The sequence below is a fragment of the Podarcis pityusensis genome (genome assembly GCF_964106645.2).
Source record: "Podarcis pityusensis genome assembly, chromosome: 3".
NCBI lineage: Eukaryota > Metazoa > Chordata > Lepidosauria > Squamata > Lacertidae > Podarcis > Podarcis pityusensis.
The window spans coordinates 69854652-70058590 of NC_138026.1; the positions used below are offsets into that span (position 1 = coordinate 69854652).

At 43.5% G+C, this 203939-nt stretch overlaps 14 protein-coding genes across 36 annotated transcripts in view; 6 read left to right on the forward strand and 8 right to left on the reverse strand.

Moving 5' to 3' along the window:
* Positions 1-6621: 6621 nt before the first annotated feature.
* ACAT2 (acetyl-CoA acetyltransferase 2) lies at positions 6622-18756 on the forward strand. Its single transcript, XM_081000050.1, has 9 exons — positions 6622-6749; positions 9255-9389; positions 11171-11352; positions 12436-12553; positions 12893-13036; positions 14186-14308; positions 16277-16431; positions 17523-17633; positions 18531-18756. The coding sequence occupies exons 1-9, from the start codon at positions 6695-6697 to the stop codon at positions 18696-18698; spliced, it is 1191 nt and encodes a 396-aa protein (XP_080856176.1). The 5' UTR covers positions 6622-6694; the 3' UTR covers positions 18699-18756.
* Positions 18757-19126: 370 nt separating this feature from the next.
* On the reverse strand, positions 19127-31655 carry TCP1 (t-complex 1). Its single transcript, XM_081000047.1, has 12 exons — positions 31496-31655; positions 29538-29623; positions 28150-28278; positions 25331-25428; positions 24260-24370; positions 23138-23319; positions 22496-22622; positions 21171-21346; positions 20851-20974; positions 20334-20526; positions 19872-20035; positions 19127-19511 (listed from the first exon to the last, which is right to left on the reverse strand). Exons 1-12 carry the CDS (start codon positions 31563-31565, stop codon positions 19295-19297), a joined length of 1677 nt encoding a protein of 558 aa, XP_080856173.1. The 5' UTR covers positions 31566-31655; the 3' UTR covers positions 19127-19294.
* A 1385-nt stretch (positions 31656-33040) lies between these two features.
* Positions 33041-35908, forward strand: MRPL18 (mitochondrial ribosomal protein L18). Its single transcript, XM_081000052.1, has 4 exons — positions 33041-33245; positions 33781-33967; positions 34402-34636; positions 35684-35908. The coding sequence occupies exons 1-4, from the start codon at positions 33176-33178 to the stop codon at positions 35753-35755; spliced, it is 564 nt and encodes a 187-aa protein (XP_080856178.1). The 5' UTR covers positions 33041-33175; the 3' UTR covers positions 35756-35908.
* Positions 35909-37005: 1097 nt separating this feature from the next.
* On the forward strand, positions 37006-82192 carry PNLDC1 (PARN like ribonuclease domain containing exonuclease 1). 4 transcript variants are annotated; one of them, XR_013984717.1, is made up of 20 exons: positions 38645-38925; positions 40824-40881; positions 40988-41061; positions 41894-41927; positions 42045-42168; positions 42553-42641; positions 42744-42844; positions 43742-43821; positions 44738-44875; positions 45249-45318; positions 45508-45593; positions 47139-47194; positions 47952-48019; positions 49030-49083; positions 50491-50533; positions 51724-51823; positions 54743-54918; positions 57153-57251; positions 57751-57883; positions 82107-82192. XR_013984717.1 is itself a non-coding variant. In XM_081000692.1 (19 exons), exons 2-19 carry the CDS (start codon positions 40832-40834, stop codon positions 57821-57823), a joined length of 1515 nt encoding a protein of 504 aa, XP_080856818.1. In that variant the 5' UTR covers positions 37006-37270; positions 40824-40831; the 3' UTR covers positions 57824-57883. The 4 variants fall into 4 exon arrangements, 2 of the variants coding, with proteins under 2 accessions (XP_080856818.1, XP_080856817.1); XR_013984718.1 differs by lacking the exon at positions 82107-82192 and adding an exon at positions 61371-61444; XM_081000692.1 differs by lacking the exons at positions 38645-38925; positions 82107-82192 and adding an exon at positions 37006-37270.
* On the reverse strand, positions 57992-61771 carry LOC308474450 (mas-related G-protein coupled receptor member H-like). Of its 2 annotated transcripts, none has more exons than XM_081000737.1 (2): positions 61748-61771; positions 57992-59536 (listed from the first exon to the last, which is right to left on the reverse strand). In XM_081000737.1, the coding sequence occupies exons 1-2, from the start codon at positions 61750-61752 to the stop codon at positions 58567-58569; spliced, it is 975 nt and encodes a 324-aa protein (XP_080856863.1). In that variant the 5' UTR covers positions 61753-61771; the 3' UTR covers positions 57992-58566. The 2 variants fall into 2 exon arrangements, with proteins under 2 accessions (XP_080856863.1, XP_080856864.1); XM_081000738.1 differs by lacking the exon at positions 61748-61771 and adding an exon at positions 61386-61525.
* Positions 64816-70896, reverse strand: LOC308474454 (mas-related G-protein coupled receptor member H-like). Of its 2 annotated transcripts, none has more exons than XM_081000753.1 (4): positions 70755-70896; positions 68984-69160; positions 67039-67099; positions 64816-65901 (listed from the first exon to the last, which is right to left on the reverse strand). In XM_081000753.1, exon 4 carries the CDS (start codon positions 65886-65888, stop codon positions 64923-64925), a length of 966 nt encoding a protein of 321 aa, XP_080856879.1. In that variant the 5' UTR covers positions 65889-65901; positions 67039-67099; positions 68984-69160; positions 70755-70896; the 3' UTR covers positions 64816-64922. The 2 variants fall into 2 exon arrangements, with proteins under 2 accessions (XP_080856879.1, XP_080856880.1); XM_081000754.1 differs by having other exon boundaries at positions 70724-70890.
* LOC308474447 (mas-related G-protein coupled receptor member A8-like) lies at positions 72750-79302 on the reverse strand. 4 transcript variants are annotated; one of them, XM_081000732.1, is made up of 3 exons: positions 79161-79302; positions 76906-76975; positions 72750-73853 (listed from the first exon to the last, which is right to left on the reverse strand). In XM_081000732.1, coding segments are annotated over exons 2-3 (987 nt in total). In that variant the 5' UTR covers positions 76908-76975; positions 79161-79302; the 3' UTR covers positions 72750-72868. The 4 variants fall into 4 exon arrangements, with proteins under 4 accessions (XP_080856858.1, XP_080856860.1, XP_080856859.1 ...); XM_081000734.1 differs by having other exon boundaries at positions 76871-76975; positions 79161-79284; XM_081000733.1 differs by lacking the exon at positions 79161-79302 and having other exon boundaries at positions 76871-77017.
* Positions 81947-83962, reverse strand: LOC308474449 (mas-related G-protein coupled receptor member A6-like). Its single transcript, XM_081000736.1, has 2 exons — positions 83833-83962; positions 81947-83022 (listed from the first exon to the last, which is right to left on the reverse strand). Coding segments are annotated over exons 1-2 (975 nt in total). The 5' UTR covers positions 83835-83962; the 3' UTR covers positions 81947-82049.
* A 736-nt stretch (positions 83963-84698) lies between these two features.
* On the forward strand, positions 84699-91447 carry LOC308473039 (uncharacterized protein; the record flags this gene model as incomplete). The annotated part of the gene is made up of 3 exons (XM_080998287.1): positions 84699-85643; positions 86011-86954; positions 91408-91447. The coding sequence occupies exons 1-3, from the start codon at positions 85545-85547 to the stop codon at positions 91445-91447; spliced, it is 1083 nt and encodes a 360-aa protein (XP_080854413.1). The 5' UTR covers positions 84699-85544.
* An 81-nt stretch (positions 91448-91528) lies between these two features.
* On the reverse strand, positions 91529-95741 carry LOC308474452 (proto-oncogene Mas-like). Of its 10 annotated transcripts, none has more exons than XM_081000745.1 (4): positions 95603-95741; positions 93841-93925; positions 93097-93153; positions 91529-92597 (listed from the first exon to the last, which is right to left on the reverse strand). In XM_081000745.1, exon 4 carries the CDS (start codon positions 92567-92569, stop codon positions 91604-91606), a length of 966 nt encoding a protein of 321 aa, XP_080856871.1. In that variant the 5' UTR covers positions 92570-92597; positions 93097-93153; positions 93841-93925; positions 95603-95741; the 3' UTR covers positions 91529-91603. The 10 variants fall into 10 exon arrangements, with proteins under 10 accessions (XP_080856871.1, XP_080856869.1, XP_080856874.1 ...); XM_081000743.1 differs by having other exon boundaries at positions 91529-92600; XM_081000748.1 differs by having other exon boundaries at positions 91529-92600; positions 93841-93918; positions 95590-95721.
* A 2506-nt stretch (positions 95742-98247) lies between these two features.
* Positions 98248-103166, reverse strand: LOC308474451 (mas-related G-protein coupled receptor member H-like). 2 transcript variants are annotated; one of them, XM_081000739.1, is made up of 2 exons: positions 103038-103166; positions 98248-99336 (listed from the first exon to the last, which is right to left on the reverse strand). In XM_081000739.1, exon 2 carries the CDS (start codon positions 99297-99299, stop codon positions 98328-98330), a length of 972 nt encoding a protein of 323 aa, XP_080856865.1. In that variant the 5' UTR covers positions 99300-99336; positions 103038-103166; the 3' UTR covers positions 98248-98327. The 2 variants fall into 2 exon arrangements, with proteins under 2 accessions (XP_080856865.1, XP_080856866.1); XM_081000740.1 differs by lacking the exon at positions 103038-103166 and adding an exon at positions 102856-103000.
* Positions 103167-105927: 2761 nt separating this feature from the next.
* Positions 105928-167355, reverse strand: LOC308474444 (proto-oncogene Mas-like). Of its 5 annotated transcripts, none has more exons than XM_081000719.1 (2): positions 111550-112081; positions 105928-107344 (listed from the first exon to the last, which is right to left on the reverse strand). In XM_081000719.1, the coding sequence occupies exons 1-2, from the start codon at positions 111564-111566 to the stop codon at positions 106273-106275; spliced, it is 1089 nt and encodes a 362-aa protein (XP_080856845.1). In that variant the 5' UTR covers positions 111567-112081; the 3' UTR covers positions 105928-106272. The 5 variants fall into 5 exon arrangements, 3 of the variants coding, with proteins under 3 accessions (XP_080856845.1, XP_080856847.1, XP_080856846.1); XM_081000721.1 differs by lacking the exon at positions 111550-112081 and adding an exon at positions 166746-167355 and having other exon boundaries at positions 105930-107344; XM_081000720.1 differs by lacking the exon at positions 111550-112081 and adding an exon at positions 114776-115194 and having other exon boundaries at positions 105931-107344.
* Positions 120028-196261, forward strand: IGF2R (insulin like growth factor 2 receptor). Its single transcript, XM_081000651.1, has 48 exons — positions 120028-120350; positions 126819-126949; positions 136363-136487; positions 137326-137424; positions 138101-138233; positions 140079-140199; positions 141779-141896; positions 142616-142778; positions 144309-144483; positions 145001-145104; positions 146110-146271; positions 148373-148513; positions 148684-148830; positions 149473-149610; positions 150757-150898; positions 152558-152735; positions 153314-153429; positions 154158-154311; positions 154958-155134; positions 155697-155798; positions 156919-157020; positions 157151-157316; positions 158216-158386; positions 159458-159601; positions 160682-160860; positions 162599-162686; positions 163110-163328; positions 164388-164521; positions 165694-165791; positions 166252-166388; positions 168924-169114; positions 169629-169755; positions 170896-171021; positions 171787-172058; positions 173182-173400; positions 180210-180359; positions 181799-181960; positions 182842-183049; positions 184247-184393; positions 185778-186012; positions 186890-187026; positions 187704-187821; positions 190326-190472; positions 190869-191053; positions 191311-191497; positions 192051-192203; positions 193102-193171; positions 194407-196261. Exons 1-48 carry the CDS (start codon positions 120043-120045, stop codon positions 194803-194805), a joined length of 7605 nt encoding a protein of 2534 aa, XP_080856777.1. The 5' UTR covers positions 120028-120042; the 3' UTR covers positions 194806-196261.
* A 3561-nt stretch (positions 196262-199822) lies between these two features.
* LOC308474462 (solute carrier family 22 member 2-like) overlaps positions 199823-203939 on the forward strand; it is a 13603-nt gene continuing 9486 nt past the window's right edge. Inside the window, exons 1-2 of the mRNA XM_081000766.1 lie at positions 199823-200581; positions 203061-203164. Coding sequence (XP_080856892.1) covers positions 200186-200581; positions 203061-203164 — 500 coding nt within the window. The 5' untranslated portion in view covers positions 199823-200185. The remainder of the gene's footprint in view (positions 200582-203060; positions 203165-203939) is intronic.

Genomic DNA, 203939 nt, shown 5'->3' on the forward strand with positions numbered 1-203939 from the left:
CTTCTCAAGTTAGCCACCATAGCTAAACAGTCCATAGCTGTCAACTTTCAGATTTGAAAATATTGATCAGCAGCCTCGAAAATATGGGACCAGCAGCCTCACCTGTCCCAGGGACAGTCTACGGGATATCGAACAATCCGGGATAGCAGTGGGAAACGGCGCTGGAATAAAGGAATTTCTCGCAAAAAAAGGGAAGGTTGACAGCTATGAAACAGTCTTTGTGGTCAGAGGCAAAACTTGAGTGTTGGAACAAAAACAACAGGTGAAAGTTGTCACTTTTTCTTTAAAAAACTTTAAAAAACATTTTAAACAAAGATAAACCAACTACATACAGAGAATCATCTATGAATACCCTACAGCACTTTGTCAAAGGGTATAACAAACACAAATTAATACATATTAGCCACCATCACTTGAATGCTTGTCCACAGCTTAAAAGTTATTGTATCAGCATCAGTGGTCTGCAGGGTTTATACAAAAGCAGGAGGGGAGGAGAAAAAATAATAATTAAAGTATGTGCTTCATGCAAGTCAAACTGTGCTGTAGGCCATAGGCACTGTTCTGCTATATTCCTCATTCATTGTATAATCTGTAAAGTCACCCCAGACTGCATAAAAATTACTATATTTCCCCTGGCCTCTTGCTATCTTCCTTTTTTCGTGTCAATTTTCCAAATAATGCTACCTGCCAGATCACCCTATACCACCGGTCCTGGCTATGGTCGTCCTTAACAAATTGGTTCTAAGTTCTTTGTTTCTAATTCGTGGTATGTCCTGTACAGGTTAAGCAGAGCCAGTCCTGGGGTCATGGGTATTGTCTGCCTTGTGATCAAAGATATCTCTGTAAAAACATTTGGTGGGAATCAAATTGGGATTTAGAATTGAAGAAGAGGCATAATGCCAAGATTGCAGGTTTGATTCCCATAACAGACAGCTGCACATTCTTATATTGCAGGGGGTTAGACTAGATAATCCTCAGGGTCCCTTATAAATCTATGATTATCACAGCTGCTGTAAGGGATGTCATTGTGTACTTTTGTTTCAGGTGGCAAAATGTCTTGGTCTAGCCCTGAGTTAGGGTTGGAAGGAAAAGTAAGTATTGCATATACGTAATTCAGTTCCCTCCCAACCTTTCAGTTCTCTCTTATCTATCTCTTTTTTTAAGAACCTTAGCCTCAAAATTTTGAGAAATACATTGTATTATTCTGGTGACATTTAAAGTGGGTGGGGCAAATGTGAACAATGGCAATGGGCATTATGCAAAGAAATGTGAGAAGGAATTTATTAAAGTGTTTTATTGTAGTTTCAACCTTTGTAAAACAACAACAACCCTTTCTGTGTTTTCTTAGCAGTGTTGCCTCCAGCATGTTGGCAGGAGTAAAATAAATAAATAAATAAAGTACACTCATCACTAGAGGGCAGATCTGCTATATCATGAACAGAAAAAGAACTCTGGAATTAACTAACTCCACAAACACATTTTTTTAAGGGGAAAAGTGTGCCTGTTCCCTATAGGGCTGGTAGAATTACCAGAGTTTACTTAACAGTAGCAATCCATGTTGTAATTCTGTGGAAATGTCTTGTTTTCCATGTGTAAATATTAGTACGTTGACATGGAAGCCCCCATCTAACACTAATAGTATTTCAAAGTATCTTGAATACACCTATGCATCATTCCTACAGTTTTTTAAAATTCATCATGGGGTTTCCGTACTTGTATCTGCTAAGGATGGTGATGCAACAGGAAGAGCATCTTCACATGTATCTGTGGTGCTATTATTTAGTCAAACGACAAAGTGTAAACATATCATCCTTATTTACTCAGAAGTGACCCTAAATCAATACATTCAATGAGATTTACTCCCAGGTAAGGTTCCCAGCATTGCCACCTTAAACTGTTATGGATGATGCTAAGGTCCTCTGGAGATTCTAGCTCTACAGAAATATGAGGAAATTGTGTCTCAGAGGTCCTGGCACTACTCTGGCATTACAACTCCCAGGTTTTATTACAGGGATGAAGGAGGAGAGAATAGTTAAATTTACACTTTAAGCTGTAGGCGTACTCACAGAAACTATTACTTCGCTATTCTCTTTTTTTAAAAAATGCAAAAGGAAGAAGAAGAAGAAGAAGAAGAAGAAGAAGAAGAAGAAGAAGAGTTTGGATTTGATATCCCGCCTTTCACTCCCTTTAAGGAGTCTCAAAGCGGCTAACAATCTCCTTTCCCTTCCTCCCCCACAACAAACACTCTGTGAGGTGAGTGGGGCTGAGAGACTTCAGAGAAGTGTGACTGGCCCAAGGTCACCCAGCAGCTGCAGGTGGAGGAGCGGAGACGCGAACCCGGTTTCCCAGATTACGAGACTACCGCTCTTAACCACTACACCACACTGGCAAAAGGAAGGCTATATGTGGCAGTTGAAGAAAAGTGAAGACTGAAAACAGTCTCAAGGTGGGTCATGGTATGAACAACCTTTAACAGAACCAGGGCCAATAAGATGAGCTTGTTCAGAATTTTACTGACAAGAAGCGAGTTGCCTAAAGAGGTCAAAAGTGGTCAACAATTGCAAAGGGAGAGACTCATAGGAGGTTGAGGGACCAGGCAGTGGGCGGCTGTTCATGAAGGCAGCCTCAAAACAAGGAATATTAATCCTGGAGGATATATATCAAATGATATTAGATAATAGGTGGTCATAACTGATAAGATCAGGACACAAGAAAGGTGAAGCAGATGCCACAGCTGGAATTCATAGCTCTTAAAGCATTGGAGACTGGAGTAGTCTTGACATAGTGGCTGGGAACTCACAAGAAACAATACCCCAGTGTAAATACATAGTTACAGGATTAACTGCTGTGAAGGCGATTATAAGTCAATCCAATCATCTTGAATAATGTTTGTGTCAGAGGTTCTCAGATGGTGTTCTGTGAGCCACTGTAGTCTATGAGCTCCATTCAGGTGGTCTGTGAAATTCAGCTTTATCATTGGTGGTGGGACCACAACTACTACACTGGAAAGCTGCAGTAGTAGTAGTCGCACCAAATATGCGGTAAGTACACACTGTTTAATAGTGAAATCAAATGGGGAAATGCCCCAATCTAGAACCATATTTTATTCACTAATTGTTTTATGTTGGTGCAGAATTTGTTGTCAGAACTGTTCTAATAAGTTGATGTATTTCAGTTTTCTAAACTGTTGCAGAATTGTTTGTGATACATAAGAACCATTAACACTTCTGACTTCTCAATAAATCTTCAAGTTCTTAAAAAGGCATGTGATGTGGAAAATGCGGCCACACATTATGTAACTATATTGTTTGTTTGTTCTGCATTTGGAAACCTCGTAAGATATCGTAACCAAATTTTGCATGACGGTTCCTGAGATCAATAAGCAGGTTTGTGTCTATGTATGCATGCCATTTTGAATCAATATGATGGACTGAACCTTCCAAAACTGCACTGATTTTTAGTGCATTAGTATTCCCAAGCAACACTGGGTTCAAGGTGCTAGTAATGTATATATTGGTGGTAGTGGGGTGTTTTTAAAAAGTTGGAGGAGCAAAATAAAAACTCATCATGGCTACTATCCTGAATACACTTTTGAGTATTCCCTCAGACGTCAGCAGTTTTTACTGAAATAACACAGGATCATTTTGACAAAAAGGCATTACGAAATGAACTACTGATATCCACACATACACCCCTGCAACTATTTGTTAATGTTCATTTAGTGCGCCAGGAGTGGTAGATTCTTGGCTTCAAATTTTTGCTGGCATTCACCTTCAGAAGGACCTCTTGACTTTCATAGTTGCTGATTTACCAACTTTTCTAAACTATTATTTGATTACACTAGCAGTTCACCTTAATGTGACATTTGACCATCATTTGCAGTGATGACATAGGATGGTATCCAGCAAACCTGTTCCATTTCTGTAAGGACTTCCACTTGTGCCCTTGTACCTCCCTCTCCTCCTACCATCCAGCCCCCAATCTGTTTTAGGGGTTTCCCTAACCCTGCAGAGCAGATTTGAGGGAGTGCACAAGGAGGTGAGAGGGAGGGGAAGAGAACAACTTCCTTGCAAACAACCCATATTATATCTTTTTGTTTTATACAGTGCTTTAGAATATTCAGAGTACTTCACATTGAATATCATTAATTTTACACTATCGCTGTAGGATCAATTATTATTATTCCCATATTGCACATAGGGGACTCAGGTGGAGAAACAGAAGTTTGCCTTTCTCCTACTTACTCAACAAACTGAATTTCACAAAGGAAAGGGAAGGTGTTATGGCTACTATAGGCCTGCGCTGCTTTACTGCTGTTTATCAGCAACTGTAACATGAATACTCAAGAATAAGAAGTCTCCTTTGAAAAACAGAAGAGAAAGTTGACAGAGCACCATTTGTCACCTACATCTGCTAGCTGGAACATATCATCAATGAACTATAGCCCATTTGGGACAAGGATGCTCTCCTGTCAGAGGCCTTGGGTAGCAGGCCTTTCCTTGCTTATAGATCCCCCCCTCATCTACTTACAGCAACAAGCCAAATGGTAGTACCACCAGATCTGCTAGTGCATTAGCACACACATTTACACAAACATCTCTTGCACACATGTTCACTGAAGGGCTAATTTAGCAGAATAAAAAAGTAGTATTCATGGATTCTTTACTGGAGATGATTATGTCCACATATGCACTTGTAGTGGCTTTGATAACCTTACGTCATTTGGGAAATTAACACAGGCCAGTATTAGTATGCTTGCTGCTGCTTGTTATAATTGTAATATTTATTTTAAAATGACTAAAAGTTTAGAGCTGGCTTCATGCCAATATAAAATGATTTGCAAGTAATAATACAGTTTTGAAGCTTGAAACACCACTATAGAATAATGCTGTACACAAGCAAGGCCTGGACAATATACAATGCCTGGACAATATACTTAATTACCATTGCAGAGATTGGGGTGAATAAGCGGAGAGTTATCAAATAGGAATTATGAGGCAGAGTCTTAATGGCCCAGCTTTGCAGAAATGGAAAAACCAGAAAATGTTCCATGTCATGAAATAGAAAATTCTGGGAGATAAGAGGAAAGTTGGGATGCAGTATTTACCCATCTGCTAACAGAAGAGAAAGAGAGAAAGCAGAGTTCTTCACTGTAGCTTAGAGGTTTACTACCGCAAATGGGCTAGCAGTTCACAATGGAGCTCAACACGATTTATCGTGGATGTGATTGATCAGATCTTTTATAAGACAGAATTTAATATAGTTTTATTACATACTATGTAGTAATTCATGATATTTATCTGGTAGGATACTCTTTAGTATTGCATCATACATTCCAGGGTTGAATCCTGGCACTGAAAACAGGTTCCAGAGCCAAACTCTGTTTATGTGCTGAGTTGAAGGCACACTAGTTTGCATGCTCTTATGGGAACTTCTATTGGCAAATCAGATCAACAAGGAAGAAATTAATGGGGAGATCATTATCTTGCACAATGACTTTCAGCAAAGCGGAAAAACAAATCTTCAGTGTCCAATGTTTTTGGTGAATCCTGAAGATGCAGGTCTTTAGGACCCATGAAATATATATTTTCAGGACCAACACTATTTTTTTGCTTTTTTTTTTTTAAGTGTAAACTCTTTAAGTGTTGTAAACTGTATTTTTAATTGTTGTAACCTGTCATAGGACCTTAGGGTAAAGGCTGGGTAATAAATTTAATAATAAGGTTAAGAATGAGTCTGCATTTTAAAGCAGATTGACTGATGATTTAGGTATTAACAAGCTATATGAAAGGAAAGGTTAAGAGTGGGCATCGCTCTTCCAGGCCTTGGTTGTGACTTTACTTTCTAGAGTTCATGTCTGATTTAATGTTAAAGTGTCTAGAGCTTAAGGATGCTCCCTGGAAAAAGAAGCAGCTGGCTGTTTGACTTGTGCTGATAACATTGTTATAGTTGTTATGTTGTAAACAAGTAACAATAAAGAATTACAACAAATATTCTCCAGATTAACAGCACGCAGAAGCTGGGGAACCTATTGTGAGGACAAAATGTTGTTCGTCTAATCTCTGATCTCCTTAAAGGGGGGAGGCAGGGAATAGAAACGATCATAAATCGATCATTTCGAATCGCTTCAGCGGGGAAACCCCGTGTTAACCTCTCCTGGGCTCCTCGGAGGAAGGCTGAGGGAGTGACAACTGCAAGTCCTTAGATTCAGGTAGGTAGCCGTGTTGGTCTGACGCAGTCGAAATATATATTAAAAATTTAAAAATGTCCAGTAGCACCTTAAAGACCAACTAAGTTTGTTCTGGGTATAAGCTTTCGTGTGCATCTGAAGAAGTGTGCATGCACACGAAAGCTTACACCCAGAACAAACTTAGTTGGTCTCTAAGGTGCTACTGGACAATTTTGCAAGTCCTCAGTGAAGTTTCCCGCACACTTGCATCCTCCATCTTTTTGGCACGGAGACGGCGTCACCTTCAAAGCCTCTCTGGAAGCGAAAACGCAACCTCCCTCCTCCCGCCTGTCACGTGACGGCACGCTCAGCCGAGCCCTCCGCGACGGAGGCGCTTGAGGGGGTGGGAGTAGTCCCGCGCAGCCAATGAGAACGCGCGTGGGATTTTCGGGCGGCGCGAGGTGGCTTAAAGGCCAGGCGTAAGGTGCTGCAGGACCAGCGGCCGAAGCAGGACCTGGAGGAAGCATGGATGCAAGCGGGGAAGGTGTTGTGCTCGTGGCTGCTGTCAGGACCCCGGTCGGTGAGTGGGAGGGCGCGCAAGGCCGGCTGCGGCGGCTTTGGGGGGGGGGGATATTTCACCCATTGGAGACGCTGCGCTTCCTTTCTGATCTTGATCATTGATGGAAACCTCCAAAATGTATTTTGCCTAGTTAGGTTTTTACCTCTATCTTCAGCCCATTTTATTTTATTCTATTGCTTATGGCTAGTGGCTGATGCAAATAAGGATTCTTCTGATCTGAACTTTCTGATCGCGGCTGGAAAGCGAAGCAATCGCTATTGCAGTGCCTCTCCAGTATCATTTTAGCGCCCCTCCAGTTGAGCTGTAGCCCATTTCTCGTGGAAGGGGAACTGCAGACTCGAAGGGTGGGAGCAGTTTAGATTGGCCAGCGCTTCGTGGTTTTAAGAGAGGACGAAGAGCGCGAGAATCCGAAGATGAGCTGTCGTTTTGATCCATTAGACGTCATCCCAAATCAACGTCCTTGTTGGCCCTAATCCAAAGTTAAATAACATTTTTGCGATTGCAACTACATGAAAGGTGGGCGTCTTGTAAATTTTGACTAAACTCTTCTCTGTTTTCATGAGGACTGCAAGCTTTTCGAGCCATTTTCCCCAGATCGCCCAAACCTAACCGTGCAAACATGTCAACTCGGAAGCCAGCCGGCCGCGTTGTGTTCAATAGAACAGGCAACCTAATCTTCATTTCGGAGTTTCTAATTTTCGTGGAGTACTTGTGGCGTAGAGCCGGTGGTAAATATTAACGTGGCCACTTCAGGCTCTGCCTCTCTCAAGTGATTGGGTAGGAACTGTAGAGCCACCGGGTGGAGCAGCCCTGTGATTGCTTCGTGAGAGGCGCTGACGAATCGCGCTCTTCCTCCGATTGGCCTGCGCCGGGTAGAACCATGAAAGCTCGGCCCGCTTCTGTTCTCTCATTAGATTAACAGAACCTAATGCTGCTCTTTAGCCAGTCCTCTGCAAAGAGATAGCTGCAAGGTAGAAGCAGTGCCGGATTTACGGATAAACTAATCAAGCTATAACTTAGGGCCCCACTCTCTTGGGGGCCCCTAAAAAATTTAAAGGAAAAAAACCAACCTGAATGTACATTTCCAAAATACAGGATAAAAAACAAATGAAATAAAACCTACATACAGCAACAGTGTTTTGTGTTGTGTAGGCTCCTATAATGTAAGTAATGGGCCCTGCCTGCTAGCCTGCTCCCTAAAATATCACTGGTTTGCTCATTTATATACATAGGATTCCTATGATGTAAGTTATTTTGATAAAATACATATTTTGTTATGTGCAAATGGCTTTAGATACCGATTAGATCCATAAATTACTATATAGCATATATTCAACACAAAAAACCACGACAACTTGTTGTTGACAAAGCATAGCTGGACATATAAAGGGCCCCATTACCTCCAGTAGCTTAGGGTGTCATCAAACCTAAATTCAGCCCTGGGTAAAAGGATGTGGCTCTTGGGTCATGTGACGATGTCCTTGGAGGGGAGATCCAGGGTCGGCAACTCGTTATGCGAGAAAGCTGCAATGCCAACTCCTGATCTCAAAAATGCAGGATGAGTACCTCTGAACATGTGCAGAGTTGTTTTCAACATTGATTACATATGGCATGTCTTTATGAGGGGCGTGTTTCCTCTGTGTGTAACCGCAGGACAAAATAGATTATTGCCTCTACTTTAATGCAGCCTCTTATCTGCTTCGACAAGTTTACTCTGTTGTCTTCTATTTAAAAATCATCTTTCCCCACTCTTGATAATCTATTTTTTATTCTCCATAATAACTCTTGATATTCACAGTGGTTATTGCACAACTTAGCTTTAATACATATGCCTCTCTTTTTTTATTTGGCTTGACGCCAGAGTTTCCAGTTTGACAATGAATACCTTTTTTAACCCATCTTGCACAAAGCAAGTGTGAAGAACGGCACAGGCAGTGTGTGTGTTATGGGGTATGTTGCATTGAGGAGAGAGTGCTTTCCCACCCCAAATTTAGATGATTTTGAGCATGAATGACTGAAACTGAAAGACAGCAAAATAGAAAACAAGCCAAAGGAAGCCTTTATTTGCATAATGCTCAATCATGGGCATAACCAAGGGGTGGGTGGGAGGTCAGCTGCTGCCCCCCCCATGATCAACTAAAACAATAAAAATACTTAACTGAAGTTCTGCCCCCCCCTCACACACAACGTAAAGCCTGCCCCCAACAATAAGTCTGCTCCCACCAACATAAATCCTTCCTTATTGGGAGTAAGTCTCATTTAAATTGTGAGACCAATTTTAAAGTCAGCATGGACAAGATTATGTTTCACTTATGCACAAAGATTTACTAGGAAACATAATTTGAGTCATATGTACAATTCCAGTTATGCAACACCCCACCCCATATTACTTCATTTACATATGCCTTACTGGACCTGGATTCACAAACCTTTTCCTAAAGTACTTATTTTGTGGTTGAAAAAGGCCTGTCTGTAGTATAACAACTTAACTTGCATTTTATCTAGGATCCTTCAATGGTGCCTTGTCTACTTTGCACGCCCATGAGCTGGCTTCCGTGGCCATCAAGGAAACCTTGAAGAGGGCAAAAATTGAACCTAAAGAAGTATCTGAGGTTATATTTGGACAAGTCTTGGCTGCAGGTATGTCTTAAGTGAACCAGTTTTCTCAGGTGCTGGTCTGGAATCTGTTTTGCCCTCTTCACTAGGGCTTTTGTAATACTTAGGCAAGATATGCATTTATACTATGAGTCATATTTTTAATATTCCTCTACTGTACAGCTCACCTTCTCTTCCCCTGTGTAAGTAGGGTTGCCAGCTTACAGCAAGTTGTCTTGTAACCTTTCATTGCCCCTGGCAGCCAGAGATGAAGCAACTGTGACTGCTCCTTCTCTGGTCCTGCCATCTGCCCTCTCTAGTCACAACATATAGGACTCCCCATGTGCCACATCAGTCAGAACATGTGGTGGGTCACACGGCCAGAGAAGAGGCTTCATTGGTAAGCCACAGCTCTCTCACCTCTGGCAGCACCGAGGGTATTCAAGCTACAACAGTTTGCTGGATTGCAACCCTACTTACCATTTTTATTCATCTCAGTGCTGGTATATCAGATTTCCTGAGAGCAAACACTTGGGTTTTATTTGTGAGCAAATGGTAGCGAACATCCTCATTTACTCTAATTCATTTAATTTAAATCTCAGAAGGTAATGCCAAAATAACCTTACCTCAGGTTGCATCATAACTCATGGGAAGTTGGTTTATAAGGGAGCAGTTGTCTTTTAAGGAATAGTTGCTTAGTAGGAACAGTTTCCCTTACCTTGAAAGGTCAGCATCTAGAGTTTGAAAGCCTGTCACAGCACATCCCTACATGCTAACCAAGGGGTGGAGAGCTTTCTTCAGACTGAGGGCAGCAGTCCCTTCTGGGCAACCTTCCAGGGGACGCATGTCAGTGGAGAGGGGGAAAGAGCAGAGGGAAAAGTCGATGGAGCAGTTGAGGTGAATTTGTACAGTAGGCTACTTTCTCCACACTCGCACATCCCTCTCTATCCTCCACCCCATGAGCCAGATAAAGAGCTCTGAAAGGTTGTATTTTGCCCTTTGGCCTGAAGTTCCCTGCCCTCCCTCATTCTGCGAATGAATCTTATAAAAATGTTCCTTGCCCACTCCTGAGTTTCCAATCCACAATAATCCTATTCACTACCTATGCTCCCCCTGATACCTTGTCAGTCCCTAACCCCGGTTCATACTTTCTACCTAATCCCTCGCTTGCTGAGCCCCTCACAGTCTTCCCCAATCCAAGCTAACCTGAGATGGTCTTCCATGGTTAAGCGTCCTCTAGTAGACAGTCGGGGGAGGGCTGAGGTGACATAGGGTGCCCTCATAACAATTCTAATTGGCAGAACTGTTGTGCAGGGTTGAAAAGTGGTCAGGAATCAAGGAGGTTTTATTTTGACTCCTGGAAGGTGCCCAGAAAAAGAACATGGAAGATGGAGGGAAGGTGCAGAAGTTGTGTCAGTGGAACGTGGGAGTTCAAAACTAAATGAAGCCCAGCTCATAGGAATGTTGTAATTTATCCTGAAGGCACAGAAGCCCCAAATCAGATGTCAGGGAAGAGCAGAAAACACTCTTGACACCAGAAAATCCAGAGCAGAGGTGACTTGAGCAACCCAAAGGCAGGTGTTGAAATGCAGAGTTAAGTGTAGGTTTTGGAAAGCAGTGTCTGGTTCTGCAAGCAAGAGCCAGCTATCCACTTAAGAACAAAACAGGATGCTTGAGAATATTGTAGCCAAATGGTGTTTCTGTGTCCTTTTTGCCTTTTCATATGGAAAGGAATGGGGAGGGCCGAAAGTTGGGCAGGGGGAAGGAATGAGAGCAACTGAGCCTGGTTGTCTCTGCATGCTGATGAATTCTTTCTATTTCTGCAGGTGCTGGTCAGAATCCTGCCCGACAAGCCAGTGTTGCCGCTGGGATTCCATATGAGATACCTGCTTGGAGCTGCCAGATGATATGCGGTTCAGGCCTGAAAGCTGTTTGCTTAGGCGCTCAGTCCATCATGATAGGAGATTCCAGTATTGTAGTGGCTGGAGGCATGGAAAGCATGAGCAAGGTGAGGCTTTTGCTGTTCATAAAAGGGCCTTAGTTGGTTTTTGCAGATTAGTGGTTTGGAACAATTCTCAGGGCAGAAAGATTTGGACTAGTTCAGAATAGCCATTATTTGCATGGTGGAATCATTATGACTGAAACAAGGCTGGGTCTAACAACATCCCCAAGCTGTAGACATGGGGCGGCAGAGAGAGTGTGTAATTCATTGGTTCAGTTAAGTAAAGTTAGACTCTGGACTTAATTGACTTAATGGGGGCTCCCCTCTTTAGATGGCAATCGTTTCACTTCAAATCACAGTCCTGCTGTGTTAGAAGCCTTCCTGCTCATTCCCCTCTCTTTTTGCCCTAAAGTCCTGACGTCAACGGGTGGTGCTGTGGGTTAAACCACAGAACCTAGGACTTGCCGATCAAAAGATCGGCGGTTCGAATCCCCGTGATGGGGTGAGCTCCCGTTGCTACCGCGGTCCCTGCTCCTGCCAACCTAGCAGTTTGAAAGCACGTCAAAGGGCAAGTAGATAAATAGGTACCACTCCGACGGGAAGGTAAACGGCATTTCCATGCACTGCTCTGGTTTACCAGAAGCGGCTTAGTCATGCTGGCCACATGACCCGGAAGCTGTACGCCGGCTCCCTCAGCCATTAAAGCGAGATGAGCGCCGCAACCCCAGAGTCAGTCACGACTGGACCTAATGGTCAGGGGTCCCTTTACCTACCTGACATCACCAGTGGTGCAACCCCATCCAGAACAGGTAGGATCCTTTTCTAGTCAACTACTTCACCAACTGAGCATACCTTGGATGTCTCTGGATTGACCATTTGCCCATGTATGGCCTACTCAGATCATCATCAGCCCTCCAAGGGCTCTGGAAGAGGTATACCCTGTCACCTCCTACGCGATTCTTTAAACTGGGGTTGCATCTTCCATAAGCGAACCTTGTACTGCAGCCCCTTCTGTAGACCTCATTTGTTTACAGAAACCAGAATAGCTGTGACATGACGAGGGACTGGCCAGAAGAGACTTGATTTCCACCCACCTCCAAACAACGTCATTCTTAGAATTCTAAATGTGTCAAAATGATTTCCTTGCAGGCGCCTCATGTCATTCATATGCGCAATGGGTTGAAGATGGGGGAAGCCTCCTTGCAGGACACACTGATCTTGGATGGCTTGACAGATGCCTTCTACCACTACCACATGGGTATAACTGGTAAGCCGCATGATTCTTCCAAATGGCATTGTCAAGTGGGTGGGGGAAGAGTCTAGTTCAATATTGGATATTATTTTTATTAAATATTAGATGGACCATTTCAGCTTTCGCATTTCCTTCAGCAATAGCTTTAAACATTTATTTAAGCAACAGGTATACCTTTCCAACAAAATAGATTTGATTGTGTCATGAGTGAGTAAGCACTGAACGTTGGAGGCAGCAGGTTCCCATATTTCGTTACTGAACTTTTGATGCAATTACAGCTGTGCTGTGCATATGGCAACATGACTCTTGCTGCATCTTGATAATGAGTATATACTCCCCAACTCCTGGTTTCAGCTGAAAATGTTGCCAAGCAGTGGCAGGTTAGTCGAGAGGAGCAAGATCAACTGGCTGTACAGTCACAGAACAAGGCTGAAAATGCCCAGAAGGCTGGCTATTTTGATAAAGAGATTGTTCCTGTTCATGTGCCTTCTAGGAAAGGTGAGTATGTATTCATAGCAACACCTGTTCTGGGTACAGGGCATATGACTAGTTATCATGGTCTGTATCTGTTTCTGTGCTTCAGTTCTTCCTCTATTATCAGGGATAATGATCTAACTCAGAGGTGGGTGGAGTCTGGCCCACAAGATTAGTAATTTACATTGTCACTGTGAGAAGTAAAACGGAAATGATGGATGGTAACCATTTTACTGCTGTCCGGCTGCAAAGCAATTTTTCAGAGGTCTCCTGTTTGAAACGGTTCTGAGCCAACATTTCCTGACCTTCTGAGAGCCAGTGTGGTGTAGTGGTTAAGAGCGGTAGTCTCGTAATCTGGGGAACTGGGTTTGTGTCTCCGCTCCTCCACATGCAGCTGCTGGGTGACCTTGGGCCAGTCACACTTCTTTGAAGTCTCTCAGCCCCACTCACCTCACAGAGTGTTTGTTGTGGGGGAGGAAGGGAAAGGAGAATGTTAGCCGCTTTGAGACTCCTTCGGGTAGTGATAAAGTGGGATATCAAATCCAAACTCTTCTTCTTCTTCTGAAACTTTGTCTTAAAGTCTAATTCATTTAACAGTACAGTGGTACCTCGGGTTAAGTACTTAATTCCGGAGGTCCATTCTTAACCTGAAACTGTTCTTAACCTGAAGCACCACTTTAGTTAATGGGGCCTCCCGCTGCGCCGCTGGAGCCCAATTTCTGTTCTCATCTTGAAGCAAAGTTCTTAACCCGAGGTAATATTTCTGGGTTCGCGGAGTCTGTAACCTGAAGCATATGTAACCCGAGGTACCACTGTAAGTCAAAAGAGGTGGAACCTCAGAAGCCAAAGGTTCCATGGGTTAACTCGAAGCAGTACTGTTGTTGCGTACCTTTCTACGTATTGGAAGTAGACCAGAGCCCTAAGCGTTCTTCCGTGGGAGCACAGAGTTGCTATGAGTTGTTGTGTGAGTGTGTCTCCCCATTGTACTGCAGTGGAGGGCTGGCTCTGCAAGCACAGAGCGACTGCTTGCATAGAAGTGAATGGGAGAGGACAGGATGGGGTATGGGTTGGGGGCAGGGAGATGAATTTCCATTTGGATAGGGTACAGAGATCTTAGGTTCCATTTTAACTTCTACATAGACAGTTCTTTCTGAAATACTTGCTGCCTTGCAGGTCCGGTCGAAGTGAAAGCAGATGAGCATCCTCGCCCTGGTACCAAGTTGGAAACGGTGACAAAGATCAAGCCTTTTTTTATAACTGATGGAACGGGAACCGTGACCGCAGCAAATGCCTCAGGTTTGTTTAAGATGTTACAAACCATTTTTAATAGTGCGTTTTAATTTTGTAACCCATCCCAGGACCCGAGGGTGAAGGGTGGGTAATTAAGGATCATAATGGATACCACTTAAATATAATGCTTAAAATGCATCTGCTTCAAGCAAGTTTTATTTAACTTCAGGCAGATACAATCGGGAATACTTGGGGCAGGGGAAAGGCATGTATTTTCTCCAACCATAGCTTGGGGCATTGCAGTGGAGTGGGGGAGGGGAAGGGGGAGGTGGTTGTTAGGCCTTTCCGCAGTAGAGACTTAGGACTCTACTAGACTGGTAAAGAAAAAACAATTTATATGCATTGTATGTGTGAGAACATTGTGCCACCAGATGGCGACATGGAGTCCCGTTTTTCTCTACCTGTTTTCCCTGTTTAAATTTACAATGCTATAAACTGAAACGCTTCTTTGATGTGTCTAGATCCAGCCTTAAAGACCAGGACAAAGTACTGTTTGTAAAATACAGTTTGCCATGCAGAATCCCAAAAGCCTCTTTTAAAGTGTTGTGTTGTCCTTCAAAGTTGAAAGGCGTGTTTCTGTCCCTCATGAACCCTCAAAGGGGAAAACTCAGTATGGACTGAGCACGCTCAGTGGGCATGGAATGCTGATTACAGACGGTGGGAGAAATGGAAGCCCTGTAGGAATGAGATGGGAGTGTACGGAATTCTGTACATTTTCTTGCAGGCCCTACTTGTATATATTTAACCCGATCTCAAAGTGCTGTTGTGTACGTAGCCAATGCAGCAGCACCAAGCTGGGAACCCCCACCTTTGTGGAAGTACAAAGAAATGTATAAATCTTTAGGGGAAATCTGCAAGGGGAGAACCCTCAAAACTTCCCAGTGAGGAATAAGCGTGCTCAGTGGCCGCAGGATGCTGATGGACTGGGGCTGGGGGGAGGTGAGAATGGAAAACTGGGATGGAGGGATAAGCTGGAATGTTTTGAATCCCGAACAGGGGAACTGAGCCATACCGCAACATTTTGTGACAGGTTACACTTCTCAATATACCATCCTTAAACAATTTGGTTCGCCTAGGGCTTGCCAATCAGAAGGTCGGCGGTTCGAATCCCTGCGACGGGGTGAGCTCCCATTGCTTGGCCCCTGCTCCTGCCAACCTAGCAGTTTGAAAGCACGTCAAAGTGCAAGTAGATAAATAGGTACCGCTCCGGCGGGAAGGTAAACGGCGTTTCCGTGCGCTGCTCTGGTTTTGCCAGAAGTGGCTTAGTCATGATGGCCACATGACCCAGAAAAACTGCGGACAAACGTCTGCTCCCTCGGCCTGTAAAGCGAGAAGGGAAGTTTTTAATCTGTGATATTTTACTGTATTTTTGGTTTCTATGGAAGCCGCCCAGAGTGGCTGGGGAAACCCAGCCAGATGGGCGGGGTACAAATAATAAATTATTATTATTATTATTATTATTATTATGAGCGCCGCAACCCCCGAGTCCTTCGCGACTGGATTAACTGTCAGGGGTCCTTTACCTTTACCTAATACTGATAACTTACTGATGACTACAATTTTGAAGAAGATAAGTGTTCCTATCAACCACTTTGAAGTTTTTTTTACAATCAAGTGGTGTACAATTTTTATGAAATAAATGACTAAATTATGACCATTATATTTGTATACAAGTCTCATTTGCCATTGCTTTCCAGTTGTGACATGGGGGGGACGACTCTAGTAATGTTTGTGGGGAAATCTACCTGTTAAATTTCGCACACTAGGGTCATGGGGATAAGGATTTGGCCCACCGGCTAGAAAAAGTTAATTCACTCCTGTGCTAATAGGCAGCTGAAGAGCAGAGGGCAAAAGATTTCTACTGTGGTAGTTCTATCTACTTTCAGGTTTTACTCTACCTGGAGAACGCTTTCAATGGCATGTTTTGAGTCTCAAGCCGTGTCCCCTCTCTCTCCCCACTCCACTCCATCCCAGGTCTAAATGATGGTGCTGCAGCTGTAATTCTCATGAAGAAAGCTGAAGCCCTTAAACGAGGTCTTGCCCCTTTGGCACGGATTGTATCCTGGGCCCAAGCTGGTGTAGATCCTTCTGTCATGGGGATTGCGCCAGTCTCAGCCATAAAGAAAGCTGTAAGTAATATATCGGGAACAGGGCGAACCTTTTCAGAGTACAGTGGTACATCAGTTTAAGTACTTAATTCGTTCCGGAGGTCCGTTCTTAACCTGAAACTGTTCTTAACCTGAAGCACCACTTTAGCTAAAGGGGCCTCCCGCTGCCGCCGGGCCGCTGGAGCACAATTTCTGTTCTCATCCTGAAGCAAAGTTCTTAATGAAATGATTTTAGAATGTTGTATCATTTTACTGTTGTTAGCCGCTCTGAGCTTTGGCTGGGGAAGGCGGCATAAAAATAAAATTTTATTATTATATTATTATTAACCCGAGGTACTATTTCTGGGTTAGCGGAGTCTGTAACCTGAAGCGTATGTAACCCGAGGTACCACTGTAGCTTGTTAGTCCTGAGTAACTAATCTTGTATTAAACATACACTCTGTTTCCTCCCAAACAATATACTGTATTTTTCCGTCTATAAGACGCCCCCATATATAAGATGCCTGCTATTTTAGGGGGCTCAGATGTAAGAAAATGGGGGAGGGGAGATGTATCTGTGTGTAAGACGCCCTTTAATTTTTGACATTTTTTAGGGGGAAAACCTAGTCTTATATACAGAAAAATACAGTAACTTAAAAAACATTTTGGGCAGTGCCATTTTTCTAGAAAAAGAGGTGCTGGAACTCACCATGAACACCTCCCTTGTTATCCTATAATGGCAATAGTGCCCACCTGAGAGGTGCCGGAACAGAGTTCTGGCTGAAAAAAAGCCCCGATTTGGGGAAAACTTCAGTTGATGCTAAATTACTGTTTTCCAAGCAATGCACTCCTTTAGTTTCTATGAATAAATCTGAGACATTGGCACACATAGTTTCTGTAAGACTCATGCTATTTAATGAGCCTATGTGTAAAATTTTACATCTTTCATGTTAATGGGAAGGCTTCAAACAGTATTTTTAGAGTCAATAACCAACTGCCCATAGCATTACCCTATTTTCCTAATGTCTGGAATCTAGTTGGTTATAATCTGCTTCTAAAACCTGAAGGCACACAGACCAACTTTGCTAATTGCTTGAAGCCTTGATGTTAATTACTGGTTTGCCCTTCTGCAGCTGGAAAAAGCAGGTTGGACAGTGGATCAAGTGGACTTGTATGAAATCAATGAAGCCTTTGCTGCTCTAGGTTGTGCAGTAACAAAAGAGCTAAAACTGAACCCGGAAAAGGTACGTTCTGAAAGCTCAATACTGGAATCATCTAGCCTTATCTGACAAAGGGAGAGATAATTAGGTGCAGCCTCTCTGATAAGGTGGAAGGCATTCAGAATAAATATGCATATATTGGGGGTTGGTGAATATAGAAGGGCTCATTTCATTTGCAGAAGGGGATGATTTGGGGGGTGGGGAGCCTCCTACTGGGAAAGTGTACACAGGTTTGGTGGGTGTTAAACTGTTGAGGGAAGGAGGAATTTACAAAAGCTGTTTCCTTCCTCCAGTGCAGGAATGGGGAAACTCAGGCCCAGGGGCCAGATGCACCTCTCCAGGCCTTTATCTGGTCCTTGAGATTGACCTTGCCAGGCCATACCACTCGCTCTCTGAAGTGATTTTGCCTGCCAGGAATGTGTCCTTTACTGCAATGAGGCATCTCAATTGCATCAGAACTTGGTCACACCGCCATGCCCCTCCTAGTAGCTCCACCAAGTCTATTGGCTACCAGCCATCGCTGGAATGAAGGTGCCTGTGTTGCTTTGAAGCAACTGGGGGTCCCTCCCCTTGCAAATAAGACAGCTTACCTCCCTCAACTCCCAGGGTTGCAGCCATTTTTTTCCTGGAATAAATGCTGCTCATCAACACAGCTTTTAAGGAGAATTCACACAGTATTGCTGCCGAACTATTGCATTAGTGACTTTCCTCACCCTAACTTGTCCTCTGGTCCTTTTTCTGACTCTACCTCTATTTTTTTTAAAAAACCATTACAGATAATCTCTCCAGTGAAGGCTGGTTAGAATGTCATTGAGGCATCTCCAGTCTCTGACATTGCTGTAATTTCCCTTCTTGTCCCTTTGTCTGCCTTGTTCTATGGTATACTTTATATTTAACAGGGACACTTAATTTTTGTGGCAGGTGAACATTGAAGGTGGGGCTGTTGCCCTTGGCCATCCTCTTGGAGCATCTGGTTGTCGGATCCTTGTTACGCTTGTGCATGCACTGGAACGAACAGGTGGAAAACGGGGGGTTGCTGCTTTGTGTATAGGAGGAGGGATGGGCATAGCCATGTGTGTAGAAAGATAATCTAAGTGTTTCGGTAATTCTGTATTGCATGGCTTCTAATTAAAACAAACTGTCTTAACTGCCGCCTCTTCCTTCAATTACTGTGACCACGTCACTATCTCAGTTCCATCACTGCAAATGCTGTACCAACTTTAAATTACTAGTACTGTGTTGTATATGGATCTCAGTATGTATGACTTGTTTATATAGTCACGGGATAAATATGGCTTAAAATAGCCAATCCCTCTGCTGGCTGCTGCAGAGAGCACCTTAGTGGGCAGAATCAGTCTCTTTACTTCAGGAAAAGTTAAGCTGTTGCTTGCCCCACCCCAGCACAAAGCAAACACCTTGGGTACTGGAACTTTAGCGCTAGGCATGACTACACAGCATTCCTTGGTGTAGAGAACCAAAAGCATTGTATAGTGACTTCAGTTTAAGCCCTCAAAAGCTCTTAGCCACCTTGCATTTTATTGCGTGCTTAAATATCAGAACAAATATGAGGACACAGCCATTTTTTAATTTTAAGTAATTAAGCAGAAGTGCAACAGCTTCATTAACACACTTGTACATACAAGACTACAAAGACTTTTACAGGAACAGTTGGAATAAAAATGCATTTAGTCTTCAATTGCTCCAGAATGAACTGCATCTTCATAGCATCCGCCTTTATCACCTTTACTTTCAGGGTGAAGCTTAATAACATCATCGATTCGAAGAATAGTAATTGCAGCTTCTGTTGCAAACTTCAGACTCTTTGTTTTAACCACAGTAGGCTCAAATACACCAGCCTGCTTGTTGTCACGTGGCTTTCCATTGATTAAATCAAGACCAATCCTTTAAAAACAAAGTTAATTGTTTTAGATAGGTACATAAACTTTAGATTGGTTTAATATTCCCAAATGAAGAGCTAACTTTTAATCCCAATTTTGTAACATTTTTGATACAGCGAGAGCCAGTCAACATTTAGTTCCTCTGCTCTTCCTCAATCTTTTATCCATTTTTGTCAACCTTGTACCTGAACGAAGTACACCACCAGAAAAACCTACCTTGGCAAAGCTGCCGCTACAGACACAGGGCTTAAGTCATTTTTTAAAGATGATTTGTATTGAGTGCTGGCATATTTAAGACTAGAATTAGCTATATGTCATTGGGCTTGTGACAAACAATTCCACTTCTTTCTGCACTGACACTTACCATTTCAAGTTTTTGCGTTCTGGATTCACTTGAGCTTCATTGTGAAATGCCCTGAGTTTCGCAACAAGATCTATAGCATCTTGAGCAGCATTGACTGCTAAAGTGTTTGGGATAACCAGAAGCGATCTTGCAAATTCTGCAATAGCAAGCTGTTCACGTGATCCCTAATTAAAAAAGAATTATATATTAGCATTTCAGAACTATAATGCAAAAGAACAATGCCTTATTAGCAATAAATAGTCTATTGTGCTGAAAGTTAGTTGAAGTGATCCCATATAGGTATTCAGAATAAACCTATCCATTTTTAAAATCAATCTTACATTTAAAAATTCCCAATGCATCTTTCAACAATTGTTAAGTGAATTATGGCTGCTCTCAACAGAAAAAAAGAACTCCAAAGCTACAATAAAACAAAGTTCACAGGTAGAAGTGTTTCCAAACATTTATTAACTACAAACTTACCATACTGGTTGCATAATTTTCTAAGTAAATAGAAAGCGCTGCTTCAACTGCACCACCTCCTGGAACCACAGACTTTGACTCTAATACTCTTTTGACAACACAAAGAGCATCATGCAAGGATCGCTCCATTTCATCACACATGAAGTCATTTGCCCCTCGTAATATAATGGCGGCTGTAGTCCGTGCCTTAGTACTGTTTCAGAAAGACAAAGTGAAAGGTCCTTATTCCTGAGTTAGTTATCAAAAAATTTAATAGCTAATCTAACCAACCCCATTTAGCTATATTTTTGAGTTACTCATTTTTCATTATGTAGTTAACAACAACTGAATTGTGTCCAGGTTTATCAAGAAAATTCATGGTCTCAAACTAATTACAGAGGACTGAAAATAATCTATCCCACACATATAAATGTTCACACAATTAAAAAGGCACCATGGCAACTATCAAACATGAAATTTCAAAAGATGTAGCAAAATATGCTGGTGCCAATACTTTATGCAAGAGAATAATTCTTACTTCTTGATTAAGATTAATTCATCATCACAAATTCTTTCTTGAACCACTTCTTCTGCTTGTCCCAACATTGATGCCTCAAAAGTTTCTTCACCTTCCAGATTTGCCAGGGTTGAACACAGAGTGGCTTATAAAAAAACAACACACAAACAAGGCCTTTAGTATGCTTCACAAAAGCCACTTTCATTGTGCCAAACAACCTCACTCGTATTTGGGTTTTTAAGGTCCAACAAGTGGCAGTAAGCAACGTGTTTCTACATATTTAACTTCACTACTAACAAGACTAGCAAGCTGTGATGTTAAGCTGAGATGTCTGTAGTTACCTCCAGAAGCCTTAGCGATGCGTTTAAGATCTCTTTTTAGAACTCTGCGTACTCCCATGGCACCAGCATCCGCAAAATATTTCAGACACATATCATCAATTCCACCAGTAGTCAAAACGACATTTGCGCCTGTGGCCAGGATCTTATGAATTTTCTCTTTAGTGATGTCAGCCTCTCTGCATGAGAGAGTAGGCATGCATTAGTTAAACAGAAACAAACTCAAATATGAAATTAGTGGTTGAAAAGATAAAATACTCCATAAAACTAACTGCGATTTAATGTGCGATCTATCTTCCCAATTATATTAATATCCATTTCATATAAAATGCTTTCCAGACACACATACAGGGCCTCTGCTAAATATCTTTAAAGATCAAAAGTAGCATTTTGAAATGAGTTGGACGCCTGTGCAATTGACATGTGATCATAATGCCCAGTCCCATATAAAATCTTTGCAGATGTATCTCAGATTAACTGCAGTTTCCAAACCATCTTCAAAGACAGCTCTCCATACTATACAATTGTCTCATTTGAAGGTTACCAGAACATGCATCACCGCTATCAGAGACTGGTAAATTAATAAAGTATACAACTTTTCCATCCAAACCCAGCTGTCTAGCAATAGACAGAAGCATAAGCCTGTGAGATAGCTGAGTTAGTAAAGCTAAGAGTCCTATGCTCTCAGGATGATGGGTTTAAGCCCCATATGGGACAAAAATATTCCTACATTGCAGGGGGTTGGACTAGATGACCGTTGTGGTCCTTTCCAACTCTACCATTCTCTGATGCAAAGTTTGCTAGACCCCACAAAAAGACCCCTACATCAGATGTAGCCCTACTGCAGCCTTTTTTTGTAAGGTGCCTGCCAGGGTATTACTAGCACTAAAACTTCCATGCATGAGCACTGGTCAGATAATAAAAGTTGAAATCAAAACATCTGGAAGGCACTAGGTTTGAGAAGGCAGCTCTACTGCTTTCAGTTATGGCACACAATTACAAATATTATGGAGCTCCTTATTCAGGTAGATGAGGAAGCAAACTTGTGGGAAGGTAAACTAATTTAATTGATTTCAAATTAGCCATAAGCTTAGATTCACACACCAACACTTAATTAAAAGAAATCTGCTGCTGCTCTTTATAATCAACTTGAATTGAGCTGATTCTTTCCAAGAATAGTGATACAGTTTGGAACACACTGCTTCAAAATTCTTAAGATTCCGTATTTGCCCCTGGTTCTTTTTAAACATGTTTCACTATCTAAGACAAGCCTGAAACCTATATATACACACTATCATTTTAGTTCCAAGTATCCCCCCACAGCATACCTCTGCCTAATCTGGTCCAGTTTTTCAGGATCTGTGACTACAACCTGAACACCAAGCTTCATTTTAGTCTTCTGTAAGCTGAAGTCAAGACATGCAATCTTTGCATTTACTATTCTCTTGGGCATACCTTTAAAAAGGAGAAAAAACATACCACACATCCTAGGTTGTTTATTAAAATACAGTATTTCAAAATTATTTTTAAAAATCAAGTTAGGAATATTCTTTAAAATGTGCTATTAGTAATTCTTGTAACAAAGTTAATCACCAAAGACTCATTTTCTTGAAACCCACTCTGTTCATAAACCCTCTAGTCTAAATCAGTGTCCATCCATTCAAATCGTGCATTATTGGTTGATACACTTTTACACCACAAATCTTTAGACATCTACTAAAAAGTGAGTCCCACTAAATTCAGAGGGCTTACTACCAGGTATGAGGGTGCAGAATTGCAGCCCGACACAGAAGAGGACCAAATGTCTCCTACCGTTTATTTAGTATCATACTTTCACGTTAAATGGAAGTGTTAACTATATTTTATGCCATCTACTAATACTTTAGGATTCCTCAGAAAAAGGAAGTGCATGTGTGTCTTTGCTGCTAACACAAAACTCTATTGCTTTGTTGATAAGAATGTGACCTTACTTTGGGAGCCCACAACACAGTTCAACGCATAGCCATTCACAAGAATGCTCTCTTTCTGACTGCGACCATGTGCCTTCAAAACGTTAATGGAGTTGATGGGATAGTGTGCTTGCCCTTTTGAATCTGTGTATTTTACTGCAAGTGCAGCATCCACTACCATGTTGGCAAAGAAGTCACTGTCACTATAAGAAAACCGTTAAGGAGAATAGGAGCAGTTGAGCATCTATTAAATTTACTGCACATCTCAGATTAAAAAGACATTATAAATATCCAAGAGGGTTTCATAGTAGCTAAGACTAAAGTCATTATACATATGCAAGTTCTCTGGAAAGACATTCTTAAAGGAATGTCAATCAGGATTAGACCATGCCTTTATACCTCCCCCACTACATATTGAAGGAATGGGTTTCTGTGTAGTCAGTTTGAAACGGACCCCCCCCCTTTCTTCTTTCTCCAAGGAAGCATTTCTAAAACGCGTCAACTTGAGCTGTTGAGCAAAATGCATAACAAGAACACAGCTGTATAAACAAAGCTCTCTCCTTTATCAGTCACAGCAATGGATGACCTTGGCTGTTCCAGTGGAGTAGGGATGACATGTCTGGGTCTTATCTTACCACACTCTGACGCACAGACCTAGTCCGGGAACAGCGCCAGAGTGTGTTCTTGGAGTTGGTGACCTCTTGCTCCAAGATAAGAGTATAGGAACAGGAATATCCTTTTATGGTCAGAAGTACAGGAAGGAAAACCCTTCTATGGTTAAGAGTACCAGAGCAGGAACATCTGTGATGTCAACCTGCGTGTACAAGCTGACGTGCCTCGATTCCTGGGGAAGTGGGGAAGAGGGTGCCTGGAGGATATATATACTGCATGTAATCTCTCATTTCTTTGGACTTGCTGTGGACTGACCACGCAAGTGCCTTTCTGCTGCTCCGGAGAGCAGAAATAAAGAACTCTTTCTCTGAACCAACCCTCAGTGTCATTTGACTTCCTTCCTCCCGTCCGGGAGCAACGCAGAGCCCACCAATTGGTAAAGTCTAATAAGGCTACAATATCTAAGAAAAATTGCTATTTTTCTCTTCAAGGTAGCACTCAATACTTTGCTTCCACAAACTGAAAGGATACATTCCAATGATTTTGGAGGACATTGATGTTTTAGCTGCATTAATAAGGCAGTCCCTGCCCAGCTCATCTGAGTTAATAACAAGGTTCTCATTGATGTATCGAACTGCTTCCCTGTTGAATAAAAGCACAATTTTTACAAGCTAGTTATGATTTAATTTTAATGTTCTCAATGCTTTGACTACTTACAGAAATTATAACATTAACAGTAATTTCATCTCTTTAAAAATGGAATAAATGCTGAAAATGAGTTATTTCCTTCAATGGCCAGCCATCATTCCAAGGATAGCTTATGAAAGAGTTTTAAAATACTACGCAACATATAAAACAACCAAGATGAACCCAGCAAAGAATAAAATACAACCTGAATCAATGAGCTTAATCACAGCAACTTAAGACTGCCATCCTATGGTGGCTTAGAGGGTGTGTGAGGGTCACAGACAGAATGGATCTCATACATCTGCAAAAGGAGGCTGATCATCTCAAATCTCCTTCTGCAGGTGCAACAACCTCTCTCATACTTGCTGCTCCGATAGCGATTAAAGACAAAAACGTGGTCCTGCAGGCTTGTGAAATGAAGAGGACATTTGAATCAGTCCTGGGTACACCTAGACAGCGCGCGCGCGCACGCACACACACACACACACACACAGATGGGACTTCGTCCAATACACCTGGAAAGCATCAGGTTAGCAAATACTGACACATAAAGCCTACGGCAGCTGTTCTGCCAATGTCTCTCTCCTTACCTTCAGCATAAATTGCATATATGATTGGCCTGTCAGTATGTTAAAAACCCTACATAAAATAAGTCTTTGCCTGGTGTCAAAAGGATAGCAAAGTGAGAGCCAGCTGAGCCTCCCTACAAAGGACATTCCACGTGCAGCATAACACCAGTGCTCTTTCCCTACTTGCCATCCACCTTTCTTGTGATGGCTGGGGCCGTTAAATGTGCTGTCACTGAGGCAAAATAACACGCTGCCCTAAAATAAAAATCTTAAGATTCAATAAAACTTTAACAGGGAAGGTTGAAATTGCTCAGCAGTAGATTTCACCACTGAACAGTTTTCTTACTTGCAAGCGAGACGATATCCGCTAATGACAGAAGTGGGATGAATTTTCTGTTTAACCAACTCATCTGCATTTTTCAAAAGTTCTGCAGCAATGATCACCTGTTAGAAATAACAGAGACACAATTTAACAATATGCAAGCTATTCTGTGAAAAAATTACAGCATAGTCAAAGCATGAGCTTAATGAAAAAAGAATGATGGTCTTAATGTGACAAGTTCATTCTCTTTAGCAGATGGAAGGTATCATTTGCAGGTCTTCTTGCTGGCCCTGGAGGGACCATTAAATTAAATTTCACATCCTTTCTACTTTTTCCAAGATTCCATGGCTTCAGAGGATTTGGCGCTGGCCTGGCACAGTTGCCCTAGCTTATCCTGTCCACCATTGCAAACAGCAGCAGCTTTTGCTGTATGGGGCCCATTTCCTCTCACAGCTTGGGAACTGAGTTCTCACCCCAAGTCCATGGCTGCAATGTCTTCCTCTTCAAAAGATAAGCACTTGAGAATACCTAGTGTCTGTGTAAGGGAGACATATCCTGTCAGATGTCTGCTCCTTAAGAACCACATGTATGTGTCCTAAAACCTGATCCCCAACCAGCCTTGGCTAGGTGGAAGTGACATGGTAAGAAGTTTTGTTTTTTTTTTAAAAAAAAGGCCTGTAGATGATGATGCAAGGATAAACATAGCTCAGTATATGCCTGTTGTCTTGTGGCAAGCAGGACCAGAAACTGGGTGAAGAAACAGAAGGCTCTTAATGCACAGCATTATTCATTTGCTTCCCCTCCGATTTTGACACAGTTCTAGTACCCTATCAGTAATAACCAAAGTAGTCAGAAGTGGAACATGGGTTGTCCCAAAGGCATTTAAATCTGGCTACAGAAATGGAATCCAAATATGGTCTAAGAATTGTATTTGTTGGTTCTGTTGCTGGGGCAGACTTTAACAACTGCAGTGCTTTCCCAGGCAAATATTCCGAAAAGGAAGTTGCTACTTTTGCTTGCTGGGGGATGGGGAAATGATGGCCCCATTTTGTTTCCTTTGTAGGTGGTTACTTCTGGCTACTGCCAAAGCAGACAGATAAAAACTAAGGTTTGTTCTCATGTTAATGTGAGAGGTTACTGAGTTCTTTGTGTAAATCACTGTGTGCACGATGAAGAAAAAACGAATAAGCATATTTCAGAGTACAGAAGAGAGTATACTCATCCCTATGCTGTACTGATGCCAGCCTGTCATTCAGAATAGCCAATGCAGTCCCAAAAACTTTATTCTTCTGCCTCAAGCTACTCCATCTTTTAATTGCACCACCCCCTTACATGAACTTGCAAGAAAGAATAATACTTCTGACAGTAAAGTGTAACAGGTGTGTTTTCTTTGAATCCAAACTATAAGCATGCCCAGATTAATTAAGAGTATGTACTGCCATTTCATATAGGATGAATACATTGTCCATATTCTCCTTCAGACCTTTGGCAGTCATTTATTTATCCCATAAGCATAGCCACTTATTTTGTAATGCAAATAAGTGGTAGTCAAATGGGAAGACTTTCCCTCCAGTTATAATAGTAAACACAGGTAGCCTTCTAAGTGGGTTCAGGAGAGTAACCTGTCTAAAGATAATTCATGGGAGAATGGGCCATATCTAATGCTGCAGCTCCTCTGGCACTAGGGATGTCTGTGTGTGCAACTGGTCTTCATCTCATATCCCTCTAGCCTGCCGTGTGCCCTCAAAATCAACTCTATAGAATTGGAGGACCTTCCAGAGTAGATTCCAGAGGTGCAAGAGGAGAGGAGGAAAGGAAACCTAAGTGCTACTGCACCAGTGGAACCTTGCTAGTACAACATTAGATACAGCCCAAGATCTTTTATAGGAGCATCTCCACCCCCATCGTTCAGCCCGGACACTGACATCCAGCTCCGAGGGCCTTCTGGCAGTTCCCTCTCTGCAAAAAGTGAGGTTACAGGGAACCAGGCAGAGGGCCTTCTCAGTAGTGGCACCTGCCCTGTGGAACGCCCTCCCATCAGATGTCAAGGCTATAAACAACTGACTTTTAGAAGACATCTGAAGGCAACCCTGTTTAGGGAAGTTTTTAATGTTTGATGTTTTAGCACAGGGGTCAGCAACCTTTTCCAGCCGTGGGCCGGTCCACGGTCCCTCAGACCATGTGGTGGGCTGGACTATATTTTGAAAAAAATAATAATGAATGACTTCCTATGCCCCACAAATAACCCAGAGATGCATATTAAATAAAAGCACACATTCTACTCATGTAAAAACACGCTGATTCCCGGACCACCCGTGGACCGGACTGAAAAGGCGATTGGGCCACATCTGGCCCCCGGGCCTTAGGTTGCCTACCCCTGTTTTAGCGTGTTTTTAATTTTCTGTTGGGAGCCGCCTAGAGTGGCTGGGGAAACCCAGCCAGATGGGCAGAGTATAAATAATAAATTATTATAGTTCTAATTCAAACACATTAAGCTGGAGTATGTAATTTTTAAACTGTTTATCAAGGCTGTGTTAATTATGGTATTTTGGCTAGACAAGTTGATTGAGCATACTTCGTTTCAACAACAATAAATGAATAATCCTTTATGTGAAACAGGCTTTTATAAACTATGCTAAGGAAAAAATGGACATAGCAAGCCTAACATTAAGTGGTTGCAGTATTTTTAAAACATCAATACAGCAGGTTAATTTATTATGTATCTAAAATAAATCATATATGTGCTGCTTAGATTTCAAAGCAGACCTGAGTGGGACAGCACAGAACAGTATTGTGCTCCCAGCCCTTTTCCAGTGCACATGAATCTACAAACATACACATACCACAGAGGTGGTCCCATCTCCAACTTCTTTGTCTTGTAGTTCTGCCAGTTCACACAGAACTTTTGCTGCAGGATGCTCTACCTCCAGCAATTTCAGAATAGTTGCGCCATCATTCGTAATGGTCACATCCTAATATTCCAGACACACAAATAAATAAATAAATAAATAAATAAACAAACGACTGTTACTTAACATTAATCATAATTATGAAATATAATAGGAAAAATATGCAAATAATCATAAAGAACTGCTTAAGGGTCGCTAGGGACTTGCTCAGGGGTCCCTAGTTTTGGGCTAACATTTCTAGCTGTCAGAAAATGTGGCTGCCAAGTTCCTCTGCCCAACATCAGCCAAGGAAGGGCCCCCCCATCCGATTTTCCTGAGGTAAGGACAGGCTGGGAGCTGGGAGGGCTGACCCTCAACATACAGTATCAGCACTAAGCAGTCTGTTTTTGGCTGCAGGTTTTACCAAGCAGCAACCAAGCAAGACCCCACCTTATTTTTCTGCTTCAGAGAAGGAACAGTTGGTGAGCTTACTGGTTTGGTTCTGCACACTCTGGTCATATAGCTACCAAATAACCTCCAGCTTTCCTTTCAGTGTTGGAGCTGAGAAGAGGACAGGGATAACTATGAAGCTGCTGGGAAAATCACCACCCACCCCTTTCAGCTTCAAAGTGAGGATGGAGACTGGTTGCTTTTTACTCTGACTACGATGAGCCAAAGTCCAACAAGTCTTAATTAAGTGCCCATTAAAGGGACATTTTGCCCATATTTTGCAAGGCTGCTGAGAATGGATAACTGAATTAGCATGTATATTTACACACTTCTGTTTTAAGCCAAACCCTTGTGACCAACAAGTTATGGAAATTATTTGAGTACAGTAATGACCATTCATAATGTAAGAATATTCTTTGCAACTGAGAGTAGGGCAGTGGGGTGGGGGAAGTGAAGACAAGCTACAACAATTAACCATGATGTTGTTCACTGCTCCTGCTCAAGCTGCACAGAAATAGTACTTTGGTTCCTGAAATTAATTCTGATTGTGCAGATAAAATATAACTGATAAAATTCTACAGAATGGGGTAGTAAGTGTGTGAAAATGGTCCAGATGCAATGATCCCCAGGCATGCACCTCCAGATAATAATATTTATTATTATTATTATTATTATTATTATTATTATTATTATTCTGGTGCCCAACCATCTTTACTTGGTCTTAAGTAGCCAATAGCCAGGTACAAAATGTGCCTGGTGAATTTTGACCTCTGAAACACATTAAAAAACATGTTTAATTCAGGTTAATTTTATAGACTTACTGAAAGACGTATCTTGGTTGCACAGTGCACTTTTCTCTTAAAATTTACTCATAGAAAATAGTGTCTACTTACACCAATGTCATCCACCAACATTTTATCCAAACCAACTGGGCCAAGAGAACTCTTCACAATATTGGCAATGGAAGCAGCAGCCATAACTGTTCAGAAAAACAGATACATTTTCCTCTCAAATAGCGTCGGTTTTTTTTTAAACAATAGGTTACGTGATACAGATGCTGCCATATATACACTTATTTAAATCAAATCCTTTTAGAAAAGTAGTTAATTCTGGTTAAGAAAACCAAACTTACCACTTTGTTTAGTATTTAACTATAATAATACTGTACCTCAATGTTATTTGTACATGGTTTGAATGGGGGAACACGTGTTTCGCAGAGAACCTCTAAGATGTATCAGAGCCTCCTCAAGTAGGCTCTGTTCACACAATTCATCCAGTTTTTCACAAGGAATGGACCACACAAGCAGAGTTTGTAATAGGCATTTTCTAGTGTAAGCACAGATCCATTATAACAGTTCCATGCACAGTGTGTCTAAATGTTCTCAGCCCCATGTGCACAGCTGAACCAGTCCAAAAGCAATGAAGTACATTTGCTGTCTTTGTAATACTGTACTATGTTCTGCCATTTAATATAGGAGGAAGACAGTGTTCATTCTTCTCCTTTAGACTATGGCAGGCTTTTCTTTATCCCATAAGCATAACCTCTTATTTGGTAATGCAAATAAGTGGCAGTAGAATGGGAAGGGTCCAACTCCTATCCGAGCACAGATTCTAAATAAACTTGTACCTGAGCTTGGGGAAATAGCTATATATTTTAATTCAATAGATTAAATGCAGTTTATAATGTTATAAATATGCACAATAAGGCTCAAATGTGTTTTTAAAACCAACAGAACTTGTATTAAAGATTAAAATGCAACCTCTCACCACAGATAAACCAAATGCCAGCATAAACATATCTATGCAAGATCTCAATGGGGAAGGGGAAAGACAATGCTGATCAGGATTTTTAAGTTCCCCTCTACTTGTTACACGATCTACCACTACTTGGGTTTCCATGTAAAATGAGAAAAACACAGGTAACTTTTAGCTTAAAACAAATCTATATTCACTAGCCTAAATCTAGTCACCAGTGATTTTTAAAATAATAACCTATTCAGCAGTTTATGATTATAGCACTTCTTAAAAGAAAATGTGGTTTCAACGTTATCTTGCAAGATAACACTAGTACAGATTTTAAATGACATTATTTTGAACTAATGGAATTGGGTCAACTGATAGGTTAAGATTCTCTTGTGTGCATTACACTCTGACAAAATTTTTAACCCATGGAGCCACGTGAAATTGAAAATTACATCCCAATTTAATGTTTTAATTACAAATTAGCATCAATAATTATTCTTTTTGTGGTTCTGCTTTGAAATTCCTGAAACCTATTTTTTCAATCGGTTACATTTCCTACCGGAATAGGAGTGGGCTGCCGATATCACGGCATGGTTTCTCATAAATCCTCAATGCATCCAAATCGGGCTTAGCAATGTGGTTGACCAAAGAGACGAGCTTCGGAAGCGAGCCCTGCCATATAAGGAAGCGAACTGCGCGCCCCCCTCCCCCCAGCCACCGAGCCGCCAATTCTCGCGGAGGCTGACGGAAAAGGAGCGGCTCCATCGCACATGGAAAAAGCGAATTATTTCACGAACGCGAGACCCGAGTCGTGGCGAGAAGAAAAAAGACTTGAACAAGTGGCTCTCAGTTTGATCCTCCCGACAGATCCCTCCCCCTCTCTAGAGGCTCAGGAAAGGGATGCCTGTGGGTCAGCTCAACGTTCGCCGCCTTGGCCAAAGGCCGCCCGTTCTCTGCGCGCCCGTTAAGCGCAGGGAAGCCGGTTCCGCCTCACACACGCGCCCGCCCCATCAGCCCTAGCGGAGGCGAAGCCACCGTTAGCCTCCTGAGAGGGTTTCGGAAGGCCCCGATGAAATTAATGACCATTCCTTCTTTCGTTTATTTTTACCGTTCTGCGTGCGGACATGCTCGCCGGTGCCCCGCTCTCCGAAAACCGCCAAAGGCCCGTCGAACGCCATCTTGACGAACAAAGAGAGCGAGGCGGCAACGCGCGTGCAGCACTGCAGACCTCGCGGCGCAAGGCTTCCTGGGTAAGCCCGCCCCTCAAGGCGGCGGTCCTTGGGAGGCTCCTAGCGTTATCTTCGCCGGAAGGGCGTAAGAGATGAACCAATCAAAACGCGGGGCACAAGTTTACTCAGGCCTGTCTTTTGAGTTTTGGATGGTGATTGGACCTTGCGCCGCAAACGAGCGTGTCTTTCCTGTTGCGTAGCAACAAGTGAGGCGGTTATATGTGTTCTAGAAGATTCTAGAAAGTGGCTGGGATCCGGGGATGCTCGCGTGAGGAGAATTCCCCAGGTTGAATAAGCGCCTTTGGAAAAGTCTCATCAGCGCCTTTCCCAACCATTTTGAAGCCACTTTTGCTTGAGACTCCCCTCAGCTTGTCATGTTGGGGAAAGCTAGTGATATTCCAATGAATTATTATATATATTTATTATTGTACAGTTCAGAAATTAATCTCATGAATTCATTCCGGCAAGCGCCCCCTCCCCCCGCACCCTTTCACAAACGACAGAAAAATCAGAGCCGTAGTGCGCAAGCGCACTTTGGATTGACAAAATCAAGCTACAGGGGGTTGGTGTTGAAATCGAAGACGTAAGAAAAAGCGCCGGACCGCTACTGCTACGTAATAAAGGCTGCGCCGGATATGAGCGCACTGTTCTCTCTGTGAGCCTCGATCGAATCTACGGACAAGATAAAAGAAAATGTAGAGGGAAATCCCATTGTAGAGGCGGATTCTGGGTTTTCGGTGGAAAAGCCAATTTTAGCTGTGAAAAGGAGAAGGAGAGGTTTTCAGTGGCTCCTATACGGAACCCAAGTCCCAAAAAGTCGTTCCCACTCTCTTAAATTCAGATCTTATTTCGTGTATTCCCCGCTCCGTTTCTAAGCATTTAAGGCATGCAAAGTCCAATGCCAATATAGTCCATTCTTGTAGGTTAAGGGAACTAAGATTGAAATATCGCAGGTTAGAGATGTGTTTATGAGACTGATTTAGATTCCTTTCCAAATCCTCCGTGCAAAACGCCGCTGGGCTGTAGCAGTGGTAAAACTGCATAAACTGCCCTCCTGCAAACTCCTCTTCCAACCCAAATTCTGCGTCAGTTGATTGCAGAGGCCTTGCATTCCTTTTACATGCTGAAAGCGCTGCGCAGTTGCATGTCCAACAATAGATATAGGGGATATTTTATTTTTGCTGGCGGATCTCAGTTCCAATCCGGAAGAGGGAAGTCTTTGAATATATCAAGTCTCTCATTTCGAAAACTACGGTCCCATCTACACTCTCGGAAAGCTATGGGTCTGTGGACCCAACATCTAGCCGTACAACTCGATGCGCTGTTCGTTTATAGGACCTTTCTATGGCGGAAAGCGGGTGGATTTCCTTGAATTGACCAATCAGAAGTAGGGTTACAAACTTGTGGCAGTGCCTTGCCCCCGCCCCCGGGGCGGAAACGGGTTTTCTTTCCTATGGTTTGCATATAGATAGAGATAAGGGGTAGAGCTGAAGCTCCGAGCTTCCCTTTGTAAAAATGGTGCTGCCCTGTGCCCTGTAGCGTGTGCTTCTCCCGGCGTGATGGCACTGAGGAGGTGGCGGCTTTTGCAGCCGAGGATCGTGGCTAGGGCATTCCCGGCAGCTGCTCAAGGTGCTGAGATTTGGATTTGAGTGTTAATATAGAATTCAGATGGAACCTGGGGAAGGAGCCCATTTAAGTGAACGGGAGCCTTTTCTAGTCTGGTCATACTGTACATATATTTTCTGGGAAGCTGACTTCGGTTAAATTTCTTTCAATCGTATATTTACTAGGTTTGTGTTCGAGGATCCGATCCTAAGCATATCTTCTCAGGAGTAAATCTCACTGAGAGTCTGCTGACTTTTAGAACACCTGGGGTGTTCCGGGGAAAACTCAAGCACGTCTTACTCTAAGGATCGATCCCCAACTTCCCGTTAGTAGAAACTTAATATGTACTTGTTGTAATATTTCTTCCTTAACAAAGCTGCATGGCTTTCCCTCTCCCCCTTTTCTTTCAAAGGATGAGCTACTGTGCAGTAAGCTTCTACCTGGTTTTACAAATATCTTTGCTGAGGTCACATAATGCAAAGGTTTTGTTGACCTTGTACGCTGGAAATATTTCTGTGCATGGGTTGTGTTAAACTTTAGTTATTCTTTATTCATCTAGGTATCAGATGTAGTTCTTCTATTCCCAGTTCCAGACCTTCTGCCAAAGATGAAGAGAATACAAGAGAAAATGAGATTGTTGCCCCTGACTTCGTTAACCGTAATCCACGTAACTTGGAACAGTTATCTCTAGCACGGAAAGAGCGAGGCTGGAAAACCACATGGCCAAAACAAGAGTATTGGAATAGGTAGGTTATGAAAATGTAAAGCACAGAAGAATTCTACAAACATCTGAAGAATATTTTGCTAAGAGACAATATTTTTTTGTTCAAAGCTTTTCTTTTGTCTCCTGATACGTTTCTTCTAATCTGCAGAGAGCAATTGTGTTATCGTGTTTTCAGGCTCATGCTCAATGTTCTGAATCTCAGCCCTCTTCACAGTCATCTCTGTGAGCAGAGGATCTAAGCCTTGTATGCTTTGTTGCAGTGTTTGAGTTTTGATTTGAGACTTGGAGAGAGGAAGAGGTGGTATTGTGTTGAAATTGGCAGGGAGGAGTTCCAGGTATAAAGCATAAGGTTCTCCACTATAAATAGAATTCTTGGGAAACTTGTCATTGATACTATATCAGAATATTTGTTGAAGTAAAATAATGAAATGCTGTTTTTTGTGCCTTGCAATTCAGGTTACGACTTGAGCGAACACAGCATCATGTGGAGGCCTATGTTGTGCACTGCAGTGGTCGCATTGTGGTCTCTGCCTCCACTAGAGAGTGGGCCATAAAGAAGCACCTTTATAGTACTTCAGATGTCACAGCCTGTGAGAATGTGGGGCGTGTGCTAGCACAACGCTGTCTTGAAGCAGGAATCAACTTTGTGGACATTAGAGCTACAACTCCATGGGAAAGAAGTGGTGAGGCGGTAAGTAGATTACTTTGGAGTTTTAGGCTTCTGTTAACCTAGAAACTCCTCTTACGTTTTAAGCTCTTATAACAGCCTTGTTCACTGAGCAATTTCTAACAATGGAGTGCTAAGCGGTTCAACTGATGACAAGCAATCTCCCTTGGGGTACTGTTTCACAATGTGAAACATGTCTGTATAGTGCTGCTAAATGTCACTAGCACTAAAATGAGAAATTAGCATTATTCATGAGAGAAGGGAAAGATCTCTTGAAGGATTGGGACAATCAATGGGAAGGAAGAATGTGTGCCAGAAAGATCTTAATTTCACATATAAGCTAATAGGGTCTGAACTGGGGGTGGTTGACAATGAAGCAGATCTTGGCGTCATAGGCGATAGCTCAATGAAAATGTCAACTCGGTATGTGGCAGATGTGAAAAAGGCATGAAAATTTCGTGCCAGGGATCCTTAGGAAAGAAAACAAAACAGCAAAGTCGTAATTCTGTTCTTCAAATCTGTGGTGCAACGGCAGTTACAATACTGTGTAAAGTTCTTGTTGCGCCACCTCAAAAAGGATATTATAGAGCTGCCAAACGATAGGAAAAGGACAGCTCCCCTATGATGAAAGGTTACAGCTTTGTGGGGATATTGTGCGGAGGGGGGAGGTTAAAGAAAAGTAAGTGGATACATGATTATGCATGGGGTGGGGAAAGCAGTTAGAGAGGGTCTTTTCCATCTCTCATTGTATTAGAACCTGGGGCCATCCAATAAATGTTGGAAGATTCAGGACAGTGAAGAGGAAGTACTTCACACAGTGAATACTGAACCTATTGCATTTGCCACCACAGGATGTAGTAATAGCCACTGGCTTGGGTGGCTTTCAGAGCAGAATGGGGAAGTCAATGCTTTCAACAGGTATTAGCCATGATACCCTCAGAGGCATCTGGTTGGTCACTTTGATATATCCAGTGGGATCTAAGAATTGCAACATTCTGTACGTTGAATATAATAACACAAATTATATACTAAAGGTTGTGATTTAATTGTTTTCTCTTTTTTTAAAAAAAGGTCCAGAGATTCCAAAATGCTATGGCAGAGGGCGGTGTTATACTGAAAGAACTGCAAAGAATTTATGAATAAGTTGAAAATTCATAAGAAGATGCTGAGAAATACTTTAGAAAAACCTGCAATTCTGTATTTTTAGGGGAAACAAACACATTTTCTTCCTATGTTAGAATGTTATTGAAACATTTTATGTTAAATAAAGATCTAATAAAATTATGTTGGTGGCAATTGTTGGTGATTTTTTTTTTAAATATAGTTTTATACAAATTGGGCTGCAGCTGAAACCTCTTAGAAATAATTTCAGAGCAGTGTATTCCTGCTGCCTTTTACAGCTTCTTGGTCATTGGTCCTGATCTATGAAACTGAAGCTTGATTAGGGCACTCTTGCTGTTTTTCTATCAAAACTACCCCCATATAAAAAGGTTCAGAGAGAGATTAAACAAAACAGAAATTAATTAGCCTGTGGTAACAGTGAAAAAAGTTATTGTTTGCTACTACTGCATGTACAGTTTAGTATTCTGCAGCTATTCTTGCCACACAACTATTCAGCAAGATGAACAGCTTGACCAGTCTGGACTGTTTGAGCACAGGAATAGTTGTGTTCAAGTAGTGCAAGTAGATAAATAGGTACCACTGCAGTGGGAAGGTAAACAGTGTTTCCGTGCGCTCTGGCACTCCTCACAGTGTCGTCTTGTGCCAGAAGTGGTCAATCATGCTGGCCACATGATGTGAAAAGTTGTGTGCAGACAAATGCCGGCTTTCTCGGCCTGAAGCAAGATAAGCGCTGCACCTCATAGTCTAGTTTGACTGGACTTAACCGTCCAGGGGTCCTTTACCTAAACTAGTTATGTTGTGTTTACTGTTATAAGCTTCATACCCACTTTGACAAGAAAATCTAATCGGTGCAATTTGTCTCTGGGACTACTATTTAAATCTACAATGAGGGCCTATGACAGCAGCTGTTCATATTTGCCCTATTCATTTGCACTGGTTTCAGTCACCATCCAGCAGGGGTGCCCAAACTTTTTTCAAATAGGGCCAGATTGATGAAGTGAACATGCGTGAGGGCCAACCAAAGTTAGGATTTTACCCAGGACATATACTGCCACAGCAGCTGGATTAGGCCCTCAAAACGGACTTTGGACATGCCTGCCCTACTGTGACAATAGCTTCTATACCACAATCAAGTAGGCCCCATGGTCACCCTTACACTGGAATGTCAGTTGGGAGAAGTTAGGCTAACAATAGGTTTACGGTCGATCTCATTTGCATTTAAACATGCCATTTGCACTAATGAGCCTTGATCTTTGAATTAGCCTAATTTATTCTGCTCCTCAGTTTGTTAAGGTCAGAAAATCAAACTAGAACGGTTGATTTAACATCTAATTCTGTCACCAGGCCCATAGTCAGAAATGTTGTATTTAATTAAAGTTCTCATTGTTTATCTGTTATCCAAGATTCTGAACAACTGTGTCAGTTAACCAATACATCAGGCAACCTTTCTCACGGTATATTGGTGAGGTGTATTACCCAAACCAAAGTGGTTTGAGTCTGGAGATTAATGGTTACATTGCAATTTAATCTTTCAAAGTGAGTATTTGAAAGTTTACATGTGCTATGGTTTATTTCTGAGTACTACATACACAGGATTTTCCTGCTTTATTGGCAATTCTGTTTACATGGGGTAAGGCCCAATTTGTAAACAGTCCTGATTACATTTAGGATCAGGGCTTAAATACTTTCACATTTTATTTATAAACATTTAAATAAACTTTAAAAGGGCCCCCCAAACCCTTCACTTTTTAATACAGTATCGCTGCTGTCCATTTCCACGAAGGATGACTCCTGTCCATTTAGCCACCGTGTGACACAAATAAGTCAGATGCCATTTCCCATATCAAGAGGTATGAGGGAAAGTTTCGGTTGCTTGTTTTTCCAGATGACTACGCCGGTGTTAAAAGTCACTGCAGCCCTAGTTGGGAAGAAAGTGGGTGTTCAAGGAGAAAGGGGTTTTGTGGGAAATGATGGGTGAGGCGCCCCATTAATTTTTGTTGGGACAGCTTTTTTAAGGAGATCCGTTATTAACTCTGAAGAAACGTCTCCACCCCTATCGTTCAGCCTGGACACAGAGGTCTTCCTCTGAGGGTCTTCTGGTGGTTCCCTCACTACGAGAAGTGAGGTTACAGGGGACTAGGCAGAGGGTCTTCTCGGTAGTTGCACTGTTCCTGTGAAATGCCCTCCTATCAAATGTCAAGGAAATAAACAACTATCTAACTTTTAGAAGACATCTGAAGGCAGCCCTGTTTAGGGAAGTTTTTAATGTCTGATGCTTTATTGTATTTTTAATATTTTGTTGGAAGCTGCCCGGAGTGTCTGGGGAAACCCGGCCAGATGGGCAGGGTATAAGTAAATTATTATTATTATTAATAAGAGCCATTATTCTTATTATAAAAAAATAGCAGGCGGGCATCAGGCTGAGGAAGGCTGTTATTATTATTTCCTGCGGGTGCCCGTTTAAAATATAGCATAGCTAATTTTCTCACTGCAGATGGCGTCTGCTATTGTGAAGTAAATTGTTGCATGGACAACTATAAAAAACAGAAAATAGTCACAACACCAATCACATTTTGCCTATATAGCCCTACTGCATGGAAATATTTGATTCCAAATGTTGGAAAACAATGAAATAGGCATAATTATCTTAGCCTAAAATTATCAGGTGTTGACGAGATAAAGAACTACTCAACTTTTAGAAGATATCTGAAGGCAGCCGTTTAGGGAGGTTTTTAATGTTTGACGTTTTACTATGGTTTTATATGTGCTGTAGGCCACCCAGGGTGGCTGGGGATAGTAATAATAATAATAATAATAATAATAATAATAATAGTTGAGCCTTTTGGAGGAAATCATGGGTAAAAACACCCCCAATGCAAGGAGCAAGCCTTCGTGTGGGGGGGGGGATCTGCTAGGGGCATAGTTTCTGTGGATCTGGGGAGGCGGCAGCCCATTAGTCGACCGCCTTTAAAAGCTCAAGGGAGGCAGAAGCCAAGGCTCGCATCCAATTAGCCTCGGCAATTCGCGTCGCTCCTCGAGCGATGGGCGTGGCTTCCTCCCGGCTCTTCTTGTGGGGCGGGAATAGCCTCGATTCGCACGTGTGCCTGGAAGCGGGATGGATGTGGGAGCCGGGGAGTTTGAGGAGAAGTTGCCGAAGCTGCAGGAGCTCATCCTCGGCTGCGACTTTGTCGGTGAGGGAGATGCTGGGGGTGGGGGGAAGCTATCCCTGCGAAGGCGGGGTGGGCATCTCCCAATGGCCCTCGGCTGGCCTTGGGCTTAGCTGATCGAGCTGCGGTAACGGGGAGGAGGAGAAGGGAAGGGTCCCCTGGGCACATCTGCCATAGTCCAAGCCTCGACGTGCTTGCATGGAAGCAAACCCCACTGAACTCAATAGGAACCCGCTCACCCTCTCCAGGATTAGCGTCCTTAAACTAATATAACGGCAATCGTTGCAAGCCTACTGGGAATTTTAGTTCTGGAGGGAGAGCCAGTGGATTCCTCAGCAGAATGCTCATGGCTTGTGCCATGTTAAGTCCTCAGAATTCGTTAGGGAAGGGGAAACCAAGGTCCGTGTTTGCAGATCTGCTTCAGAGTAGCAGGAGTGGCTGGGGTGAGCTCTCAACTGCTACTGAAGGAGAGTTGAGAGGATAGGTGGCTTTAAAAACAAATACTGTAAATAAGCAAGCCGGCTCCCAGATCCCAAGGGAGGTGGATCGCTCTGATCATTAAGAACCTGGCAACTTTGGAGGTGCCCTGGCACCTGGTCAGTCACTTCTCTTTCAGCTGCATGGGGTTATCTTGTTTGGAGTGTAAAATCTTTTATTTTTCTTAATATTGAGGAGCTGAGGAGGCGCCGTCTCCCTCCTTAAAGGTAAAGGTACCCCAACAGTTAGGTCCAGTCGTGGATGACTCGGGGGTTGCGACGCTCATCTCGCTTTATTGGCTGAGGGAGCTGGTGTACAACTTCCGGGTCATGTGGCCAGCATGACTAAGCCGCTTCTGGCGAACCAGAGCAGCACTCCCTACTCTGGTCTAAATAACAAAACAAACATACACTCATATTTATGTACAACTTAATCAAAAAGGTCTCAAAACAGTTTACATGAAGCAAAACAGAATACCTAATAAAATCAAACTTTAAAAAAAAAAGTAGATGTACTGAAATTTATCAAAATGTGATTAAATAAACAGTTAAAAAACAAATATACATAATAAAACCGCACAAATGCACATAATAAAATTGCATGTCTGGATAGGATTTCCTAAACAAAACGTTTTTAGTAGGCATCACAAACAGTACAAAAATGGCACCTACATAAATAAAAGGGCAGGGAATGCAGAGTGTAGGTTTGACTACTTTAAAAGAGTGATCCCTATTTTAAAGAGGTATTATGTGGTGTTTGTTAAAAGTCCCAGTTCTGCAGGTTGAAGAGGTTGGAGTAAGGTGATCCTTCAACAGTTCTCAAGCTGCTGAGGGCTTTATATATTAATAACACCTTGGACCATGTAACAAATCAGCAGCCAGTGTAGAGCTTTGAGGAGGGCTATAATATACTGACAAAATCTAACTCTTATTGGCAGTCACAATGTAGAATTTTGCATTCACTATAGTTTCTGAAGCAAGCACAAGGGAAGCCTCACAGAAAGTGCATTGCAGTAAACCAGTCTTGAAAGGACCAGTAGCTTGTCAACAATAGTTCAGGTATCTGATTCCAGGACTGGCAAGAGGTTTTGTACCAGCCAAAGCTGAAAAAAGGTGCTCCTGGCTACCTGGACTTCCAGTGACAAAACTGGGTCAGGAAAAGTGATTATTTGCAGCTGGTCATTAGTGTTGTGCCATGACTAACAATCAAGGTAAATCTAAATTCCAAAAGTTTTATTGCTATAATAGTTACAGTTCTGATGAAACTTCTTAAAATCAACCAAACATAGTGAGTTGGTGTCTCATGCAAAGGACTTGAGAGCATTGATGGAACCGGCAGAATATAAAATTACAAAAAATGCTCAGTCTATTTAGTAGTAGTGGAGAAGGCAAATAGTTTAGTTTGTTGCCCTTTGCTGTGTTCAATTTGTTCTTTGTATTTTGCAGGCCTTGACATGGAGTTCACAGGTTTGCATTCTACCTTTCCACCCAGTAATCAGCACAGGTAAGTTTGTCTAACCATACGTATTTTCAGAAGATGTGTACAGGAGTACTATAAAGGTGCATACACAACATGGAAGTATTTTATGATTTTCCCCCTTCTCTCCCAGCCTCTTTGATTCACCTGCTGAGCGCTATCAAAAAGCCAGACAGAGCGTCCAGCAATTTACAGTGAGTCAGCTTGGTGAGTTCTTTTTGAGTTGCTAAAACTCAAATGTAAATCCTGTACATGCAGCATGAGTGAGAGACTGAGGGACATTAAGGATCTGGGTGGGAATGCTTGTGGTGGCCGTATTTTGGGTTCTAGTGGGAGATTGAAAGGGACTTAAGTCCAGATTACCTCTTCTCCCTCCTTGAGCAAGGTATGAAGCTGTTTCCAAGGGGCTTTTAAACAGACCAGCACTGCGCTTTGAAGTCATGATAATTGGGGCTGCAAAGCACAGCATCAGTTGATGTTACCATGAAGTCATTCGCCTGAAGGCAGACAGCTCTGCCAAGTTTGGCCCACCAAGGGGTGAAGAGATAAGGTTCCCCAACTCTGTTTTAGAGGAATACTCTGTTTCCTGCATTGTTTGTTCAGTGTTACGAGAGCAGAGATGTCTCTTTCTCTAGGTATTTTGGGGGGTTGTGGCTCTTCTAGGAAGTAGTCAAGATGGAATTATTGGATATCTGCTGTGCAAACATGATTCTTGGGGTAGTATGGGGGAGTGTAATACATCTATGAACAAGATAGCTGTAAATCAGTTCCTCATAAATAGCCTCTCTACAAACACCTAAGGTTCCTTGCAATGTCTGCCAGTATTTGGTGCTAAAATTAAGGCGAATTTAGCTTTCCACCTGAAAGGTTGCTATTGTAATTTTCAGCAAATGACTAGATGGGTGGAATCCTTACTAATAGGCAAATGGTTCTAGCATAGCTTTAGCCAAGGAATAGAGAAGAACACACATTTGTGATCGAAATGTCACTGTGTGCAGGTGCCTGTTTTGTGTGATAACATTTTACATTTTTCTTTCAGGTTTGTCAATATTTTCCAATGAAAACTCCAACAAGTACGTATAGTGTTTTCTTGTCAATGGTTATATTTAGCTGGTGATCATGGGATAAAAATGCTGCCTTTCAGCCCTTCTCTGGCAGAAATCTTGTTAGTTATTCTGCTTTCTTTGCAGGTACGTGGCTCATTCCTATAACTTTTTTCTCCTTCCCATGACATTTGGCCAAATGGATTCTGAGGTCTGTTTCCAAACATCTAGCATTCAGTTCTTGTCTCACTATGGTTTTGACTACAACAAGGTAGGTTTTCTGTTACAAATAGGCTAGGCAAACAAAATGTGGATTTTTGGACTTGTTTTGCCATTTAATTACTGTTACGTCTTCTACTCGCACAACAGGGTTTCCCTCTTCCCCCCATATGCTCCTCCCATACCTCCTGAAATTGGGTCAGGCTGGGTGGGTTGGAAGGACCCCCCAGAACAGCATGTGCGGGAGTAGGGAGGGGTCGTTCCATCTGCCAACTGGAGCTTTGTTGCACTTGAGAATTTTAAAGCACTTGAATTTTTAAATTAATACTGGAGTACAGCCACTTATAGGATTGGTGTAGTCAAATGAACAGATTCCTTTAACACAGAAACTTTCTGAGGTGTAACTTTTATCCTCCCTTCTCTCCCCACCCCCAAGTTTCTTAAAGATGGAATCTCATACATGAATGAAGCACAAGAGAAGAAACTTCAGCAACAACTTTTGCCCGGGAACTTGATGGTCCACAGGTAAAACTGATCTTTCTGTGAGAGTCTGTGGAGCGTTCTGGTAAGTCCAGGTTCAAACTGGCTCACAAGTTTCAAACAGCTGCCTTGCTCTTCTATCTCCAGTACCTTTGAAAAGGACAAGCTGAAAAAAGTGATTGATGAAGTAACTTGCTGGGTGTCATCAGCAGAAGCGAAAGATTCTATGGTTCTACGCGATATATATGGTAGGGGGCCTAAGCTTAGACACTTTTGATTTCGTGTCCCACAGCCCTTGACTGAATTTGTTACTTGCTCCTTGCCCCACACCTTGAATTTTGTATCTTTCCCTCTCACCCATTGGAGAAATAGAACCTTTGTTTTGTTATCACTGTACCTGTTATTTGTGAGTCTGAACATAAGGCTATGTACCATTTTTTAATTCTGGGGTGGTGGGGAAGCACTACTGCAAGACCTGGCACCTTCACTGATGCAGCTTCAATAGAGAGAGAGAGAGAGAGAGTGTGTGTATACTACACCTAACAGAAAATGGATATGAAAATAAATTGGACTTGATAGTATCCCTTGCAGGGGCAGTATCCTTTTCCTCCATGCCCACAACTCTCCTGAAAATGATATACAGTATACTACTCAACATGTTCCAGAAAAACATGGGATTCTAGGAGAACCACTGCAAAATGCAGGTGATGTGACTGCATACATTAGAGAACACCCAAAACCTTCCTTGCTTGCCATAGAAAACTAGCCTTGAGATGGAAGTTTAAGCAGGATTAGAACACTGCTCTCTGGAAAGCTATCTTTCAACAGGTAGGGAGGGTTTAAAACATATGTGTTGAGAGTGGAATCTCACAATTCATCCTCTTCCTGCAAACTGCATTTTAAAATAGTACAGTGGTGAATTGAGAGATAAAAGCCGTCTGAATGCCTGATCCTGTGTGTGAGTGTGTCTTGCTGCTTGTAACACCTTAATTGGATATAGACTTGGACAGTAGTGAAATCAGTGCAGGGAACTGCTTCTTAAATGCAATCTTAAAATGCTGTACCATTTTTCTAATTCAGCCATCTGAGTGTTAGTGAAGTACAATGAAGCTATATCATGCTGTTCATGTTTTTGCTTCTTATAGGCTTCCAGGTGTTTGAAATACAGCTGATTCTAAGACGAGCTATTCAAGATATTTGGACGATTCCTTTAGGAGGTCAAAAAGTAAGTTTCATATTGTCGTGTTTAAAATGGAACTGGTGCATTCATGGCATCCAAGTCCTAGGAATACGGACATCTTGTCTTTACCATTGTGCAGGTTTCCATATATAGATATTTGAGAATTCTTCTAAACTTTTGGCAGGAGTGTATAAAAACAATTTGGCTAGTATTTTTCCTGAGGTTAGATCTTTCTAAATAAAGGTCTTTAGGTTACTGGAGGCAGAACACTAAATTGGCTCTGTTATACTTTACTAGGCTGCCTCCCTGTTAGCCATTTATGGTACATCTGTTCATTAATTGGACTCATTCCAATCTGGGTTCAGCCCTAGTGACAGTGGTTCCAATGCTACCTTCAGGACCGAGTCCAGAGAGCAGCCTTGGGAAGAGTGCCTTTCACCCCCCTGACGACTATGCTATGGGGTGCCATAGGGAGTATTTTATATCCAGTGCTATTTATATCCAGTCTACTGATGACACTCAGTTCAGTTTCTCCATAACATCTGAATCAAGAGGGGCTGTGCGATCCCTGGGCCATTGCCTGGATGCAGTGGTGAAATAGATGAAGAATAACAAGCTAAGCTTGAATCCTGGCAAGATGGAGGCACTCTGAGAAATTGGTTAGTTGCCTGCTGTGGGATGGGTTTGCACTTCATCTGAAGCAGCAAGTTTGTGGTTTTGGGGTCTTCTTGATCCAGCTTTGTCACTGGAGGCACAGGAAGCCTCAGTTGACCAACTGTGGCTGGTTTGACTGCTATGGCCATTCCTGGACCAAAGTACATTTATGCAACAGTTATAATTGGCAGTCCGAGGCCAGGGTGGTGTGATGAAATCTCAGCAGTTTATGCATGTGGGCTGATCCATAGGTGGTGCACAAAGCGCACACTTGCCAACATACAGCTTCTGTCCTGTCTTGCTTCAGGTGATGGTGAAGAAGATAAGTCCGCAGCATCGTTGGCAGCTGGAAAATACTTCTTACGATTCTTGTCGGAGAGAGCAAATTCTGTTCTCTGCAAGGGGTTTCACCAACCTTTTCCAGACACTAGTTAAAGCAAAGAAGGTAGATCCCACTTTCTTTAGGGTTTTTTTTTTAAATAAAAGAATAACAATTCAGATGTAAAGGCACAGTGGTAGAAAATTCTAAATAACTTTTGAAAAGCTTAACAGAATATGTATATATAAAGTTATACTTATACAGGTGATATCAATTAAAATTGTACTGGCCTAGTGATGGTTGAATTTTTATATATGAAATGACCAGAGCCATTGAAATTCAGCTGGTGATCTGTGATAAGCTCAATAAACTGATCATCGCTAGGCCTTTATTTTGTAAATTGCATTTCCTTTCTTAACGGGCCTAATATAAAACATATTCACATTAACCACTGTTCAGCAGTGCTGTGTTTTTGACAATCTTACCTTTCTCTCTGCAGCCACTGGTGGGACACAATATGCTGATGGATCTTTTGCATCTGCATGAGAATTTTTACAAGCCTCTCCCTGGTAATGTCACTTCCAGCTTTAATCACAAAGAGACTTTTGTATCCTTTCCCCAGTAGGATCCTTGCTCCTGATCCTCACCTTTGCTTTAGGAACTGATCTATTTCTGGTTATTGGTCAAGCTACTGTCAGCAGCTTAGTTGTTCACTAACAAGCAAACATCGCCATCTTCTTTCTCATTTTTTTTAAAAGAAAACTACGATGAATTTAAAAAGAACATACATGCCCTGTTTCCTGTTGTCATGGACACAAAGAACATAGCAAAGGCCACCTGGAAGGTAACTCTCATAGGCTGCTGATGCTCAGGATTGCCTCTCCTCTTGCCCCTCTCTCACTGTGTCAATGCAAGGGTCCATGGCTCAGCAAATAACCACCTAGTTTGTATGCCGAATGTCCCAGGTTCAGTCCACAGCAAAGGATCTTGGCTACAGCTAAAAGATGCCTTTTGCTTAAAACATTGGTGGGCCTGCCGGTCAGAGTAGACAAGACTGGCCTAGAATAATTTAAAGCCTGGCAGTTCCATATGTTCAGAAAATGAGCAAGGAAACTCCAATTTTGTCTCCTTCCCAAAGAGCAGTGACAACTTCTGTCTGTCGTCCACTATTTCTTCCCAGAAGTGGAGCAGCGATCTGCATTCGTGGTACTTGAGGGTTCTTAGTTCCAACCTGTTGTTGGGATTGTGACTCTTGTCTCTTGTAACACCAGTGTTTTTCCCACATGAAGGCAAAATGTGCACTGCAGACAGGACAATTCAAAGTGTTGGTGCTGACCTTTAAAGCCCTAAACGGCCTAGGTTCTGTATACCTGAAGGAGCGTCTCCACCCCTGCCATTCTGCCCGGACACTGAGGTCCAGAGCCGAGGGCCTTCTGGCAGTTCCCTCACTGTGAGAAGTGAGGTTACAGGGAACCAGGCAGAGGGCCTTTTCAGTGGTGGCGCTCACCCTGTGGAACGCCCTCCCATCAAATGTTAAGGAAATAAACAACTATTTGACTTTTAGAAGACATCTGCAGGCAGCCCTGTTTAGGGAAGTTTTTAATGTTTGATGTTTTATTGTGTTTTTAATATTCTGTTGGGAGCCGCCCAGAGTGGCTGGGGAAACCCAGCCAGATAGGCAGGAAATAAATTATTATTATTATTATTACTATTATTATTACGGTTAAATTCCTGACTGTGGTTGTAATTGTCACATTCAGCAGGGCTTTAGGGGAAGGGTGCATTATGGGACTTGACAGGTTTTCTTTGATGTGGTTGGCATTCCCAAGCTTGTATACTTGGATGCCTTGGGAACAACATGATAAACTTAATGATTGGAGGCGGGAGGATGTGCTGAAACTGTATGGCCAAACAAGTGGAAACCTTGCCTTTTGAGTCAGTGTGTGAATGAGAAGGTGATAGGACAGCAGTTTCTAGTCTCGGGTTACGGCTTTGATGTTCTATTCCTAAGGGCATGTTGTATGTTACAATCCTGGTATGGCTGCTGCTAAGATTTCTACCTGTGCGCATCCCAGTTACATGAAATAGCATACAGAACATTTCAAAGTAGCTGATTACTGATGAGACGCAGGTACCTCCAACTGACTGACCCACAGTGAACCTCTAGTTTCAGTTGTTCAGTAAATGTGCAGTAATCCTGTATCTTTATGAGGATAATGATGTTGGAGGGGTCAGGGCCTTAGAAGACCAACAATGGTATAGGAAGCTTCAAGGACATGTTGCACTAGAGTAGTTGATGTCCTATGCACTGCAATCCATTGTTACTTTGTGAACCTCCAGCTCTTTCCATGTCACCAAAAAGCTTAAAAAAATTCTTCCTTTTAAACAGGAGTTCCAGTTTCCTCGAGCTGAAAATCTTTTGGAGCTTTATAAAGTTCTGAACGGGTGAGCCATTTTATTTGTGTGTGCGTGTGTCGCCATTGGATTTATCACTAAGTTAGCCTGCCTGAAAAAGAACTATAACAAGTTGTTCCATAATTCAATCAGGATTTTTTTTGGGGGGGGTCATGCCCTGCAGATGTTGACCCCGTGATCAGTTTAGATTAGGGTAGATGGTACTTTGTTCTTCCGCCAAATGTCTCTGAAGAAATTACACATTGTTTGCCCAGTAGTCCTGTATCTTCTGAGTGAAGTGGCCCTCTTAGGCTGCAGATCTCAGGGTAACATTAAGAGGCAGCGAATGGACAACTGCTCTAGAATTTAAGACCATGGGGAGCATAATTACAGATTGGGGAAGGGGCTTAACACATGATAGGAGAAAATTAAAATTGTTGCCTTCTTCCAGTTTTGAAAATGTTTTGCATTGCACAGTGATTAACACCTATCTGACCACAATTGGTTTTTTAAAGAATTCAAACATCCCTTGCCTCTTCTAAAAGAAAAAGACAGCCCAATGTTTCTATTTCGCTGGAAAGGCAAGACAAGGAGGACATATGATAACTTTTATATAAATAGGCACAATGGCTATATTCTACTTCTACTGTTGGAAGTAATATACCTTTGAATACCAGTTGGTATTCCATTCAGGTTGTATTTGCGGGCTTCCCATGGTTGGCCACTGATAGAACAGGATGCTGGACTTGGGTCTGATCCAGCAGGGCTCTTCTTAAGAACTGAAAGCTTGACAATTGATACCTTTCAGCAGTGACATGAATCCCACAAACCAGCCTTGTCCAGAGATCTTTCATGCAAGCGACTGCCTCAGATACGGTATGTCTGGCTATGGAAACAAATTCTTGGCGTGTAGTCATTAACCTGAATAAGTACTACGATTGATACGTTTTCAGTTGCTTTCATCACAGAGCAAAGTCACGAGGAGCTTTGAACAGGATTGTGATGCACATAGCTTTGCATTTCTACCCCTTGCAGTACACATGCACCAAACTGTTCATTCTGCCCTTGTTCCCTACCTACCGTATTTTTCGCCCTATAGGACGCACTTTTTCCCCTCCAAAAATGAAGGGGAAATGTGTGTGCATCCTATGGGGTGAATGCAGGCTTTTGCTGAAGCCTGGAGAGCGAGAGGGGTCGGTGCGCACCAACCCCTCTCACTCTCCAGGCTTCAGGAAGCTCTCCGCAAGCCGTGGGAGAGCTGTGCGAAGTCGCGCAGCTCTCCCACGGCTTGCGGAGAGCTGCCTGCACCCAGAAGCCTAGGGCGCGCTGAGCTCAGCACGCCCCAGGCTTCGGGCTTCACGCAGCTCTCCCATGGCTTGCGGATAGCAGCCTGTTCTGGGGGCTGGGGTTGAGGGAAGCTCGGGCTTCCCCCACCCCACCCCCGCACCTGAGGGGGGGAAATAATTTTTTTTTCTTTATTCCCCCCCCCCAAAAAAACCTAGGTGCACCCTATGGGCCGGTGCGCCCTATGGGGCGAAAAATACGGTACTACTACTGCAGTCCACAACACTGGGAAAATAGATTCTTAAGGCATTCTGCAAGGCCAAAATCAGCAGTGAACCTCCAACAGGCTTTGCATGATACTACTTCTACTGCCAGACCAAACTCAAGTTGGCTGTGATCACAACTTAATGATGGGATCTGATGATATTGCTTCAGAATCCTTGTAGAGACTGCCATGCTCTAGATTCTTAGAGGTGGGAGGAAAACGGCAACATAAAACAAAGAGAAACACGATAGGTTGTCTGTGGAAGTTGTTTTGGGTCAGATCATTATAGACTGTCTGGGGAGATGTTACCTTTTCTGTTTTGTTGGAAACCTTTCAGCTACAAAGGAGTCTCCTCACGAGGCAGCCTATGATGCATTTCTCTGCGGATCAGGTATGGGTGTAATTTTTTGTGTCTAAAATAACCCCTTCCATCAGCATTGTGCTAGTTCAACATATGGGGCAGTCTGTCTACTTTGTTAATAAAGAAACTGTACAACCGGATGGGCGGGGTAGAAATAATATTTAATAAATAAATAAATAAATAAATAAATAAATAAATAAATACAAACCTCTTTTGGATATGAACATTTGTGACAGAGGGTTTCAGAGCAAAACCTCATGTTCTTCCTGAATGACATATTTATTCTTATTTTAAAGTTTCTAATAATTTAGGCACTGTGCAGAGTTTTTTAAACAAACAAACAAACAAACAAACAAGCAACCACTGCCTACAGGCTTACAATCAAATGGATATGACACAAAAGAAATAGAGAAGGAAGAGAACAGCAAGACAAAAAACTACCACGTATACATACGTATCTAATATTGACCAGCTAGAACGGCCACTGGGGAGAAGTGGTCATTTCACTGGGAGAGGTTGTTTACCTCTCTCAGTGGACTAGTATTTTGTCCCAGCTGACCCCATCGAGTGTGCTTTGCAGCCTGTCCTCTCCCTCAGGTGCAGCCAAATATAATTGTGATCATAACTCCTATCCTGTTATTTCTCTTTTCATAGCAAGGGGGGGGGGGAATCAGCACGAGCAGAGCTGGAAAATCTCTTTATGTTCAGTTTTTCCTTTTTGAAAGTTAGTAAAGGAACTTCTTGTAGATTGTGTACCTCACTCAGCACATGAATGTTACGAAATATTTGAAGACTTCTATTTCCTTTTAGTAGTGATAAGTACCTAGAGTATAAGATACAGTGATTTGGCCCCCGGATGAGGCCAAATCAAGCCAATGTGCTTTTCTCTTTGAAGCTGTACAAGGCAGTCGTCTTTGTTTCTGCTTTATTGGTTTTAAGCAGGCTTAGGTAGCTAGCAGTTCTTCTTCCAGGAGGTGGTCACCTCAGTCCTTTATAGAGGCAAGTAGAAGCTGCAGGGATGCTGTTTACATAACCAGCCAGCAGTTATTGCTGCTTTTCCTTTCATGATACTAAAGAAGTACTGTGCAAGGATTTCCACTTGCGCAATGGGACTCCCTCGCCCCATGTGTGCCCCTGCATCCCTCAAAATTAGTTTGGGAGAACCCTCAGAACAGTGCAAGGAGGAGGCATTATGGAGTGCTTGTGGAAACAGATCGATTGGAAGAGTGGGACTCTGAATCCCCTCCTAAGTCTTTTTTAGTAAAGTTTTGAAGGCCTAAAAGATTGATGTCTTATTTGATCAACTCTCAGAACAATCTAATTCCTATTTTTGAGCATCAAAAAGCTTTTCTAGGAGTCTCCCCTCTCCACCCCAATTTTGCAGTCTTACCGTTTATAAGTTGTTAGATGTAACAATGGAATTATTTATTTTTCCAGTTCTTCTGAAAATAGCCCATTTGCTTCTTGACAGAATTTCTTGGTAAGTAAATAGCTTGAATGTTTCCCACTTCTGAATAATCTTCCTCACTGTAGAATGATGGACTTAAAATTGGTTGGAGGTGACCTAGAACCCTTCCCAGTTTCATGGGCAGCAGGACTTGCTTCCCTAAGAGCATTATGTGGTCTTTCCTCCTTGGCATTGTGTTAAAACACATCAGAATGCTCCAGACCAGCAAACTACGGAAACTTTGGCTTTTATAGAGCTGGGCACACATGCTGATGATCAATTAAGCAAGGACATTTGATTAGCAGCCCCTGTCCGCTACTTAGCCTATTAATTCCTATGGAAGCAGTAGGCGTATACTTAGTTTTTTCTCCATTTTGGCTTTATTTTTGTTAAATAAATAATGACACAGTATAATATGTCGTGTTGTTGTTCATCTGGGGTTGTATTTACCAAATTTGGGGTTGTGTTTACCTGATAATGATTGCTATTATGTCCTGATATGTAAAACCACAGAATTCAATGAGGGTGCACTTTCTTTTTCTTATGACTGTATTTAGTAGTAGCTGCTTGGTGACAGGTTCTGAAAGGTGATTTTAATACTTATAGACAGGGCCTGTCAGCAACAGACCTTAGAAACTGTCATCAAGCACCCTTAAGACCCCCAAAGTAAATATCAATATTCTCTTAATGTATAAAATATCCCTTCAATAAAAAAAAATCCCAGTTATCATACCAAGCTCCATTAAACTCATTCTAAGGCAGGCTTCCTCAATTTTGGCCCTCCAGATGTTTTTGCTAGCAGGACCAGTGGTCAGGGATGGTGGGAATTGTCGTCTCAAAACATCTGGAGGGCCGAGGTTGAGGAAGCCTGTTCTAAGGGACCAGGTAGCAGTGGAAAGGGGTCAAATTGAGGAACTCTTTTCCTTTGGCATGGAGTTCCATGAAATATAAAAATTAAAGAATTTATTGTATTTTATAACATTGGAATGTGTTGTATGATGGTACTCTAGTTTCAGTTTGCATTATTGGGCGGAGGGAATTGCTCTGAGGCAGGTAGTAGAAGAGACCTTACCCTTTTCTAAGAAAAATAGTTATATAGATATATATATAGATATATATATATATATATATGCATGCAATCTTGGCATTCCTAAGTTCTTCTAGTATATTATTCCCCACAGAAGATATTTTTTTTTACGATCCGCTGCCTCTCCTTAATTTAGTGATCCAACAAGGACTGCTCCCTCGTTTTCTCAGTACCTTGAGGTATTGGCTGCATGTGTGAATCAAGTGAACATTATCCGAGCTGGTGTTCAGAAAATAGTGAGTATGAAATGTGAAAAGATTCCAGTTAGCCACTTGCCAAGAGAAACCACTTGTGTAACATCTCCACAAGCTCAGATGGAATAGGAGCAGGGAGCAGGAGCTCTTGTGAGCTCTGTTGTTTTGGAGATAGTTTGTAGTTTGCATGGCTGAAGCCTGGAATGTTAGAGAATGGAAGATGAGGCAAAGAGTGATGCTAAAAGGTAGACCCTCCAGATGTGTTGCCTCCAGATGTACCTGACCAGTGGTGAGGAATAATGGGAGTCATCATCATCATCAAACCTTTTATTGGCATCACATACAAACACCCAAAGTAAATCAATACAGAGTTACCACCTCCCCAGTGTCACAGAACATTTGTCAAATGAAAAGAGGCAAAACAGTCTAACGTTACATCTCTAGGTCTCCAGGAAGATCAGATGTCTGCAATGTGACAAAAAAAAAAAGAAAAAAAAAAAAAAGATATTTAGCCACTAACTTGGTGAGCTCCTGATCATTTCCCAGTAATAGAAAATGTATGACCTCCTACTCTGGTTTCCATTTGGGGATGCAGAGTTGATCTAGAAACTGCTGGCGGAGATCAGCATATAGTTTACATTTAAGAACCACATGAGTAAGAGTTTCCAGCAGGTGGTCTTCACATAATTTTTATATTTCATAATATAATAGAACCATGCAGTTGCGTAAAGTGGATTTCCCTGACCTAAACCCTGCCTGCTCTGGACGTATGATGTTCATCAAGCCAAGTAGTTAGTTTATTTAGCAGATGTTTAGCGTACAATTTCCCGATGTTTGACTGTAGACTTATTGGCCGATAGTTGGTTGGCAGCTTTTTGTCACCCTTTTAAAAGATTGGGATAATTATAGATTGCTGCCATGAGTTAGGCATGATACCAGATCTATCTATCACAGTGAATAGATCCGCTAGTATAAGAGCCCACCACTCTGACTTGGCTTTGATCAATTCAGATGGAATAGCATCAGGGCCAGCAGCCTTGCCTGCTTTCATCTGATCAATTTAACTTGTAACTTCGGTAATGGAGACAGGGGGCCACTCATCCGCGAAAGTAAAAATGTCATGGTCCTGACTGTCAGGTGGAATACAGTCATTGAAGAAAACCGCCTTGAAATGCTCTACCCATGACAAAAATGGAATCAATGTCAGTGAATCATCCTGTGTCTGTGGGGAGTCTGCTACAGTCTTCCAAAATTTCTTAGGATCTTTTGTTAGGATGGCTGAGAGTAGCGTATCCCAACATGCCTGATTATATCTTATCTAGCTAAGCTGGATAGTTTCCCCGAGTTGTTGGAATCTGGATGTGAAGGCGATCTGGCTGCGACATCTGTCACCCCATTGATCACCAGGGTTGATTTGGCTGATCTGGCTGGCTAGGCAGGTGTCCCCTTCCTCCCGCACCGCTCCATGTGCATCCCTCCTGAAGCTGCCCCCTCGGTGGAAGAGGATGACCATCCCAGATAGGAGTGTACTGTTCTTCGGTCAAGGGAATACGATAGCTGCTCTCCCTTGCTAGAACTTCCAATAATGGGAGTCATAGTCAACATCTAGAGCGTACCATGCTAGCTACCCCTGTTGTATTGAATTTGATTCACTGAGAAAAGCAATTAGGAAATAAAGGAATTTACATGTATGTTACATGTGCGCACATGCAAGGACAAAAAGTAAGCTCATTTTATTAAAGTACCCCAAACTTTCCAGAAACTGGACAAAACAGTATTTCTTCATGATGAGGAAAGAAAACACATGCCCATGTCATCTGACAGACAATACAAATATTCATAATTTTCATAACAGTGCACTGTTTATCCTGTTTATAATTCTTGATCTTGGAGCTGGGGCAAAAATTGCGTGACTGCATTGTTGTACTTGGTGATGCAGTTTTAGCATACTGAATATGTTTGTATGCACATTTTTATATAGGAGTACAACAGTATAGTTATTATTGCAGTTAATTTATTAATCACCTTCTAAACCAGTGTCTCAAGGCAACACACAAAAAGGAAGTTAAAGACTAAAAAACAATAACAGGAATGTTTTTGCCTGATGCCTTCATTACACATTTTTAGGCACCAGGGCAAAAACCTTCCTCCTCTCTCAGGCCTTTGGCTAATTAAGCAATCTGTGGCTTTTTAAACAGTGCCGGGTGGTGTATTGTTTTTGGTTGTTGTTGTCGTTGTTGATGATGCTGATGCTGATGATAATAATAATAATAGTGGGCAACCAGAGCAAACCCTGCAAGCAAGGCATTATAGGTTGGCAGTAGTTTGCCCCCACAAGTTTGCCCCTAGCCACTGTGTTCTGCCCCAGATGCAGCCTCTGAAGGGTAGCCCGGCATAGAACAAATTGCAGGATCCAACCATGAGGTTGTCAATGCATGGGCAACCATGTTCAAGCTATCCCAATCCAGGAACAGGAAAAGCTGTTGGTAAAAGGCACTCCTAGCCACTGAGGACACTAGCAAACAATAAAAGGACTTGTATTCCAAAAAAAAGTCAGTCTACAACATCCTTGGCTCTTCCCTTCCTCAACCTAGCTAACAGTTCTTCATAGTGTGATCCCTTGCGAGGTCCGGGGCCTGGCTGCGACAACCAATGAGGGTGAGTGGACTTGCCCCTTCCACCCTTCCAGAGCCGTAACCCCAGGGTGCTCAAACCACAAACAAATAACAAGAACTGTTTTGGGGGGTGTTCAATGTGACTGATTTTTAATAAAAAATAACCACCAAAACCTGATGTTAAGCATTAATGTTAAACCACCAATTCTAAACTACCATGGTGTTTGTGTGTGTTGTGTTTGGCATAGTTTATTGAAATGATTCATAATACCGTACTTAGAACCTTTTGTGAATCTTCCTCATGGTGCCTTCAGTAGCTGAAGGGTTAACTTAATTCTTTCCTTAGAATTTTTCCGGTATGGATGACCCTATAAAGCTTCCACCACTCCTTATCATTAATGTGCGAGGATGGCCTGGGGTTGATGAAGAGCAGATCTATCGGGAGTTTAAAATCTTCTGCAGATTTGATGTGCGGCGGCTAAAGAGGAACCAGTTTCTCTTACTCTCCAATAATTTTAAAAAGTATGTGATCAAAAACCACCTTCTCTCTACCTTAGCAGTTGTTATTCTGCCAGTTTTCTCTGATATATGTTGGACCAGACAGAGTCTCATTCCAAAACATCTGGAGCAGCAGGGGAAGTATATGCTTATACTCTGCTCAATAGCCGCACCCATGTATGCTGCTGGGTATTTGAAATGCTTGCAAATCCAAGGGTGCAAGAAACACAATGATACCCTTTGGAAGTGGGGGAAATCCAGTGTGCACGTATTTTCAAATTTAACATAATTTCATATATATATATATATATATATATATATATATATATATATCAGTTTTCAAGAATTTACAAATACAAATCTTACAATGTCATACTTCCAATACAAATACAAATCAAGCTTCCCTCCCTCCTTTTGTGGTTTCTACTCTTATTGAAATTTTTAACACTGCATTTTCCACTTTACTCCATTTCTTAATTATTCTACAATTAATAATAAGCTAACCCTACCAACGCACTTAGTTGCATACCACGATTTTTCAAATATTCCGCACTCCTTAATCATTCCCCCCCCTTGGTTTCTTAACACACCCATTAATTTTGCCATTTTGGCATAATCCATCAAATTGATCAGCCACTCTTACTTTGTTGGAACAACAGCCGCTTTCCACCTCTGGGCAAAGACCATTCTGGCTGCGGTTGTAGCATACATAAATAAGTTTCTACAGTCCTTTGGAATTTCTGTATTCGCTATCCCTAAAAGAAAAGCTGCTGGTTTTGTTTTGTTTTACTAAAAGTTATTTTGAACATTGTCTTCAATTCATTATACGTAGATCATTTCCCAGAAGGCTTTTGTTCGCTTACAGGACTTTACATTTCCAACACAAATAAATACCAGGAGATAAATACCATCTATACATCATTTTCATATAATTTTCTTTCAGTGTACATAACATGCTGTGAATTTTCAATCAACATTCCACAACTTATCCCATGCAGCCATTTCAATTTGTGACCAATGTCTCTTGCCCATTGAATCATCACAGATTTCACCTGCTCATCTTTTGTTTCCCATTCTAACAACATTTTATACATTATAGAAATTACTTTGTCAGTATTCCCTAGTAGTGCTCTCTCAAATTGCTTAATGCAATTTCCAGGACATCTTGGAGGGATTGCTAGTAAAGCAGAGAAAATAGAAACTTTTCTTTAGATTCTTTTTTTTTTTTTTACAAGATCAAAACATATATGTATTAGACTTTAAAAAGTATTTTTGTATTTGCACTCATGGGGTTTTGTAGGGCCATAGGTTGCCCGCCCTTGCTGTATTATTAAATGGCAGCAGACAGAGGAGTATATGGTTGCTTCAAATTCAAGCAGCGCCTGAAGGAGGATATTCTCAGGGCTTGCTTGCTCTCAAGTGGGGGGGGGGGGGGCAGGATGGGACAGGAAAGGCTGACATTGCAAATTGCCCTAACCTGGGTTTGTACTGGGGTTGATCTTGGGAGTGGCTGGGAGGTATTCTCTTTATTTTTTTTAATTTAATTTCCCCCCAAAGTTGTAGACGCGTATAAACAAAACCATCACACACCTCCTCTTTGATTGTGGGCTCAAAAGTGGGAAGAGAAGGGCACTTTTTGTTTTGTTTTTTTCTTAATAATAATAATAATAATAAATTATTTATATCCCACCCTCCCCAGCCGAAGCTGGACTCAGAGTGGCTAACAACAGTAAAAGTAACACAGTTTACCTAAAATCACAATCAATTAATAGAAATACAATCTAAAATCAATTCATTCTAAAATCAATTCAGAATCAAATTAAGGGCAACCATTGGGGTAGAGTTCTGTGAGGATTACCAAAGGAGGGGGTCAGACTGCCTCGGCCAAAGGCATGGTGGAACAGCTCTGTCTTGCAGGCCCTGCGGAAAGATGTCAAGTCCCGCTATAAATAGGGGGAGAAAGAGGGTGTGTAGGTAGATGGAGCCTGCCCTCCCTCATGGCAGACAGTCAACATGTGGGCATGAGAGCTGCAAGAATAGGGATGAGTGACGGTGTGTTTAGTATGTATTGTCCATAAATAAATGGCAGGTGGGTAGAGTCTCTTTTGGGAGGGAATTGTCCGGTGAAAACAGCAGTTGGATCAACAGATTTACAGCTTCAAACAGCACCAGTTTGGGTCCAGAAGCTAATTTTTGGCTATCAGGTCATTCTTCTTCTTTGTAGGTCAAAGTTGTACTTTTCTTAATTATTCTTACAGTGTCAGAATGGTTTTGAGAGAATATAAAAATCATCCCAACGTGCAGATTTCCCCATACCACCACTGGAGGCATTCTCCACAAGTGAATTTCTTCCTTCAGTAAGTAAAGTTAACTTTATACATAATCTGATTTTTTATTATTATTAATAGAGGCCTTGATGAAACTTAGCTTTTTAAAGTTATATCTCCCCCCCCCCCACCCACCCAAAAGTGAGGGAAGAGAGACTGAAATAAATCCCTTCCTATTCTTGACAGTTTGCTGCAAAGCATGGATCTGGGTATAGTATAATACATGTAGCAATTCTATATCTGTACTCAGTTTTATTTTCAGTACTTTAGGAGGTGGGAGACAAAAACTAAGGTTGTGATTAAGGGTGTCTGGAAAAGGTACATTTTCTGGACTTTTTTTTTAAAAAAGAACTGTTTTTATTGATGGTTTTGATATTTCTTGTGAAGCGCTTAAGTATATAATTTTTGGTATAAAAATAGATATTGGAAGTCATGCTTGTGAAAGTGAATATAAAAACAGAGTCGGGGAGGGCTCAAAATGTTGATTGTTGTGGCTGATGTTCTCCTGGATATTCTTCTCTCTTTTCAGAATTTGTGGCGTTGTGACCTCTTGGTCTCTGCTGGCATTCTTCCTTGGAGGATCTGCCAATTATGCTTCGTAAGCAATCATCTACTGGAAGCATTTTTATCTGCTGTGTGTCCTTTTCTTCCTCATCATCACTGTAAGCGATACTTACAATATATTAAAATACATTGCATTTCTCTAGTAGTCCCAAACCTATGTGTGGTTCCTAATGTGGGAAGTGCGATGGAAGAGCAGGCCATTGTAAAGTAGCAGATAGGGAGGGGTATATTTCTGTATTAAGATTTTGCTAGAAGACAGTCCATCATTCTCTGTTCCCAGCTGCATCTCAATCTGAATAATTGTGGTCTTTCAGACAGTAGATACCTGCCCATAAATTTTCTCCCTTCCTCCTTTCCTCTCCTCCACTATGATTCTTTCTGGTTTTTGTATATATCGGCTACTCTCTGATCCTTCTTTTCTGTGGCTTTTGCCGAAGTTTATGTTGTGATTTGAGAGTTCAGTCTCATTCTGTAGTCGTCCAATCACTGCAACACACTTCAAAGTTTTCTTTGGTAAGGTTAACATTTTTTAACCTTCCACAGGTCTACCTCTCTTTCAACATCCTTGTTCTTGACCCCCTGACATAGCAGAAATGGACAAGTAGCCTCTGGCTCAAATAAAAGATGCAGTTGACTCTGCTGTAGATCTTGGGTGGGTTAGATAGAAGTGATGAACAGCAAGATAAATTATCTGTAATTCATTTATTCTGGAGCTTGGAATGCAAGTCAGCACTCCTCTTTATATGAGGAATGTTGTTTGGTTTCTGAGGTGAGGCTATTTTCAAGTCTCCTCTTCGTCTGCTTGTGTTGTTTGTTCTGTGTTTGTTTCATAATTCAAAGCTCTCTCTACAAAAATCTCTAAGGCTTCCCAGGCGTTTTGCCTGCTCCACCATCCAATAGCAAAATATAAAAAAGGGTTGATGCTGCTGGTTATGGAATCAAATAACACAGAGAATGTAAACACTGGTATTTCTACTATATCATCATGCCAGTAGTCTATATATTCCAAAAGTCTAGCTGACGCATCAAAAATTAGAAACAGAATAACTGTCGCTGCAATCGTCTTGTCGAGCATTGTTTGTGTTTTCTCCTGCTTTTTGATAAAAATGGCCACAGTACAAAAGACCATGATGGGCACAAAAATCAGGAAGTCGGTGATAACTTCAATTGTTTTTGCAATATCACAAGGGAAAGTGTCTTCATTCATAAGTGCATAGAATCTTGGATAGCATGTAAATTCTTCTACAAAAGATATTACGCATGAGAAGGCCCACAGAATAGCAGACACAATAGCTGAGAGGTTCTCTGGTCTGTGACGTTGACACCAGACAGGGGAAAAAAGTGACAGATACCTTTCAGCACAGAGAGCTGTTAATATATAGAAACTAGAGTTGCGTCCAAGTATATATGTTATCTCTAGAAAACGTGAAGTGTGTGCATTGATAGGAGCTGGTTCTACAAATAATGCAAAATAACTCAATAGATAGAGAACAACAACAAAATCAGCCATAGCCATATTCATGACATACACATTAAACTTATTCTTCTTGATCATATAGCGAAGAAACAAAATGACCATTCCATTTCCAACTAATCCCAAAATGCAGATTGGAATGCATATGATTATCATTGTTTCCTTCGTGTTGCCTTCATTGCTGACATTCTCGTTCTCTGCATCAGCAGCATGGGCAGATAGATTGTTTTTCTGTTCCAGCATGAGATGATCAGTATGTTCAGTAACTCTTCTCAACCTGCCAACATGAAACACATTTTGTGTGATTATTAGGTGCTGAAATATTGTAAAAGAGGAGGCAAAGTTTCAAGAGGATCTCCTGTCTGACAAAGACATTTGTGTTATAATGTTCACTAGTATTTGCAGGGAATGATCGCCCTTCTCTTCTTCACTGGCTGCTTAATACTCGATTGTTCAGGGGCCTATAAACCTTCAATTTAGGGGACATGGGATATCGTTGAAGTCTACAAAATGTGATGTAGCCTTTCATTGCCTTCTGTTGCTACAATAAGCCTTGGCTCTTTAGACACGTCTGATATCTCATAACTCTTGTTCCTGTCATCCAATGCAAGAGAGGCAGTGGATGTGGTAAACCAGTGTTTGGAGCCAGTTCAGGAACAAAACCAGGGACTCAGCTACATTAATAAAGAAACAACAATTTGAATGTGCTATAAACATGCAACACGAGATGGTGCAAGAGAGCAGGAAATTTATATATGTGTTTTTCCATTGTTGTTGTTATAAGGGTCTAATTTCTGACTTATTTATAGCATTTCCCCGCCTCTGTGTAGATCCACCCCAGGTTGACAAACTGAAACTTAACATTGTAACTAACATTGTATTATTTCAGCAAGAGGGGTTTCAGATTCATGCAGCATTTTAAAATACCTCACAAATTATTCTAACTTCTCTGATGCATTTGTTAAGGAGAATGTAAGCTGAGTAGTTAATGCACATAACAATCAAGCATCATGGAGAATGTACACATGATTTGCCCATGAAGAAGGAATTGTGCACATTTCCTAGTTGATATACATAATCTCCAATAGGCCTTGGAAAAATCTGCCTATCACAATAGTTATATGCTTGACTTCCTTTGTCAAGCTGTGGATGTTATGCAGGGTCTTTCCACTAGACAACTGCATGATATGTCTCATTATATCCTTGGAACTCAAACTTCCATTTGTGGATCTTAGCAACATATACTGGTGTAGCTAATTCATCAGGGCAAACAAAACAGTTTCTGAGTCAAACTCAGTCAAGACAGCCAATTAAAATGGATCCATGTAATAGGTGTTTTCCTACAGAGGCTGGAACTGCGCAGTGACAAGGCATTTCGACTTGGTGGTGGTGGTGGTGGTTGCGGCCAGTCTCAGAGTCCGGGAAGAATTTCTTTAGTATTGGTCTCAGAACCATTTATTTTAAGATTGTTGGAGCCACAGTCCCCTGGTAGATGTAAGAAGAGAAGAGAGGCAGGAATTGAGCAGCCCTGTGGTAGGCTGGATCCATTCAGACACCTTGTTCAAAGCTCAGGCTGGAACAGCTGGAACTGTACAGTGGCACACAACAGGACTTGACAGCATGATCGATACCTCTGTGAAGCAGTCTGCACAAGTTTTGTTATACAGACCACTGCTAAACATTTTGAGAGTGTGCAGAGTACACTTGGTGATAAGCTCTGCCTGTGTTTTGTCAAGTTCACATTGAGACTTCCCCCTCCCCCTTGCAAACCAACCATTTCATCGCCCTTGGCTCCCTAGCAAACTAGATGACCGATTGTGCCCTACAAGAATGAAAGGACACTTGGAAGCTATCATATGGACACCCTTTTAACAGAGAGACCAGGGCACCTTCCCAACCTGGTGCCCTCCAGATGTTTTGGACTACAACTGCCATCTCTGACTATTGCCCATGTTGGCTGGTGCTGATGGAAGCTGTAATATAAAAAAAATATTGGGAGGGCACCATGTTGTAGAAGCCTGAGCCATAGTATTTTAATGCATCTTTCTATATTATTTTAATACTATTGGTATTTATAATTCCATTTTAATGATTTCCTTTTCTGTTTGTAGCTTGTTCTGTTTTACCTGTGTGTGCTGCCTTGAGTCCTGGACTGAGAAAAAAGTGGGACATAAATAAATATTATAAGGGTGATGATGATGATGATGATAATGATGATAAGACAGGTGATTGAGGCATATTATTTGTGCTGGCTGCTTGTTCACAGGAAAAACAGATCTGTTCAGATATAGCCAGAATTATGAAACAGGCAAGTTCCCAGAATTCCCGCTAAATGAAGAGCTAATGAAACTAATGAAAATCTAAAAAATCAAACTGAAGTGAATGACTGCAAGAAATAAAAATAAATGCTAGTAGGATTCCAAGGTTCGTTTCAACTTTCTTTGGTTACATTTCCGCTCACTGTAGGAGTTGTGAAAGCGTGACCCACCTCATTATGATGATGCGTGCTGTATGTAACAAAGAGAATATGAGAATCCCATGACCTCATAGCAACTGTTAGCCATAGTCTGGTGATGTGCGCCATGGCATCATTCTGGATCCATTTCAACCTCGCATCTGCTTTGGGTTTGACAGAGAACCTGACTTGATTGTCCAGGTAGATGACTGGTAGAAGACTAGTAGGCAATAACAGCACAGATGTCTCAAAATAGATGTGATACAACATTCCATACTTATTAATAAATAAGTATCAGCATTCCGCAGTAGCTGAAGTTTTTGAACCATCTTGGGGGGCAGCCTCATGTAGAATGTGTTACATGCTTTACAATCTGAAAGTCATGAGGGCTGCAGCCCTAAACATATTTACTGGGGGGCAAACCCAGTTGAGCAGAACGAGACTTGATTCCATATAAACATGACCAGGATTATATTGCAAATATGGATGGATAGGTTTCTTTATTCCAGTAGTAGGTACAGTCAGTGTATCAGCCAAATCTGATAGAAGTACCTCTGTTCCATAGCTATTGCTTGGTGTTGCAGGACCCATGTTGTGATGGTGATCACTTCCCCCTATCTTCCATCCCAGACACCATGTCCAGGGCTGATGACTGCCATAGTGTGCTGCTTATTACTTAAATAGTTCAGGGTCTAGGACAGTGGCTCCCAACCTTTTTTTGGCCATGCCCACCTAAGCACCGCTAATATCCTGATTCCCCCCTCCCCATGACATATAATTCTTATTATTCAAAAAGTGAACTCCTATTCACGTGGAGGAAGCCTAAAAGGCCATTCACTGTTCATAACTCATTCTTGAATTGCCCCCCCCTTAAAAACCAAATTGCCCCCCTGTGGGGCGGGTGTGTGCCCCACGTTCGGAACCAACTGTTGAATTAATTTGGACACAAGCAACTGAGCAAGCGGGGGAGGGGAAAACAACTAGCAATCAAATTTCCATTTCATTCAAGGGAGAGAACCAAGTTCTGCACCAAACAAACAACAATTCATTGGGGGAAACCGGATGACCACAAAAATCCTTTGCATCAAACACCAGTCAACAGCTGCAGTTCTTGTACTCCACCCAATCCCAATCCCTGCTCAAGATAGAGGAAGTTACAGTAGCCTGATGAATCAATTATAACTCTTCAGAATTTTTGTCATTTGCAAACATGTTGCTTAAACACTGCTGCTCAAAATTCAATGGCAACAGACTAAATTTGCTTAGAATGATTAAACACCCCCACAGCAACTGAGCAAGAATCCACCAAGCACCATAAATTCCCGAGATCTGTATCCACCAATACAAACTGAAGCAGTCCTGACATCAGAACAGCCATGGCAAGCCTATGAGGTGAAAACCCTTTCATTGCCCCCATAAACATTCTTTTTCTTAGTTTTGCTTCGGGGCAGCCAGTGATGGTAGCCCACGTTATGCTGCGAACAAACCAATCACCCTGCTATTCAGTCTCTGCCGAAACAGAAAAGGTGGTGGTAGGGTTATAAACCAAGGCTGCCGGATGGCTACTTGCTCAACACAGGAAAAAATAATAAGCTCAGGAAAAAAGGGGGAGCTATAAACCCAGACTCCTAGATGGCTAGTTGAGCAATGCTGAAAAAAACTAACCAAGCTCGTTCCAGGAAAATGCATCACATGACCACTCGGTTCACCTGAAGCACAATAGTGCTTGCAGTAGAGCTCCTCACCAAACCACATGGTGATGGATGGCACACGTGGACCAACACAAAATGGTCCCACTCGGATTCCTTCACGAGCCAACGCAAATCCACATGCAAACCTCAACTGGCAACTGGGAGGCACTCTGAAATCTGGGTGTGAATTTGACTTTGTGGCAATTTAGCTTGGAGCTGCTGGTTGCTCCCACTTGCTCTCCCCACTCCTCGGATGTTTCTCGCTGATCTTCAGCCTCTTCTGGCACTGTTGTCTTTGGCTTCTTACAGTGGCCCACACAGCTCCATTTGCAGCAAGATCTGACAAGGAACTATGTGCAAAGGAAGAGGCGGGCCACATGTGAGGAGCAGACCCAAGTGAAGCTTGCTGTTCAGTTGGGTCCCATCCCCCACTGCATGAGCATCTGTCCCTAAACCGGCTCGCCATTGGCCAATTTGGCAGCAGGCTTAGATTCAAACTTCTTGCTGGTGAGTAGGCCCTTTTGGCCTCCCGCCTGCCAGGAGCCCTCCACTACATCAAGTCTGAATCAACCCCTTGTCAGATCTAAAGAAGGAGGCGGATGGCCCACAACACTGCTGCACCTATTACGAGGTAAGTGGACTTACTGAATGACTGCATTGAGAAAGGTCATGCTCAGTTTTTGGCGGCACAGCCACTTCTGCCCCCACTAATCTGTTGTGATGGACAGGCTAGATGCAGAGGAACGGTGGGAGGCACCATCTGGGGAACCCAAAGGGAAGAAGACTCTGATCCAGGGGATTCGTTGTGCGATGAGGAAGAGTGGTCAGAGGGAGAAGACTGAGTGGAGGAGTTGTCAGAAACTGAAGAGATAACATGGTTTAGTGAGCAGTAAGGATCTTATGTCAGAGAGCAATCCAGAATCAGAGGCAGAAGCGAAGGCTGGAGAGGAAGGGAGGGCAAGAGGCAGAGATGAGGCTGATTGCTGAAGAAGCCAGGGGGTCTCCCCCTCCTTCTGTGACCAGCTTGCCTCCCCCTGGGTCACTAAGAACCAGAAGACGTATGAAGAGGGTGGAACAAAGACAAGGCACTGGAGTCTCAGATTGCTTGGGAAGGACCTGGGGAAGGTGGAGACGTTTAGTTAGACTTACTGGGAAGAGTTGCTATGGTCACTAGGCTTGGCCTCCTGAGCTTTTTTGTTTCTTGGAAGAGAGTTAACCATGTGAGTTATTGCTGTCCTGCTCCTGGCACCTGCCCTGACACATGTCACCTCTGCTGTCTAGTTTTGACTATAGTCCTCTACTTTCAGCCCACCTGCTGCCTCTGCCTAGGTAGCCACCCAAAGGAGAGAGTGGCCCTAGTGCCATGCCTAGGTGGGTGTGTTAGAATCAATGTAAAGAACAACCTTAAAGTATTTGAAATAAATTTATTCTGAAACTTGGAAGGAACGTCGTTTTTTTCTCCATAAAACATACACTTTTTTTTTTAAAAGAAATTACTTCTGAGGCCAAGGATATTGTCATGCCTGCTCCTGGTCCGCTGCTGTTGGCTCTGATATGTCTTCAGTATCCTTTAAAGCCCTCTCAAGAAACATATAGAAGGGTTCAAAGCCTTTCTGCCTCTTCCAGCTTCCAACAATGAGGAATACAAAAGGAATGGTGCTGCAGGTGCAAGAATCCAGTAACAGACTAATGCTAGTGAACATATAATAATCTATTGCACTTACCCAAAGTGAAATAATATTAACAAGTCTAACTGGGACAGTAAGCAAAAGAATAAGAATTGCTATGGCCACAATGGTTATGTCAAGTCTTGCTCGATGCTTTTGCTGTGATCTTTGCATTTTGATCCAAATGGCAAAAGAGAAACAGAAAATGCAGGAGGAAAAAATAATGACCTCCATGATGAGTGCCAGCACGCTTGCAGTTCTACAGGTGTTATAAGCCCAAGTACTGACTGTTGCATAGCAGGAAAAATATTCCACCAGTGACTCTAGGCCAGAAACAAACCACAAAATCACACACATCATTACCGTGAAATGCTTGGTCCGGCGATGTTGCCACCAGACTGGGAAATAGACAATGAGGAATCTGTCAGCAGTGAGAAATGTTACGACGTATATATTTGTGTCATATGCAAATATATGAAGTATCTCCATTAGACGTTGAATCACTAAAGAGGTTTCCACTCCTGCGAGAAGAAAAGCAGCCACTTCAAGGTTGGAAAAGATTACAATAAGGTTTGCAAAGGTCACACTCAAAAAATATGGGCCTAACTTTGGCTTGTTGATCTTGAAGCAGTAAAGGCACAAGACAATTGCATTAGCTATTAATCCAACGATGCAGATGGGAACAGATACAGCCAGCACATTTAATCTGTAGAAGTATGAAGCTTGCATGTATTTGGCAGTATTCTTGCATGCATCAGTAGTGTGGGAAGACAAGGTGCTTGCCTTTGCCATCATGACATTATTGATGTTTTCCATTTTCCTTCTCAACCTGTGGAAATCAAATACAACTTGTAATTATTAAGGTGCTGATATTTATGTAACAGAGGTAGGAAATTTTGAAAAGGACCACCTGCCTGACAATATTCTAGTTGCCTATGTTTCAGCTGAGAACAGCCCAGTTCAAATTTGTGATCTCACTTGTCTGGCTGCTTTGTACTGGATTGTAAAAGAGGGATATACGCCTCCATTTGGAGGTACAGTGGTACCTCAGTTTAAGAACAGCCCTGTTTACGAACTATTCAGTTTACGAACTCCGCAAAACTGGAAGTAGTGTCCCAGTGTGCGAACGTTACCTTGGTTTACGAACAGAAGCTGAACGGTGGAAGGGCACCAGCAGCAGGAGGCCTCATTAGGAAAAGTGCACCTCGGTTTAAGAACAGTTTCCGTTTAAGAACGGATTTCTGGAATGGATTAAGTTCGTAAACAGAGGTACCACTGTAATGAGAACGTCTGGCCACAACAAAATCTGTTGTGGACTTCCACCCACTCTTTCTACAGAAAGGTCTAGCACATATCACCTCCATGGATATTCCCTAGAACAGGGAGGGAGAGCACATGGCCTTCCAGATCTTGCTGAATTTCAACTCAAATCACCCCTAATCATTGGCCATGTTTGCTGGGGCTGATGGAAGCTGTGGTCAAACAAAATGCGAAGGCTTAAACATTCCCCATCCCTGTCTGGGAAGACCATGTCCTTCAGGTTTGTCTGTTGAAAGCACTGGTAGGCCAGCTAACAGGTGCTGATAGTGAGCCACTCCTTGCCAAAGAATTGTTGAGAGCACATTAAGGGCTCATTTCCACTTGCCCACACTTGATGTCACATATGACTTTAGGCATGGAGACGGTGGGCATGGTTGAGGGGAAATGACCTTGTGGGCCAAATTGGGAACTGTGACAGGGATAATAAGGCCCATGCGTCAGAGACCCCCCCTGCTGCCTGGTATAAAGAATGCATTCTCATAGCACATAGTAATCGCTGTTGTGTATCCCCAAAGGTAATGTAAAAAGATTAACACAAAGTACTCAGAAGCTCAGCTCATTAATGCAGTGCAGCCCTATTTCATGAGTAGTCTTGATTAAGAAGGAGAAATTAGACAGAAAAAGCTTGGATTTGTTTGATATTTACCTGTGTTTGATATTACTGCGATTACTGCCTCAGATCTGGTCTTTAGGAAATTTCAAGTGACTCATTTAACATAATAAAAAAAATCCTTCCAGTAGCACCTTTAAGACCAACTAAGTTAGTTCTTGGTATGAGCTTTCGTGTGCAAGCACACTTCTTCAGATACACTGAAACAGAAGTTGCCAGATCCTTCTATATAGTGAGAAGGTGGGGAGGGGTATTACTCAGAAGGGTGGTGGGAATGGGAGATAGGCAGATAGCTGGGATGAGCCTGCTGACGACTCTTAACGACTGTAATGGGTCTTACAGGAAAAGGCAAGGGGTGAGAAGGTGAGAAATGGCTTAGTCATGTATAATGGGATAAGAATCCAATGTCTTTGTTCAAACCAGGTTTCTCCATGGTTTTAAGTTTGGTAATGAGTTGCAATTCAGCAGCTTCTCTTTCCAGTCTATTTCTGAAATTCCTTTGTAGTAAAACAGCTACTTTGAGATCTTGTATAGAATGTCCTGGGAGATTAAAGTGTTCTCCTACTGGTTTCTCTGTTTTGTGATTCTTGATGTCAGATTTATGTCCATTTATTCTTTGGCGTAAGGTTTGGCCTGTTTGTCCAATATAGAGAGCTGAAGGACACTGTTGGCATTTGATGCCATACACAATGTTAGATGATGAGCAATTGAATAGTCCCGAGATGGTATGTGTGATGTTGTTGGGGCCAGTAATGGTGTTGTCCGGGTGTATGTGGCAGCAAAGTTGGCATCTGGGTTTATTGCAGGCTCTGGTGCCAGTGTCCGTGTTAAGTCTGGTTGTAGTATTATTGTGGGTTAGGAGTTGTTTAAGATGCGGCTGTTCCAATTCTACAGACAGAGACTCTCACCTAAGAGATCTACAGCAAACCTTTTCAGAACTAAAATACCCAGCAGATGAAGTTAGACAACAGATCAACAGAGCCAGACTTATACCCAGAGAGAACTTGCTGCAAGACAGACCCAAAAAAGAAAATAACAGAACACCTCTAGTCATCACATACAGCTCCCAAGTTAAAACAGTACAACGCATCATCAGAGATCTACAACCTCTCCTGGACAATGACAGTTCTCTTTCTCAAGCTCTGGGAGGAAGACCTTTCATTGCCTACAGACAGCCACCCAATCTTAAACAACTCCTAACCCACAATAATACTACAACCAGACTTAACACGGACACTGGCACCAGAGCCTGCAATAAACCCAGATGCCAACTTTGCTGCCACATACACCCGGACAACACCATTACTGGCCCCAACAACATCACACATACCATCTCGGGACTATTCAATTGCTCATCATCTAACATTGTGTATGGCATCAAATGCCAACAGTGTCCTTCAGCTCTCTATATTGGACAAACAGGCCAAACCTTACGCCAAAGAATAAATGGACATAAATCTGACATCAAGAATCACAAAACAGAGAAACCAGTAGGAGAACACTTTAATCTCCCAGGACATTCTATACAAGATCTCAAAGTAGCTGTTTTACTACAAAGGAATTTCAGAAATAGACTGGAAAGAGAAGCTGCTGAATTGCAACTCATTACCAAACTTAAAACCATGGAGAAACCTGGTTTGAACAAAGACATTGGATTCTTATCCCATTATACATGACTAAGCCATTTCTCACCTTCTCACCCCTTGCCTTTTCCTGTAAGACCCATTACAGTCGTTAAGAGTCGTCAGCAGGCTCATCCCAGCTATCTGCCTATCTCCCATTCCCACCACCCTTCTGAGTAATACCCCTCCCCACCTTCTCACTATATAGAAGGATCTGGCAACTTCTGTTTCAGTGTATCTGAAGAAGTGTGCTTGCACACGAAAGCTCATACCAAGAACTAACTTAGTTGGTCTTAAAGGTGCTACTGGAAGGATTTTTTTTATTTTGACTATGGCAGACCAACACAGCTACCTATCTGTCATTTAACATAGTTTTGAAGAGGATAGCCAGTTGTTCAACAAAGACTTTTAGAAATTTAGAGGGGAATTTGGACCAGGTGCTTTGTTTTTCCTGAGATTCTTAATTCTTTTTTACTTCTTTCTTTGTAAATAGTATTTCCAGAATGGTTAATTCCAAGGTGGCTGAGTATATAGAACTGGAAAGGAATTCAAAAGTTGTGTTATTTCATAGCAATCTAGATTGCTGTTTGTATCCTGACTGCTATAGGACTCTATAATCTAACATATTATAACAGTAGTTTTGATACTGACTTTTTTAGAATTCTTCAGAGTTTCAAATTGTGTTTGTGTTTCAAATGATAAATGCTAGATAGTGTACCATGGATGTTTTTTTATAACCTGTTTTGCTCTGGATATTCTGTTGGGGAGGGGACTGATGTGTGCAATCATAGGTAGCAACTAACAGAGATATGGTTTCTGCACTATTGTAATCAAATTGAGAGAGAAAGAATACCATGATTTTGTTATTCTCGTAATGGTTCAAGAAACATTGGACTTACTGCTTCAGTTCTCTGGACGTTAATCCATCCACAGATTCCAGCAGCTTCTGACATTCTGCACACCCATTGGATAGCAGATATTTTTCAAGAATCTAGTTACAAATTTGGCCTCTGCTGGTTAATTGATCCCATATCCCAAGATAATCACAAAATATTGCTCAGACAAATCTTGTTCGGGCACAAGGTGGCACAATTGGATGGAATCTCAAAGTGAGGACACCACTTGTAGAATCCATCAGAGATGGTACTAAGGTCTAGTAACCCCACTGGACCAGGACATTTTCCAATTTCTGGAGTAGTTGCCTTCATGTAGCAGTTGGATGCATAGTCATTATTGCTGCTGCAGTACAGGCCTGTTATGTGTCCATGTGACTACTATTCCTTTTCTGTTGTTAAGCTGTTGGGATCGGCAGGAACAACTGGCATTGAGGCCATGGAAGATGCGATCACATGGGATGATGGCTAGCACAGATACTTTTACATGAAACTTCCTCAACCTGGTGTCCCCAGATGTTGGTCTCCAACTTCAGATTGGCCCAGGAAACATGGCCAAAGGTTAGTGAAGGTGGGAGTTATGGTGAAACAACATTGGGAAGTCACCAAGGAAGGCTTCTCTAAAGGACATCTGAGTGATCCTGGCTTTACCTTCTCTCAGAACTGACTTACATCATGGATTGGAATCAAAGTGGACTGAGGGAACTCCACCCCACTAAACAATCTTAGCAAAGCACATAGCTATGATGCGTTTTTGCTTCAAGAGACTTATGACTTTCCCATTGTAATTTTGGAGAGAAGTGCTGATAGGCAAATGACTAACAGATATCAGTTTTTCTGCCTTTTTAAATCTTCCTCTCTTTGCCCCTCTGCCACTTCCACCAACAAAAAAGAGCAAAGTTGGAGGCATATTATTTGTGCAGTGATCTGCTTAACCAGGCATAGGCAAACTCGGCCCTCCTGAAGTTTTGGGACTATAACTCCCACCATCCCTAGCTTAACAGGACCAGTGGTCAGGGATGATGGGAATTGTAGTCTCAAAACATCTGGAGGGCCGAGTTTGCCTATGCCTGTGCTTAACTATCTGGTCACTGACAGGATACTCAGGATAAATAGGCCACATAGAATCAGAATTAAGTCTGGCAAGTTAATTAGTTAGGTAATGATGGCAGTAACAAAAATGTAATGGTTACGAATCAAGCTCACAAAAGCAGCTGCAAGACAGAAAAGACAATACCAGTAGATGCACTCCAATGTTCATTTCAACCTTCTTTGATCATACTTCTGCTCTGTACAGAAAACATTCCTACAAAGTTGTGACTTGCTTCACTATTGTGAAGTGTAACAAACTGAATGTTGGAATGGATACAGAATGATATCACAGATGAGCTAATGCTCACCTTGGCTAACAATTGCTGTGAGGTCATGAGATTCCAACATTCAGTTTGTTACACAAGTGGCATTTCAAGCCAAAGAGCTGCTTGTGTTGCTTCTAAATCAATTTATATCAGCATGATACTACTTTAAAAACTTAATTCATTTTTTATTTTTAAAAAACATTTAAAATGCAAAACCAAATAAATTTAAAATGCAAAATCAAACAGAGCGATGACCTATATTTCCAGTGAATCTTAGTTTGTGAAGCTCTGCCTTTAATATTTATAAGTAAATATAATTGTAGCTGTTGTGTGCTTAAAGCAAACTCTCTGAAGAAAGTACAGTAATATTAATCCACAAGATATTCATCAAACGAAGCAGATTTACTAAAGCCAGTGCAATTATTTCTTTGTACCAGTAAAGCTGTGCTGCTGCTGTGAAAAAAACCCAATGAATTCCATTCTAGGGAAAGGAATGGAAAGGAATTATGCTGATACCATAATGCAGTTATACAAATCTATAGCAGGATTGCCACACCTCTAGAATCTTCCAGACATAGCCATGCTGGTAGTGTAGATTTTGATGAATTTTATTAAAATAAGCTCAACAAGTTTTGTGTCTGGATTTTCACTTTTTGAAACATGGCAATCCTAATCTATAGTGTGACTGCATTTGCAATACTGTGTACAATTCAGTCAGTTCAAAAAGGTTATTGTGGAATTGAACACAGTTCAGGAACAGTTCAGAAAAGGGCAATGGAAGTGACCAAGGAGGTCGTGTGAGTTAATCTGTGAGTTAAAGGTGCAGCTGGATAAGGCTATTAATGGAGGATAAGGCTATTCATGGCTCCTAGCTACATGTCTGTGTTCTACCTTCACTGTCAAGAGACACTATGCCTCTGGCTACTAGCTGGAAACGAGTAGGGGAGAATGCTGCTGTGCTTATGCCTTAACTTGAAGGCTTCTCCCAGGCACCTGGCTGGCTTCCATGAGAAGGGGCCGAGATGGGGTGTGGGCCTGATTCAGAAGGCTCAATTTATGTCCTTACGTTTTTAACAGTCTCAAATATCTGAAGAGTAGTATTGCTAATTCCCCAAAATGAGCCTTTTCGTGAATACGCATGGACAACACACATTTACAGTGGAACTTCAGTTTTCCTGAAGTTCTCTCCGTTGTCGAACGTTTCGGCTTTTGAACGCTGAAAACCCGGAAGTAACTGCTTCGGTTTTTGAATGATTTTCAGAAGCCGAACATGCCATGTGGCTTCCATTTTGAGTTTCCCTGTTGTACTGAGGATTCCGTATTCAGTTTTTGAGTTTTGAATGTTTTGGAAGTCGAACGGTCTTCCAGAACGGATTACTTTCGAAAACCAAGGTTCCACTATACATGCAAATGTGTGTATAGATACAGGAGCAGAACTGATCATAGCATGGCAATGGAAGTGTGTGTATAGATACAGGAGCAGAACTGATCATAGCATGGCACCTGTACTTAAGATCTTATCCCTGATAACACCAAGAGGTCTCTTTCTTTCCTCTGGGCTTCCAGACTCCTCACTTTCATCCTCTGTTGCCACTCCTAACCTCTTTTTCGTATTGATTGCTTGCCCTTCTCAACTGTCTGATCGTCTTGTCCACACTTTTGCTCTCCCTTGAGGACCTTTACTAAATGACCACATTGAGAAATGGTGATCACTGTCAGTCTTTGGTGGCTCAGTCACCTTTGCCCTCTAGTTTTGACTATAGTCCTCTACTTTCAGGCCACCTGCTGCCTCTGCCTAGTTGGCCATCCAAAGGAGAAAGTGGCCCTAGTGCCACACCTAGGTGGGTGTGTTAGAATCAATGTAAAGAACAACCTTAAAGTATTTGAAATAAATTTATTCTGAAACTTGGAAGGAATGTCGTTTTTTCTCCATAAAATGTATACATTTTATTTTATTTTTAAAAAGAAATTACTTCTGAGGCCAAGGATATTGTCATGCCTGCTCCTGGTTCGCTGCTGTTGGCTCTGATGTGTCTTCAGTATCCTTTAAAGCCCTCTCAAGAAACATACAGAAGGGTTCAAAGCCTTTCTGCCCCTTCCAGCTTCCAACAATGAGTAATACAAAAGGAATGCTGCTGCAGGTACAAGAATCCAGTAACAGAGCAGTGGTCGTCAACAGATACCAGTTCATTGATTCCACCCAATATGAAATAGCATGAAGTAATCTAGTTGGGACACTGAGAATCAGAATCAGAATAGCTATGACTACAATGGTGATGTCAAGTCTTGCTAGAGGCTTTTGCTGTGGTCTTTGACTTCTGATCCAAATGGCCAAAGTGAAGAAGAACAAGCTGGGGGAAAAAACGATGGCTTCCATGATGACTTCCACTATATTTGCAATTGTACAGATGGCAGTGTTAGCATTAACGGTTTCATATCTTGGATAGCAGGAAAAATATGCCATAAGTGACTCCAGGCCAGAAACCATCCACAAAATCGCACACATTGAGATAGAGAAATCTTTGAACCGGTGATGTTGCCACCAGACTGGGAAATAGACAGTGAGAAACCTTTCAGCGGTGAGAGCTGTGAAGATATATAAGGTGGTATCATATGCAAAAATATGAAGCATCTCCATTACACGTTGGACTACTGTAGGGGTTTTCATGTCTCCGAGAAAAAAAGCAGCCACTTCAAGGTTGCACAAGATTATAATAAGATTTGCAAAGGTCACATTTAAAAAATATGGGCCTAACTTTGGCTTGTTGATCTTGCAGCAGTAAAGGTACAAGACAATTGCATTAGCTATTAATCCACCAATGCAGATGGGAACAGATGCAATCAGCATATTTAATCTGAAATAGTATGAAGCCTCCATGTATCTGACCATTTTCTTGGGTGCACCAGCAGTGTGGGAAGACAAGGTGTTTGCTTTTGCCATCATGACATTATCAATGTATTCCATTTTTCTTCTCAACCTATAGAAATCACATATAATTTGTAATTATTAAGGTATTGAGTTTTTCAGTATTCCACTTCCCAAAATCTGGCAGAGAATTGCCAATTTTGAATTTATTTATGCTCTCCCTTGTTTGGCTGCTTGTAATAGGAGGATATCAGAATTCATCCCCCACCCCCCATGAGGAATGGTTGCAGCATTCAAGACTTTTTAGTTTAGCAAAAATATGAGTAAGGAGTGACTTAAGTGACTCAGTTAATATAATTGGGGGGGGGACACCATTTTTTTCAAGCAAAATCTTAGAAAATTCAGAGATGAATTCATATGAATGCTTAGTTTAAGTGGGACAAAGCACTATCCTATGGTAGAATACTCAAAGTAAGAATTTGAAAATAGCTGTTGCTGTTGCTGATACTGATTCCGCCTTCCCTTGTCAGAGACATGGCTCCTTCTTGCCTCCCTCTGTCCCCGGCAGCCGCCCCCTTCCCCGATCGGGAAAGCCATGCTAAGTCCGCCTCCTCTCTTTCATTAGCATCGTGCAGACCTCTCCCCTGATGATCTCTCCCAGCAGCTCCATATAGATGTTAAAAAGCATGGGGAAGAGGATGGAACCCTGAGGGACCCCACAAGTGAGAGCCCAGGGGTCTGAACACTCATCCCCCATCACCACTTTCTGGACACGGCCCAGGAGAAAGGAGCAGAACCACTGTATAACAGTGCTCCCAGCTTCTCTAGATGGTGCAGAAGGATGTTATGGTCGATGGTATCAAAGGCTGCTGAGAGATCCAGCAGAACTGGGAAACAGCTTTCACCTTTGTCCCTAGCCCACCGGAGATCATCAACCAGCGTGACCAAGGCAGTTTCAGTCCCATGATGAGGTCTGAATCCCGATTGGAAGGGATCCAAATGGTCCACATCCTTCAGGCGTGCTTGGAGTTGTTCAGTAACCACCCGCCCAATCACCTTGCCCAAAAATGGAAGATTTGAGACTGGGCGATAGTTGGCCATATTAGTCGGGTCTAAAGATGTTTTTTTAAGAAGCGGTTTAATAACCGCCTCTTTTAGCGTGGCTGGGAAGGCTCCCTCACAGAGGGAAGCATTCACCACCCCACAGAGCCCATTGCCCAGCCCTTCCCGGCTCGCTTTCATTAGCCACGATGGGCAAGGATCATGGAGACAGGTGGTCAGTTTCACTTGCCTAAGCAGCATGTTCACATCCTCAGAGGTAACAGATTGGAACTGATTCCATGCAACTTGACTAGACAGGACTCTAGCACTTCCCCACTCCGGCCCTGCTCCCATGGTGGAGTCTACCTCTTTCCGAAACTGAGAGACTTTATCTGCAAGAAACTTTGCAAAATCATTGCAGGAGATATTGGGGTCTTTTCTAGGCCCCGATGGCAAAGGTGGTTCTGTTAAATTGCGAACCACCTGAAAGAGTCTCCTGCTGCTACTTTGCTACTTTCTGCATATGCAATAGAGGCGGTAAAGAAAGTCCTCTACGCCATCGTTATTGCCACTTGGTAGGCTCAACATTGAGCTCTAACCTGTTTCCGGTCCAATTCAGAATGAGTTTTCCGCCACCGGTGCTCTACCCATCTCAGCAATTGTTTCATCACCCTCAGCTCCAGGGAAAACCACGGGGCTGTCCGGGCTCCATGTAATCGGAGAGGGCACTTCGGAGCCAAACAGTCAATAGCCCTGGTTAACTCCGCATTCCAGCGGACCACCAGGGAATCAGCTGAAAGGCCATCAACATGGGATAAAACATACCCTACACAGTCTGGAAATCATTTGGGTCCATTAAGTGGCGGGGGCGGACCATCTGAATCGGTCACACCTCCCTGCAGAGGGGAAGGGTCGTGGAGAAGTCCAGATGCACCAGGAAGTGATCTGACCATGGCACTTCTTTAGTTTTGCTTTTACTTAGTGTCAGATCACTAACATCCATAGAGGTGAACACCAGGTCCAAGGCATGTCTGCGGTTATGAGTTGGGCCAAACTTATTCAGGGACAGCCCCATGGAAGCCATGCTTTCCATGAAGTCCCGAGCAGCCCCTTGTAAGGTTGTGTCAGCATGAGTGTTAAAATCACCTAAGACAACCAAACTAGGTGTCACCAGGAGAACATCTGCCACGACCTGAAGCAAGTGTGGGCCCCGCTCCCTGATGCTAGGCCTTTTCCCATCTGGCCTAGGGATGGGACACTTGCTTCCTCCACACTCACAGCAGCCACAGTAAGGCATTTTAAGGTACAGTGGTACCTCGGGTTACATACACTTCAGGTTACATACCCTTCAGGTTACAGACTCCGCTAACCCAGTAATATTACCTCAGGTTAAGAACTTTGCTTCAGGATGAGAACAGAAATCGTGCTCCGGCGGTGCAGTGGCAGCAGGAGGCCCCATTAGCTAAAGTGGTGCTTCAGGTTAAGAACAGTTTCAGGTTAAGTACGGACCTCCGGAACGAATTAAGTACTTAACCTGAGGTACCACTGTATATGTATTTTAAGATTAGCAACTGCTGACTTCAACGAAATGCTGAGCAGTTGCAAAAACAAGCTAACTCCACTTGGAGGCCTTTCATATATTGCCTGAGCAAAATGGATTCCAACAAAAATGCAGTTTAATAGGTCAATAATAAAAGTTTTGCCTTCACCCGTTCTCCCTCGTTAGCAGCAACTAGAATTTTAATATTTTTGTTATGGGGAAAATAAAGTTTCAGTAGCATAATAGACCATAATCTCGTAACTTTTCCTTCAGGATTTTTTTTTTTTTTTTTGGCGATAACAGATATAAGATTTTCTGCCTTTTCTCATTGCCCCTCTGCCATTCCTACCCATCACAAAAGTACAAAGGCTAGGTATATATTATTTATGCAGTAAACTGCTTAAAGATCTGATCGCTGATTGGGTTCTCTTTGGAGAAATAGACCACATACAGTCAGAATTAATTCTGCAGGTTCCTACAAGGCCTGCTAAACAAATAGATGATGAGGGGAACTAGCAGAAATGTGGGTGTTTAAAAATCAAACTCACGTGAGCAGTAGCAAGACAGAAGAGTCAGTACTAACATGATTGTACTCCAATTTTCATTTCAAACTTCTTTGACCATGCTTCTGCATAATATGACCAGTTCCACACCTATGAAGTGTGACATATGTAACAAACTGAATACTAGAATCTCATGACCTCACAACTACTGTCAGGTGCGATATGGTTACGCTCACAGTGATATCACCTTGTACCTATATACATATAGCTTCAAATGAAGGGAAGGAGACTGCTTTGATTTCCCTGGTAGATGACGTGTACCTGGAGAGAGAGTATTTATTTATATTTATTTATTTATTTATCAATCAAATTTATATACCGCCCTATACCCGGAGGTCTCAGGGCAGTTCACAGAACAGAGTTACCTCATTTCATAGGCACCGACTCCTATGGGCCAAGGCAGTTTCAGCCCCCCAAATGTATATTTTGAGGGGGCTGGGGTGTTTGGCCCCACCCCGGCTCCTTGCCACATTTCATAATGTCACACCAGCCACCCCCCCCATCCACTGGAGAAGCCAGCGCCTCTGCCTCATTTGTTATCTCAGTTTTCCGGAGATCTTTTCATATCATCAGTCATCGTAAGCTCTTCAACAGTCTGGACTGGTTCCGTTTCTGAATGGTGGAGAGATACCAGAAAGTGGGACTGGAGCCACTCCTTGCATGGTTTCTAAAAAAGTTCTGAAGGCTTCCATTTCCACCCAGGGAAAGGAAACAACTTTCTTACGGTCCACATATTGCACATGGAAATTCTCTAACTGCTCAGCTACAGCAGAAGGCAGGAGAACGATGCATCGTGGAACATTTGTCCTTAGCCATAGCTCAGAGACCTAGTCAGGGTTACAAGCCCTACCCAACTAAAAAGGCCACAATATTCTTTAAATTAAGGTCCAAAAGCCTAGGAGTGGGGGAGAAAAGTCTTTGCCTGGCACCAGCGGCGTAGCGTGGGTTGTCAGCACCCGGGGCAAGGCAAGTAATTTGCGCCCCCTAACCCGGGGCAAGGCAAGTAATTTGCGCCCCCTAACCTGCCGCCGCTGCCAGCTTCTTCTTGCTGCTGCCTGGTCTGGTCTGGTGTGGTTCTCTCCCGCGCTCAGCGCTGCGCTGGGCGGCCGCTGCACTGTCCCTCCCCCAGATAGTCCCTCGCTCTCTCTCCGCACCGCACGCCTGGCACCCACCCCCTCCACAGTGGGCGGCGACCCAGCGGCTCGGCTCGGATTCGCACAGCCAGCACTGCAGTGAGAGAGAGTGAGTGAGCCAGGTAGGGGCAGAGAGCTGCGAGTGCGAGCGCCCCCCCAGATGTTGCGCCCGGTGCGGCCGGCCCCCCTGCACCCCCCACGCTACGCCACTGCCTGGCACCTATAACTAGATAAGAATGGTTTCAGGTGTGCTTTCCCAGGCAGAGCATTTCCCATGCAGGGACCATCACTGGGAAAGGCCTGCTATCTTCTTGCCACCCTCCAAACCTCCCATGGAAGGGGCATATGAGGAAGGGCTGCGGATAATGAGCTCTGGGAGCCTCTGGCAAGATCTTGGACAGCTTTGTGAAATCTTGTGAGAACTTCCAGGGCCTGCAAGAGAGTCTCCCAGAGCATGGTAAGCAAGGTTGAGAGCTTAAAAGCTCTCTCTGTGCCTGGTTTTCCCACCACAGAAGGAGCTTTTAAGTTCTCCACCTTGCTAACCAGATTCTGGGAAGCCTTCCTACAGGCTCTGGGGAGAACTCTCTCTCTCTATATATATATATGTATGTGTGTGTACATTTTTATTTTCGATTACAATTCAATAATAGCCTCATTATAAGAATACCAATTTATAATACAATTATTATTACCAATCGTTCAAATACTGATAATTTAGATAAAGACTGATGGCTTGATAATTTGCTTTAATTCTGCATTCAAAATCTTATTAATTTCCATTACATTCTGATGATAATAACAATCCCTTATACAACAACTGCAGTATTAATAACTTCTATTCATGTTGACACATTAAATGATTTATAAAACTGCAAGCGAGGAACTCAAACTATATCTTTTTTCTTCCTGTGTGTGGCAATTGTTCTGTCTATTGTGTTTCTTCCTGTCCTTGTAAGATGTTATGTCTCTCTTCTCTCCCCCCCCCCCCCGTTTGTTGCTGTTATCTGTCATGACTTGGACGGAGCTGATATCCCATTGTTGTTCCAGAAATTTCTCCATCGCTCCGTCCCGTGCTTCGTTGTTTTGCAACTTTAACAACAGCTGCAAAAGTCACTCTGTTCCAATAAATAACCTGTTCTCACCATTTTTTCTCTCAGCCTGGGAAGAAGAGTGGTCTTTCGAACTGCAGATGACTCAATAATGAACCTTATCAATTCCTTGGCAGTTTGCAGACTCCTTTCATCCTTCTGTCCAATTGAGGATATATGAGCAATTATACTTCCAATTAAATTAAATTCCAAGTCCTCTTATAAATAAATTCCAAGTCACTCCATAAATAATTAAGGGTGAGGAAGAGTCAGCTCTAAGTTTCCATTGTAAACCTTTTGCAAAATAGAACTTCCCTCCCTTTTTCCTTTTTTTAAATACACACAGTTCCATTTAATGTTATATTCCATATGTATAATCCAATTTCTTCCATCCTCGCTTGTACAAATATAATTTGAACTAACATTCAGAGGAGATTGTCAAATCATAAATGTAGAGAACTTTAAATAAAGAAACCATAGGCTCCCCTCCCCACATCTTTTACATCTAATGAAGTCTTATCTCGAGTTCAAACCTTAAAGTCCTTGCAGTTGGTTTTGTTCCACAGTTTGTGATCTCATCTCTTCTAGCACGTTCCTGTACAGTGGTACCCCGCAAGACGAACGCCTCGCAAGACGGAAAACCCGCTAGACGAAAGGGTTTTCCGTTTTGGAGGCGCTTCGCAAAACAAATTTCCCTATGGGCTTGCTTCGCAAGACGACAGCCCATAGGGAAATCTCCGGGACAGCGGGGAAGCGCAGCGCGTCTTCCCCACTGTCCTCGGACCTCCTCCCGCCGCCCAGCTTCGGAACGAATCTCCGATGCCGGGCGGGGGGGGACCGCCTCCTCCCGCCGCCCGGCATCGGAACGAATCTCCGATGCCGGGCGGGGGGGGAACGCCTCCTCCCGCCGCCCGGCATTGGAACGAAGCTCCGATGCCGGGCGGGGGGGGGACGCCTCCTCCCGCCGCCCGGCATCGGAACGAAGCTCCGATGCCGGGCGGGGGGGCGGGGACACCTTCTCCCGCCGCCCAGCTTCGGATGGCTTTCCTGAAGACTTGGGGTGGGAGGAGGGTTTTCCTTCCCACCGCCAACATTCAGAATGCTGTTCTGAATGTTGGCGGTGGGGAGGGAAAACCCTCCTCCCACGCAAGCCCCGGGAACAGAGGGAAAGCGCTGCGCGCCTTCCCCTCTGTTCCCGTACCTGTCCTGAAGGCTTGCGGTGGGGAGAAAAGCCCTTCTCCGCACCGCCAGCCTGGCAAGCGGTTTCCCTAGGAACGCATTAATTGATTTTCAATGCATTCCTATGGGAAACCGTGCTTTGCAAGACGAAAAACTCGCAAGAAGAAAAAACTTGCAGAACGAATTAATTTCGTCTTGCGAGGCACCACTGTACTTTAGTCCAATTAAGTTCTAATGAACAGGAGAACCTCTGCTTCTTAATGGCAGCATTGGAGGGTTTTCACCAGGCAAAGTGATTTTGCACTCAGCGCCTCCCTGCCCCCGCATTCCATGTCAGAGCAAGAGCCAGGTACTGAGACGAACTGCGAGTGAAGCCCATTTCCCCCATCCCTGGGGGGGAATTTACAAGGAGAATTACCCTCAATCATCCTTGTTTTTCCTTTGCCAATGATCTCCTGCTGTCGTGGGGTCTGGTTCCATTAAGGCAGAGCGGAACCGGAAGCTGGCTCTGGGGAGATCTTGTGAGATCTCACAAGATCTTGAACGGCTCCATGAGATCTCACCAGAACCTTCATGGGGAAGGCAAAGCCTGCTCGGCCCTCCAGCTTCAGAAAGGTTGGGGGTGCTCATGCAGGGATAATTCTGGGGTAGTTTCAACTATATACAATTCTAGTTTTATGTGCAACCCCCAGAACGCAACCCGCCCCCAATGTTGTGGGTCAACTGTACTGCCTAATATTTTGAAAATATCTAAGTGGTGTCATGTCTGTCTGTCTGTCTGTCTATCTTTCTATCTATCTATCATCTATCTATCTATCTATCTATCTATCTATCTATCTATCTATCTAATATTAAAACACAAACACAAACCTATAGCCAGTAAAGCAACAGTAAAAACACAAAAGTCATATAAAAGCAAGCATACAGAAATCCAGAAGTTTCAGGCACATAAAACAAATTGCATGAGTTGGGGAAAATACCGTATGTACATGCAGATGTTTATATGAACAGATCTGGCGGCAGCATGGTTAGCCTATGGGAGATACCATAGTGAGCTCTTGCACTTTAAAATGTTCCGTTCAGCATTGACAACACCAGGCTACTTCTCTAGCGTTTGCTTCAAAGGTTTTTCTCAGAGATGTATGTACTGGATGCTGTTCTCAGTTATTCCAGATATATATCCACCAGCACACTTCTTTTCTCTGGGCTTCCTGGCTTCTCGCTTTCCTCTTCTATTGCCCATCCACCTCATGAAGCTGTGATAGATCAGTTGGTAGAGCATGAGACTCTTAATCTCATGGTTATGGGTTCAAGCCCCACGTTGAACAAAAGATTCTTGCATTGCAGGGGGTGGACTGTATGACCCTCGTGGTCCCTTCCAACTCTACAGTTCTCTGATTCTATCTGACCTCCTTTTCATAGTGGTTGTCTGCTTGCCTTTTTCCGCTGTCCAGTTACCTTGACTGCACTTTTGCTTCCTTTGTAGGATCCCTGCTTATTGACCACACTGAGAAATGTCAAACTCGGTGTTTGGTGGCTCAGTCACCTCCGCCCTCTGACTCCGCCAACTGGCTCTGCATAAGAAGCCATCCGGACTGGAGATTGCCCTGGTATAGGGCCTAGATGGGTGCATTAGAAATAATGAACACAACATCAAAGCGTTCGTAATAAATTTATTCTGGAACTGTGAAAGAATGTCCATGTTTTTCTATAATCATCTGATGCGGGGGTTGGGGGGGTTGGCTTCTGATGCCAGAGATATTTTCAGGCTTGCACCTCATCTGTTTTGGTTGACTCTGGCATGTTTTCTGTATCCTCCAGTGCTCCCTCAAGTAACATATGGAAGGACTTTAAGGCTTCCCACCTCTTCCAGCATCCAACAATAAGGTACACAATAGCAATGGCACTGCAGCAGATTGAATCCAGTAACACAGTAATGATTTTCAATGTAGTCAAATCTACTGAGAGTTCCCAAAATGAAAAAGTAAATGTAGCTCTGGTTGGGACATTGAAGATAAGAATCACTGTTGCTATGGCCACAATGGTAATGTCAAGTCTTTCTCGAGGCTTTTGCTGTGATCTTAGGGTTCTGATCCAAATGGCCAAAGAGAAAAACAACACGCTGGATGGGACAAGAACCACCTCAGTTATTAAGGATATTATAGTGGAAGTTCCACATTGAGATTCAAATTCCTTAGCGGTTATGAAGAATTTTGGGAAGCAGAAAAAAAAGTACAGAAGTGACAGATTGCAAGACAACATCCATAAAATCACACACAGTATGGTTGAGAAATACTCAGACCGGTGATGTTGCCACCAGACTGGGAAATAGACAGTGATGTACCTTTCAACAGTGAGAGCTGTAAAGATGTATAAATTGGTGTCATAGGCACATATATAGAGCATCTGGATTAGACGTTGAATTGGAGAAACTAGACGTACATTCATAGAATATAAAAAAGCAACTTCAGCACTGCAGAAGCTTGTCAGAAGATTTGCAATAGTAAGATTTAAAAAATAGGGGGTTAAGTTAGTGTGTTTGATCTTGTAGCAGAAAAGCCAAAAGACAATTACATTCGCTATGAATGCAAAGATGCTGACTGGAATAGTTGCAATAAAAATTGTTCCAAGCTCCTTGGGAAGTCTGTAGGGTTTCTTGGTTACACCAGCAGAGCTGGAAGGCGATACGCCTTCTTCTGGTATCACATTATCAATATAAGCTATTATTCCTTTCAACCTGTCAAAATCAAACATAACTTACAGTTACTATTAAGGTACCTAGATTTTGTAATAGCCGTAGGAAAGCTTCAAATGATCACCTGTCAGGCAAGGATGTTCTTGTTATTAGATTCTACTCCCACAATTTTTGGCAACTGGAGGGAATTAAGTGAATGGGATAAGGATCTTACCAGTAACTGACTGGTGGGCACTGATGTCTAGGGACCTGTAGGTCAAGAGGAGGCTTTCCCGCTGAATTTCTTTGCTCCCTTTGCCAGACTTGGGCTGAGTAATACTCAAGCAAATGAGAATAAGAAGTCAATGCTTTTGGAGAGAGTAAAACAAAGAGTCTTGTTGCACCTTAAAGATTTATATTATGGCATAATTTAGATTTGATGAAGTCAACTCTAGACCATGAGAGTTTCTGCTATGATAAACCTGTTAGTTTTTAAGGCAGCACAAGACTCTTTATTATTTTTGCTGCAACAGCCTCTTATGACTAACCCTTTGCCATATTGGGGGAGGGGGAGAAACATATTCACAGGCAAGTGGCTGTCTGAATTTCTGCCTTTTCTCTCCTCTTCCCCTTTTCATTCCTTTGCAACCATCACAAAATATGAAGGGTGGCCATATACTTTTATACAATGATCTGCGTCACAATTTGATTACTGAATGGATGTTGTTGGGAGAAGCAAGTAGAGATACCCCAAATTATCTCTGGCAAGTTCCTATAAAGCCTGTTAAGCAGACTTGATGAGACTAACATGAATATAGATGTTGAGAATCACACTGACGTAAGCAGCTGCAAAGCAGAAAAGTCAATACTAACATAGTTGCACTCCAATTTTCATTTCAACCTTCTTTTCTCATTTCGTTTCAACCTTCTTTTCTCATTTGTCTTCCTCTCACAGTAATAGAATTCTGCAAAGATGTGACCAAGTGCCACTATTATGAAGTGTTGGTTGTGTAACAACTGAATACAAGAATTTCATGACCTCATAGTGACTGTCAGCCACAATATGATTAAACTCACATACTTCTCTGTACCTATTTAAATCTGGCTTCAGATCAAGGAAAGAGACTGCTTTGATTACTGTGGTATATGACCTGTACCTGGAGAGATAGGGTAGTGTGACTTGAATTATTATCTCAGTTCTCTTTCTGCCCTGCACCACTAAATGACCGAGTTCGTTCCAATGCAGGAAGGGTATTATGCGGCCCCTGTAGTGGTGCCAATTCCGCCAATCAAAGCTGTCAAGTGGGCACATGTAAGAAAAAGTGATCTTGTAGGTAAACTGATCCCAAATTATTAAATTATTAAGGGCTATGTATATGTATATATGGGACATGGGTGGCGCTGTGGGTTCAACCACAGAGCCTAGGGCTTGCCGATCAGAAGGTCAGCGGTTCGAATCCCCGCAACAGGGTGAGCTCCCGTTGCTTGGTCCCAGCTCCTGCCCACCTAGCAGTTCGAAAGCACGTCAAAGTGGAAGTAGATAAATAGGTACCGCTCTGGTGGGAAGGTAAACGGCGTTTCCGTGCGCTGCTTTGGTTCGCCAGAAGCGGCTTAGTCATGCTAGCCACATGACCTGGAAGCTGTATGCCGGCTCCCTTGGCCAGTAAAGTGAGATGAGCGCCGCAACCCCAGAGTCCTCCACGACTGGACCTAACGGTCAGGGGTCCCTTTACCTTTATGTATACTAACAGTAACCTAGACTGGTAGCAAATCGGCAAACAGTGCAGATCTCTGAGCACAGGTGTTATATGCTGACGAGGCCCTTTCCTGTCAGCAATCATGCTGCAGCATTCTGCACTAACTGCAGGTTCCAAATCAAGACCCACACACAGCACATTGCAGTAATCCAGCCTTGAAGTAACCAATTCAAGAACTACTGTGACAAGGCTTTCCTGGTCCAGTAATAGCTGTCAAACCAGTCACAGCTGGTCAAAGGTACTTCTAGCCACAGAGACTACCTGAGCCTCCAGTGACAGCTGGATCCAGAAGCAGCTCCTTCAGGAGGAGTGCAACCCCATCCAGGGTAGGCAGCTGACCAGTTTTTGAGACATGGGAACTCCTCACCCACAGTGTCTCCATCTTGCCGGGATGCAAGCTCCGCTTGTTTTTCTCATCTATTTCACCAGTGTGCCCAGTCAAATGGCCCAGGGATTGCACGGTCCCTCCTGATTCAGATGTTATGGAGAAATAGAGCTGAGTGTCATCGGCAGACTGATGGTACCTTGCCCTAAAACTCCTCATGATCATCCCCAACAGCTTCATATAGATATTATATAGCACTGAAGAGAAAATAGTCCCCTGCAGCAGCCCATAACATAGCTGCCAGAGGGTCGAAAGGCCCTCTCTCAGTGCTGCCTAATTTCTTTGATCAGCCATGCAGGATGACATATGTTCACTTGCCCCAGATCATGCACATGCCTGAGACTTTCTATTTCTGAAGCTATTTCTGAAGCTTCGTGTCGCTAATTGACTGATACTGCGTTTCTACGGGAGATCGATGGATCGTCCGGTGTCGGCGTGGGGGCATGACGGACTTTGTCTCCCTGGCAGTATCCCAACAACAGGTTATGGGCCCAGATTCACTGCACTTACAGGAGAGTAAGACTGCAAAAGACTGCGTTGAGGTATGTGGGCTAAAGCGAGGCTTTTCTGTTGCCGCGGTAGCCTCTTTGATGTCCGGCTGGCTTAATTGGCTTGGGAGCTGCGCCAGAGGCTTCGTGATTAATGAGCTGCCGAGATAAGAAGTTTTTGAAGGCATAAAGGCTCACGGCTCAAATAAAAGCCTGGAATTTTTCCAAGCCTCTGAAGGTACTGAGTGCCCAAAATTAAATCGGCACAATTATGAGGCCTGGGCTGTGTGGTGAGAGTTTACTACAACAGTTTGGAGTGTGGCGTACTGTGTGTGAAGCCCCTCCAGTTCCTCTGACAGATAGATGGAGGGCCCAAGATTCACGGGCCATAGACGTAATTGTCTTGTCTGTCTCTCTGGAGGAAATTGCCACACTGGCTGGCAACACGACCGCACGTCAGATGTGGAATGCTTTGAAGGTTGCCCATCTGCCGGTCATCCCAGCCCAGAGTTTGACTGCATCGGAGGTCCTGGCTGTTTCCCAGATCGAGAGTGATAGCAGGGATGCTGAGGGCACCGGTTGCAAGCTGCAGGGGGAGCTGACTGTGATGTCATCCCAGGCAGCATTCCAGCCTCCAGGGGGAGCCAAGGAGTCGGCAGCTGAGAGCTCTGTTTCCTGTGAGAACCAAGGTAATCGTCTTTGCAGAGGCCGGAAGGCCAGAAGTAAACAGAGACAGATGCCTGCAGATGGCCAGGAGCAGGGGGGCAAGCAGCAAAAGCCCACGCCAGTGGAAAACAAGGCTATGTTTGCTGGCAATGCTTCACCAAAGGCCAAAGGCAAGTTTGATGGCCAGGAGCAGGGGGGCAAGCAGCAAAAGCCCACGCCGGTGAAAAACAAGGTTTTGCTTGCTGGAAAAGCTGCTTCAAAGGCCAAGGCCAGATTTGTTATTGACTCTGGAGCGACCCGCCATCTGGCAAAGGATCGGCACCTTTTTATCTCCTTCACACCTCAAGATGGAGAGATCTACCAGGCTGATGGAAAGATATCGCGGATCGCAGGAGTTGGGACTGTGAAACTGGCAAGTCTGCATACAACCATCAAAGATGTACTTTATGTTCCAGGTGCTGCAGACAATTTGCTCAGTGTCCCACAGCTGACTGGGTGTGGTTTTGAGATTTCCTTCAAGAGGAGTGTCTGTGTCATCAGGAAAGGCAAAGAGGACATTTTGCATGCAAAGTTTATGGATGGCTTATTCTGTATAACTTATGATGACAATGCTGTTGCTGTGTCTAATGTTGATTCTTGTTGTGTTGCAGAAACTAACAAAGTTCTTCATGCAGGATGCATTCACGAGGCACACAGAAGGTTTGCTCACATGTCTTGGCAGGCACTGGCCAAGATGCCTGAGTTGGTTCAGGGTTTGAGCATCAAGCCCTGTAAGTTTCACATGAAATGTGTATCTTGTGCAGAGAACAAGGTGAAGGTTGCTCCAAAAGGCAAGGAGTCTAGCAGGCAGACTTCCAAACCCTACTAACTAGTCCATGTAGACCTGGTTGGTCCACTTGCGCCCTCTTTGGGTGGAGCAAGGTACTTCATGGTTCTAATTGATTCTTTTTCCAGGTACATTCATGTGTTTATGCTCAAGCAGAAATCGCAAGTGTTTCCTAGGTTCAAGGCATTCTGTGCTTGGTTGGAGAATGCTCACAGTAAACGTATCGGCTGTTTGTTTACTGATCGAGGCGGGGAGTTCACTTCTCAGCAGTTTGAAGCTTTCCTGACTGAGAAGGGAATCCAGCATGACCTCTCAACACCTAGATCGCCATGGCAGAATGGACTTGCTGAGCGAGCAAACCAGACATTGCTACAAGGCCTAAAAACCTTGTTGCATGATTCCAATCTCCCTGAGAAGTATTGGTGGGAGGCTTTGTCCACGTTCGTTTATTCCTATAACAGGAGACTGTCATCACCTATTGGTTGTACTCCCTATGAGAAGATGTTTGGTAAAAAACCTTACGTCAAGCACATGAGAATCTTTGGTTCTGACATGTGGGTACACACCCCACAGAGCAACAAGCTTGGGAAGCGTGGGGCACATGGTTTGTTCATGGGGTACGAAAAAGGTTCATACAGGGTATGGATGACTGACTAAGTCTATTAAGTTCACAAAGAGTGTTGAGTACAATCCTAAGTGGGGGGGGGGGAATGTGGGAATTTTCCAGAGTTACCCAGAGGAAAATGAAGGTGATGTGAAAAAAGCAGATGGTGCTGAGGTAGAAGAGGAAGCTGAGGATGATGATGATGATGATGATCAGAGTTCGGATTCTAGCTCAGTGGGTGGCGCTGCTGCTGATGTCAGCGACAGTGATGACACAGCAGACTACATGAGCGCAAAGGCCTCAGTCAGACCATCTGATGCGTCTGACAATGAACTGGAAGAACCACTGTTCACCATTGGTCACTTTTCTCCTAAGAAGGAGGAGATGAGTCAAGAAGACTTGCGTCTAGTACGCAGGTCTGAAAGGGCCACAAAAGGCAAAGCTCCAAAGAGATTTGCTGATGAGTTTGCTAAGACGGCAACTGCTGTTCTTAGTAGCTCAGAGAAGGTGTGGGAACCTTCAAGCTTCAAAGAGGTTCAGGAGTTAACCTCTAAAGATGCTGAGCCTTGGCTTAATGCCATGAAGGCTGAAGTTGATTCCTTGAATAGGAACCAAACTTGGGAACTGGTACCGGTAGTCCCAGGAATGAGACTGGTTGGCAGCAAATGGGTCTTCAAGGCCAAGACAGACCAGAATGGCAAGGTAGTCAGACACAAAGCCAGATTGGTTGCCAGAGGTTTTTCACAGGTACCAGGACAGGATTACCACGAGACCTACTCACCCACCGTCAAGTATGAGAGCATTCGGCTAATGCTCAAGATGGCTGCAGAGGAGAAACTGCATGTTTCCCATCATGACATTAATACAGCTTTTTTGTACAGGGTTTTGGGGGAGGAGCTGTTTATGCTTCCACCTGATGGAATGCAGATACAGAAGGGAATGGTCAGTAAACTTCGGAAATCCTTATATGGTCTCAAGCAGAGTGCCAGGTGTTGGAACACAAAACTCACTGAGACATTGCTTTCTCTAGGTTTTCACCAGGGCAAAGCTGATCCGTGTGTGTTTGTCAAGGAGGAGGGGCAAAACAAACTGTATTGTTTATGTTTTGTTGGTGATCTTCTGATGTTTTGGAAAAATCAGGCTTTGTACCAAAGCACCCTAGCTCAGCTGAAGGAGCACTTTGACATGAAGGATCTTGGTGAGGTATCCAACTATCTTTCTCTGCAGGTGGAGAGGGACCAAGCAGGTAATTTTCTGGTACACCAAACACAGAAAATTGCTGATGTATTAACCAGGTTGAATTTGGTTGATGCAAACCCAGCAGACACACCGATGGTGACAGGTTACCAGGTAGATAGTACTGCTGAAGCGTTTTCTGACACTACGCTGTACAGATGCATTCTAGGCAAGCTGAATTTCATTGCTAGATGTTCAAGACCTGACTTAGCTGTAAGCACTAACCTGCTTAGCAGACATGCTAACAATCCTACTGTTCAGGATTGGAAAGCTCTGAAGCACATAGCCCGCTATCTGAAAGGGACTTTGCACTAGAGGCTGAGGTTCACCAGTCAGAAGACTGGAGGTCTTGAAATCTTTGCAGATGCAAGTTTTGGAAGTGACACCACGGATGGTACAAGCACTTCTGGAGTATGCTACATGTACAACCACTGTCTGTTTGACTGGCTGTGCAAGAAGCAGACGACAGTAAGCCTAAGTTCCTGTGAAGCAGAACTCAATGCACTGTCATTTTCACTCATGGATTGTGAATGGTTGGTGCAACTGTTTAAGGACATCAGAGTTTCTGTGAAATGTCCTATACAAGTGTATCAAGACAATAGATCCTGTTTGGCTTTGCTGAACTCAGAGAGTTGCAAGCAAAGAACCAAGTACTTGCAGATTAAGCTTCATCGTGCAAGAGAGTGTATTCAGAAAGGACTCATTCAGGTGTCTTACATGCCAGGAAATGAAATTCCTGCTGATCTGTTGTCTAAGGTTGTTAACAGAGAACAACTTAAGGTTTACGTACAGAGGTTGCAATTGGGTTGAACCACAGGTACTACAGGTTACATGGAAAGGGGGAGGATGTTAGGATATTTCCGTTCCACCTTAAAAGGGAGCAGGCTTTGTGAGTCACAGAGTCTGTGTATTTCCTGTTCACAGGATGTTTATGCTTTCGTTTCTCTCTGTGCCTGAGACATCGAAGCAGGCAGTCATGTTTTTTTTCTTTGTTCTGACCAATGCTGAATAAATTTGTAAATATGCTCTCCTGAGTGCATCTTTCATTGTGCGAACTCTGCTGATAGAGCGTGCACGAGCTCTGGAATGTGGAAAGCTATTTCTGAAGCTTCGTGTCGCTAATTGACTGATACTGCGTTTCTACAGGAGATCGATGGATCGTCCGGCGTCGGCGTGGGGGCATGACAGACTTTGTCTCCCTGGCAGTATCCCAACAAATATAAGTATTTTACCTGCATAGTTTTTACTGCTGCTATAGCTGAGAACCAATTCAAGACTACCAATAAGTAAATCCTATTTTAAGCTTGCTTCCACCATCTGTTGTCTGATTTCTTTGTTAAGTGAGGTAAATGAAAAGGGGGAGCCAGCTTCAATTTTGCTGCTAAGAATGGGACTTTGTTCAACCCACACATGTGGGCGCCTGGAGGGGTAAATTACAATTAATATATTTGTTCCTATCTATTAAAACCCATTCCACAATATACAGCTGAGGGATTGGGCTACAGAATAGTAAGCTGAGACCCAGTGCCATACATATCCCACACTGTCGGAAGTAGGTGATAAATCCCTCAGCTACTCTCCTCCCTCTGCCTCTTCACTGAGGGGGGAACTCCACCAAACCAAACTTCCCCTCAACCTAGGTTGGGAAATATATTCACTATTTTAACCTTCATTTTTGTCTGGTCCTTATATTCCCTTGCAATGATAAACACCCAGTTGTTGTTTGGTTGTTCATCCTAGTATTTTTGGAAAGAAGGGTTCCTGAACTGCATACAGGGCCGGATTTAGGTTTGATGAGGCCCTAAGCTACTGAAGGGAATGGGGCCCTTTATATGTCCAGCTGTTCTTTGTCAACAACAAATTGTCACTGTTTTTTGTGTTGAATATATGCTATATGGTAATTTATGGACCTAATAGGCATCTAAAGTCATTTGCACATAACAAAATATGTATTTTATCAAAGTAACTTACATCATAGGAGCCAACACAACACAAAACACTGTTGCTGTATGTAGGTTTTATTTTATTTGTGAGATATATATATATATGAAATGTACATCCAGGGTTTTTTTCCTTTCATTTTTTTTGGGGGGGGACCCCAAGAGAGTGGGGCCCTAAGCTATAGCTTGTTTAGCTTATATGTAAATCCGGCACTGACTGCATATCTTATGCCTGGTCAACTTGGCACACAGAGCAAAGCTGTTGTTCAAGGCTCACTATTTAACTCCATTCCCTAACTGGGCTGTGGCATTTTGATACCTTTTAGATAGACACAATGCCTATCTAAAAGGCATGGTTACTGCTCAGTCCCAACTGTGTCTATTCAGAAGTCAGTCCTATTGAATTCAATGGGGCTTACTTCCAGGTATGTCGAGTGAGGATTACAGGCCTAGTATTTATTTAGCAAAACAAAGTTGTCAGTATCACCAGGGTTACTCTCCAGTTTTCTTTTCCACTTTGTTTGATCATACTTCTGAATTTTGTAGAAGCTTAATCCTGCAAAGATACACCTCTTTGGTGATTTGAGGGCCCTGTTACCCTATCTGCAAATGACTTTTCCGTGGTCCCTAGGTGAGTATTGTAGCCTACAAGTAACAAACAGTAAAATAAACAAGTCATAATATATTTATTCAGGAACCAGAAATGCCAGTCTATATTCTTTGACTTAGAAGCCTTTTCAGTTCACATCTGAGGCTCTGGATGCTTCTCAGTCTCTTCTTGGTCTACTTGAGTTCTCTCTGCTTTGTCACTCAAAGCTCTCTCAAGAAACATATGGATGGGCCTCTCTCTCTTCCAACATCCAACAGCAAGATATATGAAAGGGTTGATACTGCTCTTGATGGAATCAAACAACAGAGAAAGTAGAAATGGGATTGGTGCATCTAGTGTTTGGTGCCAATATGCGATGGCATCAACAGTTCTAACTGTAAAAGAAAAGATAAGAAATACAACAGCTAAGATGGTGATGGTGATATCAAGTCTTGCTGGAGCACTTTGCTTGGCTTCTCTTTGCATTTTGACACAAAGAGCTGCGGTAGAAAAAAGCATGATGGGTTGGAAAACCAGAAAAGTTATTGTGATTTCAAATATAGTTGCAGCTGTGCAATCTGCTCTCTCTTCGTTGTGAGATGAAAGGAACCTTGGATAGCAGGAAATATAGGCCACCAGTGAAACCAGGCAGGACAAGGGCCACAACACGGCACACACAATGATGGAGAGGTACTTTCGCCTGTGACGTTGATACCAGACTGGGAAGAAGACAGTGAGGTACCTTTCAGCAGTGAGAGCTGTTACCAAGTAGATGCTGGTGTTGTATCCAGATAAATATATAACCTCCATTACACATGAAAAGTAGAGATTGACATAAAGTTGTGCCAAAAATGTGATAAAAACTATAATGTAGTAGATGTTTACAATAAGATCAGCAGCTGTCAAATTGAGAATATAAACTGAGAACCTAGTCCTCTTGATCCTGAAGCAAAGAAGCCAGAAGTCAACTCCATTCCCAATTAATCCCCAGATGCAAGTTGGAATAGATAAAATGATAATTGTTTCCAAGAAATATTGCTTCTTTGCCCAGTTCTCCAGTTGTGCATAAATTGTATGGATTGTAGCAGTGTGGGAAGACAAAGCAATTGCATCTGCCATGGCCTTAATGTGTCCACCAATTCTTCACCTGCTATAAATCAAACACAATTTGTCATTAGTAAGATGTAGTGATAGAGGTAGAAAACATCCAAGAAGATCACTTGACAGACAATATTCCAGTCCCATAAGCTTTGGTTCGTCGTTCAGTCGTCTTAGTCGTGCTCAACTCTCCGTGACCCCATGAACAAGGGCATGCCTTGGAATTTCTTCTCAAAGCTTCTCCTTTTGTGCATGGAGTGTTCATGGCAAAATACTGGAGTGGGTTGCAAGTTCCTTCTCCAAAGCTTTGGTTAATAAAGGCTAAACTGGAATTTATTTTCCTCCCTAGGCTGCTTCCTCGGCACAGGGGCTTTCTGCATTCATTTAGATGACACGAGGGTGCTTTATCATTACACAATTTTCTGTTGCCTTTCGCTGCTTCTATGGTAAGCCCTAGCAGGTATCAACCATCCAGATACTCCCCCTAAAATATCACAACCTCCAGAAGATAATGCACCCCAGATCTACATGTTTGAAGGATTCTGTACCTGTTTTCTCAGTACAGACAGAAATTACAGTCAGTACTGGATTTTTCCAGAAGTCATCTGCAAAAGATGAATAGGAAACAGTCAAATTTGAGTTACAGGTAGGTAGCCGTGTTGGTCTGCCTTAGTTGAAACAAAATTAAAAAATTCCTTCCAGTAGCACCTTAGAGACCAACTAAGTTTGTTATTGGTATGAACTTTTGTGTGCATGCACACAAAAGCTCATACCAATAACAAACTTAGTTGGTCTCTAAGGTGCTACTGGAAGGAATTTTTTTATTTTGAGTCAAATTTGAATATGTTTCAGCTATACAACCCTTCTGCAAGGAAATGTTTTGTACCAAATATACTCATATGCAGAAAAGCATTCAAATAGTCAATATTGCTTTACATAGCAATGAGGCTTTATGGTGGTTCAGTTTCTATCAAGTACCAGTGCTCTGTAGCTGTTGCGGGTAAGAAAATACAGCCTACCTTGCACTGGAAACATATTGAGCAACTCACAAGAATGAACTCATTTTAGAACAATCACACCCTCAGGTTTTTTTAATGAAGTGAGTGACAGGGTATGCAATTTCCTCATAATTACACACACACACACACACACACACACGTACATGATGCCATTTGGCTAACTTCCATGATCCAAACTTCTGTTTCATGAAGTTAATTCAGGATATCTAAATGTGCAAAATATCCCAGTTCAGACCATCATTCCTCTCTTAATAAGCTTAGGTGTGCACACACCTTTTGCTCATGCAGCTCTTTCCCTCCTCTCTTCACAATGTGCAGCAGTCCAACGCAGGCATCTCCAATTCAGCACAGCTGTCATCTGAAATGAGAGTTACCAGGTTTCAAACAAGCCAGTCCTGAAAGTGCCTTATGAGCCTTGGGCTTTGACACACCTTTCAATTGTGCAGCCAAGATGGGTTTACTAGTGACAGCAATTGGTTATAGGCTTTTCCCGCTAAGGGCCCCATATCTTGACTTCTACCGCCTCCACAGCAATCTTTTGTGGCGTAGTCGGTTGTGCCATCTCAGGACTTTATCATCTCACAGTGCTGCATGTATAGACCAGGCCTTGCCCTCTGAACTACCTGCAAGGCCTGTATCAAGCAAACTCCATTCCAGGGATTCACTTGGCAAAGTGCATGCCTATTATGAAGAAGCCAGTTGAATGTGGTGAAAGGCACACTAGTAGGGCCAGAAAAACACAAGCAGGATACAAGGCATTATCTGGTTCCTAGGCAAAGTTCTAAAACAGGACTAGCAGGTGTGGCGTTTGCCTCCTAGGTGGGTCATAAGGAAAGAGTTAAATGAGTGTGATGTGATTGGCCAGAGAGAAACTGATAGGAGGAGTTAGAGTTAGAGTCTGTGTTGTGTGGAAGTCAGTTGAGAGTTGGGAGTTGGTGAAGGAAGAGGGAGGATAAGTCTGTGGGTTGGTCGAGTTGTGTTGTGAGGGAGTGAGAGGAACTGTTAGGTGGAGTCAGATAGTTAGTTGGGATAATCAGTTTGAAGTTGTTAGGAACGTATAGGACAGTTAAGGAACTAAGATTAAGAAACTGACAAGAAAAATTAACTGAAACCTTAAACTTGTTCATGCTAAACAATAAACTTGATTATTTGTTAATGTGAACATTAACGGGTTGGTGGCAGCGAAGAGGCAATCACAGTGGTGGAACAGGGATCAATAGACCGTCAAACGTCCGGGGACCCTGTGTGATCGCCACAAAAGGCAAGAAAGAAGGCAACATTTTCAAATAGATGCAGTCATCCAAATAGAGTAGGCTGATCTGTTGATCCAGCAAAGATCTGGAACTCACTGAAGGTTTATAAATGTGGCTGCCCAGACAGAGTGCTTAGCTCCTTGCCTGGGTAATTTTTCACATGTTGGCTCTGGAAGTTTTAGGAGTACCTTGACTCTGTCACAAGTTCTGAAACGGAGTTGTTGGAATCTGAGGAAGGGGGCTGCAAATATGGTTGCAAGGGTTGTCCAGCAGCTCTTGTGGCACAAGGGCTTCTGGTTGGAGGGGGTCCTTCTTTGGGGTTTGAGCAGAAGGGAATTTTCTTGCCATCTGTTTCATCTGTGGAGTTCCCACTATGTTTCCCGATTGTGGGAGTTTGACTCCAAGGTAATGTAACGCAATTGCATCTTCTGGAGAGAAGGTGTCAGGGGCAGGTGTTGGATGGAAATGTAATTCCATCTGTACAATTGCTTTCTCCTCTGACGCTGCCACAGCTATACCCAGGCCTCATCACAGTACAAAAGGTGCATGTACAAAAGGTGTACAGTGATCTACTCAACACCATGGTTATGACTGAAGGTTCATAGGAAGGAAAAAAAACCAAATTCAGTCTAGCAAATTCCCAGGACATTTGTTAAAGACATGTAATGATGTGACTAATGAAAATGATAAATAAAATATAAGCATAGTTAAAGCATTAAAAACATTTTAAAACACCAACAAGCATAACATAATGAGCTTCAAGATAAACAAATAAATGCTACCGTTATAGTTAACCTCCAGTTGTCTTTTCAACCTTAGGGGGCCACTCTCTTGCTCTTCTCAGGAGCTTAATACTGCAAAAGTATGAACCACAGCACTGTGGTGATGTGTTCCTATGTAATAAATGGAATGTAAGAATCTTATGACCTCACAGCAACTGTTTTCTGGAGTGTGGCAACATCCACAATTTTATCACCCTCAGACATGGCTTTTTTAAGACTCGCAGAGGCCCAGGAGTAGAATTTCATTTGTGGGGCCCGTGCTCTTAACTGTACTCTATGTCAATGTAATTTCTCTTCCTCAACAGTTTAAAAATGATTTTATGATTTTTTAAAAAGCTGTAGTTTATTTCAGAAGCGGCAAGTTAGGGAAAAAACACGCAAACAAAATTCAAACACACACATGGCTCTCTGCAGGGGATAAACAGTTCCTTCCAGATTTCCAGATTGCATTTTTTACTTATACCCCACTTATCTGACTGGGTTTCCCCAGCCGCTCTGGGCAGCTTCCATTATATATAAAAAGGTAATAAATGCAGGTGGGTAATAATGCAGATGGAGTCCAGAGAGAAAAGAAACTGATAACACTTTACTGAGGGAAACTTGACGAAAACAGTATACAGTACAAGGAGAAATAAACAGAGACATCTTCTTGTTCTGAATTCAAACTTTGTTCATAACAGGAAGACATATAACTTCTAATACAGGGGGGAAACTAGATCAGAAATACACGATCAATTAGAACATGCAGTACCTCAATAAGCATCATGCCACCCAACCTGGTTGCTAAGCAGCACCTCCAAACACCTCCCTCTTGCCTAGTTGGCTTACTGAGAACAGAATTAATCCTTAGATTACAAAGTGAATGACCCCTGTTGTTACATTTCTAACATGGAGAAGGTTAAAGCAGGGAAAGTATTGAGGGTTTCAGCAGTGAGTGGAAAGATGCTGTCTGCGCACCAGAGGCTTCATTGACAGGTTTTTAAAATAGTTCTGCTGTAATTATATTAGAATAGAAGTTGTTTCAAATCCAGTTCTATTGTTTCCTGGTTACTCTTTGATCCAAATCTCATGCCCGTTGTCCCATATATGTATCCTGGTTCTGGTCCAAGTGTAAACAAAGGTTATAGACTCTTGCAATTATGCCTTTATGCAAGATAAACAGAATTTCCCATTTGTTCTCCAATTTTGTATTAGTACCACTCCAGCCCATTCCCACAAAGTGGTTTAAAGGGACATAACTTATAGACAGACTTGCAGGAATATGGGATATTATATACTGAGAGCACAGGGAAGCAACATTTGCTTCTTTGAAAAGTCAGACAACTTTCTCCCCTCTTCATTCCTTACTGATTAAAGCAAATACTTTCAAAGGGCAACACTTCAAAAACCAGCTCATTGCAAAAGGAATTGTCTTTTTTAGACTAAATACATTTCAAAGGAAGTAGAAAATAGGTTTAACTTGGTAATAATTCTAATGATAAAGTGAGAATGGGGTAAATATGCTTTCTTAATACATATATTTTACATGTTCTCTAGAGTAGGAGTGTGGCACCTATGGCCCTCCAGATGTTGGATAACAACTCCTATAATCCCTGACCATTGGCTGTGCTGACTGGGGCTGATGGGAGTTGGGAGTCCGACAACTTCTGGAATGCTACAGGCTACTCATTCTTGCCCTAGAGCAGTGGTTCTCAGAGGGTGTGGCAGGAGAGGATAGCAAGTGTGGCAGGAAAATTAAGGACAAGCAAAGAAGCATTTAAACATTCCAGTGTAGTATAGTATAGCATCCACACCTCTCTTCAAGAGCATTGGCTGTTCTTATACAGTTCTCCACAACATATTGTTGTGAACAGGGTTTTTTCAACTCTGACAAATATGAAAGATCACAAAAGAGAAAGGCTTATTTGTGTTGATGAGAGTTTGTTTCAAACTAGACCTAATATAAATCAGATTACCTAGAAAAAGCAAACCCACACCTTTCATTGAGTCTGTATACATGCTTAACGTACATATGTAAGGGGCTTGTTTAAAATTACATTTTGGCAATGAATGATTCATGTTCTTATGTAGCTGCATTGTTTTAAACTTTCTGGATGCCCCACGGTCATATTATAAAGTAGTTGTGTTCTACTGTATGTTATAAATCGTATTACTGCTGGGAGTTGTTTCTTTTTGTTTTCCAAAGTATTTATTATTGATAAAACATTCAGTGTGCTGAAAGCAATTTTTTTTCCTGAAAGTGGCCCAGAGGAAGAAGTTTGAGAACCACTGCCCCACCAACAATCCTTACTAGCTGGAGCTTATTTTCAATTTATATTTTATTGACCTTTAAGCTGCACTTTTACATTAACATCTCTGTACAGAGCTCTTATCTGGGTCATCTGCAGACCGTCTGCCTCTGTATTCAAGATTCACTTCCTTTCTTCCAGATGCTTGTTGATGAACCACCTTGAGAAGCAACCAACTCACTTATGCCCCAGCAAGGCTCATGTACTCTTACACCTCTACTTTCCTCTGTCCTTTCCTCACTTTCCTTATTCTCTATCATATGACAAGGCACAAATGGCTAAGGACCAGGAAGACTCCTAGGTGAGGAATCAGAATAGGAGCCTAGAGAATTATTAGAATTAAGGAAGAATCTAAAGTATCTGTAATACATTTATTCTGGAGCTAGTATTTCCACGTGTAGAATATTTTTGCAATATACCTCTTCATATAATCCTTTCTATCTTGTGTTTGAGGCCCAGGTCACAGCCTTTCCTGTATTCATTGGAGCACTCTCAGTTCCTTCATCCAAGAAAGCTCTCTCAAGATATGTCTGGATGGGCTTGTTGCCAACCTCTCCTTTTGTTGTATATCCAACAAAAAGATACACAAAAGGGTTTCCACTGCTGTCTATGGAATCAAGAAAATGTAAGATTAAAAAGAGCACTGGTACATGTATGGTTGGAACCCAACGTGCCATGATATCAATGATCCTCACGGAAGCAGCAAACAGAATAAAGAGGAGAACTGTGGCCACAATGGTGATGTCCAGCTTTGCTGGAGGCGTTTGCTCTGTCCTCAGCATTCTGATCAGAAGGATCAAAGTGGAAAAGACCATGATGGGAAGACAAACCAGGAGGTTGAATATCACTCTGAACATTCTTGAAGGCTCACAACTTGCGTTCTTTTCGTTGACCGTGGACTCAAATTGTAGATAGCAGGCACAATACAACACCAGTGACATTAGGCCGGACAGACCCCATAAAACGGTGCACATAATTTCAGAGAGATACTTTGGCCGTCTAGCTTGATACCAAACTGGGAAAAAGACCATGAGGTATCTTTCAGCTGCGATAGCTGTAAGCAGATAGGTGCTGGCATTGAATCCAAATGAATGCACCAACTCTACTATATGTAAATGGTATATGCTGATCGGAACAGATTTCAAAAATAAAACGAAAGCTGTTACATAGTAGGAGAGTACAGTAAGATCAGCAACTGCCATATTCAGGAAATACACAGTGAAGTTAGTTTTCTGAATCCTGTTCCAAAGAAGCCAGAAGACAATTCCATTGCCAAGTAATCCTAAAGCACAAATTGGAATAGTTATTATCATAATTGTTCTTTGCATGGCGTAGCCAGTATCCAGTTGTCCTGCGGGGTTTTTGACTCCACCAATAGTGTGGAAAGACAAGGAGTATGACTCTGCCATCTTGGGACTATTAATGTATGAAGCAATTCTCTTCAACCTGCCAAAAATCAAACACAAATTGTCATTATTATGGTGTTGTGAAGTAGTGATAGAGGTAGGAAACCGTCAAGGCAAGAATGTTTGTATTACAATATTCCACTTGCCACTTTGGAATTTTCTCCCATGGCTTTCTTCTACATACTGGACTTTGTGTCTTTCTTTAGAGAGCACGGGCCTACAAAAACTGGTATGGCCTTTCATCAGTTTCTGCAGTAAAACCTTAGTATGCATAACTCATCCAAATGAAACAGCCTTGCACAACATGGTGACCTCCAAACATTTTGACTGCAACTTCCATCATCCCTGTCCACTGGCATGCTGGATGGGGCTCATGGAAGTTGTAATAAGGTGCACAGTCTGGGAGTCATTTTGTAGTCCATAGCAGTCCATAGAGGCGCAGGTCAATTCTGTGTCCAGGGCAGCTGTCTACTAGCTCCATCAGGTATGCAGGCTGAGACCCTACCTGCCCATGGACTGTCTTGCCAGAGTGGTGCAAGCTCTAGTTATCTCCCACTAGGACTACTGCAATGCACTCTACATGGGCCTGCCTTTGAAGGTGACCCGGAAACTATAACTAATCCAGAATGCGGCAGCCAGACTGGTGACGCAGAGCAGCCGTCGAGACCACATAACACCGGTCTTGAAAGACCTTACATTGGCTCCCAGTATGTTTCCGAGCACAATTAAAAGTGTTGGTGTTGACCTGTAAAGCCCTAAACAGCCTCGGTCCAGTATACCTGAAGGAGCATATCCACCCCCATCGTTCAGCCCAGACACTGAGGTCCAGCTCCAAGGGCCTTCTGGCGGTTCCCTCCCTGCGAGAAGTGAGGTTGCAGGGAACCAGGCAGAGGGCCTTCTATGTAGTGGCACCTGCCCTGTGGAACGCCCTCCCATCAGATGTCAAGAAAATAAACAACTTTCTGACTTTTAGAAGACATCTGCAGGCAGCCCTGTTTAAGGAAGTTTTGAATGTCTGATGCTTTATTGTATTTTTAATATTTTGTTGGAAGCCACCCAAAGTGGCTGTGGAAACCCAGCCAGATGGGCAGGGTGAAAATATATCATCATCATCACCATCATCATCATCATCATCATCAAAAATAGCAGGTGGGCATCAGGCTGAGGAAGGTTGTCATTGATTATTATTTCCCGCAGGTGCCCCTGTTTAAAATATAACATAGCTAATTTTCTCACTGCAGATGGCGTCTGCTATTGTGAAGTAAATTGTTGCATGGACAATTATTAAGAACATAAAATAGTCACAACACCAGCACATTTTGCCTATATAGCCCTACTGCATGGAAATATTTGATACCAAATGTTGGAAAACAATGAAATAGGTGTAATTATCTTAGCCTAAGTTTATCAGTTTCACACTAACCTGATTTCACCTAAATACTAGCATCCTGCAATAAATAGCTGCAATAAAATACAATAATCTTACTTGGTAACTAGACTAGGCAACTATATTAGAATCATAGAGTTGGAAGAGACCACAAGGGCCATCGAGTTAGCATGTACCAAATTTGGAATTCAGTTTTTATGTAATAAAATTATTGTGAAAGAAGAAATGAGTTAATGGGAATATCAAAATATAATACTGCTTTGGTTCAACATACAGCCCGAGGGGCTCATGTGAACCTCAATGTCTTTTTTTGGCAGCCCAGATTTTAAGGGATCAAGGAGGACTATGGAAAGGGAGGGAGAGAGAACTGGCAAAAACCAACTCTTTCTCCTATCCTGTGAGAAAAGAAGAGGGGGAATTCATGGTAATTTGGGATCCAAGCAACTGTTTTTGTCTGAGCTATGACAGAATATGTTTTTCAAGCGATTATTTCAGGGCATTTTGGAATGCTTCATGACTTGGGAATAGGTATTTACTACTTGTCCATCACTTTACATGAAAGCAGTTATCCTTCTCTCTTGAAAACATGAATGGTATGCCATATTTTCCCACCAGACAGCTAAAAGATACTTCCCATGCCATCCTTGAATCCTCATGAACCCTTCTTTTTGTGTATCAGGGTTGTATTTGGCAGGAGGCAACATTCCTCCAAAGGACCCAGTGTCTTGGTTTCCGCAGCCTAACTTTTAAATCCTCTGTTAATTTTGCTTATATTTATGATTTGGGAACATGGGCACGCTACTCTTTGCTTAATGGCGAATGGGAAATGAGCAACTGTTTTCCTATGAATGTCAGCAGGGCACCCCAGGACAACCCTTACTCAGGATAAAAACAGGAGAAGAATGAGAGAAGGGATTGTGACACCCTCAGCTCTAAGACTTCAGCTCTATGTCTGACTTTCCAGAAGGCATATCTTTCTGAGTGGTCATGGTTTTATCTTCTCCTGGACCAGACATACCTCTTGGACTAAGGGCAAGACCAGTAGACTGAAGCAACTCCATCCCAGTGAAACAAAAGTCTGGGCAAAGTCTCTAGCTATTGTGAAGTAATAGATGATTGAACTGACGGGCCCGCTCATATTTGACTGTTAAGACTGGTGGTCTAGAAATCTGTGCGCCAGACTAGAAATGTGCCTTCTAAAGTATTTATCTCCCTATGCCAGTGAACTGGAATGACCGCTCCCCGCTTAAAACGGGGGGCGCCCTTTGCGTGGACGTGCGCAGCCCCTGGATCTGGAGCGGCTCCAACAGCATAGGCTTGGCTTTGCCTTCCCTCAGGTGGGATACCTGGAGGTCTCCGCCTACCTCAGTCAGTTGTCCAATCCCACCTGGGGGAAGCGTTGCCAAGGAGACCAGGCCAGGTAGGGGAGGGATTACCTGCCCACACAATAGAGGGAGGATCTTACCTGGGAATCCTCACTTGGCTCCAGAGCTTCTCCCACCCTACCCACCCTCAGTTAATGTCTTATTTTGCAGGTTAACTTTTCTTCACAGGTTTTGCAGGTTAACTTTTCTTCACAGGTATGCGGGTGCTGCTACGTTAAGGTCGCTGTTAAAGGGCCGGAAAGGAATTTCCCTGCATTGGCAGGTTTCGCCTTTCCTGTAGCAAAACGTCACAACTTTGGCGGTATCAGGCCTTGGGCAGAATCCTTTAGTCCATCTTCCTCTTTGCGGCGGCGATACCAGGGTTCCCTGTTAAAGGGGTTTCTGAAGGGAGGCTTTGACCGTACGCCGAAAGGTCGTCATTGCTCTCCCCTGCGGCAGCAGCATAAAAGGGGGCGGCTATCTCTGCTTGAACATATGTTCTCCAGAGCCGGCACATTCCCCCCCCCCACACACTGGATAACCCTGATGCTCCCTAGGTCCCCGGCTGGGGACTGGGGAGGGAGAACGCAAAATGCCTGAGCCAAGGTCTACCCACATTTGAAATTTAATAAAGTTGTAGCCAATTTAATCCCATAGCACGTTGTCTTGAGTCGTTATTCCACATGACGGGGGGGACCGCTCGGGATCTAGGGACTCTGCCTGTCCACGCAAATAAATTTTAACCTTATTTCTGTAGAGAAGGCTTTAGAGGCAAGTGACTGATGGAAATAAGACATCGTCGCTTTACCTTTGTTTCCCTCATCCGTCCATTTCCACTCAAGGTACAGCAGTGATCTGTTTGACACTGTGCTCCTTAAAAATGCTCCTCTATGATGCCTTTTAAACAGACGCATGTGAGTAATGAAACTCTTGGCCTTTCTTTTAATAAAATTAGTAAGAGCAGTCGCAAGACAGAAATCTGAATACTACCGTGATCGCTCTCCAGTTTTCTTTTCAACTTCCTGTGTTCATGCTTCTGTCCTTCATAAAACTGTACTGCTGCAATTTTATGGCCCACCTCAGTATGATGATGGACGCCCTATGTAACAAACAACATGAGATTTTAATGACCTCACAAAAACTGTTAGCTGCAGTATTGTGAAGATCACAATATCATTACACTGGATCCAGCTTCCTACTCCCGTTTCAGATGGAGACTTTCTTGATCAGCCTGGTAGATGATGATTATGATAATTATAGATAACCTGCTCTTGGGCAAAGATGGAGATACATTCCCCCTGGTCCTCTCATCAACTTTGATCCCATCAGCATAGTTTCTTCTAGCAATCTCATTGTGGTTCTGCAGGCGGGAAGATACTTGAAAGTGGTGATAATAATTTTAATAATAAGTGGTTTCCAAAGCCACTCTGGGCGGCTTCCAACAAAATATTAAAAATATGGTACTATGCTACTGCTTTCCATGCTAGAACTCTCGTATGTGGCTTTATAAAGTTACAACCAGGGCTTTTTCTCAGTCAAAAGTCACTGGAACTCATTTCAGGCACCTCTCAGGTGGGTACCATTGCCATTATAAGAGAAGAAGGGAGGCATTCATTGTGAGTCCTGGAACCTTTTTTTCTAGAAAAATAGCACTGGTTACAACTCTTAATATCTTCAACTGTTAATGCTTCTTAATATCTCTTTGATAATAATAAATAATGATAATATGAAGCCACAGGGTGGTGATTTCTAGCACCACATAATCAGCGGTACCCCTTTCTAAAGACAAAGGAACTGGGTCACTGTTTTGTATGCTTTGGAAATCTCTTGAAATGACTACGAGGACAGTATTCAATTAAGAAAAATGCATTGAGTGGACACTTTCAGCTTGCACACAGGGACTTTCCTCTATATTTTCTACCATCTGTGTTCTGCAGTGTTCACAAATCCGATCCTGAAAGTTGGGGGGCGGGTACACCAGAACAAACTCAAGGTTTATAGGGGGAGAATGTTCAATTGTGCAGAGAGAGAAAAAGCTTGCACTGGCAGAATGTTTGCCTTAGCACTAGGTTGAATACAACCTCTAGAATGCACCCTGTGTGTAATTGCCTTTTAGGACAGCTCAGAAATGTCAATTTGTTCTGAATGTAGCAGCCTGGCTTTACTATTTATTGTACTAGCTGTAAAATATCCTCTTTACACTGATTTTGTATTTACTTTGTTGGTCACCAATGTATTTCTAGGCCAAATACAATTCATTTTAACTTCCAGTGCCCCAAATGATCTCATACTAGATATAGAATAGAATACAATCTCTTCCCTGAACTCTTTGAGTTGGGATCTGCTTGAGAGCTGTTATTTCAACTACCGCTTCCACCTGGTGCATGATTAACAACTACCTGAAATACAGCTGTGGGTGTATTTTTTTTTGGTGGCACCTGTATACAGTGGTACCTCGCGTTAAGAACTTAATTCGTTATTGAGTTCTGTTCTTAACCTGAAACTGTTCTTAACCTGAGGTACCACTTTAGCTAATGGGGCCTCCGCTGCCGCCACATGATTTCTGTTCTCATCCTGAGGCATAGCTGTCAACTTACAGATTTGAAAATAAGGGACCAGCAGCCTTGAAAATAAGGGACCAGCAGCCAAAATAAGGGACCTGCAGCCTCACCTGTTCCAGGCACTCCAGTCTTCCTGTCCTCCTGCAGTCTGGTCAAACTCATGCTGGTAGCTTCGAGAACACTGTCCAACCAACTTTGTAACCAGAGGTTCAACTGAATAGAATCTGAATCACATGCACCACAAGGCCTATGCAGCCTCAACTTAAGATGACTCCCCGGCCTGGCTTTGCACTGCAAAGTTTGCAGCAGCACGTGCAACAAAATGGCATCCAGCATTTAAAAACCCCCTCAGCTTGCATTAACTAGCCACACACAAGGCATGCAAGCTCCACCCCCCAGTTGTTCTTAGACTTCTTATTGGGTGAGCAACACAGCCAAGCAACACAGTTGGAGCCTCCCTCCTCCCTGGCTGGCAGGGAGGGAGGAAGAGGAGCTGCTTCCTTTGAAATTTAAGGGGCATCATTTAAGGGACATTTAAGGGACATCCATCAATAAGGGACAGCAGTGGGACATGGCACTGGAATAAGGGACTGTCCCTTCAAATAAGGGACACTTGACAGCTATGACCTGAGGTACTATTTCTGGGTTAGCGGAAGCATCTGTAACCTGAAGCATCTGTAACCCGAGGTACTGCTGTAGCACTGTAGAATTTGCTCCCTAAGAAAATTTGTCGGTCGTGCTCTACTCTGAGGAAACAGGTTCAGAATGTTAAGAGGTCTGCGCTCTGCCAACTGTTCTTATTGCTTTTGTTCAATATAGATTGACTCTAGACTTAGTCATGCTTCAAGAAGATGCAATGAAATCAATCGGACCAGTTACTCATGACAAACCTAAGTCTCATTGATTTCTTTGGGCAAGATTCAAAAAATACTTGCAGTAGTGCGAGTCAGCACAACTGGTCCTCTCCTCATGCCCCTCTGCTCTCTCTGAATCATCTCTTTTGGGGGGAAGGGTCAGGAGAACCCCTAGAATAGCACACAGGCAGAGGAAATGGTAGATGGTTCCACTGGAAAGCAGAAATGCTTGTGCTGTTGTAACGATCATATTAATGCGACATTAAATTTCATATGACTCTAAGCTTGATGGAGTATGTTTCCAGTCATGTGAAAACAGCATGCTGCTGAGATATTGGTCTGTATTTATATTCCATACCTTGTTTTTAATCAACTGTTTTATTGGAAGCTTTGATTGATGGAGGAATTTAGGACTGAGGAGAGCCTACCACCTCCAGAGTGGAAGGAGGGCTCTGGCATGAAATTTAAAGGCAGGTCTTGGTCATACTGTCATATGTAAATTGCCAAATTAAGTCAGAGTGAAGTCAGAAATGGAACAGATCTCTGTTGGGTTGGAAATCCTTTATTGAACACTGGCACAATAAGGTGCATTCATCAACAGACTGTTGTAAATATGCTCATATGTAACACATACATTTGTAATAAGATTGGTTTAGATGTATGTTTAATGTATATAATGAAATACGAATTTTAAAAATAACTTCAGTCACATTACTCTAACAGCTTCTAGAGCAGAAATGGGGAACCTGGGGCCTCCCAAAGGCTGTTGGATTCCAACACTCATCAGCCCCCAGCCCACATGGGCAGTGTTCAGTGAACGTGTGTTTGTTGTGTCACCACCACTTCTGTCTCATCCTTCCAGGATCGATGAAACACAGCAGAGAATGTCTCCCGAGACCTTTGCTGTTTTCGTCTTCCAACAAGGAAGTACACAAAAGGATTAATACTGCCGTTGATTACACTGAGAATGCAAGAAATATTAAAGAAAGCCCCGTTTAGTTTTTTTCCTGGATGCCAGTATACGACAAAGGCTGAGATCCTGAGTGGCAATGCAAAGATGAGGAAGAGGACAACTGTGATAACAATGGTAAGGGAAAGCCGTGCTGAAGATCTTCGCCATACTTTGACCAACAGGCTCAGACTGCACAGGACTATTATTGGAATAAAAATCACAAAAATTGTGAGAAGGAATAGATTTGCTATGGCATGTTTTCTGTAACATGGTTCTTCACATGAAAAATAAGCTCCCCAGCAGGTGAAATATTCTACACCAGTCACCACACAGGAGAAGATCCATAGAAGAGCACATAATATGGCCGAGAGATCTTCTGGCCGATTACTATGGTACCAGAATGGAAAAAAAGCACCAAGACACCTCTCGATGCTAATGACTGTTAATAGGAAAAAACTGGTGTTGTAGCCAAAAAGAGCCAAGATATCAATTACAGGATATATGTAGTTCTCAAAAGTGAGTTCCCCCCATATAAACACACTGAAAACAATGTATATCATGTAAGAGATGAGTACTGTGAAATCTGCAATAGCCAGGTTCAGTATATATACGGTGTATGTATTCCGTTTGATTCCACAACAGAGAAACCGGAAAATGGCTCCGTTGCCAATTAGTCCCAAAATGAGGACAGGCATGGAAGCAAAGGTCACAATGATGATGATGACTTCATCTCTGGCAGTGTCACTTCGTGTCTCATTAGCAGTATGATTAGAAAAGGACCTTGTCTCTGTAATCAGAGTGCTGTTGCACCCAGGTCCTGCTTGCGTTGGCATCTGGCTGGGCACTGTGAGAACACAATACCGAATTAAATGAGCCTTTGGCTTGGTTCTTATCAGGACACTTCCCAAATGTTCAAGAATGCTGTCTTCCCTGTGAAAAAAATAATAACTCCATTATTAGGTTGCTCAGTATTAGATCTGCAGATGGGCATTTCCAAGTGTTCATATTAAGCAAAGAAAAGGCACATGGGGATAGTATACAGAGTCCCTAAAGGTACGGAAGACAAAATTCCTCATAGATATAAGGCCAATTTAAGAGGCTTCACAAATGCTGCTTTGAAAGGAAGAGCCCATGACTCTGAGGAAGTGGTAGAACATATGTTTTACCTGCAAAACGTCTCAGGTTCAGTTATTGGCACCTCCAGGCAGAGCTGGGGAAAGGAGTATGGCAACCCTCACAATATTTTACTTTAGTTCACTATGCAGAAGATAAATGAGGTGTATTTTTGGAATACAAAGGAAATGTCTGGCTTATCAACAATGAGTGGTGTGGGGACAATATATTGAGAAAATTTAAAAATGAACCAGTGCCAGCCCGTGTCATTTGCTTGGTACAGAACACAAATGGTCCCAATCCACTCTCTGCCAGGACCAACACTTTAGCAAGCATTGTTGCACCATTCAGACTGGAATGCCTGACTCCATCTGCCTACTTTTATGGTGCCCTGAAACAGCTTGCTTCACCCTGCTGTATGGCAAGTCCAGCCCTGGAAACAGGTCTATTTAAGGTGAAGTGGGAGAGTCATCAAGCAGGAATGAGGCAACATTTTACAAAGAACATTTTACAAAGAAGGCCTTCCAGATGTTGCAGGACTATAACTCCCATCATCATAACCACTGGTCACTCTAGCTCAGGCCATAAGTTGGCCAACCCTGGACTTTAAAAGAATGAAACCTTATAAACAAAGATAAGATTGCTTGCACTTAATATGGATTTCACCGCTGCTGCCCTTCATGTTAGTTTCACGAGTATGAAAATCTATGATATCTTTTTGGGAAGTGGTTTGTCTGTCTTCCAGTTCCGTCATGGTTCAGCCTCCTTTTGCAATATCATTGTCAAACTTGGCACAAGAGTTCCTAAGGTGGGGGCAGTAGTCTTTGTTGACGTTTGGAAATTGAGTGCCATTTTGAATCAAGATGGGGGGTTGAAACGTGACTTTGGTGTGACCTCACCCATTTTTTAGCATAGGTTGGGCCACCTCTCAAGATTACCATCAACTATCTTGGCATGCGGTTTCCTGTGGTGAGTACTGCAGTATTTGTTGATGTTTGGATGCCGGAAGCCATTTTAAATCAAGATGGTGGACCACAATGTGACTTTGGCATGACGTCATCCAATTTTTGGCACGACGGGTACAAGCTCATACTCACAATCTGGGCAAACCCAGGGAAATCCTGATCTGGCTCCAACTAAATTTGGGGGCAGGGCTAATGTTTGATTGGGGTTTTGAAACCCTAATTGTGAGGAGGACAGGGGGGAAAGGAGACAATGCATTCCCCCTCCCTACTGACAGTTGCACTGTAGAGACCAGGAACTCAACAGCTGCTGAGTGCAATTCAGTGAAGAGTTCAACCCTCTTGGGGAACACCTTTGTGAAGTAGCACCCAGTTTGTTCCCTGCAGCATCTGGCTGGCAACTCTGAGAACAGGAAGCTGGCCCAGTTTGATTCAGCAGGGCTCTTCTTATGTTCTTACTTTCTAGAAATACAAAATACGTTATGTGCCACATGAAGTGATTCGTCTCCCCTCCCCCTGTAGTGGCCTTCCCCTCCCAATGGAAAACATATGTGTAGCTGGTATTTAAACCAAAGAAGGAAACAATTTTTTCAGCTGCTAATTCCGTGACTGATTACAAAACCTTATCTGAGAAATACTGCTCTATTCAATGTGAGAAATCTGTGACCCTGATCTGAACTCCAGAACTCCATGATTCCATGGGGATTCTCCCAGTCTCCTCCATCTGCAAGGCACTTCTAGCAGAAGACTGATCTCTAAATTTGGGGTGACATTGGGAATTCAACAGAGGCAGCTAGGATTTTGCAGTGAGAGAGAGAGAGAGAGAGAGAGAGAGAGAGAGAGAGCGTGAGCGCTAGTATGAATCCTTTAGGGAGCATACCCAATATGGTCCTGAAACAGACAGACAAACACACACACACACACACACACACACACACACAGCTGGCCTTATTTCTTTGTGTGGAAAGAACAATATTCATAAGGGTCTCCTTCGTGTTCCCAAATTGAGGCTGCAAGTAATGCTACCCCTAACAGTACATTATCCATTATATCCACCCAACTTTCCTGAGAAGTTCCAGGAGTGCAGTCCTTACCAGGTTTGGATCACCTTTGGAAGAAGGTCACTGGAGGCTAACTGATGTTTTGGAGTAACTACCTTTCTTTACAGATATACAAGTTAAGCAAAGGTGGAGGCCTAAGGGACATTACTCCAAGATGTTTACAGAGCCCAACCTCAGATCTTATTGTCTTCCTCAGATTATTATGAATTTGAAAAACTTTTCTGAAAACTATTTTCTGATGGGGTGTATGTGTCATAGCTCCATCTGCTGATCCCAATTCTAAATTAAGCTAAAGGCAGCTCCTCCAGCCTCCAGGACAACCAGCCTCATATAACCAACATGCTTAAGTCTAAGTAATGCTTGAAGGGGTTGAGACCATAGAATTAGCTGTCCTGCAAAGCTTAGCTCACCTTGAAAGGAATGAGATAACCAATCCTTTGTTCCCCTTCAGTCTACATAAGAAGTTCAGCATGTGAAGAGGCTAAGCTGGTTGCTCCTGCTTTGCCGTATTGATCTCACAAACAATTTTTCAGTTCCTTTGCTAATCATTTAGGAACTTTCATCACTTTGGAACTAAATGGAGTTTTATTACCTCTCTGACTGATATATGGAAAAACACATGAACCTGACCTTTGGAGAGTTTCTAAGTAAACCATTTTTAACTTACTAAACATGCGGTCTTTTCCTATGCTAGGGGAAGAGGGGACTATTTTGGAACTCGCTTGGGAAGATATATTTAAAGGTCTAACAGTCTATACTTCCATGCTTTGCTTTGCTCTGTTTTCTATCTCTACTGAGGTTCTCTCACCAGAGTACTTGCTTCAAACTTGGTTCTTGGCATCCAGGGAATTCTCCCTTTATATATATTTCTTTTTCCTTGCACCAACACACATATACTTTCTTTTTTCCTTTGTTTAATAATATGCTCTTGTGCCAATTCTCTCCCCCCCCCCCATTGTGCACAAGAACGAAAGTAGAACTGGCTGGATCAGGCCAGTGGCCCATCTAGTCCAGCATCCTGTTCTCTCAGTGGCTCGGGAAAGCAGGATTTGAACACAAGAGAACTCTCCCCTCCTGTGGTTTGAAGCAGCTATGATTCTTGCACAAACAGCTATATCCATTGAGGGCCTCCCAATTCCTGTGCAACATCCTTTTCTCCCTTCCCTTCCTTTCTTGACTGCATTTTCTGTTTTGTTCTGCTGCTAGTTTTTTATTGGATTCTATAACACAACAGAACACACAAATTCTGAAGCATCTTAATGGTGTTATGAATGTGTGGGTGCCAGACGCCCAAAGTACCTAGGTCCAGTAGGTGTTAGAATTTAATTAGGGCTTGGGATGTTAAAACTGGAATATAGCCAGTATTAGGCAGTGTGCTATTGACACGTCTAATCCTTTAAGTAAGTCAAATGTCAAAAGCTAAGCCAGGCTAACTTCCTTATGAGGTGATAACGGGGTGTGTGTGTGTATGAGCCATTAAGAGGAAAAAGAATCAAAGGGTCTTGCTGTGAGAGGGTAAATTGTTGGGCTCCCTCTCTCTATTCAGAGTTAAACGATAAAGCCAAAGCTTGGCAAGGTTAGGGTTAGGGTTAGAAGCAATATGGTTTAGAGAAGGGAGCTGGGAGTTATAGGACCACATAAAATCCTATTTTAGGTCGCGCCTATGGAAGGAAGACTCTCTTGGAGTGCTGATGCTGCGAACCTCTCCATTGTAGACTCAGGTTGTATATATGTGTGAGTAAACCATCTATCCTAAAGACACCACAGTCTCCGCTGTGGCTCATTCCGGAAAGGAAACATGAACTTTGGGTAAAGCACCAGGAACCCCCTGGAATCTTGTACCACTTGGAGATTGGGGGTGGCGGGAAGAGAAGCTGCCTCCTCACAAAGCAAGGCTTCACGATGGCCAGAAACCCCACACTTCTGCTGTGCCCATTGCTATGCATACCCACCAAATACTTAGTCACTGAATTCGAGCCATGGTCCCAAGCACACTTACCTGGGAGTAAGCCCCATTGGACTTAGTGGAGCTTATTTCTGAGTATACGTATATAGGCTTAGGCTGCCAGTGTAGTCTGTTGGAATTTATCTGATGAACAGCAAAACAAATTGAGTATTGTAGAAGAAAGAGGGGGGGGGAGCCAGAGAGCCTCACCAGTTGTTTTACTTCACTGTACATCTTAGCAATACCAAAAAAGGAAGAGCATGTCAGTTCAATTTTCTTCTATGCCCCTGGAGGACAAGGTTCTGCCAATCTGAAAGCAGTCACATTTCTCTTGTTCAAGTGGGCACATTATTTGGCAAACATGATCGATATCAGGGCCAACCTGCCCATGAGACCAGGTGGGGCAACTGCCGTGGGTGGCAGGATCCGTGGGGCGGCAGATCTGACCTCTGCAGGCCCCATGACCACCTCTGCCACTTTCTCAGACGCACCAGCACTTTGTCACCACTGTTAGGAAGCCTGTGCTGTGATGAGGTTCATTATGGGGAGAAGGCGTGGGGTGACGCAGGTGCACTGAGGTTTTGGCCAGTACTGCAGCATAAGCAAGCCAAAGCTGCAAGGGATGAGAGCTGGCTGAAGCCCACCTCCTCCACCAGTGTGGTGTAGTGGTTAAGAGCAGTAGTCTCGTAATCTGGGGAACCGGGTTCACGTCTCCGCTCCTCCACATGCAGCTGCTGGGTGACCTTGGGCCAGTCATACTTCTTTGAAGTCTCTCAGCCCCACTCACCTCACAGAGTGTTTGTTGTGGGGGAGGAAGGGAAAGGAGAATGTTAGCCGCTTTGAGACTCCTTAAAGGGAGTGAAAGGCGGGATATCAAATCCAAACTCTTCTTCTTCTTCTTCTCCTCATCCCTCGCAGCAGCGGCTTGTATACACTCCAGTACTGGCCAGAGCCTCAATATGGTTGCGGAATCTCGCCTCCTCCCTGTGGCGAGACTCTGCAAAGGCTTTTCCTTGAGGAGAAGTGTTTGTGGAGTCTTGCCCCCACTCCCCACCCCTGATTTATCTGTCTGCCTCTTCCTTTGCTACTCTGCTTGTGTTGCTTCCATCCTTGATAGCCTTGGCTGTTTTTGTTTAGTTACTTGTTGGCCTCCGTTTGTCTCGAAATACAATGAATTTATTAAAATAGTAGTATCTTGGAAGGTGTATTTGACTGGCTGAAATCCTGAACATGAGCAGTACAGTTAGGCAGATCAATAGAGGGTGTGTGTGGGAGAGGGGGAGAGAGAGAGAGAGAGAGAGAGAGAGAGAGAGAGAGAGAGAGAGAGAGAGAAGGGATTCTATATGGATGGAGTGCAAGTCTTATGTGAAGCAGGAATGTTGTGAATGGTCTCTAAGAGCAGGATCAGGTTGCCAACAAGGAAGAGACAGAAGCAGCCCACTAGGTGGGATGGAGTTGCTGTGCCAGCTTCCTGGCAGGTGGGCTGCTGCTGCTGCATGCTGGGAGGGAGAGGAGCAAGGTGCAGGGAGGTTGGTGCAGTGCAAACACACCAGCAGGACCCAATTTTGGTGCTCCTGCCAGTGCATCTGCACCAATCTCTTTAATTATTTTATTTCAAAAAATGTACATACTGCTTGATTGTAGGGGGGAAACCTCAAAGCGGTTTACAAAAAAGATAAAACAATGAAATTAATTGCTAAAAAATGTTACAGCAATAATTTGAAACAAAGAGAAAGTTAAAACCACAACAGAAAGCAAAACGCACACAGACTTTCTAAATACCTGGGTGGGCTTGTCTAAACAAGAATGTTTTTATCAGGCCCCAAAAAGAATACAGTGAAGGTGCCTGCTTGATATAAACAGGCAGGGAGTTCCAAAGTGCATGTGCTGCCACATTAAATATTGAGTTCTGGCAAATGCGGAAGGGATATTATGTGGCACCTGTAATGGTGCCAATTCCACTGATTAAAGCAGCCGGCTGGGCACATAACAGTGTAAGGTTATTTCCTTGCTACCTCATCCCTCTCTCCCACTAAGCAACAGCTGCCCAACTGCCGGGAAGAGAGCATAGAGGCTCCATGCCGCCCGGTGAAGTGCTTCTGGGAAGAGGATATGGTGTTGGATGTGTGTGAATGGAGAACTGGCACTGGAAAGGTATTCAAAGGAAAAAGCGCATCCATCTTTTTTTATATCTCCAACAGTCTTCATTACATTAGAGCAAAGGAAGCTGTGCTTTGCTGCTGATCCATGTACCTCAGTGTTGTACACTCTGACTGGCAGTGGCATTCCTGGATTTCAGATGGGAGTCTTTCTTGGACATGCCTCATCATGGACTTGTGATCCTTTGGCTGCAAAATGTATGCTCTACCAACTAGGCTACTTAGCCACCAGTACAAATAATAATCAGGCACATTTGCAGAGTCACCAGTCAGAAAATAACTGCTTTCATGCTGTTTAAGCCAGACGAAATTTTCTGAATCTGAAGAGCAGCTAGAGAGGCCAACTTGTAGGAAAGGAAAGGGGCAGAGAAACCATTGTTTCTCATTTTGAAGCATCACCCCTTTCCTTATGCTGCATTCCTTATAATATGCCTGGAGGCATATTAGTGCAATATATTAGTGCATACCGGTATATCAGTGCAATTGTACACGTCTACTCAGAAGCCAGACCCTCAGTTCCTGGGGGAAACAGAAGTCAGGAGAAAGATGCAATCCTGAACCAAGTTTGTTTCCTATATTCTAGATTAAATTCTATCAATCATGGGTAAAATCAAGGATAGGGCTTAACTTTTACTCAGAGTAGACCCATTGTAATTAACTCATATTATGACATTAGGTTAATTAATTTCAACGAGCCTACTCTGAGTAAAACTTTGTTGAAAACTACCTCATGTATTACAGTGACTAACAAAACAGAGAGATTATAGACTTAAGCAAAATGCTTCAGTTTCTGTCTTCTTCAACTGTTTGGATGTGAATCATAAATATTAAATTATATTATTACACAAAGATATTTACACACATGAATCTAATCAATACATTCTTGTTTTATATCAGACAGAAATATCAATATTAACCTTCCGTTCCACCTTCTTTATCATCGAAGAATAGAGAAGTAATCCATTTTAATTTCGTATCTAGCCTTCCAAAAATCAATAAAGATTGCCATGCTTCCTTAAATTCAGGTTTTAAAGATTGGGCAGTTATCTAAATTAACTGAAAGGAGCAGATTGAATTGCTGTATAATAATAAAATGCATGTATCTTATTAGCACTACTTACCAATCGCTATCCAGGGAACCGTTTCAAAATATTTCCTTCTAATCAGGAAGAGATTTGTGGTCTCCTAGAATTGTAACAGCTGGAAAATATATCTTGCTAGCAGGAGAAAGAAGACGTTACTTCTTTACTCCCACGTTATCTGCTTTCAACTCAATCAAACGCTCTTGCTGGACTTCCATTCGTTTTATCAGCATTTGGCAGACTGAATTTGACTGTCCAACAAACACATGTAATTATCTGAGAATATAAGGAGATGGAATTATATTTTCCCAAACCTAAACCTATGACACATCTGGTCAGATGTTCATGCTGATCCTACCACGACAGGCTATGTCTGTTAAATGTTTTCTGTACTCTCTTGGCAGAGGTTAGAAATGTTATACATACGAAACCTCAACAATTAGATATATTTTGGATTGGGAAGAATGCTGGTAACCTGGATAAAGTTTTGAGAGTTTAAATCTCAATAAAATTATTAGGAGCGTATTCAGATTGGCTTATTTTCCTATGATTGCCATATTTCAAAAAGTGAAAACCTGGACACAATAGTCATTGAGCTCTTTGGCCAAAGTTGTTTACTTTTTTTGCAAAATCACCAAAATCATCAAAAAGTCAACATTTCCAATATGGGCTGTCATATGCCTGGGTTCTCACATACATTTTTGCTGCTTTTCGAAAATTCTGCCCGGATGACATTTTCGACGGACAAATCCTAGCTATGTCTGGGAAATTGCGGACGTATGGCAGCCCTAATTTTGCACATGATGTGCTACACTTGAGCAGATGATACAGTCCTCAGCACCGCATCCCACAATAATGAGTCACACACAGAAATTCTCTGTAAAGACCTTGTTAATCTCCTCTGCTAATTTCAACAGGGGTGATTCTTGGCTGATTTAAAGTGTCTCCTCAAGGTTCTTCCTCCTTTTTCTAAGAATTGTGTCAGTTTTCTTGAGGTGTCTTTGGTGTAATTGTACAAATCCAGCATCCATCTGGTGAAAATTAGGAAAAGGCATAAGTCTACCATTCTGGGAGGAGTGAGTATGTATGTATGTATGTATGTATGTATGCATGCCTAATATGTATAGGCAGATTGCAGATCCCAGAAGTGGTGTATGGATGCAACCAAGGGCTTTAGGTTGATAGTTTAATGCTTAACTTTATCTTAAGGTGGCCATTTAGGCACTGCTAAAGAAGAAATGTGTCACCAAAAAATGACGACAAAAGATGGTGCAGTTCTACCTAAATTTAGGAATAATGGTTATAATCTAAGTAGAAGTGCTGCACATCTCACCATAGTGGGGAAGATTGTGAACAGGGGGTCTGTGCGCATGTCGTTCACTGCTGTCTAACTGCTGATGGGCAACTTCAAGGCTTCTCTTTTTATGGTTCTTTATCTTTACACCAGGTGTTCTTTCAACATTTGAGGAGTTACTTGGGAAATGGGAATTTCCCTTATTTGCTTCATAATTTGCAGTCCTTTCCTAACAGAAAGGGCTTGTTATTATTATCTCCTTATATGTATGAATTTATCATTCCCCCCATTTTGTTTTGCTTTTCGAACTCAAAAGCTCTGACCTAAACATACACAAGCCACATATTGACCCACACCTGGATATTTAACAGGGCAACCTTAAACATACCTACTCAGAAGTCCCAGGGAGTATGTGTGTACACAGGCTTGCAGCCAAACAAAGCATTTGCTCCTGTAAGGCATTAGGAGAGAAGTCAGCAAACTTTTTCAGCAGGGGGCCAGTCCACTGTCCCTCAGACCTTGTGGGGGGCTGGACTATTTTTGGGGGGGGGGGGATGAACGAATTCCTATGCCCCACAAATAACCCAGATATGTATTTTAAATAAAATGACACATTCTACTCATGTAAAAACACACTGATTCTTGGACCCTCTGCGAACTGGATTTAGAAGGCAATTGGGCCGGATCTGGCCCCTGGGCCTTAAGTTGCCTACCCATGCATTGTGAAAGTAACCCTCCAACTGACCTCTGCTGGTCATGGTGGGCGCTTTAATCCTTGGGCCCCTCAGCAGCCCTGGCCAGCAGGAATCAGGAAAACATTGGATGCAGCAATCATTACTCTGACCCACTGCTCCTAGGGGTGAGGACAGTCCTGCTTGGGTGGATTTGGGTGGACTACATATATGTAGTCCTAAATATAATCTAATGATTACATGTACCATTCACAGGGTGGGTTAGGGATTCTAAAATAAAAGAATGCAATTTTGCTCATGTTCCCTTGTCCATACTGAGAATCACTATGGCAATATTTCAGAATAAGATGACACAAATTAAAATAGATTTAGACAGCATAATACTGCCACCCAGTGGAAATAGCAATAGTATACGATTCGTGCTTTATCATCACAGCACACGAGAGGGAACCTTTGCTCTGCAGAAAGAATATTGGCAAATGTTAAGATATGTAAGAACCTTCCTCATTTACTACTATCCTACTAATTGCATATCCAGGACTTGTTGGAGAGTGAAATATACTCAGAGTCGCAAAGTGATTTCATGCTCTTTATTCAGCTCATAGTGGTGAGGAGGAATGAATGAATGTCCCCTCAAAGTATCTGCTTTATATATACTATTTACACAATGGGCTGCACATGATTGGCTAATTCCGGAATTCTACTGTAAGCCAATCAGGTTGTGGATTCACTTCTACCTGGAGCATGATTGGGTGGTTCCTGCCAACCAATCTTACTGCTGCATTGTTCTAGGACCAATCAGACTGCTGCATTCTGAATCCTATTGTTCTAGGACCAATCAGACTGCTGCAGTTTGGATCCTATTCAACTCAGTACATAACAGAGAGATTGTGTGAATCACAAGTGCATATTTAACTTGCTGCTCACACACCAGGCAAGAGGTAGATAGTATTTATTCACAGGCAGCTACACTCATTGATACCCAGGCACCTAGCAGAGGGCAGGTGAGGGTGAAGCTGACGGTGAGAATAGGGCAGCCGGGTTATCTTCTTCCAAGCTGGGATCACAGCAAGAGAGATGTCCACCAACCCTAAGAAGGAAACTAGTAACTCCAAATAGGGCTAGATTAGGATGTCAGTGGGCAGCTTGACAAGAAAGCAATAATGAGAGGCTTCATCTGAGGACTTGATCAAAAAGTGATCTCTGTGTAAGAAGTCCATAGGAACCCATTTCTTGAGTTCTAAAGCTAGGAATAGGATTCTGGAAAATGGACAGTAAGGTGTGGCACATCTGGCTTGATATGTTTTTACCAAAAATACTGAAGAGAAAATCCAGGGACTAAACTGGATGTATTCCAGTACTAATTGTTCCTCATTGTGCCTGGAAACTGAATGGTACACAGCCCATCTAACAGAAGGAATTTTGGGAGGCTCCTTGTTTCTGAGCACTTGCCTGCACTACAGAAATTCATAATCCCCCAACACTTTGTGAGGATTGGCTCATGCATACATGGCTAACATGGGGGAATGCCAAAGCCAGCTGTTACCCAGGTGTGTTCCTTCCTTAGGCAAAACACACAGGTTCTTTGGTAGAAGGGAAACAGGAACAGAGAACCATTCACGGAGATGGGGAGCCAGCCATTCTATATTTCTCCTTCCCAATGGCTCTTGGAGCAACCTGAAACCTACATGACACAGCAAAGCCTCATCTTAAATTCTTTCCAGATGTGGGCACATGGCTTCACCACTAACCATTTGCACCCCCCTTTTTTTTACCATCTACCGAGAAGAGTTCTAGAGAACCCAAAAGCTTGCACATTGTTGTGGCATCTTGGGTGGATTAATGCAGGTATCACCTTAACACTGGATTCTGGGAATTTTTTATGGGCCACTGTGGCTAACTTTACCTTTTTATGTCATTAATATTTTTTTAAATAAACTGATGCCTTTGATTGGGGAGAGGGATTTTAACTATTTAAAAGACTGGAATGGATTTGTTTTATGGCCCAAATGTTTACATTTTGTCCAATGTGTTTGCTCTTAGACAATTGAACCTGCTGATGACGATGACATGTCTACTTTACAAGCTCACTGCAAGGGTGTACACAATAAATATTATAAAGCACTCCTCAAATTAAGATTGCTCTCTTTTATTTACACGGACTTGGAAACAAACCCTAGTGAACTCTGCAGGGCTTATTTCTGAGTAAATATGGGTAGAACTAGGCTGCAAGCTGGTTTGCATGACATGGTAAGCCAAACTTTACAAATAAGCAGCCTTCTTCCTCCTCCAGTCTTTTTTACTCCACACCACACAGAGCTAAGGCAAGGTGTCATTCAAACTATGGCTCATGGTTAAACTCTGTAATCATGAGTTCTAAAAAAGACTCTGGAGGACCAGAGGATGAACATGATTCAAGTGTCATGAGAACCAGGCCTGCATGTCCAATATAAATAAGTAATCACAGATCAAGCAAAATGTATTCAATAAACAAAAATAAATGGTTTATTTTGAAAACACTTCCAGTAAACTCTGGGTGAAGCTTAGTCTCATGCCTTAATTGCCTTCGGAATCCCAATGAAGTTTTCCCAATGCCCCTTTTCTAAGAGTCCTGGAAGATTTCTCTGAACATAGGAAGAGTATGTATTTCTGAGACAAGTAAATGGTCCATCTCATCCAACATCCTGTTTTTATAGTGGCGAACCAGACACCTATATGTCCAAAAGCAGGACCCGAGTGCAGCAGCTGTCTCTCTACTTGTGAACCCACGGAAGCTTTCCTCCATTCTAGTAACCATCGCCCATGCTGAGTAAAACCGTTATTCTAATTCCTCCATGTAACAAAGATGTTTCTAGGGGCCCTGTCACAGCCTCCAAAAAGAACCCCCGTGCCTTTGTTTCTTTGGGAGTTAGACACTTGTGGCTGGTTCACGCACGCATGTTCCTCACTGCCACGGCTGCCTTGCACGTGTGGACCAGCCACTGTACACCTAACTCATCGCGTGCACCGCGATCCCGGCGAGAATCCTTCCGCCCACCCGGCAGCTGAGACGCGAGTCGGAAGTACTGATCCCCGGAGTCAAATCAAGTGAAGCGGGCGCGCGCACGTGTGAACCAACTCTGCGGTTCTACGATTCCTATCCGGGGGCTTCTTCTGGGCTTTTCCATTCTTGCATGCAGTCACCCGCGTGAGCTTCAGCCTGTGAGCGGCAGCCTAATCAGCCTCGGCCGCTTCCCCCGCCCCTCACCGTCGGGAACCGGCCGCTCTTCACGCCCCGCCTCACATGACTGCCGCCACGTGACAGGCCCGGGGCGGGTCACATGAGCGGCTCTGGCGTGTGTTGGGGCGGGAGTCACATGACCCGCTTGCCTGTTCTCTCCCGTCTTCTCGACCATGTCAGCGGAGTAGCCCCGGAAGCTGCACCGAGAGCCCCGCGCCCCGCCATGAGACGCGACGCCTGGGCCCCGCCTAGGGGGCCTCGCCTGCTCCGGGTTTCCTCGCCTGGGGCTCGACCCGGGTTCCCCCTCGTCCTGCTGCTCCTCTCCATCGTCCTCCCGAGTCAGCGGGGAGGCAGCGCCGCCGCCGCCGCCGCGGCCCAGGGCAGCTTCAGCTACCAGGAGCTGTGCCGGTGAGTGAGTGCCTGGCTCGCCTCCTCCGTCCCGGGGGGCTGCCCCTGGTGAACAGCTGGCAGGGGCCCAAGGGCGGCGCGCGGAACCGGAAAACTCGAGTTGCTGCTTCCCCTTTCCGTGCAGCACCTGGCGCGCAGGTGGAAACGCTGAGCGTTCGGACAAGCGCTGCTTCGGCTTCCTCTTCTTTTGTGTTTGTAACGGTTATGGGACATCTCGTATTTTAGTCTTTAAAGTAGCCTTTTCGTACCTTTTAATTCCCCCCCTCCCGCCCTTCTGTATTCCCTCGGTTGTTTTAGGGAAATGTGCGTTTGCGTGTCTGGTAAAAGACGCCTTCTGTGTTAGTTCGCAGAGGACGCAACCGCTCCTAATGCCATCCCCCCATAGGTGGAACTGCTCGGGTTTGTTTCAGACATGTTATCTGTGCAGGCAGTGGGGCTGCTTTGTAACTTCTAAAGTGATTTTATGCAAGGAGGAGTGCTTTCTTCAAGGAGTTTAGCTGGGGTGCCATCTGCTGTACAGTACTATACAAGTCAGTACTGGGCTGGAGCAGTGTCCTTAATGCCTGGACCTGAGGGGCACTGGCTCCCTTCCACAGCTTTCTGTCAACTGTTAAAACAGTCTTCATTCCTAGGCAGTTTTTGCCTGGATAGTAATTGAGCTTTTTCACAGCTGTGATGTATTGACTCAATTACACTTTGTCAAAACACATTTGCATAAAATTTCCCTTGGGAGAATGGTGTTGCGAAATGAACTTAATTGCCTATCTCAGACCTTCCTCTTTGTTAGGAGGTATAACTAGAGTTATTGCTTGTGTATTTAACTTGTTCAGTGGGTTGGATCCTGCACCATCAAAATAATTGCATATGGTATGCTTGGAACAATGCAAATCTAGTAAGCAGAACAGGTTTTTCCTGCTGTTAACTTGAGAAATTGTTAATTTAACCTTTGCCTGCTCTCCTGCCTTGTAATAGCCAGCTCAAAAGTTCAGTATGTTTCGCTTTCTGTGGAAAGGAGACTCAGCCCCCATCATGTTTTTATGCAAACATTTATGAATGTATGAAGCTGTTTTAGACAAAGTCTGATATGATACATTTAACTGAAGATAGTTTCTACTGATTAGCATCAGTTCTCCAGGATTTCAGATGGGCTGTTCTTGACTCTGCTTAGAGAGGCCAGAAACTTTTTGTATGGAAAGCATTTACAGTATCACTGAACTATGTCTCCTTCACAGGCAACTCTGTAATTGGAGTAGCCTGACATGCATAGATGTCTTGCGTTAGTATGCTGCATCTTGTTACTTTAAGCAAACTGTAAATAGCATTTATTCAAAATTCTTAAAGAATTATTTAGCACCTTTGGGTGTTCAAAATGCATTACATATGTATTGTTGTTGTTTAGTTGTTTAGTCGTGTCCGACTCTTCGTGACCCCATGGACCAGAGCACGCCAGGCACTCCTGTCTTCCACTGCCTCCCACAGTTTGGTCAAAACATATGTATTACATATCACATTTTGTATTGTTATGGAAGAGAGGAACCCCTAAGTGGTGAGATATTCCAAGCCCAATGAGGTTAATTGCTAATTGAAGCTTTCCCGCCAAGGAAACAATAAACTTTGGATGGGGAGAACACTGGGAACTAATAAGGAACAGGGGAAGCTGCCTTATACTGAGCCAGACTTTTGTTCCATGTATTCATTATTGTCCTCAGTGACTGGCAGACACTCCAGAGTTTCATGCGGAAAATTCTCAGTCCTACCTGAAGATGACAGGAATTGAACCTGTGACCTTCTGCATGTGAAGCAGATGCTCTACCATTGAGCTAGGACCCTTCCCATCTTACCTCTCTCTAATAATTTTTTTACATTGATACAAGTTTAGGCACGTCTTAATTAGCTGAGGTTGCTCTACAATCACAAGATCACTGCTGTAGCCCTATGAAGCCTGCCTCAAGCCAACACAACTAAACTCTTAGCTTCCTTTTGTTTCATCTTCTCCATGCACTCCATCCTTAAATAGTATATTTTCGGATCCTATCCCTGCAGATGAATTGTCTGTTCAGAAGAATATTCTTTAATAAATCCCTGCCAGTGTGAAAATTTCAGCAAGTCGCAAGTAATTGATTCTTTAGAGAATGGTTTGTCCGTATTTCCTGCCTTGCTATAAAAGATGGCCTTCAGCAGCTATAACAGTTATCCCCATATTGCAAATGGGGATATACAGAAAGAAGAATGCTTGAGTAAGGCCACCCATTGAGTTCATGGCAGAAGTGACATTTGAATTGGGGACTGCACTGATTTCTTGGCTTTGTCTTTTGGCCACTATGTTACACTACAGTCTGTTTCTTCTGCTTTGTTGATTTTTGCGTGGAAGTGGAGAGAGGCTACCATGTTGAATTGTAGATACATTTTTAAACCGAAACAAGAAATTGGTTATACTTGGAGTACATTTTGTTCAGGACTAAGTTGGAAAAGCACTCTTTATGTGTGCAAAAATGCATTCCACATTGAATAAACACAAACAGCGGCTCATTGTGTGAATGAGGTGAGCTGTATACCTGCAGGATTTTACTGAAAAGGTTTTTGCTTCATTTTTCCAATGAATAAAGCAATTCATTGCTTTAGAGAATCTGTGTAGTATCCCAATGCAAGTGGGTTGGTCTCTCTCTCTGTGTATATTTATTAAACTTTTGGGTTGTGCTGTACTAGCAATTCCAACCTTGCCATTGTATAAAGTAGAACATGGCAGGTAATTTTGGCATGTGCCTGCAGACTTGCAATTGAGCACAGAGCAGACGTTTACAAAAAGCCTGGTTGAGTCTAGATTAAAACTGACTTGGTGATGAACTGATGTGTCTTTATCAGTATCATTTGTTTTCAGGGGAAAAAAATATAAGCAGTGATGTTTACCAAAAACAAAACAACAACAACAAAACAAATTGTTGAAACTTGGAAAATACAGAAATATTCTAAATTCAACACCACTGGTACCAGCACTTAACTTCACCTTAGTCAATCTTCTGCGTGTCAACTTGCAATTATAGCTTCATGATCTTACATAACTGCCTATATTTTCTTGGTTAAAAAAAATAAATCTATATGGTATTTTGTTTGGATATGTCCTATTCTTTCTTGTTTTCCTGCCAGCATTTTAAATATGCTCTCCCTTGGTAAATTTCAGTGTGGAGTCTTTGGGATTTTTCCAATAATACTCTTGTCTGAGGTAGCAATATTGAAATATTTAGAACATTGCTTCTTAAATGCAAGATGTGAACAATATACAAACTTTAGTGTAAAGCCACATTTTAAAATTTAATCTATAAATGCTTCTGATAAATTTTAACTATCCACAATGTGTTGAAATCCAACACAGTGCAAATAGGCAGATTTACGCCACTACTAACGTTGCATTTCCAGAAGAGAGATCATACCCAAAATTACAGAGGGCAATCTACCATATTTTCCCATTTAGGATGGGTTGCAGCTTTTTGAAGGGGGAATATTTAGAAAGTTAAGCCCTGACCTCATGCAGTTCAATGGTTCTTTGCAATACTGTAGATTAAGGGGGGGAAATCTCTCACTGTTAGATGCCTTGTTGGAGTAGATGCAGTTTGGGAGGGAGGACAGAAAAGCAATATCGGGCACCATTTGTTAGTTACAGAATTATTGTAATGACTAGCAGGAATTGAAAGATTTCAAGGAGAGGAGGAGTAAAAATGTGTTGGTGTTACAGCAGAGGCCTTGCAGTTCTATGTGTCTCCTTGTTCTATAGCCTGATGGAAAGGCTACTAGATATGACAGTGGCAGGAGAAATCTGATAGAGCTAGTCTTATGGTAGAGTGGATGGAGAGTGACTGTTGTCCATACGGGTTCACTATGTCTGTTCCAGTGCCTAGTGTACTATTTTTGGACTTAATTCACATTTCTGCCTTCCCATAACTTTTCGCCTTACCTCTGCACAGGCCCTCGTCTCCTGCACCCCATTTATTAATCTTTTGTAGCATCGCCTAAAAGTCCCACATTACATATCTATTTAAATATTTCTAGGCTGTTGCTTGGGCAAGGCCCTCACAGGACATCTTACCTAAAACGACAATTTATTTTGGGTATAAAATGCCATCTATATTTCAGTTGAAATTATTTAAAATAATAGTCTAACTAAAACAATAGACTATTATAATATATTAGCTGTAACAACTTAAAGCGATTTCCAAAATCAGCACCATTTGTTGTTGATGCTGATAGCCATCTGTCTCGGGAAACAATGGAGGAGTGTGCCTTTGGGGTGCAGCCAAACCTTCTACCGTTAAGAAAAAACAATAGAAATAAGTGAGTTTCAAAAGCTTGTACTGATTGGGCCATTTGTATATCACTTGGGTGAGAGTTCACAAACTGGGGGGGGGGGTTGCTACTTGAAAGACCTTGTCTTGTGCCTGGGAGGGAGTTTCCACAGGGCTGCAAATGGAAGGCTCCAGAGAAACAACCTTTTCAGTATCTTTGATTTTTAGAGATAGGACCTCTGGAGTTTATCTCGGAGTGCAGGCAGGTTTGTACCAGTTGAAAGGGCTTCTTCTGATAACCTGACCACAAACCATTCAGTGGGTTCAAGTTCAGTATAGCCACTTTAAATGTGCTCAGGAGTGCAGCTGGTCCAATATCGGTGTTGTGTGTCTCACTAGCATCTGGGTAAATACTTTTCTTGGAGTCAAGGATGGTGACCATTGTCACAATGTGAGACTGGGAACAAGACCTTGGCAGACTTGGTGACCCTGCTTGGCTACCCGGGCTAGCTAAGATCTGTGGGCCCATGGCAAAACAGTTAACAATTTAAGTTGCTTTTGTAATGAGCACAAGTCTCACACTTGTTGATTTAAAAGTATTCTCTTCTGATGTTGTTTTAAGTACTTTGACCATCAGTTGACTGAATTGTTTTGGGCTAGTCAAATGCCCAGCCCTACAAGCAATGCTTCTCTGAGTCAGGTTGGCTCCCTTGGTGAGAAGGGGGCCATGACCACTGTAGAATTGCTTACAGCATTAAGTAGCCTGTACTTCCCTTTGTCTGCCTTTGTGTCATGGGCATAACAAATACATTCCATTTGACTAGAAGTCTCATGATTTGGGACTGGAAACTGAAAGCTTTTTCTCACTGTTAACACCAACCTTTTTTTCTAAAGGCTTTTCTTTTGAATGTTTATTCCGTGTCAGATTGCATAAATGAAACTCCTGTGGCCCAAGTTCTTGTCTGATTGAGTCATTTTAAACATGACCTCAGCTGCAGGGGGCTTTCCATGGAGAAGCAGGTCCCATAACGTTAGTCAGGCCAATATAGTTAAGGCTCCTGAGATGAGAGCGCCTATGAATATTGTACGGGTGGCAGCACTTGGAGAAATACATATGCTGCCAAGGGTGAATACGTTTGCATGCAGGGGGAACAGGACCTGTTGTTCAATAAACACAAATGTGAAAATGGAAGTGTTAAGTGCCACTTCAGTTCTCAATAACTACTTGCTTTTATCTTCTGTAAGACATGTTGAATCCTTTGTCTGATGTTTTCCACTAGGTGGGTACGGCGCCTGTGGCCCTCCAGATGTTGTTGCACTCCCAACACCCATCTGTCCCAGGCATCATGGCCAATGGTTAGGGATGATGGGACTTTAGTCCTCAAAATCTGTTTAGCTACCCCCTGGTACATAGTTACTTAGAAGTTTGTTATTGAAATATTAACTGCAGCTGGAAGAGTGTCCCTCTGAACTAATGGCCAATCTTCTATGACATTCTGGGAAAGAGGCTGTAGCTTGGTGGTAGGTGGAGCATATATTTTGCATGCAAAAGTTCTCAGGTTTGATCCCTGGTGTCTCTAGGTAGGACTGAAATACTGAAGCTAGCTGGGCCTCTATGGAAGGCGGTGTCTTACATTCCTGAGCATTAAATGCTAATTTCAGAAAAAAATACATCCTCACCATCATATTATTATTATTATTATTATTATTATTAATAATAATAATAATATTTAATAAATTTGTATTCCACCCTTCATCTGAAGATCACAGGGCGCTTCACAACTTTTAGTTTGTTCCATATTTTTGAGGTGACAATAGATGGTTTGCATGTGTTTAGCAAAGATGAATTTTTATTTTGGTTAAACTGCTTCAGAATGTAATCTGAAATGTGCCTTATCAAAAAGATGTTCATTGTTGCAGCTCCCTGCATTGCTGATAGTGTGCTGGAAAGCTCATTGGGGGGGTGTATGTGTGTTAAATATGAACAAAAAGTTTGCTAGATTTAAGATGCTGATGAGTAGTCTGGGCTGAAACATGTATCTAAAGAAGTGTGCGTGCACATGAAAGCTCATACCTATAACAAACTTAGTTGGCCTCTAAGGTGCTACTGGAAGGATTTTTTTTATTTTGTTGAAACATGTAGTTTGGCAGCACATATTCATTGTACCTCCCTCCCACTATTCTTTTTCAGTTATACGTGGGAAGCTGTTGATCCAGATAAAGTACACTACAAAATCAACCTCTGTGGTAGTGCCACAGGCTGTGGAGGGTCGAGTACCATTTGTGCATACGACATAAAAAGCAATGCCAGTTTCTCAGTAGGTAAGTCCAGAGATTTGTCTGCTATATGGATATTAAAATGTGAAACACAACGCATTAAATTCTCTTGCGTGTGCCTGTGTTCAAGGTTTCTCTCCTTGTCCTGAAAGCTTCATGTTCTTGCTGGTGAGCTATATCGCCTGCCCTTTGCGGCAGTTGACTTTTGGGGTGTGGTGTGCAAAGGGAGGAGAATGGCTTAAACTGATAAGGACTGCTTTAAAATGAATCTATCCTTTCTTTCCTGGCTTGTAATGCATGTGTATGTGGGTTGGCATCCTAAAGTTAAGTCTGGTTCTGTTTTCAGCCAGCAATTTGAGGAGGCAGAAATAACTCAATCCGTTAAAGCAAAATCTTGTAGCAGCAGGCAGGGTATGTGGGCAAAGTTTTTGTTTTGGGGGTGCTCTGGTCTCTCCTCTACCGCATAACCTGCGTGATGCTAGGAGCCAGCTGGCTTTTCTCAACCCTTGTGATCTACCTTTCCTTGAGAATGAGGATTTGGTTTGCTCCTGTTATTCCTTCTACATGCCTTGGCTCCCTCCCCAAAATGGGTCCAGAGAGAGGGGTGTGACATGACCAGCTCAGCCTAGAAGCTTCATAAAATCCATCTCTCCGCCATGAGCCAATTAAAGTGTTACACAAGCAGCACACACTATCCCTAAACTGCTGATTAGTGATGGTGGAGGGCCACATGTTCCCTGCCCTAGATAAAGATGTAAAAGTTCTAGAAAGCTTGAAGCTGTGGCTAAAAAGCTTTTTCTGTCCCTCTCTTCCTTGGAAAGAACCATAGGTTGACCTGCCTGCAGAACAGGCTTCTGCTTGTGCAACAAGACTTTGCCTTCATCACCTCCTCCATACTCCCACTTCACCCTGAAATATGCTCTTGAGATTGGGGGGATAGTTGCTTTAAAAGTAGATGAGTGGCACACCACCTCCAAGGCGGCTGTGAGGAAAACAAAATATAGAGACCCTCAGCACTGAATTCCACTCCATGCTGGAAGAAGGGGAAAGGCAACTTTCCCCAACTTCCTTTCCCCCTACGCCGCCTGACTCGCTTCACTGGAGGGTTGGTTGAGACACCAGAACACTGTGAAAAGCTGAGGGGGTGGGGGCTGCAGGGGAAAGGGAAAGGGTTGAAAATGGATTCTCCCTTGTGTTCCTCCAGTGGGAACCTTTTCCAAGTAACTTCTGTGAATTGAGGCAGTCCTGGAGCACTAGGTTGGGATCCAACCCAGTTACTCTTTTATTTTTACTTACCCACACCCATCCTGAAATGGCGTCTGGTGGTCATGTGTATATACAGTATATGTATATGTAATATTTTTTGCATTTTGTGGTGATTAAAAAATAGTCATACACTTTTATTAAATTATCATCCTCCAACCTCTGGACTTCAGTTTCAAATAGAACACATCCTATAGAACATTTCTAATTTTCCAATTAGGCCTCGAGAGCATATTAATTCTGGATGATTTCAAGGACTTTCCTTGGCAGCTGTTATAGAGGGTTAGACTTCTTACTTGTCAATGTAAGCTGAGTTCTGGAGCCAGTATCTTGTTCTCGGGGGTGGGGAAGAAGAGAACCATTGACCTTCATAGCCGCAGACTGTCTCTATCTCTTGCTTCTGACTGTGGAATAATGAAAGGAGTTGATTTCCTTTTAAGCAATATATAACTCCTAATAGTCCTGGCAGAGCCAGTCAAAAATCGAATCTATTTTCACTCTTTCTGAGTTGGCAAAAGTCCAAGCTGCAGCATTGATTCTAGCTATGTTCTGCTGAGCATCTTCACTGACTTTGGACTTGGCCGTAGTCACAAGAGAACGAAAAAGACAAAAGGAGAGGGAATTTCATTGAAGGAACTTGTACCCAAGTATTTCTGGATGGTGGCACACTAAAGACTTCTTCAAAATTCCTTGGCAAATACATGGGTGTGCACTAAGATGGGGAAATGAGACACTGAGGAGAAATCATGCCTCCCATGATTTAGCCTTTGCTAAAACCATGATATAATTACCGTATTTTTCGCACTATTGGACGCACCGGTCCATAGGACGCACCTAGATTTGGGGGGGGGGAATAAAGGCAAAAAAAATTATTCCCCCCCGCCAGGCGCGGGGCTGGGGCGGGGGAAGCCCGAGCTTCCCCCTCCCCCAGAACGGGACCCAGAGCCATGCCGAAGCTGCGCGCAGCTTCGGCATCGCTCTGGGAGCTTGCGGGGCTGGGGGAGGAGGAAGCCCTCCGCCAGCCTCCAAACCATGTCGGGAGACAGCGGGATGGCGCGCTGCGCCTCTCCCGCTGTCCCCCGAGTTTGCGGGGCTGGGCCAGCCTTCTAACCAAGTCGGGGGATAGCAGGAAGGGCGCGCTGCGCCCCTGCCGCTGTCTCCCGAGTTTGCGGGGCTGGCGACGGGGAGGAGCAGGCTTCTCCCCCCGCCAGCCTTCTAGCCAAGTCGGGGGACAGCGGGAAGGGCGCGCTGCGCCCCTGCCGCTGTCTCCCGAGTTTGCGGGGCTGGCGACGGGGAGGAGCAGGCTTCTCCCCCCGCCAGCCTTCTAGCCAAGTCGGGGGACAGCGGGAAGGGCGCGCTGTGCCCCTGCCGCTGTCTCCCGAGTTTGCGGGGCTGGCGACGGGGAGGAGCAGGCTTCTCCCCCCGCCAGCCTTCTAGCCAAGTCGGGGGACAGCGGGAAGGGCGCGCTGCGCCTCTCCCACTTTCTCCCGAGTTTGCGGGGCTGGCGACGGGGAGGAGCAGGCTTCTCCCCCCCGCCAGCCTGCTAGCCAAGGCGGGGGACAGCGGGAAGGGCGCGCTGCGCCTCTCCTGCTGTCTCCCGAGTTTGCGGGGCTGGCGACGGGGAGGAGCAGGCTTCTCCCCCCCGCCAGCCTTCTAGCCAAGTCGGGGGACAGCGGGAAGGGCGCGCTGCGCCCCTGCCGCTGTCTCCCGAGTTTGCGGGGCTGGCGACGGGGAGGAGCAGGCTTCTCCCCCCGCCAGCCTTCTAGCCAAGTCGGGGGACAGCGGGAAGGGCGCGCTGCGCCCCTGCCGCTGTCTCCCGAGTTTGCGGAGCTGGCGACGGGGAGGAGCAGGCTTCTCCCCCCGCCAGCCTTCTAGCCAAGTCGGGGGACAGCGGGAAGGGCGCGCTGCGCCTCTCCCACTTTCTCCCGAGTTTGCGGGGCTGGCGACGGGGAGGAGCAGGCTTCTCCCCCCCCGCCAGCCTGCTAGCCAAGTCGGGGGACAGCGGGAAGGGCGCGCTGCGCCTCTCCCGCTGTCTCCCGAGTTTGCGGGGCTGGCGACGGGGAGGAGCAGGCTTCTCCCCCCCGCCAGCCTTCTAGCCAAGTCGGGGGACAGCGGGAAGGGCGCGCTGCGCCCCTGCCGCTGTCTCCCGAGTTTGCGGGGCTGGCGACGGGGAGGAGCAGGCTTCTCCCCCCCGCCAGCCTTCTAGCCAAGTCGGGGGACAGCGGGAAGGGCGCGCTGCGCCCCTGCCGCTGTCTCCCGAGTTTGCGGGGCTGGCGACGGGGAGGAGCAGGCTTCTCCCCCCCGCCAGCCTTCTAGCCAAGTCGGGGGACAGCGGGAAGGGCGCGCTGCGCCCCTGCCGCTGTCTCCCGAGTTTGCGGGGCTGGCGACGGGGAGGAGCAGGCTTCTCCCCCCCGCCAGCCTTCTAGCCAAGTCGGGGGACAGCGGGAAGGGCGCGCTGCGCCCCTGCCGCTGTCTCCCGAGTTTGCGGGGCTGGCGACGGGGAGGAGCAGGCTTCTCCCCCCGCCAGCCTTCTAGCCAAGTCGGGGGACAGCGGGAAGGGCGCGCTGCGCCCCTGCCACTGTCTCCCGAGTTTGCGGGGCTGGCGACGGGGAGGAGCAGGCTTCTCCCCCCGCCAGCCTTCTAGCCAAGTCGGGGGACAGCGGGAAGGGCGCGCTGCGCCTCTGCCGCTGTCTCCCGAGTTTGCGGGGCTGGCGACGGGGAGGAGCAGGCTTCTCCCCCCGCCAGCCTTCTAGCCAAGTCGGGGGACAGCGGGAAGGGCGCGCTGCGCCCCTGCCGCTGTCTCCCGAGTTTGCGGGGCTGGCGACGGGGAGGAGCAGGCTTCTCCCCCCCCCGCCAGCCTGCTAGCCAAGTCGGGGGACAGCGGGAAGGGCGCGCTGCGCCTCTCCCGCTGTCTCCCGAGTTTGCGGGGCTGGCGACGGGGAGGAGCAGGCTTCTCCCCCCCGCCAGCCTTCTAGCCAAGTCGGGGGACAGCGGGAAGGGCGCGCTGCGCCCCTGCCGCTGTCTCCCGAGTTTGCGGGGCTGGCGACGGGGAGGAGCAGGCTTCTCCCCCCGCCAGCCTTCTAGCCAAGTCGGGGGACAGCGGGAAGGGCGCGCTGCGCCTCTCCCACTTTCTCCCGAGTTTGCGGGGCTGGCGACGGGGAGGAGCAGGCTTCTCCCCCCCCCCGCCAGCCTGCTAGCCAAGTCGGGGGACAGCGGGAAGGGCGCGCTGCGCCTCTCCCGCTGTCTCCCGGGTTTGCGGGGCTGGCGACGGGGAGGAGCAGGCTTCTCCCCCCGCCAGCCTTCTAGCCAAGTCGGGGGACAGCGGGAAGGGCGCCCTGCGCCCCTGCCGCTGTCTCCCGAGTTTGCGGGGCTGGCGACGGGGAGGAGCAGGCTTCTCCCCCCCGCCAGCCTTCTAGCCAAGTCGGGGGACAGCGGGAAGGGCGCGCAGCGCCCCTGCCGCTGTCTCCCGAGTTTGCGGGGCTGGCGACGGGGAGGAGCAGGCTTCTCCCCCCCGCCAGCCTTCTAGCCAAGTCGGGGGACAGCGGGAAGGGCGCGCTGCGCCCCTGCCGCTGTCTCCCGAGTTTGCGGGGCTGGCGACGGGGAGGAGCAGGCTTCTCCCCCCCGCCAGCCTTCTAGCCAAGTCGGGGGACAGCGGGAAGGGCGCGCTGCGCCCCTGCCGCTGTCTCCCGAGTTTGCGGGGCTGGCGACGGGGAGGAGCAGGCTTCTCCCCCCGCCAGCCTTCTAGCCAAGTCGGGGGACAGCGGGAAGGGCGCGCTGCGCCCCTGCCGCTGTCTCCCGAGTTTGCGGGGCTGGCGACGGGGAGGAGCAGGCTTCTCCCCCCGCCAGCCTTCTAGCCAAGTCGGGGGACAGCGGGAAGGGCGCGCTGCGCCTCTCCCACTTTCTCCCGAGTTTGCGGGGCTGGCGACGGGGAGGAGCAGGCTTCTCCCCCCCGCCAGCCTGCTAGCCAAGTCGGGGGACAGCGGGAAGGGCGCGCTGCGCCTCTCCCGCTGTCTCCCGAGTTTGCGGGGCTGGCGACGGGGAGGAGCAGGCTTCTCCCCCCCGCCAGCCTTCTAGCCAAGTCGGGGGACAGCGGGAAGGGCGCGCTGCGCCCCTGCCGCTGTCTCCCGAGTTTGCGGGGCTGGCGACGGGGAGGAGCAGGCTTCTCCCCCCGCCAGCCTTCTAGCCAAGTCGGGGGACAGCGGGAAGGGCGCGCTGCGCCTCTCCCGCTTTCTCCCGAGTTTGCGGGGCTGGCGACGGGGAGGAGCAGGCTTCTCCCCCCCCGCCAGCCTGCCAACCAAGTCGGGGGACAGCGGGAAGGGCGCGCAGCGCCTCTCCCGCTGTCTCCCGAGTTTGCGGGGCTGGTGACGGGGAGGAGCAGGCTTCTCCCCCCCCCCGCCAGCCTGCTAGCCAAGTCGGGGGACAGCGGGAAGGGCGCGCTGCGCCCCTGCCGCTGTCTCCCGAGTTTGCGGGGCTGGCGACGGGGAGGAGCAGGCTTCTCCCCCCGCCAGCCTTCTAGCCAAGTCGGGGGACAGCGGGAAGGGCGCCCTGCGCCCCTGCCGCTGTCTCCCGAGTTTGCGGGGCTGGCAACGGGGAGGAGCAGGCTTCTCCCCCCGCCAGCCTTCTAGCCAAGTCGGGGGACAGCGGGAAGGGCGCGCTGCGCCCCTGCCGCTGTCTCCCGAGTTTGCGGGGCTGGCGACGGGGAGGAGCAGGCTTCTCCCCCCGCCAGCCTTCTAGCCAAGTCGGGGGACAGCGGGAAGGGCGCGCTGCGCCTCTCCCACTTTCTCCCGAGTTTGCGGGGCTGGTGACGGGGAGGAGCAGGCTTCTCCCCCCCCCCCCGCCAGCCTTCTAGCCAAGTCGGGGGACAGCGGGAGGGGCGCGCTGCGCCCCTGCCGCTGTCTCCCGAGTTTGCGGGGCTGGCGACGGGGAGGAGCAGGCTTCTCCCCCCGCCAGCCTTCTAGCCAAGTCGGGGGACAGCGGGAAGGGCGCGCTGCGCCCCTGCCGCTGTCTCCCGAGTTTGCGGGGCTGGCGACGGGGAGGAGCAGGCTTCTCCCCCCGCCAGCCTTCTAGCCAAGTCGGGGGACAGCGGGAAGGGCGCGCTGCGCCTCTCCCACTTTCTCCCGAGTTTGCGGGGCTGGCGACGGGGAGGAGCAGGCTTCTCCCCCCCGCCAGCCTGCTAGCCAAGTCGGGGGACAGCGGGAAGGGCGCGCAGCGCCTCTCCCGCTGTCTCCCGAGTTTGCGGGGCTGGCGACGGGGAGGAGCAGGCTTCTCCCCCCCGCCAGCCTTCTAGCCAAGTCGGGGGACAGCGGGAAGGGCGCGCTGCGCCCTTGCCGCTGTCTCCCGAGTTTGCGGGGCTGGCGACGGGGAGGAGCAGGCTTCTCCCCCCCGCCAGCCTTCTAGCCAAGTCGGGGGACAGCGAGAAGGGCGCGCTGCGCCCCTGCCGCTGTCTCCCGAGTTTGCGGGGCTGGCGACGGGGGAGGAGCAGGCTTCTCCCCCCGCCAGCCTTCTAGCCAAGTCGGGGGACAGCGGGAAGGGCGCGCTGCGCCCCTGCCGCTGTCTCCCGAGTTTGCGGGGCTGGCGACGGGGAGGAGCAGGCTTCTCCCCCCGCCAGCCTTCTAGTCAAGTCGGGGGACAGCGGGAAGGGCGCGCTGCGCCCCTGCCGCTGTCTCCCGAGTTTGCGGGGCTGGCGACGGGGAGGAGCAGGCTTCTCCCCCCCCGCCAGCCTGCCAACCAAGTCGGGGGACAGCGGGAAGGGCGCGCAGCGCCCCTGCCGCTGTCTCCCGAGTTTGCGGGGCTGGCGACGGGGAGGAGCAGGCTTCTCCCCCCGCCAGCCTTCTAGCCAAGTCGGGGGACAGCGGGAAGGGCGCGCTGCGCCTCTCCCACTTTCTCCCGAGTTTGCGGGGCTGGCGACGGGGAGGAGCAGGCTTCTCCCCCCCGCCAGCCTGCTAGCCAAGTCGGGGGACAGCGGGAAGGGCGCGCTGCGCCTCTCCCGCTGTCTCCCGAGTTTGCGGGGCTGGCGACGGGGAGGAGCAGGGTTCTCCCCCCCGCCAGCCTTCTAGCCAAGTCGGGGGACAGCGGGAAGGGCGCGCTGCGCCCCTGCCGCTGTCTCCCGAGTTTGCGGGGCTGGCGACAGAGAGGAGCAGGCTTCTCCCCCCCGCCAGCCTTCTAGCCAAGTCGGGGGACAGCGGGAAGGGCGCGCTGCGCCCCTGCCGCTGTCTCCCGAGTTTGCGGGGCTGGCGACGGGGAGGAGCAGGCTTCTCCCCCCGCCAGCCTTCTAGCCAAGTCGGGGGACAGCGGGAAGGGCGCGCTGCGCCCCTGCCGCTGTCTCCCGAGTTTGCGGGGCTGGCGACGGGGAGGAGCAGGCTCCCCCCCCCCGCCAGCCTTCTAACCAAGTCGGGGGACAGCGGGAAGGGTGCGCTGCGCCTCTCCCGCTGCCCCCCGAGCTTGTGGGGCTGGCGGTGGGGCTCTCCTGAAGCCTGGAGAGCGAGAGGGGTCGGTGCACACCGACCCCTCTCGCTCTCCAGGCTTCAGCGAAAGCCTGCATTCGCACCATAGGACGCACACACATTTCCCCTTCATTTTTGGAGGGGAAAAAGTGCGTCCTATAGTGCGAAAAATACGGTAAAAAATGGGGTGCTGCCCACAGACACTGTGCTCCTAGTTTTATGGCGTTAGACAGATGCATGAAGAATAAGGCTGTCAGTGGCTCCTAGCCATGAAAGCTATGCCCTGTCTCCGTGGTCAGAGGCAGCATGTTTCTGCATACCTTTTGCAGGAAACCACAGGGTCCTCCTCCCAGGTTTCTCACAGATATCTGGTTGGCAACAGTGAGAACAGGATGCTGGACTGGATGAGACAGTTGCCTGACCCAGCAGGGTCTTCTATGCACTTACAGAATACATGACCGCAGACTAAGAATCCATTGTAGTCAGCTGACTGAAGACTGTGCCTAGACCCACCTAGGGAAGAACTATGCTTCAGTTTTTCATGGTGGGCTTGCTAGGCAGATACATTTTATTTAGCTGGGCCTCTGATTCATACGATGTGTGTCTCGATTGGTTTTAACCTGTGTGTGTGTGTGTGTGTGTGTGTGTGTGTGTGTATGTTTTTTTTTACGGATGATTTTAAGAGCTTATTTTTGGGTTTTCCTTTTACTGCTTTTTGTTGTATTTGTTGCATTAGCTGGCTCGAGCACCTTTAATGGAAAGGTGCGATCTAGATAGGTGAGTGAATAGCTCCAGCTTCATGTTTTGGCTGTATGCCAAAATAAGAAAAAAGAACAGAGGCCTACTTTGCACAGAGGCAGAGAAGCTGTATTGCATCAGACTGCAGGTGGAGGCTCACCTGACTGGATGCTCTTCATTACGAAAGCTAAACTTCCTCAATGCTAGAAAGATGAAATAGAGATAGATGTTTCCTTGATTTTTTTAAATGCTTCTTAAGTCACGAGCCAGCCTACTCATTCAAGGTCAAAACCCACATGTTTCTCCCTACAGAAAAGGACTAGCTGAGGGGGTGCTCTTGTTCTGCTCTATATGGCTTCTATATGGCTTGGCTCCTAAGCAGGGCAAGACCCTTCCATGTACACAAATATCCCTGCAGAATTCTTCCCAGTTTTCCACCCCCTGCAGCCCCTTGTACCTCATCCAACACCGTTTGAAAACGGGTTCTCATTCCTTGGGAGCATCTTTGCTTTGGGTGCTGACGGTTTTCGTAAGGGATGGCTCTAGGGGAACCCCGTTGCACAAGCGTGGAGTTCTGCTGGCTGCTCTTGGGTGGCCAAGAGATCAGAGGAATGAGAGTAGGTTAATGGGACTTTCAGCAGTAGGTGTTGTTCAATCCATTCTTAACCTAAAGAGATTTCTCATGAAGGTGTTATACTACTCCAAAACATGTTTAGCTCAATCTTTGCACATAAAGGTAATCAAGACAAATGTGTTTTCTGTAAGTGAATATCAGGTGGGCTTTTAAAAAAACAACAACTACAATATGCCCTGTACTAAGCTTTTGAAATATAGGCATTTACCCTCTGAATTACAGAAGATCTATTTCAAAGTATCAGTTCTGAATTGGTTAAAATTGGATTACGGAAGGCTTGTGTGGATTGGCAAATCCAATTTGGCCCAAGCTGCTATTAGTCTTACACAATATAAGGCAGGGGTATAAATATATTTTGACTTCGTTGTTGCTTTGTTTAGGGGATTCCTCGTTGATGAGAAGTTCTAAACTGCTCTTGGAGTTCAACACTACACAGACTTGTAGACAGCAAGGAACCGAGCACAAATTACAAAGCAACATTAATTTCTATTGTGGGAAGACTCTGGTCAGTATGGCATTATTGCCAAAAACCTTTCTAGTTTTAAAAATATATGCAAGGACATATTTTCCTCAATTTTTAATGTGTTTTTGAAAGCTAAGTTTTATTATTAAAACATTGAACATGATAACCAATACAAAAGTATAATTGATAAATCACAATAGGAAAATACAAACATGTTGAGAAATGCATTTTTTTATATTTTAAAGACTTAATGTCAATTCATATGCTTTATTTCTTTCAATATGGCATCTGTTACTTTTAATTTATAGATTCTTTCTGGTATAAAGCTACCTGTATATTGTGTTTCCTTGGCTCTTCTGGAGTGCATGGGCTTTGTTTAGAAGGGATACCCAAACCAAATGTTTGTTTTTATCTCTCAGTAACTGTATAGTTAATCAGTTTATGTACACGGGTTGACTGTAAGATGTATTGTATTTTAGTTACACCTGTTTTCTCAGCTAACGTTAACTGACTGCCAGAGCAGCTTAAAATTAAGATCTATAAAAAGTTGGGCTACTGGGGCATGTTTTTCATGTATAATCGGGAAATAAAAGTGCATTTGAGAAGGCATCTGAGAACCCGAATTCTAATTAATTGTCCTGTTATTCCAAGTACCTTAGTTTGTGGTACACTATGTGTATGTACTTTCATATTCCTGGCTTCATTCCATATCTGCCAACTTGCCAACAAAAAGTCATTCAGCAATTAATTACCTCCTAGAGTGTTCTTGTTCTAGCTCTAGGCAATTGGTTTCTGTTACCCGTTTGAACGATTAAGCTTTCTGTTTTTGGTTTAATAATGAGTAACAGCACACTTTGTATTTCGTCAATTTCTTAATCAGGGTTCCCCAGAATTTGTGACTTCAACCAGTTGTGTGCACTACTTTGAATGGAAGACATATGTGGCCTGCAAGAAAGATTTGTTTAAACCAACTGAAGAGGTAATGCAAGTTCTAGGCTGGAGTGGGGAACCTTTTTGGCTCCACATGCCAGGTCCTGATCAGGATCAGTCTCATGGGCCAAAGTTGAAAGGAGGCTGGTGATGCCACCTGTTAAAATCTCTTGCACAGGGTTACTGCTTGGGAACCACATGGGACCCACATCACAAGGAAAGTTGTCAACCTCATGCTCAATGCTAGGCAAGAGAGCATGTGGCAACGGCAAGAACGGGGAGAGGGCAGGCGAACACAGGGAGGTGGGCATGGTTGCTCCTCAGCCCTGTTGCTGGTTTCCCTAGTGAGCAAATCATAATGGCAGTAAAGAGCAGCCAAAGAGGGCTCCAGGCTGCAATGGACCCTTCTGGGACAATGGAGCCTTGACTAGCCTAAGGTATACTTCTAAGCATTCTAGCCCCAACCTGGTTCCACTGGTGAGCTATATAACCAGTACCTTGAATTAATGCACAATTCCATTGGCAGCAAGGCACTTACCTAACCATTTCAGCAAAACTTGATGCAATATCTACATCAGCTATACATGTTGAAGCATGATTCTTCCATAGGCAGGTCTCCAATGGGAGTGTCTGTATTGGGATTCTTTCCTGAAATGTGTGAAATGGTCTCTGAAATGGTGTGATGCTTTCTCTTCTGCATGTCATTAGTGTGATTTAATTTCTAGGTGCCTTGTTACGTATTTGATGGAGACTTGAGGAAACGTGACTTGAACCCACTGATTAAAACTTCTGGAGGATACTTGGTAGAGGACTCGGATGATGATGTGGAGCTCTACATCAACGTCTGTAGAAACATAGGTCTGAACCTTGGCATACATTGTGTGTCTAATATGCCTGCTTTTTGTTTTTCATCTGAGTCACATTTTCCCCTTAGAAACTTGAAGCACACCTTCCTGTAAATAGTCTGATACATATTTTTTAAACAGGTTGAAGCATGCTTAATTTCTTTTTGAAAATTATTTTGCTAGTCAGTACTTTGCAGTATCTGGTGACTCCTTGGGCCACTAAAATATTTTACTAGATGCATCATGATACTGTTTTACACGATCTTGTATTGACTATAATGACCTCCTTTTTTTTTTTGAGACTTGCTTTTGGGATACATTTTCCAAATGGGCCATTGCCGTGGTTATATAGATGGAATGAGATGCTGCTGCTTTTTTCCCTTAAGGTCAGAATTAAGAACAGAGATTCACCTCAGTTTTTCTGTCCCCACCACCAGGCTTTCACATCTCTAATTGATTAAGAGCCCATTTTCTTTCCTAGCAGAATCTTGAATACATCTGAACGATCAAACCTCAGATGCATTCGGAAAAGTGTATTACCTCAGCCCTTTCAAACATGAACCGAGATACGCCTGAGTAACCTTTTTCCAGCCTCCAGGTGTTAGAATCAAAGAATGGTAGAGTTGGGACGGACCATGAGGATTATCTAATCCAACCCCCTGCAATGCAGGAATCTTGTTGCCCCACGTGGGGCTCAAACCATAACCCTAAAATTCAGAGTCTCATGCTGTGCCGACTGAGCTTCCCCAAAAAAACAATTTTACAGTGGACTTCCTCAGTTTAAGAGACATAGAAAACAAATTCCCTGTGTTCAAACATTCCTAAATTCTCTGTTGCATTGTTTGCATCATTTTTTTTACAATTAAGATTTGTTAGGCCTTCCAGAGGAACAGTGGAACACAGGCAGCTGCCTTATATGAAGCCACATAGTCCACATAGCTCAGTATTGCTGACTTGGGCAGCAGCTCCCCAAGGTGTTGGGTTAGGAGTCTTTTCCAGCCATACCTGGAAGTGCTGGGAATTTGAATCTGGAGCCTTTTGTTATCAAAAAAGATGTTCTGCTACTGAACTACAGTCATTCCCAGATTTCCTCTTGTACATGATTGTTATAGGATCTGTAGTTCAAATGCTGTCAGTTTTCCAAGTTACTGTCCCGACATTTCCTCTCTAACACAGTGCTGAAGAAAACAAAGTAAAAGGTCATCTATGTGCTCAGCTTCTGATATTAGTAGATAATAGATCAATCATTAGTAGATGGATCAATACACCTTATTAGAACTGGCTTTGCCCATCCTAAGTTACTCATAAAAGCTTGCGAGTTTTAGGAAACAATGCCAAATAAGGATAATATGTGGAGTTGAGATTATTCCAAACTTTTAACACATCACTGGGGTAATACTAGTTTGTAAAACTTACCCCTCTTAGGACAGTAAGACGTAACTCAAGAGTTACTAAAAGACTGTTCATATTCTCTGAAGTATCGTTTCTAGAGAGCCATTCAGCCAGGAACTGTTGTTGATATGCATAGTGCGTGCAGGTATTTGGTAAATTTATTTTTTTCCCACTCTGGGTATCTTGAACAGAGTACCTTTTGCCATTCTAGAATGTTTCTGCAACCATAAAGATGTTAAGATAAGTATTGCCTACTCCTCCAGCTTAGTGGGTATTATATGCAAAGATAATCTTTGATTTCTGTAGCTTTGATTTTTCAGTCTGGCCCAGCAGTCTCCTCGTCCCATTTATTCTTATGCACTACATGGTCAAAATTAAGTTTACATTTAAATGGAAGACTTTGCCCTAACATCCTTCTGGAACCTTATTTATGGTCTTATTTCTTACATAAACATTGTATTGACAGGAAAATCCTCTGTTGAGGGCAAGGGTTGTCCAGAGGGAAGTTCAGCTTGCCTGTTGAAGGATGGTCATGCATTTGACCTGGGGCATCCTAAAGAACAACTCAAGCAGCTTGATAAAAACAGGTATGACTTCAGTCTTATGGTATTTTAAACCAGGGTGAGGAAACTGGGTCCCCTACAGTGCTTTTTGACACCCTTAAGTATGGCCAGCAATCAGGAATTATGAGAATTGTAGTCAGCAACGTTTGGAGGGCCACAAGTTCCCCATCTCTGCTTTAAAGGGGCTATCATTTGAATATCAATGTTAGTAAATGATTTCAAAAGTAGTCTACTGTAAAGTACAGTTTACCATTTAGCACTCAAATTATTTTGTTGCTGTTGGGAATACTGGTGGCTTAAGAGTTCCATTTAATGTATTTTCTTTAATCCGTAATTAATCTAGCCAGTTTTTGTTTCTGGAGCACGGTAAAGCTAACCACTTATAAAAGCATGATCTAGAAACTTTTTAGTATTTAAATTTTATTAGTCTTCTTAGTAATTTTGTGTCCTTCTCTGACTTTCACAAAAGAATTGCTGAAAGCATATTACAAATACAACAGCAGACATCTGTTTGTAAAAATAAATACTGTTACTCATAAAAAAATCAAAAGTTGTTAAAACAAACCTGCATATAATTTTAAAAATGCAAAAAATAAAATAGGAGATCAACCAACAAAGCAACAATGATCCAGCCATTAAAACATATTAAACGGTAAAAAGCACACAAAGAATGGCGCTTGCAATTCAATTCCTTTAGCAGCAGTGGAATCAACTATTTGGATGAAGGGAAATATGCTCATCTGCTGGTGGATTAAAAAGATAAAGGTAATTTCTTGAGACAGGAAATTCCACACATATGCCTCAGAAAGCAATTGCGCAGCAACAGCTGAGCTGGAAAAATGGAGATTCACATAAGGAGGTGGTCCTTCATGCATCTTGGTCCCAAGACATTTTGGGCTTTGTAGGTGACTAGCGGGGAGTGCCTGGCATTGCCAGAAACTTGTACAAAAATGAAAAATATTGTGATTTTTAAATGGATAGTATAATTTGTGAGTTTGGACCCTGCAAGCCAAAAATCGAATGAAATCACACCAAAGTCACCTTTTGGCCCACCATGTTGATTCAAAATGGCTTCCGGCATCCAAACATAAACAAAGATGATTTCCCTCACCTTGGGAACCCTCATGCTGAGTTTTGTGATGATATCTCAAGATACACCCAAATCTAGGGAGAACAGATGAACAAGCCGCTTTCCAAAATACGTAGCCAGTACCTTGAATTGTAGTCTGAAATGGACTGGGAGCCAGTGTAGCTGATAAACTAAAAGTACAGTGGTACCTCGGGTTAAGAACTTAATTAGTTCTGGAGGTCCGTTCTTAACCTGAAACTGTTCTTAACCTGAAGCACCACTTTAGCTAATGGGGCCTCCCGCTGCTGCCACGCCACCGGAGCACCATTTCTGTTCTTATCCTCAAGCAAAGTTCTTAACCTGAGGTACTGTTTCTTGGTTAGCGGAGTCTGTAACATGAAGCATATGTAACCTGAAGCGTATGTAACCCGAGGTACCACTGTATAAGGTAGCTGTATTAAATCCCACTCTTGCTGTTTCTGCGTGTCTCACATGGTCTCCTCTCTCAAACTCCCCCCCCCCCCGTTTTTCCAGGCTTTCCCTGAGATACGAACGCAAAATTAGCAATGCAAATGAGAGGCCTGACTTCTGTGGTGACCATGATCCAGCAGTGACTGTTACTTTTGTGTGCCCAGAGGGGAGGAAAAAAGAGGTAACTGATACCTGGGGTTTCAAATCCTGTTGCTTGATGACAGAAACTGATGGACAAAATCCTGGGCCTAAAGTTGTTTATTAAGCAGAGGTTGGCTGGCCCTCTGTCACGGACAGTGTAGCAATGGATTTCCTGCATTGGCAGGAGGTTGGGTTCAATTACTTTTGAGCCAGCTTCCAACTCAGTTATTCTATATTTTCATTTAAAACATGGCTACAGTGGCCTAAATGAACTAAATGATAGGTTAGCCTGTGAACATACAAACTAGGGAAACTCTGGCTTGTTCTAAGCAAAAGTTATTTAAAACTAGGATATTATTTATTTGTTCATTGCATTTATCACTCAGCTTTTTCTCCAAGGAGCTCAAGGTGGCCTTCTCTCCCTCCTCATTTAATCCCCACAGTAACCCTGTGTGGTAGGTTAGGCCCTGATCTCCCAGGTCTTAGTCCAACACAAAGTGGTAGAAGTCTAGAAGCAACATGGGGTGCTTTTCAGCAAAGCAGCTTCTCCTTCTCTTTCCTCCTTCCTCCACACAATAAAATTACAAGCTCTGTTGCTTGTCTTGTTGTGGATCTACTCCATACAGCACATCTTGTGTGTGCGAGTCTGTGTGTATGCAAAATATGCCTTTTGAACTTTGTAGGGGGCTATAACTTGGAGCCAACCCAAGGGAGTTTCTTTTCACCTTTCTGGGCACACATCTTTTTCTTTTGTATTAGGTGACAAGTCCCAGACTCACTGCTCAAAGTAACTGCCAGTACGAGATTGAATGGGTTACAGAGTCTGCCTGTCACAGAGACTACCTAGAGAGTAACAACTGTGTTCTGACCAGCAAGCAGCATGGTATCTATGTGAATTTGACACCCCTCAAACAAATTCCAGGTAAGCACCCTCTTTTTTTTTTAAGGGTGAAGCAGTGGCATCAATATAAACCAAGTTAGTAGCTATGGTAGAGGAAGAAGCATTGGTGCTAGTGTGTGGTATAGTCCTGTATAGGGTTACACTGCTTCTAAATTGGTCTGTGTTGAAAGTGTTCCTTATTGTAGGACTGTGCATAGCCTCCCCAACCCAGGGACCACGTGCTCTTCTCCCATGGCTCCCTGCTTGCTCCTCCCATAGTAGCAGCATCACCAGCTTTCTACAGCCCAGGTGTAGCTGGTAGTAGTAGGCCCAGGGAGTTGCTGTGGTAATAGATCCTTGGGAACAGGCTGTAAGGAGGCCAGGGTAGAGAGATGGAATTCTGCAAGGCACCTTTAGAAAATAGTATCCACCAACCTATGGGGTGCTGTTTTGCAAGCTGCTTTCCTGACGGGAAGAGCCTTGCAAAGGAGCACCTGCATCCCAGAGGATTGAGAATGTGCTGGGGAATCAGTAGCCTTCCCACCCCCTTCTCTACCCCTGGTTACGCTGGGTGGCCTGGGACTGTTTCAGCCTGACTTCACTTGTCCCAAGCCCAGATTCCCCTGAATCGACCCGATGTGGCTGAATCCAGGACACAGCTGTAGTTTGTATAAATAGTTTGCTGCATGGGAAAAGTTAAACGTGGTTTGCCAAATTTTCAGGGCGCAACGACACATTTGGAAATCAAGCCAACATTTTGGTCACCCTACAAATGCCCTTTTCCACAGAAGAAAATTGCTCACGCTTACCCCCCCCCCCCCGCCCCTGGCTGCCCGCAGCAAAACTCAGACCTAAAAAACAACCCTCCCCCAAAATTTACAACTACCACAACAAAAACAAATAAGAATAAAAGTGGTTAAAAATAAATTTGAAGAGTCAGGGCCTTGGTGGGCACCAAGTATAGCTTTCTGAGAGTGTTGTGGTGCCCACGCACTCCATGTTGGGGACCCCAGAGCTAAACTGTTGAAGAGAAAACTAGGTTGTAAGTCCCTAATACCCAGCTTCTTAGCTCATGGTGGCTGGAGACTGTTTCTTCCCCCTCCACCCAGAGGTGATGCAGTTTTGGGTGGACTGTACCAACATGCCTGCATTAAGATTGCAAAACCTCAGAATTGGATACTGCTCACCAGATGTTGAAACCATGATTAGTGAGCTGTTGGCAGAGCCTCTGTCTAAATCTGACGGTGATGAAGAAGAGAGCTGTAGATTGTGTTGGCATCTGTAGTTGCAATCCTTAACTTGTATAAACCAAATGTGTGGTTTGTGTCACATTGTGGTTGAAAGTTTTTTGGCGTTTTTGCATGGGTTTCTGAAGCAGCCAATGGAAAGAGCTGAACAGCGATGCAGCTGTGAGTTTGTGGGGCATGAGGTGACAACACAAGCAGCTCACTAACAGGGCTGTAAACTGATTACACAAGTTCTGTGGCTGTAAATGTGTATTTCTCTCTGTATAGCCACCTAAATACTTTTACCAAATATGTGCTTCAATCATCACGACCCTCCTTTCTTTAGCGTATGTCACACCTTACGTTGCTAAAGACAGAGAAGAGTATTCCTACTATCTGAATGTATGTGGCAAAGCAGCTGGAGGTTACTGCAGTGATGCCAATGCTTCGGCGTGCCAGGTCAAACATGCAGCTGTTCCTCAGCAGAAAGTGGCAGGAAGGTTTACCCACCAAATACTCAGGTGAGTGCTTAATTAGAAAACAGTCTTTGAGGGTTAGTATTTGTTAGGAACTAAAGCACCTGTATGCAGTGTTGGTTCTTGGCAATTCTAGATTCATAGAATCTTAGAGTTGGAAGAGACCCTGAGGATCATCTAGTCCAACCCTCTGCCATACAGCAATATGCACCTGTTCAGGGCTAGAACCCGCAACCTTGGTGTTATCGCCACTACACTCTAATCAACTAATTCAGAGTTTGTTGTGGAGGACAATCCGGTTGGACTCAGGTTCTACTGTCTAGTTTCTGCTCTTAGTTTTGGAAGAGAAGGCCTTAACAAGACAAAGATCTTTTAGACAGATGTAGAGCTAAAATGGATAACATTCCAAATTAGAAATCTGTTTGCCTCTTTTGAGTTGTGATATCCATCTAATGAACCTTTTTCTGGTTTCCATTGAGTGTGGGCCACTGGTGAGCTCTTTTTCTTCCTTAAATTAGATGAGCTATATTTGAACATTCACCCTTTTGGCTTTTGAAATCAGGTATGCTGATGGAGACCTCATTCTGACATACCCAGGAGGAGATCCTTGCAGCTCTGGATTTGAGCGAATGACTGTCATAAACTTTGAATGCAATCATACGGCAGGTAATGAACATGCTAGTTATCTATGGATCGCTTTGAGCAATATTCTGTGTCCTCCAATAATACTTGCAGCTGCCCCACCACAGCCCACTACCGCTTGAATGCTAACAGCTCCTTTTGTTCTGAAGTCTAAAAGTTATGCAAGCATTTAAGAAATGTGGGTAGGGAAGAGGATTTCTAATTAATGGAGGATTGGTATATAACTGGGTATTTGTTATGAGAGCAATAGAACGTTCATGTTCAGAGGTAGCATGTTCCTCAGAGTTCAGATATTGGGAGCAAAGCAGCAGATATTTTGCTTTTTTACTCTGCTCGTGAGGTTCTTAGGTGTGCTGTTCTCAGTGGCTAACCAGGTGCCTATGGGAAGCTTGCAGGTAAGACTAGAGTACAATATGCTCTCTCCACGCATGATTTCCCAGCATTTGGTATTCAGACATACTGACAAGAGAGGCTCTTTGAATTATCCAACACCATTCTTGCATTCTTACCCATCAGATGTTATAGTGCACAACCCTTAATTCTTCAGAGAATCTTAAAAATCCATAGATGGTTCTGTACCCAGTACTTTAATGTACACCCTAAGCTTGAGAAGTAAAACTTTTCAAGCTAGAATTACATACTCCCACATTAACCTGCCCAGTATTAGAGCATATCTGCCAACGTTTCCCGTTTTTTAAAGGGAAATTCCCTTATTCCGAATAGGATTCCTCGCAAGAAAAGGGAAAAGTTGACAGCTATGCCTCTGGGTGCCCTCACTCTTTGTGGTGAGACAGTTAGCCAACAGGTTAGTGATGCATCTCCCCACATCAACTAATCCAGCACTAAATTGGGTGTGCCTGGGTTTTTAATAGTTTTTGGACTGGCTTTCAGCTGCTCCGGGTAAAGTGCCAGTGCTGTTGTTTTAATCATAAGTTATAAGGCACTATGAGAATATTTTAATGCTATAATTTGTGTAATTTATATTTTCCTTATCCTAATCTTCCTATATCTTTAATGAACTTCTCAAAGACAATGATGGCAAAGGAAGCCCAGTGTTTACAGGAGAAACAGACTGCTCATACTTCTTCACCTGGGAGACCAAATACGCATGTGTAGCAAAAGAAGATCTTCCTTGTATGGTTACAGACAAAAGGAAACGCTATGACTTGACACGATTGATTCGTCATTCTGGTATGGCAATTAAAAAATAATAATTAAGATATGCACTACATTTTTAAACTTTTGTTCATTTTGCCTTATCTCAGATGTCCAGTAATGTTTTAAATCTGAAAACAGTAAATATAGGGCTGTTTTAAGTGCTATCTTAAATGGCTTATACTCCTTCCAGGTGGTGACTGTGGGTGGTGGGAATTCTCTTTTTTCTCCTCCATTCCTGAACCCGCCCACCCCAGTTTGCTTAGCAAAGTCCCCCAACTCCCCAGAACAGATTTGGGGTACATGCATTGCTGGGGAGAGGGAGGGGAAGTCTATACCACTGGCAGGGTAATACCGTAGGATGTTAACCTGTTCGGTCACAGATTGGAGGCTGGTGACTTTCCAAATCAAAAGGAATTTAGAGTTGGAGTTCAGAATTGTGGTATATCAGCAGAAAATGGCTTTGTATGTTCTGGCTGTTGGAACACAGCGAATGTGTTCTTAAGCTATCAGGCAACTAGCAGAGATCCTGGAGCTAGAGCACTTATACAATATGCTCCTTGGCAGATTTGTCCTGCCATGAGGTAAACTAACCATATTTTGGGATTGTTGCAATTTTTGACTAAACTTCAAGAATCAGTGTGCATTACTGTAGTAAAAGTCTCGGTTATATCAGTTCCTAGGTTTTTCTGTGGAATTTTTCACTACAACTCCATTTAAACACGCTCTTGGCCAGTGATATTGCCTGTCTTTGCAGGCACCAAAATGGGCTCAGAAGCACTGCAAACCCCCTAACCAGCTTACAAGGAACACTAATGCTTCTTGGACCTTTTTTTCCTGGGTGACTTTCATCCGCTCAGTTATAAGCACATGATTTTTACTTACGCTTTAATGGTTTTACAATACCCTGTGTTTAATTTTTGTAGCATTTTATATAAAGCCCAGTTTCAGTAGCTCTATAAATTGTATTAATTCCATTGGCAGTGTTGTGGTGTTTATAGCATTCGTTAGTTGCTTTATACAAAGAGATAAAATTGATTAAAAGCCAAATATAAAACGGGTTACTATTCAAAATTCCTAAAATGCTCATCCAACAATGCAATGAGGAGGACTAGTTCTACCCCACCCCACTAAAAGATGAGCATCACACCAGAGGCTAAATTAACCACCGAAAGACTGAGAAAATAAAAATGACTTAGCTTGGCCCCAGAAACTGTCAAGTTGCCTGGTGTGCTTCCCTGCGGAGAGCCTTCCACAAACAGAATATGGGTTGGACACCATCAGTCAGCATTCCTGATACCAGGTCAAAAGGTCTGTCAGATTTTCACTGTCAGTCTTGCCTGGATTCCTTTTCCAGTTGTCCTGCTTGCAGCTAGTGTTAGCAAGTTACTGCAAAAACTAAATCTTCTTGGTGGGTTTTAACATGAGTATAAGTCATACATGATATAAATCTCTTTAATCTACTATGTTCAAAGAACTAACTGCAAACAAAGACTAACCCATAATTGTTCAAAATGTAAGTGTAATGGGGCCTAAACTAGATATTAGGTTTTTTAGTTTGTGACTTGCAAGTACACCAGGCTTAACCCCCCCCCCCAAAAAAAAACAACCTGCCCCATTGCAAGCATGGAGAAAGGAGAACTTTTCAACAGGACTGTAGTGTGTGTGTGTGTGTGTGTGTGTGTGTGTGTGTGGAGTGGGAGGGGCTTAACCCTTTCTTTCCCAGTCAAAGTTCTGATGAAAATTAGAATGCAGCAGCTGGCCTTTAGGAAAAAAGACCTGCATCGGTGCCAATGGCAACCTTCCCTTAAGGCTAATCGCTGTGTGTGTGTGTGTGTGTGTGTGTGTAGAGAGATTTTAATTGGGATTGCATTCTGGGAACCCTTCCTCCCTGCATGCTTCAGCCCCCTGATGAAAATGCAGGAGGCTGTGCTTGCTACGAAGTAAATAAATTAAAAACCCAATGTGGTTTCTAACTCTATATATTAGAAGTAATATGTGGTTTGACCTGCAGTTGAGTTTCTACATGGCCATTCATTTGTTGGACAGGGGATGGGGAACGATCTGTAATTTTAACACTACACATAATATGGTTTTTAGAGGAATGTTCATCTAAAATGCAATTTCTTAATTTTAGAGTTAGAGCAGAATTGGGAAGCTGTAGACGGTAACCCTGTGGAAACAGAAAAGAAACGTTTTTTCATAAACGTCTGTCACCAAGTACTTCAGAAAGGAGGGGCAGTGAACTGTTCAGAAGAGGCATCTGTTTGCTCAGTTGGTGAGTAATATCCTTGTATGAGCTCCCCACGTTAAAAGAACCACATTCAACAGTTGAATACAATGCTGTATGTGCTATTTATAAAATAGTAATTCCTTCAAAGGACATACATTGGGTTGCTCACTAAAACAAGTATCTGTATTTCTTGTTTGGTGTGTGGCTCTTTTTAGGTGAAGACAATAGCACAAAAAACCTAGGGACGTTTATGTCTGCTCCCACAAAAGTTGGAGAGAATATCCAGCTTTACTATTCGGGTGGCGATGAGTGTCGACCAAAAAAGACAATTGAAACAAAGATACTCCTCATATGCAAGCCAGGTGAGTACTCTGGCTTTTATTAAAGCCAAGGTCTGGGGATGCAGTCTCAAGCTGCAAACCTTCATGAAGGCAGTGGTGGTAAGGTCCATAAGTCAGGGACAGGCTACATTTTTCAGCCTGAGGGTCACATTTCTTGCTGGGCAACATTTGGAGGCAGCATGCCAGTGGTGAATGGGGCCAGAGGCAAAAGTGGCCAAAACAATAAATGTAAAATTGACCTTTGTATGGTAGGCTAGTTTCTACACACACACACACTCACCACACTCTGTCTTCCTGTTCAGACACACATTCCAGCAGGGCAAAAACACTGAAGGAGGGTATGGGGGAAGACCAGTGAGGGATGTGGGGCTGCGGAGTGGTTAGGGGGAAGAGTCTCAAGGGGCAGGAGGAGGACCTGGAGGGGTACATTTAGCCTTCTGGCCTGAGGCTCCCTGTGCCTGCTATACATGCAGATCTCCCATGGTACCTGCACCTTTTTTAAAATTAGGGAGGGGGTGTAAGGACATGCAAAAATGGCTCTTCTGAGGTAATGCACTTGGCTTGCTTCAGTAACTAATCTGTGTATCTGATAAAGTACTGGTCTCTTGAAAAATGAAGTGTGTATTTGGTGGTTCAGTTTAATAATTATCTATATCTTCCCAGGTGACCTGGAAAGTGCTCCTGTTTTGATTAGTTCTGGGTACGACGGGTGCCTGTATGAGTTCGAATGGCACACTGCTGCTGCCTGTGTCCTGTCTCAAACAAAAGGTGACCATTGCAGAGTCTCTGACTCTCAAGCAGGTGAGTAACCTGTTGAAAATGGTAAAGTGGCAACCGGGGCATGGGATTTCGGTCTGTGTCACAATTTCCAGCTTCTAGTTCAACCCCCTCTTTTCATCTATCATCACTTGTCTCAAAGCAGTAGGAATGGAGCTGTTTCCATCTCTTAAAAAAACAAAACAAATCTGAATCCTACAACTTCGGAATTCATTGCCTGTCGTGCTCTGCCAGAGGCCTTCTGGAAAGACTTTAATACTGACTTTTCTCTACTGGCTTTCGCCAGAAGATTTGGTGTGTTTTTTTCATACAAAAAACTTAGTCTGTTTTTGTTACTGGCCTAGATTTATATTTTGTGATGGGCTGCCTCTATTGCTGGTCTCCCAGAATCTTATTCATGAGTATTTTTGTTCTGTTTCTGTGTTTTTATTGTAAGCTGCCTTGAAAGAGTTAAGTCAAATGTAGCATATAGTTTAAGTAAAACAATCAAATGCTGTTGTATCCTGTGTATTAAACATAATTTATCCTTTAAAAAAGAGTACATTTTGTTTCCTAGAAGAGAAGGTATATGACAAGTTGCTGGTGCATATCCAGTGACAGAATCTTGAAAATGCAACATTACATTGGTATTTTCTTTTCTTTTTTTAAAATTCTTTTTATTAATTTTCATAAGCAAACAGAAAAACAAAACAACCGTACATAAAAAAAGAGAAAAAAAGAAAACAAAAACAAAAGCAAGAACAAACAACAGAAAACCTAAACGGACCAAAAAAGAAACACACGAATTGACTTCCCTCCATCTCGGTTTTGGATTATATAAGATTGTAATTCCATTCTGCAGTTTTCATTTTATATCATCTATGCATCGCAAGAATTATGTTAAACCTACTGTGATTTTTAGATTTCTAGAATTTGTATTTTCTTAAATCCAACTACACTAGTGCAATGAAAATTGAAAACCTGGTGTTTTGTGTCCTTAAGCATGCATACTGCCACAAGTGTAGTGGGGGGTGGGGGGTGTATACTTTGTGAAACTGGAGTGTTAGAATCATTTATGGGCAACTGTTTTAAGGTAGCACATGGAGTCTATTAAATCATGTTTGCCCATCTTACCTCTCAATCTTTAAAACTTTTGTGCTGAACAAATGATTTTCATTCATTTCTGTTTAGGGTTCTCTTTTGACTTATCACCTTTGATGCATCACACTTACACAGCAAACACAAATGACTATACTTTCTACATCAGTATTTGTGGCAACGTGTCAAACCAGTTGTGTGCGTCACAGTCTGCGGCATGTCAAGTGAAGAAAAAGTAAGTGTTGTTTATGCCTTCTCCTGCTCTATGTGTGTACTGAGGAAAACAGTTGGCGCTGTGGTCTAAACCACTGAGCCTCTTGGGCTTGCTGATCAGAAGGTCAGCAGTCTGAATCCCCGCAACGGGGTGAGCACCCATTGCTCTGTCCCAGCTCCTGCCAACCTAGCAGTTCAAAAGCACACCAGTGCAAGTAGATAAATAGGTACCGCTGTGGCTGGAAGATAAACAATGTTTCCATGTACTCTGGTGTTCTGTTGCGCCAGAAGCAGTTTAGTCATGCTGGCCACAGGACCCGGAAAGCTGTCTGTGGACAAACGCTGGCTCCCTTAGCCTGAAAGCGAGATGAGCGCCGCACCCCATAGTCGCCTTTGACTGGACTTAACCATCCAGGGGTCCTTTACCTTTACTTAGGAACCCATGCAATAGTGACTAAATTACTGGAACCTGCCCTGGAACCTTAGGGTGAAGGACCAGTAATTAATAATAATAATAATAATAATAATAATAATAATAATAATAAACTGGAACCTGCCCTGGAACCTTAGGGTGAAGGACCAGTAAATAATAATAATAATAATAATAATAATAATAATAATAATTAATAATAATAATAGTAATTAAGTTGCACACTTTGTTGAATACAGTGAGAGTAACTTCTGAGTACTTATGCCCAAGATTGCACTGCGTTGCTGCAATCCCTCGCCGTTATTGAGTTAGTCCCATTAAATTCAATGGAACTTACTTATGAAAAAATGTTCTTAGGAGCCTTCTAACTGCTAAGGTTCTGCTAGCTTGATGTGGCCTTAAACAGAGTCACATAAGAGGAAGACTGTTGAAAGGAAAGGAAAATATGGAAGTCATCTGGGGTCCAAATGACTTATTTGAGGGCTTGTGCCAATGGGAAGTTTGACTTCTTAATTGGTTTAGCCCCACTTCTGACCTGTCAAAACTGCTTTTTAGCTCACCTGTGTATCAAAATTCTTGTGCCTTGAAGCTTTGGATGGGGATGCTTCTGTTCAAGGAATGCAAGTATAAAAGCTTTATTGGGCACACAGATTTACTTGATTCGCATTCTGGAACCCGGGTTATCATATTTTAAGTTTGATCAACTGGAGTATAGCTATAGATAATAGTTTACCTTAGAATGTGCATAAGTTAGCACTTCCCTTCAAACGTATAATCTCAATGGTATGCACATCATCTGGGTACTATTTGTATAGACGATAGCATGCCTATCAGTTGTAAATAAGAAATCATGTCTTAAGTTGTACCTGTGTCAGCCAGAACGGATTTAGCCTGTTGTTGATTTTTGCTGGTGGGTTTTATGTTAGGTGGGAAATGGTTCCAAGAACCCAGTCCAATGAACTGCTGTTGCATAGCCAATTGGAGTCTCCAGTACCGTCATGAAGAATGTAGGCAATGGTCCAGTATGCAAACAATAAATTGGCTTTGAGTAGAGAGCACTGGTGCAAATAGCAGCAAGGCATTCCTGCCTTCATACAGTGGGCAAAAGAAGAGTTGTAAGGTTGGACTGTCAGACACTGCATGTATCCTTTAGGGCATTATATTAGCTTTTGCAGTGCAAACTCATTAGTACTTGGGTATTTGCATCCCTAAAAGAAACCTATATGAAGTTCTGTTAATGTATATTTTTAGTGGTAAGGACACATGGAATCTGGGGTTGCTCAGTTCTGAGCTCTCCTATTATGATGGAATGATTCAGTTGAACTATCGAAATGGCACACCGTACAACAACGAGAAGCATATGCAACGGTCTACCCATATTACCTTCCTGTGTGATCGTGGTGCAGGCGCAGGTTCACCTGAATATCAAGTGAGTGCCAGTTGTGGATAATTCTTGTGCATCACATCCTTAGTTAAGTCCCCAATAGTTTAACATAATGAGAAGTTAAACCCTCCTAAGGGGAGGGGGAATGCCAGTTCAGAGGTATGACACACTGCTTTTTTAGATCTTCCTTTATGGGATGCTAAGTAGCAGCAAGAGGCTTGCTTAATAGCTACAGATAGTTCTTGGAGACTTCCATAATAGATTTTAGCCTTATGGGTACTTGCACAGCTCTGCATTAAAAGTTTTCCAGTAAAGCAGTCATTTCAGTGGTCTTGTGCAGAGGGCTTGCATCCCTGCAGTGAGAAGGAGCTCTATACACAGGGGCAGGTATGGAAAGTGTGTGTTAGAGAACGTTGCCAGCTGATGTTGTACATTTGGATATATCAGCATAGATTTGAGTGGACTTTCTGACAGTAAAAGTTAAGCTTCCATGTGTGACAGCAGAATCATAACCACTTTGAAATTAAAAATGGCAGCTTCAGCTTAAAAAGGAGCTGTATTGTTACTCACCTTTTGCAGTTTTAACTTCTTTGTTTTGTGTATATATGATTATGGTAATCTAGGCAGAAGACAACTTCACTTACAACTTCAGGTGGTATACTCAATATGCCTGCCCAGAAATACCCACAGAATGTGTTGTCACAGATCCTCAAACCATGAAGCAATATGATCTTTCACGGTAAGCAAAACAAAATTTGGAGAATGTAAAATCTGGGTGGAAATGCTTAGCTGGCAGGTTCTTCCAGAGCCAGTGTGGTGTAGTGGTTAAGAGCGGTAGTCTCGTAATCTGGGGAACCGGGTTTGAGTCTCCGCTCCTCCACATGCAGCTGCTGGGTGACCTTGGGCCAGTCACACTTCTTTGAATTCTCTCAGCCCCACTCACCTCACAGAGTGTTTGTTGTGGGGGAGGAAGGGAAAGGAGAATGTTAGCCGCTTTGAGACTCCTTAAAGGGAGTGAAAGGCGGGATATCAAATCCAAACTCTTCTTCTTCTCTTCTTCCTGACCAAAGCACAAAATTTACATTTCATACTTAACATTGTCACTGATAGATCACGTATAGATCAGCAATGCTGCTGCTGTGTTGCAAAATTTTCGAACAAATGGATCATAAAGAAGGAAAGAGGGTGTGGACATATTACTCACAAAGATTGTCTACTTGTAGTTATTGTTATAAAGTAATTGGTATTCCTGAATGTGTGTGTGTGTGTCTGTGTGTGTGTATTCTTGCTTTCCTCATTTTGTGTTCTAAAACTGATCAGTATAATTCAGTTAATTTTTAGCATGCTGGTTGCAATGAGATGAATGAATGAAGAAATTCTGCGTTATTGTTAATAACTTGTTAAAAATAAGTTAAAATACAAATTGGTGTATCCAAACTCAATATTTTTGTTTTGCACATTTTCCAGTTTATCATTGTCTGCAGACAGGGATAATTGGCAGGCAGTGGACAATTCTGAGCAGGGTCCACGCAAAATATACTACATAAACGTCTGCCGACCTTTGAACCCCATCTCAGGCTGTGACAGGCGGGCATCTGTCTGTGAAATGACATACAGCAAGGTGAGCATTGTATCAGCAGAATTCCTGTTCACTCTTTTATTTGGCCTGCCTTCTGCTCTTCCCTTTTGTATCTAATTTATTCCTGCAGGCAAATCTCCAAGTGTTTAATTAACTTGAGCGCCTCCTAAACTTTAAAAGATTGACTTAGGATGCAGTCGAAGTCCCCATCTGCTGTGCTGGTGAGGGAGGATTGAAGGGGGCAAAGGTCTCCCCTCACCCAGTCCAGGACAGCACAGGGCTCCTGGTTCTGACTGCATAAGTGCAGCTGGGTTGAATTGTAGCCTATTGTCTTCCCCACCTGCACATAGCCCATAAACAGGATTGAGCAGGGAGATCCTGAGCCTGCCCTACAGCCTTCACTTGACAGCATTGGATCTGAGTCACGCCCAATTGCTGTTTCAGTTCCAGGTTTGGGGTAGAAAGGAGCAGGCTTTTGCTTCTGCCCAGACTCCACCCTAGCCAGCATGGGCTGTGGATATAATGGTGGCCATACCGCTCCACCACTCCTGCCACTGCCTAGTTAGATTTTGGATTTCTCTTGTCAGTCCAGCAGGTGCTCTTCATAGCATGACTGCATATGTTCCCGAATTCATCATATACCGTAATTATTTTGCTTCAGAATGATGTTCTTTTTTTCTAATTTCAGAGTGGTTCGCTTGAGGTTTCCATCAGTAATGTGGGGATTGCCAAACAAGAACCTGTGGTTGAAGGCCCTGGCAAAATCCTCCTAAATTATACCGGTGGCTCTTTGTGCATCACGGCGGAGGGTAAGAGTGAGCCTTTCACAAGCCTTGTCCATCTCGTCTGCTCCAAGGCCACTCTCGTAAGTTTCCAGCTAGCTTGCTTCTCCTCTCAGTGTGGGGTCATAATGTTATCTGATTAGACCACCAATATGTAAGAGCACAGAGCATTTGTGGATAAATACCCAAGTCTCCCTTGAATATCCTTTGTTATGAAATGCAGAATGATCTTATTAGTGCCCAATTGCTTAGCCGTTTCAAAATGGCGTAAAAGCTACTCATCTATGCTGGCAATTGAAGCATGATTTTAAAGGCTGTCCAGTGCAACTGATAAAGAGTCGGTTTCATCCCCCCCCCCCCCCGAGAAATTGCTATCCTTGTTTTAGGCAGTGACTTGCTGATTACCACTTTTTTCTTGGTGTATGTTGGATGGGGGAAAGGATAAATTATTCTTGGGGAAATTTTTAATGCTTTGCAATAAAATGATCACATTTGCTTTACAAGCAAAGAACCTGAAATCCTACCCTCCCAAATTACTGGACCAAAAATTTGCAGCACACTTGGAATATATCCCTATGGTGCTCTTGAAGCCAGGCTGCTTGTATGCATTCCTTGCCATAACTTTCTGACAACTTGTATTTTCAGAGTAGTAGCCCAAGATTCATTGAGATGAAAGAATGTGTTGCAGTTTTCCTGTGGGAAACGGAAGCTGCTTGTCCAGTCACAACTGCAGCAGGGGATGCTCAGGTGAGTGGCAGAAAACACATGTGGACATTTCTGGGGTTTTTACCCATGTGCCATATGAATAGGTAAGCAGGCATCTTTACAACCCAGTGCTGCTCATGTCTGCTTGAAGCAAAGATGCATGAGCACCCCAAAGCTTAACCTAAGAACTATTGCATTCTTGTAAGCCCTTGAGTCAAGCACTTGAAAAAGCTCAAAGGTCTTTGTGAGCACCGGCTCGAGTTCTTACAAAAAAGTACCCACCTCCCTTCACCTTGCCATTACCCTCAGCCCACCAGGGAGGAGGCCTTCAACTGGGGAAAGGTGCAGCAGAGGCTGCTTGAGATCTACAATAAGCAAATTTCTGATCGACTCAAAGCCTACTTGCAAAGGGTCTTAACAGGGGCTCTCCCTTCTTCTATTTCTCACAGCATCCTTGGGAGAAATGCAGGATACTAGCTTCTAAGTGTCCCTAAAGAAATGCAGGTTTAATTGGAAGCAAAACTGTTAAACCCAGTTCTTAAGCATCGTTGGGTAGCTTTTATTTGACCTCCCATGGTTGTAGTGAGAAGTGTGAGACATAGAAAGTACAGTCGTACCTTGGTTCTCAAACGCCTTGTGAATGTTTTGGCACCCTAACGCTGCAAACCCAGAAGCGAGTGATCCAGTTTGCGAATGTTTTTTGGAAGCCGAACTTCTGACGCGGCTTCTGTGGCTTCCAGTTGAGTTCAAGAAGCTCCTGCAGCCAATCAGAAATTGTGCCTTGGTTTTTGAACATTTTCAGAAGTCAGAACGGACTTCCGGAATGGATTCCGTTCAAGAACCAAGGTACAACTGTACAATTAAATGGAAGGTTAGCTGGGTGTGACTTAACAGGGCGCTGTTTCTGATGATAGAGCTGTAAAAGGAATTGGTATATGTGGGCACCATAATCCTCCTCGAAGTAAGTTCTGATCTTTTGCTTGATACCCATTGGTCTATAAAACTTGAGAAGAGCTTAAAATTTGTCTCTGAGGAGCTGTGTCTAACCAGTATGGAAGATGGCCTTCTTGACTTGGAAATCAAAAGGGCTACATGCATTTTGATGGTTCATATCTATCATATCTTATTCTCTCCTCTTGATAAATGGTTTTGTTTTCTACAGAGCTGCACTGTAAAAGATCCCAACAGTGACTTTGTGTTTAACCTGGAACCGTTGGCTTCAGAAAAAAAATACATAGCCATGGGAATTGGGAAGTCCTACATGGTAATGTTTCTTTTCTTTTCTTTTCCAAACACAATACTTCATGTCCTTTGAGTTAATGCCTTTTGTTTTTTGCTGCAAGTTAGTAAGTCTATGGCATCTCAGATATTTTATTATATGTTGAATCTCTTAGCTAAACATTTGTGGTCCAGCAGAGGAATGTGCAGTTAACAGTAGCCTGCCAGCTGCTGACTCAATTGGTGGATGTGAAACAGAAGATCTGAAACACATTCGTTTGGTGAAACTGAACAAAACTCTTCAGCTGTCTACCGAAGGAGAACTGTCTCTTAAATACACAGGTAAAGTTGCCTTGCTACCTGTTACAAAGAGCCACTTGCTTCCACCCTCCTTGCAAGGTAGGGGCAGCTGAGAGAGGTCCTTCATGCAACACAAGCGCAGGTAGAGCTGTGGCTACTCCATTGGGTTTCCTAAATCAGGGCATGTAGATTTCCAGATGTATGATATCTTTAAGAGGGTAGAGCTAGACCTGAGTCCTCTCACTTCAAGCAATAATTTAGGCAAAGCAGGTAGACATTGGGTGAGCCTGTGTTCAAATCAGCTCTATCATCAATGCCAGGATTCTCATCGAAGATAGTTTCTTAAAGGAATCAAGATAATGGAGTAAGATCAAAAGCTGCATAAAACCAAGGGTAGCAATTTTACAGCAAATCTTTGACACAGCATATGTGTTCGCTGTCCCACCAGCATCTTCGCATTTCACACAGGGAGATGGAAGGGGCCCACTGAGGCTGAGGGAATAGGCAACATTCCCTTGGGCAATGGAGACCAAGCCGTGTCCAGGCTTCCCGTTTTAGTGATGTGTTTGCAGGAGGGCTCTGACAAGGGCAAAGCAAGCGCACCCAGTCAAATAGGACCCTTGGGCTTACTAAATTGAATACACAGCCTAAAGGCAATGCTTGACATCTTCTTTAGTCTAGGAAAATAGGTTTAGGAGGTGTTAAGTGGGAAGGTTCTCTCTTTGGTTCCTGTCAGCTGGGTTTGTCACAGAGTGAAAACACCCCTTTGTGAATTCAAGCAAAGTGCAGCGACAGCATCGGCCTTCCCGTCAAACTGGTGAATTTTCAGTAGACACAAAATTCTGAAAAAGGCAGATAGTTGGAGCTCTGACTTTTTTTTTGTCAAATAACTCATGTGGGTTTACTTTATACTTCTTGGTGTTTTTATTTCTGCTCCTTAGGAATCAATGACACTTTCACTGTGACCTTTATCTGCAATCAATCCTCCTACCCCGGACAACTCAGATTTGTGCATGAAGAGATTAACTCTGCACGTAGAATTTATAATACTTTCTTTGAGTTTCACACAGCCTTAGCCTGCCCACCTTCTCCAGTTGATTGTCAAGTTACTGGTAAGTAAATGAATGTAGGGAAATTCATTGGAAAGGTCACTCGAATCTGCTTCAGTGGTAGAGATGTCCTGCAGGTGGCATGTTTCCTTCCTTCTTCTCTTCAGCAAGTGCTATGACTTGTTTCCAACATGCTCACAGTTTCCTTTCCCCTTAGGATGCACTTTGGGTGGGTGGGAGACTGTTAAAGAACACAGAGCGTAGAGAAATCTGTATTCCCCCTGCCACATACTACTCGCCCATAGAAACCATATTTAGTATTTCCCCCACAAAAGCTGATTTTACCTTTCCCTGGCTTAAAACTGGGCTGCTTTGAAAAGCATTTGCCTTAGAACACCTGAAGTGTTTGACTACCATTAACTCACTGAAAGTTAAGGCATTCCACTCTAAATGAAATCCGTTGGCTGTTCCAGCCAAAGGTTTTGTTTTTGTGCTTAATAGCATAGTGATTGTGACATTGAGTTGTCTCAATGGTTGCTTTGCCCTAGCACAGCAAACATAAAGAGGCAACCTCTATAAAAAATGCAGTGAAACTATTTTTCTGATACAAAATGGAGTACCTGACGGGTGTTGATAGGAACCTTCCTCAGGGGCACTTGCCCAAAAGGGGGTTTCCGCCCTACTAAACCAACATCTCTCTTTAAAGAGTTGGGGGGGGGGGATCTCTTCTCAGTAAGTGCCCTTGAAGAATGTTTATGGCAACACATGTTGAGCATTCAAGTTTTCAGTATGTTTTGGAGATGTTGAGTATTCTGTTTCTCCTCTCCTTTTTTATCTGCCTTGTGTAAGCTGCCTTCTACCCTCCATTTTGGATTTTATGCTGGCAGAAGCTCTTCCACTCCCACAAGTCAAGGCATTCGGTTCTGGTCAGTCCCCTTCTCTGTGCCTCATTGTGATTTTAGCTGTTGAGCCTGTCTTTGCTTTTTACTTCTTGGTTTTTACATGATCACACAGCATTTTGCTATCTTGGCTGCCTGGCTTGGATTACTGTAATCCTTTAAACTGGAGTCAACTGAATATTGTAGACTTAGCTTAATTAAGCATTTTGTGGTTTCTGGCATTACTATTTTTCAGATTCAGCTGGTAATGAGTATGACCTGAGTGACTTAAGCAGAGCAAGTGAGCCTTGGATTGCCCTGGATACATCAAAAGATGCAAAAGGAAGAACTTTCTTTCTAAGTGTTTGCAAGCGCCTTCCCCCCATACCAGGGTGCCCTGGTAAGCATTAGACTTGGTTTATGGGAACTGAGGGGCTGTCAGTGCAACAGGCTATATCCCACCACCTCAATTCCCCTTCTTCTTCTCTGACTTCCTCACTCCTGGCAGTCTCTGTCTGCTTCACCTCTTTGGATAGTTTTTCTTGATACTGCGCAGCAGAGCTGTCATAGCCCCTCTGGGTAGCTTCGGTGATACACTTGAATGCTTAGAGAAGCTTGACATTCAAATTATTCAGACATCCACGAGCCAACTCTAATAAAGGCAGTCCTTGCACTTTAACTTGCCACTGAGAGAGGGTTGGTGAAATCCAGGTGAACAGTTTCTGAGCCTTTTGATAGATGGGGAGATAGTCACTGCTACGTGTAGGGTGCTGTGGCATGTTATGGGGAAGCACGCTGGTGTGCAGGATGCATGCAATTTATCTTATTTTCCTGCTCGTGTTGGGTTTAACTTTGAATTTATATTTTGCTAGGGAAGAACAGTTGGAAATGACCTTTAGTTTCAGGAATCTTATGTGAAAATGCCAAGCTGGTGAGCTTTATGGCCAGGACAAGCACCCTTAAGCTGTTAACAAAAAGGCAGAGATAGAGCTTTTACGGCAACTTATTTTTACTGAAAAGAAATTGATTACAAAGTAATGGTTTTTAATAACTTTGAGGGAAAATATTCCCATTTCAGTAGCTCATTGACTTACACCGGGTTATATCCAGAGTTGACCTTCTTTGAGTAGTACCTGCTTCCATTCACAGAAGGGACTTTGATCCAGTAGAGACTCCCACTCCAGTGATTGTGCCTGAAGTACAGAGTTCCTGAACTCTTTGAAACTGTTTTTCAGGGGCTTTAGGGGGAAAGAATCAGTTGCAGAGTCCCTTCTACTGATCTTCATGGGAGCATCCCATGGGGGGAGCTCCACTCACAGGATCCCCAAGTGCAATTGGTGGTCAGCCCAGGCACTGCTGGCTTCAGTACTCTTAAAATGAAAACTGCTATGAATTACTTCTGCCCTTCTTTTAAAAGAGATCAATGCAAGTTTTTAGTGGAGTTTAAAAGCACATCTTTAAGTGTTCCTTTTGGCTGCAGGTGGTATAATTGGATCTTGTGTGAAATACGCGGACAAAGGTCAGAGTCTTGGCATGATTCACATGCGTCCTCAGGCTGCCGCTGATGGGTCCCTTAGTATCGTGTACTCAAGTGGGGACACGTGCAAAGGTAACAGGCAGTACTCAACGCGGATCATCTTCCAGTGTGATCAAAGTATGGTAAGTTTTTTGGGTCTGTCTATTGATGCCGAATAGTCTGGATGTAAAAAAACTTGACTTCCTTTAGCAACCTTGCAAGCTTATTGAAGGGCTTGCCTGCATAGCTGCAGTTCCCCCTTCCCATTGTGCCTGTGCAGCTCTGGAGCTGTGTTTACATGCACTGCCAGGGTCCTTCCCCCACTTCCAGCCTGAAAGGACCAGTAGCTCTTCAAGTGAGTGAGTGAGTACCACATGCAGAGCTGCCACATAGCTGCATCCTTTGCTGCCCAGATGGTCATTTTGAAGAGATTGCTGCTCATCCTGACAAACAAGGTGTGGCATAGGGACCCTTGTAACTTGCCACTAACATTTGATCATACAGTTGTACCTCGGGTTAAGAACTTAATTCTTCCTGGAGGTCTGTTCTAAACCTGAAACTGTTCTTAACCTGAAGCACCACTTTAGCTAATGGGGCCTCCTGCTGCCACCATGCCACTGGAGCACGATTTCTGTTCTCATCCTGAAGCAAAGTTCTTAACCTGAAGCACTGTTTCTGGGTTAGCGGAGTCTGTAAGCTGAAGCATATGTAACCTGAGGTACCACTGTGTTCTCTTCTTTCTTTTCCCCCATCTGGAGAGAATTCAAATGCTTAGAACTAGCAACATTATTTTGTTATGCGATAGGAAGCAGCTGAGCTCTCCAGAGTAGCTAAGCAAGCTTGCTTCTATTTGCAAAGCATATAGCAGCTTATTTACATAGTGGACTTCAAGGACCCTCATAATATTGACATGGAATGTACATTTACTTGAGAAGCACACCTCAGTATTGCGAATGAGTTGCAGTATTCATTCTTGTGCTCCAGTTTCCTGAGCAAGCAACAACTCTCTCATTTTTTGTGACGTTCTGAACTTTCAAATTGTTATGGTGAATTAACATAGTCCCAGGTAGACCCCTCTGAAAGCTGTAAGTATGTGGGACACATGTACATGTGGTGGCATCATCTGGCTCCTCATATTCCAGCTAAGGCAGCCTTTCACTCCCCCAACTGCTACCTGCTCAAGAACCATCTTGCTCTGAGAAGAAGACAGATTTTGCTTTCAAAAGGGATTCTTCTCTCTCATGGCTTATGTCTGCTGTTCTACAATCTAGTGGTAATTTCTCCTTAAAACATTTCTGTGTAATCCGCTTTGTGTGGTACAACTGAAAAGATTGCATCAATATTGCAGTGCCTTGTGCCAAGTTCAAAAGTCTGCTGTTTCCACATGGAAGCAAGTACTTTCATTTCGTGCCAGCCACCTTGGTATTTTTTCTTAAAATGAAAGGTGGCATATAAATTCTTGTAACAATTAACAACAGCAACAACAACAGCAACAACAACAACAGGTTACAACTTTCTACATGGAAATCCCTCTGTGTAGGCAAACAATATGTGATGCTTGAAGTGTGGGCCATGTTGAGTTCTTGCCTAAAGTTGTGCCAGCAGCTTGAAAAAGACCCTTCAGTGGCACTTCAGGCTTAATTATGCAATATACTTTTGTCCAGGCTGATTTTCTGCATAACAGGTATATAAAATAACCCTGAACAGATCAGTGAATAGCAAGTATCTAAGATTCACATGTTTTCTCACCACAAGGAATTTGGATCAGTTTGAGTCCTGGTTACATAACTTAATGGTGGGTGAATTTTATGTACTGAATTTATATAAGGAGATAAACAGAACTTCATGTCTAAAGCTGACAACAAACTCCTTTTTACTTAGGGATCACCAGTGTTTCAACATGAAGACGACTGTGAGTTTGTGTTTCTTTGGAGAACAGTAGCAGCTTGTCCTGTGCACAGGGTTGAGGGTAAGTATTTGTAGTTAAATAAAATTATTTAACTAATGTGTCTAAAACTCTTGGCAAAAAAGTAGTACATAATTGGAATGCAAGAAGAAATAAGACAATTCAGATGGCCTTAAATTATCTATCTACTGAGATTCCAGATACATGGCACAGCTGATCTTACCTTGCAAAGCATTTTGAGTAGAAAATAAGAAAATCATATGTAGCTTTTGTTATGGAATGATTCTGCAAAAGTTTGCAAATGGACTCCTTTCTCTTACAAAAAAACTTTCCGAAAATAACTGCAACGTTCTGAAATGAACAGACGCACAAATTCATATGCAGAAAATGTTATCTCTGGTCCACCTTTGGACCAAGGCGTTGACCTGGGAATAAGGCTTTGTGTGCATGTGAGTAACATTCCCCTGGGTTTGGTGTTCTTTTAAGGTGAGAACTGTCAAGTAAAAGATCCAAGGTATGGTCATATGTATGATCTGACACCGCTTCGTGGGAAGGATGTGAAAGTGAGCACTGAGGAATATGACTACTACTTCAGAGTCTGTGATGGATTAACAGCGGGGAAGTGCACAGAACCAGGAACAACTGCAGATGTTGTGTCGGCATGTCAAATTAAGAAACGAGACCCCAGCTTTAAAAAAATAGCAGGTAAGATGTCATTCTGGGATGTAGCGGCTTGGATTTACCAGGGGAAGTTTGCCTGGCTTCAGAGGGGAGGATGCATGAAGCATCAAGGTGCACTTCCAGAGCAAATGTCCACCTTAAATAGTTTTATTTTAAAATCCACACATTTGTCTAGTATTTCTATCTAGTGGAAGGAATACCTCTTGACGCTCCTGAGATTTCCAGCTAAGTCATCATGTAGCTGTGATGGCTGTTGTAGGCTATTCCCACAGCTAACATTCACCTGTCTTCCGTGGTTAGTATTAGCATTTAACCTTGAAGTACACAGTTGAGAACTAGTAAAATAACCTAGAACCCAGTTGAGTTTGGAGATGGCACCTCCCTCCACATACTTCCACCACAATTTCTGATCAGATGCACCACTGTGGGGTTATGTGCTCAGATTCTGTGTATGAACACATGCACACTCAGGTGCTAGACATGCACATGTATGCATACTGTAACTAAACACACAGAGTGGGGTGTAAATAAAGTACATGTGTACGTACGCCTTTATTTTTATATGAATACATTTTATTATATAATGTGTTTTGACTTCTATTTATGTTCTTGTTGGGCAGGCTGAAAACAAGTTAGGTATTGTGTATGCGCAAAGTGTTGAGTCATGTTGCCTGTAGAGCCCTTCTGGAGATGTCATTGCATTTCTGTAGTGTATTGAGTGGAAACTGGGTTGGATAGTGGGAACACTGGGAAGAAGAGATGGGAAAGGGCCAAGATCATGTCCCAGGTCATGCTCAGGTCAGCATACCCCCCCCCTCCCCAATTTCAACAAATCTGCAATCTTAACATCAGTGGGGGTGGAATTGCTATTAAAAAAACAACTAGATACTGAAATGGGATGAGTCTAAGCTTTTCTTTTTAGAGCTGTCATTCCCTAGTGTGCTTTGCAAGCTGACTGTTGACAAAATAAGGCAGCATTGGGGGACCCACTGGGCCAAATTAACTTTAGTCTATATGGCTAATGTTTACAGTACAAAACTCCTGTGCCTTCAGTTAGTATACTCTTTATAATTCACTGTTCAGGTTTGAAAACTACAAAGCTGACATACGAAAATGGATTAATCAAAATTAACTACACCAACGGGGAGACATGCCACAAGATATATCAGCGGTCAACAGCCATATTGTTCTATTGTGATCCTGAAAGTAATTCGCAGGTAAGCAGACTTGGGTGTTAATATCAGATGTGATTGTCAAAACCTCTTATGTTACTCTTCCTTCAAAGCCATAAGCTCTAAGCACACATAGCTGTAACCTCATAGAGCCTGGGGGGGCAGACATCAGACTTGCAGGATCTGCATGGGCTATTTTATTTATTTATAATTAACTGGAATCTAGAGATCCACCTTCCAGAGCCTGGTGAAAAAGAATAGTCTGAATAAAAATAGTCTGAACCTAGGAATTTTACTTTGCATGCCAGACTGGAGTGGAGACACAATACTTCTATGCACAAAAAAACCCCACTCTTTATCTCCTCCCTGCCCCGACCCTGGCAAGCTTTCTTCATTTCAGCTGTATAATTTACCGGAGGAAAAGGGGTCATTTTTGTGCTGGTATTTTTAAACAACTGGGAATCAGGAACTTACTGATCTACTGCGAATCATTGAGACATCTCCCAGATTTACGTTCTGCCCCTGCTGGCTATATGTGCAGTTGGAGATCAGGGTTGCACAGGCGTGCCCAGCCCCTGAGCCCACCTGATGGGCCCTACATGAACACTACATCCACCATGTAGCTTTGTGCATAGAGCTTGATATCTGCAAGTTCATTCCATAATTGCCATTGCCCTTCCCTCTCCACTGACTTTATGTGGCACCAATCATAATTGCACAGGTAGGCCCTCATTCTGCTCTCATTCAGCTTATTTATATGCAGCATGTGAACCAGGTAAGTAGGGTGGGCCAAAAGTACTGAAAAACCAAATATCGTTAGGACAGCTAAATATGTTAGTAACAAAATTAGTTTGTTTTTAAAAAAGAAAAGGTAAAAACGGCTGAGCAAATAAATAAAGTGTGAAAGCAGCACATGCCAAGGCGATGAGCTTGAATCCATTATTTATGTTAGCCAAAATACTTCAAATTCACCCTTCTGATTAAAATCCATTTGGTCTTGTTTTAAATTTTTGTATGAATAGGACCACAGTTCATTTCCCCAGTGTAAGATGTAGATGGTGCACTGGAGCAGAAGCTCCTTTTTGCAGATGGTTACTGTTTTGCATAATCCGTAGTCCAGACCTCGGATGGAGTAGGGTTGTCTGCTTTCAGCCCTACTGGTATTGTCGGCTTCTGTATGTAACGGGTTGTGGGGGGGTTTACCTTTCTTTTCTCAGCCAGTGTTTCTGAAGGAAATGGAGGATTGCACCTATTTGTTTGAGTGGCACACTCCTCTTGCCTGCCCACCTTCCAGGTCTATCGAGTGCTCCTATAAGTAAGTTGACTTCACCTGGCTGTCAAAACAATAAATTTATTTCCTCCCCATCCCTTCTTTAGGGCTTCCTGTCCCGTCTGTGTTAAATGGCGATGCCTAGGCCATTAAAGCAGCTATTCAGTGTGATTTATTTGGAGGGTGGGGGAGAACGCTTGTTCCCTAGCCATCAGCAGAAACAACTAAGAAGTGGGTGGTGGTGAGATGGTGGGTGTCAAAAGACCATCTTGTTGTACAGATTCTCAGATATGGAACCCCTAGATACTTGAGAAGCTTTTGTGCGGCTAGAGTAGTTAACAGAAGAATGGCAGTCGTTCTGCTAGATAAGCTATGTGGCAGGACAGGAAAGTTTGCTTGGATTTTGATGGCACTTTTTGGCACTCCTTACACTGTTGATGTGCTTCTCCGCAGGATGTCTTCTGTTAACTTTTTTTGCTGTAAAACGTCCTTTGTTCTGTTGCAGAGACAGTACCGGCAACTCATATGATCTCTCCTCTCTGACACGGCATAAGGAGAACTGGGAAGCCATTTCAATGACTAACTCTACTCAAAAATACTACATCAACGTCTGTAAATCTTTGGTGCCACATCGAGGAGCGGGTAAGAGCTGGAGAGACAGCGCAGCTGCGTGTGCAGGAGTGGGGCCAAGTAGAGGGATTGAACTGCACAGGGGCAGGGAGGGAAAGAAGGGAGACCACAGCAATGTTGGGGACCACTTCACCATAGCAAGGCATTTACGCAAACCCATGTGCTGTCAGAAGTGCGTGGCCTTGACTGCCTGCTGGGTAAATGTTAGAAGGCAGAAAGCCACACCCACTGACAATCAAGTTCTTCCCATTGCTGCTACCCAAATGTGTGTGTGTGTGTGTGTGTGTGGCAGTAGTGTTGGATCCTGTAGCAGTGTGACTGGAGCCCCAAGATCCCTTAGGGAGAGGGGGAAGACCTATCTCCACTTACCTCACAGCTAAGCATCCTGTCTGTTGCCTCAACACCAGGTGAAAAGCATAGCAAAATTTGATGTTGCTTACAAGATAAGCTGTATATTGGGAACTGGAGTGTTATGAAGAAGGCAATCCACTGTGCACCCGCTCCGTCTTGTTTCTCATATTGGGCTTCTCCATGTAGAGAGGGCAGGTGAATGCTGTCTTCACTCTTTTATGGTTGCAGCTGTGTTATGAAACCTGCTGTGTCCTATTTAAGGCTAAGTGAAAGCTGTAAACACCCTGTAATCTGATTCTTCTCCTAGCATTCTCTGTTTGTGCAACAGTGTACCAGTTCTGCCTCATTGTCTTAAAAATTACCCTGGAGCAAGGGAGGAATGACCTACATAGCTTCCTTGAAACTGAGAACATTGGTGTCCAAAGAGTTGGATGTGGGAAAAGAGATTAAAAAGCACTATTGTAACCCACTGTGAATCTGAACATAGGTTTTTTACATGGTAAAAGAGTAGTAAATGGAACAGCTCCTACCTGTGATTGTGAACACACTGTCCTTGATTCCTGTTGCTCTTTGCAATGTTTTTTCCTAACCCTGGTATTTATTTTTGTATAGTCGTGGAATGTGTTCTATCTTGGGAATAACAGCAAACTAAGACATACTTGGGAATACAGTGGTGCCTCGCAAGACGAAATTAATTCGTTCCGCAAGTCTTGTCGTCTTGCGATTTTTTTCGTCTTGCGAAGCACGGTGTCGGGAAAGTTTTGGAAAAGCTTCAAAAATCACCAAAGTCTTTAAAAACCTCAAAAAAGGCTACCACACCGCGTTCTATGAGTTGCTCCTTGAAGTCAAGTCGCAACTGTATTAACGGTGTTAAGAAAAAGGAAACAAACTTGCAAGACGTTTCCGTCTTGCGAAGCAAGCCCATAGGGAAAATCATCTTGCGAAGCAACTCAAAAAACAAAAAACCCTTTCGTCTAGCGAGTTTTTTGTCTTGCGAGGCATTCGTCTTGCGAGGTACCACTGTAGATCCATTTATTTCAATAGGTCTGCTCTGAATATGACTCGTGTTGCGTTAGGTTCATGTTTCGTCTTTTTGGCTTGGAACACGACAAACCCGGAAGTGTATACTTCTGGGTTCGCCATGCATGCATGCACAGAAGCATTCTGCGCACTTTGCACATGCGCAGAAGCGGCACTCTACTTGCGGACTTTTCAGGGTGCGAACGGCACCCTGGAACGGATCAAGTCCGTAACTAGAGGTACCACTGTAACGTTGTATACCTCTCTGTTTAATTGAAGGTTAATATGATAAGGTATTTTTCCCTGGCACACCCCAAACATCTTACTATTAAGATGGCAGGTAATAACCTAAATACGCTAAATTTTATTACTAGACTTGCTGATTCTGAGTATATATAGAAATGACACATAGAGCTAATTATATGTGTTGTTTCTTTGCCCAGGAACTATGCCATCTCAATTTTATGTGGGGAGGTATTTGTCTAAAGTTGACCCAGTGTGCCAAATCCTTGCTGGCACACCAGCAAGTTTGTTGTTGTTGTTGTTAACTAAATTTCTATAATGCCCTTCATCCGAGGATCACAGGGTGGTTTACAATATAAAAACACAAAAATACATAACATAGTAACACCCCCACACCCCCTTTTAAAGGCCGTAGATAGTTTAATTAGCCAAAAGCCTGGGAGAAGAGGAATGTTTTTGCCTGGTGCCCAAAGATATGTAATGAGGGTGCCAGATGAACTTTCCTGGGGAGAGTTTTCACAAACGGGGAGCCATCACAGAAAAGGCTTGTTATCATGTTGTTACCCTCCAGACCTCTCATGGAGGAGGCACACAAAGAAGAGCCTCCGATGGTGATCTCAGGGTGGTTCATTTTGGGAGAAGTGGTCCTTGAGTTATTGTGGTCCTGAAAAAGAATGTCGAAATAATTTCTGAAAAATAATATAGACTTTGCCCATTCAGAAGCCCCAACTTTTCCCTGAATTAAGTTGAAGTGGTGTAGCCACCTCAGAAGCGTGTGCTTGAATTGACTCTAAAAGTTTTTTGGTAGCGTTTCTTGAATATGTTATTTGTGCCAAAACACCACCACCACCAAGAGAATGTGGGGTAGGCTATCAGGCAATGCTAAACCCTTTATTTTCTCTTCCCCATCCTCTTTTCTGGTGCCAAACATAGATTTCTGTTCACCGGATTCTGCAGCTTGCCTGATGGATGGGTCCAAGTATATAAACTTGGGTGAGGTGTCTGAGGGAATCCAATGGCAAAATGGCATTTTTGTTATTAAATACATCAATGGTGAGAAGTGTCCAGACCAGATCAGGAAGAAGTCTACAATAATCCGCTTCAAGTGTGACGGAAATGCAGTTGTAAGTATGCCTAAGTAGATCGGGTTTTTTATGTCTCCCCCCCCCCCCAATGTGAAGAGCCATTGCATAGGTTCCTGGGGGTAATAATGGACCATGGGATTGGATTGGAATCTTAGATAGCATGCAGATGACAAATTTACCCCCAAATCTGCAGCTGTGGGTAATAAAACACTTGGCAGGACGAGGCAGTAATTGTGCTGCCCTGCGGAACTCGTCGCAGAGTAGTTCCCTGGAAAGGAAACAAACAGTGTGTGGTCCAGATTAATCTTGGGTGGTGATGAGGGTTCTATAACAGAAGCTTAAACTGATGGATGTCCAAGGGGATTTATACTTTTGGGTCTTTGGGCCACAATAACTTTGCTAAGACCCTCTGAAGGGAAGGTAGGCTGCTACCAGGGGTCAACATTCCAGCTGCCTCCCCCCAAAAGGGTAAAGTGTGCTGCAAGAAATATTGTCAGTACCCCAGCGCAGAAGTTTTGCAGATGTTGACTTTTTGATATCCGTTTTTGTCCAGGATTCCAAGCCTGAACTTATAACAGCCATTGAGGATTGTGAATATACTTTTCTATGGTTCACGGCTGCTGCGTGTCCTCTGAAAACCAACATGCACAACAATTGCACAGTATCCAACCCTCTTACAGGTAAGCCTTTGACACACAGGTGGGCCTGGTCGGGGTAGCTGTAACCGGAATCAACCTCTAATCGTTCTTCCATGGGAGAGAGCAATAGTGGACTTAGGACTCTCAAATAACCATCTTGGGAGATCCCAGGCTAATCTGAAGGGAGCAGCCTCATACACCCTAGTGATAGGTACTCGTTCTTGCTCATGTCCATTGGTGGAACATAGAAAGCTGCCTTATACTGAGGCAGGCAGGCTGCCCATCCAGCTCAGTATTGTCAACACTGGCTGGCAGCAGCTCTTTAGGGTTTCAGATGGACTTTTCCCAGCCCCACCTGAATATGCTAAGGATTATGCCTGGGATTGAGCCATGTAAAGCAAGAGCCCTTCCCTAACTCCTGAATCTTGCAGGTATATGTCATTCTGTTTTATCACAGGGAATGCACCCGTAAAATGCAAGTGGAAGGTTGCATTGGGGCTACAGTGCAATTGTACAGGGTACAGCTATTGGTTCTGTGGAAGAAAAAACAAGATGCCCAAATATCCACCAATAGGACAGAAGGTTATATGAAACAGAACACACAAATACTTTTGTGAGGGCAAACAACATAAGCTACCAATAATGTCACATTTATTTGTGGATTGTCTGTAATCGAGGGAGAGTGGTTGCTACCTCATTTTATGGGCCGCTTCACACGCAACACTGGGTAAACCTCCCTTTAGTGTGTATGCATGCACACAGCAAGGTGCTGCAACCAATCACATATCTCTGGTGCATGTACCTGTATGGGTCATGTGCCTGTTCGTATTCCTAAGTGTATGTCTAAGTACACAAGAGTGCTGCTTTATCAAAGGCCCATATGGTGCAGCATCCTGGTTGACAGTGCCCAGCTAGGGGCCCACAAGGATACCCAATAGCAGCATTCACCCAATTTGTGTTTCCCCACAACTGGTATTCTAATCCTAGAGGTAATACATAGTCAGAAGGACAATTTCCTCCATGAACTTCTCTAATCCCCTTTGAAAGCAATCTGAGTTGATGGTCATCTTGTGATTTAAAGCATCACCAAGGTCTACTCCTTGGGTAAAGAAAAATCTCAATTGCTCTCTGCAGGGAAGCTAAAAAGCTAAATTATCCTCTCCCCCCTCCCTTTTCTTGCAGGCCATCTCTTTGACCTTAATTCTTTAAAGAGGCAGGATGGTTATACTGTCCCTGATTACAGGAACCCGAGAATATTGCGACTGAGTGTGTGTGATGAAGCCAGAGGTCCATGTGGCAGTGGAGTTGGTAAGCCTGGACATATCAGCAATGTGTTCAGTGGAGCTCATGGAAGTTCTGTGGAGTTCTCATGAAACTGTCCCTGTACTTATAACCAGGCTAAATCCAGCCAGCAATTCTACTACTTTAATTGGAAATAGCTTTTACCCTGTACTGCTCTCCTTCCTGCCTACCCTGTGTACCAGTGCCACCTCTAATGTGACTGGCCGTCCATGCATATGGGTATAAGATTCTTGATCAGATTGCACACTTCATCTGGCATGTCAACTGGGATTTGGGCCTATACAGTCTGGGATTTTGCGGCCACACTTGAATGGCTGTTGCCATTGTTGGTAGGATGGAAATGCTGGGTGCATAGAGGAGGAAGTGCAGGATCATGCCCTGCAGCATGTGGGAAGTGGCCCAGTGAATCATCTAATCTCACCTAATTAAAAATGCTAACATTGAATTCTATTATTTTCTTGCACAAACTAGATGTAGGTCACAGTTCTTCCCATTTTATAAATTGGGAGCTGAGCTTGAGCACAAGTGACTGTGTTAAGGCTGCCCAGTGAGTCAACGAACAATTTTAACCCAGTGTTCTAAGAACGAGTGCTTTTCACACCCTCCTTGTTCTGAGCGAAGTCCTCAAAGTTCTCAACTACTTGGTGTAACTAATGTAATCCCTCTCAGTTCTGTTGAAATATAACAGCCCAAGGAGTGGATTGCGCAGCTGCTTAACTCAAGCTTCCTTCCGTCATAACCCACCCATTGCACTTCTAAACTTGTTAATAGGTGTCTGTGTCACTGGTGGCCATCAGCAACCAGTCAGTGCTGGAAGACTGACCAAAGCATTAACTTATGAAGATGGAGTTTTGAAACTTAGCTACAGCGGAGGAGAGTCGTGCCCTGCAAATCCTAAACTGAAGTATACAAGCTATTTCAGCTTTGTGTGCAGGCCTGATGCTGGGCCAGGTAGCCAGCCCGCCCTTGTCTCTTTCGATGAGGCAGCATGTGCCTATTATTTCTCTTGGCATACGGCTTTAGCTTGTGAAGAAGAGAGTCCGGTAAGTGAATTGGCAATTTCATCAAGCTCCTGTTACCTAAAATGGCAAAGTAACAACCATACCTGCAAGCAATATTTTTAAGTTTGAAAAGGCACAGGTTTAAATTCTCCAGTTTCAGATGTTGGTTTTGTGTGTTTTTGAGGAGGCAATACAAAATTCTCAGATCCATAAAATTTGTGGTATCTTGTTCTTTTTTGTTGAAGGGGGTAGCTGGTGGCTTTTTGGTTTTGTTTTGTTTAGGAATAGATGTGTTCTGTTTAGGTAACAGTAGAACAGAGGCAGTATAATTGTGTTGCCAGATGAGAAGTTGAAAGTCCTGCCAAACAATGCAGTTCTTGCCAATAACTCTGGTACAGTGCAGGCATAATTCTACATTTGATTAAGGGAACAGTAGATATCCACAGGATATCTGGAACAGAATTCATATTAAACTTAACCAAATCATTAATGGTCAGTCACAACCCCCCTCCACCCCAGGCATGGAGGGCAGAGCAAATTTGCATGCAAGGGAGTAGGAAAGAGGGGGTGAAGGAGTTCACAGTCCCACAGTGCAGTTCCTTGACACTGGGTAGTATTATGTCAATTCCAGAGCTCAGTGTTGTGAGTAACAGTCAAGAGAAGAAGAATCCCAACGGTAGGTCAATGGAGACCTCTTTTTCCATTGAGATTAATATATCACTGTGTGTTGGACAACTTAGCAGTGCTCTCAAAGCATCAGCAACTGCTGTGAAGCAGAAATGTCAAGAAGGGAGAGGCTAATCAAGGCCTTTAGCTGTTATTGCCTTGACCAATAAATAAACTGCAAAGTTGATCTTCTTGTGCCTATGGCTCAGCCCAGGAACATGTGTCATTTCACTGGTATTTGCTTTCAATCAAGTGTATTCAGGACCAAGACAGAAGTGACCTCTGCTGGAGAAGTACAAAGAGACTGAAGGGAGATTCAGGGTGGGATGGGATCAGATTGAACACATCAAATGAACACATTGGCTTGCAGTGCAGTGGGGGGGGGGAGCACTAAGAAAAGAACAGACCCCGATAAATTAGGTTTCATTTTTGCTTGTTGCCATTTGGGGAATAGTATCTGCAAGTGCTGATTTGTGGAACTTCCTCCCACTGCAAACAGGTGGAATGCTCAGTTACAAATGGCAGCACAATAATTGACCTCTCTCCTTTGATACATCGGACGGGCTCCTATGAGGCATTTGATGAGACGTTCGATGATTCCTCTGACCTTACTCCAGATTTCTATATAAATATTTGCCGCCCGTTGAATTCCATCAAAGATGTCAACTGCCCACCTGGAGCAGCTGTCTGCATGGTTCCAGTTACTGGTCCTCCTATAGTAAGTTATCCCTATGTACCAAACAATCCTCTTTAGCAAATGCGTTAGTGTTTTTGTAATTTATAACCAGTATGTTGGCTTACGGTTAATTGAGGGTCGCCTCTCTCTGGACAAGTCACTGATTCTGCGTGGTGACTATTGTTATAACTGCATGTGGTCTGAACCACTGAGGAAAGAGGGATCTCTTTGTACATTCTTCCTTCTCCCACCCTCACAATCCGGGGTGGGGGTGGGGGCACTGTCCAGAAGTGGCTCCTTACCAAATCATGGTCTGTATCCAAAGTAGTGCATAACTTTTTACTTGTACTCAAGGCTTTGGGGCTATTTTTTGAGCGACAGATCCACACATCTCATGGCAAACCTATTTCAAGACAAAATATGTGTTCCAAAATCAATTTGTGATGTGGTCTGTGGGAGAGTGTGGTGTCTGCTTTCAAAGGAAAAAAATGCCATTAACATTAGGAAAACGGGCAGCATTGAATCGTATTACAGCCCAAACAATGTGATCTTATTTTGTAGAAAGTCTGAAATAAGATGTGGAAATGTTTTTATTTTGCCAGATTGTTTTATAATGATCAACTTTCTGTTGGATGCTGTCCTAAGGCTGCAGTTGAAATTCTGGCAGGGCCTAACAGAGTGGTGGGTCCACAGCCCTGCTTCAACCAGGGTAGAAGGTCATGGAACTTTGGAGTGTCAGGCATAGCCCTATTGGCTTTAGCCCAAACGTAGCAGAGTTTTCCTGCACAGCAAAGAAGCTAGTTGCGGCAGTAATGACTAGTCAGCTAGACTCAGCATAACTATTTACAGGATTTATTAAAAGGAAAAATAAAACCAGCAGAGTTTCTGCATACAAATAAAAGCAAAATAAATCCTTTCTTTCTCTCTCTCTCTCATAACCATACACAGCACTTCTACTCCTAACACACCTCACATCAAACTGTGCTAGCCATCCCTAGATAACAGAGTTGAGTGCTGGTCGTTAACCAATCAGAGTAAGTAGTTTCTAGGTCAAGCAGACCTGGGCTTTCTGCCAAGAGTAAATTGACACTGCCTTGAGTTAATTGTCTGAAGCCAGAATCTGCAAGTTTCCCATGAGAATCAATTAACAGAAACTGAACACCCCCTCACAGATTCTGCTGAACAATTAACATTAAATACACCTATGTAGGAGATTATTTTTCCAGCAAACCTAAACCTTTGCACATTCGCTTGTTCTTTACCTTTGCCAATGGTTTAGTTAACACATCTGCTACATTTTCTTCACTTGATACATAAGTACAGGTGATTATATTGTCTTGTACACAGCAACGTACATTTTGGTATTTTACAGAGATATGTTTGGAACACGATTTGAAACCCTCTGTTTTACTTAAGGTTATACAAGCTTGATTATCAATGTAAACTTGTACTGGTTCTCCACAATTTACATTTAAATCTGTTAACAAATGCTTGAAATAAATCACCTCGTTGCACAATTCACTCAATGCGGCATATTCGGATTCCGTTGATGACACACTTACAACATCTTGCTTGCGTGACCGCCAGCTGATTAAAGCTCCACCGACCATTACGACTAGTCCTGTGACAGATTTTCTATCTGGCAAATTTCCCCAGTCACTATCACAGAAGCAACTCAACATTTCATCCTCTGAAGAATTTAATTGCAACATATAGCCAATTGTCTGTTTGAGGTATCTCAGAACTTGTTTTACCCCTTTCCAGGCATTTAGTGTGGGTTTTGAGACCAATCTACTTAATATGCCTACTGCATAGCTAATATCAGGTCTGGACCACTGTGCTAGATACAATAAACTTCCAATTACAGAATGATATACATCAGGATGTTCAAATTCAGGACTCTCATCTACATGAAGTGTTTTTATGAAACCTGGATCCATAGGCACTGCTGCCCCTTTGCAATCCTGCATCCTGTATGTAGTCAGTAGCTGTTTAACTTTGTTCTGCTGACTAATTAGGCAGCTGCCATCTTGGGCCCAGCACACTTCCAACCCTAGATATGTCCTAACCGGGCCTAAGTCCTTCACTTTGAACTTACTGGACAATTGCTTGGCAAACCTTTTAGTTTGTTTATCTGTTTTGCAGGCATACAATACATCATCTACATAAATCAGACAAAACTCTTGATCACTGCCTGTACCACGTACATAAACACAATTGTCAGCTGTACTCTGCTTAAAACCAAATGACACTAAGGCCTCATGGAAACATTTGTTCCAAGATCTTGCAGCCTGTTTGAGACCATATAGAGCTTTGTTTAATTTTAACACTCTATTGGAACCTGTCTCATAACCAGGCGGTTCGGCTAGATACAGGTCTTCTGATATTGATGCATGTAAATATGCAGTCTGGATATCAAAATGGTTTAACAGGAGTTTTCTCTTTGCTCCAAGCGTTAAAATCAGCCTTACACTGTCCCCCTTAGCAGTAGGGGAAAAAGTTTCATCATAATCTTTTCCAGGCCTCTGAGAATATCCTTGAGCCACTAAACGAGCTTTGTATTTGTACTTTCCTGTCACCAGAGGTTTAAGTTTGTACACCCACCTGCAGCCTACAATCTTTGCCCCCTCAGGCGCTGCTACTGGTGTAAAAACCTTGTGCTCATTCAGAGAGGACATCTCTTCCTCCATTGCCTGTTTCCAGAGCTCTGCCTCCTCTTTTGGTAACTTTAACACCTCCTGAAAACTCTTGGGTTCTGCAATTACACTAAACACATTTGCAGTATCTGGAGAAAAACGCACCGGAGGCACTCCTTTGTTTTGTCTTTTAGATCTTCTGGGAGAAAATTTTTCTTCTGACCCACTTTCCTCCTCAGAACTACGACCTCTCTTTTGTTGCTTAGCAACTGGTCTCTGGCTAACTCCACTTTCTTGAGAGCTCTTATCTGAACTTTCCTCCCCCTCAGACTCTGATTCTCTGTGTTTACCTTCAGAGTCATGGAGCTCCGGGGAAGGTTCAAACCAAACCTCAGTATTGGCATGTAGTCTCTCCCAGCCACTATGTTCACAAAAACTGGCATTCCTGGAGATCACAATGCCATTTGTCCCTTCAGCAAAGCGGAAACCTTTTCCCAGCTCCTGGTAACCCACAAACACTAACTGTTTGGTCTTAGGATCTCCCTTCTTTCTCATTTGTTTTGGAATTAATACCCAGGCTTTTGATCCAAACACATGCAAATGGTCAATTTTAGGTTTTTTCTGAAACAATTTAAAGTACGGGGTTGTACCTATTGTTTGATGAAAGAGCCTATTTTGGAGATAACACGCGGTGAGCATGCTCTCCCCCCAATAAGACATGGGCAAATCAGCATCATCAAGCATGGCAAACATCATATCTTGTAAAGATCTGTTTTTTTCGCTCTGCAACGCCATTCTCCTCTGGGGAAAAAACGTTCGTTTTTCTATGCCCAATGCCACGCTTTTGTAACCAATCTTTAAAAGCATTTGACATAAATTCGCCACCTCTGTCCGTCTGAATCCTTTTGAGTTTAATGGACAGAAATCTTTCCACAGATGCCACCCAGCCTTTAAACTTAGTGAACACGTCACCCTTATTCTTCATGGGAAAAACCCAAGAATAACGTGTGGCGTCATCCACAATTGTTAATGAAAAACGCGATCCACCCCTGCTTACAGCAAATGGACCAATTACGTCCATGTGAACCAGCTGTAGCGGTGACTCACTAACTCTGTCACTTCTGGGGTAAGAGACTCTGTGGGTTTTAACCTTTTTACAAACATTACAATCAAGGTACTTGTTACAACTCTTTAAATCACCCCCATCAGCCAATTCAGACATTTTTAGTACACTTTTCCAGCAAGCATGCCCCATTTTCCTATGCAATAAGTGCACACAGTTGTCATGTATAGCTTTGTTATTCACTGCAGGCTGAGATTTACTGACTACTGCTGCAACTTGAGATCCTGCTTTAAGCCAAAACAAGCCTCCCTCTGACTTAGCAGTGCCTAAAATCTCACCAGCCTTCTTAATAATGCAACTGTCTCCTTCAAAATACACTTTAAACCCAGCTTTTAGCAAACAATCTACAGACATCAGATTGCTCCTTAATGACGGCACACAAAGTACATTTTGCAGGCATTCACGAAGACAAGGAACAAAAACTGCACCCCCCGAAATCACTTCGGAAGTACTTCCGTCTGCTAGAGCCACCTGGCTGCGCTGTGCTGAGTTCTTGGAAACAAACAATTCATCTGAATTTACGATGTGCCGAGACGCTCCCGAATCGACCACCCAGACAGCTTGTTTCTCATCAGCAATCTTGACCTCGGCGGTCACCAGCTGAGCCGACTGTTTTTGTTTGAAGAATTTCTTTTTACGCTGCTGCTGCTGCTGATCTCGTCTCTGCTCCTGCACCGGCAACTGAGACTTGACCAACTCCGGACATTGTCGTTTTAGATGCGCTGAAGACCCACATCGGAAACAACGCCTAACAGCAAACGCTGACTTCTCACCGGCACGCTGCTCTTGCTTCACTTCTGGCACGGCATGAGAACTCCTTCCAAACCGCCCGCCTGTAGAAGCCTCTGCAGCCAACGACCTTTCTTGCCTCTTCTGCCATTCTTCAATCAAACGCCCAGTAACGTAACTGACGGATAAATCACGCTCCTGCATGCCTTCTAGAGACAAAACTAAATTATCCCAGCTTTCCGGGAGAGAACTCAAAATAATAGCCACCTTCTCCTGCTGGTCTAACGCACAGTCTCTTTCCTGTAGCGCAGCGAACTTTAACTGTAAACTGTGTAGGTGTTCCTGCATTGTAACCCCAGGCTGTAACATTGCCTTGTACAATGCCTTGCGGATGAACAGCTTGGAAACCGCTGTCTCACGCACATGGAGTTCTTTAAGTGCTTGCCACACACCTCTAGCTGTCTTGATTCCCCTCACATACGGCAACTGGGAATCTTCCAGCCCCAAGACAATTGTGGCCCTTGCTCTTTGGTCTTTATCGAGGTCTTCATCATCAGGCTTCGCAGGAAACTTACTCACCACTTGCCAGAGACGATCCCTCTGCAGCACTGCCTGCATGCGTTCCGACCACAGCAAGTAATTGGAGTCATTCAGACGCTCAAAAGCCATCTGAACTGGTTGTGAGGCCATCTTGAGAGCGATGTCCCTGGAACCCGGAACCAGCTACTCACGACCACCGAGAGAGAGAACAGGAACCACAGCACCCAGCACTCACACGCTGCAGCTGTTGTCCTTGCGTCCACTGCGTCACCAGCTCACAACAGTCAGGAACCAGCCAGTGTCCATCTGCTGCACCAACAGGAACAACAACTTCTGGAACTACTGGAACCGACACCGTTGATGCTGACACCACCACAACTCAGGCTGGCAGCACAATGCCCATAACCTCATGGAACTTTGGAGTGTCAGGCATAGCCCTATTGGCTTTAGCCCAAACGTAGCAGAGTTTTCCTGCACAGCAAAGAAGCTAGTTGCGGCAGTAATGACTAGTCAGCTAGACTCAGCATAACTATTTACAGGATTTATTAAAAGGAAAAATAAAACCAGCAGAGTTTCTGCATACAAATAAAAGCAAAATAAATCCTTTCTTTCTCTCTCTCTCTCATAACCATACACAGCACTTCTACTCCTAACACACCTCACATCAAACTGTGCTAGCCATCCCTAGATAACAGAGTTGAGTGCTGGTCGTTAACCAATCAGAGTAAGTAGTTTCTAGGTCAAGCAGACCTGGGCTTTCTGCCAAGAGTAAATTGACACTGCCTTGAGTTAATTGTCTGAAGCCAGAATCTGCAAGTTTCCCATGAGAATCAATTAACAGAAACTGAACAGAAGGTTGGTGGGGGCAAGCAATTCTAGTGGGACCTCGGGAAGCTCAGTGCCTTCCTCTCCCACAGAGCCACCCTCTTGGGGCTTTGCATGGCTGCTGCTAGTGGAGCGCCTTCTGGTGGCACTTCCTCCTGCTTGCCTGTTCAGTGAGCAGAATGGGGAACTTTGTGCCTAAGGAGCAATGCTGGCATCACTCTGCAGGCTGTAGCCTGCAGAGACGGGCAGGGCCGGGTGCAGGGATACCTGCTCAACTCAAATCCCCCCCCCAACCCAGCCTGACACAAAGGAACTTTGGATTCTAGGGCCATGTGCAGAAGCCTCAGAGAGTTGTGCTAGTTCTGTTGCCTTTTTGCAGTACCAAAATGCAGACTTCTTGGTCTTAACTGTCTTTCTAAAGATGCTTATGCTCCTTGCTTTTCCATCTTTGACACTGGAGGAAGGCAACAGACCAAAGACAGTAAGATGGGACAACCATGAGTAATACATTAAATTAGCCGCCTGGCCTCTCATATAAAGAGGGACACTCTTATAGCTGTTCTGTATGTCATGCGGGATGAGGTGGTGGAATTCTGGGCTGTTTCCCTTCAGGCTGCAGATAGGGGAAGTGCGTTGTTGAATGGCCCACTGTTAGCTGAAAGCTCCATTTACTTAATAAATTGGTACATCTGTAAGAATGTTTAAATTAACTTCTCTGTGTTACTAGTTTTTTCACTGTGAGGCTGCAAAAATCCAGTACCCTGCCTTTAGTCTACCATCATTGTAAAACCCAAGAACACCTCCGCCTTGTTCCACATTACTTGTGAAGCTGCTCTTGCAGTTTCCAGTGTTCATTGCCGTTCCCCATGTGAAATGGAATCCTCTCTAGGTTTTTTGTGCATCTTGTCTTGGTGCTCGCTGGCACTACTGGAAAATCATGCCAGTGCTTCGTGTGAAAGTGTCACAACCAAGTTAATTTGTTGTGTTTTCTCATTTAGGATATTGGCCGTATTACTTCGCCTCCCAAGCTCAACCCTGCAACACATGAAGTTTACATTGCTTTTAACAGTAGCACTCCTTGTCTGGAAGATAAAAGTCTCAAGTATTCTTCTCTCATTGTGTTCCATTGCAGCAGAGGGACAGATCTGGTAATGGTCATCTTATTTTGCGTACTGCCAAGCCTGAATCAAGGGTGGTGGTGGGGAAGAGAAGAATCTTGGGAGGAAAGGACAAAAGTGAATTGAGTGAAGGATGATTAAATCTGTTCCAAATGCTAATTTGCAAAGTGCCACAAGAGCCTGTAGTGCATCTGCTGCAGAGATTTTCAAAGTGCATTACACTCATGTCCCACAGAAACTCAGTACTAAAATCTTCCTTGACATGAGGCGGGAAATACTTATTTTGCCTCTGACCATCTTTGACCCTCAACTCACCCAAATAATACTTCTGATGAACTCTCAACCATAGAAGATGTTAGTTATTTCTAAACTCTATAACTAGGTCACCATTGCAGATTTTGAATGTAGACTTGAATTCTGAAAACAGGAAGCTTATATAAGATGTTGCTCTTCCAAAATCCAGGTGTCCAAAGCTTTTTGTGGTCCAATTTTTTGTTGAGCAATGGGCAATAGGAAGGGCATGAAAGTTTAGGGTGGGGGTTAAGGAATGGAGTAGCTGCTACTGGAGAAGAGCAGGGAGATGTGCAAGGCATTGCCAGTTTTCTTGGGGTGTGGAAGGTATTGAGTATTTGCTAGATTTTCTTCACAAGATCTTGAATGGAAAGTTGGGATTCTTAGAATCTCTCTCTGTGTGTGTGTTGCTTAGCAGGTTCCATGCGTGCATATGAAGTACATACAGTCAGAATACCTGACCTTTAATGTCTTTTTTACATCTCTGTGTACGTTTGAAAATGTTGCAAGCCTTGGCAGATGTGTGCTGTTAGCTTCAAAGGCTGTTCCTGCTTTTTTAAAATGTCTTGATGATTCTAATGTGAATTTAATGAGGGATGCTGACAGCAAATTACGCAGGCAGCAGGAACACTGTGTCCATAATGTTCTATCAAGCCCCACATCACAGAGGTAAATTCTTCTGCAGAGTCCATCACTGATGTCTCCCATATCACCTCTGGCTTCTTGCACTACCAGAGTACATGGGAAGCATCTGTTTGGGTTACATAAGAATGGGCCTCGGAAATCAGAGCCATTGTCTAAAACACCATAAGGGGGTAGTGGTGGAGAGGAATAATGGTGGCAGATCAGCTTTTTATTCGCCACCTACAACCTTACCCAGATGAAGAAATGAATATATACCTTATAACAGACTGAATGCAATGGGATTAATTTCACTGGCAGCGTTTGCACATCATAGTGGCTTACCGTGAACACACAGCTGTCTCTGGCATGCGCAGGAGCAACCAATCATAATCACAGGCTTAGTGTTGCACCCGAACCATGGTTTGTTTTGATCCGACGAATCACAGTGCTAACCCAAAGTTTGCTCTTGAGTATCAGATTCCTAAATAAGAAGGTTGCAGTAAGCCAAGCCTAAACAATTTTTCTGTTTTCTCTTGTTTGTGTTTTGGTGACAGGGAAAGCCAAAAATGATAGGGCAGTCCACCTGCGAATACATATTCGAATGGAGCACTCCAGTTGTTTGCCCTGATAAAGTGGACGTCTCGGGCTGCTCAGTGGCTGATGAGCAGCTGCACTACACTTTCAACCTATCCAGACTTTCTGCAAAGCCTTACCAGGTGATGTGCTGCAAACTTTAGGTGCTGTGGCCAATGAGGGAGCTGGATGCTTTGAACTGGAGCCCAGGTTCAATCCTCAGCATCTCCAGCTCAGTTGGTATGGCATCATATGCTGGCTTTGGTTATTCCCCTTCCCCAAAAGTATCCAGTCGGGCTGCTGCAAACTCCACTGCATTTGTCACTTGATTTGCCCCCATCTCCTTTGGGGAGGGGGTATAACTTGCATCTATTTGGTTCTGAAGGCTTTTGAAAGTTCAAGCAATGGTGTTTCGTGGGGTGTTTCCCTAGGTGATCTCACAGTGTGGACTAATAATACAATTCTTCCAGAATGGAAACTCTGGTTGGAATATTCAGGGTTTTTTTCAGGGGAAGACCCAAAGCTTTTTGTAAACAATGGTTACATGGAACAATAGGGTTGTGTGGGGGAGACTGACAAGTTAGTATTTGAGTGGTTCCAGTAGTATTTATTTTTGAAGCATGCCTCTGTTGGTGGGGGACCCATGTGGGAGAGGGCTGTTGCGTCCATGTCCTGCTTTTTGGGTTTCCAAAGTCCTCTGGTTCACCAGCATGAGTTCGGGATGCTTGGCTAGGTGGACCTGTTGTTCTGATTCTGCAGGGCTCTTATGCTCTTGAAGTTTTACTGCTTGTTGAAATTGAGACCACCATCTGTTTGCAAGCAGCAGCCAAAGTAAATATTTCCCATGGCAGCCTTCACGGTGCTCCTTCTTGTTTTCTCTCTTAAGCAACTAGACAAACCAAGATGACAGTAACACTGTGCTCTGTTTCTGCTCCCAGTCTTCTGGACGTCAGCATATTGGAGACGTGTTTAACATTTTCATTTACTCTTACTTGCACTTTAACAATGGTGTTTGCCCTTACAGATCTCTGCTGGGTCCAAGAATTACCACCTAGGGGTGTGTTCTGGTGCTGCTGGTGTGCCCCAAGGAAAGTGCAAAGATGCAGCAGTGTGCCTGGTCTCAGGCAACAGTGCCATCTCGTTTGGCAACAGAAATGAAAGGAAAATGGACTACCGGCATCAAGATGAAGCTGTCATTTTGCAGTATACGGGTGGTGATGAGTGCCCTCCAGGTAAGGCCTTCTAAAGCTAGCAGGAGTCTTTACTTTTGAGAAGGCTTTTAAGCCCACACCCATGTGGTAGTTAGGCTTGACCAGCTTCTAAGCCAAAGAGTAGCTCAAAGCAACATTATTTCCGTAGCTCATTCATCCTCGCAGCAGCCCTCTGCAAGAAGGAGGTTCTCATTTTTGAGTGAGAGGTAACTTAGCTGAGGCTAAGCAGACTATAGTAGCCCTGGGTACTTTCCCATGGGAAATTTTGAAATGGAGCTTCTGCAAAGCGCAAAGTTGTGACCCTCCTAGGACAGCTTCCTGTTTCTTGTCTGATTTGTATCAATGCCAAGACAAGGAAGGTGGGCAAAACCCACCAGATCTGCATATCTTTCTAAGGCTGAAACTCTATTTGTGCCTGCTTGTTGTAGACTTGAACCTCCTATTTCTGGCAAATTCAAAATCGTGTATAATAATAATAATAATAATAATTTATTATTTATACCCCACCCATCCGGCTATGTTTCCCCAGCCACTCTGGGCGGCTCCCAACAGAATATTAAAAATGCGATAAAACATCAAACATTAAAAGCTTCCCTAAACAGGGCTGCCTTCAGATGTCTTCTAAAAGTCAGATAGTTGTTTATTTCCTTGACATCTAATGAGAGGGCGTTCCACAGGGCGGGTGCCACTACCGAGAAGGCCCTCTGCCTGGTTCCCTGTAACTTGGCTTCTTGCAGTGAGGGAACCGCCAGAAGGCCCTTGGAGCTGGACCTTAGTGTCTGGGCTGAACAATGAGTGGTGATCCTTCCTTCCTCCATATGTGTGTATTAAACACGCACAGTTTATATTGGGAAAAATAATAATTGAAAGGAATTAGCATGACAGCTGTGAAATAATTGCAGTTTTGTCACAGTTAACAGCAGTCTCCCCCATGAAGTTATCAGTCACGATTGCATAACTAGTCATTGTGGATCAATGGGTTACCTGGCAAAGTTAATACCTGGGAGCAGATCCATTGAAATGAATGGACTTGTGTTCATCTTGCCATTCAGTGTCAGTGGGTCTACTCTGAGTAGAACTAATATGGGATGCAAGCCATTGCCTTCAATTACGAGTGGCAGTGGCTACCCAGTGTGCTTGTCTGCAGGAATTGCCTGTTCATGAAAGGTGCAGTCTGTGGCTCTCTCTGCGTGTATTGATATTTCCTTTCACTTGCAGTGACTGATCTGGACGAGCTTTGTGTCTTCCCTTTCCAATACAATGGTAAAACATACGACACATGTGTTCAGGAGGGACGAGAGCGGCCATGGTGTGCCACTACAAATAACTTTGAAAGAGACAAAAAATGGGGTTTCTGTGTCAACGGTAAGCAAGCGTTGGAAAAATGCTCATGCAGTTTGGGGCAGATTCAGATGGAACAAGTTGGTAGCTAGGGGTAGAGCAGCAACCACAGAAAAGAAAAGCAACAAACACTGGCCTGCAGCCTGCACAGTACTTCTGCACACAACCAGATGTTTTGCTCTGAGTTAGGGTGAATGCTGATAGTGAATATTTCTGTTAACCCATGGCACTCTCCCAATCGACACCAGGAGTCATTTGCTTAGAGCATTAGATTAGTCTGTTGATGAATGACCAACTTGATTTTGAGTTGGAAAAGATATGCAGTGCTCATGCAATTTGCCAGTGTGCAAGACAAGATGCGCAATAAAGGTTGTCATAGAACAGGTCATCAAAGTTAGCACCTTTGTGCAGTGTCAGGGATGGACAGTAACAAATAGTGTGTGTTCCTCCCCGTAATCGTTGGTTTCAGGATGTACTGAAACATATTTTGGAAATTTTATTCATCTATTTATTTCTATTAAATTTCTATCCCAACTTTCTTCCAAGGAGCTCAAGGTGACAAAAAGTTCTCCCCTCCCCTCCTCCTCTTATCCTGTCAATAACTCTATGTGGTAGAGGTTAGGCTTAGAGATGGGGACTGGCCCAAGGTCACAGTTTCATGGCTGAGGGGTATTTGAACCCTGGCCTGTCCGGGTACTAGTCTAGCACTCTTAACAACTACACCACACTGGTGCTCAAATTTTAATATGAGGCTGTAATCCAAAGCTTGCACGTTAACACCGTCAAAATCAGAAGGATTTACCTTGGAGAAGATGCATTTAGAATGAGAATATTGAAGTGAAATATACAATTTTTCTTTCAGAAAGATATCATGTAGATCAAACAGAATTCACGATGCTGCTTTTGTGTTTCCCTCTCTGGTATCGCTAATGGTCTTGCACAACAGTTGTCCTAGATTTCTTAATTCCACCACCCTCTTGCAGAGAGTCTGTGTTCAGCACTCAACCATTAATTTAACCCAGCTTACCTCCATTCTTACAGACCTGTAAATCACCTGTAATGAGTTTTATTTCCAGGTGTCTAGGCAGGAAAGCTGTTGGCAGTGGGGAGAATTAGTCTCCTCTCCAGCCACTAAGGTGCTACAAATGATTCCTCTTTGTGAACTAACAACTTTTGTAGGCTTACTTAGGGTTGCCATGTTTTAGTTTTGGCCAAAGTTGTCAAGCTTTTTAAAGTTTTTTTTTGCAAAACCTGGAATATAATGGTGCCAGCTGTGCCCCCTGTGCTTGCAAATGTTTCTCAAATACTACATGGTTGCAGCCCGTGTACTGTGGTGGGACGGTGGTCAGAATTTGGGTGTGGATTTACAGTTGCTTATGATGGTGAAACCTTTGCTTGTGTCTTGCAGGAAATGGCCGCCGGGAATCAACTATTATTTTCAAGTGTGATGACAACGCTGATGATGGGAGCCCTCAACTACTGAGTGAGACAAATGGCTGTGCAGTGACATTTGAATGGAAGACGCAAGTTGTGTGTCCACCCAGGAAAATGGAGTGCAAGTTTATTCAGAAGCACAAAACTTATGATTTGAGAGTGCTTTCCTCCCTCACGGGATCTTGGATCTTTGCTGACAAGACCAGCTCGTGAGTCTGTTTTACAGTTCTAATGGAAACCATATTCCCAGTACATTTTTATTTGAAGGATAGGACAGCCACCTTACAAATGTTGGTGTTAACTTTTGAAGACAAGAGGCTGCCAGTGTCACACAGAAACAGTTGGGACTGTGCTTAACTGGTTTTGCACTCTTGTGTCTTTTGATCTCATTTCTTTGAGAATGCATGAGGAGTTTGTATCTCAAGGTAACAATGGGGGAGGTATACCAGTAGAAAAGAGGTGCACATTAGCCAGAAATGGTGTTGCTACTTGGCAGTGCCCAGTGTCACTGGAATACTGGGCTTACTATGATTCCAGAAGTTGCCAAACAGGAAAAGGTTCAGGACAGAACTATTGAGGTTTATAGAAGACTTAAAAGGTAACTAGTACGAGCGGAATGGAAAGGCTTGGTCCACATAACGTAGAAGAAGAGATGAAGACATGAGATGGTGGTAGTCCCCAAATGATTAAAAGAGAAATGGAGAACACTGTTGTGACACGCAATACCAAAATTATGGAAGATACTAGCAAATAGACAAATTACCGTATTTTTCCATGTATAAGACTAGATTTTTTCCCTTTAAAAATAATGTCAACAATTAGGGGGCGTCTTATACTCTGGGCCACCCCACCCCCATTTTCTTAAATCTGAGTCCTCCAAAATAGGGGGCATCTTATACATGGGGGCATCTTATAGACGAAAAAATACGGTAATTCAGTTTACACAATTTATGCAGGATGCCGCATTCAGTTTTTTTTGGTGCAGAATTTAAATGTTTTAGCCTAAAGTACACATAGCTATGGTAAATATGCAGTCATATACTAGGCTGATCTATTACTTGTTTTATTTTCCTCCTCTGTTTAAAGTTACTACATGAATCTCTGTCAAAGAGTCCACGAAGGACCCACAGGTTGCCCAGAACGAGCAAGTGTTTGCCGGAGAAGTCAGAACGGGGCTGTACAGGTTCTGGGATTAGTGCATACTCAGAAACTAAATGTAACAGGTATGTACCTAAATACAGTGCATGTTTTTTTTTTTTTTTAAAGGGGCAACTGAAGTAAATATTTTAATGGAAAATGTGTCTATTTTCATTTATTACTCTAAACAGCTGAAATCTATATTATATTTAGTTTTCTATTTCTTCTCATCAGGGTCGTTTAAGCTAGACTTTTTATTGAGGCATAGACAAATCTTAACATTTAATACCCAACATTCATTGGTGTAATCCAGCTCCTGTATAAATTACTAGATAGTCTGCTGTAAAGCCTCAACAGGCTGTGGATTCTGTCTGCTGTTCAGTACACTGGCCTGTGCAGAAGTGCCATTAATATTTGGTAAAATCTTCCCCAAAGGACAAATACTCCTTAAACAATTGGTCCTTACCTTTTATGAAAGAGCTGCACATAATCTTTGAAAACTAAATTCACAAACATTCTGATATATTTTGGGCCATTTGACCTAGCTGTAAAATCTTGAGCTCTTCTGTTACAAGAACCAATAATTACATTGAAGGAAATGTCACTAATGCAAGGTCAAAATGGGGTAGGGGTGGGTGGCTGGCATGATTTTAAAATGTTGGTTCGTTTTTGCTTGCAAAGCGTTGCTTGTGTTTTTGTGTTGGTTCAAAAAAGCATTGTATCTTGCCTTTTAATTTACAAGAACGTGATGTTTCTGTTTCAGACGATAGAATCCTTGTCAGTTACTCCAACGGCCACGAGTGTCCACAGAGGAACAAAAAAGCAACCACCGTGATAGAACTGAAATGTGGAAAAACAGTTGGCATGCCAAGGTTTAATAGGTAAAGTGTAAAGAGTAACTGGCTGCTGTAGTGTAGTTGAGGGCCTCTTGAATGTTACTGTGATTAATGGGTACACCTCAGATATGTTGGTAGTACCTGCAGTGTTCTTTGAATTGACAGTGAGGGTAGAGAGAATTGCCACCTTTTTCCACCACACATTCATAAGATTGGGATCCAAGGCTACTTGGCACTGTGACCACATCCTCACTGTTATTCTGCTTTGACAGGCATGGCTTATCCCCAGAGAATCCTCAGAAATGTAGTTTGCTAAAGACGCAGAGAGCTGTTAGGCGACCCCTATTCCTCTCACAGACCTGCAGTTCCCAGTGTGGCTTATCAGTCGGTCTTCCCTAGGAGCTCTGGGAACTGTGAGGAGAAGATGGGGGTCTCCTAACAGCTCTCAGCACCCTTGGCAAAATCCAGTTCCCAGGATTTTGGGGGCGGAAGCCGTGAATGTTAAAGTGGCCTTGCTAAAGGACTTGCAACTGGGTGGAGTTTTTGACCTTGGTATCTTCAGGGTGACCAGTAGCCTTAGCTGCGAGTTTTGCCACAAAACAGCATAAACGGAATAATATTTGTGCTCTTGGCATGAATAGAAATAGAATTTGGTTGACCTGTAACAAGCGGAGGAAGGAAGAAATGAAGCAGTATTTAGATACATAAATCCTGCAATGTTTGAATTACAGCATATTGTCATTTAATCAGCTTGTTCTGCATCACGTCCCCTTTTCCTTTGTTCAAACACAACAGTGTCCCACAGGCATGAGTTGAAGTAAAAATGTAACTAAGTAACAATGCCAGCTTTATGTTGGCTCAAGAGTCTTCTCTGGGCCTTGATATGTGGCACATTCTGTGTCTCTACATGGATTAGCAGGTGGTTCCTCTCGGTTTTTCTCCATTGAGTTCAGCCCTCTCCCACGCATCTTCCTTGGCGTACTTGGCAAGGCCTCTCTCTCACATGCACACTCTTCTCTGCCAGGGCTAAGAAACAGAGACAGTTCTTGTTTACTTTTCCTGAGTCATTTTCTTCTTATTGAGGGTCCTGACATGAGCTAAAACTTGCCCCTTGGGCTCAGTAGACAGTTATTGCTTCAGGTTGTCTGTTAGCAACTTGGTGGGGATGGAATTTTAATTGTATAAGCAACACCACCAACCACTAGGGGGTGCTGTTCCATGTCATTAGTGCTTACCTAAGGCTCCATGTTTTCCTTGTTCTGTCTTGTCTGTCACATGGTCTTGGAAATGTTCCTATAAAGAGCAGTTCTTTGTTGGAGACTTCTGCTGCCAGTTTTACTGCCAGATCTCTAATAAAGCCTTCAGGCAAGAGGGAGATTTATGCACTCCTGGTGTCTTTGAGCTTTCCTGTATATCTTTACAAACTTCTTTCTGCAGTGCTGAGTGTCAAAAGCATTGTTCTTACAAGAATCTTGGGATACTATTATGCAATTTGGCCCCGCTGAATAGCTGAGGACTGTAGAATGCATGCATAAATATGACATGCCGCTTATATTTCCAGATCTATTCAGAGCCTCCTTTTGCAAAGTTATTTCTCTTTTCTATCCCAGTTCTTTCTCTTGTTTCGTTTCTAAAAGACTGCATATATGCAGCTGCATTCACTCCCAGTCTTGATGCTGGTAATCCTCTTTTTGTTCCTTCCTGGTCAAGTGTAATTTTATTCAACTCCGTGGTGTTGATGGTCTTAAAATGTGTGTGTTCTGTGTTTCAAACTGGAAGATGTTTCTATGGGACACTGGCACTAGACTGAGATGCAGAAGTTTTGTTCTTTTGTTGATAACCAGGTTTTTCTGGAAGAGTGTATGATGTCCATGCAGGGATTGTGGTAGGGAGGAACGGTGTCATGTGTTGCTGTCTACTGAGGAGTTATTACCAAGTGAGCAGCTGCTGGAGGACAATGGTTCTTGTGTGGATAGCTTAATTCCTGGGTCTCTTGGGGGGCTGCTTACCTGTTTCCCCTTCACTTACATTATCAAAACCAATTCCGTGTTACAAAAATCACAGGCCTTAGGCTGCTAAGAAGGGCCAGTTTAACTGGTGATTTTCTAGGGGAAAATTAGAGCACACCAGTGCTTATTAAGATAATCACAGTCTCAGAGCTAGAGCCTTGTTAGCCTGAATGATAATCTGATGCTGATCAAAATGGTCTCACTGTCCATCAGAGCAGTTAAATCAAGTTTAGAGCTTAGAGCAGGTATTTCCAACTGTTCCACAACTTGCTCGTGGGCCACAAATTACTCTCTTAGATATTCTGCTGTAGAATAGGTGGATACACCTGGTATGATTTCCAAGTTTAGATGTATTCATAGAAACGTGCTAAAGGGGGCACAGTTTTATCAACTTGAAATGAAACACTTGAATATAGACAGTCACAGATATGCAGCAAATAAGTCTTAGCTGTTCCCTCTCCATCACGCGGCCTCTACCATCGTGTCATTTATGCTTATTGCTGGTAAACCTTTTCCTTGCTTCTCTATATTTCCTGTTAGGATTGATGAAGAAAACTGTGCCTACTACATCACATGGGAAACTCGGGCTGCTTGCGCTGTGAAACCCCAGGAAGTAACAATGAAGAATGGCACAATCATAAATCCAGTGACAGGGAAGAATTTTAGTCTGGGCAATATATATTACAAGTAAGTATACTCTCCTGGTGTAAAAGAAGTGGTAGAAAAGGCAGGGGTACAAAAATTCCTGCCACTCAGTCGCTGCTTCAGACGTGCTTGGAGGTGACCAAATAAGATTAGTGCATATTGTAGAGTAGTATCAAGTAACAACACAAGATAACACAATATACTTGAAAGAATAGCCTACTTGGAAGAGTCATGATAAGTTGGAGATGTACTGTGCTGATCTCCTTGTTAAATGGAACTGAACTTGAAATATGAACTTGGATTAACAATCAAGTGAGAAGAGGTGCTTAAGATGACTAATGCATACTGAATATTTTGTTTATTTGTTTGTTTGTTTGTTAACTCTGATTATATTTGTTCCCTATGTCTTTTAAAAACCATGAATCTACTCTGTTTCAGATTATACAATGCTTCCGGTGATATAAGAGCAAATGGTGACACCTACATTTATGAAATTCAGCTTTCTGCCATCACTGATTCAAAGCACCATGAATGCTCTGGAGCCAACATATGTCAAGTTAAAACATCAGATACCCATTTTAGGAAAATTGGATCTTCTAACAAGGCTAAATATCATGTTCAGGGCAAGTACCTATTGCTTCTAATATTAACTTATTGGGTTACAGCAAACATGCTTAGCAATATGTCTTGGAAATGCAACATCTGTTGAGAAAGCATAGATCAAACATTAGTTTAGCTCAAGGAACTCCCTTATTTTTTCCCCCTAATCCAAATAGCTGCAACAAATCTAACACTGTTCTCTCTTTAAGAGGTCTTGAATATGAATAGGTAAATTGTAATTTCTTAGAAACTTTGAATCTTTCCTCTCTCTTTTTTGTAGATGGTGATTTGGATGTCGTGTTCTCCTCAGAGTCCCAATGTGGCAGAGACAAAACAAAATTTGCATCTTCAACCATTTTCTTCCACTGCAGCCAGCAGGCCAAGGAAGGCATCCCCCGATTCCTTCATGAGTCATCAGATTGCCAGTACTTGTTTACCTGGTACACCTCGGCAGTCTGTCCATTGGTGTAAGTGAGAACACTGAAACCTGTCACTTCTTTCCCTATGGGATAACAGAGAGGGGTTGTACATTACTAAAAGCCATGTTGGAATCTTGAGTAACACCTAATAACCACACAGAGTGGCAGCCATAGTAATTCTGCAGTCATAGTTATGTGGGTTAGATAGCACCTACCTTTTTTTAAGGGGTGTCGTGATTGGCAAATGGATCTCACATAAGGACAAATCTCCCTAGTGTGTGTATATTAAAAAAAGATTTAGAATCCACTGATTAAACTGCTTATTCTGGATGTCTCTAGCTTTTCCTTATATAACAGCTTATTTTTTTAAATTGAAGAAGAAGAGTTTTTAACACAATACTAATGAAATCTAAAACAATAAAAGACTGAAACTCAATAAAGTAATAAAATAAAACTAAAACTAGTAAGCCTTGAAGTTCTCTAAAAATCACAGGCAGAATCCTGAATTGGGTTTGGAAGCAAAAAGAACACTTGTGTAAGAAGATAACCTTTTGAATGCAGGCCCCTCCCTCTCAATACTCTTTCTTTTTATTGCCTGCAGAAGCTCCGAGCCAACAAACAACGAAACATTTGTAGAAGAAATTTATAAAGGCCTTTCAGGAAGAAGCCAAGCGGTTGGTGCCATACTGAGTTTGCTCCTTGTGGTCCTTACAGCATGCCTAGTTATCCTGTTACTTCATAAAAAGGAAAGACGGTAAGGAGGAGGGATGGAATGGGGTTCCAGTTCTGCAATAACTTCCTGGTCCTCACCCTCACGCAATTTTTTGTGAGTGCCATGCATTCAGAACAATGGATTCAGTCTTTGCAAATCCAACCAGGGGCTATGTTGATCACTTCTAGTCCATTGGCAGCACACAACCAGCAACAGTAGCACCAAGCTGCAGGTTTGATCCTCATAAGGGACAGCTGCATATTCCTGCATTGCAGGTGGTTGGACTAGATGATCCTCAGGCTTCCTTCCAACTCTGATTCTATGATCTCCGCTTTGGGATACTTCAACTCTCCTTAGGGAATCTTGTGTCCAGAAGCATCCATGGTTACATGCTTCATTGCTGAAACTCCTAAGCACTAGTACAATGGTCATTCTCCCATTCCTGCCTTCATGCTTTCTACTGTGACCAATCCACTCCCTCCCTCCCCCCTTCATCAAGTCGCCTTCCTCTATTCCCCAAGTTGCTCCTCAAAATTGACTTTTTCAGCAGACCACCAGGCTTCTCTTCCTCTTACCTGCTAACATCCTGTTAAATCCTTCAACAAATGAAGAGGGGTGGTGTACAGAGGAAGTATGCAAGGGGAAGTATGGAAAGGTTAGTGGGTGCTCTTGCTCTGAGCAAGCGCCTTCTAGGGCACCCTTCCACATAAAATATTGCATAGGGAACCTATGGCCCTCCAGATGTTGCTGGACCTGTTGGCCTTGCTGGCTGGGTTTGATCCAAGTCCAAAAATGGCTGGAAGGCCACAGATTCCCCATCCCTTCTGTAAAAGCTGAGGTAGGGCTAAACCATCAGTTAATAATAGAGGTGAATGAAGTAGTGAATTTGTAAGTGGCATTTTACTCAAAGTATGTAACGCTAATGTTTGCTATTTTGTAGAGAGACCATGAAGCAAAAGATAGCCAACTGCTGTCGGAGAACATCTAACGTTTCCTATAAGTATACAAAGGTAATTGTTTCTCTGTGTGACTCAGAGGGTTTGCTCCATTTGACTATGAACTGTATGCATGGTTGCAAACTCTGCTTAAAATCATACTTGTTTCCATGTAATCAGGGGCTACTTGTGATATAATATAAAGTAGATTTACTTAGCAATTGAAGTCCTATAGAATCTCTTAAAAAACCCAAACCTGATTATTCATAACTTTGTTGTTGAGAGTCAGGGTTATCCCCTCCTGTCCTATTCCAGTTTTTGAAGACTCCTATGAAAGAATTTCCAGGCTTCATATCTGATTGATGTGGGGAATACTCAGAACATTGGGCTTTCTAATATAGCTGTGTTAAGGGATTTAAGCCAAAACTCTGAGAATTGAACTTATTTTTCAAGCTCAGTGCTGAAGCTTGGGAGCAAGAAAAAAGCATATTGATACAGTGAATAGATCCAGCTCCTTTTGGTGTACATAGATTTCCTAAATGATTTCCCATTCCCAATATGAACTTCAGGGGACATAGTTAATAGAAATCCATACGGGGCCTGGGGTGGAGGTGACGGTGCACTTTGTGGCCAAGAAATAACACCAGGTTAAGTTTGTAGTAATTCCTTTAAAATTGTTGAATAGGAATTGTTTCAGCTATACTTTTATATGTGTGTAAGAAGAAATTTGCAGACTGGAAAAGTAAAACGAAATTCAGTGGTACCTCTAGATACGAACGGGATCCGTTCCGGAGCCCCGTTCGCATCTAGAGGTAAACGTAACTAGCAATGGCACGTCTGCGCACGCACGTGTCGCTTTTCAGCGCTTCTCCGCATGACGTCATTTTGAGCGTCTGTGCATGCGCAAGCGGCGAAACCTGGAAGTAACACGCTCTGTTACTTCCGGGTTGCAGCGGAGCGCAACTCAAACACGCTCAACTCGAAGTGTATTCAACCCGAGGTATGACTGTAGTTGGTCATAAGATGATGCCTTGGTCAGTCAGATCTATGGTCCATATAGCCCAGTATTATCTACTTGACGGGGAGCAGGGTCTCAGACCAGAGGCCTTTCCCATCACTTGCTCCTAAACCCCCCCCCCCCCCGTTATTGCTTGATTTTTATAAACTGGTGCCAGGTTGAATTCTCCATGGTTCTTTGCCACTGAGCTTGTGATCCATTTCCAAGATGAGGTTTATCTTGGGATCCATAGAATGGTTGTGCAAAGACTTTAAAATTCTGTTTGTTAACTGCACCCTCTTGAACATGACAGATAAGCACTGAAGAACTGAACGAGAACGAAATGGAATGGCTCATGGAGGAGGTAGCTGCACCCAACCAGAAGTCAGGAAACGAAGGGCACGAAAACGGCCACATCACCAGCAAAATAGTTAAGTCGGATGCTCTCACTTCTCTTCATGTGGATGATATGGACAGCGAGGATGAAGTCCTCACAATACCAGAAGTGAAGATCCATTCAGCGAGGGGCGTCCAGTCTAGTAGGCTTCCTCATGACAAGACCCTTAACCTCCCAAGCAGCGATAAGCCTGGCCTGCTCAATGGCAACAAGAATAGCAAAGGCAGCACCGCTTTTGGCCAACGGAAGCTACAGAACTCAGTGAAGACAGCTTCCTTTCATGATGACAGCGATGAGGACCTGTTGAACGTTTAACCTTCATTGTGCCTAATCAAAATTCCATGTGTGTGTGTACATATATATATATATAAAGGTGGGACAAACAAAATACTTCCAACCAAATACGAAGACTTTAGCTGCAGATGCCTTTTGCAAGGGAGTGTTTCAAAGGGAAGGTGGGAGGAGGAAAGAAGGGTCAATCCTAGTTGTTTACAATGGTCTGTTTAGTGATTACTGGATTTCTAGCATCCACCGGAATGAATTGTGGCAATTCTTCTCCTCAGCCAGGATTTGCACTCTCCCCGCTCTGTAGATTGTAGAGGCTTCATAATGCTTCCAAAAGGTAGGCTCAGATCTGAACGAAGTCCCCTCACCTTCAAGACGAGACTTGCATTTTAACACTCTTATTTTTATTTATTGTTCTCGGTACTCAGGTTCATGAAAATAATAATAATAAGCAACTTGCTCTTCCTGCAGGCCAGGGTGTTTGTGTTACAGATTCACCCCATCACATGAAATGGAGATGAGGGGTCCTCTGTATGTTTGCTGGGTTGTTTTGATGTACATTTTGGAGCTGGTCTGTTTAAACTTGCCTGTACATTTGATTTCCCGTATCCTAACTTAAAATGCGTTATGATTTGAAAAGTGTTTTTACTGGAAGGTACAAATCTTCATAGCTTTAGCCTTGAACAGTGGCTGTTCGTTGCATGTTGAGTCTCTTTTTGGGGGGTGGGGTTAGCCAATCACATTAAGTCATTCATCAGTATTTACAAAACATTTGGTGAAATCACCCAGAGCTCTCCTTTAGCTTTGCTGTTTCTTTCGAAGAGCAGTAAGGAAGGCAGATGTTCACTGTTATAACTCCTCCTAATGTTGTCGTGATGAGAAGAACACTGTAGCTCTTTTGAAATGCGATCCTGCTTCAGGGGCTGTAGAAGGCAGGGGGAACCCTGTCCTTTTTGGGAAATGGCCCTTCTGGAAGAGTCTCCTAACCCTACCATATGGAACTAATTTATTCCAAGCCAAGCTATGGAATTTCTAGAACATCAGCTTCACTGCCCTGGGAGATGTATGCCTGCTCAAAGCCACAGGCCAACAGAAGCCTTAATTGCACAGACACAAACTTGAATTTTGGCGGACACTGTGTGTGGACACTGAGAGGCAACAAATGTTTTTTGGGTAATATCACTGAACATCCAGGTCAGTTTTGCCTGCTGGAGCCACTGAAATTAAAGTGTTGTTGGCAACATTGAACGAAGATCTCCCTATAGCCATTGACATCTACTCTGTTTCTGACGGATCTCACGGGCAAAGAGCAAGTTTCTATGGACAATGCACCAGTATTTAACACTGGCTAGAAGCTCTTCCTTGTTTATACCTTTTCCTATTTACACTGGTTTGCTTAAGGTTGGCTTCCACTTAGGAATCTGATTTAATGTAACAAAAAGTGTTCAAATGATTTCAATAAAAGCTAAATTATGTTTCCCAGGAATCTATATAATTTTTCATAATTTTAAATAACCTTGTAATGGGTCTCAGAACAGAGATGGAGATGTAGAGAACTTTTTTGTACAATTCTGAGTACACGTTCTAAAGATCTGCCAGACTACTACCGCAGAAGCAGAATGAATTGTCAAAATCATTAGGAAGAGGGACAGTCCACTTCATTACTTTGAGTGGGCTTGGTTCAAGTATTTGACCAGCTGGCCAGCCATGGGATGCTGACTTCTAAGCACTGGAAACTGCAAGGGGTCTCTGGATCCCCACTGCACAGTAGAAGTTCCCTTGGTTTTCTCTTTGCTGGGATGTATGTTTCCTATTTCTGAGTTAGAAAATTTCAGTTCTGCTTCACAAAGCATTGGCCAGAATGCTTAGCTCAAGTTAACTTAAAGCCAAGGGTAGTCTGAACATCACTACTGGATGTCTCAGAGTGAACAAAATGGCCTAAAATTGGTGAGCTGGAATGACATTTCAGAAGACTATTGGGTGCTGGTATGTTGTTGTTTTCTCAAAAGGAAAGTGCTATATGGTAGAACAACTTTCAGAACTGTACTTTATCCCACATGAACTTGCCCATCAGCCAAACTCTCTTGGAGGCCCTTCTCTGAGCACTCTGCCTTTTCTGGTTGGCAGGTGGCAACCGGATGTCTGCTTGCTCTGGTGGCCCCCAAGTAACAACACTCCATCACTTGTTTGCCTCTTGTTTAGACACCTGGAGAAGGCCATCCTATTCTATTATGTTTCACTCTCACCTTTTTTCCAAGGAACTCCCCCTTTTAACAGACCTTGTTTGATAGGTAAGGCAAGAGCGATGATCACTGGCTCAAGGTTACCCAGTGATCTTTCTGGCCAAGTGGGAACTAACCACTACACACACTACCTTAGGCTTTAATCCAGATATGATTTGCCTTTTGTGGTATTTGTTCTTCCTTTTTAAAATGTTTTCATGTCTCTCCAAGCTGCTCTTCTAGATGTCTTTCTACTTTTTCTTGGTCCACAAATCTGAAGACTCCCCAGATGATTGGCAGTCTCTACTAGTCAAGAAGCTTTACAAAAGAGCATAACCATTTTTTTAGTTTCTGTTTCTCTCTCCACTGTGCCCTAAATCTCTCTTTTTTTTTTGTCTTCTCTATTATGTACCTTTGCACACGTGTTTACCATATGTAAAGTGAACTTCATTGAAATGTGCATCACAGTGTCAGTTCAGAGTTGCATACCTGTACAACAAGCATGATGATGATTCCAAGCAGTCACAGGCATTTATCCCTAATACGCAAGTGGTTTAATAGGGTAATAACATAAAAAGTTAGTGCAAGCAAGGGAGTGGTACAGAACTGGACTCAAATTACACTGCTTTATCAGTGCACAACATGGCTTCTGTGGTTACCAGCTCTGAATTGCTGACATGTTAGCAATGTATAGATTCAGCTGGCCCCTTCTGTGCCAGGCCTTGACCAGTACAGTCAAACTAATTGGCCCAGAGCTATCTGTATTCCTGAAAAACGATGGTAGTAATGGAACATAGGATCAATGAAGTTTGTATGAACTGCACACACTCAAAAAGCACACTGATAACTGAACACAAGCCAAGATAGCAACATACAAGATTCTAACAGATGCTCTTTGGGATAGGAATGCTTTTACTCACAAAACAAACAATCAGCCAACCAGAATATATTCCATTCTTTTTGTCACTACTGTTTCACTGCCCAGATGTTTCAAATGGCCTTTTCCTGGCCAAGAATGACCAGGTTAACTTTCCTTCAATCTCTATGTTTTCACAAATTTCCACTCCCCCTTGGGAATATGAACATGGTACTTTATTAGGTCAACTAAAACAAAAAAAAAGTACTCCTCTAATATCCATTATGGAGGAAAGTGAAATATTTTTACTTCTGCCATGAAAGCCTGTGGACTATTTTTCCAGACTTAAAATCTACCTGAGATGGGAAGATAGGCCAAAGGGGGCCGGGATGCAGCAATTTTTAGATTCTCAGAAAGAGGGTTTTGGGTACTTGGAGCTTCATTTTGTGTTGTGCAACTCACAACACAAATTACAACTTGAAACAGGCAGCACCTCAAAAACAGGTTTTGGGGTTTTTTTAAAGCAAAAACTGATGTAAAGTGAGACTTGAGTTTTATGAACACCACTAATATCTACAAACACAAAATCTAAAAACATAGGAAGCAGCTGCCCTACCAGATCAGACCAGATACTTAGGAGAAGCCCTCATCCTGATATGGTCGCCTCCCTGCCCCCCATTGGTACACAATTATCCTTGAAGATTTAATGTAAGACATGCGAACTGATACATTTCCAGTGCTATTGCAGAAAAGTAACCCAGCAGAGTGTGGCTGTACAAGGAGCATCAAACAAAGAAAACAAGTGATGAGGTAGCAAAAGGGCTTTAAGAAAGCCAGATAGACTTCATGACACCAAGATAATAACATGCTGTGTAGATGGGTCTCCAGCAACACAGGCCAAACCAACTGAGCGATACATTAACTAGCTCTGAGCCTTTTTCTGCTTCAGTACTCCTGTTATTCACTGGACTTCAGTTTACATAGAACACCTTCACATTCTTAGGTTACCCATTTAAAAAAAGAAAGACCTGGAATATAACATTCTTGGGACGAGGCCACTGATCTTCCACGAATGCTGTGGCCTTGAAGATGACGTGAATTGTCTTCATAGAGATCTATTGCCCTTCTGTTGCATGGGCATTGCAAGTGGAAAACCTGTCTTCTGTGGTGATTGTCCCTATCAGTTCTGTGATTCTCTGCATCATATAAATAAAGAGAACACAAGTTGGGGGTATGCAGGCCAAAGTAGACAGGATCTGGTTCCATGAATTTGTCTAAGCCTCCTAAAGCTAGTCTTGCTATACTAGTTGCCATGAAGGCCATTTGTGCATTTACGCTCCATGAATTTAATGTATGTCCAGAGGGAGGGAGGGACTGGCTATTCCCAGAATGGTTTGACAAATCAATCCCTCTTCCTAAGGAATGCTGAAAATTTTAACTCCGTGAAGGGAGTAGGAGTCTTCTAAAAACACTACATTTCCCAGGAATCGGGTTGAGGGTGGGGAATGACCCATGATGATTTACAGTGGTATCATAGTGCTTTTAATGAATGGTGTGAATGTGGCCTGGGCTTACTAGAGGCATATTTAGTCATTGTCTCCTGCCCAGGATGCTCTTCAATGCACCTCGTAACTTTCCACCAAAGAAGTGAATAGCTGCTTTCTCCCATGGGAAGGAATGGTAAAGTTCAGTATCTGGGGATAATGCTGGAGAGGGGGCAAAACCCAACAGTGAGAGGCCCACCTTCTAATGGCAGGGGCCCCTTGTGGCCTGGAGTATCCTGAGGTGCGTTGCATCCACAGGACTCCCTACACCCACCTACAATGCTTTTGCGAGGGTATTATCAACAACAGGGTGAAGTGGGGTAGCATCTGAGGGACTGCAGGAAGCACACAATCTCTCTGTAAAAGCTGCTCCAATGTCCAAGGCTGGACAGATTTATCAGCCAGGGGTTTGTTTACCTCTGTCAAAAGGCTTTGTCACAAGTCAATGTTGTCTTTTGCGCTGGTGACCTTCCACCTTTTATTTGCTTGTCTGCGACTAAATATGGCTAGCGACTTCACTTGAAGCAAAGTTGAGAAAAGGGGACCGCTGGATTTCTTTAAAGCAACCCATCTTTGTTGTGCTTCCCACTGCTTTTAACACTGAAGAATGCTAGCCTTCAAGTTTAGTTACCCTCCTCCCCCCATGAAGCTTATATAAAAGTTGACACAGATGGCTTAATAATTTATAAACTAATACTTTGACTTGGGGGTCAGACGTCCTGTTGTTTAAGCATATTTCTGCTCGGCACAATTAGGAACAGTGTTGTGAATGACAGGCTTTGTACAAAATGCCAAACTTTGATGACATTCTAGAGCACATTGGAGAATTTGACCTGTTCCAGAAAAGAGCCTTTTTTCTCATTTGCTTCGTCTCTGTTGCCTTTGCCCCAATCTATGTGGGAGTCGTTTTCCTTGGCTTCATACCTGAGCACCGTTGCCTGAATCCTGGAGCTGCCGAGTTAAGCAGCAGATGTGGCTGGAGCCCTGAACAGGAGGTGAATTACACAGTTCCAAATGGAGAGACTTTCACCCGTCAATGCATGAGATACGATGTGGACTGGAATGCAACTGAGCTGAGCTGCACAGAACCGTTGGAAGCCTTTTCCAGTAACAAGAACTTCTCTCTTACAACCTGCCTAGATGGCTGGGTCTATGATCCTTCAATATGGTCCATTGTGAGTGAGGTAAGGTCATGCTGCTGCCTTTCCCGTGCTCTCCCTTGGTCTATTAGTACAGTCATCCCCAAGCTGATGACCTCCAGATGTTTTGGGCTCCCACTCCCATCAAACCCAGCCAACGTGGCCAGTAGTGGGGGATGATAGGAGCTGTAGTCCAAAACATCTCAACGTCACCAGGGTGGGGTAGGATGCTCTGGTGAATAGGTGAAAACTGGGAAGAGGAGGGTGATGATGTGGGGTATCACTGTGGTATGTACAGGTGGGCTTCAGGAAATACCAAGAACATTCCACATAGAGGAAAAGCAGTCATTTTACAACAGGTTAGGTTGCATTAATGCTGCCAGCCCTCATGTCAGATTCTGTGCTTCACTTGGAAGCTGAGTAGACACTGAAATCAATAGCATTCACTTTTGTTTCCTGAAAAATCCAGTGATGGCCATCCTCTTTTTTTTTTTTTTTTAAATTTAGAAATGTCAGCTTCAGGCAAATCATACAGCTTGATTTACAGTTCGCATAAATGAGGCTGGCCTTCACCAGCCTGGTGTCCTCCTGATGTTTTGGACCCCATTCTCAACCAGGACAGCCATGCCAGCTGGGGAAGATGTAGTGCAAAATAACTTGAGGGCACAATATGAGTTTTAACTACATTGTGCAAAAATGTGGAACTGCTCAAAGCTAGCAAGGTTGTTAGCAAGATGAAGGTAGATTGAGTAGTGATTGTGAAAGGAACAGGCATTTCTGGTGGGCTGTAAATCTCACTAGGCGGCGTTGCCGCATTTCCACATGTAATGTCAAAGAAACAAATGAAAAATCTGTGATTTCCAATGTCTTAACTCCGTCACCAAAACTGAATGCCTCTGTATATTTATGTGTCAATGAATTGTTAGCATCAGAAACGTATACCTAGAAAGCTCTTATCTGGAGGTTCAAAAGCTTTTACACTACCTACACTACTTCCTTAATTTTTTTTAAAAGGTCACCCCTTGTGCGGACTGTGCCATTATATAATTTATTCGCTAGGTGGCACTGGACTTGACCACATCTGAGTGTGGTTAGGAGTTTCCTGTTGCTGTTCTGTATTTGTTTAACAGAGGGAATAATGCTCTTGTAGCATTATCATGGCTGGTGTGTCTTTTTAACATGTTGTAACAGCTCAGGCCTCCAGGTCAGAATTCACAAGGTCATTGGTGCAGTCATGCATTCAACATTGGATCAATTAAGAAAACTGATATCCCCATAACAGCTTTTCTCCTGACAGAGATATGTGGAAAGAGGTCCAACATGTGACCCACTGTAATGTTGCCACTGTTTCAGTAAGCCACAATATAGGCATGTTAGACTAGGCAGAACTACATGCCTCTTAAAAGCCTGGATTCTGATGATCCACATCTGATAATTTTGAGTGAAAGCAGGCATGTGACCACACTCAGGATTTCATCTGCTGGAAAGGTGTTCCACAAAGCTGAGGTTCAGATCCCACAAAAGCTAAAAGTGAGCAAGACCTGTGAAATAAGAAAGGTAAAGAGAAACAAGACAACTGGCATGTAGTGGTCCTAAGGAAGGAAGAGCAAAGAGAAGCAATTTTTCAGGTTTTCACTATGACCTAGGGGACCAAGGTAACTGGGTCCAGGAAGTGGCTGGCAGAATCTAAGTGGCTTCTTTATATGGAGGGGGTTTGTTGGTGCTCATAGGACAGATTTTATTCATTCTGAGTTTTGAGCTTTTCTCACTACCCAATAAGGTTCAGGCCTTGCTTGACTCTTATCCAATCCAACTCTGGGTTCCTTAAAAAGGTAAAGGGACCCCTGACCATTAGGTCCAGTCGTGGCCAACTCAGGGGTTGCGGTGGTCATCTCGCTTTAATGGCCGAGGGAGCCGGCGTACAGCTTCTGGGTCATGTGGCCAGCATGACTAAGCTGCTTCTGGCGAACCAAAGCAGCGCATGGAAACGCCGTTTACCTTCCCGCCAGAGCGGTACCTATTTATCTACTTGCACTTTGACGTCCTTTCGAACTGCTAGGTTGGCAGGAGCTGGGACCGAGCAACGGGAGCTCACCCTGTCGCGGGGATTCGAACTGCCGACCTTCTGATCGGCAAGTTCTAGGCTCTGTGGTTTAACCCACAGTGCCACCCGCGTTCCTTGGGTTCCTTGGATGTGTCTAAATACAGTTCCAAAATAGAACACGCTTTTCTTTTGGGGAGACACTGGCTTGTGCTTCCCACAAGGATCCTGACTATCTTGTAAAGGAAAACTACAAAGGTGGCTGAGAAGTGGATACCAGGGAGAGGATGCAAAGGTAAGGTGTCTAGCTCAGAAAAAGAAATCCTGTTCCACTGGCACCCATGTGGTTGGAGCAAACATGGAATTAAGTCTTTAATGGCAGTGGACTATGGGGATATTGTAGCTTCCTCTGCCATCTGGTCATTCCTACATTCCAGCACTTAGAACTGATTTGTAATTTTATTCCTAATTGTGTCCCCACAGTTTAATTTAGTATGTGAAGACTCCTGGAAGTTAGATGCATTTCAGTCATCTGTAAATGCTGGATATTTTCTTGGATCCATATGTGTTGGCTACATAGCAGACAGGTAGGTGCAGAATGATTAGGTGAAATTCAGGTCAGTTTTGCTGATACTATGCATGGATGGCAGAAAGTCATTAAGTAATAATTAGGAAATGTTTGCTAATTTAATATTATATGCCACTGTGTTACTGAATGTTTCTCAGTTTCCTGTTTGGTGTAAGCTTCTCGGGATTTGGTAGTTTATTAGATCTGACACATACGGACTCTTTGGGTACAGAATAATATTCCTATTAAGGCTTTTTGCAAAATCAAACCTCCATATGACAACTTTGAGATTATTTAAAAGTCAGGCTACAGGGCATGAATTAGGTTTCAGCATGCACAGTTTTAAGAAAAAGAAGCAAGATATTTTATCACTATTCCTAATAATACCCAGCATAGCAGGTACTGTTCTATTACTTAAGAGGATTTTTTTCCCATAGCAAAATAGATACCTTCTCTCCTTTTCCCATCCACTGCCCAGTCACTGTTAAGTATACCAAATTGCCATAGGACAGATGGGGAATCAGTGGAATTGTTTAATATTATTTTAGTATGGTTGAATGAAACAATGGGCCGGGTCCTTCGCCTCCTTCTCCTTCCAGTATTCCTCTCTTAGCTCACTGCTTCCTCCTGCCACCAAGATGGAGAGTCTCATTCAGCATTATGTGAGCTTAAATTCCTCAGAAAATTATTTTCTGAGGGAAACTGTTGAAGACCATCACCCCGCCCTCAAGAATACTTGGCAAACTCCCTCCCCTCATTTTACCACCTACAAATAGCAAGAACATAACAAGCTG

Bases quoted from the DNA above. Each gene is read 5' to 3' on its own strand.
- LOC308474454 (XM_081000753.1), bottom strand. From the start codon at position 65,888: ATGGAAAACATCAATAATGTCATGATGGCAAAGGCAAGCACCTTGTCT.
- IGF2R (XM_081000651.1), top strand. From the start codon at position 120,043: ATGAGCGGCTCTGGCGTGTGTTGGGGCGGGAGTCACATGACCCGCTTG. The intron at 155,135-155,696 runs GTAAGTTTCCAG...TTGTATTTTCAG, and splicing joins TCTGCTCCAAGGCCACTCTC to AGTAGTAGCCCAAGATTCAT. The intron at 180,360-181,798 runs GTAATGGTCATC...TTTTGGTGACAG, and splicing joins GCAGCAGAGGGACAGATCTG to GGAAAGCCAAAAATGATAGG.
- MRPL18 (XM_081000052.1), top strand. From the start codon at position 33,176: ATGGCACTGAGGAGGTGGCGGCTTTTGCAGCCGAGGATCGTGGCTAGG. The intron at 33,246-33,780 runs GTGCTGAGATTT...TTATTCATCTAG, and splicing joins ATTCCCGGCAGCTGCTCAAG to GTATCAGATGTAGTTCTTCT. The intron at 34,637-35,683 runs GTAAGTAGATTA...TTTTAAAAAAAG, and splicing joins GGGAAAGAAGTGGTGAGGCG to GTCCAGAGATTCCAAAATGC.
- LOC308474452 (XM_081000744.1), bottom strand. From the start codon at position 92,569: ATGGCAGATGCAATTGCTTTGTCTTCCCACACTGCTACAATCCATACA.
- TCP1 (XM_081000047.1), bottom strand. From the start codon at position 31,565: ATGGCGTTCGACGGGCCTTTGGCGGTTTTCGGAGAGCGGGGCACCGGC. The intron at 25,429-28,149 runs GTATGTGTATGT...TATTTCTAACAG, and splicing joins GAGATGGGACCACCTCTGTG to GTGATCATTGCTGCAGAACT. The intron at 24,371-25,330 runs GTAAGAAAACTG...TTTATTCAACAG, and splicing joins GGATATCGTCTCGCTTGCAA to GGAAGCAGTTCGATACATCA.
- LOC308474451 (XM_081000739.1), bottom strand. From the start codon at position 99,299: ATGGCAGAGTCATACTCCTTGTCTTTCCACACTATTGGTGGAGTCAAA.
- ACAT2 (XM_081000050.1), top strand. From the start codon at position 6,695: ATGGATGCAAGCGGGGAAGGTGTTGTGCTCGTGGCTGCTGTCAGGACC. The intron at 11,353-12,435 runs GTGAGGCTTTTG...ATTTCCTTGCAG, and splicing joins GCATGGAAAGCATGAGCAAG to GCGCCTCATGTCATTCATAT. The intron at 16,432-17,522 runs GTAAGTAATATA...GCCCTTCTGCAG, and splicing joins TCTCAGCCATAAAGAAAGCT to CTGGAAAAAGCAGGTTGGAC.
- PNLDC1 (XM_081000691.1), top strand. From the start codon at position 38,850: ATGGATGTGGGAGCCGGGGAGTTTGAGGAGAAGTTGCCGAAGCTGCAG. The intron at 48,020-49,029 runs GTATGTCTGGCT...GAAACCTTTCAG, and splicing joins AAGCGACTGCCTCAGATACG to CTACAAAGGAGTCTCCTCAC. The intron at 51,824-54,742 runs GTGAGTATGAAA...TTCTTTCCTTAG, and splicing joins GAGCTGGTGTTCAGAAAATA to AATTTTTCCGGTATGGATGA.